The following is a 284,603-nucleotide window of genomic DNA, read 5'->3' on the forward strand; positions in this document are numbered from 1 at the left end:
GGTATGGCGTCATTGCTGCAGTGAGCATGTGATTATGCATTTTTATATGTTTTTATTTATTTATTAGGTATTTGTTTGTTTATTCCAAAACACGCAATATAATTACTTTTTCTAGTATGATTTGTGTAGCTATTACATAGAAATAAATTTTATTCGGTGCATATTTTTGAATAGTAATTAAAATTTTCTCATCATTTCAAAAAAAAAAAAATACAAAATTATTGGTACTACGTAACTTTAATTTAAACTTTGGCCCTTTTAGTAAAATAGTTAGTCTATTAGTCAATTTTGACTTATTTAACCACTATTAACTGTTTGACTTGGTTAAATAATCAATATGAGTGTTTGATTAATTAGTTTTTTGTAACAAATTATTACTCCAAAATGTTAAAATTCAAAAATCTACTCAAAGTAGTTTTTTCGATCAGCTTTTTGAAAAAATCATTTTGTATGTAATCAGCTAACAACTAACAACTAATTTACCAAACATTTTTCTGCAATCAGCTAATGTTATCAACTAGTCAAATCCATTAACCCAATCATCTAACAGCTATTAGTTAACAGTCATTTATTACCAAACACTCTCATTGTCCAATTGTGCAAATTTATGTCAATACTGTTTTTTTTTAAACACCCAAATAGGGAGAAAAAAAAAAACGAACAAAACTATTAACTTTTGTTATTTTCTTAGTCCATTCAAAATTCATATTTTAATAGAATACTTATAATTTTATTGACATAAGGCATTTTTTGTCACACACGGTTGGAACTTGGAAGGAAGGTCAAGTCCATCATTGTTAGGAGTTATCTGTATACAAATTTTGTTGATGTTATTTTTTGCAAGTTAAAGATTTAGACTCCAAAATTTGCTAAATCTTTAATTTGTTGAGATAGGTATTTTGTATAGACCAAAAAAAAAAAAAAAAAAAAAAAAAAAAAAAAAAAAAAAAAAACACTCTAGCATGAGTTTTGTACACTAGTACAAAAATGGTCATAAAAAGCTAACAATTTGCGTATGAAGTTTAAATATCGGATGAGTAAGCACGATGACATTTTTATAATTAAAATGACACAATTTAATTATTTTTTAAAATAAAGATAATTTGCGTCCGAAGTTCTAGAACTTCAAATGCAAATTATCACGCATCTTTTTTAAAAGGATTATCTGCGTCCGAAGTTCTCGCACTTCGGAGGCAGATAATCAGCGTGGGTTTTTTCTTTAAAAAAAATATAACTCAAATAAATAACTCATTTCTCATATCCTAAATTCTGTGCGACAATAAGACTTTATAAAAATTGCCGAGGAATATGCAAGTAAATTAAAATTTGTGAAAATTATATAGTATGCCTGCATTCAAAAAAAAATATAGTATGCCGTTGTTGTGATTGTAGAAATCTAAAAAAATTTCCGTAGTTCTGAACAAATTAAGAGTCATTTGATACGTCGTAGTTTTAAGGAAGGATATGGTGAATATGGCATATATGTTGAAATTGTACCTCCTAGTGTGAGTACAGATGATATTGGATTAAATATAGAAAAAGATCAAAGTAATGAAGATAATGTTAGAAATGATGGAGACAAATGACTGGCTAGATGAATTGATTTGCTAAGGCTTTCAAGTTGATGTGTTATCATCTAACTAAGGATGTAATCAACAAATTAAAATAGTTAAGTCAGGATTGGTATGATAGATCCAAGTTTTACCGCTTGATAATGTTATTACTAAAAAAAAAAAATGAATAATAAAAACTTAAAGTCAAATCTTATTCATCTAAGTAAACACACGAAATAAGACAAAGAGTCTAATAGAAATTTAAAATGTTTTTTTTTATTAATGGGAAAATGACACTTTTCCCCTTGAATTAAATGTTTATAGAATATTTTTTCTTTTGAATTATTCATGTAAGTATATTAGCTCCCTCAATTATTTTATAAGTGGCGGTTTTTCTCCCTGATATATTAAATTGACATTTCTGCCCTTAAAGTAAACATTTTATTTATTTTTTTTCTCCAACAAATTATTCTTCCAAAAGGCTGAACCCCAACCCTAAGGGCCAGTCTCCAACAAATTATTGTTTATACGTAAAGATGACCATGGTTCGGTTCGAACTAAACCGGACACTATAGCAATCGTATTGAAAATTTCCGATTATGATTCAGATCCAGAACCCAATATTTGGATTTCAGTTTATTAAAATTATGAATCGAAAAAAATGGATCCTGAACCGTGAACCGGCGATTCCGGATCTAGTTCGCGATTTGAACTGTCTTTATTTTAAAATTTTATTTTGATTTTTAAAATAGTCTAAATTCAACAATAAATATATTTTATTTTTTTCAGTTTGGAACATGAACTGGCCGTTCCGATTCGCAATTTTAATAAACTCTAAATATCAAGTTTCGATTCTAAATTGTAATTGGAATATTTCGGTTTGGTTGCTATTGTGTCTGTTCGATTTGAACCAAATCGTGGTCATAATTTGTTGGAGAAGAAAAATAAATGAAATATTTATATTTATTTTAAGGGTAAATATGTCCATTTAACATTTCAGAGAAAAAAAAAATTAGGAGGAAAATGTGTTATAAGTATATAACTCAGCGGAAAAGGTGCTATTTTCTCAAAAAATTATGACTCACTTTTCTTAAGCAATAAGAGCATGTTATATATATATATATATATATATATATATATATATATATATATATATATAGAAGAGCGCTCATATGCGGCGGGGTCTTACGGTGCGGCGGTGCGGTCAAATTTCAGAGTACCCCAACAGTGTTAACAATATGCACCAACAGTGTGAAATGTAATAAAACATCACAAAATACACCACAGACTCAAAAAACACACCATATAACTCACCACCCCCAATGGTGTATTTTCGAACAGTGTATGGTGTTTTTACTCACACCTAATGGTGTGTGTTTGGTGATGCAGGGCTCTGTTTACTCTGTTTTGTGTGGTGTATTTCCTAACGTTGATGGTGCATATTTGGTGAACTATTGGTGTTGCCGCACCGTAAGAAATAACCGCACCGTAAGACACTGCCGCACCTGAACCCGCCTATATATATATATATATATATATATATATATATATATATATAAAAGTAGAAATTTAACAATTGGAAGTAATTGATAAGTGACAGATAATTTATGTAAAAGATAGGTGATATAATGATAAAAGTTTGAAGTTTGATTTTTGTAAATAGTTGTGGGGGGGAGAATAACTAAATCACGTCTTTTGCTATTTTTGCCGTATAGGGAACGTACAAGGAAACATCTTTGCCTACTCAAAAGAGGTAATTGAGTGATTGTGACCCAAATATAGTATGCCTACTTGCCTTTTTTTTTTTTTGGAATAAATTTTTCCTAGTTGCCCCTTTAAAGCACGAGTTTCACCTTTTGTTATTTTCTTCGTCCATTCAAAATTCAAGTCTTAATATAATACTTTTAAATTAGGTTTTTTTTTTTTTTTTTTTTTTTTTTTTTTTTTTTTTTTCCACACACTAACACCATATTTTGTATTATCATCACATCATCGTACATACTGTCTGGTACTATGTTAAATATTACAAACTAAAAATACAAACTTGAGATCTATTAAAAAAAAAAAGGCTCACATCTTATTCATACTTAATTAGCTTCATAAGTCAAATTTTCATATCTATGTCACTTTAAGATTTCAAATTCGACCCTCACGTACAAGAGTTATGTATTGACCTTCTTGATTTGAAGTGGTTAGCTATGATCAAATTAAACTGATTTATCCATATAGTCTTTTGTCGGTTAGAGTCACAAGATGAGTTTTATTCAAAATGCACTTTTATATAGTAACTGTGAATTTAATTTTCTGTAAATCAAATAAGTTATAATTACTCTACCAATATTTTTCTTTTTGGAACTAAAGCAGTCTTTTGATATTTTGGCCTATAAGGAACATACAAAGAAACATCTCTTTCTATTCAAAAAAACATAAAGGTAATTGAGTTAGTGATAGTACACATATAGTGTACGTGAGTCAATTGCATGCCTTGTTCCTTTTTATAAGCACGTGTCTCACATTTTTTGTGACAGTCAAATATTTTCTGCCCCCCACGTGTAGTTTCAATTTGACGAGAACTACTTTCAATTCACGTTTAGATTTAACGGAAGCACCCATGTGAGTTTCGTCCGATTGGATTTTTTTTTTTTTTTTTTTTTTGAATATTCAACTTTATTTTAATTGGAGAAAAATTTGCTTTTAGAGTGGAATTGTTACAAATAGTCTTACTCTATAATTTTTTTTCATATTATATTATTTACTTTTATTTATTTGTCACAATTAATCATCACTTTAAAATTGTGTTATTCCGATCCACAATTTAATAAATATAGATAACATGTCAATGACCTTGTGGTTTAGTGGCACGGAGTGACTTTCTCAAATGAGAGGTCATAGATTTGAGCATCAATGGGGGCAATATTTACTCTTTGTGCTTGAGCAGGTAACATAGTCAGTAGTACTCAAAATAATAAAATTACATATTAGACAAAAATTTAAACAGATGGCTGATTATGGTGAACAAATAAAAGTCAAAATTAAATGTAATGTGATAATATTTAAAGAAAAAAAAATTAAATGTAACAATATCACAATACATTAATACCTCATGACTAAAAGTGAAATTTGCTCTTTTAATTTCATGAAAGTTCAAATACACACATAAAAAAAGAAAAAAAAATTAGTATGAAATTATTGTACAAATTAGAGTTTATTTATTTATTTATTTTTTATTAATGATAGACATAATTTTATTTCATTTTATTTACATAGTATAGTCTCAATTGCGCATAATGTTTAATGCGATTCAAACTCCTTATTATTACTACTTTAAAAATTATAATTAATAATGAATATGTAACTTTATTCATTATACTTGCATAACAATCAACATGCCTCAATGAAAGATATTAATAAGGCATGAGATATTCTTCTAGATGAGATAGATCATTCGTTCCCTATGATCTAAGTCTATCTAATAAATTAAATTATTTAGCGTTTCAATATTACGCATTTTTGGTATTCTTTGGTAACATAGTTAGCTTATTAATTAATTTTGACTTATTTGACCACTATTAGCTGTTTGACTTGACTTGACTTGAACAGATACTATAATGTAGAGTCAGTAGCATTCAAAAAAAAAAAAAAATAGATGTTTGACTTGGTTAAATAATTAATATAAGTGTTTGATTAATTCGTTTTTTTAATAGCTTATTGTTCCAAAAAGTTAAAATTCAAAAAGTTACTCAAAGCCGTTTTTTCAATTAATTTTTTTTTGAGAAAGTCATTATACATGTAATCAGCTATCAATTATCAACTAACACTAATTACAAAACATATTTTTACAATAGGGTAAAACTCACTGACCCAGCAGTTAACAACTATTTATCCTCTCTGGTCTCATTTTCTCCGTCTTCAACGGCAAGCTTTTGGATCAATTAAGTTGCCTTTATATATATATATAGACCCACACGTATGGACTGATGACAAACAAACCGTGTTAGCTTTCAACTAACAAACGCCAGGCTGCTAATTTCTACTCGGTTGGTTATATATATATATATATATATATATATATATATATATATATATATATATATATATATAGAAAGGTTCAAGTGCGGCGGTGTCTTACGGTACAGCGGTGCAGCGTCGCCAATAGTTCAACAAATATACACCATCAACGTTACGAAAATACACCACAAAAACACACACAAATTAAGTACGCATCACCAAAAACACACCATTAGGTGTGATTAAAAACACTATACAGTGTTCGGAAATACACCATTGGGGTGGTGAATTATATGGTGTATTTTTTTTTTTTTTTGAGTTTGTTGTATATTTTTTGATTTTTTTTGCATTTCATTGTGGTGTGTTTTCCTTACACTGTTGGTGTATTATGAAATTCCGCCGCACTACTGCACGAGAAGACCCCGCCGCATTTGAACTTTCTTTTATATATATATATATATCTTTTATATATATATATATATATATATATATATATATATATATATATATATATGTAACACTGGATTGGAGTAAAATAACATCAGTCTTTGCATAGTTACCAAATATTCTGAAGATATAGGGTCAAAGATAGGAGTTTGAAATTCAATAAGAAATTTAAATGGTACTATAAAAATTCTATTAAAAAAAATGCTTATTCAATATGAAAATGGTAACCATGATATAGGCATATGGTTGGATATATATGAGCGTGGAGTATTAAGTAAGATTTGATATATTGTAGTAGGATTAAACGCTTAGCATTAAGTTAAAAGTTATAGTTAGTAGCAAATGTACAATTTTATTTTTTTATGTAGTAGTTAGAATCATTTTACAGTGACAGGATGCTGAACTTGCCCTCCAAGCCCTACGTTCAGTAAATTATTCTCGGTGTCTATTCATAACTAAGTGTCAAGTGTCAAGTCCCCCTCGATCACCTTATTAGTATGTAGAAGAGGTGAAAGAAAAAGGAAAATATAGCAAAACCATTTTGTTAGTGTAAATATAAACGCTATGATACTAACATGAAATTATAGGTTAAAAGCTTACATGATGGAATGAAAGGCAATGTAACAATAATATTGAAGAAGGAAAGGCTTTGGGTAGTTTGGATTTTTCAAAACTAAAAATGTAAATATATTCAATTCATTTTGTTCTTCCCTTGGCAGTTACAAAAATAATATTTTTAATAGTTATTTTAGGATTACAATATTCAAATGGTTACAAATGAACTAATTACACGTACTTTCCTCCAAAGAGTGTTAATGTCAGTTAAACAAGTTAAAATTGACTGATAAACTAATTATGTTACTAAACGTGACTAACAAGAAAAAAAAAATGGCAATGCAACTTTGGATCCGGTAGTTGAAAATTAAGGAATCATGCTTGAGGTGTCCTTAGGAGGGGTCATTGAATCTGTAGCACAAATTACCCATATCATTATTTGGCCATTAGAAATTGGTAGTTAACAACAAGACAATAAGTTGTATTAAATGGACCATGTTGTATAAAAAAAAAAAAAAAATTGAATGGGAAGAAAAATGCATGTTTTTCATATATAGAAGTGTTTATATTTATCAGGTTAAGATCAAGCGTTTATGAATATCCAAAAAAATATTATTAGTAGTGAAAATATAACTTTATTTCTTCATAACTTAGTTCTTGCCTCTATCCAACAATTTCTCCCACCTAGCATCTATTAGGCATGCATTAATTGCATAACAAACATGTAACACACTATAATACCAATTACTCCGTATTATATATCAAATACTTACCAATATACTATAAAGCTATAATTAATAGCAAAAGTGCAACTTTATTTCTTTATAATTGCTTATATAACAACTAGATAGCACCACATTTCATATACACTTGAAATATCATAACGTTTGACTTGACCATTTATGGCTATATTTAATAAACCATAAAAATGGTTGTATTATTGAGTGAATATATACGTTGGCATATGGCACATAGCTAGATACATACACCGTAATAATGTATCAATATAATCACTATCGGCTACGTAATGCACGCAACTTTAGAATTGTATAATATATAAAATAAAATTTTATGTTTCTTGAAATGTAAAGAAATTATAGAGAGAGATGGAAAGGGAAATGATTGGACTACTATCATCAATTTTTTGTTTTCATTTGACTAATTTAATACTAAAAATAATAGAGTACCATGGAATAATTCCCTTTGAGGATATGAATTAAGATGGTTTGTTTTATTAGTTCATCAATTAAGTGTCATCTGCCAGCTAGAGCCTTAGAATTGAAGAGATTAGATATTGAGAGATGAAAAGTAAATGTTGTTGGTCCCGATAGAATGAGATGAGAGTCTAGAGGGGGAGGGGGAGGGGGAGGGGGAGGGGGAGGGGGGGGGTGAATAAACTCTTTTCGTTAGAAGCCCTAAACGTCACCTTTCGGTGTCTTGGCACAGCGGATAAAATAGATTCGTTTTAGATACTTTGCACGAGTTTGCGTAATTAGACAAACTTTCGGTAAAGATGATAAAGAAATGATATGAATGCAAAAAGAAAAGCGTAAGTAAAGAGATAGAGGGGACACGAGATTTTATAGTGGTTCGGCCAATGTTGCCTACTCCACTCTTCTTCCACAACTGTTGGAAGGATTGTATTATCACTCTTAGTACAAATACACAAAGACTTCCTTGATCACTAAGCCGGACAACCTTCGTAGGTTTTTCAACTCCTCGAGTTTACTCCGCCTCTATCAACTTCTTCTCCTGAGTTGAGGTTGGTAGAAAATGATTTCTTGAATTCTCCAACGATGAGGTCTTGACTCTGAGATATGATTGCTTTAAACAGATGTCAAGATTTCCTTGAGGTGTAAGACAAACGATCAATAGTTTTCTTCAAGTAACTTAGCACCTCAAAACTGGTTCACAAAAGCTTTTAGTAAATTGTAGGCTTTTCAAGAGCTTTTGTAAGAGAGTAAGTCGAGTGAGAGTGAACCAGCACCTTCTTAGTTGATGAAGGTGGGTTTATATAGGTGATGAAAATTCATCCGTTGGAGGGAGATGAAATTTTCGAACCTTTTAACCGTTGGACAAGGACCGGGGAGCTTCATGCATTAAATGCTCCATTAATGAGGTTGTACCATGTAGCCGTTGAAGGTATGGAAAGCATTAGGGTTTTGTCCTTTAGCTCCAGGAGATGGTACATCTTCATTTAATGCTCCTTGAGAAGTGTGTCCCATAAGATGAAGTCCTTATAGTCCTAGGATGTTGTCAAGTCAGACAGGTAGAACATTCTTCTCGTTGTTGAAGAGAAGTAATGTTTGATAAAGATCGTCTTTTCACAAAACTGTCCTTTCGTGCTTGTTGACAACTCCTGCTTGACTCTCGTTGTTGTTCTTCATGTCTCGTGTCTTCTTTCGCCTTGGAGACCCTAACATCTAATCATAACTCATTTTCGTGTGTTTGTCTAGCTTAACACGAATTACAGAGGAGTTGTGGCAACTCTCGTCTAGGACGAAAGCAGCGATTGAAAAAGCTAATAGTTAGGGGTTTACTTTTCTACATTACATTGGTATCATCAAAATCCTAATGCAATGTTCAAATGTTTTGGTAATATAGTTAGTTTATTAGAGCATTTATAATAGAGGAGATATTTTGTGATTTTTGAGGAATTTTTGTAAATGTGATTAGGAAAGAAAATATAGAAAGGGGAGAAAAAATAAAACTGATTTAAAAAAAAAAAAAAAGAGTAGGTTTGCAGGCTTTATCAGCGCCTGTAACACGCCCAGCGAGTGCACGCGTCCGCTGGGCGCAAGTGTGACAGCCACGCGTGGCTGTCACAATTGAAGTAATTTTGTTATGGGTCCCACATATCTGAAATAACTCCACACCTTGCAGATGAACTCCAACCTTCTCTCTCTCTCTTGCACCTCTATCCTCCATGTTTGCACTCACATTCTTAAAATCCGTGAATAATCCACATATGTGGGTGCTCTTAGTCAATTTTGATTTATTTGATCATTATTAGCTGTTTGATTTGGTTAAACATCAATATAAGGAGGTTTTTGGTTGGATGGAAAATATTTTTCAAGAAAAATGTTTTCCTAAAAGTTAAGGAAAATATAGTTTTTTGTTGTTTGGTTCATGGAATTCATTTTCCATTGGAAAATGAATTACTTAAAGTTGAGGAAAATGAATTCTTTGCAAAGGGGTGAGATTTTGTTTTTCGCAAGGTTTGGGAAAAAAATAACATGACTGGACCATTTTACCTATTTATTCATTCATCTTTTTAGTGGCATTTTGGTCTTTATATTCATTATTCCTTACCTTTCTAAATCCAACCAAACAATGGAATTCATATTCTCAGTAATTTCTTTTCCACCAACCAAACAATGAAATCCATTTTCTTGGAATTTATTTTCCATGGAATTTCAATTCAATTTATCACTTTATTACTCCAAAATGCTAAAATTCAAAAAGCTATTTTGGATAAGCTTTTTTAGAAAGTCATTTTGCATGTAATCAGCGATCAGCTAACAGCTAATTTACCAAACATCTTTCTACAATTAGTTAATTTTATCAACTACTCAAACTCACTAACCCAATTAGGTAATAATTAACATCTATTTACCAAACACCCTCAAAGGATGAGAAATTCTCTTATGTTTATTCAAAAATTAAAATAAAAATAGTTTTTTTTTTTTTGGAGAATAAAGTAAAAATAGTTTTTATTCACTCCCTGCAATTACTACTTTGTATATTCGAAATTTACACTGCGGTGAATGTATAGTATTCGATCTATTACATAAAATTGTTCAAGAAATTAACGTCATCCTCGCCGAATAAGCTGTACGGGAGTGTAAACTCTTCCTCAACCTGGGAAGTGGGAGACATGAATCCTCCTTCGGATTCCGATGGCGAAAAACTCGCGTCAGCAAAGAGGAGATCATCCCAGAAACAGTCGAAGGTTTCTCCAAACGACTGAGATGAAGTCATCATCACGCCCTCTTCTGGGACAGTCCACCCAGTAGTGTTGCAACTTAGGTCTAGAGATTTCGAGATCGAGATCGAGCTCAAGCAGGACGATTCTTCACTTGAAGATGTTCCCTGTGAATAACGAGAGATCGCATCGTAAAATGAACTTTCATCTTCTCCGATCTTGACTTTCTGGGTAGTTTCAGATGATCCATATTCAGCAGTAGTTTCATTAATCTTCAGTTCTGATCGGATTATTTTAGGATCTTGTTTGGTCTGGAGATGTTTCTTGAGGTGAGCGTGCCAGTGGTTTTTTATTTCGTTGTCTGATCTTCCGGGCAGTTTTCCAGCAATGGCCGACCATCTGCCATGGAAACAACAATTGTTAATTGTTAATTTCAATAATTTATCAATCTTTTTTTTTTTTTTTTTTTTCTTTTGCCCCTCCCTAGAAATTTAAATTTGTTCTTACTTGTTTCCCAATTCTTTGTGCAATTTAATAATCATCTCATCTTCATCGTTGCTGAAGCTTCCTCTTTTTATTCCAGGTTTGAGGTAATTCATCCATCTCAATCTGCAACTTTTACCGCATCTCGACAAGCCTGAAAATTGCCAAAAACCCTTCATCATCAGCACTAATCACTACATAAACTCAACAAATTAAACCTTAAAACTAAACATTGTTTTTAATAATTAAGATAGCAGAGATTAAATTAAAGTACCTGCAAATTTAGGGAGTTGGCGCCAGTTCCAGTGCCCATATCTGAGAACATAAGCTCTCAGTTTATCGTCTTCTTCCTCACTCCATGCGCCTTTCTTCAATCCATTTTTGTCAACAGATGGACCTCTCACCATTTTAATTTCCCCCCTTTTTTTCTTTGGTATAATCTTATGTATGTATATCAGATCACACTTCACTTGTTTCTGAGTCTGATGTGTTTAATTAGCTTCATACTATGTTTCCCAAATCTAGGAAAGCTCAGTTATATATTTAGTCCCACCACACAAGCCGACAAAGCAACCGTACTTTAGGATAATATTTAATGATGATTAACGTTTTAATGCATGTGGTTTAAAGAGGGTCAAATGTTTGAGTTAGAAGGAGCTTCGATAGACCTTCCCTTCAAGTATCACTTCCGCGTTACTTCGATAATTCTCTAAACTCAATTAAAATTTTTTAATTATATTCTTTCATCTTATTAATATTTTGTTGCCATTCGCATTTACCCACACGTTTCTAGCTGTTCATATATATAATATATTATTATGCCATATCCAAAACGAGTGGGGAAAGTGAAAGAAATTAATAAAGAAAAAAATAGACATTTTAATAAAAAGTATTTGAAGAAAGTCTCAAAATTTTCATATTTATTTATTTATTGATTATTCATTAATTATGTAGAAAAAATTATACAATTTAATTTTTATAACATTTGATTTTGTATAATTGTATTAGTACATAACATTTATGGAAATAATGTGTGCAAGGAATATCGATATCGATCACTACCTTATGATTTTTTAAACATTTGTGTATGTAGAAATTAATTTAAAATTTAAATTGCTTTCAAAAAAAATTAATTTAAAAGTTGTATTGAATATTTAGAAAGTAGTTTAAGACAATTAAATGGGTGTGGGACTACAAAATTTTGGGACCAAAAGTTTTGTGTATATAAAATTCTCTATTAATTAAGAAACAAATAGACCGTGTCAAAAGGACAGCTGGATTATTATTATTTCGTTTTATAAGATATGAATTATTCAAATTAGCATGGTTACGTCAGCACTGTGACGTCATTTTGAGTTTGCATGTGCTACCTTACCATGATTAAGCCAAATTTCATTTGTTTTTAGCGCAATCACGCTATTAATTAAGACTGTATTAAAAAAAATATTCGTGCAAGTTGCATGCTTAGCACCTTTTAGAGTTTTAGGTCAGTATTTGATGTTTTTTTTTTTTTTTTTAATTATTTAAAACCCAACTAGCTTTAGTATATATATATTGTGTCATATATACAACTCTTAATCAAGGCTTTCAAGGAGCGGCTATTGAAATGTGCATTTTACATAAAGTGCGCTTTGTGATTCTAATTGATAAAGGATTATGTGGATGTAAATTAGTTTAGGTTGTCCATAGCTGATCGGATCGAACCAAGAAAGTCAATAAACAGCTTCAGGGAGTCGAACTATGGTTATGTCACCCTTAACGTTCTACCCAACATGAATAAGATTAGTCTTGGTGTATGATTTTAATTAATTGATCCCAAAAAAAAAAATCTTAAAAAATCAATTATAATATAATTCTCCATAATTAATTGTAAATTTTATTTAGAAATACTTCTTTTGTTTCATTTTACTCATCATGATTACTATTTATCAATTAAGTCAATTTTTGTTTTCTTTTTGTCTTTTTGTCCTAATTTTTCTTTAACATTTTTAAGCACGAGTTACACATTTTTGGTGAAGTCAAATTTCTTCAACTCTGATTTCCATCTTTTTCCATTTGAGTGGATAGATGATAAATTTAATTGGAAAAGGAAAGAGTTTGGACTATTTGGGATTTCTCTATCAGTTATGTCTATATTCATTTATATTATTTTTCTTACCAATTCAAGCTTTCTTTAGTTGAATTATCAGAATGGTCTTGACAAAAATTGAGATGACCCATATCTTTTTCAGTTCAAAGAGATCAACACAAACAAGCTTAATTTAATATTTTATATTTAATTTGTGCTTTTATGTTTTGAATAATAATTCAAAAAATTTGATATTTTTTTTTGAAAACCCGAAAATTTTGATATAACTACACTACAAATCACTTTTACTGTTAGACTGGAGTGGTTTCAAATTTGCTAAATTTTGTTATTCCAAAATCAAATATATGATATTCGTTCTAACATAAAGTTATAAACTGATACCACTTGATTGGAATACTTGACAAATATGTTATATGTTACAACACTCTTATTTAATGAATAACAAGAAATTAAATCACCTGGTTATTACACACTATATATGTTGCTTATTATTTGTGATCGTCTCGACACAACAATACTCACTAATAATTAATATATAAATTTAAATTAACTTCATAAACTCGATTGAAAAAGTTGAATTACATGCCATCCACATGGTGTCACAAAATCAATACCATGTGGCATCTTCAAAGTAAGTTGGCACAATATCGCCTCCCAGTAGTGATGTCTGTACTGGAAAGTTTTCGCCTTCAAAAAGTGTGACAGGATAACCCACATTTTTGGGGTATAATAAAGTATCTGCAACAAAGGGTTCAGTCCAGAAGCTTTCGAGAGGGTCCATAAATGATTCTAAGGAAATCGTGCTGATGTCGTCTATTATCCAGTCGGAGATTGAGCTTGAAGACGACGATGACGATATGCCGCCACCGGAAGCCGCAGATACTTCCTGGGACAGTGGAATATTATCGACAGTTTGTGAGTTTTGAGGTAATGAAACCTCGTCAGGATTAAGAATGTTAAAAATGTCTTCCTGCGGGTTGAACTCGAAATCTGAAATTTCTGAGGTTTCCGCAGTTGGCGGCAATAACTCCATTGATTCTTCTGGTTTCTGGGTTTCTTTCGCTCTCTTCTTGAGATGAGTGTGCCAGTGGTTTTTTATCTCGTTGTCACTTCTTCCAGGCAGGAGTTCAGCAATGGCAGACCACCTAAAAAAACACATTTGAGAAGTTTAAGATTACTTCAACTTTTCAAAGCATCCTTAATTTTCCCAAATTAAATAGGGGAAAGGGACGAACTTGTTTCCAAGCTTGTTGTGTAGTCCAATAATAATCTCATCTTCTTGGACGCTAAAGCCCCCCTTCTTCAACCCGGGCCTCAGGTAATTCATCCATCGCAGCCTGCAACTCTTTCCGCAGCGTGACAAACCTGAAAAAAACACAAATGATGGAATTCGAGATTACTAGGAGAGTTTCGTGTAATTTAATGAAATGAAACGAAACACAAAAGGAGGATTGTCCATTCAATCTCACCGGCAATTTTAGGCAATTGTCGCCAGTTCTTATGCCCATGGCTTTCAATGAAGGTTTTTAGTTTATTGTCTTCTTCTTTACTCCACAACCCTTTCTTGATTCCATTTTTGTCAACCGAAGGAGTCTTCACCATTTTTTCCCTCTTTTTCTTTTTCTGGGTTCGTACTTCTCTCTCTCTCTGATCCCTTTTACTTTTTTTTTTTTTTTTTTTTTCTTGAATATGTTTCATATAACTACATAGTAGATACTGTGAGTCTGGGATGGGTTTAAAGTGAACTCTTATATACCTGTAGAAACGGCGTTAACGGACTAATTAATCAAACAAACCGCGTTCCTGACAAACGATACCATCGTCTGTCAACCAAAACACAGGAGCTTATTAATTTGTACTCGGTTGTCTTTTTTCGAATATATTAAGATTCGTCGCTATCTTTTTGCGGGTACGGTCACATGGCTTTCAAAAGGTCAAGGAGAAATTCAGTTATTACCAAATATTTTGATTTTTTTGTTACAACTTTAGTTACACCTTTAACTTCTAGAGTTTGAGTCTTGTTAGAAACATTATAATTTGAATTTGAATTGAGTCTATTGTACACAAAAGCGTACAACATAGTGTACGTCGAAAATTCGGGGTGATACCTCAAGTGACAAATGAGCTTTTCTTTGTAAGGGTAGAATTTTGAAATAACCCGGATTAGATTTTCACAAATGGAATTAGTCGAGTGGACTTGGACCAACCTAACTTGATTGTGAGGATTAGATAGCACAATAAATTCTCACTTTTGGTTCTCACTTTTCATTTATTAGGACTCCATCTTCTACCCACACTAGAATTCTTCTCTTTGTATATTCTTCCTAAATTCATATTCCTAGTCTGATTAGGACTCTTTATATCTCTATAAACAGTACATTCATGTATATTGTATTATTCAAGTATTCAATAATAATTCATTCATGTAGAATTATATATTATTCTTTTAGATTTATTGTTATCAGACCTAAAAGATCCATCAATGCCAATCCAATCGTCACCGCCATCGGTGACTCACACTGCTGGAAATTATGAAATTTTCGACCACCTGAAAGTGATCTTAAATCAAGTTGAAAGCAAAAAGTGATCGGAAATAGCAACAAAGGTTTTACCGGATATCAAAAGTGGTCGGAACAAGACTTTTGACTTGATTTAAGATCACTTTCAGGTGGTCGAAAATTCTATAATTTTCAGCAGTGTCAGCGTCTCTTATACCTACCTAGCTTATATATCCTCCACTCCTACACCATCCATAAATACCCAACAGACAACCCATCACTTTGTATCCATCAAACTTATATCATCTAATTATTTATTCTAGAAGACCCAACTCATTCTGTTTCTTCGCGTGCAAGATCTCAGTTGTTACGGAAATGACATGCGCATTCTTGTGTCAAGCTTCTTTTATTAAGGCTCCGGATGGATCTTCCATGTAGTAGTGGCCAATCCTGCGATTCAAAAGTGGGTACGTCAGGATGCATCTATTTTGTCCATGTTCATCTCGTCTTATCGGATTAGGTTATGTACGTTATTGTGGGTCATACAACGTCCCAGCCCTGTGTGGTTAGCTGCCTTTGGGTCCTCTTCTTGGACACGTTCTTTGAGTCTCCTTAGTCAACTGCAGTCTTTGCGCCAGGGAGACTCCACAACGAGTGAGTATCTTGGCAAAACTAATTAAGGTTTTAATTAGATTACTTGCCGAAGCTGGCCGACCAAGGGCCTCTGACCTGAGTATCGCGCGATAGTTTCATCCTTGACTATCAAGGAACCTGTTACCATTGATCAACTCAATGATTGCCTCACTCCACATCAGTTAATCTATGCTGATGATGTCTCTTTAGCTGCTCCTCAAGTCCAGTCGTCAGTATTTGTTGCACATCAGTTATTTTCCTTCTTGAATTTTCTCTCCACACTTTCCCCTCATGATGTGACTTTCATTCATTATGTGTGTGCCACTGTATTGACTACCTCACCATTATTAATTAAAAAATAAATTTAGTTATTAACCAGATAATGTCACATCAAGGAAGGAAAGTGTGTTAGAAAAATATGTATATGAGGAGTATATAGCATTGCTCAATTCAATTTACTAATACGAGGGACATATAAGATGAGAACATACATGTGCTCAGATGCGAACATGTAGATATACACCCTATAATATGTAAAAGTACACTAAAAATATTACACTCTTTTTCCAAATATTGCATTCTATGATTGGTAAAAATAAAACTTAAGAATTAATGCACTTTATAATTTTACGTGATACATTTTTTTTTTTTTCAGATTTACATATCATATGATGCACTTTTGCATTCGTACTTGAGTGTGCATCTCACGGCCTACCTTATGCAGACTACTAATAATAATGGAAATAAAATAGGATTAAGGGGGTATAACAATTTTATTAAAACATAAGAGAACAAAGTTTTAAAAAGTATTATTGAAGCGAAGATGCAAATTGTGCTTTTCTAATGAGATAAATAGTGTTATGTAGGATTGTTAATCCAGCCAACCAAGTATGTTGCTTGTCCTGAATTACATGCAACTTGCTACTAATCCATAGGATAAAGGTATAATTAAGCAGACAATATCTGAGGAGAGTTCGTTAAATAATGCCATTACAAGTCCAATGACGTTCTTAATCAGCAGGCCGCTTTAAATCTGAATTATTTATCCATCAATTATATGAATAATCGAATAAGTAAAAATTAAAACAAGTGCCAATTTTAATATTAAGGGTCTCTAAGGATTTTTTTTTTTTTTTTTTAAACATGACTTATCTATTGAAATAGAAGTGAAATCCTTGTCAAGCACCTTGTGCTCAAATGACATGTACGGACACCTCCCATGTAAGAGGTTATGAGATCAAGTCTCAGTAGAGGCGTTGTTGACTCTGTGCGCTTTGAATTTAACTGTCTAAAACATAAAGGCAATTTATATCCTACACCACGGCGCGCGTTGCAATATGCGTCCAGATGCAAAATGACGTCGTTTTATTATTTTTTTTTTTTTTGAAATTTCCCGCCCCAATGAATGACAGTAGTTTTTTCTTAAAAAAAAAAAAAAATCCGCTGTTCAAGAATGTACATAATGTTATACTAGAATACACATAATTGTATACATTAATGTACATAATTATATAACAAAATATACATACTCTTTTTAAAAGATAATACACATAATCTAACATAATACATAATAAACATAAACTTTTAACATAATACACATCAACTATTAACATAATACACACAAATTTTCTGATTCGAATGTATATATTTGTATAAAAAGAATGTACATAATTGTATAAAAAATGTATATAACTGTATGAACCAATACACATAACAGTATGAACAAATACACATAACTGTGTGAACAAATACACATAATCCCAGCAACTTCCTACCGGGCCTCTCAAAACGACATCGTTTTGGGAGGCGCGCGGCACACAGTGCTATATGCGCCGTGGTGTAGGGTATAACGATTGAAACATAAAGGGATATGAAAGAAAACAATTAAAATTCAATCATGATTGTAATTTTATCAAAAATAGCAATCATAATTCATAAAACATTATACCCCACTATAAACTTTTATTGCCAGTTTTAACTTTATTATTAGCCTGCCTAAAAAAGTTACTATAAGCAAATATTGAATATAACTACTGTTCATTAAACGCAACTGTTTCGAACACGCTTCCCCTACTTAACACCTAATACTATATATACATTCTGAAATTTTCTACAGGGATCTGTGCAGAAATCCGGTCCCATATATATCTTCTGGGCTTAATCTTTTAGAATGGAAATTGAAAGATCAGAAAAACCATTCAACCTCTCTAGATCTCCTTCATCGTTCACACTTGCTACTTCTGTTCTTGTCTCCTGTTCACATTAAGGTCAACTATACCTGCCCACACCCCAAAAACCAGAATCATAAAGAAGAGGTCAAACGAAGGATACAATCTTGGAATCTTCATATTAAATACTGCTAAACTTTAGGTTACCTGAATATAGCCCGTTCTCTGTGTACGATAACTGAATTAACTATTTGGTTAATAATACAATTGGGACTTTAAATAATCTTGATTCCCACATATCCACACAATTATGTTCATCATCATATATGCACGGTTATGAGTATGACGCTGGAGCTAACGTAAGACACACAGTCTCACGTCACTGTCGGCCTTCTGGGCATGTGACTATAATGCTAATTAGAGGATAATTAATGTGTAATTTTTATATTACAACCTAATTAAACGCGGTATGATGAAGTTCAATTCAAGACCAAGACTGGTACTTTCAACACGTGGGAGACAGTTTAGTATATGTTTAGCAAATTAAAGGGAACATTAATAATTTTAGGATTTTAGGTTTAATTAATGAATGTGAACACAGAATTTAAGTGACAGAGAGGTGTGGTCAAGAGCACGAGGAGTTGGTCTTCACTGTGTATTATATTTGCTGAATTTATTCTCGTTAATTACCAGAAAACGCGAAACTCCCAGTTAACAATTAACATATGAATCTAAACGCGGTCTAGGTAGGCCTGAAACTTGAATAACTAATCCTATATATACTGTCCTTCAAACCACGTGTGGGTGATCAACGTTCAATGAGCGAGTGAAGTGACAGCTAAACAGTCATCTTGACCAGGTTTAGGAATCTTGACTGCTGAATAGTCAATTGGGTCACAGAGATGAAATTTGTCACAAAAGATCAAAGATCGAATCTCATCAGCGACGGTGTAAGAGGTCAAAAGGAATATAGAATGGATTATTATTTTATAACTTAGGTTAGAATGGATTATTATTTTATAACTTAGGTTTCTCAATTTTACTGACTCTATTACAATGTAGTATCTGTTCATAGCTACTTTCTTAATCTACTGAAGCACAAAGAGAGCCAATAACGTCTCCAATGAGGCTCAAACTCACAACCTTCCATATGAGAGTCTAAACCGAGTATCATCTGAGCACAAGATGCTTGGCAGTTTGACCCAAACTTAAATTCTCAATATTTCATGACAGGAAATCTGAAATCAGACCCTTTCTTTGTCGTTAGATGCTTTAATTATTTGAGATGTGTGGTAGGTTTAATTGGTTCCTATATATTGGCACGAGAGTATTTAGAGTGTTTGGTCCCTCAAGAGTCAAAAACGTAGGGCTACATGAATAGGATGTTTGACGTACGTCGTACCACGGATTGGCTAAGCGAGTCTACATGCAGTTGTAAACAAATTGTCAACATACACGGCCTTTTTGGAAATATATGAGTACCTCTAACGCCTTAATATTGACTTCCTTGTGTGGCATAAACTATTTGATTGGTTGATTTATATATTTGATTACTTATTAATAGAAGTCAACTAATTTATGGATAACATAACTAATAAATATAAAAAAAATTTTAAATGTTATTATTGAAATTGATTCTCATTTCTTTTAAAAGGTTGAATCCACAACTCCAATGATCCCTACACTCCGACCCGACAGAGTATTTGGAAGGATGTAAATTACGGTGACTCAATAGCTCATCAGACCGGGCCAATGCCGGTGCGCACAAGGAATCTGTCCACTTTGGACATAACCCTCACATTGCTTCTGTTGAAGTTCAAACATGATTTCTTATTCTAAATATTGCCTACTAAACCCGTGAAACCCCTTGCATAAACTCGATTTGTTCCTATGAAGATAAGGAAAATTGAGGGCATTAGATGCTTTGTGTGCTTGATGGACTTGGAATTGATACATCATGTAATTAGTGGACCAATTCCTTGTTCTAATCTATCCTTGTTTATTTGCTAATGGAAATAGCTTTAGACAAGGATACGTAAGTGCATTCCCGCTTGATTCCTTGGCTATTTGTTCTCCCTAATCCCATATGTTGTTAGAGTATCTAGAAGATAATTCTCTCTAGCTTGAGTCGTATTTCTTTAGTTCGTATTTATATCTTGTTAATATGTGTTTGTGCATGTTATTTTGTTTAGTTATCGTAGCCTTAACCTTGTTGTGGATTATTTAGCTTCTTGTTGATTTCCAAGTGCTAGTGCCCAATTTCTTGTTGTTGCGTATTAGGTGCCATAACCCCCAATCCCCTGAGAACAATTAATATCGTACACTCACCATCACTATTTTGCTACATCTATATATATATATATATATATATATATATATATATATATATATATATTATGGAGAATTTTATTATTGCATTAAAATGCAAATTTATCAAGTAAATTCAAAAGGAGGAAATGCCATAATCAAGCGTTTATCTCTATTTCAAAATTATAACTAGTAACAAATGTGATTTTTTTTTTTTTTTTTTGGTACTTATGTAGTAGTTAACGTTATATTTCAATGATAGAATGTTGAATTCACCCAAATTGATACCTGACAGAAAATAGAACTATTCATATACGAATGTCAACACGGTTTTACTTTGGGTTTTCATAGATTGTGGGCTTGGAGTTCAATTTTTCAAGTTGGCATATTTATAATGTATCCAAAAGCTAGCTTTGGATTTACTACATTACTATAATGCAAGTGTAATTATATATGCCAAAAACACTTTATTAATTAATAATGATATATTACATGTGGCAATTTTGATTATGTATGTGCTATAACCGTCACAAACTGTTTATCAGTCAATGGCTTACTTGATATAGACCAATTTAGCTTAGTTGGATCTAAAACAACTTATTAACAACGGACAAACAATAAGTTATATGACACTTAACACATTCAACCAACTCTAATTTTTAAATTTATAATACAATATACACTATATTATTTATTTTATGATATTCGATTCATAACTTTTTAAAATAAATTAATAATCAATTTTTATATATATTCTTAAATTTGTATATATAATAATAGACCTATTAGATTTTGAACCTGGGTTACCAAAGGTTTGAGAGTCCAATTAATTCAATAAGTAATAAAATTGCGATATAATGGCACTAAAGCTCTTAAAATATTCATATAAGTATTGTGAATAGAGAAATCGACAATTTCACAATTACTGGAAAAAAAAATTACTTGCCTAATGAATGTAAAATCTCACTATATATACATATTACATAATTTGTATTCTAATCCTAGCCAATTTGTATTTGGGAGAAGAAGACTATACAAGAAAGCCCATTTTTAGTCTTTACTCCAAGAACACAAATTATGTTGTGCAACCGTGTGCACCAAGTATGGTGTACACGGTTGCAAAAATGACATTGTTTTGACTAAAAACGCGCGTCCCTCTTAAAAAAAAAAAAATTCAGGTTCGATTTTCGGCAATAACATTTTTTTGTGCATAATTTGAATTATATATCCACAAATTCATAACTATATATCCACAAATTCATAACTATATATTCACAAATTCATAACTATATATCCACAATGAATGAATAACACAAAACCCAAAATGAATGAACTAAATATTCACAATGAATAAACTAAATATCCACAATGAATGAACTAAATATCCATAAATTCATAACTATATATCCAAAAATTTATAACTATATATCCACAATAATTCATAACTATATATCCACAATAAGCTGTTGAGGAGAATCGAAACTGAATTTTTTTTTTTAAATGAGACACGCATTTTTAGTCAAACGACGTCGTTTTGCAACCGTGTGCACGCACAACATAACTATTGCTCCAAGAAAGAAAAATGCCTATGTTTGATTAGTGGACATGGGCCCATAGAATTGATATTATTTCTGTCAAAACCCATTGATTAAGAGTAAGCCCATTATACTCGATCGGGGCTGACCGCAATTTGGGCCACAACATCGATCGGGGCCGACCGCAATTTGGGCCGACAGCAATAATGTTTTATGCGCACGGTTTCCGGTGGATGAGTCAAACCCGGAGGAAAAGTTTACAGATGACGTCGCAATTGCTGACGTAAATCTGCACCCATTAAAAAAAGTTAAAAACATCACACCCTGACATAACTTTACCAGTGAAATTATGTGGTAATCAGTGTGGTTTGACTTTGAACTGCAAGTTTGAACGGCGTGAAGGAGGGGGCCAACCATTTTTTTTCCTTAATATTTATCCAGGAATAAATTACTAAAATAATGGAGAGTGGAAGTGCTTTTGACGACAGATTTTATGTTAAGGCCACCTTCATGGAAGATCAGTAAAAGGCAACACAAAAAAGAAAAAACATAGAAATGATTTTCTTCATACCATCTTTTGACCAATGCCGGCTTGCAGGTATCAACTTATCACACAATATAAGAAAATCTCCATTAGTTATTTTTGGGATGTTTTTGCAGGTGAAAAATTCAAGTTCGGTAGATTTCACTCGGGCAAGTAATGGTTCTTAGTGGGACCTGTCAAGAGAGAGAAAAGGAACAAAAACAGCAATTATTTGGGCGTTGAGCACAACAATTGCGTCCAGGCGTGTAATAGTAATATGTGATCCTACATTTCTTTCATCTTTTGAATATTGAAAAATAAATTAAAATCATATATCACACGAGACAAGATAATAATCGTGCAGATTGAATGACCTTTTATTTGACGTGATTTTTTCATTTAATCATTTCCGTGCTGAAAGGATTCAGTCATTACTGTTCATAGACATGGTTGAAATGATTGACCATACTTAATGCAATCAGATCTTTTTATATCTTCCGTGGTACTGAAAAATAAATTAAAATTATAAATATTTCTACAGTAAACTGTTGGGTACTTTGAACGTGTTCATCAAACTTTTTCTTGCATGGCAGGATTATCTGAATGGATGGTGGATGGCATATAGTTATACAGTGAAATAGTACTGCGGGCACATACGGATAGTTTCTCCTATGCATGAAAAGTTTGACATTAATTATCTATTCTAGAAAGTGGGTGGCTGGGAGCTAGCAGCCATGTCCAATATCTCTAGAACTAAAAAGATACTCCGTAATATTTTCTCAAATAATCTATATTACAACATATATATTATATCTATTTTGAAATTGCCAACACATAAGACGAGGGAACAGTATAATCTGTGATTTATAGATGACACAAGAAACGGAGTTAAGTTGCTCTTAGCAACTGATAGTGTAAAGCATAGCTAGACAATGTCTTGTTGAATTTTAGTCTGTTTTTGCTCTTTTCTCTTATTTATCCCATTGTATTGAAAACTAAATTATTTTCTAAATTAAAATGTTAATTTCTGGTATTCTTGTTTGTTTTTACTTTAATGTAAAATGTATACGTATTCTTTCTCTTAGTTAGTAGACAAGTATTTTTAATGAAAATTAACAATCACCCTAGCTACTTGGTGTCGGACTTGGCCTTTAGGCCTCCACTTGATCAATAATTTTTTCTGGACGCCTTAACTGCACAGTTTTTGCTCTTGATTTAGCTCAGGTACCACTTGTTTGAATCAAGCACACACCACTATGCCAAAAGATATATATATATATATATATATATATATATATATATATATATATATATATATAGGTTTAAGTTCCAGTACGGGTGAATGCTTTCCTTGTGGTTGTGTGGGTGATTAATGTGCGTGAGTCTTGTGCTAGCTTAAGGTGCGTGAGGTTTGTGCTTAATGTGCGTGAGGGTGTAGTGCTTAATGTGCGTGCGTTTTGTACTTAAGGTTCGTGAGTCTTGTGTCTAAGGTGCGTGAGTTGTGTGCTTAATGTGTACTTAATGTGAGTTGTTGTTGAAATTTTAAAGTGCATAGTTTTGTGCTTAATGTGCGTGAATTTTGTGCTTAAGGTGCATAAGTTTGTGTTCTGAATGTATTTTGTTTGTGTGTTTATTTTGCTTCTGTTGTGTACTTAAAGTGCACTAGTATAATGCTTAATGTGAGTCCACCCGCACAATCGCACAGGAAGCACCACCCGCACCTGATTCCTTCCATATATATATATATATATATATATATATATATATATATATATATATATATATATTATGTCCATTAGAGTTCTAGACAAAGTTTATAGTATTTCATATCTTTAGGCAAAAACAATAATAGAGAAGAAGGAAAAATGCAAGAACTCGTCTGTACCGACATTTCTAAAAGTTTATCGGTACCATGTACTCCTTTTGATTGTAAACCACAAACCACACATGAATGTATATATCTGAAAATATCCAACAAAGACTAATTGCACGTAGTTAAGATGTTGTATTCATTTCCAAAAAGGTGTTGAGATAAGATAAACTGTATGAGGCTACCCTAGGCTTTAGCCGGTTATCTATTTTTGTCAATAATAAACGGGAGGGAGAAATCCAAAACTCAATGTTATATTAGGTCTCACTCTTTTTGTCCTCGAAATCTCAAGATAATTGTCTGAGCACACCTTAAATAGATATTTAAAATTGAATGAGACAACGACTAACCATCAAATTTACAACCTCAATTGATTCAGGGAGGAAATTAAACAATACATATTTCAATCCCTTAAACCCTAATTAATTTAAAATATGAATTAACTTTACTTACTCTTGTATGACATTTTGAACATAATAAATGATCTTGAAACAACATTATTTAGTCTCAATATATATATATATATATATATATATATATATATATATATATATATATATATATATATTGAGACTATTTACATAGCACGACAAGCTAATCAGCCATTGTGTTGATGATGAAAAACAACAAACATTATCAATTGAAAGATGTAAAACCAGGGAATTAAAGACGGGTGAAAGACAAACACGTAAGTATCAGAAGATATGAGAAGTGTTTGGTAAATAGCTGTTGGCGGATAGTTGTTAGCTGATTGAGTTAGTGAGTTTAATTAGTTGATAGTATTAGCTGATTGTAGAAAGACGTTTGGTAAATTAGCGGTAAGCTAATAATAGTTGAGTATATGTAAAATGACTTCCTCAAAAGCTAATCAAGTTTGAATTTTAGCCTTTATCAATAAGTTGTTACAAAAAGTTAATTAACCAAACACTTGTTGTTTAATCAAGTAAAACAATTAATAGTGGTTAAATAAGCCAAAATTGACTGATAAGCTAACTATTTTACCAAACAGGGTCATAATAATTAAAGCTAAAATGTAACACAATATTAAGTAGAAAACTCATCAAGTCCAGCTTCATGTTGGATAATATTATACAGAAGTGATGGGAATTAAACCCTATAATATAATCATGCACACAAGTTCATATTCATATACATACACGTACACATGTATACATACATACATGCGTATATGCATATATGATATATATACACACATACATGTACGTGTGTCTGTGTGTATTTCATCTGATTTGCAAAGCATATATTACTTGCTTGCTAGGCTTAGTAATAACATTTCACAAATAATCCATCAACTCATTGACAAGTTCATCAACTAAGTTGCAGGAGCTGGAAAACTCGCCGTACTGAGAAAAGGGAGAAGCCGGCCGGTAGTCGAGGAAATCATCGGAGGCGAAAGCGTTGTCCAGCAAGAACGGTTCATTCCAAAAGCTCTCATCCTCCGACGACCCAAGAATTTGCGGCGTTTGAATCTGATCTGGAGAAGGCTCAGGAGTGTTTTCGCCGTTTGGCGATGAAGTTCCTATGCTCGGGGAAGAAGAAGAAGAAGGAGAAGAAGAAGAAGAAGAAGACCACTGGGAACTCTCCAAGATTTCATGTGCGGACACAGAAGAAGGAATCTCTTGCTGTTTGCGTGACCTTTTGGTTCGACCGGCGGAGGGTTTCTTCCTAGGTTGTTGAGTTGGGGAAGACGATGATGCATATCCTTGTTCTGTGAGTTTCTTGAGAGAAGTATGCCAGTGGTTTTTAATCTCGTTATCTGTTCTTCCTGGTAAGTGTGTTGCAATGGCAGACCATCTGCAATCAATCAGGAATATATATGAGTTAGCATATTATTTAAGCTTTCATGGTAGTTTATCTGAACCATCATCTCCATTACTATATAAATTTCCAACAAAAAACGTACTTGTTGCCCAGTTGACGGTGCAACTTCAAGATGAGTTGATCTTCTTCTTGGCTGTAGTTTCCTCTTTTGATGTTGGGCCTCAGATAGTTCATCCATCTCAATCTGCAGCTTTTTCCACACCGCGACAATCCTTCAATTCATCAAACCCAAACAACAAAAACCATCAGTCATCAATACTAAACCAATCAAATCAAAATTCTCTTATAATCACTAAGAAATAATATATGAAACCTGCATATTTGGGAAGCTGGCGCCAGTTCCAGCAGCCATATTTAGTAATATAAGCAGCTAGCTTCTTATCTTCTTCCACCGTCCATGTTCCCTTCTTCATCCCACTCACATCACAGCAAGGTGTTCGCACCATCTCTCTCTCTGGGGATCTGGAATTGAATATGATCGATCAGGCTTAGTTAGTTGATGACAGAAAATTTCAAAGAAGGGGCAATTTATAGGAATTTGGAGGAGTGGAAACGTGCAACACGCGCTGGGGAACAGTGAAATGAAGTATGAAACGAAAAGCAGGCCGGGGTGGGGAGTGGGAGAGAATTGAAGGGGTCCCTCCATGAAGATTCTGAAATCATATTCATTCGTAGAATGAAAATGGCTTTTTGAACTCGCACAACTTAACAACACCGGGGTTGACTCAGTAACTTCATGGAAATTTAATTGGGTCCGTCTTTAAAAGTCTAAGTCCCGATATGATATGATATGATCGTCCGCCATGAGTAACACACTGGCTACGCCCTACGGAACGTCTTATAACGGTTCAAACATTTGAACGGAATTTTACACTAAGGTTTAGCACTTTAGCTAGCTAGCTTGATAACGTTGAATTTCAAGTTACTGCTGGCCTTTCATTTGTCTACACTTCACTACTAATTCTTGGATTGAAGATAATTTTAATTTATATAATTGTGGTTTAAAATCATTCCTTAGGATGTAAGTTGGAACATCGAGCCTAGTTACTAAGTGTCTAAGTCAACTGTTCAATCAATTTAGTTCTATATGCACTGAGTGCGTTAGGCTCATGAAAGCTGTCTATTAATTCTATTAGTTTGAACGGAACAATTACGGACAACCTAACCGATGAAGTGGTTTGTTGATCCTTTACCTGGTCGATCATAAAACGCGATTCACCTAAAATACAATTTATTTTAAATAGTACTTGCGAATTTTCCCTAAATCAAAGGTTAGGCTCATGATTAAAAAAAATTAAAAAAAAATGCTCCGTGCCAAAATCCAATTAAATAGCTCAGCCACCTGACGGCATGTGTGTTGATATCGACTTCTCTTAGTGCTATAATATCTCGGCTCAATTTAATCATTCAAATAAAATCAGGTTTAACAGATAATCTGGACCACTTTTTTTTTTTTTTTTTTTTTGGTGAAATAGACCACTTTTATTATCTAATTCGTGAAATTTCATATTTCAATTCAATAATAATAATAATAATAATAATAATAATAATAATAATAATAATAATAATAATAATAATAATAATCATATATTCATATGTGATATGTCACTATCATTAATTGCAATATTTAATTAAAAAAATAATATAAATAGCATTTCCGAAATTTGATATCCCACCCCTATGCCTTACAAACCTTATCTAATATGTGTTTGCACGGTTTTAGCTCACAAGTTTAATATGCAGTATTTGAGAGAAGAGACTAAGGTTCGAACTTTTTCAATAATAGTGTAGGGATTATGTACAATACAAATTAAAGCGGGCAAATTCCTTGTGCGCACCGACATTTGACTCTGTTTACTGAGTCATTGAGTAATCTTGATTTATCATCCTCCCAAATACTATGTCAGGTCAAAGTATGGAAGGCCCTTAGGCGGTTGGGGATTCAACCTTGGGGGATCGGAGAAGAACCTTATCTAATACGGAGTATGTGGTATTCTTACTATCATTAATTGATATATTTAATAAAAATAAACATAAATAACATTTTTCAAAAGAAAATAAATATGAACTCTTAATAAATAAGACACATGTTATGTATTATTTAAAAATAATATAAAGCACTTTTTTCCCTAAATGAATCAAAATACATTATATAAATAAAAAATAAAAATGAGATAAAAATTAAAAGTATATAATATTACTCTAGTCTTTACAACATTTTTTATCACTCTATAAAAGTCTCTTACCCCCTAGGCGCTAACAAACCTTATCCGGTCCAATAATGAAACTACCCGGAAATTTTTTACTTTGGAAGTTTGATAGACGGATTTTGCACTTTCGACAGAGTTTTCACTGCAGAAAAACAGTAAGTTAAATAAATCAAAGCCGTAGACAAACAGTGAGTCAAATAAAATCAATGATCATTAATGTTGAGCTGTATGTGTATTACAATTAAAGTTTTTTGAAAACGAAGTTATATATATACAAGAAAATCAAATATAACAAATAACAATATAATAATAATAATAATAATAATAATAATAATAATAATAATAATAATAATAATAATAATAATAATTTTTTTAAAATTTTTGCAAAGTGCGTTTGATACATCCACCATTGTAAGATTAAACTGGGTTTAGCCCAAGTCATGCTTCCCAAGCTAATGGGTAGTCTTTATTTTTATTTGTAAAATCAAGATCTCCTATATCCAATAATTACATAAATGGTCCATTTGTAAACTCGAAAAATGATTTCATTAAGTCATTTTATAAATCTTCATGTATTTGTCTATCAACGAAAAACAAAGCTAATGAAAAATATTCGTTTTGATCAATAAAAAAAAATGATTCGTTGTGACATAAAATGTCTATTTCAGAAAATATTTTTCATATTTTTCAAAAAATATACTTAGTGATTGAAAAAAATTCTATATATCTCAGAAAATATTTTTCATATTTTTAAAATGATCTTAAATTTCTGATTAATTTAAAATTGAATTACTTATAACAGTTAGAAGTTCTATTCGAGGAACTCTCTAATTACCTATCCAATAAAGTTGCACAGATAATGCGTATAGTACAGTTTAAAAAGTTGAAGATAATGCCAAATCTTTATTGGATTTTTCAAAAAAGAAAAAAAGTTTTTCCTTAAACTTTCCTAATGTTTCAAGAATGTTTTGTTTAGGAATTCCTCCCCCCGTTAACCTTTCCAGTTACTTCCATGTATCACACAACTACCACGGTAGTTATATCATGATTCATGTATCACACAGCTATTGTTTGGATCATGGAATTTTTAACTCCTTACCTTTTTTTTTTTCTTTTTTTTTTAATAAATAAAATTAATGTATAATATTATTGAAAAACTCTATTTAATACTCATATTGATTTTTAAAAAAAATTGTGAAAATAAATCTATAAATACATGACGTAAGACTTTGACAGGCAGAACAAGGATAGCATGTTTTTCACCACCGCCCATGCCAGTACCAATAGGGAGTCATATTTACAAGGTCGATGCTAATTAGTTTGGAGATAGTGGAAGGTATGTTTGGTTTTTGTGTACTCGATGGTGTGAGGGCCTTTGTAATAGTATCTAATGGACCTCTAAACTATGATGATGAATCGACGTTGACAGAAGCATTGGTCTGTAAAGAAGTGCTATCTTAAATAAAGCGCAAAAAACTTAGTAACGTACGGATGGAAACAGATTGTCAGAACGTTGCATGTACCCACACAAGGAATATAATACTACGACCCTTTCGCATGTGGGCATTGCCCTTAATGAATGTGCTAAGCTCATTAGGACCATTAACTCATGTTCAATTAGCTTCATTCGCATATTAGCAAACTAACTCGCACATGTCCGACAAAGGCAGTTGGCTCTAAGTCTGGTATTTTAATTTGAAGTATTATTTAAATATACCTTCAATATTATTTTTATGTACTTAGATCCACTTTACAAGTTCTATCCTAATTCATGATATGATTTTCTCAATTACTCGACTTTCTATGACATGACATAATAATATTTGAAAATATCTTGTATTAAACCGAAAAAAGGAAAAAAAAAAAAAAAAAAAAAAAAAAACTAAAGCCTGATATCTTCATGTTTCGCGCTTGTACGCCATTTTTTTCTTCGAAAATTTTCAGCCATTTGATCAAACTAATTTAATAGTTTTATTAATTAATCGTCAGACAGGGCAATCAGGTCATTTTAAATTGGACAAATATTTTCTTCAGTCTTTAGTCTTAAGTCCTCTATTTGTGGTCCTCATTACTTTGACCGCTGACCTGTAGAAAGCTAAGGGGACTTTCTAATGCAAAAGGAGTATGTTTTTGCGTTAATGGAGTTCCCCTTCACATAACTTACCCTAAATCAACAAAATTGAATTCTTAAAATAAATAAATAAATAACCTCTTAACATCAACTTCGCCGATAAAGAAACGGTCGGAGATCTCTCTACTCTCTCCATAAAGAGATCCTTCCAACCACTACTGGAAATTATAGAATTTCCGACCACCTGATCTTAAATCAAGTCAAAAGCAAAAGGTGGTCGAAAATAGCAACAAAGATTTTTCCAGATACCAAAAGTGGTCGGAACAAGGCTTTTAACTTGAATTAAAATTACTTTCAGGTGGTCGGAAATTTCATAATTTTCAGCAGTGAACATACTTCAGGACGATAGACTGGGCATCTCCAATCCAAGAGACACACAGCTAGATCAATATTGGTAGATGTGTTTCAAAGTGTTAATATATTGATATTAAACGGTTTAAATCGGCAACTGAGAACTAGTCAATTTTATTTTTAAAAAGAGATAAAATTATTTTAAAATATCATAAAGATTTCTTGAATTTTAAGAATTTTTGACAAGACTGACACGGATGGCAGCTTTAATAGACTTAAAAACCTTCCAGGTGATTTCTCCGGCCTGTGGTGCCACTGTCTTTCATTCTTTCTTTGCATGCATCACGTTTGGTCGAAGGTAAGCTATGTGTGTTGTGTAAAGCCAGGACATCATGTGAATGGTCAATGTAAATTCAATATTATGTCTAATCATGTAGTTCTACTCTTATATATATATATATATATATATATATATATATATATATATATATATATATGAGAGAGGTGTGTGCTTGGTTCAAACATTAGGATTAGAATCAAAATAATAATGAGAATCAAATACTTAGTAAGGATAACGAGTCACTTTGTTTGGTAGTAACGTAAATATGAATTGGAATCAAAATTAATAATTAATTAATTAATTAAAATTAGAATTAATAAAAATATAAAAATATATAACACGCGCGGCGCACAGATACACATTAAAATTTAATATTTATTGTCAGCCCGCAGACACACATATAAAATTTAATATTTAATGCATTGACAATGACCTTTAATTTTTATTTTTATTTTTCATTTTTTTCTATTACTCTTCTCTTAATCTCTTCTCCCTTTAACAAAAGGTTGAATCCCCAACCCAACAGATCAAAAATAAACCATTGAGCTAAGCCCGTGCGGGTTTTTTCAATTATTCTTAATTTCATTGTTCAGAAGTAAAAGAGCAAAAATGATAATGACCCTGTTTGGTAAATGATTATTAGTTGATTGGGTTAGAGGGTATAGCTAGTTGATAACATTAGTTGATTGTAGAAAGGTGTTTGGTAAATTAGCATAGCTGTTTGGTATAATTTATTTTATAAAAAAGCTAATTGAAAAAGTTGCTTTGAACAGCTTTTTGCATTTTAGCATTTTGGATGTACAAAAAGCTGATTTACCAAACACTTATATTGATTTTTTTAACCAAATTAAACAATTAATAGTGATCAAATAAGCCAAAATTAGTCGATAGACTAACTATTTCACCAAACAGGGCCAATGTGTTTTGTTATTACTAAAGAATTTGAATCCAATAATAATAGGATAACAAAAATAGACAAACAAATATGGTAATAGATATCAAACTCATAGTTTGGTACAAAAGTCACCCTAACATACACCTGACTCCCTTCGTTTCTGTTACGATCGTATAAAAAAGGACGACTCTGTTTTTGGTCTCTGTTATCTGAAGGACCATGAAATGTTACATTACCTTAGAGAATGTTAGATTCCGTGTTTGGTGTAAGACTAAGGTATGTAAATAAGACAACGGTAATAAGATACATTGATTAAAATATCAAAAGCCCAAAATTAATAATAAGATGAGGGGATGTGAGATTACCTAAAAAATTGGAGGGTATTTCATATTCCCTTACAATAGCTAAAAACTATATCTGGAGATTATTTGACATTTCCTGAGAAAATTACATAACCTAATCAAACATGAAAATCTTATATTCCCAAACAAATATAACCTTAGTTAACTTATATAACTTGAACCAAACACCCCTAAAATTTTTTGTTATTTTCCGTTATATATATACCCCTTTGATGTAGGGGCAATAGACGGTTAACGGTTTTCTTTAAGATTACATTAAATAAGATAAGACCAAAGCTTCATCCAAGAAGCATTTTTCATGGTTAGCCAAAATTGTGAAATTTGGAATGTGTGAGACATCTTCCACCTGTGTAGGGAATTGTCTGAATATCTTAAAACACGTTTCAGATTTTTTCTCTTGCTCTATTGACTGTTAGTCTCTTGATATTATCTCATAATAACCTGATTGATTGTGTTTTCAATTCATTAAATAGGTTGAAAACTATACTTCACGGAAATTTCAGGAGTAGCATTTATTATTATTTCCTTTTTTTTTTTTCTTTTATCAGAGACATTTGTTTTTTTTTTAGCTACAGTTATGTCGTTTGACCATAAAGTCTTTAACAAAGACATTTGTTTAATTTATGAGAAAGTCGATCCACAACTACTATTCAAAAGTAGTAAAGTTTAACTTGTAATCCACTAGTAAATAATTACAAGGAGGTAAACCAAGAAGACCAATATACAACTCTCATACAGAGTCAAGCTTAGAATCTTGTGGTTGTCAACAAACTAACGGTGACTAACTCAAATGGGGTTGTCTTTGTTCAAAAATATTTCTGTACCGTTTTCTAAAAAATTGAAAATGGCTAGAAAAATTTAGACTATTTTCAGATTACCAAAAAAAAATAGAATGTTTTTTCCAATATCATAAACAAGTTTCCTTATCCTTATCTATAATCTACTACACAAGAAACAACTAGAAACAAATTTTACTATGGACCATGCACGGAAACATATTATCAGAAATAGTATACTTTAATTTATGATACAAATAATGAACATTAATTTACTAAATATTAGATTTCTATGTAAAGGGAGTGGTGGGGCATGCTGAATAGTTTTATATATGTTCTACACATAATAAATCTTGTGTACGACAAAAATAACCTAAAATATACACACCTAAATAATTACGTATAAAAATAATGTATTATATGTATGAAAATAATGTGTTTTATACATTACATAAAATAATTTATTCTATGCATGATAAGTTGTGGACCATAATCCACCTAATAAGCATTGATAACTGAGCTGTCCATCAGTTCCAGAGTTTCTTATTCATACGATTAAAGTGTTGCAAAGGTCCACTGGCCCAGCCCATCAAAATTGGGCCAAGTGAATTGTTGGATAGGATGTGTATTGTTCAAGTCCAGCCCAAATTTAATTCATGCAATCGTTATGCGTTGGACCCGTGTCCAGCATGTTTGCTGGACACGGGTAACAGTGCCGTTAGGCACTGTTATCTCTTTTTTTTTTTTTTTTTTTTTTTTTTTTTTTTTTTTTAAATTTCAGACCGCTTCATTGTAAGAGTATATGTTCATAATTTTATTACTATATGTTAATAACTATACATTCATAACTCCATAACTGTACGTTCATAACTCTATAACTGTACATTCATAACTCCATAACTATACATTCATAACTCCATAACTGTACATTTCATAACTCCATAATTGTACATTCATAATTTTCGAAGCTCTATGTTTACAATTTTAGAGCTCTATGTTCATAATTTTATCTCTATATGTTCATAATTGTAAGTTCATAATGTTAGAGCTCTTTGTTTATAATTTGATCAATAACTGTACATTCATAATTCCATACTGTAGATTCATAATCTCATAACTGTAGATTCATAACTCCATAACTGTAGATTCATAACTCTATAACTGTACATTCATAACTCCATAACTGTACATTCATAATCTTCGAAGCTCTATATTCACAATTTTAAAGCTCCATGGTCATAATTTTATCACTATATATGTTCATAATTGTAAGTTCATAATGTTAGAGCTCTGTGTTCATAATTTCATAATTGCATAAGTGTATATTCATAACGGCATAACTGTACATTCATAATCCAAAAAAAAAAAATAATAACGCCGTTAACTGCAAAACGCGCGCGATTTTTTTTTTTTTTTAACTAAATGACGCATTTTTTAAAAAAACGACGTCGTTTTGGGCCCGTGTTCACAATTCAATGTGGACACGGGTCCAGGGCATAATTTGCCTAATTCATGCATGAGCATTTTAGCAGTCAATCTTTTTCATTTTTTGAATTTCTTTCGACAGCCGTCTTTTATTTTTATTTTATTTTATTTTATTTAATTTTTAAACCCAAACAAAAAACATCATTCAATCATAAACACCCTTACATCCAGCTCAAGAACAGAGTTTTATAAAGCAGGAGAGGCAACATGTCATTCCATAAAATCTGGCATAGAACATGTTTCTTTAACCGATGTATGAGCAACCAAATTCGTAGATCTAGGAACAAAAGAGAAAGACATGCTATCAAACATAGACACTATCTCTTTAATATCGTCAATAATAATCCCAAAAGCACCACTTCGAGATCCCCTTAAAGAGCAAAAAAGGACTTGATGCGCATCCATTTCCACCTCAACCATATTCAAACTCTGAGCCTTCAACCAACTAAGAACTTTCCTCACCCCAGCCATAACCTCCGCATTCTCTTACCATAAAAACTCCTTCCCACCGTTGACATTTTGCCGCTATAAAATTACCATATATAAAAGTTCCGACTAACCCAACCAAAACCCATATCATTACTAGTCCATGACAAGATTGACAAGTCCTATTAGGGGAGCTTTGTAGTTTTAAAAAGCTCCATTATTATTATTATTATTATTATTTTTAATTTTTTGACAATTTATTTAGCGTTTCACATCAATCAAGTCAGTTAACAAATTTTATAAGAATTACATAATGCATGTGTTTTTGGTGGAGGTTTTAGAGTGCATGCGAATTCAGTGCACATGTGTTTTTTGGTAGGGACCAAGAGAGATGTGGGAATATCAAAAATGGAACAAAGGGATATAGGCATCAGAATATAAGATACACTTCGGTCATACTTGACTTTCTCCCCCCAACCCTAATCTCAACATCTCAATTCCCGCCTAATCACAATTATTTTTTTAACTAAATAATTAATTAATCTTTAGTACACTTTCAAAAAATAATATTCAATGTATTATTAAAAAAAGTTTCAGTATATTGAAAATGAACTCTATGTCAAGTTCACACTTTGTAAGATGTAACATGGTCCATGGTATATGATTGGTTACTTATAGCCCACTTGTGTCTTTTTACACTATATATATATATATATATATAATTAAAAATACTATGTCTATTGACACTTGTGTCTTTTTACACTATATATAGATAATTAAAAATGTTATTTAGATTGTACTGAATATTGTCTTAAATGCAATGAGATTGTACTTGGTAGGGGTGTAAATTAGTCAAACTACTCGTGAGCTACTAAGTTTAATTCAATAAATATTTGAATTTGATTTGGTTATTGACTTACTGCATGTCAAGACAAATTCAAATAGTTCAAATTATAAATTCAAGCTATATATATACATTTATTTATTTATTTATTATATATTATAAAATGCAATAATCAAGATGTAACATTGAGTTCTCAATGATATTTGGTTGTAAAACACTAATATCATTTTTTGTGTTCATCAAACTTGTGTCAAGCTCTAAAGAATTTATCCACTTTGGCCCCCACATTACCGCTGACGTGGTTCAAACTTTGATCTGTTGTGATAAATACTGTCTATTAAACCAGTGAATTAATTAACCTCCTGCCAGCATCACTTCTACCTCACCTAATTTTATGGAGTAGCTATCAGCCTATCAGGACAGCATTAAATTATGTATATTTCAAAAACTGGTTTATATAAATATAGTACCATAGCACTTGTACACTCTTGCGTCCGTTAGCTACCAAGAAACTAAAAGTAGAAACGCAGTCCTAAATAGTCACAACGCTCCCCATTCCCCAATCCAACAAAACACGCCATTCATTTCTTTAGTCTTTCCTCCTCTCATCTTTCTCGCACTCGTCTTTTTTGTCCGCTCTAAATCCTATCCAATATACCTCTTCTCAATCTCTTCTTATTCTTCTTCTTCTTCTTCTTCTTCTCTCTCTCTCTCTCTCTCTCTCTCTCATATATTTTTGTCTCAAAGAATCCTCTTGGAGCCACCCAGAAAGGGGTGACAGAAACGATGAAACACAAATTCTCCCTGTGTTTCCGGCCGGTCGCCGTGGAAGCAGAGGACGTTGTTGTCAGCCATGATCATGAGGTGTCTTATGATTCTGTTTCTACAAAAATTGTCCCAGGTGGAAATACTGGGATGGTTTCATCATCGAGCAGCGAATCATCGTCCTCGGTGTCGGGCCGTAAAAACCGAAAATTGATCCGACGAAAACGTGTCGCATTCAAGCACTTTCCTAGCCTCTTCAAAGCCATTGTTTTTCCAGATCCCATGGTCAGTTTTTTCCAGATCCTATGGTCCATTCCTCTAACCCTTTCTTTTTCTTGTAAAGTTAACAGTCTCCTCCATCCCATTTCTGCAGAAAAATATTCATCAACTTGAGCTTCCAATTCAGCTGAAAAGCAAGGGTCCAGTGAAAAACAGAAAGCCTTTCCACGTACTGGACAGTGAACCAGGGAAACCAGAAGCTGAGAATCAGGCAGAAGAAAAGTCCGCCGCCATTGATCTTCTGACGTGGAGCTCAAGTTCTTCAACCTCTTCATCGACATCTGAATCAAAAACGCAGCGATCAAGCCATGAAAAACCAATTACTTCTTGTTCGAGTTGGATGTCATCATGTTTCTGCACGATTGTTTTGGCCCTACTTGCAACCATTTTTCTGGGTAAGATCGGAGCCATAGTCTCAATATCGCTGGGGCTGAGCGCTTTCCATTGGTTGATTGGATACTTCCGGCCACCGTTAGATCTGATGAAGTCAGAAACGGCGGCTCCGAGGGAAAATCTTAAAATATGACAAAGATATTGACGGCGACTACTATGTTGCGCCTCAGTGTCGTATTCTTTAAATTAATATTAAAAAAGAATAAACAACTGTCTTATATTACCTCTGGTTATATCTGAACATTTGGTAACTAACTGTAAGTAGGAAGTTTGCTTTTTTTTTTTTTTTGGGAGGTTTGTTTTTTAAAGTATGAATTTTATGACACTAGGGCACATTCTAAGTCTTATTCACTGTATATTATTATTTACCATGAAAGATATTTTTCATGTGTTTAGTGTATATCCGAATTTAAATGAGTGCACTAATTAATTACACTTCTCTGTTTGTCTCGAGTTATTTACAATTTAATTTTTTTATATATTATTTAGTTTAATATTAATGTATAAAAAATTATACATTTGAATATTACATTAAACTTACTATATTCAATGAAAAAAAATAAAATTCTGAAATTACATGCATAACAAAGTTAAAAAAAAAAAAAAAAAAAGATGTAGTCTTTTTTAGGATAAGAGAGAAATTAAACATGTCGTTACTATCTAAGGATGTGATGTGTACTGAGTAAACCTTATTCTCGTATGAAAGTCCACAAATCACACATAAGAGATAAATTGTACTAAGAAGATCATGTGTGTCGGCTTGATTGAGAAGGTATTGAAAAGTATCATATTCATGACATTCAAGAATCCGCCACCCCTTTCAAGGTAAGCCACTTATATTTACAATTTTTTTATATAATATTTAGTTTCATATTAACATGTAAAACTTTTACATTTAAATATTACATTAAACGTACTATTCAATAATTTTTTTTAATTATATAAAAAGCAAAAAGAAAAAAAATGATTTAATTAGATCGAAGAATAAGTTTGAGTGTGATAAAGCCTCTTTTTTATGTGGGGTTCAATTAGCTTTTTTAAGGATGTTTTATTGAACATGTTGTATTTGTAATATTTTTATATTGTTAATATTAAATGATGTAGTTAAGGGAAGCACGGGTGTTTTGTTGTTCTCTCTAGGGAAACTACTGCGTGGTGAGAGGAATGTCACTTGGGGAACTACTACGTGGTGAGGCTCGTGGCTGGTAGAAGTTGGCTACTGGAATTGGTTATATCACGAAAGGATTTCCTACGTGGTGGATGACGAGAGTAGCAGATATGATCTCAGAAGTTTCTTTTTGCTCCAAACCTCCCTTAATTCACTCACCTTTGCTTCCAAAGCTTTTCGACCAACCCATACTCCTTACAAAATAACACAATTAAGACTAATCCTCATGAAATTTAGAATAATCTATGAACAAAATGGACTAAAGATAGGGAGAAAAATATGAATAAATAAGCACTTTATCACTAAATTAAAGCAAGTTGGAACATTTTCACAAAAGCAATACAATTCAATAATATTCGATCTCTAAATTAAAGTGATGGCCTAGTGAGATACACCCTCAATTTTATTATGTTTTATTTAATTATATACGGCATATGTTATTAACTGTATATTTCGACAAAACATTATAAAATTCAGCGTATAGTAAAAGGCTCAATTCTATAATTATAATGATTTTTTTTTTTACTAATAAGAGAAATTTATAATCACTATACAAGATCTTAAGGGTGTGTATAGATTAAATCTCGCCTTATAATCTTAATCCGTAAAGGATCACAAAGAAGGTAATTAAACAACTTAGGTTGTTAATAACTTATCGACTCAAATTAAAAAGACTAATAAGTCACTCCATCTAAGAGTCAAACTATTGTAACATTATAATTACCGTCAACCACCTGACCAACTCGGTCGTCGTGGTTAATATTTTTGTTAAATAAAGTAGCATAACATTAAAAAAAAAATGTTAGGCAAGTAGCATATTTCCACTTGTATAGGCAGTACGTACTGAGCAAGTGAGCATATACACTGAATCGATTATTCTTAAGCATGAAGTAATTTAACCATGTACGTGTAGGTCTCAAGAAGCCTAACTTTTTGTGGTGCCTTTTATGGTTTAGTGTATTTCATGTAAAGTTGTCTAACTTTGATAATGATTTGATCCACGGATAGTACTGAATGGATTATTGTTCAAACCAAGACAGATTTGTACACATGAAGATCTCTCATCATATTCATATATCTTCTTTATATTTATATATAGGAATAAGGTTCAAATTGGCCACTGAACGTAACCTGAAAATGTAATTAGGCTACTGAACGAAAAAAAAAGTGCAATTGGGCCACTGAACACTCCAAAAATGTGCAATTTCACCTGATAGCAGGTTACCCTCAATTTTAGCAGGTTATCTGCTTACGTGGCAGCTGAGTTGGCATTTTTAATAAATTTTAATTAATTTTTAATAAATTTAAATAATAACTTTTTATTAAAAAAAATTTTAAAAAATAAAAACGACTTTATTTTATTTTTTATTTAATTTTTTCCAATTTTTTATAAAATTTATTATTAAAATTAATTATTAAAAATTATTTAAAAATTATTAAAAATGCCAACTAAGCTGCCACGTAAGCAGGTAACCTGCTAAAATTGATGGTAACCTGCTATCCGGTAAAATTGCATACGTTTGGAGAGTTCAGTGGCCTAATTGCACATTTTTTGAGTGTTCAATGGCCTAATTGCACTTTTTTTTTCGTTCAGTGGCCTAATTGCATTTTCAGGTTACGTTCAGTGGCCAATTTGAACCTTATTCCTTATCTACAAATTTAATAAGAGCGAATAATGTTAGGCCCTTAACTGGAACAAAAAAAATGTCGGTACTAATTGTTTCTTAAAATGAATGGTTCATATTATTTTGATTTTAGTATCTTTTAATGATTTTCCTTATTTACCCTCTATTATATTATTTTCCTTCCTTAAATAACCCTAAATTCCGTTAGTTTAAACTTTAGTAAGGAATATTCCGTTAACTATTTATTATTCTTAACATACTCTTAATTTATATAAGGTCTTAGGTTCGAACCCCATCCCAAGTATAGTTGGCATAATTGTTAAACATATATTATGAATTATGAATATTATATTTGTATAAAATACTTGATAAATAAATAAATAAATAAATATGTTATTTATTTATTTATTTATTTATTTATTTATCAAGTATTTTATACAAATATAATAAATATTAATATTTTGTTCAATACTTTCACATGATTATCTACGACACACATCTCACAACACATGAAACATGTAGGGAAAAAACTACTACTAAATATCAATAGGTGTTTGTACGTTAAAGAGTTCATATTACAACTAAAATCCCAGTCATATACAGCAAATCTAAAACTTCCTACACCCTAATCTCATTGCATGATGAATCCCTCTATGCTTCTACCAGTAACCTAATTGCACATGACACACTACCAATAAAAAAAAATAAAATAAAAAAAGGACATGTACTGAACTCTATGTTCATAATTACTGAACTTCATATTCATAATTATTGAACTCTATATTCACAATTACAGAACTCTATGTTCATAATTACTGAACTATATGTTCATAATTATAAAGGTATATATTCATAATTTTTTAACTTCATATTCACCATTATTGAATCTCTATATTCATAATTACAGAACTATATGTTCATAATTATGTTCACAACTCTATGTTCATAATTATAGAACTATATGTTTATAATTTTTGAACTATATATTCATAATTATAGACAATTTTAGAACCGTGTCCACCTTGCAAGGTGGACATGGTTCCACAACATAATTTGCCCACTTTATTGCTCTTATTACTTAAATTAAAAAATAAATTAGTAACTACAACAAAAAAAAAATACATACGCATTTAATTAATTTAGAATTAGATGTCTCACAACACATGAAACATGTAGGGGAAAACTACTACTACCAAATATCAACATGTGTTTGTAAGATAAATAGTTCATAGCACAACTAAGATCTAAATCATATACACAACAAAACAAATCTAAAACTTCATACTCCATAATCTCATTGCATGATGAATCGTTCTATGATACCACCAATAACCCAATTGCACATGACACACTACCAATAACAAAAAAAAATAATAATAATAAAGACATGTACTGAAGATGAAAACAATAACAATGCTACCCAAAAGAGAATTAGAAAAATTTAAACCAAAAAGAGTATTTATTTAGACTATCGCTTTTAGACTTAGTACTTAGATTAGTGTTATTACAAAGTTGCAAACATTTATTTTTGTGACAGTTATATATAACCAACCTCTCATATTTTTTCAAAAAAAAAAAAAAAAAACCTGTCATATATTATCTTGCATTTATATACTTTAAATTACCAATTTAAATAAACAAATTCAACATTTATTTACTTATGCATGAACATCTTCTATATAATATTTCATTAATATACTTCGAAATACTTATTTAAAAATAAGTATTGGGCATTATCCTATTCGCGCAAAGCGCGTAGAAAAACTAGTATATAATAAAACAGAATCTAGCCACAAAATTTTTCCTCCAAAGTGTGAATGCATTTTGATAGAAACAAAATTAGCAAGTATGAATGCATTAATTGTGTGGGTAGATGTATTTATATATATATATTTTTTGAAGTTATTATGTGTATTTATATTTTATAAATTATATTTTATTATTATAGCTCTATCTCTATCTCTATATATATATTAAAGCATCATGAAATATGGAAAAAGGTTTATTGTGTTCAAATTTATTGGTAAAGTTTTATATTTAATATAATTTGTGTATATATTCATTTAAATCTCAATTATAATTAATTTGACTCCACATATATAAAGAGGAGAAATTAGATATAAAATAAATATAGTTCTTACATAAATAATCTTTTTCAAATGAATAAGTTTTTTGTGGAGATTTTCGACAAATATTGTATGTTATTTTATTTACAAGGTTTATTTAAATACGTTAGTTATATAATTAAAGTAGTTATTTCAATTTCAAATTCCTTTCAAACAAAAAAATTCAAATTCAAATAACAATACAAGTAACAATAAAGTTTAAAATCAACATAATAATAACATAATTAAACTGTTAAAAATAATAAATATTACATTGTATAGTTATACTTACATTTTTAATCAAACTAATTCTGAACTCAAGAACTCAAGTACGTTTTTCTGTTTCCACAACCATTACTTTCTTTGCTAATTAAGAGGGTGTCAAAATTTTAATTGCTAAATTTGTTAAATTAATAATAATTTGTGCATCGCACGAGACAATTACTAGTTTGATATATGTTTGATCTTAATTATTTTAAAATCTGAGTTGTTATTTAAAAAAAAAATTAAATATTATCCGTTACATGCTAGATGTATGAAGCTTGAATTCAAGGTTATTTAAGATAAACCAAATTATCCCTAATTGTTTGACTTCAAGGTAGGTAGGATTTGATAATATAGTTTAGAGGCAATAATAGTTGTAGAGTTTGGCAAGTTTGAGACCCTATCTTGTTATTAGATTGTAGTTTTTTTTTTTTTTTTTTAATTTAAAAAAATATATTTTTAGTTCTTATTTATTTAGATTTAGAAGTGTTGTACATTATTGAAATTTTAAATATATTTTATTGATAAGTTATTTATCGTTTGTTAGTAGGTATGAATGAAAAGGTAATTACATCTTCTGTACGTCTACCATTAAATGTACTAAAAATTAAAGGAGTGTTATTATCATTTAAAATATAATTAATGTCTCTTTCGGTATATAAAATACGAGATGTGAGCGATTATACAAATATAAATTAACTATTGGTTGAAACTATTTGAGATATATATAAAAAAAAAAAAAAGAAGGTTTTATTTGATTAATCATATTCACAAGAAAATTAATAAATATGCAAATTAGATTACGAGTAACCATTCTTCTCTATCTTTCTCCTAGTCTTGGCATATATGTGTGTGTGTGTCATTCTCGGGAATGATTTGGAGTTTTTGTTTTTGTTTTTTTTTTTTTTTAATATCTCTGACTCGTTGATTTACAGTAGTGACTTGTATATTTATTATAAGTGTACTTGTGTTTTCTTCCATTGTACAAAAATAATTATAATTACACTTTTTATTCATAAAAAATGGGGATCACACGAATCAACCACATAGGAGAGGTAACCATGCTCATAATTGCTACTAGTACCCAAGGGAGAAGGTAAACCATGTTCATAATTGCCAATGTTTGAGAGCGTGAACTTGGTAATAGCCTATAAATCATAAAAAAGAAGTAAATCATCATCATACTAGATCATTACGTACAAAAAGCATATTTCACTAACTCAATCACCTTTTTTAAGGCATAATCTTTTTTGGGTGACGAGAGAAATCTGTAGTCACTACTCGAGGGTACAAATTTCCACTTTGTGGTTCTAGTCGGCAAAGAATTAGAAGGAGGTACAAGGCGGAGATATTCAACCTTGTGATCCTAATCAAGCATCCTAGCTGGTAAACTAGCCTAACTAGATTGTTCATAGTTGATCGCTTCAAACTAAAAAGATTAATAAACCACTCAGACTAGGAGTCAAACTTGAAAATTACTTATAAAGAGTTAATTCTAGCGAAGTCCCTTATCTTTAGTGGTAATTTCAAATTTAGTTCCAAACTATCATTTTTATCATTTAACACCCCAGAACATCATATTTTGAACATTATTGGTCCTTTTGATGAAACCCTATTTTAGACAAGAGTATTTTCGTCTCATCAAATTTTTTAAAATTATTTTCCCAATGAGTTAATTCCAGCGAAGGTCACTTTTTCTTTGATGGCAATTCTAAATTTAGTCCTAGACAATCGTTTTTGTCATTTAACACCCTAGACTATCATATTTTAGAAACTTTTGATCTTTCTGATGACTTTTTTTTGGGTGAAACCCTATTTATGGAAATGGTATTTTCCGATGACAAAGAAGAAACTTTTTTTTTTTTTTTTTTGCTCTACAACTATAGTATATGGTTCACATAATCATGGACTAAAGCAATAGCAATCAGACTAAAGTCAACTGGGTGGCGACACCCTCAGCTTCCCAACTACATTGCAAAATGATTCCCTCGCACTCGAAGGTCCTCATGTACTCGGTATAACCATTGGAGAAAGACGATTTGGGGCCTAGTTGAAGGAGATGAAGACGAGCTGGGTGCAATCCACGACTGAAAAAACGAAAATTGAAAAAAAAAATGGCTCAGAAAACTGAATTATTATTTTTTAAATGAAGATATGAAAATGTGTTGCCTAAAATAGGGTTTCACCATAAAAAGTCATCGGAAGAACCAAAAGTGTCTGAAGTATGATAGTATGGATTGTTAAATAGCAAAAACGATTGTCTAGGACTAAATTTAATTGGCATTGTCACCAAAAACAATGGACTTTTGCTGAATTAAGTCATTGGAAAAATAATTTTTTAAAAAAATTAAGAGACGAATTTACGCTGACCTAAAATAAAGTTTCACTGAAAAAGTTATCAAAATAATTAAAAGTGTTTAAAATATGATAATATAAAATATTAAATGACAAAAAAATAATTTAAGATTAAATTTAAAATTACCAAAAAAAAAAAAGTTACCTTCGTGGGAATTAATTTACTTATAAACTTATCAACTAAAATCTGGTGTTTTTATTTAATCAAGCAACCAATTATTAAATATGGATTGACATGCATTTGGATTAATAATGTGTTCCAACCTCCACGCGTGCGGATACCCAATCATCACTTCATTAGTATGTGGGGTCATGGATTATCCATTATCTGACCCTTCTCAAAGATTTCAATTTTATTTGGTTATACCGCGCAAAGACACCACACAATTATCTTAACAGTTAACACCAAACATGCAACTTCGGTACAAGGTAGGATTTTGTGTGCATTATGATAGCTTTGAAACCCCCTTTTACAGGACGCATATATAATGTCCAATGGACCATGGTAACGTAACCCACTAACAAGAAGCTGCTCAATTATTGAAGCAACAAAAGGGAAAGAAAGAAAGAAAAAGATTTTATTATAAAATAAATGCAATCAGTATATATTGAATTACGTATTCAATTACTTAGTGGATGAGAAGTCTAGCTTAAAACTCGTTCTCAATTGCAGAGCAAGTTCATGGAATCTATTATATATGTATTGATTGAATTTATTTTATGATAAACTCTCTTTTCTCTTTCTCTTTCGTTTTTGTTGCTTCAATAATTGAGCAACTTCTTGTTTATAGTTTATATGCAATATTAGTTCGGGTTCCTACAAACATTTGAAAAGGAAAACCAAAGTATTAAGAAAGAATAGAATGGCTGCTTTTAATGATTAATGCCGTAAAAAAACATGGTGGGCTATTTTTATTTTTTTAAAAAAAAATTAATTTTTGGGTGATGATAAAAACTTATCGTCATTATATGAGAATGAACACCAAGTAAATTCTACACTTATGCAATAGTTCACAAACCACATGTGATAAGTAAATTGTATTAGAAAAACCTTTTATGATGGACCTACAAATCAAACTCATGATTTTCAGGTACAAAAATTATACTCGACCTAGCTGAACATGTTGGATTATTGAAGTTCGAACGAAGAATTCTATATCGTTACACACATATATAATATATATTTATTGAGATCTATCATATTATACAAAACACAATAACATGTGTAATATTAAAATAATTTTCAATACTATGTACATATATATTACCTTTTAAAATCATCTCAATATATAATACATATTACAATCATGATTGTACTTTGTATTATTAAAAACAATTTCAATAATATCATGTAGAATACATGATTAGAGTGGATTTAATAAGACCAAGTACAATCACGATTGTAATTGATATTATTGAAATGATCAATTTTCAATGACACCATGTATTTTAGTATTAGCTAGAAATCATTTCAATATTACACAAAATGAAGATTAAAATTTAATCACTAAGTTATAAGGTAGTGTAATTTCATCCATAATTAATATGACGTTACAATTATATCTTCTAATTATTCACCAAAGTAGATAAGCTCAAACTGGCATGTATATTGAATTTTTTTTTCTTCTATATTTTCTGGCTTCTTGAAGCAATTTGGTCGGAACTCAAACCCAGTTAAGGTACATATCTCTCTCTTCTACCTACGCTCTCTCTAACAATAAACTAACATACAAAATGTACATCGAATCATAAATCTATACAACGTTACACATATCCCCTCCCTCCTGTCTTCACTTTCAAAGGCTTCTCAAAAGTAATGGCCATTTCTTGAATGTCTGTCAGGCCCAGATTAAGAAAGGAGAGATGATGCATCAGCAGCATTTTCAGTAGATTCGGCAATCCTCGCTGCCTCGGCTATTCTTAGCGCCATCATAGCTTTGTACGTTGCTAGATCGGCATTTTCCATGAGCTGCTGCGCTTTCTGACGCTTGATAACGGCTAAACCCTCTTGTCTATTCGCAGCAGCTTTCGCTTCTTTCACCTTCAGAATGGCGCTCTGCTGCTGCTGCTGCTGAGCATCTTGTTCGGCCAACGCTGTAAAAGGAATTTTATTTGAGATTACAAACATCGGTATGCAACATATTAAAACAAAATAGCAAAACCCGAGGTTATTCTGCTTTCACTAAGAAGCTAATGAGACCAATACCTAGTCCAATCATTTACCAAGAAACGAAAAACATGGATGTGGTCTTTTTGTTTTTAAGTAGTTCGTTATTAGCAAACAATAAGCATGGATATGACATCTACCATTGATAGTTTCAGAAGGTCAAGAAATTGTAACATAATCACACAAAACAATGACAGGAAATACGGTACAAAGGACACACACACCTTGTAAGAAAGTCCGTTGCTTGCCTCTTCCAGCTTGGCTTCCTTGTCGTTTGAATGACCTTTTCTTCCGCAGAACACATTTTGCGGTCATTAGAGTTCTCCTCGGTTGGTACAACTGTCCAGTTAATATTAAAATAATTTTAGACGATGTTGAAAACACCAACTATATTAGTATTATGTTCAAATCTTTGGTAAACCAAACATTTCTGCAAAAGAATGAAATATTTACCTGGAATACCCTAATTAGTGCAGATCGTTTCTGTTTTCGCTTTTTACACCAGTAACCATAAACAGCCTCAGCAGTTTCTTTTCTTTCGGAACTCAGGCAAGTATTAAGAGCAGCTTTATCATCAGAAGAACCATCCGGATTACAGAAAACCCATTTTTCGAGAGAATCAATCATTAACTCAAATCGTTCAACTGTGATACACTGATGAAGACTGTTTTCTATGCAGCATTGACTATTGAATTCATTCAGCCACTCCTCATCGTCAGTATCCAAGTCATAGTTTGCTGTCCTCTTATCCAACGCTCGAGCTAGTTCATCAGTTTTTACAGTAATGTAAGAATCGGGTCGAATAAATGGGAAGGTGGCATCTGCATATCCCGACACTTGACATATTCCAGGAACGGGAATGGTGCTCACTGATGAAGGCTGTACATTGCGATCAACACATTCCTTATAAAGTTCCTTGAAAATCAACCAGTCTCGTCTATTAGGAAACTCCAGCTTCCAACTATTATTACAAGTCCATATTATGTCATGAGTAACACGGTTTGAACTACATGGCCTCATAACTTTTTCGGCAGTAAGGTTGTATCGTCTCATCCCTCCTTTCTTAACAGCAAGAGTCCACTGTTTCGAAACAGATTGTTCCAACGCAATAACTGCTCCCTCCTCCCTGTAACACTTATCCGACTCTATGACCAACAGATTTGCTGAACAGCTTGTAGCATCTAGGTCCCGTGTTGAATCCAACAAGGCAGATTTTAGCTCTTTGATGTTCCGGGCAGTTGTTTTATTCAAACTCCTAAGCCCAGAATGGGATGATATGGAGGACAACTGGATGCCACTGTGTCTGAACCTCAAACTATCAGAAACCATAGCTCCATTTGCTTTCTGTAATCCAATAACGGAAGAACGCTTACCTCTCCTTGGCCTCATCCCTCTCCTTCTCTTCTGGATACGACCACTCTTTAACTGTGAATTGCGTGCAGCTAATTTTGGAACCCTAACTGTTGGTTGCGAAAGAACCCACTTCCTAGAGTTATCTTTATCAGATGCTATACCTGAATGCCCCGATTTATCACTTTCAGAACGATCACACAATCCATAATCAGTGTAATCAGTCATTTCGTCCGACACATCAATACCCATCGAGGGCATCCAGAGAACATAGGAGGGTGGTACTGATCTTAGAGATAAACTTGAATGGAGATACATAAAGCAACATGGAATTGCAGAGAAGTTAACAGTGAACAGTGGTACAGAATACCTGACACCAGAAATTATACAAACTCCAGCTCTCATTTCAGGAGTACATTCCTACAAGAGAACCAAAACAGGGCAAAATATTATAAAACTTGCTGGACAAGAACATAGAGACGGAACTAAGACAGAAACAACAGAAACAATTTACCTTCAGAAAATGGATTCCATGCAAAGAGAATACATCACGAATTGGTTTTGAGCATATGAATGCAATAAATTGTTCCAAATTGACCATAGACCTCCGCAGACAACCCAAAAGTGAATTCAACAAGCAGTAAATCGAACGACCAGATGAACAAGAAGAATTAATGACAACAGACAGTGCAACGGATCCAGGTAGATCAGGGGAATCCTTGGGAGAATATCTAGCTTTTTTCTTCCACTGCTTTCTAACAAAATGCTTTCCAAACCTCCTGTCTTCCAAAAAAGCCTTGTCCTCACTATCATAACCTTCAGCCCTATACTTCCGTTTCCGTCTATAAACAGCTCCCCACCTCCTACCTACATTTGCATTCTCATTCACAGCCTCCCCTGCATGCCTCTCCAACTCAAGTTCTACTGCGCTACTCTCTAAATTTGAATCTACTTCCATTTTGGTAACTTGCTGCTTTGAGAAAGCATCATTTTCATGCCACCCATTTTCCTTGCACTGGGGAACTTCAGCACCACCTCTAACACCACCATTCTCAAGAAGTCCAATCAACTTTTCCCCATTACCAGCTCTCAAATGCTTTCCCTCTACTTGGGTCCACAACCTTCTACCTGATCTTAACACCCTTGCCCCGAACACCCTGGTTGTCCTTCTCATCCCAACAGAAGGCATCGGTGGCCCGTGTTCTAAAGGCAGAACCCCTGCCCCTGAACCAATCTTTTTTTCCTTTTTGCAGCGTACACTGGTATGAAAATCCTCTCCTATTTGTATACTGCACAAGTCAACGTCTCCTTCAAGATCAAATTTTTACTCATAATTCACATCTTGAACAAACACACTCATCCAGTGAGTGAAACTGTTCCCAACAACCATGCATGCTAAAGGCTATTGATGAGATATAAAAATCCAAGATTGAAAGCCTTCTGAGTCAAGGCAATTCACATCTCACTAGGCAAAAATCCCAGTAAGGGGAAAAACAAGAAAAAAGAGAGAAAGAACCGCCAAGCGTGATACGTTGAGAACCCACTTCAGTAATATTTTTATCTGATCAGATTGTTAGTCTCCCATTAGAGGACGTGAATGCCCTGCACATGGAAGTGAAATAAATTAGTGACAGACAAAAAAAAAAATCAATTTTTTTTCGGGAAAAATAAAATAGCGAGACAATCACGGTTAAAACACCCACCCACACACACGCACATATGAATACATATAGATTAAACGAAAAATCCCACATCTTAATTCTCAGAAAAGCTAATAAAAAAAATTTACAGAAAGATGGGGTTCGCCGTTACCTGCGATGACAGATCGTTCGAAACAAAGGACATAAGAGAAAGAGATGACAGAAAGGGCGGAGTGAGTGGAGGGAAATGGTCGGGACGGCGGCCGGTGGAGAACAGAAGGGGCGTGTTCAGACAGAGACTTCAGAGTCGGCGCATGAAAGAGTTGGCAGGCGGTTGAGATAGATTAGGGTTCTTGAACAATTCAGAGGCTCTTTCTTTTTTAGCCTCTTTTTCGTTTATTTATCAACTTTTGACCCCTTACTTCTCTCATCGATCAGTTTCCACCGCATACATTAAGTTTCTAAAATTACAAATTTGGCTCGAATCTTTGCGTATATTGTGATATTAGCTGCATAGATATTTTCAGTTTATAGCCTTGGACCACACAAAGTTTGTCACTGCCTTTTGATCTTCGATTCCCTTTGTTTTTTACAAATGATATCTTTTTCATTGGGCCCTATGTTGCCCAAATATGTGGGCCAGTGAATTTTATTTGGGCCCAACTGATAAGCCCATCTCCTGAAGCAATTAACCTTCAATAGCTTTGGATTAACATTAACCTTAATTAAAACAAACTGGCAAAAGAATATTTGATGTGGCCTATGTTGGGGAGAGTAAGGGTAAAAGAACAGCTTAATAATATGTAAATGCTAGTTGAAAATATAAAAACTGCCCTTTATTGACATTGGAATTCCAGAAAGGAACATGAAAGCTTAAATAAAACCAAAGAAAAACAAATGGTTCACACATGACAAACCAGCTGCAATCACATAACAAGAAAGTAAATTCCAAGCAGGGGCATAAATGTATCAACATCCCAGACTAGAAGTCACTGGTATTTTGATCACAAATCAGAAATAATCATATTTCAGAAAATGCCAAGAGTGCCCTCACTGCGGCTCCTGCGCATAGAGGGTTCGGGTCTGAAATTTGCGAGCTTGTTGTTGGATTCACTAGGATGAAGGTGATGATTGCTTCTTCGAGATGCACTTGGAGGCAAGTGACCATGTCTGCTTTTGGATCGCTTCGGTGAGGAATTTGATTGACCTTTACGACCATGAATGGACGAGGATGATGCTTTGTGTGAAGAAACACTTGTGGTTCCCTTCCGCACAACCTTGAGTTCTGCTTTAACGCCACGGTCAGCCTGGTGGGAACCAATGCCTAGTCGAGAAGACCGGTCTGATGAATCCTTCAATGTGCCAATTTTGATGGATTGTCTATTATAGTATGCGAGCTGTGGAAGAAGACTCTGCACGTACTTCCTTAGCTGTTCATGACCGACATTCTTCTGGGCAGGGTTTCCTTCCAGGTTGATTGCTTGCAGAGAATTGTAATTAGCTGCAAGTTGGCCCAGAGATTTGGCTGTAGATATTTTATTAAACCTCAGATCCAAAATATTCAATTTTAGGAGGCGGTGAAGACCCTCGACCTCACTAATTTTGTTGCCTGCTAGGTACAACTCTTTCAGGGAGGAACAGTAAGCAAGACCTGCAAGTTAAGAATCATTACATTATGCAAATTATTATTATGCTGTAATACATGCTAAGATGCCATTCAAAACTACATGTCACTGTTGCTCAGCAATAAGCCATTTATTTCCACTATATATTACTTTTCCAGATCTACTTGCCATTGATATATTAGTTGTCTATTTATTCATTATCTGCAGATTAAAAGAAGCACATGAATTGAAGAACGAGCATAATGATCACTTAAGTTTCCCTACCAACCCAGTTGTAATATTATAGAAATTTTTTGTTGATAAAAGCCTCTCGTTGTTCTGGAAAACTGTTTCCAACTGCATAATGAATGGATAAAACAAGCTTTTATTCTTTTCATGACCATTGGATATTATATACATGACAGGTCTATTTATTATTGTACTGACCAATATCAGAATATAAATGTTGTTCACACTGCATTTACTTGGTTTTATCAAGACTTCATAATACATTTTAATACAACCATACCGTGTCCAATTCTCAGTATTCGATTGTAGCTCAGGTCAAGTACACGAAGTCGAGTAAGCTCTCGTAATCCTTCAATAGTTGAGATATTATTTCTGGAAAGATTCAAAATATGAAGCCCTCGAGGCAAAGCACCCGCAGTAATCTTTGCTGCAGAAGTTAAGAGAGAAGACAAATAAACATGAGTTTGATATACTAAGCCAGAAAAAAAAAAAAAAAAAAAAAACTTTCAGAAAAAGGTTGGGTGGAAAGCAAACCTATGGAGTTTCCAGATAAATTAAGTGCTTTGAGGCTCAGAAAGGTACTGAGAAATGGAATAACAACCAATCCGTGATTTACAAGTTGAACAGACGTGGCTAAAGCACTCAAAGAAGAGATATATTTCTTAACTGCTTCCATACCAGGATTCACCTTCTCGTCCAACTTTCCCAGGGGTGACCCATCCAAGACTTTATCATTATGTATCTTCTCATGATCACTACTATCAGGGATAGCTAATTCATTTGTTTCTTCAAGAGGGTCACAATCCTGGAGATTTGTAACCCACTCCTCAATTCGTTTTTGCCTAAAATCCTTGTTTGGTAACTCATTCAACTGGCAAACCAAGGATTCTCCATTAATGTTCTTCTGCATACTCACCTCATCTAACACAGGCACAATCCATTCTTTTGCTGAGCCCACATAGTTATAGGTTCCATAATTGTCATCAACTGGATTTTCACCAGTAATTTTCTCATCATTTTGAACATAGCCCTCTCTTTCCCCATGCTGCATAACTTGTTTCGCTAATCCATCCATTATAATTTCCTTTCTTCTTGTCTCTAGAACAATCAAATCCTCAGCAGATCTGGGATAAGGCATACTGGATGTAAAATGTTGACCAGTGGAGTGCATGTTAGGCAAAGAACATGATTTTGCAAAGGTAAATGAAGTGCGAGGTGGATGCACAACAGGCTCATCAGCTCCAGATTGGTGAAAGCCATAGTTTTCACATTCTTCTTCTCTCTCTGACTCTTTCTGGTATTCAATCACAGATATAGATTCAGAGTTTGCCAAATCAGAATTTACTTGAACAGATGTAGAGGGCTGCACCTCTTGACTGTTATTGAGCAAGTTAGTTACGAAATCCTTGGCACCATCTTGGGTATCTGATCCATCAAATGAAAATCTTTCACGACTTTCATCCTCTGAGTTATAGTCATCATACAGCCTTCCTTCCTCCCAGCCCAATCCAAAGCCTAAAGACTTACTCTTTTTAATATTTGCACTATTATGATCAACACTTGCAGTGCATTCACTTTTGTATTCATCCCCGTTCTCTTCAGATTTACTGCCATGATCATTAGAAGAGGAATCTATAACATGGCCAGCATCACACTCCTCATTCAAGTGCGGAGGACTGGTAGCTTGACAATAACTAAAATCCTTCATGGAATGATTCTGAGAATGATCCTCCAGGCTCTTTTGCATTACTTCAGCAGACATTTGGACTGGCTTCTGATTGAGAGATATTGAATTAGAATAGAAATATGCATTAGCAAAACCTCAAACTGTTATTGGTGAAGGCCGAATAAAAAGATTTATCTGCTAACCTTTTGTTTATGCGAGTGGATTTGAGCATGGAAGCAGGAAAATCTAACCATTCTGATAGGAATAACTAAATCTAATTCACACGAGATCTGCTTGCCTTCTAGTATTAAGGATCCCTACCATCTAACGTATTACTAACCAACTGATTCAACAACTACAGTTTCAGTGAACTTAAATAGCATGCTACCACAATCTTTCCCAAAGCTTAGCTCAGGTTGACCTTAGCCATAATCAAGTGATAATCCCTCAGAGACACGGCGCAATCTCCAAATATGTGATGATTTTGATCTCCTGAGAACACATAACAGTATCACCCCCTCGTTTTCACCCCACACCTGCTTTGAGGTGGGAGAAAAGTTGGAAGTTTTTATAGTGGCCAGACTGGAAGAAGATTTTTGTTAGCTCTATCGATCCAATCCTTACTAAGCATTAGAAACTCCCACCTGACAAAACATGGAAAGGAGATGAACCAACCAGATATAGGAAGGAAAGCAAATGAACACTTCCATGTACTCAGTAGCTGAACCATAGAAACAAACAAGAAGACTAAAAATTATGGAAGTTGGAAGAAGCAAACAAGTTGGAAGGTCATCCGTAGAAACAAACAAGACCTTCGTTACACTGTAATAAATTTATAAATTAACTTTAGTTGGAAAAGAGATAACTCATCTTCAATAAATCCAAACCATAATCTCTCAGTTCAAATCCAAACTTCCATGTACTCAGAAACAGGAACAGGATTTACAGAGCAGATCCTATCCTATGGATCATACCCAATATACATAGATTCTTCAATGATATGGATTCAATACGTCACACCAGAAAATCAAATTCTAATGATAAAAAAACAGATCAAAATCCATTCAGTTGTCCATTAATGTGCCATATGTGCATGTGAGTATTCATATAATCATATCTAACAAACATAAACACACAAAAATACAGATTCGTATACAGACATAAACACAAACATAGATCAATATTAGAATATTTCTTTTAATGATTCATATATATACTATAAATCCGTGGGAAAAAAAAACAAAACAAAACAAAATTCCATGAAAAAATAAAATAAAATAAGAAACAGAAGATTTCATTTCATACCTCGTCTTAGCCAGATTTACGTTCTCTTCAAATCCTCAATGACGCAAAGTAACTAACTAACATGAAAGCGGCAAAAGAAAAGCTTTTTTATGGGTTTTTAATTTATGTGTTCAAAAAAAATGACGAAAAGAGAAAAAGAAGAACTTGTGTAGAATATGAAGCCCTAGGAAACGGCTGGACCGCTGGAGATGGTTGGTGGTGATATATAGGAGATTGTTCCAATTTCCAAATGAGCGGCGCCGGTTTATTCTAATTATTATTTTGATTTTTGTTTTCTGAGAACCTGAAATTCTGTCGACAGGATTCTATCAGTACAATAACAAATAATTAGCAATAATGACACCATAATCATTACGAAATGGATTATACGTACTTGTATTTAAAGCGTCGCTTTGCATTTAATTATGAATTGGGATTAGCTCATTAGCATAAAGCCCACTCAATTTGGGCCTGGTATGGGCTTTCAAGCAGTTATTCAATGGTGAGAAGTTAGGTAAAACTGTAAAACAGTGAAGCTGCGGAAATGGCTTCTCTTCATTCCAGGACGAAGCTTCTCCTGCCGTGGAGAGCTTTCATAGCTCCGCTTTCATGGTATCCGTTCCTCCCGTTGTCTTCTTCTCCGGTACATGATTCTCTTCCCGAATATTCGGATCGCGGCGCTAAATCGTTTCTGCTAATCACTTGTAAAAGCTTCTCCTCCAACACTTCTCTCGATGAAGGCTATCAAGGCCCTGCACTTATCGATTATCGGTGAGTGTTCTTCTGAGATGATTCTGTTTTCAGTTCTGTGTATTTGCTTTGAACTTGGAGTGTTTATTTTTATGTTTGGTTGATTTTCACCACCGAGAAATGATAACAGAATTTAAAATTTGAATATGTGAAAATGGAAAGAAACACTAATCCGTTGCCAATAACAGCGGCCATTTCAGATGCTTAAGGAAATTTAGTTGTGATCTCTTGTGAGACATGTTTGGTAGAGTTTATTCTAGAACTTATAATTTCTTTTAAGTTCTAAATAAATACGGAATAAGTAACTGTAAAATATAAAAAATCTAAAATAATAATTTATTTTGAAATATTACTTAAATAATTTCTATGTCGGTGCACATAAATGATCTGTTCACTTTACTGTCGTTATCAAAGTTTGAACCTTAATCTTTTCTCTCAAATGCTGTTTACTGAACCAGTGAACTAAGTCCATACCGCCATGCGAGCTGAACATCTTGAGTCAGTAAACTTTGTCAGATGACTCTTATGGCCAATTTGCAAAATTTTGTTGTTTGCCTTTGTCTACACTTGGTTGTTCCATTTTCATATTACTTGACAAAGTAAACTTTATCTGCAGTGGTCCATCAAGGTTCGATTGGGATCAGAATTTGAAGGCTTGGGTTTATAGACGAACCAAAGAAAACTTGCTCCAAGTCTTAGAGAGTGAGTTTGGAAAACTCTGTGCTACACGCATCACTTTGTCTTAAGTCACTGACAAGTTTTGATTTCTTGCAATTTGCAAACGCATTTGTTCATCCGGTATTTCTATTAAGTTATTCGGAATTGATAGTTTGATTCTTACTTGAAAAAGTCTAACTCAACCACATGTAAATGTTATTGGTATTTGGGACAACTCTAATCAAATTGATCATACTAATTGACTTAGTAATCATAAAGTTACAAGTCTAACTCTTAATGGGAGAAGTTTATTTATTGGTCTTATTAGTTTAATCAGGTCAACTATAAATAATCTAAGTTAATTTACTTTTGTGTGGTTCTTTACTGACTAGTATCACTAGATAGAATTTATTTCTGAGTAGTGATTGTGAATTTTCTCGTAACTCAAAAAATATTATTGATATTTTCCTAAGAGTATCCAACAATTGGTCATTGATTACCCTCGAAACATTTTCAAGCTGAAAAGATGTTTGTGTTATAATAATGTTAATTTGGTTGATGAAATGACAAACATGTGGAATGCAGGATCTCTTGCCCCAGCCTCCTAGACGATCTACCACATGATTTTAAATATTAATGAATAAAAAATAATACTTATTATTTGTGTCTTAATGTATATTTAATTTCTTAATTATTTATTATGTACTTGTTTAGATCCAATCCTTATGCCATGGGTCAAGGTTCACAATGCATTGTAGATTCTGGTGTATGTATATGTATTTTATGTTGTGAGTTTGTGTCTTGTGTTATGAAATTTTGTATCTTAATAGTATTAATTTTGTACCTAAAAATAAATTAATAATTGTGTCTTATTTTATGAATTTTTGTATCTTCTGTTATGAAATTTTGTATATATGAACACAAATTATGTACTTAAATCATATTTGAAAAATAAGTAAATATATAACAGGTGTATGTGTCATATGTTTGTTATTTTTTGTCTGAAATTATGTACCTTACAAGTATGAATTTTGTACTTCGTCCTTTCAATTTAGAATCCATAATGATATCCAATCATTATACCGTGCACCAGGGCGCCTTCCAAAGCGACGTCGTTTTGTTAATTTCAGGTATAAAATTCTGTGCATTCTATTATATAATTTTGTACATTCCAAAGTGATGTCGTTTTGTTAATTTCAAGTATAAAATTTTGTGCATTCTATTATATAATTTTGTACATTTGAAACTGATAGTGCTAATTGCCACGTAAGCAGTAATCAACACAGATACGATCAAGTAAAGCGGTAAACTTTTATAGATCGGGTGAAAAGGTTCTAAGTACAATCTAGATAGCTGCTCGGGTGCCGACTGAATACGGTCGGGATTCTCTGATAACAGCTTATCGATCGTCCAAAAGATCCTCTCACTGTCGCAATGGCGGGTATTTATAGACGCGAGGCAGGGGACACGATCCGGGCTTTCCGGCCAGCCCGACGCGTGGCTTGGACACGTGTCGTCCCCTCGGGCGTCCTGATGTCCCCGCCAAGTGCTGACGCGTGTCTCTCCTCAACTTCTGTTCAAGGGTGGCCAGTCGGGAACGTAACACTCCGATCGGGTAACACCCGGTCGGGAACCGATCGGGTTCTTCCTGAGATTCCCGCCCTGTGACCTGCAAAAAGAGGAGGAAAGAGACAAGATGGGTCGGTCGGGTAGGGCCCAGGCGGTCGGGTAGGGCACAGTATGGTCGGAATATACCCTATCAGAAACATTTAAGAATTTTCAGTTATAAAATTATGTGTTTTCAGGATTTTTTTTTTTTAAAGAGTTAACAGCACAGACACGCGAAAAGATAAAAAATGAATGACCCGGGTTTATCCCTCCTTTTGTTACAAAAAAAAAAATGAATGACGTCGTTTTAGACTAGGGTGCACAATGTCCTGGTGCACGGTATAATTTGCCAATGATATCTGTATCTTGATCCATGATATAAATTGTCTTTTATATCATTCATTACTTGGCTATAAATATCTGGTCTAAATTTTTTTTAATTAAAAAAACATGAATTGTAAAAAGTATGATGGGAAGCTGTTGTAATTCTTTGTCGGGCCACGCGATGTGATTGTATAAACAATAAATAGCATGATGGGAAATTACAACCACAAATTATATAACCACATCATAGCCATGAGTGAACGCCGCAGAGTATGGAATAAAAAACTAGAAATATCTGCTGCAAATGGATTCCTCCGACAGTCAAATATAAAGTATTGATTTTAAGGAGGGACAGATTATTATAAATATGCGTGGGGTTGTGGATTATAATTAAAGAAGACGATGAATGGGTGGTGATGCTGCATGGGGCTAACGCCGCAACCCAATATGGTTGATTAAACTTCAGCCTTTCACCTGCGTTCAATTTGAACCACTCGTTGCAAATTTCTTATTGCACAAAATGTTCTGATTCCTCTCTAATGCGTGCTCAAGGACTTTGATAGCCATTTAAAATAAAAATAAAAATTATAAGCATGGTTTCTTTGTACCAAAGAAATAAATAACAATACCAAAAAATATATAGTCGAATAAGTAGAGAATGATTTTCCACACATAATTTTCTTAGTACGATTTACATCTCTGGTGTGGTTCACATACTAACAAACTAAGACAATCACCGATCACTCAGACGTTTTAGCTCCAAGCATGTCTTCTTCTTGGGATGACCTGGTCTAAGGCACTAATTCCATAATGATGATGACTAGTTCAATATGAGTATAAATTGATAGAATGACTATCCCTCTTTACAAAATATGCATGCATTTGATTTATCTCTATTAAAAAAGTATCCATGAATTTAATTATTTTTTATAGATATGATCGTCTTAGCTTCTTGCATTGTTGCCAAGTTTAATTTGAAGATGGCTACCCTCAACATTATCCTAAATTCTACCTTATTATAAAATAATCTTATTCAAAGTTATCTCAAGTTTATTTTAATTACTATACTAGCTAGGAGTCTAGACTATAACCAACCATAGAAAATAAAAAGTCCAAATCCTATAAAATTCTTTGCCGAATAACGAAACCTATTAAATTATTTACTCTATTAAGTATGTAATAGTGGGAAAATATTATATGAATTAATTTATTATATAATATAATTTTACATAACTAAATAAACTAATTCGTGAAAAGATTAAACAAATTAATTTGCAATTGTTCAACGTGTTATAGAATATAAGACAATTAATTCTTCGTAATTATTTATATGGTAATAAAATATTGTATTTTTATATTTGTTAATTGTTAACTATTTTTCATAGATAAACTTAATTGCAAATAAAAAATACATTACAACTGAGTAACTAAAATTTATCTACTCTTAAGTTTTAACCGATGCCCATATACACGCGGCAAAAAAAAATGAAAATAAATTATAAAAAAAATAATAATTAAATCAAAATCCAAACTGATCATCCTATCTTTCCGGCGGTGAATCTATACAAACCGACCCATTTGGCTATCTTCCCGTTTCCGGATCTTCATGGGTCTTGTCATACCGTTTGACAATGAACCAGCAAAAGCCGGCGGCGGCAATTTACAGGAGTTTTCCCCTAATAATGAACTTCCACGATCATCCTATTTCGGCCAAACCAAAAATGAAATCAGATAATTTGAAGTGTAGAGAAATCATTTTAAGTAATTCTATTCAATGCGTGGCTATTTTTGATCTTTAGTGCAGAGAATGAGAAAGCAAATAAGGAAGATTTCGTACATCATCAGAGAAAGGATCTGGATTGGTTTCACGCAATCGTTTCAGGAAAACTTCTCCCTCCTCGCCGCCGTGGGATGAATCTTCGCTGCTGCTTGATGAAATCGACGGTGGCGGCGTTGATGACCACGGAACCACCTGAATATCCTCCGAATCACTGATCTCATCCTCCTCTTCATCGTCCTCGTCGTCATCATCATCATTATCATCTTCGTACCCTGGTTCATCGACGCGGCTCTCTCCCTGGCTCTCCTCCGCCTCCTGCCTCCGTCGTCTTCCAGTATCTGCAACGCAGCTTCCGCACAAGGACACCGCGAATCCGAGTTTGGCGCCGGAAGCCGACCACGACGTCGGCGAGTGGCAAACGTTGCAGAGCAGTAAGCGCGAGTGACGCTCCACGAGAAAGTTGGCCGAGTGCACCTTAGCGTCGCAGTTCCAACACAGATGGGCTTGATCAGACTCGCAAAAAGTCTTAGCTATACCTTGACAGAGCTCGCAACTCTTCTTCATCTTCTCCAACTCGAAGAAACCTCTCGAAGAAAGATCGAAAAGAAAATGAACAGAAAAGACTTCGTCAATGGTTGGGGGAAGAAAAGAAGGAGAAAAAAGAGTAAACAAGTTGCAGCAAACTACCGAAACCGCCCTTGATTACCGCAAAATAACCAAAGTGCCACTGCCAACTTGATTTTTAAATTACAAGTGGCATTATATGATCGCGCAGCGAATTTGAAATTCAATGCTGAAATTTCGCAGGCACAAGGAAAATGTGAGTGACTGGCACAGGCGGCGCGCGTGGGGTGAATGGTAAGAGGGACTGCCACGTGTCAGAAACTTATGATGCTTCCTTGCAGTTGGTAACTGGATATTTTGTTTCATTGATGCCGTGTCTACGTGGCAGATTTGGTTGTGTGGAGGCGGAGATTCTGATCCGCCAACGTGGCTATCTGCGTGGGACCCAGCGCTGAGTACGTCGTCGCCTTGAGACGCACCTTGCCGACTTGTGACTAATATAGGTTTTGCTCCCAAGTCCCAATCGAAGTGTAAATAGGGCTACGCGTAGTTCCTAATTTTCCGAGTCAACAAAACGCCCAAAACATTTCTTCAACCGTGTGTTACGCACTAACACAATTGACCCAGCTTCACAAAGATGAAAGCTGTGTGTTCACACACACGATTCGTTTCCTTTGATGCAAAATGCAAATGAAATATGATGGGGAATATACATTGGGTTCAAGCTTCCCGTACACTCCGTATTTCTGTTTGTGTTGGGGTCAAACATTTCGAGTCCAAGTCAAGGTCAAGGTCAAACCCACCCACGCTTGAGCCTATATAAGGGGCCTTGGCCCTCCATTTTAGGGGCTCTTCCTCTCTCCTCCCTACACTCCCTCCCTCTCAATGAGAGCTCTCTCCCTTCTCTCTAGAATATGTACTAGACAACATACAAGAACACCCATGAATAAAAGATCCATTTGAGCTACTTCTTGACTACTCTATATTGTTCATACACACAATATACATTCAAGATACCCCGGATCAATTATCCAGATCAACATGTTTACTAACCGGAAAACTTGTCAAGCACCTTGTGTTGAGATGACATGTAGTGACATTTCTCATATGGGAGGTCATGAGATTGAACCTCAGTAGAGGCATTGTTAACTCTTTGTGTTTCAATAGATTGAGAAAATATGTTTGAACAGATACGCATAAAAAAATAAAAATAAAAAATAAAAAAAAAAACCCCGAAAAACATAACTTGTTTAGTTACACTTAAAGTTATATATTATTCACATTATCAAAATTAAACTCTATATTAAGTTTTAGATTTTGATTAAATTCAATAGATTATTGATTCAGGTTTTAGATTTTGATTAAATTCAATAGATTATTGATTCAGATTTTTTAGTTATGTTATATCGTAATATAAGTTTGGTTCAGATATCGGATATTGAAATTTCACATATATTATAATCAAAGTAAAAAATATATATTTATATACATTTCATTCAAATGAATATATTCAAAAATATTTTAAATATTAGCTCAAAAAATATTAATATTATCTAAACTTAATTCGAGAGGATGAACTTAATAGGTTATTAGGATATATTTTTAGTTATGTTATATACATATATAAATTTAGTTCGGATATCAAATGTAAAAATCCTACATATATTAGACTTAAAGTTAAAATTATATTTATTCCATTTAAACTAAATATATCTAAAGATATTTTAAATATAAGATCTAAAAACCAATCAAAATTAAACTTTTGTTCATTTTATAATGTTAATCTAAAAATTAAAAAAAAAAACGAGTGTTAGTAAACAAGTTTTATAAACATGAAACAGATAATGAAAATTGTATTGAAAAATTAAAAAACAGAAAAAACAGTTTCCGTTAGTAAACCGATCCAAAATCCCTAATTTTGAAGGTCACACATCAATCCTACAAAAAATATAAAGAAGTTAAATCATGATAACTTAGCGGCTCTTCTGATAAGAGGACTAATATGTGATGTTCACAAGAAAGTGAAACTCTCACACTATAACAGTACGTTTGGTTCACGGAATGAATTTTGAGGTAATAGGAATGTTATTCCATAAGGAATGGAATAGGCAAGGAATAGAATAGGAATTGTATTCTATTGTTTGGTTCGCGGAAGGAATATACTTTAGGAATTATATTACAGTGTTTGGTTGATTTAAGGAATAGAAATGAAATATGTTTTAAAAGACATAAATACCCTTATAAAAATATGTGATGGTGGCGGTGGTAGTGGTGGTGGTGGTGGTGGTGGCGATGGTAGTGATGGTGGTGGTGGCGGTGGCGGTGGTGGTGGTGGTGCTGAGGTGGTAATGGTGGTGGTGGCGGTGGCAGTGGTGGGGGCGACGGTGGTGGTGGTGACGGTGACAGTTGTGGCAGTGGTGGTGGGGGCGGCGACGGTTGTGGTGGCGATGGTGCTGCTTGGTGGTGGTTCTGGTGGCGGTGGTGGTGGTGGCGGCGGTGGCGGCGATGGTGATGGCGGTGGTGGTGGTGGCGGTGGTGGTGCTGGGGTGGTAGTGGTGGTGGTGGTGGGGGCGACGACGGTTGTGGCGATTGTGGTGGCGGCGGCGGCAGTGGTGGTGGTGGTGGCGACGACGGTGGTGAAATATGATAAATTTATATATAGGATAAAAAAAAATATTAGGTTAAAAAAAGGGGTAAAAAAGAAAATAGATTCTAAAATCTATTCCTGAGCGTTCAGTAATAGGCTAATACCAGGGGGGCCCTAGTAATAGCTATTACCTTATTTGAGGTAATAGCCTATTACTAGGAATATTATTCCTGGTAATAGAAGTAGTTACCAAACAAATGAATATGCCTATTACTGGGAATGCTATGTCATTCTCGACCTATTCCGTGAACCAAACGGACCATAAGTATTAAAACTTAATCTTATATTATTGGTATAATTTGTCACTTGATAACTAACCAAACTACCTGTAAAACCACGCACATGACTCATTTCCTGTACGTATGTGATGCAGACACATTAATTTCGCTCACAATTAACTCCATAGGGGACCTTATATTATATTGCCTTGTGTTGTACCGGTAAGGCGATAATTATATTCATTCCAATATATTCGTCGCTTTTTTCATGTCTGGCTATACTTGGACATCATATATGTATTGCCCAAGTTAGAATAATAAAAATGAATGACCACGATTTTTGTTTATCTATTTCTCTTCATCTAATAAAAGATAAACATTTACTGCGTGTAAAAATTTGAAGTATAATTTGAAAGTAGATGTAGCATTTTTCATTGCACAAACACCAAAATGATTGTAGACTTTGATGGTCAACGAGCAGATTTATTGAGTTAAAAATCTGTGTACTTATCATTGTCGCATATTATATTCTTTGAACACACTAGAAAACGTTGAATCTTCGTTGCTTTGATTCAAACCATAATATTATATTTATGGCAATTACACACCAGACAAGCATCCATCCACTTTAATTTGGATTATGAAAGGAAATATACCATATGGCAAGCCAAAGATTGTAAGTGTGGAAATATTGCAAAGAGGGTGTGTATAATAATAATAATAATAATAATAATAATAACAACAACAACAACAATAATAAGTATATTTATATAAATTAGACAATAATTCTATACCATTATAAGTCATTTTACATGAAATTAACTAACTGTCAAATTTTACTTTACGTTTTAAAACTTTCTTATATTTAAATTTTCCCTATAATATGAGCTATTATATTATGCAACCCCCGTGGGCTGCCATGCATGCAGCATGCCCATGGAGAAGAGACAAATTCATCGGAATAGTCGCACCGCCAAGATTAATCGAAAATTTTCTGGTCAAATTAAAACAATATTAACTGAAAAATTCAAATTCCTAATGTTTTTCCATTATTTTAGAGAGAAGTAAAAAGAAATTATAGGTCTAAAGAGAGAAAGAAGGGAAAATTAGGGTTTTGGACGCTATTGGTTATATATATGTTGTATCATTTACTCTATTTAGTGAAATTTGATTGATATCATATGTATGTATAATACACTCTACTTTTGTGACAATTAATTTTTATTTATTTATTTATTTTTGCAATGCATTAATTTATTTATGATTTATAAAAATATATTATATATTATAAAAGTTTTTTGGAAGAAAATTATAAATCATGTATTAATAGAATTTATGAAATATTTATAAGGATGTATTTAATTTAGACTTTTAATGACTTGCGTAGACTTTTAATATGAAAAAGTTTATAAATGTTTGTCCTACAAACTTTTATGGATTCATATAAAGTTAATAAAAGTCTAAAAAGATTTTTAAAAAATCTATGGAAGTTATTTGAAATTCATTACTTTAACTCTTTGGAAGTTTATACAAATCTTGATTGAATACGGGGACGGACCTAGAAAATTTTGTGAGCGGGACGAAGTTAAAATAATGTTAGAAAGGTCAATTACAAAATATCAAACAGTCATAATAATGTTAAAATACAAAATATATTATAAATTACAATATAATGTTTTTTGATATATTACATGATAGTTAGAGTCGGAGCAAAAAATATACTTGAGTGGGGATACAATGTGAAAATATTTATGACAACATATGAAACATAATCAATTAGATAAAATAAACATAATCAATTAGATAAAATAATTTGAATAATACTAAAAGCTTGAGAATGAATGAAAGAGATGAAATAAACAAGTGAAGATAAGAAAAATGTTATTAATGAGATTTGAACCTATAACCACACACTTTTTTAAAGTAAACAAATAAAGTTCAACCAACTAAACCATTCAAACTACAAAAAATTTAAACATAAATATTTATTTTATATAACATCTAATGCTATATATGTACTGTTCTCGCTGCCCCACACTAGCTCCGTTTCTGATTGGATACACCCTTACAGGGCGTTTGGTTGAAGGGAATTTAAATTCACTTTCCACTTAATTCCCACCTAATTCCAAAGGCCACAATTCCCTTGTTTGGTTGAAAAGGAATTGCAATTCCCTTATTTTCATGAAATTAAAATCCCATGTTCCCCTGGGATTTTAGGAAGAAAAAAAGATAGTGATGAGTCAAAATTACCCCTTCCTTTTTTAAACCTAAAATTAATGTCTGACAATAACAATGGACATTTTAGACTTTATACCATTTATTTCCTTTCAATTTCCATGTATACCAAACATTGGAATTGAAATTCCCAGTAATTCTATTCCTGTAAACCAAACAATGGAATTTAAATTCCCACTTTATTCCCAATAATTCATCTCCCATAGAATTGCAATTTTTTTCCTATGTAATTCCTCCTCTCTAACCAAACGCCTTGTTAGTGATAGAGTGAATGTTCTATTTGACTAATCCGGCACTTTCATTCTTTAATTTCAACAAAGAAAAACGCGTCTAATCCGGCACTTCCATTCTTTCAACAAAGAAAAACGCAAACGACATTAAAGTTTAATGATTTTCATGAGTATTTGATAAGTGTCACTTTATCGTATGAGAAGCCAAAGATTGGAAGTGTGGAAATATTGCAAAAATCACAAGGAAACATTGTTATCATGGCTCCACCAACTTTGGAAGTTGGAATTTACTAGCATTACTTTTACTAGTCTACTGTCAACATTACTAGCATTACTTCAGCATTGACTTCATAGGAGATGAAGACTTTATCATCATCATCATCATTCTACTGTCTAAGCAACGCATGCAATTGATCTGCAACTATGAACCACCGGCGCCTTTTCCTGTGTTCATTTTTGGTGTGCTTTGTGCTTCCATGTCACCCTACTACTACTACTACTACTAGAGACATCATCACCAGTGGAAACAGTTTACTCAAAGATGGAGAAACTATTGTTTCAGCTGGGAAGAGTTTTGAGCTAGGGTTCTTTCCTCCTCAGGGTGCAAACAGATATGTGGGGATATGGTATCATGGACGTGATCCTCAAACAATCGTCTGGGTTGCCAACAGGGATAACCCGTGTTCAGATTCTCCAGGAGCCATTATTGCCATTCAAGAAGGTAACCTTACTGTATCAAACGGAAATGGAGATTCTTGTTTCTACTTGCCCTTGGGACATCCCTCCATCCCCAGGTCTTACAACTGGACAGCACAGCTTTTGGATTCAGGGAATTTGGTTTCCAGGGACGAATCAGGGAAAATTCTGTGGCAGAGTTTCGATTACCCAACCGATACTTTCCTCCCCGGGATGAAGATGACACCGGGCGGCTTAAAATTGGTTTCCTGGACTGGAAATTACACATTCCAGCTTGATAAAGGCACGTCCCAGTACATCATTTCCCGAGAACAATCAGAAGAACCCTTCTGGAAAAGTGGAGATCCCCTGGCCAGTTCAGTTGTGGATGAGGTAACTTTCTTGCTGTCAAATTTCAGTACAACTGTTCTGAGTAATAAAAAGTCCAGGTCCAACCGCAAGTCCCTCAACTTCTCGTCTCTGTCATTCAATGACACAACAAAGTACAAGGATACAAGGCTGTTGATGAATTCCTCCGGGGAGATACAGTTTTATATCTGGGATAATAATGAGAAAACATGGAATTTGGGGTGGCAAATGCCACAAGACAAGTGCAGTTATTATAATTTCTGCGGGAGCTTTGGTATCTGTAGCAGGAATAACACTGATGACTCGACCTGCAAGTGCTTGGACGGGTATGATCCTACCTATCCTAACGACTGGAAAGCCCGGGATTACTCCGGTGGTTGTTCTAAGAAGTCTGGGACTAGCTGCAACCAGAATATTACATTTCTTAATCTCACATCAATGAAAGTTGATTACCCATACCCTTCTCCTAACAATAAGAATAAAGAGCAGTGCAGAATGGAGTGCTTGGGTGACTGCGAATGCAAGGCATATTCGTTTGGAGGTGAACAACGCGGTGAATACGGTTGCAGGATTTGGACTCAAGCTCTCAATGATCTCCAGGACGATTATGACCATGGCCTTGAGCTTTCTGTCCGTGTTGCTGATATAGGTACGAATCTTTAACCACAAAACAATGTCTTCCGGTGTTAGGCAGAGGCCAGTGAAGGGCTAAGTCCAAGTAAATACTAACAAGTGGTATCAGAGCAATTTTGAAATTACTGTATTATTGTCTTGTTGTTTCAGAACGACAAGCGCAAGGGTCATCAAGCGAGAGGAAAGAGGCAACTGCAGTGTTGAAAACACTGGCTATTTATATCTTAGCAGTTGTAGCATTTGTACTGTTATGCAGCTTAGGTTGCATAGTTTATAAAAGAAAATTGGCTGGGAATAGAAGAGGTAATAAGACTGTACCACTCTCCTGCACTTTATAGTTTCTGTTTCTATTCTTCTAATCTGTGATGTTTTTTTGAGAAGAAATTATCTTGGGGATGCCAAACATTGGAATGCAAGAACAAGACTTGATAACCGAGTATGACAAGAGAAAAATTGAAGTTCCATTTTTTAGCTTGGGAGCCATATTAGCAGCCACAGACAACTTCTCCAATGCAAATAAGCTTGGACAAGGCGGATTTGGTCCTGTCTATAAGGTAAATAATGCGGTTACCATATACTTCTTGACTCAACTGTTCTATATATAATGTAATAGACTCCCTGCAAACTCCGACAGGGTAATTTTCCAGGAGGGCAAGCGATTGCAGTGAAAAGGTTGTTAAGCAACGGTGGACAAGGAGTGGAGGAGTTCAAGAACGAGGTCATGTTAATTGCCAAGCTTCAACACCGCAATCTAGTGAAGCTTCTGGGCTATTGCATAACCACAAATGAAAAGATTTTGTTATACGAATATATGCCAAATAAAAGCTTAGACTTCATCATATTTGGTTAGTGATCTTTCATATGGCAGTACTTAACAGCTACCTGGTTTTGCTTGCTAAAAAGCCTTTAATTTGTTGTTTTGCAAGACCGCCAACTCAGCGTGACATTGAATTGGACTAGGCGATTTGATATCATCTTGGGTATTGCTCGGGGTCTTCTTTATCTCCATCAAGATTCAAGGCTGAGGATTATTCATAGAGATCTAAAAGTAAGCAACATTCTACTGGACGAGGAAATGAACCCTAAAATTTCAGATTTTGGCTTGGCAAGAATCGTTGAAGGCAAAAGAAATGAAGCTAACACAAACAAAGTTGTTGGAACATTGTAAGCATTGCATACATACATTAGCATATGTTACAGTATGGTAGGCCACTGAATCACCGTGATTTATCTCGTGTTTTTTTATTGACAAGTGGGTATATGTCTCCGGAATATGCATTGGAAGGGCTGTTCTCAATCAAATCAGACGTATATAGCTTCGGAGTTGTCCTCCTTGAAATCATTAGTGGAAGGAGGAACATGTCGCTTTACCAATCTCAAGAAGCCTTGAACCTCTTGCGCCATGTGAGTACCTACCTTCAAAAGCTTATTATTATGAATACTAAAGCTTAATTGGTCTGTGATAATTTCTGGGATTGTGTATGATTCTGTAATTTGTTAGACATGGAAGCTGTGGATGGAAGAGATGGCGGTTGAAATAGTAGACCCAGCAGTGCTAAATTCATTGAGCAGAAGCGAAATCTTGAAATGCATACATATAGGGCTGCTATGCGTGCAAGAAGATCCCAGTGATCGGCCAACCATGACGGACGTTGTTATAATGCTGGTGACTGAAAGCATGGCTCTTCCCACACCTAATCAACCAGCTTTTGTAGCGAGAAAGCGCCTTTCCGGCATATCATCTTCATCTTCCTCATCCAAGCCTAATGAATTAACAGTCACAATGCTAGAAGGCAGATAGTGGCCTGGGTTTATCTCTCATATGTAAGGGAAGATGAGAAGAATGACAAGTTTTGGATAGAATGGAGAATGGAGCGAAGTTTCCATTATTGCCGATCTTTGTTCTCCTTAATTATCTCAACACATGTTTTGCAATTTTTGTTATCACTATACTATATATTTGCCATGGATCTGATCTGGTCCTTTAGAGGAAGATATCTTCAAGATTGAAACAGTACAGAATTGTGTGAACAACCAAAGAGAGTATGCAATAAAAAAAAAAACAGAAGTCAACAACTACTCTGATCTGTACATTTCAAATAAAAATGTTGGCAACTGTCTCCGAAAGAATATAATAAATGTTACCTGCCATTAATTACAAACGAAATAGATATTAAGGATGTCTAAAACTTTGAAACACGGTTTATGTTAATAGACTTTTCAATGACGAGAATATTTAATAGACATTTGACATTGTTGTATCAAAGAAAACACCAAATCAAGAATCGGTGCTAAAAGACTTCTCTAGTATGACAAAAATTTCTGTGAAAATACTAATAAGTAATAAAATATTTATTACTTTTATGAAAAATTATAATACTTTTATATTTTGATTTAAAAGTATTACAAAAAAAAATAGGCCGGTGTTAGATTTTTTTTTTAATTTTTTTTCTAAAATCTTCTTAACAAACTTTATAAATCAAGAAAATTCTTTGATTTTAAAGAAACTTTCAATCCTATTCGAAGATGTGCACTTTAAATCGAAAGTAAAACATGGAACCTTGTATAATATATATAAGATATATATTAAATTAAAACAAAAGAAAAAAAAGTTTATAATTGAGTTGGGTATCATTTATTTATGAATGAACAATTATAGTTAGAACTTTAAGGAGTTTATGGAGGATAAAGAGTTGTGGAAAATGATAAATAAATAAACATATGGGAGAAAAGAAAAGGTAAAAAAGTTTTTATTGGGAATGGTAAAATATGTTATTTATTTAAAATAATAAGGATAAAGATGAAAAGAAGTTAAGAAGCTACTAACTTATTTTTGAAATGCTACCTCAGGTAACTTTTCAAAATAAACTCTTATTTTAAGTTACTAGCTTATTTTTGAAACAATACCAAACAGAGCTTATAACTTATTAGTAGCTTAAAATAAGCTATAAGCTATAAACTCAGCCAAGCAGAGCGGGCCTGGGTTGAAAATTTGAGTGGATTAAATGTGGAACAAGCTCCCCTAATTTTGAATTGGTGTGAAATCACACAAATAATAACAGGAAACGTTGTAATCATGCATGGCCCGGTCAGCTTCACTTTTGTTAATCTACTCTGTATAATATTACTGGCTCTCTAGTGTTGGCTTCATTTTCATTCGGTATTGATTATCACAACGATTACAGTACATGGAATTCATCTGTACTGTACCCAAAGCCTCAAGTTCTTGAAGTCATGGGGAAACCCACCATTATTGCGCGGTTTCAAAGCCACTCATCGGCATCGCAATCTGCAGCTATGCAGTACACCTGCCAGCTCTTCTGTGTAGTATTGATGTCATGCTTTATGCTTCCATGTCATGGTAGAGACGCCATCACCTCCGGAAGCAGTTTATTAGCTCAGGGTGAAACACTTGTTTCAGCTGGGAAAACATTTGAGCTGGGTTTCTTTCAAGATGAAGAAAATTCAAACTGGTATGTAGGCATTTGGTATTACAGTTTGAACCCCCGAACAATTGTCTGGGTTGCCAACAGGGATTCTCCAATTTCGGATTCTTCTGGAGTTGTCGTCGTTAAAGAAGATGGAAATCTTTATGTTCTGAATGGTACTGGCGCCACATGTTTCTCCACACAACTTCATACTACGCCCTCTTCTAAGTCTTACGTTAGGACAGCAAGGCTTTTGGATTCAGGGAACTTAGTTCTGATTGATAATGTTTCAAGAAACACTACTTTATGGCAAAGTTTCGACTATCCTGCCGATACTTTTCTTCCTGGCATGAAAATGGATGATAGTTTAACACTGACTTCCTGGGCAAGTTCTGGCTACAACCCCGCGCCTGGAAATTACACCTTCCGCCAAGATCCAGTAGACATGGAACAGTACATCATCTATCACAGATCTGTAACATACTGGAAAAGTGGAGTAGGAGACCAATTAACCAGTTTAAATACTTTGCCCCCTGCTGTATCCTCCTTGCTATCCAATTTTAATCCAAGTCAGCCTCCATACCAAAATCCAAGGCTATTGATGAATTCCTCTGGGGAAATACAATTCTATATCTGGGACAGCAATAAAACCAGTTGGTCTTTGCAATGGTCAGAGCCACACGATAATTGCAGTTCGTATAACATATGTGGGAAGTTTGGTAGCTGTAACAACAACAACAACGGTTTACTCTGCAAGTGTTTGCCGGGGTTTGAACCTACTAATCCCGACGATTGGGGAGCTAATGTATTTTCCGGTGGCTGTTCTAGGAAGTCAGCTATTAGCTGCAACCAGAATGGCAAGAGAGACACGTTCTTGAATCTGACTTCAGTGGTATTTGGGAATCCAGACTCAGCTTTTTCAACTGTTGAGACTGAAGAAGACTGCAAACAGGAGTGCCTTAGCAATTGCCAGTGCGAGGCTTATTCCTATAGTGCATTGGATCCTACTCGAAGACAAAGAGGGACTGGTGACCTTAGACAAGAATGCAGAATTTGGACATCTGATGTTCTTGCTCTCCAACAGGACATCACAAATGGTCTTAACATTTCCATCCGCATTGCAATTTCAGACATGGGTAAGAATGATAAACCTCAAGCAGAGCCAACTTGTAGTTCTTCTATTGACTGTGAAGATTTGCCCAACTCAATTTGTAATGCTACAAAACAAGGGCTGGGAAGGTGCCTATGCAAATCGGGTTTCAAATGGGATGCCTTAAGCTTAAATTGTACCTCAGGTATCCTTAAACTTTACTTTTCTTGATTATTTAACATTAGCTCTTTTGACTTTATCAAGGGTGTTTGGCAAATGACTGATAGTTGATTGAGTTAGTTAGTTTGATCAGCTGATAGTATTAGCTAGTTGTAAAAAAAGTGTTTCAAGGTCGAACCAACCCTGAATCGGCCTAAAAAAAGCAGGCCTGGATTGGGCTTAGCCCAAACCTGAACCAGCTTATAGAGGGCCGGTTCAGACCTCTTGACAACAATATTTTGGTCATCTGATCTCCACATTTAGAACTGGATACAATGAAAATCTTCTTGCATGTGTCTCAATATCAATAATGACAGAAGCAGGGTCATCAAGCAAAAAGTCAAAATCTTCTGTGAAGTTCAGATCACTGATTATATCTATCTCAGTGATTCTAGCGGTTGTAATCTTGAGCAGCATTGGCTACATAATTTATAGAAGAAATTTGGTTAAGGGTATGACTGGATCAATCTTCAACTCTTGTGTTTATGGAAGAATATAATGTTTTTTCTAACTTGTGCTGTTTTTCTTAAACAAACTAATCTTAAGGAAATCAAGTGAATAAGGTCGCAAACATTGAAGACCAGGAGAATGACTTGTTAACTGAGGATGATAAGAAGGCTATTGACATTCCATTTTTTAGCCTGGAAACCATATTGGCAGCAACAGATAATTTCTCAGATTCAAACAAGCTCGGACAAGGGGGATTTGGCCCGGTTCATAAGGTTGTTTAGAGCCTACTTTCAACTATCTTATTTCAAGGATTACGTGCCTTGTAATGTAACAGTTGTAGACTTGCACAGGGTATTTTTCCTGGAGGGCAAGAAATCGCTGTGAAAAGGTTGTCAAGCCAGAGTGGACAAGGTGTGAATGAATTCAAGAATGAGATTGTGTTGATTGCCAAGCTTCAACACCGCAACCTAGTGAAACTTGTAGGCTATTGCATCACAACAAATGAAAAGATTTTGTTGTATGAATACATGCCAAACAGAAGCTTAGATGCCATCATATTTGGTTAGTCTATGAACGTAACTGATCATCATCTTCTTTCTGCAAACCTGTGGTTAAAACCTTAACATTCTTAAGTCTTTTTTGTTTGCAAGATTCCACACTCGCTGATATACTGGATTGGAAAATGAGGTTCGACATCATATTGGGCATTGCTAGAGGTCTCCTTTATCTACACCAAGATTCAAGGTTGAGGGTTATTCATAGGGATCTTAAAGCTAGCAACATTTTATTAGATCAAGAGATGAACCCTAAGATCTCAGATTTTGGGCTGGCAAGAATTGTGGAAGGCAAAAGTATAGAAGCCAATACAAAGAAGGTTGTTGGAACCCTGTAAGTATACAACATAATCCTTACTACTGTTGAGAAAGATTTTCTGGACTATTCAAAGTTTACATAATGTTTGGTTACATAAACTAGATACTTAGACTATGCACTAATTTCGATACTTTTGATCATCGTTTTTGTTTTGCAAGTGGGTACATGCCACCGGAATATGCATTGGAAGGGCTCTTCTCAATCAAATCAGACGTATTTAGTTTTGGTGTTGTAGTACTGGAGATCATCAGCGGGAGGATAAACACATCGTTTTTCCAATCTCAAGAATCCTTGAACCTCTTAGGCCATGTGAGCATTAAAAGCTTATTACACTACATTCTGCAAATTAAATAGACCCATCATATCATTATATATATGTTCACGGGTGAAAATTGTGTAACTGTACGTGTCTGCAGGCATGGAAGTTTTGGATGGAAGAGAAGGCACTGGATATGATGGATCCGATTCTAGTCTCGTCTTGCAATGAAAGTGAAGTGATGAAGTGCATAAACATGGGGTTGTTATGCGTGCAAGAAGATCCAAACGACCGGCCAACAATGTCGAATGTTGTTATAATGTTAGTGACGGAAAACATGAGTCTTCCACGGCCGAAGCAGCCGGCGTTTGTAGCAAGGAGGCGCGTCTCTGAAAGGGTGTCTTCTTCTTTGTCCAATATATGCGCCTATTCCAACAACGAATTGACTGTTTCAGTGGTGGAAGGCCGATAATTAAATGAGATCCATCCGGGCATAAGTTTGACTGCTCAAAGATTACGAATTTCTTTTCGCACTAATAAAAATTTAAAAATTACCTTATTATTTTTGCACTTTATTTTAATGTATTTGAAAAAAACTTGCAATCAGTACTTAACTCATGTTGATAACTTCATTTAACCGATCACTCGTTTTGGAACATTTTTGCACTTTCATTGGCAATATTAATAAACGACTTAATGTATGTGATAATTTCTTTAAGAAAAAATACACTTTTTTAATCCTAAACTACTTTTTTTTTCTTTTTTCTTTTCTCTTTCTATTCCATTAATGGCAAATTATATTGTGCACCGCAGTGCATAATCGATTATGTACCGCGCATCAAAACGACGTCGATTTATTTAATGAAAAGAAACAGAATTTTCGCAAAAAATAACTCTGTTCTTCAATTTCATTTTGTATGCACTGCAGTTTCAGTTCAACACAACTACAGTTTCATTTCGATATAACTCCAGTTTCATTCAATATTTATACACTCAAATATGTGAAAATGTTATTTAATTTTATTTTATATACACTATAGTTTCATTAAAACACAACTACATGATCATTTCAATATAATTACAGCTTCATTGTACAATATACACTCAAATATGTGAAATGTTATTTAATTTCATTTTATACATACTATAGTTTCATTTCACCACAACTACAATATCATTTTGATATAACTGCAGTTTTATTTGAAAATATAAAAATAATACGTGAGACAGTGTCGATTTAGATGCAGTGTAGTATCACTCTGTTATAATTGTAGAAAAAGGCACCGTTTTAACGCGCGGTGCATAATCGATTATGCACCACGGTGCACGGTATAACGACTGTCCATTAATGTAGGTCAATTGATGGGCCGACAATATTTTTTTGAGAATATACTGTTGAGAAAGAATTACTATCAATTATGGTATATGAAGATGTGGATAGTTATTAGCATCTTGCAACTTGGACTTTCTCTTGTTCATGCTCGTATATACTTTCGCAATTTATATTATGGATCATGGTCTACGTAGCATTATAAATTATAGATCAAATGACGATGTATAATATTATATTTATACTCGTAAAGTACATAATTTCATAATTCAGACACAAAAATCACAACACAAGACACGTACATATGTTATATATTTATTTATTTTTCAAATTTAATTTAGGTACATAATTTGTGTTCATAGGCACAAGATTTCATAACACAAGACATAACAATTCATAACATAAGACATGATGGGGATATTACCTTCGTGTACGGGTTGTTCTACGGTCGGTACCAGGGCCCCGTGTTGTTCCAGGGACAACCCGACTGTCCCCATCAAAAACTCTTGATACCGACCGTCTTTCCCGATCTGGTCAAACCGAGCCCCAAACCTTGAATCGCCCAGCCTCTACCTCGAGACCGACCTCCAGGGCACAGTCCCGGTTTATGCCTCGCAGAGCGGTCATCCGACATATATCACCACGTGTTGCAAGCTCTCTCGACCCCAATTTCGCCAGGTGCATGAGGGCCATGTGCCCTCCATGCCGGTGGCCCAGACCGTGTCTCCTTATCTCTCCTATAAATACTTCATTTATTGTTGTGGAGGGGGACTTTTGAACTACTTCACACAGAAGCTACTTGATCAGAAGCTCCCAACCTATTGTCAAAGGATCTCAATCCCAAGTGCCCTATTCGATACTCTACATGTACGCCCGTATTTATAGTATCAAGACACATTTACTAATTTATTTTAACTTTTAAGGTATAGAATTTTATAACACAAAAGATAAAAACCTCACAATATAAGACACATAACACCAGATCCATAATACACTATGAACTAGTCCATGGTATAAGGATGGACTAGAATTGGTATACCCCACCTACCATTAAGGGAATTGCTACTAATTTAAGGATGGACTAGAATTGGTATACCCCACCTAATTATAAAGAGAATTGCTACTAATTTTTTCAAGAGCGGTTCAAATTAATGCAGTATTTCTAGTGAAGTACAAAAAGTCAATAAAGTCTATACTGCATTCAGATTGATGGGAGAGCAACTTGGTGACGATTATTGACAAAGTCAATAAAGACTTGTTATCATCAAATCCCATGGTCTTAACAAACATTCAATAATTAATCTGCAACTATGCAGTACATCTGCAAGCTCTTGTGTGCTTTCTTAATGTGGTTTATGCTTCCATCATGTCATGGTAGAGACGCAATCACCACCGGAAGCAGTTTATTAACTGAGGATGACACACTTGTTTCAGCTGGGAAAAGATTTGAGCTTGGTTTCTTTCCAGATGAAGAACATTTAAACTGGTATGTAGGCATTTGGTATTACAATGTGAACACCCTAACAATTGTCTGGGTTGCCAACAGGGATTCTCCAATTTCGGATTCTTCTGGAGTTGTCGTCGTTAAAGAAGATGGAAATCTTTATGTTCTGAATGGTACTGGCGCTACATGTTTCCAAACATTGAAAGGATCCTATCCTGTCACTGATTTCAGTTTGGAGAACCGAAGTTTTATGATTGAAGTCCCTGTAGAATATTATGATAGTTGTAATACCAGAAATCCGGCTTATGGAGTCAAACTCCTTAACAGTTCACTACCATTCAATGTGAAAAACTGGTGTTATAATGATACTGGTCATTTACTGAGTCAAGGCAAAAATAGTATAGAGATCAGTTGGAATCCTCCATTGGAGCCAACATGTAATGCTTCTACTGACTGTGAGGATTGGCCAAACTCAACTTGCAATGCTACAAAGCGAGGGCAGGGAAGGTGCCAATGCAAATCGGGTTTCAAATGGAACGCCTTAGGCATAAATTGTTCCTCAGGTATGCTTAAACTTTACTTTACCTGTTTGATTATTTACATAGCTCTTTTGATTCTATCATATGCTCTTTGTTAGCCTGCATGCAATGCCATTTTATCTCAGAGCAAAATTTTGGTGGCTTAAAGATTCTGTGTCATCTCCACATTTAGAACTCAATAAAATGAAAATCTTGTTGCCTGTGTCTCCAGAACCGGGGTCATTAAACGAAAGGACAAAATCTTCTGTGAAGTTCAGATCAGTGATTATTTCTATCTCAGTGATTCTAGCGGTTGTAATCTTGTGCAGCATTGGCTACATAGTTTATAGAAGAAATTTGGTTAAGGGTATGACTGGATCAATCTTCAACTCTTGTGTTTATGGAAGAATGTTTTTGCTAACTTTTGCTGTTTTTCTTAAACAAACTAACCTTAAGGAAATCAAGTGAATAACTTGGCAAACATTGGAGACCATGAGGATGAATTGTTAACTGAGGATGATAAGAAAGCCATTGACATTCCATTTTTTAGCCTGGAAACCATATTGGCAGCAACAGATAATTTCTCAGATGCAAACAAGCTCGGACAAGGGGGATTTGGCCCGGTTCATAAGGTTGTTTAGAGCCTACTTTCGACTATCTTATTTCAAGGATTAGGTGCCTTGTAATGTAACAGTTGTAGACTTGCACAGGGTATTTTTCCTGGAGGGCAAGAAATCGCTGTGAAAAGGTTGTTAAGCCAGGGAGGGCAAGGTGTGAATGAATTCAAGAACGAGATTGTGTTGATTGCCAAGCTTCAACACCGCAATCTAGTGAAACTTGTAGGCTATTGCATCACAACAAATGAAAAGATTTTGTTGTATGAATACATGCCAAACAGAAGCTTAGATGCCATCATATTTGGTTAGTCGTCTATGAACGTAACTGATCATCATCTTCTTTCTGCAAACCTGTGGTTAAAACCTTCTTAAGTCTTTTTTGTTTGCAAGATTCCAAACTCGCTGATATACTGGATTGGAAAATGAGGTTCAACATCATATTGGGCATTGCTAGAGGTCTTCTTTATCTCCACCAAGATTCAAGGTTGAGGGTCATTCATAGAGATCTTAAAGCTAGCAATATTTTATTAGATCAAGAGATGAACCCAAAGATTTCAGATTTTGGACTGGCAAGAATTGTTGAAGGCAAAAGCATAGAAGCCAATACAAACAAAGTTGTTGGAACCTTGTAAGTTTATATATGATAATCCTTACTACATTTCCATACATAAGCATCATTAATGTGTGGTACGGTGAATTCAAGGAATCTATTATCTTAATTATGCAGGCACTAATTTCATACTTTCTTTTGTTTTGCGCAAGTGGATATATGCCTCCGGAATATGCACTGGAGGGGCTCTTCTCAATCAAATCTGATGTTTTTAGTTTTGGTGTGGTTGTACTTGAGATCATTAGTGGAAGAAAAAACACATCATTTTTCCAGTCTCAAGAATCCTTGAACCTCTTAGGCCATGTGAGCATACACATTCTGCTGCAAACAAATCTTCACTAGCTAGTGCTGATTCTTTATTGTCGTCTCAGGCATGGAAGTTTTGGATGGAAGAGAAGTACTCTCATCTTGCAACCAAAGTGAAGTGTTGAAATGCATAAATATGGGGCTGCTGTGCGTGCAAGAAGATCCAAACGATCGACCAACAATGTCCAATGTTGTTATAATGCTTGTGACTGAAAGCATGAGTCTTCCTCGGCCCAAGCAGCCAGCTTTTGTAGCAAGGAGGCGTGTCTCCGACTCGCAGTATTCTTCTTCGTCCAACAATGAATTCACTGCTTCAGTGGTGGAAGGTCGATAGTGATATGAGACTCGATCCCGAGTCACGGGTGGAATTCCATAATTTTGATGTTTAAGGGTTCTAGGTTAATACGGATCGGAATAGCCTACTATACTACCAACTTAAGACACAATTATTAATTCATTTCAGGTACACAATTCATAGTTTTAAGTTATAGAATTTCATAACACAAGGCATAAAAACTCATAATATTAGACCGTATACATGCATCAGGATCCACAGTGCATTGTGAACTAATTCATGATATAAGAATTGATATATCCCACCTGCCATTAATTTTATGGACTCATGCATGGGGAAGTTGGTCCTCATAGGAACCTCACCCTATATGTGTGTACCCAAGTTGGTTACCGGAACCTTAATAATCACAAATTTTTAGAGCTATTTATTTATTTCTTGATTTATGTTGGTTAAATATGGTCCACTCATGATCTCCCGCGCTTTGCTCTGAATCCAAGATTAGAACTTGACAGGAAATATCCAAAGAATAGAGACAAAAAAGAAAAGTACAAGTCGGATAATTCCAACACTAACTTACAGACTAGACAACACTAGTCTGTAAGTTAGTGTTGACTTCATTCGGGATCAAAGACTTATTATCATCATATATTCATATCCCATGCTCTCAACAAACATTCAATCATTAATCTGCAACTATGCAGTACATCTGCAAAGTTTCGGCCATCCAGTTTCTGCACTTTCATTGGCAATATTAATAGACGACTTAATGTGATAATTTGTTTTTAAAAAATACACTTTTTTAATCCTAAACTACTTTTTTCTTTTTTTTTTCTATTTTCTTTCTATTCCATTACTGTAGGTCAATTGATGGGCCGACAATATTTTATTGAGAGTATACGTACTGTTGAGAAAGAATTACTATCAATTATGGTAGATGTGGACAGTTATCGGCATCTTGCAACTTGGACATTTATTATGGAACGAAGTTTACGGACACATACACATGTTATATAGACACAGAAATTCATAATATAAACACAGTTACTAATTTATTTTAAGTATAAAATTTGAATTTTATAACACAAGACATAAAAACCTTGATACATATATAAGAGTCACCTCTACTAAGGCTCGAACATACAACATCCTATAACAACATGGTGCCACCAGACCACAAGGTTCTTGACAGAATCAATAAAAATGAGTTTATTACCGAAATAGTCCCTCGACTATTGCGAAATTACCAATTTAGTCCTCGACAATTTTTCTTACCTAATTAAGTCCTCCAACTTTGAAAATGTTAACCATTTTGGTCCTCTGTTAGATTAGGTGTTAGAAGTCCGTTAAATTGGAGGGTATTGACGGTATTTCACATGAGAAGATTCATTTTCAATTAATTAACTTAAATGATTAATGAACGGAAAATATTACCCAAAATCAAGCAAAAAGAAAAAGAGATCGGGCAGTCTCAACTCAGACGCGTCGCCGCCGACGACACACGGAGGAGGCCGGAAGGAGAAGGTGCATGAGTAAAGAGGGATGAACGGAGCCTCGGACGGGGTGACACTGGAAGATCGTGAGTTGTAGAAGAAAAATGGTGGATTTCACAGGGAAAGAAACTGGGACCAGTTCCATAGCCCAAGAAATTCCCAGCAGTAAGTTTCTGAAAAAAAGTCGCCAAAGTCTGCAAGGATTTTGTCCAAGTCCGAGGTGATACTCATTAGAGTCTGAATCTATCACCTGTAACACATTCCTTCTTGGACTTTTCTCCCCATGCAACATCACCCACCATCCATTGAAACTAAAACTCATTATAAGAGCCATGCATAAAGTCCCAAATGATTGATCCTAAAGTTTGCAACCATTTAACCCCAATAACCATCCCATACCCATCTAGGGGAATTACGCGAAAACTAACTCAAAAACTGAGAGACCCTTTGTGTAGTTATACACCTTCATAGACACCCAGGCCATTCCTAGAATAATTTCTCTGTTGGCAACTGTAACTCGCATCCTAGAACATTTTCGAATAGGCATATTTAGGAGTTGGGGGGTTTTTTTATCAATGAAATTATGGGTTACGTTCTTCCTGAATCAACAAGTATTAATAGTGGGGGCGCGCTGAGCAATCTCCATGTGCATCTGCATGGTCTTCTTGCCTGGTAGGGGAAGTGGGAGAGCTGTCTGAGATATTTCAGTGGAAAGGTGAGGTACCAAGAGGCCTTCCTGGATGGGAAGAGGAAGAGAAGCAGCACTTGGGTGAAGAGCTCAAGCCAAGTCCGCCTCCGGCCACCACCATCTGTTGCCCCACCGCCACGACTGCAGCTCCGGCAAGGTCTACGTCTATGAGACTCCGCGGATGTTCAACTACGAGCTCGTAGAGAATTGCAACGAGCTGGAACCTTGGAAGGCAACCAGATGCAAGGTGGTCGCTAATGGCGAATTTGGGCTACCGGCGAAAGGGTTGGAGAGCGTGATTCCCGAGAATCTCCTCCTGGTTTGGTACTGGACGGATATGTACTACGCGGAGCTGATTTACCACGAGCGAATGTTGAATCACCAGTGTAGAACCATTGATCCGGAGGAGGCCGCCGGATTCTTCATCCCCTTTTACGCCGGAGTTCAACAGAGTTCACCGAATTCTTCATCCCCTTTTCTTCATCACCAGTGTTGGCAAGCTTTTGTTCACGGAGTTCAAATATACTTAATTACCAAGATCGAGGCCTTTACTGCAATATGTTCCCGTTCGATGACCATTCGAAGGATTCTCCGGAGGGAGGATTCTCAGGAGGTTTACGGTGAAGAAGTGGAAAGACGAAGAAGAAAGGCTTTAAGAAATAAAATGTGTGAAATTACTTTTTTGTCCTTAAATTTAACAGCTTATGGATGAAAGTTTAACGGAGGACCAAAATGGTTAACATTTTAAAAGTCAGAGGACTTAATTGGGTAAGAAAAATTTTCAATGACCAAACTGGTAATTTTACAATAGTCGAGTGACCATTTTGATAATAAACTCAATAAAAATTATATTTTCACTTAAAAGTGTTATTTGTTTTAAAAAATAAAAAGTATTAGTAAAAATATATTTTTAATGTAATTTTTAAATATATAAATTTATACATTAATATTAGGAGTTTAATGAATGAGATTGATTTTCATGGACTTAATTGGAACCTCATAAGTTTAACCGGTTAAAAAATAATTAATCGGAATTCTTTAGTTCGGTTGATTGACCGAAGTTTGCACATCCTTAGTTGTACGATGAGATTCCTACATCTTAACAGAAGTAGAAAGTAGGAAGTAGGGAGTAGGGAAAATTGCAAACCACACAACCATCCACCTTGCGGTAAATTAGATTAGAACTTGATGGTGGCAACCCAATCGATTTCATTGAACAATTGACTTGATAATCACAAATTTTATGTTTGACTCTTTTCAAGAGTTATTTATTGACTTTCTTGATTTATTTTGGTCAAATATGGGAACTCATGATCTCCCGAGCTTTCTTATGAATCCAAGATTAGAACTTGACAAGAAATATCTAAAGAATTGAGACAAAAAAAAAAAAAAGACAAGTCGGATAATTGGACAGCAAGATTGCGCTTGGATAATTGGAAAAGTATGTTGTCATGATGGGCGCGTCAGCTGCACCTTACTTTGGTACTAGTTGTCTAGTCTGTAAGTTAGTGTTGACTTCATTCGGGATCGAAGACTTGTTATCATCAAATCCCATGGTCTCAACAAACATTCAATCATTAATCTGCAACTATGCAGTACATATGCAAGCTCTTGTGTGCTTTCTTAATGTTTATGCTTCCATCATGTCATGGTAGAGACGCAATCACCACCGGAAGCAGTTTATTAACTGAGGGTGACGCACTTGTTTCGGCTGGGAAAAGATTTGAGCTTGGTTTCTTTCTAGATGAAGAACATTCAAACTGCTATGTAGGCATTTGGTATTACAAGTTGAACCCCCAAACAATTGTCTGGGTTGCCAACAGGGAGTCTCCAATTCAGGACCCAGAAGGGGCTGTCGTCGCCATTAAAGAAGATGGAAATCTTTATGTTCTGAATGCTACTGGCGCTACATGTTTCTCCACACAACTTGATCCTACGCCCTCTAAGTCACACAGGACTGCAAGGACAGCAAGGCTTTTGGATTCTGGGAATTTAGTTCTGATTGATAATCTTTCGGGAAAGACTTTATGGCAAAGTTTCGGCCATCCAGCCGATACTTTTCTTCCTGGGATGAAAATGGATGAGAGTTTAACACTGACTTCCTGGGCAAGTTCTGGCTACAACCCCACGCCTGGAAATTACACCTTCATCCAAGATCCAGGAGACAAGGAACAGTACATCATCTATCACAGATCTGTAACATACTGGAAAAGTGGAGTAGGAGACCAATTAACCAGTTTAAATACTTTGCCCCCTGCTGTATCCTCCTTGCTATCCAATTTTAAAACAAATGACTCAAGTCAGCCTCCATACCCAAATCCAAGGCTATTGATGAATTCCAATGGGAAAATACAATTCTATATCTGGGATAGCAATAAAACCAGTTGGTCTTTGCAATGGTCAGAGCCACGCAATAATTGCAGTTCGTATAACAGATGTGGGAAGTTTGGTAGCTGTAACAACAACAATGATGTACCCTGCAAGTGTTTGCCGGGGTTTGAACCTACTAATCCCGATGATTGGGGAGCTAACGTATTTTCCGGTGGCTGTTCTAGGAAGTCAGCTATTAGCTGCAACCAGAATGGCAAGAGAGACACATTCTTGAACCTCACTTCAGTGGTAATCGGGAATCCAGACTTGGCTTTTTCAAATGCTGAGACTGAAGAAGACTGCAAACAGGAGTGCCTTAACAATTGCCAGTGCCAGGCTTATTCCTATAGTGCATTGGATCCTACTCGAAGACAAAGAGGGACTGGTGACCTTAGACAAGAATGCAGAATTTGGACATCTGATGTCATTGCTCTCCAACAGGATATCACAAATGATCTTAACATTTCCATCCGCATTGCAATCTCAGACATGGGTAACAATGATAAACCTCCAGCAGAGCCAACTTGTAGCACTTCTATTGACTGTGAGGATTTGCCCAACTCAATTTGTAATGCTACAAAACAAGGGCTGGGAAGGTGCCTATGCAAATCCGGTTTCAAATGGGATGCCTTAAGCTTAAATTGTACCTCAGGTATACTTAAACTTTACTTTTCTTGATTATTTAACATTAGCTCTTTTGATTCTATCAATTGACTTAGGGTGTTTGGCAAATGTAGCTGATTAAGTTAGCTGATAGCTGATTGATTTAGTTGGTTTGACCAGCTGATAGTATTAGCTAGTTATAAAAAAGTGTTTGGTAAATTAGTTGTTTGCTTTTAGCTGATTGTATGTAAAATAGAGGTGGGCACACACTGATTCAAGGTCGAACCAATCCTGAGCCGGCCTGGGTTGGGCTTAGCTCAAACCTGAACCAGCTTATAGAGGGCCGGTTCAGACCTCTTGACAATAATATTTTGGTCATCTCCACATTTAGAACTCAATAAAATGAAAATCTTCTTGCCTGTGTCTCAATAATGACAGAACTGGGGTCATCAAACAAAAGGACAAAATCTTCTGTGAAGTTCAGATCAGTGATTATTTCTATCTCAGTGTTTCTAGCGGTTGTAATGTTGTGCAGCATTGGCTACATAATTTATAGAAGAAATTTGGTTCGTAAAAGAAAGGGTAAGACTGCATCAATCTTCAACTCTTATGTTTATGGAAAGAACTGTGTTTCTAACTTGTGCTGTTTTACCTTAGACAAAAGAATTGTAGGAAACCAACTTAATAACTTGGCAAACATTGGAGACCAAGAGGATGAGTTAACTGAGGATGATAAGAAAGCCATTGACATTCCATTTTTTAGCCTGGAAATCATATTGGCAGCAACAGATAATTTCTCAGATGCAAACAAGCTTGGACAAGGGGGATTTGGCCCGGTTTATAAGGTTGTTTAGAGCCTACTTTCAACTATCTTATTTCAAGGATTAGGTGCCTTGTAATGTAACAGTTGTAGACTTGCACAGGGTATTTTTCCTGGAGGGCAAGAAATTGCAGTGAAAAGGTTATTAAGCCAGGGAGGGCAAGGTGTGAATGAATTCAAGAACGAGATTGTGTTGATTGCCAAGCTTCAACATCGCAATCTAGTGAAACTTGTAGGCTATTGTGTCACAACAAATGAAAAGATTTTGTTGTATGAATACATGCCAAACAGAAGCTTAGATGCCATCATATTTGGTTAGTCTATGAACTCATCATCATCACTTTCTTTCTGCAAACCTGTGGTTAAAACCTTAACATTCTTGAGTCTTATTTTGTTTGCAAGATTCCACACTGGCTGATATGCTGGATTGGAAAATGAGGTTCGACATCATATTGGGCATTGCTAGAGGTCTTCTTTATCTCCACCAGGACTCGAGGTTGAGGATCATTCATAGGGATCTTAAAGCTAGCAACATTTTATTAGATCAAGAGATGAACCCTAAGATTTCAGATTTCGGGCTGGCAAGAATCGTTGAAGGAAAAAGTATAGAAGCCAATACAAACAAAGTTGTTGGAACTCTGTAAGTTTATATATATGATAATCCTTACTACATTTCCATACATAAGCATCATTAATGTAGTGTGGTGAATTCAAGGAATCTATTATCTTAATTATGCAGATCAGACACTAATTTCATACTTTCTTTTGTTTTGCCAAGGGGATATATGCCTCCGGAATATGCACTGGAGGGGCTCTTCTCAATCAAATCTGATGTTTTTAGTTTCGGTGTGGTTGTACTTGAGATCATTAGTGGAAGGAAAAACACATCATTTTTCCAATCTCAAGAATCCTTGAACCTCTTAGGCCATGTGAGCATCATATCAAAAGCCTATTCTTTCTACAAATTTTTCTGTGATTGTTTGTTTAGCGGTGACAATATAATTCTGTAACTGTGTCTGCAGGCATGGAAGTTTTGGATGGAAGAGAAAGCAGTGGATATGATGGATCCGGTTCTGGTCTCTTCTTGCAACCAAAGTGAAGTGTTGAGGTGCATAAATGTGGGGCTATTATGCGTGCAAGAAGATCCAAACGACCGGCCAACAATGTCGAATGTTGTTATAATGCTAGCGACTGAAAACATGAGTGTTCCACCGCCGAAGCAGCCAGCTTTTGTAGCAAGGCGGCGTATTTCTGAAACGCCATCTTCTTCTTCGTCCAAGATCACCGCCGAATCCCACAATGAGTTGACTATTTCAATGGTGGGTCGATAGTTAACCAATCAATACTCTTTTGATATGATTATCTCAAACCAACCAATTTAAAATCAGTAAAGATGTATGAGATTTTAATGTTGGTTGAAAGAGCATTATTTAACCGAGTGACAACAATAAAATGGCAATTTATTACATGTTGACATCGGAAATATTAGTGTCTAGTGTAGTGTAATAAATTGAGCAAATACCAATCTTAGTTCCATGAGTATTAGTAAAATAACAGGTTTGATTCACATATTTAATTCTTACTAATTTTCATCCATGACTATTATTTATTTATTTTAGTACCAATTTTCATTTACGAGTATTGTTTTAATGTCAAAATTTATCACGTCGGTCACCCCTTCGTTTAAGACATGTCGAAATATGAAATTATTAAAGGGTATTTTTGTTATTTTCAAATTAAGATCCCAATTTGAGCATGAGTAAAGTGTTGTTTTAATGTCAAAATTTATTACGTCGGTCACACATTCGTTTAAGACATGCCGAAATATGAAACTATTAAGGGTGTTTTTGTTATTTTCAAATTAAGATCCCAATTTGAGCATGAATAAAATGATTTAAGACCTAAGGTTGATCCAAATTTGCAGTTTTCCACTATTTCTCCTCCTCAAATTAAGGTAGGATGAGGAAAAAAATTACGAATTGAGATTAGTCTTGTGGCTTAAATCCCTTTATTCATGCTCAAATTGGGATCTTAAGTTGAAAAATTATATTAAAAAAAATACACTTAGAAATTTTATGTTTAGAATGTCTTACCGGTGTGATGAATCTTAACACTAAAACAATAATCGTGGATAAAAATTGGTACTAAAATAATAATCTTGGATGAAAATTAGTAAGAATTAAACATGTGGACAAAAATTGTCATTTTACTAATACTCGTGGGACCAAAATTGATATTTATTCATAATAAATTTGTTGATCAAAATCATTAATATAATATTCTAATTGTCACTGGTTGCTCCGTGCCAAACAATGTCACAATTTGCATTTGGTTTCGCCTCAATTGCACCGACCAATTAACTTTAATTTTAGTGTGGGTGTTGGTTTAATGTAACAGTTGTAGACTTAAGGGGTGTATTCAATCATGACTTTTGTAGAGTTTTAAAGACTTTTAAAATGATAGATTTTAATAAACTTTGATTGACTTTCATAGAGTCGTTCAAAACTTTATAATACTCTATAAAAGTCTATATAAAAAACATTCATAGACTTTTATCAACTTTTTATTTTAAAAAGTCTACAAAAGTCATTGAAATTCTAAATTGAATACATCCTTACAAACTTTCAATGATTTTGATTCTTATCATTTATATAATTTTCTTACAAAACATTTATAATATATCATAAAATTTTCTTATTATATAGTTCTTCACACACATCAACATTCTCAACATTATTATTTATCTCCATAGTATGTAGGTTGAGACTTATATGCTAATTACTTATATATATTATTAATAAACATAAAAAAAATTATTTCTTTAGATAATCATAACAATATTGAATAATAAAATTTATAATAAAAGAATTGATCAAATAAAATATTTAAAAATATAATTACAAGTGTTAGCAAGACTATTATTTCATATTTATTATTTGTATAATATATAGTCTTAGACTAGTGGTGGTACTTAGACTTTGACTTAGCTCTTTATTAGTTAGATTAGTTAGAGATTATTTCTAAGATATACTCTGTAACTTATCTTCAGTCTAATCCATCTGAGGTGAATTTGTTAATCACAAGTTGCATAAAATAAAAAAAAAATTAATATATATATATATATATATATATATATATATATATATATATATATATATATATATATATATATATATATATAAAATTATACTTGATATATTGTTAGGCATCACGCAAAGAACAATTATTTGCAATAAGAGACTCCGAACAACAAGACGGTGCTTTTGTTTGCAACCCCGAATTGTTGTTGCGAACAGTAGTTCGCTATTCGTAGTAACTTGTTAAAAATAGGAAAAATATATATTACGAATATAAACATAAAAAGAATAAAAATAAAAATGTATAAGTATTTATAGGAATATTATGAAACATATAGTAAAATTTGATGATGAAAAATTTGCTTTGTTCATGTATTTAGGGAGAATTAGAGAAAGTTAGGGATAAAAATTTATTAAAAAAGTAAAAATCAATATAAACAAGCAATAATGAAGTAAAAATAATATTATTTCAAATTTTTAGAGGAAGATTGTAAAGTTTAGGAGAGAGAAAAAAAATTGGTAGAGTTTTAGGTATGAGGAAAATATGGGATAACGAAGAAAAAATTAATTTTATTAAATTTAGATAGGTTTATAAAGTTTAAATAGGGAGAAAAATAGAGTTTAAATAGAGAGAAAACATTCAAAGTTGTTAGAAATAAAATTTTAAAATCTTGGGGTTGATGGTTGGATTTCAACTATTTATATTTGAGAAGGAAAAGTCTACAAAAGTCTTAAAATTAAAAAGTCTACAAAAGTTCATAACTTTTTGAATACCACGTGACTTTTAAAGACTCTCTAAAAGTCTTAATCGAATACCACACGACTTTTAAAGACTCTTTAAAAATCTTGATTGAATACCGCATGACTTTTAAAGACTCTCTAAAAGTTTGAATTGAATACCCCCAAACTTTTAAAGTTCATAAAAGTCTTTAAAACTCTATGAAAGTCATGATTGAATACACCCCCCTTAGCTTGCACAGGGTATTTCTCCAATCTCAAACTTTTAATTTTCTTTACAAACTTTTTTTTCTCTGTCCGAACCACACGAACTTTTTATTTCTTTCTGTCAAATTTCACATTACGTTTCAAAAATTTCTTTTATCTTTTAATTTTCTCTATAATCTGAGCTATTATATTAGGCAACTCCCGTGGGCTGCCATGCATGAACATGGAGAAGAGACAAATTCATCGGAATAGTCGCACCGCCGAGATTAATCGAAAATTTTCTGGTCAAATTAAAACAATATTAACTATAAAATTCAAATTTCTAATGTTTTTCCATTATTTTTAGGGAGAAAAAGAATTTTAGGTCTAAAGAGAGAAAGAAGGGAAAATTAGGCTTTAGACGCTATTGGTTATATTGGCAAGGCTTATAGCTTAATTTAACTTACTAATAAATTATAAATTCTCTGTTTAATTTGGTAATGTTTTCAATAACTTCGTAGCTTAAAATAAGAGTTTATTTTCGAACGTTTCAAAATAAACTAGTAACTTCCTAACCTTTTTTTTTTGCCCATTTTATCTTTATTATTTTAAAGAAATAACACCATTTACCCTTCTCAATTTAAAAACCTTTTACTTCTCTTTATCTGCAACTTTCACGACAAATCCTTTATTATTATTATTAAACATTTTTAAAGAAATGACAAATCCTTTATCCGCACTTTTTTATTATTATTATTATTATTATTATTATTATTATTATTATTATTATTATTATTAGAAATGACAAATCCTTTATCCGCACCTTTATTAGATTCATAAAAAGTTAATAAAAGTCCAAAAAAAATTCTATGAGAGTTATTTAAAATCCATCACTTTACAACTCTTTGAAAGTCTATAAAAATCTTGATTGGATACACTCTTACAACACGTTTGGTTCACGGAATGAATTTTGGGGTAATAGAAATGTTATTCCATAAGAAATGGAATACGCAAGGAATAGAATAGGAATTGTATTCTATTGTTTGGTTCGCGGAAGGAATATATACTTTAGGAATTATATTACAGTGTTTGGTTGGTTTAAGGAATAGAAATGAAATATTTTTTAAAAGACATAAATACCCTTATAAAAAATATGGTGGTGGTGGTGGTGGCGGCAGTGGCGGTGGCTGTGGTGGTGAAATAGGAAATAAATTTAATTAGGGATAAAATAAGAAATATATAATGTTGGAAAAAATAGCTTGAAATGGCATAAAATGGCATATTAAGTGGGTATTTTGTGGTACAATTATCAGTGGGGTCCACTTCCGATTTGGGTCGGGTCAAAGTGGATTCGGGTTCTTCGTAGTGAGACGAAGAGATTGATATATTGTACGCTCAAAACGGATAATGGGTGAATGAGATATTGATTCTCAAAGTAGACCCATTTGAGTTGGAAAATGAAGGGAAAAAGTGAACTTTTGTCCCACATTGGTTTGGGAAGAGGATTTGCCCCACTATTTATACATGAGCTCTTGTTAAGCTTATTGAATTGTATAGCATAGAGGCTCTCTCTTGTGCGCAAGGGGAGTGCAAATCAAATCCCAAAACTTCGATATTCATTTTCCAACAAAGCCACGAAATTTCGTGTTGATTATTGTGTTAGTTTCGGCCAAGTGGCCGAAACTATTGAAACTGTAAGTTTCAAAGTCTCGGCCACGTTAGGCCGAATTTGCAAGTGAATTGCAAATGGCCACGTTAGGCCAAATTTGCATGGGAATTGCAAATTGCAATTTGCAATTGCAATTGCTAATTTCGGCCAGCTTGGCCGAAACTTTGCAAAAGCAGTGGCCGAGATATGCACAGTATACACGAACCAGAAAGCTTCTATTTGTGACTGTTGGGATTTAATTCAGCTGTTATGGGATTAATTCTTTGAATTAAATCCAATTTTAATTTTTGAATTAACACCCATGTTTATGGTGGATGTTACAAGAAGTTGTAGGGATGCCCCTAAATGCCATAATAAAGGCTATTCACTCCTCAATCCCTATATAAGGAGGGGGTAGAGTGCAGCAGATTTAACAAGCACATTGTGACAAGAACACACAACACAAGAAGTGTTTTCTCTCCTCAAAAACTCTGTTTCTACTCCTTTCTTAAGCCGAACTGTGTTCAAGGCTTTGCTCTAGTTCGCCGAGTTCGTTCGTTTGGGTGCTCAAACGTCGAACCGTAGCGCGTTTTATCCTGGGAAACCTAGGCCACGGCGCTCCTAGCACTTTTGGGAGGTGGCAAATAAGGTTTTAAGGAAAGAGTGGTCTCTTGACTCACGCTAAAAACCCTTATCCAAACACGAGCCAATCTTTCCTTCTTTCGTTTTTGGATTATGCTTCTAAGCAAAAATCCTCCTATAATGTTATAGTTTGGTTGGAATTATAATCTGTGTATTATAAATTCCATTTGGTTGATATGTATATATCTTTTCCGTAGATATTCATGCATATAACCATGGCGGTCTGATTTATATATATATTTGTGTATATATATATATATATATATATATATATATATATATATATATATATATATATTTCGGATATAATATATCGAATAATATTTTATATACTTCGTGTGTGTATATATAAATATTATTTTACGATATTAAATCGATTTTTGGTTCATTATCACCAACATATAAATGTCTGTGTGATATATATATATATATATATATATATATACACACACACACACATACATACACACACACACACACACTAGTATCTCTTATGCGTGATGCCAAAAAATAAGTGCCCAATATTAATATTTTATATTAAAATTTTAAATTTATTTATATTTTAGATATTTAAATTATTGTAAATAATAATAATAATAATGTAAAATATTTCTATAAATTTAATATTTATATTTTAAGAAATAACTAACATATAACTCCAATATATAATGTGTATATTATTATTATTATTATTGAAAATAAGAAAATATATGGTGAATGCATGTACATGGAAGCAATAGTGGAAAAGATAACGAAAGTTATAATGGTAGGAATATATTTGTCCAATTGTCCCAAATATTGTATAGTACAACATTTATAGCATAATGTATCATAAAACTTAACGAAAAAAACAGACATAAATGAATGATATAACACTATAACCTTCCTTCACACTTATTATGTTTTAATATATATATATATATATATATATATATATATATACACCCCATGTAGGTAAAGATATTTTTGTTATTTGTAATATAAAAGCTATTCCTCAGGTAATAAGTCATTCTTAGAAATAGTATTCACATAACAAAGTGACGAACCAAACAATGGAATAGGTTTATTTCAAAGAATGTCATTTTATTCTTGATCTATTCTATGAACCAAACATGCCATTAGTTATAGAGCGAGTGTTCAAATGAAAATGATTTGACTAATCTGGCACTTTCACCAAAGAAAAACGCAAACAACATTGACGTTTAAAGATTTGCATGCGTATTTGATAAGTGTTATTTTATCATACGAGAAGCCAAAGATTGGAAGTGTGGAAATATTGCAAAAATCACAAGGAAACATTGTTATCATGGCTCCACCAACTTTGGAAGTTGGAATTTACTAGCATTACTTTTACTAGTCTACTGTCAACATTACTAGCATTACTTCAGCATTGACTTCATAGGAGATGAAGACTTTATCATCATCATCATCATTCTACTGTCTAAGCAACGCATGCAATTGATCTGCAACTATGAACCACCGGCGCCTTTTCCTGTGTTCATTTTTGGTGTGCTTTGTGCTTCCATGTCACCCTACTACTACTACTACTACTAGAGACATCATCACCAGTGGAAACAGTTTACTCAAAGATGGAGAAACTATTGTTTCAGCTGGGAAGAGTTTTGAGCTAGGGTTCTTTCCTCCTCAGGGTGCAAACAGATATGTGGGGATATGGTATTATGGACACAATCCTCGAACAATCGTCTGGGTTGCCAACAGGGATAACCCGTGTTCAGATTCTCCAGGAGCCATTATTGCCATTCAAGAAGGTAACCTTACTATATCAAGCGGAAATGGAGATTCTTGTTTCTCCGTGGGACATCGATATCCCTCCACCCCCAGGTCTTACAACCGGACAGCACAGCTTTTGGATTCAGGGAATTTGGTTTTCAGGGACGAATCAGGGGAAATACTGTGGCAGAGTTTCGATTACCCAACCGATACTTTCCTCCCCGGGATGAAGATGACACCGGGGGGCTTAAAATTGGTTTCCTGGAAAACCTCTCAGGACCAGCCTGCAACTGGGAATTACACATTCCAGCTTGATAAAGGCACGGCCCAGTACATCATTCTGAAGAGAACAGTAACGTACTGGAAAGGTGGCGTTGGAGACGGATTAACCAGTTTAAGTGGTATACCCACTGCTGTATACTTCTTGCTATTGAATTTTAGTGCGGCAAACTTCCCAAACCTGCCTTTATACCATAATCCAAGACTATTGATGAATTCCTCTGGGCAAATACAGTTCTATATCTGGGATAATAGCGAGGCTAGCTGGTCTTTGCAATGGGCACAGCCAAGGGATAATTGCAGCGTGTATAACTTCTGTGGGACGTTTGCTAGCTGTAGCATCAACTATGGTTCAATCTGCAAGTGTTTGCCGGGGTTTAAACCTACTAATCCAGATGATTGGGGAGCTGAAGAATTTTCAGGTGGTTGTTCTAGAAAGTCAGATATTAGCTGCAACCAGAATGCCACGAGAGACACATTCTTTAATCTCACTTCAATGATTCTTGGGAAACCAGACCCGCGTATTACAAATGCTAAGAGTGAAGAAGAATGCAAACAGGATTGCCTTCGTGATTGCCAGTGCCAGGCTTATTCGTATAGTGCAGTGGATCGAAGACAAAGAGGGACTAGTGACGTTAGACTCGAATGCAGAATTTGGACATCTAATTTAGCTGGTCTCCAAAAGGATGACACCATTGGTCTTAGCCTTTCCGTCCGTGTTGCAATTTCTGACTTAGGTAAGAACAATATATTCCTTTCCCAGCTTAGACTTTACTTTTAGTTGAGATGGAGCACATTCTTCAACCAACCTTCATGTCACTTCCATAAAAAGAGACCATGGTTCTGGTTCAAGTGTGTTAGTTGCTTGGAGTCCGTCAAAAGTAACCTGACTCTGAGGAGGCCAACATATAATATATGAATAGCAATCCAACTATCAACTTAGACTTTTAGTTGAGATAGAATACATTCTTCAATTCCCCTCATTAAACATCATTGCTTTTGTGAAATGTTTCATGCTCTGATCTTTTGCAGAACGAACAAGGAGGGACTGTCTCCCTTGTGGTTTAAAGTCGATACCATATCCTTTAAGCACTCAACCAGACTGTGGAGATCCTCTGTACAGTAGTTTCTCCTGTAAAGAGTCCACAGGCGATTTAAGTTTCCAAACAGTGAATAATTCCTATCTTGTCACTGGTATCGACTTCAACACCCAAAGATTTTTTATTGAAGTCGATATGGAAAATTCTCATACATGTAATTCCAGAAACCCAACTGATGGAGTCGCACTCAACGATTCATTGCCATTCAATGTGACCAACTGGTGTTATATTGACGACATTGATCAATTACTGAATCAACGCAAAGATAGTATAGAGATTGGTTGGAACCCTCCACCGGAGCCAACTTGTAGTGCTCGTATTCACTGTGAGGATTGGCCCAACTCAATTTGCAATGCTACAAATCAAGGGCAGGGGAGGTGCCAATGCAAATCAGGTTTCAAATGGGATGCCTCAAGCTTAAATTGTACCTCAGGTATGCTTAAACTTTACTATTCCTGTTTGATTATATGCTCTTTGTTAGCCTCCATGCAATGTCATTGTCTTTGATCTGAGAGCAATGTTTTGGTGCAGTAGTGGCATAAGGCTTAAAGATTTTATGCCATCTCCACATTTAGAACTCAATGAACTGAAATTCTTCTTGCCTATGTCTCAGTAATGACAGAAGCAGGGTCATCAACCGAAAGGACAAAATCTTCTGTGAAGTTCAGATCAGTGATTATTTTTATCTCAGTGGTTCTAGTGCTTGTAATTTTGTGCAGCATTGGCTACATAATTTATAGAAGAAATTTGGTTCATGAAAGAAAGGGTAAGGCTGGATTGGAAGAATTCTGTTTCTAACTAGTGGGTGCTGTTTTTCTTTGACAACAATCTGAGGAAATCAACTGAGAATAACTGTACTTAACAAACATTGCAGACCAAGAGGATGACTTGTTCACTGAGGATGATAAGAAAGCTATTGACATTCCATTTTTTAGCCTGGAAATCATATTGGCAGCAACAGAGAGTTTCTCTGATGCAAACAAGCTTGGACAAGGGGGTTTTGGCCCGGTTTATAAGGTTATTTCGAGACTAAACGACTATCTTATTTCGAGCATTAGGCCCCAGGCCAGCTTGTGAATGTAACAGTTGTAGACTTGCACAGGGTATTTTTCCAGGAGGGCAAGAAATTGCTGTGAAAAGGTTGTTGAGCCACAGTGGACAAGGCGTGAATGAATTCAAGAACGAGATTGTGTTGATTGCCAAGCTTCAACACCGCAATCTAGTGAAACTTGTAGGCTACTGCATCACAACAAATGAAAAGATTTTGTTGTATGAATACATGCCGAACAAAAGCTTAGATGCCATCATATTTGGTTAGTCCATGATCGCTGCTGATCTTCTTTCTGCAACTTATTTATCAGCTTCAATTCAATTCTTTGCATTCTAAAATGTCTTCTCATTTTGCAAGATTGCACACTCTCTGCGACACTGGATTGGAAAATGAGGTTCGACATCATATTGGGCATTGCTAGAGGTCTTCTTTATCTTCACCAAGATTCAAGGTTGAGGGTCATTCATAGGGATCTTAAAGCTAGCAACATTTTATTAGATCGAGAGATGAACCCCAAGATTTCAGATTTTGGGCTGGCAAGAATCGTTGAAGGAAAAAGCATAGAAGCCAATACAAAGAAAGTTGTTGGCACCCTGTAAGTTTATATAATAATCCTTGCTACATTTCCATACATAAGCATCATTATTGTTTGGTGAATTCAAGGAATTTAATTTGATTATGCAGACACTAATTTTGATACTTTTGATCACCTTTATTTTGTTTTACCAAGTGGGTATATGCCTCCAGAATACGCAATGGAGGGGCTCTTCTCAATCAAATCGGATGTTTTTAGTTTTGGTGTTGTTGTACTTGAGATCATCAGCGGAAGGAAAAACACATCATTTTTCCAGTCTCAAGAATCCTTGAACCTCTTAGGCCATGTGAGCATACACATTCTGCTGCAAACAAATCTGTCATTATTTGTTCACTAGCTAGTGCTGATTCTTTATTGTCGTCTCAGGCATGGAAGTTTTGGATGGAAGAGAAGGCACTGGATATGATGGATCCGACTCTACTCTCATCTTGCAACCAAAGTGAAGTGTTGAAATGCATAAATATGGGGCTGCTGTGCGTGCAAGAAGATCCAAACGATCGACCAACAATGTCCAATGTTGTTATAATGCTTGTGACTGAAAGCATGAGTCTTCCACAGCCGAAGCAGCCAGCTTTTGTAGCAAGGAGGCGTGTCTCCGACACGCCGTCTTCTTCTTCGTCCAAGAAAAGTACCTACTCCAACAATGAAGTCACTGCTTCAGTGCTGGTAGAAGGTCGATAGTGAAGCGAGACTTAATCTCGGATCATTGTTTTTAAACTTCATCTCAATAACTAACTGAGCTGTCTTGAAGTTATATAATGTTGTTATGGTAATGTGAGTATGATTATTTATTGTCACATAAGAAAATGGATAAAGTACGTGAAGATAATGTGAATACTTATTTTTCTTAGGTATTGTATTATGTTTTGATATTTTAATTTAGCTGTTTGCACACTATATATTATTTTGGTAATGAAATTCCAAACCTTTAAAACGTTAAAGATAATATTACATTCGTGAATTTTGATTAGTTTGTAAACTTTGTGATACAAAAATTTAAGTTTGATTTTCAAATAAAACTAACCTTTAAGATAATTTTGATGTTTAAGGGTTCTAGGTTAATACGGAATAATATCCCAAAAAAAAAAAGGTTAATACGGAATAACCTACTAAGCTACCATCTTTGGTTTTCTTATGTTTAAAATATATCAATGTAATCAAGTGGCTTGTGGTCCATTAGTACTTGGTTGCTCTTTAAGTAGGAGAAAGGTTCAAACCTCATTTGAGGCATTGATGTATTGATGTGACATAAACATTATTATTTGTCTTTAACAAAATTTTTTACAAATTTTATAAAATGTTTAAAGCTATTTTTTAAATTTAAAAATATATTTCTTAAAGAGGTACTATCATTTTATTTATTTACTTATTTTTATATTTGCATATTTTTCTTACCTCTAGTATCATGTATTTTCCTATGTTTTTTTCCGTCATTTTGTTATGACTATAGATAGAACCATAACAATTAAGAAATTATATTAACTATACAAGATGAACACATACTACCTTATAATAGAGTCAATAGTATTAAAAAAATAATTATACAAAATAATGATTTATTTTGTACATAATTTTTTCTTACTAATATGTAATCAATTATGGAATGTATATTTGATTACAAAGGAGGAGGGATCCCAAGTCTGACAAACGACCTACAAATCGAGTGCCATATGACACTGACCAGGAACACTTAACACATCATCTTCAATAACATCCATCAACCCCCAAGGGGGGAAGTTGTGTTCTTTCCAGGCTCTAAATTGACGGGCACCAACACTGGTGAACCAATTTGCTGCATAATTTTGTTCGCGCCAAATGCTCAACTCTCGAGAACTTGCCTCGCCAAACTCTATGTCCTTAATAATTTTATGCATTGGACCTTTGGCCTCGATTGGTCTCTCAATCCATTGGAGAACCTCCCGAGCATCACACTACACCACAACATCTCGGATGACAAATTATGTTGTGCAACCGTGTGCACCATGCATGGTGCACATGAAATTGGATTCATAATTTCTATACTATAGATTCATAATTTCTATATTATAGATTCATAATTATTGAACTATGTATTCACAATTACAAAATTTTATATTCATAATTTTCAATGTTCATAATTTAATAACTATGCAGTTTAGAAATTATGAATCTACAATATAAAAATTATGAATCTATAGTATAAGAATTATGGATCTATATATAATATAAAATTATGTATCCATAATTTCTATAATTTCTATACGATTCCAACATAATGCTCCATCTTGGATACCTCTACACCAAGCCCACCGAAGAACTTTTTTACGGAGTATATTTTAATTATTATACATATAATGGGATTGATAACTATTGAGAAATGTCGCTTTCGTAGAAGTTGACAAGTCGAATACCACAAGCCTATTAAATTAGCCTCACTTTCCAAAAAAAAAAAATAAATAAATAAATAAAAATAGCCTCAAGTGAATGAGTGATCATTGATGATTCCCACAAGACTATTAAGGATGTGTTTGGTTCACACATAGGAATTAGAATCGGAATCATAATGAGTATCAAATACTTAGTAATAGTAATAAATTTTGGTGAAAGTATTTAACATGTTTGGTAATAAGGTGTAATGACTAATGAGAATGATTACTAATAGTAGTGCTTAAGAATGAATAAGGGAATAAAATCCTTATTTTATTTGAATATGAGTTTTTCAATTGATGAGGTATTCGAAACCCATAATAGTGTTCTAAAACCTATCAACCAAACAACAACAATCACTTTCATACTAATTTCTATGGGTAAAACCTACCAACCAAACACATCCTAAATTGTCGATTCACTCTATCTAATACAAATTTATTTTTTATATATCATTAATTTATTTTAATGTACTCGTATTATACATATATATTTTTAATAAATTTATTATATTTTGACACATATTTATTCTTAATATAATGTAAGTTAAAAATTTAAAATAAACCCGTAATATATTAAAAATAAATATATATTACATAAAAAATAATTTATATTAAGAATATATCTTGTAAAATGAACTGTGCTTCACGGTATACAACTGCTTAATCGAGTGAACTAACCAGACATTTCTGGACTTCCTTATTCCAACAGTCAATTTAAGACATTTCAAATTTATGAAAATTTCAACAATGATGACCCAGAAAACCTTTGGATTATGGTTCAGATTTTTACCATTAACCAAGTACCTAATTAATTAATTCATTGATTAAAGAATGTAAGCTCCACTTTCAGCAGACTAATGCTCCGTGCACTCCTATGCAGCCATGGAGCTGAGACTGAATAGTTGTTCTCTCTGGCATTCTCTGTTCTTCTTCTTCTTCTTCTTCTTCTTCATCAATTCTCCAGAAATCTCTCTGGGATCAAACATCCTCACCACAGCAGACAAACCGCTAACTCTTGGAGTAAATCTTGTCTCTGAAAATAGAAGATTTGAGATGGGTTTCTTCACTCCGGGTAAGTCATCTAATTACTACGCAGGCATTTGGTACAACCTGATATCGCCTCAAACAGTGATTTGGGTTGCCAATAGGATAGCTCCGATTTACCCTGCCGACATGGATTCAGCTCAGCTTAACATCCAAGACGGGAACTTGGTGCTGATAACTGGAAGCAGAAAGTCGCTTTGGTCAACCAATCTCAACTACTCTGAGTCGCCCAAGAATCCCGTTCAAGCAACGCTTCTCAATACCGGAAACTTGGTTCTTTCCGACGGCCCGTATTCTAACACCACTCCGCCGCTCTGGCAGAGCTTCGATCATCCGGCGGACACGCTCATGCCCCACGCGCGACTCGGGTACAATAAGCGCACGAACGAGAAACAGTCGCTCACTTCATGGCGGAACTCGGAGGATCCGGCGCCGGGACCGTACAGTCTCGAGATGGACCCCACGATTGCGCAGTATGTTGTGAAGTGGAACGGAATAGAGCAATACTGGAGCAGTGGACCCTGGGATGGCCGTGCATTTAAGGATCTTCCCAATTCTTTGTACGATTTCAGCTATGTCAACAATGTGAACGAGAGCTATTCGACGTATTTCCCCAACGACCCTTCCGTGATCTCAAGACTCTCAATCACTGTGACGGGCCAAATCCAGCAGTTTACATATAGCGGTCAGTGGCAAAGCGTCTTTAATCGGCCGGAAAAACAATGCGACGTTTATGCTTCTTGCGGCCCGTTTGGCGTGTGTAACGAGAATTCGTCTTCTGTTTGTGAATGCTTGCCCGGTTTCAGCGTCAAGTCGGATAAAGATTGGAGATTGAAGGATTTTTCCGGCGGCTGTGCCAGGAATGTGAAGTTGCAATGTGCGAATGCAAGTGCCCCAAAGGACAACTTTGATCCGACCACGAATATGAAATTGCCCAGACAGCCTCAAAATGTGACAGTTCGGAGCTCTCAACAATGCGAATCAGTTTGTCTGCGGAATTGTTCCTGCACTGCTTATGCTTATGATACTAACAATGGTTGCTTAATATGGAATGATGAATTCTTGAATCTCTCAAAAGATGATAGAAATGGAAGCACAATTCGGATTAGACTCGCTGAATCTGAACATGGAGCTGTCCAAGGTAACAACAGCTCTCAACTCATATGGATTGCTATATTTGTGTTTTGAGTTGCGAAAACACATTAATCTTGTTTTGTTTCTACTGAGAAATATGTTGGCTGTCTGAATTTCGTAATTTATTGCCTCAGCTATGAATTGGGAACTGTAAATGTTTCTGAAGAACTTTGGAATCAGAAGAATTTTTCATACCAAATTGCCAGTTTTATTTCATGTTTCCTCATTTTCATTTTCATTTCAACAGTTGGAAATCACAAGTCATCAGGGAAACTCAAAGCAATCATACCTGCAACTATAGCCGTTGCCATTCTAGTTGTTTGTGTCTTTTTCTACATTTACTACAGACATAGGAGAAACGCGAAACATAGAGGTAACCTTAAAAGAAGTAATTGCTTGAGTTATTGGTTGGAGAAGAGAAGGTTTCCTCAACTAATAGTTTTGAATCTTTGGTTTTGGACTTCAGAAAATGAAAGTAACAATCAAGAGATTCAATTGCACGAAGTGTATGACAGTGACAGAGAAGGCATGATAGAAGAACATGATGAGAAAGGGATCGACGTTCCATTCTTCAGTTTCGAAAGTATATTAGTTGCTACAGACAACTTTTCTGATGCGAATAAGCTTGGACGTGGAGGTTTTGGTCCCGTTTACAAGGTAATGATCAACATATATACCTCTCTGTTTAGGTAAGTATTATTCCAACTCCACTCAATATTTTGTACCCATCATACAATTCAACCGTGCAAATACTTGTGCAGGGTGTATTCGAAGGAGGTCGAGAAATAGCAGTAAAAAGGTTATCAAAAGAATCCGGACAAGGCAGCAATGAATTTAAGAATGAAGTTATACTAATTGCAAAGCTTCAACATCGGAATCTAGTTCGCCTTTTGGGCTACTGCATTAAAGGAAAAGAAAAGATTCTGCTCTACGAATATATGCCAAACAAAAGTTTAGACACCTGGATATTTGGTTAGTCCATCACATGTTGTTTTCTGTTCTTTTTCTTTTCTGCCCGTTAAACAATCTGGTAATGTTTGGTTTCTACTAATCTTCTTTTTTCACCATAATCTCTCAAGATCGAAACTTAAGTGCACAACTGGATTGGGAGAAGCGATTTGACATTATATTGGGGATTGCTCGAGGGCTATTGTATCTCCATCATGATTCAAGATTGAGGGTCATTCATAGAGATTTAAAAACGAGTAACATTTTGTTAGATGAAGAAATGAATCCCAAAATTTCAGATTTTGGATTGGCAAGGATTGTTGAAGGCAAAAGAACTGAAGCAAACACCACCAAGGTTGTTGGGACATAGTAAGTACACTAACTACTAAGCATATCTCATTTTTATCTCAAAGATTCCAGCATTCTTATGTATGTGATTAGTCTCCTAATATGCATCAATTGTTCTGTAATACACAGTGGTTATATGTCACCAGAATACGCATTAGATGGACTATTCTCAACAAAATCAGACGTATTTAGTTTTGGAGTAGTTGTCCTGGAGATCATCAGTGGCAAGAAAAATAGCGGGTTTTATCATCTTGATGAATCTTCAAACCTATTAGGCTATGTGAGTGACATAACTTTGCTATGCTATAATTGTCATTCCAACCTTAACAATATGACTATATGCTATAAATTTCAGGCATGGAGATTGTGGAGCGAAGAAAGAACGAAGGATTTAGTAGACCAGCCACTCCTTCCACTTGAACCAAACCATGAAACCGAAGTCTTCAAGTGTATAAATGTCGGGTTGTTGTGTGTACAAGAAGATCCAGGCGTTCGCCCTAGCATGTCTAACGTACTCATTATGCTCGGGAGCGATAGTATGAGTATCCCGAGAGCCAATCAACCAGCTTTCGTCGCAAGGGCGCGCATGACATCTGGCACTTCGTCATCTGCTTCCTCTAGTAAGCCATACTCCAACAACCAAATGACAATTACAGCTCAAGAAGGTAGATAAGGGAAGATTTTGTACAATGCTAGTTTAGTAGTTTTTCAGTCTACTGAGAAACACAGAGGAGTCACTGTTTTATTCATTTAATTCTTTATATGACTTCTTCCTCGTACATAATCCATGTAGAATGTTAAATTTTTTGTATAGCCGCAAGTGGTCAATGTTCAATACTGAACGCCCACAAGATTTAAGATTTATAAGAATGTGAACACATTAAAGTTTTGGTTCTGACCTCTTTTTATAACTAAACCAAGAAATTCATAATTCCTCTGTTCATATTCACAATGTCAAACACATTTTTGGACAGAAATCCTGATAGGTGGCGGTGTGGAAGATGAATTATTGGAGGCTGCTGTTGTCCATCTGTCCATCCAATTGTCAAAGACATGCTCACATCCACTGGGAAATTGTACATACCATCGAATAGTGATTATGTGTTTTCCTTCACTATTAACATAACCGATGGGGCGGCAAATGTGGATATATGAATAACTCAAGGAAAAAAAGTACTATAAACATATAACTCAGGAAGAAAAAGTGCTATTTTTCCTTCTCATTATGTACAAACCTGATAAAACCCATAAAATAAACAAGTTACTAAGTCGAGTATCAAGTATATTCTGTATGTCTCATATGTTACTAGAAGATGACAAGTGCTAACGCATAGTAAAGTATAGCAGAATGACAATATATATTTGTCTCCATTGTTTGAACTCAAATTGAGTTCGTTGAGTGTGTTGGGAGTTACAATGATAATTTTGTAAATTGTTAGAGTTATAAATACATATATGATATTTATAGTCCTAAATATATAATTATCACAATTAATAAAAGACTTAATAAAAGACTTCATTTGCTGCTGTAGGCATAAGTAACAGTCGAACCACATATTACCACATACTTATTAGTCTAATTATGATGATAAAATGTATGCATGACAAAAATGAATTGGTCGGGAAAAGTGATTCAAGAAACTTGTGATGAGTGCGAAAAAGAAAATTCCAAGTGGGTGGAAAAGATCAGAGATGAGAAAAAGACTCTCAGAATCTTCTATGAAGTTTCATTTCTTCTCAATATGCTTATCTTTCTTATGCCGGTGGTGCCCAACCTTTGGAAAGTTGGCCTATCTTCATCACTGATCATGTAGGGACTTGAGACCCAATCTTTATCATCACCAATCAAATTAAATTGCCTTTTTTTTTGCTTTGAGTTTATCTTGTATGTAACTAAAATGTAATTATTTTTATGAATTTATGTTTTTATGGTTTGGGCTGTCATTTGTATGTATGATGTAGTTAGGAGAAGTAATAAGTATCTTGTGTTGTTAGTTTTCATGTATTGTGTTGTGAGTTTTTGTGTCTTGTGTTACAAAATTATGTACTTTAAGTATTATTCTATACCTAAAACAAATTAGTACTCGTGTAACACACAACATATTGTGTTTTTTTTAATGTTATGAATTTATGTATTGTATTGTAAAATTTTGTGCCTATAGAACATAAATTATCTACATAAATCATATTTGAAAATAAGTAAATATATAACATGTGTATGTGTATGTGCCTTGTGTTGTGAATTTTTATATCTTGTTTTATGAAATTCTGTACCTGGAATATATTAATAGATGTGTAGAAACATGAGAAACGAAAGAACTACCGAATCCATTAAAATTTAAAAATCAAAATGACATCGTTTTAATCCAGGGTCCATAATACTATGTGGACCATAGTCCCCGATATAAATTACAATGTGCATGAGACATTTATACAACAATGTTATTCCCATTATTATACTTTCTTTTCTTATAATTCAAAATTATTTTTAAATATACTTTTAGGAATGTACCTTGAAGCAGTAAATTAACCATTATTGTTTCTTTTAGGAATGTAAATAAGCCAAATAAGATAAACAATATAATGTATTTTAATTTCCTGATTTATTTTTTCTAGTGGGGTTAATTTCTATTAACAATTGTCCCAGCACGCCAGTGATAGAATAGTACTGTGCATGTGTTTGACATTATTATCCTCAGATCACTTTCTTTGAAAGAGTCAAAAGCTTTGATACAGTCATATACAGACCACCTTCTCATATATTACATTATCAACGTTTAGCTCAGCAATGGCATCATTAATATCCTCTCATATATTCTCACGTACCTTCCTCTCTTGTACTTTTGCTTTTGTTCTTTTCAGACAATTTTTCTTAAGCCCTACATCAATCCTAGCTTCACTCAAATTCCAACAACACTCATCTTCATGAAATCAAATTACCCAAATCCTAAAATCTATTGATTAATTACAAATTGGTTGGACTTCCCGATACAAATATGGTAAACATTTACCTAAAATATGACATCAAATTACCCATATTGTTATTCTCTTGGAACTCATCTCACAGCCTGCATGACAACTCGATCAACTGGTTGCAGGGTGAAATTTATCCTAAAGGCAGAATCTTTTTGTCACAAGAAAACTTGTGATTTATTTTAGAATATCTTATCAACTACAAATTGCGATTTATTTAAACCACAAGTGTGGATGCCAAAGTATGGCAGAATCTCCCATAGGGCTTCCTAGTTCCCACCTCAAGTCCCCTTAGAAGACAACAATAGTCAATCCCATCATGTGAATGGATCCTAATATCTAATCCTTGCCTACCTCTACCCATGCAACCATTGAACCCAAACCTGCACTGTTCTTTAACAAAACAACAATAAATTTTTAATACCGAGTATATTATTATTATATTCATACTAGCATAACGTAGAACCAATCTCAGAGACATAGAATAATAGAAAAATGGATATACATAATACATTATACATCACACACAAAAAATGACCAAAATATACCCACCAAACTGACAGCCTGCCACTGCATCTTCTTAGAAAACGATTGGCAATTGCATTGTGGTTTGTACCAAAGCCGACCACCTCTTTACTCCCCTGTTTAACCTTTGTTGTCATCCACTCATGCAGGGCAATCTCCACCGTTGATTTAAAAGAGGATATATAATCAACGGTTCAGATCGATACCAATTTGTCTTCCCTCCTTCCGGGAACACTCCCCTATCTCCCTCCTATTAATAATGCATCTTTCTGCCAGCAATTCAACCCAAGATTGTCCTTTGAGAGAAACCCATTGCTAAAAACCCAATCCACAACCCAACCATTCAAGAAAATGGCGGATACGAGAAGAAATGAGTTCCAAGATATGCTGCCGGTGATGGCTGATAAACTGGGCGGCGAAGGGCTGATCAGAGAGCTGTGTAATGGGTTCCGGCTGCTGATGGACAGGGAGAAAGAGGTGATAACGTTTGAGAGCTTGAAGAAGAACTCTGCGCTTTTAGGGCTGCAAGATTTGAGAGATGATGAGCTTCGGAGCATGGTGAGAGAAGGGGACATGGACGGCGATGGAGCTCTGGATCAGATGGAGTTCTGTGTGCTCATGTTCAGATTGAGCCCTGAGTTGATGCACGAGTCTGAAGCCTTGCTTGAAAGACTTCTGCAACAAGATCTCAACACTGCTGATTCTTGGTTTCGTAGCAATTAAGGAACTTTAATTTGCTTCTTTCTGTCATCAAAACATGTTTTTTCCTTCTTCTTCTTCTTTTATCCATTCAATTCTCCACTGGGTTTTGCAATTCCGAAGGAATGAATGAATTACTGTACTATAAGAATTGGGTATTTGAATTTCTTGCCCGAATACTGACATCGTTAATCAACCCATCATTTATGTACAATTTTTAATTTCCATTTTTTTTAAAAATTTTGTTGGGATTATGAATTTATGATTCATGAACCTTAATATTTTGTCTTGTGAATATGGTTCGGAGGTTTCCTAATAAAATATGACGGCTGATCTCAGTCTTGTGTTGATGCCCCTGCTTCTCGGCTATCTAGTTGGCGAATGGCGAGCACAGAAAAATATATTAAAAGAATGAAACATAAAAAAAATATGTCGGCAAATACAACTATAGAAATTGGAAATTAATCTGGATACAACCAAATAAAATAATAAAAAAATGGAAAACAGTACTTTCAGTCTTTTACCTTATCTTCTACGATTCTTTCAAACAATAGAAACACGTTTGACATTAAAAAATATTTATAAATTAAAAAGTATTAAATGTGTTAAAATGTATTATTATTAATAACTTTTTCCATCATAAAAATTTTATATTTGTAGAGAAAAAAGAAATTCATTTTTTTTAAACGATAAAGTTATTACAATTATGATGATAGTCAGTCTTATTTTATTTTTATAATCATATTTTTATGAGACTATAGCACTGGCCCAATATCTATAAATTTAAAGTACTGAAAGGCAGATTGAAAGTTGTGGGCCCAAAAGGAACATGGATACAGAGCCCATTCTAACAGGCCGTGAAATGGGAATATATAGATTGGGCACTAAGAGAGTAAGAAGAGTTGGAGAAGACTATAACTTGTCCGATTGACAATTGTTATGCCATGTACCCGGGTTCATCTTACAATTCAGGTCCAAAACGACACAATTTTGTGTGTTTGGAATAACGGTGTCGTTAGTGATATCGTTTTTTTAGCAAATTATATATTTTTTTGTGAATATAGAGTTCAAAAATTATGAATATAGATTCAAAAATTGTGTCATACTGTTGAATATAGAGTTCTGTTACTGTGAATATAGAATTATGAAATCATGAATATAGAGTTATGTAATTGTGAATATAGAATTATGAAATTATGAATATAGAGTTACGAAATTGTGAATATAGAGTCCAAAAATTGTGAATATAGAGTTCTGCAATTATTAATATTGAGTTCTGTAATTTTGTATATTGAGATCTAAAATTGTGAATATAGAAGAACGAATTCTGAAAACAAATGGCAAGTTAATGGCAAGGAAGGAAATAATTTTTTTCTTTTCTAAATTCAAACGGCGTTTTAAAGTAAAACGACGTTGTTCTAGACCCGGGTCACAGCATAATTTGCATCCGATTGATGGCAAATCTTAATATTTAGAGTACAAATAATATTTGTATGAGCATGTATCAAATTCTTTCATAACAGTGATTTTCTCAAAAAAAAAAATATCAAATAACCCATTAAACTACTTGCTTTTGTTTAATTGGGTCACTAAATTTAAAAAATATTAATTGAATCATCAAAAAGCAAAATACATACAATTGAGACATTTTTTTGTTAAAAGAAATCGATAAACTCCAATCATATTATGGTATATACTAAGAGTTTCATTTTCCTCTGCCATATACTGGTTATTGGGAGTAAAGATTGAAATGTTTTTAAGAGATATAAATATCCGGTGAATAATATATGGAAGGGAGTGTAAAATATTGATTGGTGAATGGAGGATATCAAGCTAACAGCGTAATTATTGATATAGCACGTCTTTAAAAAAAAAAAAAAAAAAAAAAAAAAAAAAAAAAAAAAAAAAAGCTACCTTATTGGCAATTTATTGATTAAATAATTATTCCCACACAAAACTGGGTCAGACAACAAAACACAGATATATATATTGCCCATGCAGACTACGTGTCACAAAGGTAAAAGGTGAATACAGAAAAGTTCATTGACGTAGATGTTAAAGTTCATTGTTTGGCAGAGGAGGTGCAAGAAATGATGGGCAAAAAGTTTCCACTGTACACCTACACCCATATATATTAAGTCAAGTTACTTTTGATTTTTTTTTTTTTTTTTTTTTGTTTTAAATCTTTATATTTATTACTCCGTACTTAACATAAACTTTTATTTTTTAATATAAGAGAAAGAAAAATAAATACATAATTTCACAAATTTAAGTATAATAATACTCATAATGTTAACAAATAAAAACAAACTCAAATTTATTCTTCCCCTGCCCTTGTTAGTAGACTCTGAAGATTTAGCTTGTAAGTCAGAAATAAAATAATGATTGATTATAGTGCGCCACTATCTTATCTATGCAAACCTGATTCGTATGTAACCATAAGTAACGATTCATATCTTTTATTTAAATTGATGTTAAATAAAAGACAAGTGAAAAAGAGAACACCTGAATAATAATAATAATAATAATGATAATGGTGTTAGGCATACTGCATGATGATTTTGTAATGAACACATGACATGATATACGAGTAGTCTATTTCTTTGGTTACTTTAGTGATGGATGGATCATAAGTTCAGATCAGACATTTGATATTCATGAACTTGAAATAATAAGCAATTTCAGAACAGGCCCACACTACACTACACTACACGTACTACTACACTTTGGCCTTATGTTGTGTTTCTTTTAGTAATTTATACTTATTAGTTACTATTTATATTGTTAGTCATATGGATCCATCATTAGCTTTAATAGCTAATGGCTTCACTAATGCAAACTCTTAGCTTTATGTAACTTAATTAATTACGATGGACAGAGGATAAGGTGATGATCAAACATATTAAAACGGTTTGTAACAATTAGTGAGTAATTTTTTATTATACTATTCTAGTTTGACTGAACTAATCTTAAGTCTATAGGACCACGCCCTAGAATCACTATAAAAATAAATCACGGGTCCCGCATCAGTCCACCGGTTAGACCCGATCGAGTCTTTATGCATGCATAAGAGATCCAATAGTCCACAGTACACCTTTCATTATTTTGAACCTTTTTCCCATTCATGTTTTCAGTGGGATTCAAAGTCCTACACAGTCGCCTTCCGTTGTGACATCAAGTCAGGCGATGAATCATTACGCTAAGTCCCGAGGGATCCCAATCAAGTTAGTCCATCTATTGACTTGGTAGTTACAAGAGTACAAGTTCGTCTCTTAGTAGAAGTAATCTATTAATTTTCTTAATTTGAGTTTATCAGCTATGAACAACCTAAATGGATTTAATTTATTATAATCCTTTGCCGACTATAGTCATAAAACGAAATTTATACAATACACATCTTCATTTCACTAATTACTCAAAAAAAAATAAAATTTATATGGGTTGACCAGACGTCATGGATTGAAGTGTATTGGAGCGAGTTTCTAGGCTGAGCTTAGGTTGCTTTTTGCATGATGTACTTCACATTCTCACCAAGCACAAAGAACCCATTCGTCCTCACTTTAGCACATCTGAAAATTAAACATCCAAACCATATAATATAATATATCAATTTACACTAACAACAAAGCAAAATGGTCAACTGACATCCAATTCATAGACAACCAGCAAGAATGAAGTAATGTTCCCAGTTCTAGGGATAATTTTGTTTAGTACTTGGGATTCGCGCATCCCCCCTTTCTCTCCTCCCACTGCAGTTTTTGTTTTTGTTTTTTGTTTTTTGTTTTTTTTTTGTTTTTTGTTTTTTTTTTCCCTAAGCTGTATGGTTGTCAGTCTGCTGAGAGTGGGAATGCTTCTTATAATTTTGCAGATAAACTTCATGGTGGGCTGTATTACTTTAATTTTAGTTTGCATAAGATCACAATAAAGTATTTATATAAAAATTATTTTGTAAAATATTTTAGATTATACATAACTGATGACTGGCTCAGATTTATCTATAACTAGCGCACCCCACTACAAATTTAGTTGATTTTAATTGGTGAGCATTAAAATATCAATATTTTGTGATAAGAAGAAAGAAAGAAAGAAACTACGATCAATTACTGTGTGCTGGAAAGGTTGCCCTACCATTCATTATGTCTTGTGGTCCTGGATCTGAGGTGCATTTAAGTTTTGATTCTTGAAGTTTCAACAATAAAACTCAAGATTTCATGTTTTGGAGACTGTTGACGAGGTTTAATTTTTAAAGAAAATAATATTAATACGAGGAATACATACATATATATAACATAGATTATTGTTTTTGAAGGGGATGGATGGGGTCTAGTGCGTATTTAATTTGTATTGATGAGTTTATAGAATGAAGAAGTAGGAAAAGGATGTAGTAGTGGAGCAGTGACGAGGTTTAGTGGGCAAACAAAAAGCAACAACGTCGACATCGGAGGAGACAACCGCCGGAGAAGTTGGAAGTGGACCCTCAGCTCTGTTATGTGGACTGCCCTCTTCGATCACTGCATATTCACATTCAAATATATTCAAAAAATTGTTCAAAACAACTTTTTAATTAGGTTTTTGAAAATAAAAATTATACCAAACAGCTATCAGCTAATTTATAAAACACTTTTCTACAATCAACTAATGTTATCAATTGGTCATACCCTTTAACTCAAGTAGCTAACAGCCATTTACCAAACATGGCCTAAATGAAAAAGAGATATTCAGTCATTACAATTATTGATACTGATACATTTCTTGCCAAGGGCTAACCCCAGCTTCGCACGTACGTGTGATGGCTTCATTCTTTAAGATCGATGATGTTGTCATTGTCTAATAAGGTTATAGTGCGTGCTCATGTTGGGTGATAATGGAAATGTTATTTGAGTATATGTAGCTATCTATCATCCAACATTAGAGATTACTTTCATCAACGTGTGTGATAGGGTATACATACATAATGTTGATATGATGCTGATAGTAATCCGGGTGGCCGGGAGGCCAAGTTGCATGGCAGGTCACTTAAATAGAGATAGTGCATCAAGTGGCGGGATAGACAGCTCTCATGGGGAGGTAAACTTCATGATTATCAAGTCAACTGTCTGACCATCTTAGCCAACTTGGTGACGATTGTTCCCAACATCTTGGTCCCACAAGATAGTAACCAATTGTCCGACCAACTTGGTTAGATCAGAGTTGCCCTGGCCTTGTCGCAATGGAACTCGACACATTGCTACTGTCAGAGCTTAATCTTGTGCCATTATCTACAATTTGCCACCATAAAACAACTAATAAGCTATCTGTATAGGTAGTGAGTGACTCATGATTCATGTTACCCCCCACAACCCTCTATCCGGTTGGAGTTGCCCCTATTGCGGTGAAACTGTCACGTTACTACTGCCAGTGTCATTGTCCATATATAATTGACCACCATGAACTAACTAAGCTATCTGTGTGGGTATTGGCCCATGATTCACGTTACCGTACCCACACTCCCGTGTTGCGTATATCCTTTTTTTTTTCCTTTTTTTTTTTTTTTTTTTTTTTTTTTTGCGCGTATATACATGATACCTCTTTTAGGGGTTCTCTCTTTTGACTAGAAAAAATAAAAAGAAAATTCACCATCTTTTCATAATCCTTCCCACTTGAATTAATATCTTTTCGTAATATAATATATAAGTCACATTCAACTTTTTTCAATAAAATTTATCACCCAAACACTAGCTTTGGAATTTATATTATAATTCTTATTTCATAAACAGATTAAAAGAAAAAGCTTATTATGCAAACATGACTTCTATGATCACTTTATTATTTAATCATTAAATTATTAGTCATCCAAAAAGTCGTTAACGAAATGGTCTAATTCTATGCACAAGACATAGTGGGTTGCCACCTACTTTTGCCGCCATATTGACTTGCCCCAATAATGTTTCCCCTAATCCCCTCTATGTTTTGACAACTCTAGGAAGCAACATATACATACATACATATAACTCTCCTAATATAATACAAAAGATATTTTAGATTAAATAAAAAACCAATTAACTATTTAATTTTCCTTAACTTTTACTTTTTTAGTAAGAGTGATAACGGTCTACACTGAATCAACTAGCCAACTTGTTCCTATGAATCCTATACTGGAAGCCTGCCAAATTTTACAGCTTAGAATGGAGTCAGCTTGCCCAAATTACAACATATAATCAAAAGCTTATAAACTTATAACATTTGTTTAAACATTCAAAAAAAGAAACGCATCATAACTTGAACCTTTTATAAAACTAGTAATTCACCCGCGCGATGCACGGGAAAACATTATGTTATTATAAATATAAATAAAAAATAAAAAAAACTAAAATATTTTAAATTATTTAATATAATAATATTTTTGAGCTTCCATTGGTCAAGTATTTATTATTTTTATAGAATACAAAATTACAATTAAAATTAAAATGAAAATTAAAATTAAAATTAAAATTTTGTATGATTAACATAATCTCTAATTATGTGCATATTCAAATAAACTTATAATAGAGAGAATTTACATAATTACATTGATTTATTCTTAATTGTATTTCATTTATATTATAATTTTCACAATACAAATAATAACTAAGATAATTACATTTGGAAAGCAAATTTCAAATTTTGTATGAGTAAATTTAAACACTAATTGAACACATTTTTTATATGATTATATAATATATAGTTATTTTATTTTTCAAAAGTACATTTTTTATATGATTATATAATATATAGCTATTTTATTTTTCAAATGTTGTGCTTTTTTAAAAAAAAAAATAATAAAGGATGTTGTGACATTAATTGTAACATTAATTACTTCCCAAATCATATAGCTTTATTATAGTTAAGATTTAATTGCAGGTCTTTTAGACTACTCTTGAACTATCGATTCAATTTTGAAATTGAATCATGATCGCAACTATTGATTCGATGCATTCTTAAAAGAAAAAAAATTGCCAATCCGCCATGAATACAATTCACCGTTCTTTCTTAGCTGTGGAGGTGTAATTAGCAATTAGGCAGCACACTAATGATTTACAATCAACATATAATCTCTGATCTTTCCCATAAATGTGTAATACCTCAAGCGTGGGTACGAGGACAAAATACAGAAAAGGAAAGTGCACTAAACAATAATAATTCCCGACATCTTCTTTCGTTGATTACGATATATTTACTCTCAAATTAAATGAATCTCGAAAAAGTATTTCCACAACGTAACGATCGCATATATATATTTCGTTTTCGACATAAAATTTTCTAAGAATCATTCGTTTACTCACCTACGCAAATGGCCTCCATAAAAAGGTATTGAGATAACAGCGCAATATTTAGAATTAAACAACTTCTGGTGGCGTAAAGGACACATTACTTCTTATCTTACGTGGGTAGATGGTAATACCATTAATTAATAATTTATTCTAAATCTGAAAAACAAATGTGGTATCATATATATTTTTTTCTTTTTAATGATTTTCCTGTAAGACGGTCTCACATATCCTTATTTATGAGATTGTTTCACGAATCTTTATATAACACATAAAAAAATTAATTTTATTTTCAGTATGTATTTTATAAACGAAAACTGTAAATTTTGCAAATACATCTGTTTGTCACATTTATGGTGTGAAGATCATGGAAGATTTGCTACATGGGTGTCGGTCGAGAGAAGATTTTACCCTTGAAATAAAAGCAAAAATTCCAACTTTTTGCCTAATTTTTTTTTCCCATAAAAATAATAATAATGAGTAATAAATTGGAATTGCTTGAAGGATAAGCAGCAGTGCATGGGCTTGCCGGTAATTCACGCTGCATCCGCACTACATGCAGCCATGTACCCAGTGTACTTTACCGCGAGTTTACCGCAAGCTGTCCGTCCAATCACGTTTCCTCCCTGTCTCCTTCCTCCACAATTTGTCTTCATGCGGTTAAGACCCAGCCAGTTTCCCGGTTTTAAGAACATCTCTGTGATGACGTGGCTGTCAAGTAGAAAAGTCAAATGTTCTATACAGTTTGCCGAGACTTGAAGTGACACATTTGCCCTCCCAATTCTCCACTGTTTGATTGCAATCCCTCTATATATATACCTTTCTTGGTCTCCCTTTTCACCATGCATGACAGTTTTTGCCATCTACTATTCATCTTCTTCTTCTCCAATTCTGTATTGACGCCATGCCTGAGGCTTTAGAAAGCTCGTCGGATGAAAGAAATCTGGAGGAAAGCAACAACAGGATTCTCCAGTTCATAGAAGACGTTACTACTAACGCTGGCCAAGTTCAAGAAAGGGTTCTCGACGCCATACTTTCTCGGAATGCCGGCGTTGAATACTTGCTCCGGCATGGCCTTAACGGACGCACTGACGGAGAAACGTTCAAGAAGCTCATCCCCGTCGTGACGTACGAGGATGTCAAGCCTGATATTGATCGTGTTGCTAATGGTGAACCTTCCTCCATCATTTGTTCCCAACCCATTTCTGAGTTCTTGACAAGGTAATAATTAACTTGGTATCTTTTACATTTAATTTCGACTTTTTTTTTTTATTTGAGCCAGTTAACTACGGATAGTTTAGGCTGTCGGAATTAGGGTTTACCCAGCACACCGTTGAGTAGTGACTGCATGTTTTCTTTGTCAGATCAGGCGGTGATGAAACTTAGCAAGAAATTAACTTTTGTTTTTTTCTTTTTTTGTTAAATGATTTAAATATTACTAAAGCTCTGGAACTTCGCGGGGAGAGAGGAAGCTGATGCCGACGATAGAAGAAGAACTAGAAAGAAAGACGCTACTTTACAGCCTGTTAATGCCGGTGATGAACCAATTTGTGCCGGATTTGCACAAGGGGAAAGCCATGTATTTCCTGTTTGTAAAAGAAGAAGCCAGAACTCCAGGCGGTCTTCTGGCACGCCCAGTTCTAACCAGCTATCACAAAAGCTCCTATTTCAAAGAAAGGCCATATGATCCCTACACGGATTACACCAGCCCCAACGAAACCATTCTCTGCACCGATTCATTCCAAAGCATGTACTCACAGATGCTCTGCGGCCTCTGGTATGGCGACCAAGTTCTTTGCGTCGGCGCCATCTTCGCCTCCGCCTTCATCCGCGCCATTCATTTCCTGGAAAAGCACTGGCGTCTTCTCTGCCATGATATCCGGACCGGAACGTTGAATCCCAGAATTACAGACCCTTCTGTCAGGGAAGCCGTGGCGAGAATCGTGAAACCTAACCCGGAGCTCGCTGAGTTCATTGAAAAAGAATGCGGCAAAAAGTCGTGGAAAGGTATTATTCCGAGGATATGGCGTAATACCAAGTACATTGAAGTTATAGTGACAGGTGCCATGTCTCAGTACATTCCTACTCTCAATTATTTTGGCAATGATCTTCCCCTCGTCTGTACCATGTATGCTTCTTCCGAGTGTTATTTCGCTGTAAACCTTAACCCTCTTTCCAAGCCCAGCGAGGTTGCTTATACCATCATCCCTACCATGGCGTATTTCGAGTTCTTGCCCGTTTCTCGCGAACTCGGAGTGCCCGAATCCAACCCGGTTGAACTTGTGGATCTTGTAGATGTTAAACTCGGGCAAGAATATGAGCTCGTCGTCACCACTTACGCTGGTAAATCCTATGGTTTTTTTTTTTTCTGATTTATGTGAAGATTGAATTGAAGTAGTATTAACGTTGTTGGGTTTAATTTCCAGGGTTGTATCGTTATCGTGTTGGTGACATTCTCCGGGTTGCCGGATTCAAGAACAACGCGCCGCAATTTAACTTCGTGTGTCGGAAGAACGTGGCGCTCAGCATAGATTCCGACAAAACGGACGAGGTAGAGCTACATAACGCTGTCAAGAATGCGTCGAACATTCTTCTGCCGTTTGATGCGTCCTTAATAGAGTACACCAGCCATGCAAACACGTCCACCATCCCCGGAAACTACGTCCTCTACTGGGAAATCACCCAGTCGTCGGAAAACCCAATTCCTCCCTACATTTTCGAGGACTGCTGCCTCGCCGTCGAAGAATCACTAAACAGCGTTTACCGCCAGTGCCGCGTCTCCGACAAGTCCATCGGGCCGCTGGAAATCAGGATAGTGGAGAGCGGCACGTTCGATAAGATGATGGACTACGCCATCGCCAACGGCGGGTCGTCGATTAATCAGTACAAAGCGCCGCGCTGTGTGACGCACGCTCCGATCGTGGAGCTTCTTGACTCGCGAGTTATGTCAAATTATTTCAGTCCTAAACCTCCCAAATGGGCTCCCGGTCATAAGCATTGGAACACCAAATAAAATGGCCTGGAGACTTTACGGACCATTAATGTTGTCACTTATCATGGATGTTAAATCCTAATGTTTTGTCTTCTACAATTTGTCTTTCTGCATCCTATTATTCTAGCTCTTGTAGCCTTGTATGTCCTTATCCAATAAACATATTCATCATAAAAGTAATTAATGGTTCCACGATCATATTTAGATTTACCTCTAAATTCTTAAGATTTCTTCCGAAGGAACCAAACATTACAATGTGGTATCTGTTCATAATTACTTTTTTAACTTACTGAACTACCGCCTGGGGCTCTACAGAGATGGTCATTGGCATGGTATGTGTTATCTATTCTGGTCTTTTTAATTTTTTGTTCTTCTTCTTAATTCCCTAATGTTTCCTTGAATGACAAATGTCAACATTAATAACTTGTTATTTTAAAAAAAAGGTGGACTATTTCCATCTTTATAATTGTAGCTGTGATTTGAAGGTTATCACACTAATTTTCTGTGTGCAAGAAAATGATAGATTGAAGTCATCCATTTCGTGTGCGTACAAACCATGATATCTTTGATACTAAGATAATATTTGAGTCATATTACTTGGTACAACTAACCACCTTTGAGAGTACTTTTATAGTTGACTTGCAATTATTCAACACAATTATACAAACATATAAGGAAAAACAATTGAATTCTATTATCAATAATTGAGTAATATAATGTTATGTCTATAATATAATTCTCACTTGACACTATACAAGTTTATTTACACTTATTTTAGACTTAACATAATATATGTTATACTCTATATCCTAGCAGGATAAGATAAAAATAAGCCTTATGCCGTAACCAAATCTTACAATATTTAAACAGATAAAGTCTTAATTAATTTCCTAATTCTTGGGATTATTCTTTTTATTGAAAAAAAAAAAAGGAAATGTTAGGTGAGGCATTATATTATTGCAGGAAGACTTAGGTAGCGTTTGAGTGCACTCTTTCTCCGATCCTTTTAAGTTCAATAGTCATATCATCAGATCAGTGTGACAAATGCATATATATTTTATTGATCTGATATGATATGATTTTCAAGATTCATCCACCTACGTCATTCCATTTGATGAGTCGCAATTATAGATCGAGACGAACTTGGTCTCCCATACACCCACAATCTATACTCTCTTGCTCTCTGATCTTCTTCAAGTACAATAATTTGATCCATTTTTCTTCATTATATTATTCAACACCAAATTTAGACTAATGGGTAGTGAAATGACATCCCCAGAACGATTTAGGTGAAGCAGCTCACTCTAACATGATTTGCAGCCATAGATCAGACTGGCAAGAAACTTATAGATGTTTAATTTCCATGGCCATCATATCAGCTCCAATAACAGGCTTCAATAACCTAATAAAGTCGTAAAGAATTATTGGGAAGTAGTTGAGAATGGTATAACATATATAATTTAATTTGCAGGCAATCAGTGATAATGTATGGGAAAGAGGAATTGGAGCAAGTTGCAAATATAATCAGAATTGGAACATCTTTATGAAAAGGCTTGGTGTGAATGTGGAAAAGAGAAGTCAAATGCAATAAAATGCAACTACTTACAAGATTTTCACTCCGAACAAATAAGGAGTACATTCCACATAAACATGGAGTAAAAATCATCTCGAAACAAATTAGGGAATTCAAGAAAACATGAAAAATGAGTGTGAAAATGAAATGTTATGTGAGATGAATGCATAATCCAAGTAGGGAAACATCATGCGCTTGTTCGGCTTTATATACTTCCTATGTCCTAAATATGCACGGTGTCCCTGCCAAAAGAGGGCAAAAGTTGAAAGAACCTAAATGGTACGGTTAAACTGTACGCTTGTTATTGTGTATTCTTTTTAGTTCGCATTCCTGCTATGTTAGCTAAATAAATCTTGTTTAACCATTTTAGTCATGCATTATTGCTGATTCAGGGCCTTGAAGACCAAAGGAAACACACCCAAGTATATATGGTCTTATTTTTCATTCTTCTTTCATTGGTCGTGCTTCTGCCAAAAACAAAGGGCGAATGGCTCGTTATCTTGCAAACAAGTGCTCTATTGCTTCACGCCTAGACTGTTTCTTAGGTTAGTCATGGTTCCTTAGCATTTATATTGTAAACAACTATTAAATATTTAAACCAGATCGAACTTAATCCTTCTGCTCCAACTTATTTATTGGATCTAACTTATTTAGTTATTTGTTTTTGCACAGATAACAATACTACATCCTTTGGAGAGATCGAAACTCCGTGAACAAGTTGAGGAGCGACTTGACTTTTATGATAAGGGTGTTGCACCGCGTAAAAACATAGATGTGATGAAAGCTGCTATAGAAAATTTCCAAAGTAAAGGTATGTCATGCAAATTTTACACCCTCAATATGCTGAGTATTGTGAATATAGAGAAGAAAGACTGAACTGGTAACAACAAAAACGTTACTTCCTCATTTCTATTTTTGCTGAATTTCAAGAAAATACACAACCTAGGTGGTAGTTGTCTATTAGAGAAGGCAATAGAAAGTCTCTCTTATACTGGTGTCAATCAATCTATTAATATATGTATCACTGTTCTTACTGCTACTGGACATGCAGATGAGTCTATGGATTTGGATACAGCACCCAGCCAAGCTTCCACAAAGAAGAGCAAGAAAAAGAAATCCAAAGCTGTGGAGGATGGTGAACCCATGGAAGAAGATAAACTTGCTCATACAAATGGTGATGCATCTGAAGAACCAAAAAAGAAGAAACGGAAGGAGCGAAAAGCAGAAGAGGAGCAGAAAATGCACATGTTCTGAATGGAACTGACGCTGAGGATGGAAAGATAAAAAAGAAGAAAAAGAAGAGTAAGGATGAGGGAGAGGAAGTTCAACCAGCTACCGAAGGTAAAAAGAAAAAGAAGAAGTCCAAGGCTGAAAATGAAGAAGTCCAGTTGTCTCTTCAGATTTGCTTGCTAGCTTTCTCACATCTTTGAATGACTCAAATCTGAAAGGCCATGCCTGTATGTTGTAGGGAATTTTTGTCATTGTTAGAGACCCCTACTCGAATGCGTTTTCATCAGTAACTGTGCTATGTTGCACTGTATTCCAAATACTCTTTTTAAAAATGCAACAACTCTATTTCATTTGCTTTACAAAAATCACAGACTCAACAAGCTGATGAGTTGATAGATTTACATCTTTTATGCTATTTACACATGCACTCAGGCACAGGATATGCCAATACATCTCTATCCCTCTTATTAGTCCTGGGCTGAGGTTGCCCCTGACATTTCTTATGAAGTTTCCTCATCATGCTACTGAATTCTGTGTCTGAGAGGAATGCATAATCCAAGTATGGAAACATCATGCGCTTGTTCGGCTTTATATACTTCCTATGTCCTAAATATGCTCGGTGTCCCTGCCAAAAGAGGGCAAAAGCGGTAAGAACCTAAACGGTTAAACTGATAGTGAGATTCTTCAACATACCTCCAGGGCTCGGGCCATGTTCCCTCCATGGGAGGTAACAAACACGTCGCTGTTCAGGGACACAATGTAGTCGATTGCTGCCAACACAGAAGCTTTGGTCAAGTAGGGTGTGAGCTCATCCTCTCGCGCCAATGTGTGTTTACTCATCAGGTTCGGGAACTCTTCCTGCAGAGCCTGCAGCGCCAGTTTCCCACCGAATGGCTCTCCTCCCGCGACATAGACTCGTGCATTGTGTGGTTTAAACTTTAAGCATTTCAAGAAACCAAATGGCAGGCCACTAGGCCAGCAGGTTTTTACCTTGCCATTTCTGAGGCATTTAGAGGGCACAACCCTGCAAGTCTTCTCTGAGCATTTGTAATGTTCAACTTGCCAGTTAGGAACTCGGGGTGAGACTCCCTTTCCTTGCTGATGATCCTGTCATACCCCGTGACTAAACCAGCCGGAGATGGATGGCAATATATGGCCCTTCAACCCACATTCTTCTAGCAATCCTATTGCTAAGATCCTGAATTGGACCTGCAAATCTCAGCGCATCGTGAAAGGCTACCTTACACCGAAGCTTCTGCAGATGAGGTGGAAGATTCTTGGAGAGTTTAGACTCCAACCCTTTCACAAACCACACAGTACACTACAGATTAGTCGTCCATGTTCAGAAAGAAGCTAAGAACAAGAAAAGCAGTTACGTTTCTCCTCTTACTTGTCTGAAGAACCTGGCTCGAATCCAAATAGGCGAAACATGAAATGGAATCTGATTCTCAATTGTCTGCTTGGACACTAAATGTGAGGATGGTAAGGATGACACAATCCTAACATCAGCTTTCAAGATCTTCTTGAAATTTTGGACATCGAAAATCTCTGAGAATTCACTGCCATTTCAATTTCAGTATTCTTTAGTCAGAAAACATCTAAAATGTTTGTTATTTCAACTAACTGGATTGATATGATTTTACCTTTCATCTCTCCATATGCGGTTGACTTGAAGAACAGGAACCACAAGCGCAGCTTCGAGAATTCTGGCAATGACAACCGCATCCACGATCTGATTCAGGCCGCCGGAAACCACCACGACCTTCGACCAAGAACCGCCGCTTCTCTTTGGCAATCGCCGCCGACGCTTTCCTGTACTAGTAGCTGAAATGCAGGCAGGGGGTCTCTGAGGCGGGAGCGGCACCATGGCGGCGGCGCTGGTGGAAATGGCGAAGAAAGGGTCGTGTACTCTGGCGGGAGGGATTCAATGCAGGCTAAAAGTACTTTTAAATTAAATAAATACTCATTTACCCCATCATGATAATTAAATTAAATACTAAAAATGAGAATATTAAAAAAAAAAAAAAAACTAAAAATGAGAATATTAAAAAAAAAAAAAAAACTAAAATGTTTTCAATATTACATTAATATGATATGATTCTCAAACAATGAATGTCTGTCATTATCAAAAAAATAAAAAATATTACTATTACCAATATTACTATTACTCTAAACCCCGATCCTGGTTATGAAACGGTGACACAACAACCTCGTCACCGAACTTCTTTGATCGGGGTTTCTCTGGAGACAGCAATTGACGAAATGATTAATGTGCTGTGAGTCATGTGGAATGACAGGTACAAAATCATCTACGGTTCTCAGCGTCCCTTCCAAATCCCGACCATCACATTGAAGGGGATATGTGCCCACGAATAGCTCCCACACGGTTAGTCCAAGACCCCACACATCCGACGCGAATGAATAGTTTTGATCCAACCCACACTTGCGAGTTGCGGCCCGGAGATATTCGGGGCTCCAGTATTTGAGCCCCCCTTCAGACTTGTTTGCTCGGATAACAGAGGGATGGATGGGCCGCATACATGGCTCTAAAATCCTGGCATTACCGAACCCGCATATATGTTTAATACTCTGTAAGATCTCCAATTCAATATTATCTTCAAAAATATTCTCTTGGCCCCTTATCCTAATCTTTTTAATAATATAGTATGTATCTTTAGCCCTATTTTGATACAGCTTTACGCTACCAATTTCCACTCCTGTATAAAATAGGCTGTTAATGGGAGTAGTGTGGAGAGGGTCGTCAATTAAATCCATGCCTGCATGTATTAAAAAAAAGAAAAAAAAATTAGTTTAATATATAAAATGTACAGAAAAAAAAAAAAAGAAAAAGAAACCCTTATCGGAGACATTGTCGGAGAGATATAAAGTTCTGGTTCTTGAAAGAGGCGGCGTTCCATTTGGGGATCCCAAGAGGGGTTTCTCGCCACCTTTGATTCCCCTGCTCAGCCTTTAATCTCCGAGGATGGAGTCCCTAACGCACGCGGCCGTGTTCTCGGCGGAAGCAGCGCCATAAACGCCGGTACGGTTTCTACAGCAGTGCAGACCAGGAATTCTATGTATGAAACTCCGGGATTAACTGGGAACTTAGTCTGGTGAACCAGTCATACGAGTGGGTGGGGAGGGCCATCGTGTTTCGGCCGGAGCTCAAGAGCTGGCAATCGGCGGTAAGAGATGGGTTGCTGGAAGCCCGAGTGAACCCAAGGCCTCATCGCATTTCGATCCCCAAACGGAACGCCGCCTCTTTCAAGAACCAGAACTTTATATCTCTCCGACAATGTAGCCGCCAGTGGACAACCGGCGGTGCCTCCGAGTCTCCGACTATGAAAACTACCCACATCACTAATAAATACTATCTTAATATTGTAATAAGTATAACCTGCAGAAAGATCCTTTAGGACTTGGGAGCCAAAGAAATTTATCAGTAGATGAAATTCTGGGAGTTCAGATAGCGTCGTGTGGATGAAATTCTTCTTTATATATATAGCAATTGTTGTCCGTAACAGTTCGTTATAACTTATTTTACCCGAAAACTAACAGATATGAGATAACTGATTCTGCATGCTCCCCAAAAGATTAGCTGGGTTCATTCAGTTTCTTGATAACTGTAACTCTCTCTCTCTCTCTCTCTCTCTCTCTCTCTCTATATATATATATATATATATATATATATATATATATATATATATATATATATATATATATATTTATATTTACTTTTATCTGTGACCATTGGGACTGTTCCACCACGCTATGGTGAGGGAAAGCGGCGATGGTCCTGCTCTCTGCCGGCGCTCTCGGCAGCCCGCAGCTGCGGCATCGGCCCACGCCTTTATCTCTCTTCTCTCGGCATTCCTGTGGCCTCACACCCAACGTCGGCCAGTTCCTTTACGACAACCCAAGCTAAGGAACGGAATTTCCATCGTCCCTCCAATCCTTCTGGATCGGAGCTCATACAGTTCCTTTAAATATTAATGTATGTTGTCTTATCGTTTTTTCAAATGTGTAGATATTTATTGAATGTGTGCAGGTATGCTGGTTTGAGGATTCTGGCGGAAAGACGGAGAATGGAGATAGGCATGCAGGAAAGTGTTTTGGTGTTGTATGTATAAATGATTGAATGGAAAATTTTCAAAAGTGGTTGCTTAAATGGATTTCTATGTTTATATCTCTCTATTTTTATATTAGTATGGATATATTGTTATTTATTTATTGTAAAAGTCGTTTGCATACAGAAATCATGTAGTAGAGATTTAATTTTCTTCAAATAAAATTTTGATTAAAATGTGAATAAGAGCGTTACACAATTTTTTTTTCATTCGCGCAATCTCTCTAGGGTTTTCTTCGGGTCGTCTAGCGCCATTATTGCCGTGTACTGTAAGCGGATCGATCGGTTGATTTCCGATAGATGGCCGGCACCGGAATGCAGCGCCACCTCCTCCGCCGCCGCACGCTCCTCCAATACCTCTTAATGACCCTAATCGTCCCCCCACCGACGAGGTAACAGCGAAAAACTTGATGCTTTTATGCTTGCTCGAAAGATAGGCGCGATATTTGCAGGTTTTTGACTCTTTGGATTTTAGGTGCGTACGATTTTCATCTCTGGGCTGCCGGAGGACGTGAAGGAGAGAGAACTCCAGAACCTTCTTAGGTGGCTACCGGGTTACGAAGTATCTCAAGTCAACTTCAAAGGCGAACACCCCATGGGGTTTGCTCTTTTTTCCACTCCTCAGTTCGCCATTGCTGCCAAGGATGCCCTTCAGGCAATTACTGGTTTTTCTTTTGCAATATATATATATATATATATATATATATATATATATATATATATATATATATATATATATATAGGCTGCGGTTCCCATGAGGTCCCTATTAAAAATGAAATTATGAGATCTCATCACATCCATTAACACATTCCTAATGGATGGTTGAGATTGAAAGATTCTTTTAAACTAATTAAGGACATTATTGAAATATAAGGATTAAAAAGTAATTCTAGTATTGAGTATATTTTTGGTTAGTATTAAATTGTAATCTTGAGCATAATATTAGGTAGAATATTAAAGATAACAATTAGTAATAATTTGTATTGAGAGCTGGTATTTTTAGTTGATTATGTACGACGGTGTGTGTGTGTATGTAGTATGGTGTGTGCAAATTGTATAGATGAGTTTTGTTTTTTTTTTTGTTTTGTTTTTTTTTTTTTTTGTAATTTTATGAAAATAGTTTATATGTGTGTGCGTGAATTCATGTATATGGGTGGGTTTTAAAGAAGAAGATTGTAAGAGTAGTACGTGTATTTTTTTTTTTGGGACACTGGAGATGAACTTACGGTGGTTGTGCAAATATGTACTTCGGCGTGTGCAAAGCTTAGGGATGGGAGCATTGTTTCTTTAAAAAAAGAAAACAACAAAAATTAATAATAAGCATGTGCGTGAATGATCTACGTTTTTTTATTATGCTAAAACTTAATTTATGAATGCAGAAGCAATGTAAAATTTATTTGGAATAAGGGTCAAATAGGCCATCGTACTGCACACAATAATACAATTAGGCCACTGAACTAAAAAAAACAACAATTAGGCCACTAAACTAAGCAATTTCATTCAATTATTCTAATTTACAGGTTTTGTAGGTTACTAACAGGTCACCCAAATAATTTAAAATATTTTTAAAAAAATTATTATTTAAAAATAATAAATTAAAATTAAAATTAAAAAAAAAAAAAAAAAAAAACATTAACCGTCTCCGCCGGAGACGAGTTTCTTGTCTCCGGCCATGGACGAAGAAACTCTTCGTCTCCGGCAGAGACGAGTTTTTTTTTTTTTTAATTTATTATTTTTAAATAATAATTTTTTAAAAAATATTTTAAATTGTTTGGGTGACCTGTTAGTAACCTACAAAACCTGTAAATTAGAATAATTGAATAAAATTGCTTAGTTTAGTGGCCTAATTGTTGTTTTTTTTGGTTCAGTGGCCTAATTGCATTATTGTGTGCAGTTCAATGGCCTATTTGACCCTTATTCCAATTTATTTTAAGATGGTGTGTGCGTGCATGTGATCTAGCGTGTGCAAATTTCTGGGATGGGAGATTTGAAAATTTTTTATTTTTGATATTTCTACCAAAATTGATATTATGGGTGTCCGTGAAGTCCTGATTTGTTTTTAAAGAAGAAATAATTTGTAAGTGCACTATTCGTTGGTTCTTTTATGCGCATGAGTGGTAATGTACGGTGGTTTGAGCATATATGTGCAACAGTGTATGCGAGTTATTATAATGCGGTCTTGGCGTGAAACTGTTATACGGTGTGGTCGTGTATTTGTGTTTGTTTTGTGATTGTTTTTTTTTTAATACTGACTAAAGGCTAGTATAGGTGTGTGCATTGGGGTGTTACAGCGTGTGCGAACAAATCGGCGTGTGTGCGTTCATGTGATATGACGTGTGCAAAAATCACACAATCCATAGTACAACAGTGGGAGTGAATCACATATATGGGGTGTGTGCATGCTTAAATTCTAGAGTGTGCATTTCACTGAGCAAGACTAAAATGTTTTGAGAGCGCGATCCGAAATTGTGTGCTGAATACTGAACACATATCCACATTACAAACTAAAGTGAAGAGCCACCTTGGTGCATCAACTCCCAATTGAGTGTGAAACCCTAATTATATACATTTGGTAGCATGTCTATAACGTATACAGCGTGTGCAGATTTGGTTATATGTGTGCATTGTGGTGTGTGTTACAATAATATAGAGGCGGGTAGCCATTTCAGGTGCATGTATACCTAAATGTCTGTGGCTCTGTGCATAAGACGTATACATGTTTAGTAGTTAGTATGAATAGGATCTATACCAAGGACCTTGTGGTCCACTAGTATTCGATTGGTTTCTTTTGTGGGAGGTCTAAAGTTCGAGCCTCAATGTAGGCGTAGATTCTATATGTGGACATCCCCTTACTTTGTAACAAAAATAAAAAATAAAAAAAAATGAATAGAACCTATTCAACACAAGTAAAAATGAAAAAGTAAGTGCGTAAACGATATTCCCACCAAATTTATTATTTCTAAATAAATAAAATCCGCATTGAAATTAATAGACGAATATAATATGTCCGTAGTCTAATATGAAAAGTATAGGCACTAAAAAGCAATTTAGCTGTACTACTTTTGATTTTCACCTAACATTAGACAAACTATCTTGAACCATCTGCACAGACTATCTTGAACCATGTCTGGACTCTCACCATCTGCATTTCCTGCAAATACATACGCATCAAAGCTAAATGCACATACAATCCCGAGATTAAAACCCAAAAAAAAAAAATGTCAATACATAAACTATCTTACACCCGGCAATATTTAGAGTTGAATTACGTAAACGCATACACTCCATTCATTTCACGCTCACATCTAACACAACCAAAGTACCCAAATAACTATACGGAGTGCGCAAATACATGTTTGATCATATAGAACAGTGGCACTAAGTTTTTTGAAAACCATAGAGGATAAAAAATCTTGCATTAACACAATAACCAGCAAATATGAATAATCAGCATTAAATACAGATAAATTTGAATTCCTGTCCCCTACTTTATACCCCAGTTTTGAGCCAATTCATGTTGCATTGCCATCGTCACACACAAGGACCCATGTGCCATCCTCCCATAATGCTTTTCAATCCTAGGCACAAATTAAAGATTTAAATAACTTTGATACATAAAAATACAGGGAAGATTATATATGAAAGAAGACTTAGCTACCAATGATAAAATGTGACAAATCGGCTATTCCTGCCAAGAGACAGTGCAAGGAGTGTGTATCCAAAATTATGCCAATCTATAATGAATGCAGAACGTCTAATCCAGCTTACCCATTTTACAGCAACCAATGTAGGAACAGATGGTGAGTTCTGTAGAAGTTGAAACAGTGAGATTAAACTAATGATTATATATCAAAGTATTAAAGAGATATGTGATATTATTATTAAATAATTGAAAATAAAAAACAACAGAGCTCTCACTGAAATAATGTTCGATAGAATATAAAGGATTCCATATCTTTTAGGAATTAAATTGTTTGAATGGATGGTAGAAAATCTACAGAATTGAACAATTGGAATAGATTTGGCTGCTGTAAAGTACATTCTCATAACTCACCTGCACTACGAATACATCATGAGCAGGAATTTTGACACAGAGATACCCGAAAAGCATCAGAAACTGAACCAATGGCTTAATAATGCAAAAACCAAATAACAAATGCAATCACCCATAGCAGTCCAGAAGCGTATGCGCATATACTTCAACCCCATAGCACATAACAACTAACTAAATTATGAGACTGTTTTCAACCCCATAGCACAAATAAAGTACTCACACAAGCCAAAACCTAAACATGCAAACACCATTCAACCCACTCGCACAGACGGCCAAAACCCATAACATCCTACAGGAACGAACCCACCCCCGTTTAACAAACCCGAAAGAAAACCCTCAAATACCAAAAAAAAAAAAAAAAAAAAAAAAACCTCGTCCAGAATTCTCCAAAAAAAAAAGAAGAAGAAGAAGACAAAACCCTAATCGGAATCTGACCCCATGAACACCCCCCATCTCGCCGGCACCCACGCCATCTACACCGCCAACTCACCACCACCTTCTTCCCAAACCACCAGCCCCAACAAACCCAATAAAAAAAGGGGACATGCAGGAGATTTGAAGCCCTCAAAACGCACCATAGAACCACCCAATCAACCCCAAAATACACACCTCCCCCCACGCCCCCGTACCCCAATCGAACACACACACCTTTGCATCACCTACCCACATTCAGAAACACCCTTCAACCCAGAATCATGTAACAATGGAGAAGGAGTCCAATCAGTAAAACGTACCTTGAACAACAACGGAGGACGATCCACGCCGCTGCAATGAACGCCTAGATGATTCACCGTCCATGGGTTAGTTGTAGAGAGCCGACGGACGAGCAAGAGTTATACAGATGCGGCCTGATGATTATCGCCGATGCTCGAGAGACAAGAAGATGGAACGCCTGCGGAAGTCTTGAATGTCGACGAACACGAGGAAACCGGAGAGACAGAAAATAATACAAAGTCTATTAAGGAAAGGAATCAACGCATCAATATAAAAACGGTAACACAAATAATGACTCATTGCTAATTACATTAATACCCCCTTAATAAACGAATCATCCAATTATAAGCTTGAACCTGCCTTCTAATCACATCCGCACAATCTCAAAAACCAACGCCTAGGATCGACCCTCACCGTACCTCATTTTAATTAGGTACCTCACCTGATCCAAAATCTATATATATATATATATATATATATATATATATATATATATGAAACTGTTCAGATGTGTATTTTCATTATCATGTGCATTTGTGCACTACCTCTGTTCAAATGTGTATTTTCATTATCATGTGCATTTGTGCACTATCTCCAGTCGTGCACTTTGTTTGATCAGTGGTCAAAGATGCACGTGCACGCTAGTCCGGTGCACTGCAATTACCCAATCACCTACACTATAGCGCACTGATGTGGTAGATAGGGGCGAGTGGGTAATTTCGTTAGGTACGCGTTTAGGGGGTTTAGGTTTGCGTTTTACTTTCATTGTGTTAGCCGGCTTCCCAGCTCGACGAGTCAATTTTCGTGTTGCCGTGCACTCTCCGGTGAAGCCTGCGTTATCCAGTGGCGTGATGACTCGATCAAGTAGCGGCCGCCGGGAGGGGAGGGGTAGGTCGACGCAGCCGTTGTTGCCTGCGACTCCGCCGTCGTATGGGCTGCACAGGGTGACTGCGGGGTCCCAGGCACACAGGCGTCGTCTCGGCAAGGCTACTTCCGGGATAGCGGCTAGGGTTGCTGCAAGGCATCAGGCGACGCACCGGTCGGATGTGGCAGGTTAGTTCTTGTTTTGTTTACTCTGTTGGTTTTTAGTTGAAGTCGGAAACGCCGGTGCGGTTGGGTCCGTCCGGGCTGAAATCAGGGGGTGTAGGGGGCACTCAACATTAGGTTAAGTCAATAGATGCAGACAAGCTCACTAATTTGTGCAATTGGGAGTTTTTTTTTTTTTTTTTCCTTTGTTGGGGGGTGTTGGAAGTGATTCTAGGGTTGTAATTTTGGAATCACCTGGTTGCAGTTACGGAATTAGTGAATTTGGTGCATTGCAATTACCGAATTAGGTGCGTCGTGACCGAAGACCATTAGGATCAAGGAAGATGCGGAGAACTTGTGTAGAGTAACAGTGCTGCCTGCATTACATGCTGCTACTGGTATGAGACCTTTTCTAAGATGAAAAAACTTATCGTTGGAAGATTTTGGTGTTTAGTTTAATTGGGTATGCAATTTAATCATGCTCACATTCTGTTAGTGGAATTGGGTGTGCAATTTAATCATGCTTTTAGCGGATTTATATTAGCATATAACAGTTAATAATGATACTATGTTTACTGATTTAGGTGTTAACTTTCTGGCCTAATGCTAATGTAATTCACTATTATCTAAGCTTAGTATCTAACAAAAAATTTCAAAAATGTCTGTGCCGCATCAACTCTCCTGTTTACATTAATACTGAACTTCCAGTAGGACTAATTTTGCTTGATACATGTGTATAATATCTGTTTAAGGTTTGTTGTCAGTATTTCTAGATACATTACCAACTCTGACATTTTGTATGAATGGCGTAACAAGTGTTATTCAAAGAATGCCTTCCAGATTAGTGTTATATTGGATTAGATTATATTTATTTTGCTTATTCCAAAAAACAAAATTAGGTCTTGTCTTGTATCTTCATTGCATGTGGTCATATGAAAGCACAGTGAAAACGAACAAATACCATAGGTGCAGGCTGGGGATGCACTTAATGGGTGCATTTTGTATAAGGAAACTAACAGTAGATTATATTTATTTTGAATGAGGAATTCTTGATTATATTGGATTAGGTTATATTTATTTTGCTTGTTCGGGTTCGAATGCTACTGGTTGATAGGGGAAAAAACAAAATTAGGTCTTGACTTGTATCTTCAGTGCACATGTTCAAACTAACACTACACAAGAACTAAGCTTAGGCCGCTTTGTTAACAACACAAAACCAGGAATTAGGCCGCAGTGTTAACGGCAGAAAATTGGATTAATAATGCTGTTTTTTTTTTTTTTTTTTTTGCTTGAGGAAATTGTATTAATTAAACCAATCTAAAAGCTTAGATCTTTTCAAATGCACAAATTACAGACGGCGGCTTACCAAAAAAAAAAAATAAAAGTAAAATGATTATATATTCAAAAACATGTGAAAGATGGGTGAAAAGGATGGAGTGCCCTAAATTAGTGGCATTCACCTGTCTTTATATTTGGGCACACCAGGAATGCACAGTAGGAGTTTTAAGGTGCGTCGTTGGTAATTGAACAGACTCCACTAGCTAGCTAGATTGTTGTGTGTTTTCCTTTTTATAGTTAAAATTTTAGATTCATTAAAATTTTAGGATCAGTAGGGGGTATGCTTCCTACTGCGGCATATTATATTTGGCTTTTTCTATATATCTTGAATGATTGCTCGCTTATTATTAATATAAGGATCCTTATGGATTTGAATGCGGGCTGGAAAATTAAAAAGTAGCTAAAAGTTTTGGTATATTGTCCATTTATTATGGGTTGCTAAACCAGTGCAGTTCATTTTAGTTCAACGCTTGAGAATCTCTTTCGCCGGTAGAGTCATACATGTTTTACTGTTGCTTTATCCTCTGTTTTCACTCATTGCACTTTGACCATCTCCCCCGGGGTGAACACTGCACATATATGCTTGTATTTTCATTTCCTTTCCCTGTATACTCTTTGCACTGCTGGTTTTTTGTTGCACTGCCAGTGGTCTGGGGTGAGGGTAATGAGCTTAAGATTCATGGTAAGTAGATGAATGCCTGGATAGTTGCAAGCTGAGTTTGCAGCTTTATGTTTCTTGCACTCCAACTAATATAGCAGTAGGACAATGCCTGGATAGTTGCATTGCTACCTCCCTGTTTCAAACCACTCTTTATTGCGTCACTTCAGGGGGTATAATTAATGGGGTAGGATCAGTAGGTTTATGGAGTTTACAAAGACTATAAAACAAATTGTACCCCGACTATGTTTTTTACTTTTATCTGTAGAGAGGTTTGTTCATGGGCCATCTGGCATGTGAGAAACAAATATGTGTGTGGGTGTTTGGTGCTGCCAATATCAGAATTTTTCCTCATGCACAACTCCAGAATTGGAAGCATTTCTTTTATACTATAGTGCATTAATGAGTTATGTGACAGAATACTAGTGAACGTGACTGTTTGGGTTATTGAGGAGTGCACTAGAATACCCATTTTTATATAATAGTGGTTAGCTAAGCACTCTATTGGTGCACTCAACATGGCTAATGGTGCACTTAAGTAGTCTGGGGTGCACTAGAATTTGTTTTATCTTTGAATGTGTTGTGGTCTATACACATATATGTATTCTTTTCTACACACGAATTGGTAAATCTAATATTCTTTTCTTTACGCTTAGTTTTCTCCATATAGATAGAAAGATAGTTGGTATGTAGTAATTTTTGTGTGGAAAATTGTGATGTCTATATTGTAACGTGGTGTGGTGCTCACTTGTATCTTCAGTGCACATGTTCAAACTAACACTACACAAGAACTAAGCTTAGGCCGCTTTGTTAACAACACAAAACCAGGTGCATTGCAATTAAGGGATTAGGTCGCAGTGTTAACGGCAGAAAATTGGATTAATAATGCTGTTTTTTTTGTTTTTTGTTTTTTTTTTTTTTTTTTTTTTTTACTGCAATAGAGCTAATGTTGTAATGATAGCAAGCCACATAACTTCCTGTGCAATTAAATCCATTCCATCTGCATTTAATGGGTGCATTTTGCAGGAGGAAATTGTATTAATTAAACCAATCTGAAAGCTTAGATCTTTTCTTCACGGTAGCACAGTAGAAGTTTTATGAGAATTCACAAGTTTTATGAGAATTCACAAGTTTTTGAATATATAATCATTTTGATTTTAATTCCAACTACCATTTCTCTTTGTGAATAGCATGAGCAGTTCTCCTGTATTCTAAAAATTTGTAGCATGCCTTGGGCGGTGCAGTGCAAATTAATCTTAGTTTTTGAGGGTGGTAAAGCATTCAAATTATTGTGCTTACATTCTTCTGACTCCATGCTTTGTTGCAACTCTCATTTTCCATAACCTTTTTTATTTATAGTGTAGGTGGAATTGTGATAAATTTAATATGAGCATACTAGGGGTTCTAGATTGTACTAACATTCCTAGAACCTAAATCTTACACCTTGCTTGGCTGCGACTCTCATTTTGATTACGTTTTGTATGTATAGTTTAGATGAAATTATAATTTTATTACGCACAACACATTATGTGAGTTCAAATGATAGGAAATAGGCCTAAATGCTTAATGAAAATGGATTAAATTTTATCTGGATGCATCGCCCCGTGCATCAGCCACGCGGGCGGATGCGTGCAAATTAATTCGAGTTTATGTATTCTGAATTTTTCGAACATTCCTGGAACCTAAATCTTACACCTTGTGTCTGGGGATTATAATGGTGTGTGCGTGCAGATTGGGGCGGTGGTGAATGTTACTGCCAGCAGGAATGAAAGGCTTTCGTGGTTCTCACGTCGACTTGATACGGAGGTCCACGCTGCATGCCGCGTGGGATTAGCCACGGTGGACATGGTAAGTTTTCGGTGCATTTCTGCCTTGTTGCACAACCTCCATACCAAATCATGGTGCTAGGACTGCTATCATATAGGCGTAATGATCCTTTCATAAAATGTTTCTGTAATACACACAATTTCGCTGACGTAATTGTGCGTCGTGGCAGTATATTTTCGCAATAATGCACAAGGTCTGTGGATTACAGACAAGGAACGCTGCATTGTTTCTGAACCTGCGCAAGCGTTACTTGCACAACATCCTGCTCAGTGAAATAAACATCCATATGCGTAGTATTGTCACACGCGTGGGGGAGTATGACTATCAGGTCTGCACGATTGCTTCATGGATAGGGACGTCCATGTCGGTAGCACGCTAGGAAATGCAGAACGGGACTGTTTAAAACTTGTTAATGTTATTTTTTTTGTGTGTGTATATAAAGCCTCTAGCATGAGCACAACAGTGGTGCAACACATTCTATTTTGTGGAGGGTCGTTCAGTAACTTCTTTTACCATCGTATTCCGGTGGGAAATTTCAATATGTAATTGATGGAATAATTGTTTTTAAATACTCTAGCAGGAGTTAAAAACCTAGTACACGGTTGGTTAGACCAGCGTAGCCGTACAGTTAACCCCACCAAAAAAATAGCCACAAATGTTGGGAAAATACAGGTTTAAAATCTGAAAAAATAGCCACAATGCTTTTTCCCAACAGTAACCCACGGGGTCACTACCCATGCTGGGGAATTAAAAAAGCACTGCGTTGATGATGCCCATGGGGGAGGGGAGAAGTGGAAAAAAATTACAAAAAAGATACTAAACAAAACGATATGTATGTGTCACCACAAACGGTGTGAAATGTGGATCCATTCAGGAATTACAAACGTCATGCGTTTCAAATTCGAAAAAAAAAACATTGGTGATGGCCAAGGAGTTCAGGGAGAAAGTGTTCAAAAATTATAATAAACATAATAAATAAAACGGTACTCAGGTGTCAATGTCCAGTAAGAAAAGATAAGGGGAGAGGGGTATTATTGCGACAATACCACCACACCACTCACTTATACGGGCAACTACGAGCGTTATGGTGGACAAAATCGGCAATTTGCAAAATCAGCACGTCTGTACAATCCACAAGAAAAAAAAACGATGGTTATATATGAAACCACAAGTTGTATTGATGTAATTAAGTAAAAATTGGTGTGCAACTATTCAGCTATGCCAATGAGTCACACTCATTATCAGAATTCAAAAACTATCATTTTAATTACCACACAAACATAAAGCCCGACACAAATAAGCTGTCGACATGCACCGCAGTGTTCTAAGCATGCACTGGTAAGTAGCGCTCATACTTGTTTGTACCGTAAGTAGCATCGAATGAGACCATGTCGCCAAATAACGAAAAATTGCGACGACCAATGGGATCAGCCCAGAAAAGTCATGCAACTCGGTTTTCTTCATCCAGGTAGTAATCGAAAAAAAAGTTCTCGCAAACAGCACCCTTCGTTTTAAACTTCTCTATAATCATTTCACCATCTTTGCCATCAACATATACCTGGAGGTCCCGTTTGAAAACTCGGTATCTGTTGCGCCAACATTTGCGTATGACCCGGTGACCTCCCTGTATAGCTTGAAACCTTTGGAGGAACCAACATTCGCTCTAACACAGTTTGCTGCAAACGCCTGTTGTGCCACATCCAACTTCCGGTTAACTCTCATGAATAACTTCGATGCGTCGGAACACATACTATGATTGTGTCCCTCAACAAACACAGTTATCTCAAACTCCTCACTGCTCACCCGATGACTGTGTCCCTCAACAAACACAGTTATCTCAAACTCCTCACTGCTCACCTTCCTAAAACATATTCGCGCTCTGCACATAACCCTATTAGATATCCGTCTTCTTCGTTGCTTCCTCTTACCACCACACCGTGTGCACAAATGTGCTTGCTAATATAACGCATCACGGTCTCCCCGTCATGGTCCCGTTTCATGGTGTAGAGTCGCACATCAAACCCGCAGACCTGTGCACAGTTTGTGTAAAAGTCGATGCCTCCGTCCAATGTGCTAAAACGATGATTTCACTGCCCACATCCGGACACCAATATGTGGTTTGCTCTGCTAGTAATTCACATACACCATGTGACACGTATTCACTACCCACCTCGCTCGCATGGGCACCTGTGGACGAAAACATAAACATATTACGAATCAGGTGAAAAAAACAGTAAAGAAAACCTACCAGGGTCTATCACCAACAACCAACTTATAATAATATCAGTGCAAAGTTAATATGTCATTCAAGATGGTGGTGGGACTATAATCTAATCCAATATAATCAAGAACTGACATGCATGGTGAGTATCCAAACTAAAAACACTACAACTTGAAGCAAAATAAATATAATCTAATCCAATTTAAAGCCTGCTTCACAGATTCGACCAAATCGTTGACCATCTCCCTTTAATGAATTTAAAATTTTAACTATAACAAGGAAAACACACAACAATCTAGCTAGCTAGTGGAGTCTGTTCAATTACCAACGACGCACCTTAACACTCCTACTGTGCATTCCTAGTGCACCCCAAACTACTTAAGTGCACCACTAGCTAGATCCAAGCTTTTAGGGCACTCCATCCTTTTCTCTCATCTTTCACAAGTTTTTGAATATATATAATCATTTGAATTTTAATTTTTTTTTTTGGTAAGCCGCCGTCTGTAATTTGTGCATTTGAACAAAGTAAAGCTTTAAGATTGGTTTAATTAATACAATTTCTATAATGCAAAATGCACTCATTAAATGCAAATGGAATGGATTTAAAGAAGTTTGGTGGCACCTAATTTTTTTTTCCTATCAACCAGTAGCATTCAAGACGGAATAAGCAAAATAAATATATTCTAATCCAATATAACACTCTGGTAGGCATTCTTTGAATAACACTAGTTAATCCTGCACCACCTGTAGCTTGGTTAGGATCCTACAATACTAGTTCTGCTAACATGTGTATATTCCACACATCAACATCAACAGTCCATCTATTATAATGAACACCCATGGATATATTATCTAGTAATCAATTCCTAAATTGCACTAGTAACCAAAACATATATACGAATCTGTGGATGGTACAGATTTCAGCTCACTGCCAACAACTACAGAGGATCCAAAGTTGCTGCAGATAACATGTACTACAAGCGTAGGCTAAACTGATTAAATTTCAAAGCCAACGGAGCACGAATTGGGGGTGGTGGCAGTCGCGTATGCAGTAAATTATGTACTGCAAAATCCAGTACCATCCAAAAGTGCAGGGGATATCTTGTCAGGAAAAAAAACCAGGGGAAATTAGCGGAATATAGTACGCATTAAACACCCTTAAGCTATGTGTTTGTCTACAAGGCGAACCTAGCAATGCAACCACCTCTTCGCTAATAGTGCATTGTCTTCTAACTAGCTAACGGGGAGCCCATGGTGGATGCGTGTATTGCTGCGTAAAAGACTAAAAACATGGTACATAAACCGACCGGAAAGGAAGATGCGGACACAGAAATGCTAACCTGACATTGCCGGAGTCACCGTGTCGCTCATCGCAAATATGCCTACTGATACGGCCGGTCGCTGCAAAACACATGGAGGCGGAACGTGCACTGAGATGGGGTCTGAACAATGGAGGTGTAACCACCGGACTTACGAACACCACTCCTGTCGCCGATTCGCTAGTCGGAACTCCTCGCCTGTGTTTCCGTCACCTTCCGCCAATCTCAAACTTCCTCCGAGAAACATGCACGTGAAGGTGTAGGGAGTCGTTAATTCAAAATTAGAAAATATGAATTTACGCAATTGCACTACGCCACTGACACTTGAAAAGGGGAATGGATACATTATAGGTATGCATCTCAAAATGCATGCTGTAGAATGTAGATAAGGCTTGTCACCAGTGGTTGAAGATGTAGCTTTATGTCAATTATACATGTCCTTTATGCAGATGTTTTTACATGGACGTCCATGGTTTTCCTTAACATAAGTTACACATTCAAAGAATCCACTTGGAAAAAGGAAGGATTTCAATCACATTTCCCCTGCTGCAAATGGAGCTCCACCACCTATGACCTGCCAGTAGCTGGATGGGGATGCATCCATGTAAATCATCAAGTCATCAGCATTAGGATCTCTTCTCATGTGAATGAATGCAAACTGTTGCATCATGAATATATTCTTGGACCATCTTACAGTTTACCCAGGGCATGCATTTGAAGCAGTGGCATGGCAAAAAAAGCTAACTTCATTGGGTTCATGTTTTTGCCACATTATATTAAGGGTGCATGTAAAGTTTTAGTGTAAAAATTATGCGATTTGACTTTGCACTATGCCATATTTACCTAAGATGTCATGAATGCTTCCTTTGTTAGATGTATTGATATCTTTCATACCATTTCTTATTGTCCATTTTTAGTTTAGTTAGGCAACTAGCAAACATGCCATTCCACAGAGCTTGACCCTACAGCAATATCATTAACATATCTTGGTACTAATTGACTAGAAACCTATATCATGATCTTGTTTACCAATAGGGAGATTGGTACTTTCCAGTACTCGGACAAGAAGGGCCCGGTACCGAAAAGTGAAGGACTAGTTGATGGGGTACGGACTCAATGGGTCTAGGGTCCGAAGAAGAAAGAAGATAGGAAGGGATGAAGATTGGACCCATAAAAGATTGGCCCCAATGAGGCAATGAAGGGAAAAGAAAGTCCAGAGGTAGCTATAAACGAGTCCAGGAGGCCGGCGCGAGCAGACGGTCGGCACGAGCAAGAGGTTGGCTCAGCAAGATAGCTAGTTTTCCTTGCAAGTCCCATAGTTTGTTTGAAAGTTGAATCCACCAACCACGGTTGTGTTGGACCTCCCTGGGTCTAAAAACCCTAAAACCAACACTATATACATTTGGAATATGATGTCTTTGTGTTTGGCAGCATATTTTTATAAATCAATTGCAAAACTTTCCATTAATAATCCAGTTAATTTTTTTTATTTATTTTTCTTTTGGTCAATAAGCATATATTGGTTTTATAGTAAATACCAGCCAAGGTCCATCGAGTTTGGTGGTTTCACCACCTATAGTCCCTAACTTTCGTAATTATCATTCGTGATCTTCCGAGTTACGAAAATTGATCGGCTGACACCTCCCGTTAGTTTCTGCCGTCTAAACCGTCAAAAGCAGGGATAAAAATGTCATTTGATATATATAATTCTTTTTTCCTTATTTTATTGTCATCCTCGGCACTCTGAGTCTCTAATCATCTAAGCTGGCGAGCTAAGCAGCCGATCTAGCGACGGGAAGCTAATGAGCTAGGCAGCATTCTTGCCGTCTAAGCCGGCGAGCAGAAGGCCGGAGCACAAAACCCACGTCTCTCTCTCGAAAACCGCCCTCCAGCCAGCACAAAATCCAAAGACACCGCACGCAGCAGATTAGATTGGTTGTCTTAAGTGCAGGTTCATGGATATTGTCTTCCTTTGTGTTTTTGTGGGGCTGGTTTTATTCTTGTCATTCTTCTTCCTTTATTTATTTATTATTTTTATCATAATTGTTTAAAATCCATTGAAGCAGAAGATTTGTCATAGTTGTTTGAAAATAACCCCAAAAATGCAAGCAAAATGAAAAAATGACTACATAAGTGATTAGTCTAATCTCAAAATCCAGACAGAAACTTGTGATGGCTTAACTCTCAGTTTGCTTTCTGATTATGCTTCTCACTGTCACGGCACTAGCAGTGTTCAAGGTATATGCCCCGCCCGCTTTGACCTTGCCACAATCCTTGCAGCCCCATATTCCTACGACATTTCTCTTCACTGCATACTTCCCACAAAACTTGCAGAAGTACTTGCTATGTTGGCTGACCTCCATCTTTTTAATCTATTTATGGAGACTAGCACCATAGCGAGTACCATATTTTCCAACAATACCGGCCTTCTTCGTCCTCTTAGTCTTTTTCGCTGATCGGTGATGGAGGCTCTGTCGCGAAAAGAGGGGGAGTCTCATTCTTCTTCCTTATTTGCATAATTGCATGGAAACATTGAATCCTCGTCGTTCTGTCTTCTTCTTCCTCGCCCTCTTCTTCATCTCCATAATCCTCCTTCTCTCTTCTTCTTCTTCTTACATGAAAGCCTCACTGTCACCGTCGTCGTCGTCGTCATCCTCGTCTGCTACAATGAAATTGCACCCTAACCCTCGCCGGAGTTCGAAGCCAGTGACCATGCAGTTCCGTCCGTCCCCAACCCCATATCCAACCGGTAAGTCGTTGCTCGGTCTCTTTTTCAGCTGCTTTGCTTGAATTGGTAAGGTAAAGAGATTAGGGGATTGATGATGAAGAGATCATGGGAACACCCAATTTGGGGGTTCTAAAACCTGGATTCCATGTTGTTTCTGATTTGGATAAGCTTTCCTACTTCTAATAGAATTATCAATATGAGCGGGAGAAGAATTCTATATATATATATGGCCCCTCTCTCTTCCGATCCTCTCTCTAATTCTTATCTTTTTTCAACAACACAAACACAAACAAACACGAACACCGAACACGTACTTATCTTTTTTCAAAGACACAAACACGAACACGTACTCTCTCACAGGTAAATAGGTAATTGGTTCAGACAGGAATTTCTATGGATTCTTCATTAATCCCAACAGCGGTAACCTCAGACGAGGAATCTGTGGCGGCGGCGGCGACTCTTCCTCCTCCTAATCATCCTATCAACATCTCGGAAGTGGAGTGGGCCTACCACGACTTCATTGGCACTGGGGGCATTTGCGAAGTGTACAAGGCCTTCCACCCGCCGAGTGGCAACAACTATGCTTTGAAGTTGCAGTCCACTGACATGATAGGAGATGACGTGGTCTGCCAACATTTCAGCCGCGAGATCCACCTACTCTCAAACCTTGACCACCCCAACATCATCAAATTCTTTGGCTACAACAGGATAGATGATGATGACGAGGAGGAGGTTGATAATGGAGGTACCCATACCCGTACCCAACTGCTCCTCGAGTATATGGACCTCGGCTCTCTTGAACTAAAACACTTCTCAAACGAACCCTATCTCTCTGCCGTGGCCAAACAGATTCTTTCAGCTCTTAACTACGGCTCTGTTTGGCAAACCTAGCTGAAAAGCTATAAGCTAGGAGCTGATAGCTGAAAATGAGCTTAAAGCTGAAAAGCTATAAGCTCGGAGCTGAAAATTGAAGAGCTGTTAAGCTAGCTGTTATGATTGAAAATGTTTGGTAAATTTAGCTTTTTGATAAGCTGATAAATGTAAAAAGACTAAAAAGGACATCTTCATAAAATTTAAATTAGTTTGTTTACATATTAAAATTAACATTTCGTCTTCCAAAAAAAGTAAACACTTTTTAAAATAAAACTATTAGCATGATCATGATCTAGCATCGCATAATGAAGTAGCAATATTGTTGCGAATCTCCTTCATCTCCATAGAGGTGTGACTTAAATTTTCGTTGATGGAGATATTACTACTTGAATCTTGAAGTTCATCGGACGGTATGTAATCTGGATGCTGCTCAAGCACATTAAACATCATGTCATCTTGTGAATTCTTCTGAATATAATTATGTAGTGCAAATGTGGTCATAATAACATCAATTTGGGCTCCTCATTAAACTGCGGCATTTTAGCAAGTATCTTCCATCTCTTATTCAATACTTCAAACGATCTCTCAATAATAATAATAATAATAATAATAATAATAATAACAACAACAACAATAATAACAATAAGAAGAATAAGAATAAGAATAAGAATAAGAATAATAATAATAATAATAATAATGATGAGGAATAATAATAATAACAACAACAGCAATAATAACAATAAGAAGAATAAGAATAAGAATAATAATAATAATGATGATGATGATGAGGAGGAGGAGGAGAAGAAGAATAAGAAGGAGGAGGGGGAGGGGGAGGAGGAGGAGGGGTTTTAATTCAACATAATTGTTTAGCAAGAAACAAGACTAAGGAAGGGATTGACGTGAAAGTTGGGATAGGGGAAGAGAAAGGGTTTTAATTCATAAGGTTAAAATATGTCATTACTTTAAAATAATAAGGGTAAAGATGGAAAAAAAGTTAGGAAGCTAGTAGCTTATTTTGAAAAGCTACCTAAAGTAGCGTTTCAAAATAAGCTCTTATTTTAAGCTAGGAGCTTATTTTGGAAACATTACCAAACAGAGCTTATAGCTTGTTAGTAGCTTAAAATAAGCTATAAGCTCCTAGCTTAGCGTTGCCAAACAGAGCCTACCTCCACACTCGCGGAATTGTTCATCTTGATATCAAGCCTGCCAATCTCCTCCTCAACTCTCAAGGCCGGGTAAAGATAGCTGATTTCGGAACTTCCCAAATCCTCCTCAACATGGAAACATGCTGCCAACTCTCCCCCGGAACGCCGGAATACATGAGCCCTGAGAGGATCCAGGGCCTCTTCTTGAAACAGGGACTGCCCAAAGTGCATGCATATGCAGGGGATATATGGAGCCTTGGGTTGAGCATCTGGGAGTTATACGTGGGGAAGTATCCATTAGGTGATTGCTTAAAATTTAAAGCAAATTTGGCAGCTGTCAAGACCGCCATTTCCGGGTGGGAGTCCATGCCACCAGTGATGTTGATGCCCGACACGACTTCACCAGAGTTGAGAGATTTCATTGCTTGTTGCTTGGAGATACATCCTCAGAATAGGTTCACCGCGGGGAATCTGTTGGGCCACCCCTTCATTTTGCAGTACCAAACCAACCCAACCACCCTCTCATCTCAAATATAATCATGTATTTATCTTATCTAGCTTAATTAGTTGCTACCTTCACTTGTACTTTCTTCATACTTCAAATACACGTACTACTTATAAACTACTTATAAGAATGGTAGAATCTGATATCACAAATAACGGTACAAGAAAACAGTTAAACAAGAGACGATTTGAAGGTAATTTTGTAAGTAAATTAGAGCTCAAGCCAAAATCTACCTGAACAGTAGCTTGAATGTCTACTGTTCGAAGCTTAGCATCACAAATAGCAGTCACTGCTTCACTGACAAATTTACTTAAAGTTTTTTAATGACTGCAGTGTTACACTTAATGCTGGAATCCAGTGTCCTGAGGAACCCTGAGTCTGAAATGAAGAATCACTAGATTAGAAGTCATGCAAAAAACACACTATGTTATAAAATAATCACCTATTTCTCAATTAGCTAAGATACATTTCTGCCTAACTTCCATTTGTTATTATTGGAACCAGTGAATCAACATATGGAGATTCCTAATTGGTTTAACAACAAAAATAAAGTCAGAAAATGATGAACAACATCAACATGAGAATTTAACTGTTTTTCTTATTCAACTGTTAAAAGAAACCAACAAATTGTCCAGCAGATTAAAATATTACAAAAGATTATAATTTGGAGTTCATCAAATTCCCTGTTAGTTTTGACCTCAAGCCAAAATCTACCTGAACAGTAGCTTGAATGTCTACTGTTCAAAGCTTAGCATCACAAATAGCAATCACTGCTTCACTGACAAATTTACTTAAGTTGACACTTCGCAGCTCATCCATCAACCCTTCTCGCTGCTCTTCATTAATTTGCTCAAGTTTTTAATGGCTGCAGTGTTACGCTTAATGCTGGAATCCACTGTCCTGAGGAATCCTGATTCTGAAATGAAGAATCACTAGATTAAAAGTCATGCAAAAAACACAACCATGTTATAAAATAATCACCTACTTCTCAATTAGCTAAGATACATTTCTCCCTAAGCAGGAATGGGATCACTTCCTTTTGTTATTATTGGAACCAGTGACTCAACATATGGAGATTCCTACTTTTGGTTTAACAATAAAAATAAAGTCAGAAAATGATGAACAACATCAACATGAAAATTTAAGTATTTTTCTTATTCAACTGCTAAAAGAAAACAACAAATTGTCCAGCAGATTACAATATTTCAAAAGATGGTAATTTGGAGTTCATCAAATCCCCTGTTAGTTTTGACCTATGTCCATATTGGCATATATTACACGATTTGGCAAAGAAAAGAAAGCCAGTGCCTAAACGATGAGCAAGAAATACTTCTTGGCAGCGCCTATATTGTTAATCTTAAATTATGAAGTCATATTTAAACTAGCATTTATAAATGATGTATTCAATAACGTTTTACAGCAAGACGAGCAAGGAATAAATATTATGTGCTTTTACGTAAGATCTCAAATTGCAATAGAGTCACTTATTGTGTGCTTTTACTGTTTTACATAAGTGCTCAATTTGAATCCAGTTACTTTAGTATGTTCCGATTTCTTAAAATGAAGAGTGAGAGAATAACTGCATGCAACAGTATGCAATACTTAAAGCAACCTGGCCTTTATGGGTTAAAATTGCTCTGACGGAGAGTCATTTTTGCCTCAATAGATTTCTTGAATTCCTCAACGCGGGCAACAGTTTCCTGAATCATCACAAATTCGCAAACAGTCTTTATAACTTAATATTATCATTAAACAGTTGGTAGAACAACTAAATGAAAAAGTGGCATGGCATTATACCTCATCTTCATGTTTCTCTTGGTTTCCACCTCCAACATGGCCTTCGTCCTCTGCATTTTCCATCTTTCCTTATACTAGCAGCAATTGTCTATCAAAGAAACAAGTCAAACCTAAATATTAGAATGCATCTCTTTACACAGCTTGCTTAGTACCTCATAACAACAACAACAACAACACAAAAAATTCGCAGACACTAACTTCAGCATACACACAAACACTTGTTGCAGATCAAGTGTGTAGTACTGTTCCCATGCATGCCATGTCCCCGGAGCAGAACACAGGTTCCATGGTTTCTCCCGTTTTGTCGTGGGCAGAACAGCAAAACATCTCACACGTGAACTTCATTTCTATGCTGTCTTTCTCAGTAGTCAGTACTTAATTAATATATTTTATTTTGTAGTACGTATAGGTACTCGTCCAGTGTACGTGTTGTTTACTTTTCACTTTCCTGCAATTCATTCATTTTGTTTTGTCCATCTGAACGCACTGGATTGGACTCATCTCCCTCATTATCATGAATGCTTAGCTTTGTCATAATCTTACTTAATTTCGCTATTACTGTCACTCTCAAATGGTATCAAAACGTGAATTGAAGATCGGAGCTTTGCAGCTGTCATCTCGGCAGTCGGCGGTAGTCCACCGGAACAAGAACACACTCCAGCTCCTTTGAGCTCTTTTCCACAATATACATATATATATATATATATATATATATATATATATATATATATATATATATATATATATATATATGATCAGTGAGATCAGAGTGGGACAATTTATATTCCTAATTCTTGTTTAGGTGATCATGGAAGTGATTTTTAGATTATAATTCTGACGTACTTCACCTCAATTCTTTGGTTATGAGTTTTCGTCTAATTCTATAAGTTTGCTTGCATCTAGTAGATTTTGCTTATTAACTTGAGTAATATTTCTTTTATTTCGTAATTATCTCTTGTTTATTATATGTGTGTGTCCTATTTAATTTATGATTGCTAAGGTTCTTGTTAATTTTTCAAGGCAAATGACTAGTTACTTGTTATTACATATTACATGTCATAACCCAATTCATTGAGGACAACATTTACACTTGTACACTCATTATCATATCTTTGTTACACTACCCTCAATTCTTTAGTTGTGTGATTTTTCCTCAATCTTTAAGTTGTGTGAGTCTTAATAAATTAATGCAGTGTTGAACCAGAGTCATGTATTTGAGCTTGGGCCAACCTAACCCAGTCTCCTTTGTTAGAGCCGTCAAAACAGGGTTGACCCGCCCAACACCCTATATAGGTAGGGGGTTTGAATTTTTGAGGCCAACCTATATGGTAAATAGTTTAATAAAAATATATTATTATGCATAATGGTTATTGAATGTTAGGATAGATTAGGAGTGTAAACGAGCCGAGTTGAGCTCGAGCATGGGTTCGCTCGAGCCCGAGCTCGATAAGCATAGTTCGATTCGAGCTCAAAATATGATGTTCGAGCTCGGCTCGACAATTTTTTGAGCCGCTCGAACTCGGGCTTGATTTGAGCTCGAGTTCAAGCTCGATTTTAATCTCGAGTTTGACTTATTTGAATTCATATTTTAATTAATAATAAATATTATTTTGTTTATACATAAATAATAAAAACTTTTAAAAATTCAAAAGTCCAAACTTCGACATGGCATCTGATCTGATGCTCCACATCACCGGCGACAGTGGTGTCTCTAGGGAGGCACTGAGAGATTTAGGCAATGGGTATGCAGTTGCAATAGATTTAGAATTTTTCTAGTTTGCGAGTTTCAAGTATTATAAGTACTTGTATAATACTTTTTTAAGAGACTATGAGATCGAAACTTACCATACACATTTAAAAAGAAAAAAAAAAAAGAGTTGGCACAATAGGCTCGGAAATTATGCTGTGGACTCGTGTCCATAATGCCAAAACGACGTCGTTTTTAGGGAAAACGCGGCATTTCAGTTTATTTTTTTAAAATAATTTTGTCTTAACGTTAACGGCGTTATTCGTTTGTGGCATTATGAATGTACAGTTATGAAATTATTAACACAGAGTTCTGACATTATGAACTTACAATTATGAACATATAGTAATGAAATTATAAACATATGCTCCTATAACAAAGCGATCTGAAATTAAAAAAAATAATAATAATAATAAAAGATAACGGTACTACTAATAACACCGTTATTGTGTCCACAATACATGCAGAACACGAGTCCATAGCATAACGATTGCAATAGGCCAGGCCGGGCCAGCTAATCCCAAGCCCAATAGTTATGCTGTGCAACCGAATGTACCATGCGCATGGTGCATACGGTTCAAAACGACGTCGTTTTGACAAAAACGCGCGTCCCACTTTAAAAAAAAAAAAAAATTCAGGTTCGATTCTCAGCAATAACATTATTGTGGATATATAGTTATGAAATTGTGGATATATAGTTATAAATTTGTGGATATATAGTTATGAAATTGTGGTTATATAGTTCATTCATTGTGGATATTTAGTTCATTCATTGTGGATTTTTACTTCATTCATTCATTCATTGTATTCATTGTGGATTTTTACTTCATTCATTCATTCATTGTGGATTTTTACTTCATTCATTCACTGTGGATATATAGTTATGAAATTGTGGATATATAGTTATGAAATTGTGGTTATATAGTTATGAAATTGTGGTTATATAGTTCATTCATTGTGGATATTTAGTTCAATCATATATTGTGGATATTTAGTTCATTCATTGTGGATTTTTACTTCATTCATTCATTCATTGTGGATTTTTACTTCATTCATTCACTGTGGATATATAGTTATGAAATTGTGGATATATAGTTATGAAATTGTGGTTATATAGTTATGAATTTCTGGATATATAAAAATGTTATTGTCGAGAATCGAACCTGATTTCTTCTTTAAGTGAGACGCGCGTTTTTTTTAACCAAAACAGCGCCGTTTTGCAATCGTATGCACCTTGCAAGGTGCATTCGGTTGCACCTTGCAAGGTGCATTCGGTTGCACAGCATAATTTGCGTCCCAAGCCTGCCAAGGAATGGGCTATAGCAGCCAAACCTCGTTGGCCCATTTTGACAATTCTAGGTCAGCTGACTTATTCTTTTTTTTTTTTTTTTGAAGCAGGTCAGCTGACTTCATCATTAGAGTTGATTTGAAATGAAACAGGAAAGAAAGCAACAGTGAAATGTTGCTATGTTGTAACGTATAGACATGAAGGGCTATTGGGTCGTGTTTGGTGACATTAGCCGGTATTGGGTTAGGTTGGGTTTGATTAATCGGCTCTATTTTGGTGTTTGAGTTGGGTATTTCATCTTCTGCAAACTGAAACAAAGACCCATCCACCAGGTTTGATTAATCGGCTCTATTTTGGTGTTTGAGTTGGGTATTTCATCTTCTGCAAACTGAAACAAAGACCCATCCACCAAAACCTGTCGCAATAGTTATGTTGTGCAACCGAATGTATCATGTATGGTGCATACGATGCAAAACGATATCGTTTTGACTAAAAACGTGCGTTCCACTTAAAAAATTAAATTCAGGTTTGATTCTCGGCAATAGCATTATAGTTATGAATTTATGGATATTTAGTTCATTCATTGTGGATATTTAGTTTATTCATTGTGGATATTTTGTTCATTCATTGTGGATATTTTGTTCATTCATTCATTGTGGATATATAGTTATAAATTTATGTATATATAGTTATGAATTTCTGGATATATAGTTATGAATTTATGGATATTTAGTTCAATCATTGTGGATATTTAGCTCAATCATTGTGGATATTTACTTCATTTATTCACTGTGGATATATAGTTATGAATTTATAGATATATAATTATGAATTTTTGGATATATAAAAATACTATTGCCGGGAATCGACCAGGATTGTACGTGCATGCCGTGACGATCTTCAAGCGAAGCTTCACCTGTACCAGGTACTCACTATGCAGCTCAGACGGAAATCCTCAAGAAATAATATAATAATAATGGAGATTAATACAGTAGCTTTCTAGAGTGTCTTTCACTCAAAATATTAATACTCAATTCGGCAATCTTCAATGAGTGAAAGACTCATCCTTTTATAAAGTTTCTTCTTCAACTAATAACCCCTTAATAAATGCTAACCACTCACCTTTAATAATATAACATAACCACAATTAATAATAATCCCTTAACAATATAATAGATCCAACTTCTCAAATATATAGCTATTCTTGTGCCTTTAACCATTCACTGCCATCCATTTATTTTTTCATGAAAACATCAATTCCATAATCACTGAATAACTATAGCCAAACTTTAATTACTCATACTTAATTAACCATCACATCCGTAATTAGAATTTTCTTCGCAATTTCGCAAGCCTCCAAATGAACTCATGCTGTAGAAATATAAATTCATACCTTGTTGATAGGAGACGGTCCATGGTCCATATGTTAATTTCAAATAAATGCTCTAATTATTTTGTCAATTAAATTAACAAATATAAACGGGTTTAATGTGTATCATTTGTACACTTACAATCTCTCCATTTGGCAATTTAATTGGCAAAATCTAAGACATCTATACTTTGGACAAATAGACTGTTTGAAGTTTGATGAACCTGTCCTGGGACCAGCTTTGGACAATGTTGCTCCTCTTTGTGGATTTCTGTTGCGTGAATTTTTGGATACCTGTTTCAGAATTTTAGAAAACTGTTTAGTAAAAAAGACAACTGTATCATCACCTGTTTCGTCTGAATCAGATACAACATTATTTCCTTCAACGGCAAAAGCTATAAAAAAAATTCGTTTTCGTGTGATCAGTTAAAATTTCTATTTCATAGGTTCTAAGATTTCTCATTAATTGAGTAACAGTTTTGTTCTCCCAGCCATCATGTTCTTGGATAGCCGTGACTTTCATTCTGAACCTGGGGGGTAAAAATCTCAGTATTTTCTTAACAAGCTTCGCTTGCGAGAATGGTTCACCAAGGACCATTGCACGATTCGCCAGTTCTTGTACGCGTGTGTGAAAGTTGATGATAGTCTCATCCTCATTCATCCGAAGCTCTTCGAAGTCGGACTGGACTAGCTGCAGCTTTGATTGTTTCACCGACGTAGTTCCTTCGTAGGTCGACTCAAGAGCTTCCCAAGCACCTTTAGCTGAAGCAATACCTGCAACTATTGAAAACTGACTTTCATGCATAAGAGAGTAAATCGTATCTAAGGCCATATCGTTATATCCAGCATTAGTTATTTCAGTTTGGGACCATTCGGTTTCAGGTTTTGTTACTCGCGTTCCATCATCACTGGTACTGGCTTTAGTCGGATGAGTCCAACCTGTCACCACGGACCGCCAAACAGCGTCTCCTTGGGCCTTAAGATGTGTACGTGTGCGAGCTTTCCAATAGGCATAGTTGTCGCCTGTCAACTGTGGAAGAATCTTCATACGGTCCATTCTGAAACACTCAATAAACAATGAGATTGAACAAAATAGTATAACACATAATAATAATAAAATCCGCTGAAAGCTTGAGTTCAACAAGCACGGAATAGCCAGATCGATAGATTAAAAAATTAAGTCTACAGGCTCTGATACCAATTGAAAATGTGCCGTGAATCTTGAATTCAATTACACCTTTAATGTTCTACTTGTTTTTAGAAGAGATATTACATTATCAATTAATTAAGTTATTTAATGAGCATAAATAATGAAATATAAATGCATAAAAATAAAATAAGTACTCAGAGATTGATCACGCAGTTCGGAGCGCTTCTCCTACGTCTGCGGGGCAAACCACGTCTGCCAAATCCACTATAGATATTCACCAAGGAATATTACAAGAGGTAAATACAAATGGCCCTCAGCCTTTACCACTACAACACCTTCCTAACATCTACTCAGGATTGTACGTGCATGCCGTGACGATCTTCAAGCGAAGCTTCAGCTGTACCGGGTACTGACTATGCAGCTCAGACGGAAATCCTCAAGAAACAATATAATAATAATGGAAATTAATACAATAGCTTATCTTTCACTCAAAATATCAATACTCAATTCGGCAATCTTCAATGAGTGAAAGACTCATCCTTTTATAAAGTTTCTTCTTCCACTAATAACCCCTTAATAAATGCTAACCACTCACCTTTAATATAACATAACCACAATTAATAATAATCCCTTAACAATATAATAGATCCAACTTCTCAAATATATATCTATTCTTGTGCCTTTAACCATTCACTGCCATATATTTATTTTTCTATGAAAACATCAATTCCATAATCACTGAATAACCATAGCCACACTTTAATTACTCATACTTAATTAACCATCACATCCATAATTAGAATTTCCTTCGCAATTTCGAAAGCCTCCAAATGAACTCATGCTGTAGAAATATAAATTCATACCTTGTTGATAGGAGACGGTCCATGGTCCATATGTTAATTTCAAATAAATGCTCTAATCATTTTGTCAATTAAATTAGCCAATATAAATGGGTTTAATGTGTATCATTTGTACACTTACAATATACCTTGAGTTGGTATGTAGATTGATATCATACATTCTAATGTCGTGATCAAACACTATTGTTTGAACTCGAGTTCCCTACATTTGAATATACAATTTATATATGCCTTGTTGTCTTAAATATCCCCTCACCCCCAAACAACAATTTTGTCCGATAAAAAATAATATAGAAATACAGACAAAAGTTATTAATACATAGTGACCTAAATCACTCCCAATAATACAAAAACATAATTAAAATATTGAGTCTTACTCTAAATTACCAAAAGAATGTTAATTAAATGTAAAAAAAAAAAAAAATACTTAACATAGATTTGTTTTTTTTTTTTAAATGGAAGAAAATTATTTTAAAAATTTATTGTTTGTAACATATTTATAGTATATGTTCAACAATTATGTCAATTTTGTTTGGGATTGAGTCTGAAACTAAGACTTTTTTTATGAAAATTAGTGAGTAAATTAAGAATTTATAATAAATAGTTAACAAAAAATTTTGTTACTAAAATTTACACCGTGTATATGTATTTAGAAAAAGTATATTATATTACATAATAAAGAATAAAGTAAAACAAGAAAAACTAAAATCAAAATAATTACATATGTAAAGTTCTTATTACAAAATCATATCATTGTCAATCAAAGACATATAAGTATATCACATGCCTATCATAATACTCCCACTTTAAACAGAAAAGTTACATCTCATCTTCTGACAACGCCCTCTTAATAATAAGAAGAATCTCCATCTGTTATTCATCTTCTTCTCCATATTTCCGAGTTTATAGCTCTATCTTCAATTCTGATAATCTTCCATTTTGACGCCATGACTGACGCTTTAGAAAGTTCGTCAGATGAAAGAAATCTGGAGGAAAGCAACAACAGGATTCTCCAGTTCATAGAAGACGTTACTACTAACGCTGGGCAAGTTCAAGAAAGGGTTCTCAAAGCTATACTTTCTGGTAATGCCGGCGTCGAATACTTGCTCCGGCACGGCCTTAACGGAAGCACTGACAGAGAAACCTTCAAGAAGCTCATCCCCGTCGTGACATACGAGGATGTCAAGCCTGATATTAATCGTGTCGCTAATGGTGAACCTTCATCCATCATTTGTTCTACACCAATTTCCGAGTTCTTCACAAGGTAATAATTTATAATTTGCTATTTAACTTTCTGACAAATTTAAGTAACAGGCCGGTGATGCAACTCAGGCAAGAATTTAACTTTACTTTTTTGTTTTTTTCGTTAAACGATTTATATATTTCTAACGCAGCTCTGGAACATCAAAGGGAGAGAACAAGCTGATACCTACGACCGAAGAAGAACTAGAAAGAAAGTCACTGTATTCCAGCCTGTTAATGCCGGTGATAAACCAATTTGTGCCGGATTTGCACAAGGGGAAAACAATGTATTTCCTGTTTGTAAGAGAAGAAGCCAAAACTCCAGGCGGTCTTCTGGCACGCCCAGTTCTAACAAGCCTACAAAAAAGGTCATATTTCAAGAAAAGGACATATACTAATCCCTACACAGATTGCACTAGCCCACGCGAAACCATTCTTTGCACGGATTCATTCCAAAGCATGTACTCTCAAATGCTCTGCGGCCTCTGGTATGGCGACCAAGTTCTTCGCGTCGGCACCATGTTCGCCTCTGCCTTCATCCGCGCCATTCATTTCCTGGAAAAGCACTGGCGTCTTCTCTGTCATGATATCCGGACCGGAACGTTGAATCCCAGAATTACAGACCCTTCTGTCAGGGAAGCCGTGGCGAGAATCGTGAAACCTAACCCGGACCTCGCTGAGTTCATTGAAAAAGAATGCAACAAAGAGTCGTGGAAAGGTATTATTCCGAGGATATGGCGTAATACCAAGTACATTGATGTTGTTGTGACAGGTGCCATGTCTCAGTACATTCCTACTCTCAACTATTTTGGCAATGATCTTCCCCTCGTCAGTACCTCGTATGTATCTTCCGAGTGTTGTTTCGCCATAAACCTTAATCCTCTTTCCAAGCCAACCGAGGTTGCTTATACCATCATTCCTACCATGGCGTATTTCGAGTTCTTGCCCGTTTCTAGAGAAATCGGTGTTCCCGAACCCAACCCGGTTGAAGTTTTGGATCTTGTAGATGTTAAACTCGGGCAAGAATATGAGGTCGTCGTCACCACTTACGCAGGTAAATCTACTGTCCTATACAGTACACTTTCCAGCATATTATTAACGTTGTTTAATTTCCAGGATTGTATCGTTATCGTGTTGGTGACATTCTTCGGGTTGCGGGATTCAAGAACAACACGCCGCAATTTAACTTCGTATGTCGGAAGAACGTGGCACTCAGCATAGATGCCGATAAAACGGACGAGGTAGAGCTGCATAACGCTGTCAAGAATGCGTCAAACATTCTTCTGCCGTTTGATGCGTCCTTAATAGAGTACACCAGCCATGCAAACACTTCCACCATCCCCGGACACTACGTCCTCTACTGGGAAATCACCCAGTCGTCGGAAAACCCAATTCCACGCTACATTTTCGAGGACTGCTGCTTCGCCGTGGAAGAATCACTCAACAGCGTTTACCGGGAGTGCCGCGTCTCCGACAAGTCCATCGGGCCGCTGGAAATCAGGATAGTGGAGAACGGCACGTTCGATAAGATGATGGACTACGCCATCGCCAGCGGCTCGTCGATTAGTCAGTACAAACCACCGCGCTGCGTGACGCGCGCCCCGATCGTGGAGCTTCTCGACTCGCGAGTTATGTCAAATTATTTCAGTCCTAAACCTCCCGAATGGGCTCCTGGTCACAAGCATTGGAACACCAACTAAAATCAAAATGGCCTGGAGACTTTACGGACCATATATTAATGTTGGGACTTAGCATGGATAATGTTTTGTCTTCTACAGTTTGTCTTTCTATCTGCATCCGCATTTCCTTATCCAAGAATAACCAATAAGAAAATATTTTTTTTTTTAAAGGCAAAAACAATATATAATGTTAGGTGAGCTATTATTTGCACGAATAATAAGAGTTAGCTAGTTAGCAGCTAGCTTTTGAGTGCACACTCTTTCCCCTTTATAATTTCAATAATAGTCATTGATGGTTTCTGGGTTTTCGGGCCCAAGGAGGTCCAACACAACCTTAAGCTGGAGGATACACCTTTCACAAAAGTCTAGATTTTTAGTGAAGTATGATGCTCAATAGTGCTTTCTATTTCCCTCTCCGGGTTCTCCCCTCTGCCCCTTACAAGGGTGGAGGAGCCCTTTTTATAGTGGTTCCTCCTCTACTGACTTAAAGGCTCATGATGGCCGACTTAAAGATTACATTCAATGTGCCGAGCCGTTGGGCGACGTTACGGACTCTGCCAACGGCTCTCTCTGGCCAGTAACTGGCGGACCGAGTCCGACCTTTAATGCCTCAACGGCTCCTTGCCTTAACTGCTCTGAAGGCTCCCTCAACGGCTCTCTGGACCGAGTCCTCTCCTGGGCCGGGCCTGGGCCGACTCCTCGTCCCCGTTTGGCATTGGGCCGTCCTTCCGGGCTCTGAACTGGGCCTCCTTCTTCGGACCTGGGCCGAGTGCTGGACTCGGCCCATGCATTCTTTCTGGGCCTCTTTTCTTGGGCCGGGGTTCTCACCCCATCAACTAGTCCCTCACTTTTCCATACCCGGTCCGCCAACCTGGGTTTGGAAAAGTAGTAACCGCCTCCTGCTCACCGAATCCGTGCCTTGAATGACTCAGGATTGGCCCAGATTATTCGCTGTCTCCCGGATCTCGCGGGACCGTTTTGATCTCCTCGGCCTGGCCTGGTACCTATAAATGACCTTGGCCGTTCTTCTCTTAACTTACTAATTCCTCATGGGACGCTCACCACTGAAAGGGAAGCGGATTGACTTTGGGTCGCCCCGGCGCCCCTTGCCTTCGAAACGGACTCGGCCTGAAAGGGAGCCTAAAAGGAAGGCTTCCCGTCCGACTCCACAGAGATCTCCTGTTGGCGCTGCCTCCATGGCTCTTCATCCGCCGACTCCTGCTCGTCGTGAAGTCGTTCCGACTTCTCGCCCTTCTCCTCCTCCGGGGACTGCTCGAGTAACTTCCCCAGGCGGGACCGTTGTTGACGTGCCTGTCCCAGAGCAGCTAACCTTCCGTATGACCTTTTCTATTCCTCTGGATGACTTGGACGGTCCGGTTACGGGGCTAATGAACGAGGAAGACTTTGCTCGTTATCAGGAAATGTACTCGGACGACGAAGAGCTGGTTATGCCACCACTCATGCCGGCGTTCTGGGACTCGCTTTGCCCCTCCCCTCCTGGACCATCGGGAGGGTTCTTTGGAAGCGACTCCTCTTCGCCGAGTGAGTGATCTTTGTGGGCTGGGGTCGGCTGGATACTCTAGAGGGGTAGTTCTTTTAGGAGCACTTGCTTACTCTGTAATAAGTTCCTTGTAACCTGCACCTTCTTCATTTTATAATAAAATATTTTCAGCCTTCAGTTTTCATCTTTGTAATAAAACATGCGCTATGCTCGAGTAGGGAGATTACCGGCGAGTGGCAGGAAGTTGGCAGGCAGTCAGCAAGTATCTTTTGCTAACAACATCCTCAGGCATATGTTTCTCTTCCCAAAATCCTAAAAAGTATGTACGAGGCCATTGATTGGAAGGTGCTTGCGTCTCGTAAGCGGTTAAGGCGAGAAGGCCTCATAAGAAAAGTATATAAAAGCAAAATCCTTGGATTATGGAAATTATCTATGTACCTACGTGTAGAATTGGAGAACCAAATTATGAAGATTGGAGTGGCACGCATAACAAGAGGCAGCATGAATGATGGTAAGCCAAATCAAGAAAAGTCAAGAGAAATGCATGACAATCTGTGGGGCAAGCAGAAAGTAAAAGTAAAATGGTGGAAACAAGCTACTGGCAGTTTTGCATGAGGCATAAAGGTTTTGAATCTTACAGGAAGAGGAAAATAGTATTGCATGTGGCTAACACCCGTCAGAGCTATTGCGCAAGACAAAAACCATCTTGAGTGCGTTTTCCCAAAAACCAAGTAGGCCGAGTACAAGGTGAAGAATGAAACATCTCCCCGAGGCCGGTACGGTGGCTAATCCCGTGGTCGAGTCTTGCTCCCACGGTCGAAGGCAACGCGTGGCAAAGGATGGAGATGCTGGACACGTGGTTCTGGGTGGCTTCTAAACATTCTTACAGAAGGTTATCTTTATAAGGATATTTGAATCTGGAAAATATGGCAATTTGCACTTGCCATTCCAGAGCATATTTTCAGAACGGGCGTGCATGACATTGATGGTGACGACCTCAAAGCCGGAATTGTTTGATGAACAAGTTGACACATCTCGTAACTTGCTCATGGCTGTCTTAACGCGCAATCTTGACATACGTTAAATTCAATGCTGTGGAGATTCAAAAACTCAATTGCATAGGATTGGTAAAAGCCATGGAAGAAAATAAGGAGGCCAGGGCTCGATTCCTCTCGCCCCAGCGTTAATATTTTTTCAGCTCGGTGGGAAATACTAAGGTGCTTCAAAACCGACTGCATGAGTATTATCATTTACGCGAGCCTGAAGGATGGAAATTTCCAGTCACATGTGCCGACTGCATGAGTATTATCATTTACGCGAGTCTGAAGGATGGAAATTTCCAGTCACATGTGCCGCATAATAGACTTGGATATATTCTGGGCATGGCAAGAAAATATATTCCAAGATATTGCTCAAGAAAATATATTCCAAGATATTGCTCATGGTATTTCTCATCTACAAGGGGTTACATAAAGGAAGGAAAAGTAAAGCTACAACCGAGAATCACCCCGACTAAAAGACGCGAGTCAGTAAAGAAAGAACCAAGAGTCCAAGCTCTCAGAAGTTTGTTAGAAAAGAATAATCATAGCCAGGACTCGCCTCGAGCAGGGACTCGGCGAGAGAAAATGAAAAGAAACAAGGGCTAGGACCCTTAGAAAAAGCCTAATGGGTCGCCTCGACCGAGGGACTCGGCAAGAAAAGATAGGAAACAAGGGCCCAGACCCTTAGACGTTTCCGAGAAAAAGCCTACAGGGGTCGCCTCGACTGAGGGACTCGGCGAGTATTGAGAGAAACGACGGGGCACTGACCCTAAACTGTTTCTGAGATAGAAAAAGCCTAATGGGTCACCTCGACTGAGGGACTCGGCAAGAAAAGATAGGAAACAAGGGCCCAGACCCTTAGACGTTTCCGAGAAAAAGCCTATAGGAGTCGCATCGACTGAGGGACTCGGCGAGTATTGAGAGAAACGACGGGGCACTGACCCTAAACTGTTTCTGAGATAGAAAAAGCCTAATGGGTCACCTCGACCGAGGGACTCGGCAAGAAAAGATAGGAAACAAGGGCCCAGACCCTTAGACGTTTCCGAGAAAAAACCTATAGGAGTCGCCTCGACTGAGGGACTCGGCGAGTATTGAGAGAAACGACGAGGCACTGACCCTAAACTGTTTCTGAGATAGAAAAAGCCTAATGGGTCGCCTCGACCGAGGGACTCGGCAAGAAGAGTTAGGAAACAAGGGCCCAGACCCTTAGTCGTTTCCGTGAAAAAGCCAAAGAGGAGTCGCCTCGACTGAGGGACTCGGCTAGTATATAAAGAAACAATGGGGCACTGACCCTAAACTGTTTCTGAGATAGAAAAAGCTTAATAGGTCGCCTCGACCTAGGAACTCGGCGAGAAAAGATAGGAAACAAGGGCCCAGACCCTTAGTCGTTTCCGAGGAAAAACCAAAAGGAGTCGCCTCGACTGAGGGACTCAGCGAGAAATTAAAGAAACAACAGGGCACTGACCCTAAATCGTTTCTAAGTAAAGAAAAAGCCTACAGGGGTCGCCTCGACTGAGGGACTCGACGAGAAAAGAGAAAAGAAACAAGGGTTCCGACCCTTAAACGTTTCTAGAGGAAAAGAGAAAAGAAACAAGGGTTCCGACCCTTAGACATTTCTAGAGAGAAAAGGAGCTACCACTGAAGCAGTCGGTCGTACGGCAAACAAAGAGAGGTCATGAGGATGGAGTCGTGTAGAATGTTGAATAAAGAGTCAGCAAAAATCGAGGGGGCTAATAAAGGAAATTTTGAGGCAAGACAATATACTTTTCCATGCCCTGCTAAGCACGAGACATAGAAAAGTGAGGGACTAGTTGATGGGGTGTGAACCCCGTGGGCTCGGGGCCCAAGAAGAAAAGAGATAAAGCCCAGACAAAGAAGGGAAGCCCAAGAAGAAAATGGAGCAAGCCCAAAAGAGATACGAGCCAAACCGAGGAGTCGGCTCGTCCAGGAGTCGGCGGCGAGTGTGGAATCGGCACGGGTGTAGGGTCGGCCTAAAACTAGCCGTTAGCCCATTTACTACCCTATTATTACCCCACTCATTACCACTAGTCAAATATCTAATTATTATTATTATTATCCATAACCCCCCCACTTAAACCCTTACTTACTACCCTAATTATCACCCATCACTACCCTACTAAATGTCCAACGGACGCTTTTGGGGATGGGCTAGCTATAAAAGGAGGAGAAGACAAGAAGAAAGGGGATCCATCCACTCATCCACACACATGGGGGCACTCTCCCACAAGCACTCTCCATTCATTCAAGCAAGAAGACCACATGAAGAAGATTCCATTCTAGAGCACAATGGAAGACCCCATCACTCTTCCTACGCCCCTCTTCCACTCTCACTCAAGAAGACTTCATTTTTACTAGAAGAGAAGTTCCAATACATGAAAGAAAGAGAGGCAACCACATTCTTACATCATACACTCTATACAAATACATGTACAAATACCTACAAAAATAGTGAAAGTCTTTAGGCTTGGCACCGCCCAAAAAGGCCCGTGGTTTTCCTTTCGGTTTCCACGTACAAAAGCATCGAGTTATATTTTCTACTTATTTTCCTATAAGCCGCATGTGAAAGGTGAATCCACCGACCTAGGTTGTGTTGGACCTCCCTGGGCCCGAAAACCCAAAAACCAACAGTCATATCAGTGCACACGACGTGTGGGCGCACTTAACAGTGTATTTTTTAAAAAAAATTTTGTTTTTAAATTCAGTTTTGGTTTGTTTTGTTTTGTTTTTTTTTTTCTTTTTTTCTCTTCCCTCCCACGTTCTCTTTCTTAATCATTTTTTAAATTTTAGCCTTTTTGGAGTTGCAAAAAGCTAATTAATCACATCTATATTGATATTTTAACTAAATTAAACAATAATAATGATCAAATAAGCCAAAATTGACCAAGACTATGTGGTCTAATGGTATCCGGGTTGGACTTCCATTTGGAAGGTTACAAGTTTGAGCCTCAGTGGAGGCGTTATTGGTTCTTTGAGTTTCAATAGGTTGAGAAAGTATATGAACAGATACTACAATGTAATAGGACCAGTAACACTCAAAAAAAAAAAAAAAAAAAAAAGCCAAAATTGGTTTATAGGCCAATTTTTTACCAAAGAGGGCCTAAAAATATCAATTGTGGTCTTGAGTATAATGATTTAAAAAGGAGTTAATATCAATTGTGGTCTTGAGTAAAATGATTTTGTCACGCTTACTTCTAAACATTTAAATTAATTTCCCGTGGTCTTTTGACTTTTAAATTGTTATCATTCGTGGACGACCATGGTCCTTTCGTTACTTTGAGCAGTTTAGGCTGTGTAAATGAAGGCAAGATCATTCTTTAAACTTAATTAAGAATAAACGTGGCAGTGTCACTGTACTCGAAAGATCGCATCTGACATTGACTCTATTTTCTTTTTATAAAGTAATTTATAATCATACCATTATAGAAATACAAACATAAATTATTAATACATAGTGAACTAAATCATTCCCAATAATATAAAAGTATAATTACAATATTGAATCTTAGTTTAAATAATCAAAAGAATGTTAATTAAACGTAAAAAAGAAAAAAAAAATGAAAAATACTCAACATAGATTTCTTTTTTTAAAAAAATGCAAGAAAATCATTTTAAAAATTTATTATTTGTAATATTTGATGCACAACTTTGAATGTTATGTGTATAGTCTGACTAATTAATTGACCAAAGTTAAATGTTAAATTTTATATTGTATGTTTTAATACAATGTAACATATTTATTATATATGTTCAACAATTATGCCAATTTTGTTTGGGATGGAGTCTGAACCTAAGACTTTTCTTACAAAAATTAGTGAGGAAATTAAAAATAATAAATAGTTAAAAGAATATTTCGTTACTAAAATTTACACTAATCAAGTGTATGTGTATTTAGAAAAAGGGAAAAACTAAAATCAAAATAATTACATATGTAAAGTAAAAGACATTATTCTTATTACAAAAATGAACCAACATATGATACTGCACACATTCCTAACCTATGTGCTGTCACTACCAAAGGTCCTACGTACTAGTACTACTGCAGGCCACACAGTTCTCACCAATTATTATTCATCTTCTTCTCCATATTTCCGAGTGTATAGCTCTATCTTCAATTCTGATAATCTTCCATTTTGATGCCATGACTGACGCTTTAGAAAGTTCGTCAGATGAAAGAAATCTGGAGGAAAGCAACAACAGGATTCTCCAGTTCATAGAAGACGTTACTACTAACGCTGGGCAAGTTCAAGAAAGGGTTCTCAAAGCCATACTTTCTGGTAATGCCGGCGTCGAATACTTGCTCCGACACGGACTTAACGGAAGCACTGACAGAGAAACCTTCAAGAAGCTCATCCCCGTCGTGACATACGAGGATGTCAAGCCTGATATTGATCGTGTCGTTAATGGTGAACCTTCATCTATCGTTTGTTCTCAACCAATTTCCGAGTTCTTGACAAGGTAATAATTTATAATTTGCAACTCAGGCAAGAATTTAACTTTACTTTTTTGTTTTTTTTTTCGTTAAACGATTTATATATTTCTAACGCAGCTCTGGAACATCAAAGGGAGAGAACAAGCTGATACCTACGACCGAAGAAGAACTAGAAAGAAAGTCACTGTTTTTCAGCCTGTTAATGCCGGTGATAAACCAATTTGTGCCGGATTTGCACAAGGGGAAAACAATGTATTTCCTGTTTGTAAGAGAAGAAGCCAAAACTCCAGGTGGTCTTCTGGCACGTCCAATTCTAACAAGCCTACAAAAAAGGTCATATTTCAAGAAAAGGACATATAATAATCCCTACACAGATTACACTAGCCCATACGAAACCATGCTATGCAAGGATTCATTCCAAAGCATGTACTCTCAAATGCTCTGCGGCCTCTGGTATGGCGACCAAGTTCTTCGCGTCGGCACCATCTTCGCCTCTGCCTTCATCCGCGCCATTCATTTCTTGGAAAAGCACTGGCGCCTTCTCTGTCATGATATCCGGACCGGAACGTTGAATCCCAGAATTACAGACCCTTCTGTCCGGGAAGCCGTGGAAAAAATTGTGAAACCTAACCCGGAACTCGCGGAGTTCATTGAAAAAGAGTGCAGCAAAGAGTTGTGGAAAGGTATTATACCGAGGATATGGCGTAATACCAAGTACATTGATGTTGTTGTGACAGGTGCCATGTATCAGTATATCCCTACTCTCAATTATTTTGGCAATGATTTTCCCCTCGTCAGTACCTCGTATGCATCTTCCGAGTGTTGTTTCGCTGTAAACCTTAATCCTCTTTGCAAGCCAAGCGAGGTTGCTTATACCATCATTCCTACCATGGCGTATTTCGAGTTCTTGCCCGTTTCTCGAGAAATCGGAGTACCCGAATCCTTCCCGGTTGAAGTTGTGGATCTTGTAGATGTTAAACTCGGGCAAGAATATGAGGTCGTCGTCACCACTTACGCAGGTATATCTACTGTCCTACACGTACAGTACACTTTAATTTTTTCTGATTTATGAGAAGAAATGATATTATATATTAACGTTGTTTAATTTCTAGGGTTGTATCGTTATCGTGTTGGTGACATTCTTCGGGTTGCGGGATTCAAGAACAACACGCCGCAATTTAACTTCGTATGTCGGAAGAACGTGGCGCTCAGCATAGATGCCGACAAAACGGACGAGGTAGAGCTGCATAACGCCGTCAAGAATGCGTCCAACATTCTTCTGCCGTTTGATGCGTCCTTAATAGAGTACACCAGCCATGCAAACACGTCCACCATCCCCGGACACTACGTCCTCTACTGGGAAATCACCCAGTCGTCGGAAAACCCAATTCCTCCCTCCATTTTCGAGGACTGCTGCCTCGCCGTCGAAGAATCACTCAACAGCGTTTACCGGGAGTGCCGCGTCTCCGACAAGTCCATCGGGCCGCTGGAAATCAGGATAGTGGAGAACGGCACGTTCGATAAGATGATGGACTACGCCATCGCTAACGGTGGCTCGTCAATTAATCAGTACAAAGCGCCGCGCTGTGTGACGCACGCTCCGATCGTGGAGCTTCTCGACTCGCGAGTTATGTCAAATTATTTCAGTCCTAAACCTCCCGAATGGGCTCCGGGTCACAAGCATTGGAACACCAACTAAAATCAAAATGGCCTGGAGACTTTACGGACCATATATTAATGTTGTGACTTAGCATGGATAATGTTTTGTCTTCTACAATTTGTGTTTCTGCATCCTAGCTATTATTCTAGCTCTTGTATCATTGCATGTCCTTATCCAAGAATAATTAACCAATAATAATGGAAAATTTTATATACTTTCATTTTTTACTCTCAATCTATACTCTTTCTCTCTAATGCTTGATGTAGATATTTTTTTTTTTGAGATCCACATGATAAAAATATTTTATCTTTATTTGTCATATCAGAAAATAAAAATTAAGAATACATAAAATAAAATTCAATAAGAAAATAAAATCATCATTATTTCTTAATTCTTGGAATTCTTTTTTAATTGAAAAATAAGGAGAAAAAGAAATAACAATGTTAGGTGAGCCATTATGCAGGAAGAGTTAGCTAGCTAGCTTTTGAGTGCGCACTCTTTCCCATTTAAGTTAAATAGTCATATCAGATGGGGCCAGCTGATTGGCCATTATTAAGACAGATTAAATCTTGAGATGATTTGTAGTCAGATATCGGCAAATTATTGTGAGGACCATGATGTTATGTGTACCATAATAAATAGTACATTTTTAATATATTAAATATATATTATTTTTATACTGAATGTATATTATACTGTATAATGTATAATTAAAACAAAAATAATATAAATTTTCTGAATACAATGTACATTATTTTTATATTGAATGTACATTATTTTACAATAGAAAAAATATGGTCCACACAATTTGTGTGGACCATGTTCCACACAATAATGATTGCCATATATCTTTACCAACAACACAAGCAAGCAGCCCAAGTTTATAAAGGCATCTGGGCAGGTATCTCCAATAGTTTTAATTTTACATAAGATTTTAGGAGCTATATAAAAAATTGGCAAGAACAAAAAAAATATTCTTCCAAAAGACTGAACCTCAATTCTAAGGGTCCTACACTTCGACCGACAGAATATTTAGGAGGATGTAAATTATGGTAACTCAATTGAACATGAACCACAGAGGCTAGACTTTTGCTTACTGCGCACAAGGAACCCCTCACTTTGAGAGGTAGCTCCCACACTATCGCTAGTGAGACTCGATCCCGTGTCATTCTTCCAACTTTTCACTTTGTGTTGATCTAACTTTTTGCAAATCATAAGAAAAGGTTGTATATCCGTAAAGTCATTTATTCGGAAGAAGATTGAAAAAATGAAACTCGCTAAAATTTATAAAAGTAAGGATATTTCGAAAGAAAGCTGGTAGGAAGAAGTACTCGAAAGGAGTTTATCATAACATACTCAAAGATTTTGAAAGAAAAAGGTTTCTATATCATTTGTTCACAGTATCTCTTCTTAGCATAAATATGTCAAGACTCAAACACATATAACTTAAAAGACACAAAGGCAATAATCTAACTCTAAAGAAGTTTGGTACGAGGAAGGTGTTTGATGATCCTAAGAAATAAAAAGACCTTTAGAGACATTTTCTATTATCTCGCACTTAGGCCCTAACTTGGAGGCAAATGAGTAATAAGTGTAATTGTGTAAAAGACTTTTTGGCTTTTAAGTATTCTTTACATAGATAGGGAAACGATCTTTACCCAATGATCTATAGCTACTACTTGTATAAGTGACAACGGGCATATTTGAAATTCAAATTGACGCTCAACCACTTCCGTCTTGATAAGTTCATGTTTGATCATGTATTACCTTATGTTTAATCTTTATTTTATACTTTAAACGTAGATATAGGCCATGTTTGGTAAAAAATTGACCTTTAGGTCAATTTTGGCTTATTTGACCACTATTAATTGTTTGATTTAGTTAAAATATCAATATAAATGTTTGGTTAATTAGTTTTTTGCAATTCCAAATGACTAAAATTCAAAAAGCTACTCCAAGCAACTTTTTCAATTAGCTTTTTGAGAAAAGAAATTATACCAAACAGCTATTAGCTAACAGCTAATTTACCAAACACTTTTCTACAATCAGCTAATATTATCAACTATTTATACCTTCTAATTAACACAATCAACAAACGGCTAACAGCCTTTTACCAAACATGCCATAATGTTTCAAAGGATCCACATTTTGGACATGGATGGCTATTGGGTTGGTTAATGGGCTCAATTTTGGTATTGACTTGGCTGTTTCCATCTTCGACAAACTCAAACAGAGACCCACTCACCCACCCACCAAAATTTGTAGGGATTCTTGAATGCAGATATCAATCAATCATAATGGTATTCAAAAACAGTACAAGGATTTGAATAATTGCAGTAAAAATGTGTAAATTCACACTTAAAAAGAACAAGATTGATGCAAAACGAAATGCTCAAATTCAATGGAACCTGTTCATAATATTTATTAATTACAAATAACCATATACAACCCCCCAAAAATTTATCAATTTCTAACTCTCAGCACTATCCTGGTCTTCCTTTCCTCAACGAAGCTCACATTCATGGCGCCCAAGAACTTCGATTTCCAGAACAACTTCACCATCGCTTCCATTTCCGCATGCCCGCACTCCTCCACGGCCACCACACACGCACCCCCACCTCGGACTACCCTCTCCATCTCCTTCACGTATCGGGCCGGGAACAGGACCCGGTCCAAATACGGGCTGAACCCGAAATCAAACGCATTGTCGAAAAAGGGCAGATTGTGAGGATCCGCCTTGCTCACCAGGGGCGGCGAGTCAACAAGCTCGATTCCGGTAACATCGCTCAACCCGAGATCCTTCAACGCCATGAAGCAAATTTACATGAAAACAGCAAATTTACATGAAGCAACCTGAAGGACTTGTTAAACCCGGAGGTGAGAATCTGGTTTGTCAACTCGAGAGGTCATTGTATGGGCTGAAACAGGCTCCACGACAGTGGTACAAGAGATTCGATGCTTACATGATTCAAATTGACTATATACGTTGTGAGTATGATTGTTGTGTCTACGTTAAAAGCCTTGGTGATGCTTCTTTTATTTTTCTATTACTGTATGTGGGTGATATGTTGATTGCTGCTAATAGTATGAATGATATTACTGCATTGAAAGCTTTGTTGGGTCAGGAATTTGATATGAAAGACTTAGGAGTTGCACAGAAAATTCTTGGCATGGAAATTCACAGGAATAGAGGTGCAAGAAAGTTGTAGTTAACTCAACAGAATTACATAGAGAACTTATGCTAGTGCAGTTGGCTGTTTAATGTATGCAATGGTTTGTACTCGACCTGATTTGGCTCATGCTGTTAGCCAAGTTAGTAAGTACATATCTAAACCTGGGAAGCAACATTGGGAGGCAGTTAAATGGATTTTCCGGTACTTAATTAAGGGCCACTATGGGGCATGGTATTGTATTTGGGAGTCAACAGAGTGAGCTTGTGTTCATGGGATATGTGGATTTTGATTATGCTGGTGACATGGATAACAGACGTTCTACAACAGGGTATGTTTTTACTCTTCGGGGTGGTTCTGTTTGCTGGAGATCATCAGTTCAGTTTATTGTAGTCTACAACTGAAGCAGAATACATTGCTGTGACTGAGGCAGCTAAAGAAGCTTTGTGGCTTTCAGGTTTGATTAGGAATATGAGTTTGTCTCGTACTAGGAGTAGGAGTGAAAAGGTAGACCCATTGTACAAGAATTAGATGCCTATAAATATATTGGTTGTATCTCTAAAGGGTCGTGTCACCACTATCACCATCACTATGATTTACATCCTTCCAAATGCTCTGTCGAGTCGGGGTGTGGGGGGCCTTTAGGGTTGGAGTTCAATCTTTGGAAGAATGAATAAAAAAAAAAAAAAGAAATAGTTTTCACTCCCGTAGACGTAGGCACATTATCAAACCACGTAAATCTTGCCTTATTTACCCTCTCTGCCATCGTTATTGTTTCTTGTTTCTTTTTAATCTCAACAATGAGTTAGGTAGCTAGCAGGTAGCTTTTGAGTGCGCACTCTTTCCCCTTTATAATTTCAATAATAGTCATATCAGATGGGCTATTATTAAGACAGATTTATAAACCTTGAGATGGTTTGCAGCCATATATCTTTACCAACAACAGGAGTTCGTTTATTGTTGGATGCAGCAGATGTTGACATCAGTAACATCTATCAGAGTTTGTAAACAACACAAGTATGCAGCCCAAGTTTATAATAATGCATGTACGCCACAAAAATGCTTATTTCAGTGCAACAAATTGACAACTTTTTGCAACAACAATAATGTTCTCAATTAACAACAGGAGTTTTATTTTTAAATAACAAATGATTGAGAGTAAGAGTAAATTGTTTAAGTGAGGACGGGTTTTGCATGTGTTTTGAAATTCAATTGGATGTGTTAAAGTCAAATGATCCCAAGCCTGCCAAGGAATGCGCTATAGCCTATAGCAGCCGGACCTCGTTGGTCCATTTTGACAATTCTAGGTCAGCTGACTTTTTTTTTTTTTTTTTTTTTTTTGAAGCAGGGCAGCTGACTTCATAATTAGAGTTGATTTCAAATGAAACAGGAAAGATCCAAAGCAACAGTGAAATGTTGCTATGTTATAATGCATAGACATGAAGGGCTATTGGGTCGGATTTGGTGACACTAGCCGGTATTGGGTTTGATTAATGGGCTCTATTTTGGTGTTTGAGTTGGGTATTTCATCTTCTGCGAACTGAAACAAAGACCCACCCACCAAAACCTCAATAGTTATGCCATGGAACCGTGTTCACCATTCCGTTCCAACGGTGTTAGTACACTGTTATTATTATTATTTTTTTTTTTTGTCTTTTTCTTAATTAATTGCGTGACTTTTTTTCTTCATTTTCACATTTCGCGGTTTCACTTTAATTTGAGGTGAACAATGATTTCGGACATTCATAAATTATGAATTCATGCCTGCACATTCACTTTGGAACCCTGCCTACACATTCCCGTCCGAAATCACGGACATTCATAAATTATGAATCCAAGCCTGCACATTCACTTTGGAACCATGCCTACACATTCACTTTGGAACCATGAGATTATGAATTTTCTGTTATAAGATTATGAATTTTCAGTTATGAGATTATGAATTTTCGTTTGTGAGATTATGAATTTTCTGTTATGAGATTATGAATTTTCTGTTATGAAATTATGAATTTTCTGTTATGAGATTATGAATCTACATTACATTCATAATCTCATTCTCATAACAGAAAATTCATAATTTAATAAATATTTTACTTTTATGCGATTATGAATTTTCTGTTATGAGATTATGAATTTTCATTACATTCATAATCTCATAACAGAAAATTCATAATTTGATCAAACGGCGCCGTTAACTCCATATCCGCGATTTTTTTATTTTTTTATTTTGCGTAAAAACGACGTCGTTTGGATTTGTGTTCACCATTCATGATGAACACGTTTCCCGGGCATAATTTGCGCCAAAACCTGTAGGGTTCTTGAATGCAGATATCAATCAATCATAATGACATTCAGAATCAGTATAAGGATTTGAAGAATTACAGTAAAATTGTGCAAATCTAAGCTTATAGAACAAGATTGATTCAAAACTAATTGCTCAAATGCAATTTTGATTTGCAGCCATAGACTGAAAACACTGGCAACAAACTGATAGATGTTTAATTTCCATGGCTATTAGATTGGCTGGCCATCAGCTCCAAATATATGTTATTGGAAACCTAGCCATAATTGTGTAGATTTGACATGATTTAGACAAAAATATGTAGATTCAAAATTCAAGACACAAATATGAAAAGTAGTAATGTCATTACCTTCTTTATTTTTCACACACTTGTTTTATTATACCAACATTAAAGTATCATTTTAATTATAGAGTAACAATTGTGTGAGATCGTCTAACGGGTCTCAATCCGTGAGACAGGTAGAATATTTAATTAATGAGTCAAATCTTTAATTAATGGGTCGAATTTATGATCTCATTATGCATCCGACCCGTTTCACAAATTGAGACCCGTAAGACGGTCTCACACAAATTTTTATCTTAATTTTAATACAGTTTAATTTGACATTATACATTATACATTATTGCATGAGCTAAAACTTGTGTGAGACCGTCTCACGGGACTCCATTCGTGAGACGGGTCGGATTTTTGATGAATGATGTCAAAGATCCGACCCATCAATCAAATATTAGACCCATTAATCAAATATCTGATCCGCCTCACGAATTGAGACTCGTGAGACGGACTCACACAAGTGTTACCTTATTTTTTAATTTAATTTTTCACACACACTAGTCTCATTTTAGCAACATTAAAATATCATTTTAATTCTACTATATTTTTATTTGACAATTATATTGGATCATGGTCCACATAACAGTGTATCAATAATTATGCCATGGACCCAGGTCAAAATACACAATTTATATACTCAATGTTCACAATTCAAATTGTGAATATTTAGTATGTAAATTGTAAAATTTAATATATAAAATTGTGAACATTCAATATGCAAATTGTAAGTATTCTGTATATAAATTGTGAATATTAAGTATGTAAATTCTGAACATTTAGTATATAGTTATAAATATTCAATATATAAACTGTGAATTTTAAATTCGGATCCACCTTACAAAATAGAGTCAGTGCACATTGTAAAACAACTGCCATTACTGAAATGACATGCTCATAACAATTCATGTGAAGCATTATTTGCAGCCATAGACTGAAACGTCTGGGAAGAAACTCGTGCTTAATTTACATGGCTGGTGGCCCATTCTCAACCACTAATGTAATTAGGTGATTACAAAAAAAAAAAAATAAATAAATAAAAATAAAAAAATAAATGAGAGTTCTTAAAAAAAAAAAAAAAGAATTAATATCAATTGTGGTTTTGAATATAATGATTTTGTCACGGTTAATTCTAAACATTTAAATTAATTTCTCGTGGTCTTTTGACTTTTAAATTGTTATCATTGTTGGATTGAGGTCCTTTCGTTACTTTGAGCAGTTTAGGCCGTGCAAATGAAGGCAAAATCGTTCTCTCAACTCAATTAAGTCTAAACGTGGCAGTTTTATTATACTCGAAAGATCGCATCTGATATTGACTCTTTTTTCTTTTTGTTTTAAATAAAATGATATATAGTTAAATTACATGCATATTAAAACTATAGCAATTGACCAAGAAAAAGTTTTATAATAATAATAATAAAATTATTATTATTATTATTATTATTATTATTATATTATGAATTTTCTGTAGTATCAATTAACTATGACAATATCAAGTACTACTATGTTTTTTTTTTGGTGAAATATCAAGTACTACTATAAAAATGTAATACTACATCACTTAATATACATTGATTTTTAATTTACTGCCCTATAAAGTATTATAATCACACATATATATATATATATATATATATATATATATATATATATGTGTGTGTGTGTGTGTGTGTGTGTGTGTGTGTGTGTGTGTGTGTTTAAAAATATTTTTCATGTTCATTGATACATGTAATTAAAATAATTAATTCTACTATGCAATAATTAATTAGATAAGATCACGTTATGTAATATATAGTAGGGGAAATCAATATTTTGATCCCTTAATTGTTTTCTAATTGTCAATATAGTCCATAGTTTTTAATTTCAATCAATATGATCATCGAATTGTTTAAAATTTCGTCAATTAAACTCTCTCTAAGAATGATGTGTAAATTTGTTCAAATGGAGCTAGTGGGACGCTATCATTATCAATTGTTTGGACAATGGTTCTACCGTTTAAAGTCAAGGTGTAGTATTTATTGTCAACAACTTTGTAGTTAGGTCGCGCAACTTTGACAAAGGAATTTGAATAATATACCTTGAATTGGTATGTAGATTGATATCATACATTCCAATGTCCTGATCAAACACTATTGTTTGAACTCGAGTTCCCTACATTTGAATATACCATTTATATATGCCTGGTTGATGCCTTAAATACCCTTCACCCCCAAACAACAATTTTGTCCGATAAAAAATAATACGGAGTAGTACACTATTTGTAAATAATTTATAATCATACCATTATAGAAATACAGACAAAAGTTATTAATATATAGTGACCTAAATCTTTCCCATTAATACAAAAACATAATTAAAATATTGAATCTTACTCTAAATAACCAAAAGAATGTTAATTGAACGTAAAAAAAAAAAAAAAAAAAAAAAAATACTTAACATAGATTTTTTTTTTTTTTTAAAAGGCAAGAAAATCATTTTAAAAATTTATTATTTGTAATATTTGATACTCAACTTTGAATGTTATGTGTATAGCCTGACTAATTAATTGACCAAAGTAAAATGTTAAATTTTATATTGTATGTTTTAATACACTGTAACATATTTATAGTATATGTTCAACAATTATGTCAATTTTATTTGGGATGGAGTCAAAACCTAAGACTTTTCTTATGAAAATTAGTGAGTAAATTAAAAATAATAAATAGTTAACAGAATATTTGGTTACTAAAATTTACACTAACGAAATATATGTGTATTTAAAAAAAAAGTATATTATATAATAAAGAATAAAGTAAAACAAGAAAAACTAAAATCAAAATAATTACATATATAAAGTAATATACATTATTCTTATTACAAAACCATTGTCAATCAAAGACATATAAGTATATCACATGCCTATAATAATACTCCCACTTTAAACAGAAAAGTTACATCTCATCTTCTAACAACGCCTTCTATAATGATGCAATTTTTCAACCGTTGTTACAAAATGAACCAACATATGCTACTGCTCTCATTCCTAACCTATGTGTTGTCACTACCAAAGGTCCCACGTACTACTACTGCCACAGTCCTCACCAAAGCTTTATTGATGACTTGGTTTAATAATAATATCAAGAATCTCCATCTCATATTCATCTTCTTCTCCATATTTCCGAGTTTATAATAGCTCTATTTTCAATTCTGATAATCTTCCATTTTGACGCCATGACTGACGCTTTTGAAAGCTCGTCAGATGAAAGAAAACTCGAGGAAAGTAACAACAGGACTCTCCAGTTCATCGAAGACGTTACTATTAACGCTGCGCAAGTTCAAGAAAGGGTTCTGAAAGCCATACTTTCTGGTAATGCCGGCGTCGAATACTTGCTCCGGCACGGCCTTAACGGAAGCACTGACAGAGAAACCTTCAAGAAGCTCATCCCCGTCGTGACGTACGAGGATGTCAAGCCTGATATTGATCGTGTCGCTAATGGTGAACCTTCATCCATCATTTGTTCTACACCAATTTCCGAGTTCTTCACAAGGTAATAATTTATAATTTGCCAAATTTAACTAACTTTACTTTTTTGTACGTTAAACTAACGATTTATATATTTGTAACGTAACGCAGCTCTGGAACATCACGGGGAGAGAGCAAGCTGATACCGACGACCGAAAAAGAAATAATAGAAAGAAAGTCGATGATTTCCAGGCTGTTAATGCCGGTGATGAACCAATTTGTGCCGGATTTGCACAAGGGGAGAACCATGTATTTCCAGTTTGTAAGAGAAGAAGCCAAAACTCCAGGCGGTCTTCTGGCAAGTCCAATTCTAACAAGCCTTCTAAAAAGGTCATATAATCCCTACAAAGATCACACTAGCCCCAAGGAAACCATTCTCTGCAAGGATTCACTCCAAAGCATGTACTCTCAGATGCTCTGCAGCCTCTGGTATAGCGACCAAGTTAATTGGGTGGGTGCCTTCTTCGCCTCCACCTTCCTCCGCGCCATTCATTTCCTGGAAAACCACTGGCGCCTTCTCTGTCAGGATATCCGGACCGGAACGTTGAATCCCATAATTACAGACCCTTCTGTCAGGGAAGCGGTGGCGAGAATTATAGTAAATCCCAACCCGGAACTCGCTGAGTTCATTGAAAAAGAATGCAGTAAAGAGTCGTGGAAAGGTATTATTCCCAGGATATGGCCTAATACCAAGTATATTAATGCTGTTGTGACAGGTGCCATGTCTCAGTATATCCCTACTCTCAATTATTTTGGCAATGATCTTCCCCTCGTCAGTACCTCGTATGCATCTTCCGAGGGTTATTTCGGTGTAAACCTTAATCCTCTTTGCAAGCCCACCGAGATTGCTTATACCATCATTCCTACCATGGCGTATTTCGAGTTCTTGCCTGTTTCTCGAGAAATCGGAGTGCCCGAACCCAGACCGGTTGAAGTTGTGGATCTTGTAGATGTTAAACTCGGGCAAGAATATGAGATGGTCGTCACCACTTACGCAGGTAAATCTACACTTCACTATTTTGTATATTTTGAGATTAGAAGAAATATTATTAACTTAATTTAATTTCCTGCAGGGTTGTATCGTTATCGTGTTGGCGACATTCTTCGGGTTGCCGGATTCAAGAACAACACGCCGCAATTTAACTTCGTATGTCGGAAGAACGTGGCGCTGAGCATAGATTTCGACAAAACGGACGAGGTAGAGCTGCATAACGCCGTCAAGAATGCGTCCAACATTCTTCTGCCGTTTGATGCGTCCTTAATGGAGTACACCAGCCATGCAAACACGTCAACCATCCCCGGACACTACGTCCTCTACTGGGAAATCACCCAGTCGTCGGAAAACCCAATTCCTCCCTACATTTTCGAGCGCTGCTGCATCGCCGTCGAAGAATCACTCAACACCGTTTACCGCTACTGCCGCGTCTCTGACAAGTCCATCGGGCCGCTGGAAATCAGGATAGTGGAGGGCGGCACGTTCCAGAAGTTGATGGACTACGCCATCGCCAGCGGCTCGTCGATTAGTCAGTACAAACCGCCGCGCTGCGTGACGTACGCTCCCATCGTGGAGCTTCTCGACTCGCGAGTGATGTCAAATTATTTCAGTCCCTCCTAAACCTCCCGAATGGGCTCCTGGTCACAACCATTGGAACACCAACTAAAATCAAAATAAAATGGTCTGGAGACTTTACGGACCATTGATGTTGTCACTTTGCATGGATTTTAAATTCTAATGTTTTTGTCTTCTACAATTTGCCTCTCGCTCTGTTAGTTCAGGGTGAATTCAGGATTCAACCTTTTAGAAGAATATAATGCATCTTTTTATTCTTACTTTGTATCATTACATGTCCTTATCCAAGAATAACCAATAAGAAAAATTTCTTAATTCTTGGGATTCTTTTTTAATTGATAAAAACAATGTTAGGTGAGCCATTATTCCAGGACTAGCTAGCTTTAGAGTGCCCACTCTTTCCCCTTTAATTTCAATAGTCATCTCAGATGGGGCCAGCTGATTGGCAATTATTAAGACAGATTAAAATCTTGAGATGATTTGCAGCCATATATCTTTTACCAACAACAGGAGTTGTAAGCAACAAAGGATTGAGAGCAACAAGCTAGACCTTATAACAACAAGAGTTTGCAAGTAGCACTAGTTTAGAGAGTGATGTATTACTTACAGTCATACCAGCAAGTATTAAGAATAATTGTTTATAGATTTCGATGATGCTAATCAAGTGTATTAAGGAGTTAGGGATGCCCAAAATTTAGTGTATTGTAAGCCAATTAAATTTCACTTTGCGTTGATCCGATTTATTGCAAAAACAGTACAAGGATTTGAAGAATTACAGAACAATTAAGATTGATTCAAAACAAAATGCTCAAATTCAATGGAACCTGTTCATAAATTACTAATTACAGCTTAAATTTCAACAACCATATACAAAATCCAAAATTTATCCATTTTTAACTCTCACCACTATCCTGGTCTTCCTTTCCTCACCCAAGCTCACATTCATGGCGCCCAAGAACTTCGATTTGCGGAACAACTTCACCACCGCTTCCATTTCCGCAAGCCCGCACTCCTCCACGGCCACCACACACGCACCCCCACCCCGGACTACCCTCTCCATCTCCTTCACGTATCGGGCCGGGAACAGGGCCCGGTCCAAATACGGGCTGAACCCGAAATCAAACGCATTGTCGAAAAAGGGCAGATTGTGAGGATCCGCCTTGCTCACCAGGGGCGGCGAGTCAACAAGCTCGATTCCGGTGACATCGCTCAACCCGAGATCCTTCAACGCCATGACGGCGTGGCCCCCGCCGGCGGAAACGACCAGGGCACGGGAATGGACGGAGAACAGATGCTTGTCCCGGAGGAGCTGGAAGAGATCTGTGTAGGAGCGCACGGTTTGGATCCAGGCCTTGGTGGACCATATGCGTCGGTTGCGTTTATCGACGGAGGTGTATGCCCGCGGCTGGAAGTCGCAGGTGGATCTGGGGAAGCGTTGGTCGGCCTTGAGGTCGCCGCCGGTGATGTATACGCAGGTGTCGGGGACACGGAGGTAGAGGAAGAGGAGGATCAGCGTAGCAATGGTGGCGCAAACGAAAGAGATCTTGTTCAGGAAGATCTGGATATGCCTATCCATTTTACTGTTCTTCTCATCTCCCAGATCGAAGAAAGATCTGTCATTCTATATGTAAAGGAACGACGCCGTTTCTATGCGGAAATCTTAGGGAAAGCCAACGATGTCGTTTGGATTATTGTTCTAGTGGACAAAACATTATTAAAATATTTTGGGATAAATATAAATATTACTCCTTTTCATGTATATTTTGAATGTCAAAATTTATATATTTTATAAAAATTTAAATTTCAATTTTGGTCCTACCGTGGTCTTATTAATTTTAGTTCTTGACTTTTAAAAGTGTCGATTTTGTACATTGACTATAATTTTTGTCAATTTTGGTTATTCCGATAAAATTGTCGGTCAAATTTTACCGAAAAATTTTAATTGATCAAATAATGAGGGTATTTTAATTATTTTACTTCCTTTTTTTTTCTTCTTCGACGAGTCTTTTCCTTTTATTCATTTTCGGCGATCGCCTTTTCTCCGGATGTTGCCAAAAATGGAGAAAATGTAAGGACTCGTCGGAAACGAAAGAAGGGGAGTAAATTGACTAAAATACTCTCATTATTTGATCAATTAATATTTTTCAGTGAAATTTGACCTACAATTTATCCGGAATGATTAAAATTGATAAAAATTGCATAGTAAAAATACTAAATTAACACTTTTAAAAGACAGAGACTGAAATTAACAAGACCCATGTAGTTATACTCTTTATGAAAAAAAAATATACTCAAACCCATAACGCCTCCACTGAGGCTCGAACTCATAACCTTCCAAATGAAAGTCCAACCTAAATATCATTAGACCACATAATCTTGGTAAAGAGTATTTGAACAGAAGTCACCATGCGCATGGTGCATACGATGCAAAACGACGTCTTTTTGCCTAAAAATGCGCGTCCCACTTAAAAAAAAAAACCAGGTTCGATTCTCGGCAATAGCATTATTATGAATATATAGTTATGAATTTCTGGATATATAGTTATGAATTTGTGGATATATAGTTATAAATTTATAGATATTTAGTTCATTCATTGTGGATATTTAGTTCATTCATTGTAGATATTTACTTCATTCATTCACTATGGATATATAGTTATGAATTTCTGGATATATAGTTATGAATTTGTGGATATATAGTTATGAATTTATGGATATTTAGTTCATTCATTGTAGATATTTACTTCATTCATTCACTGTGGATTTAGTTCATTCATTGTGGATTTTTACTTCATTCATTCACTGTGGATATATAGTTATGAATTTGTGAATATATAGTTATGAATTTATGGATATATAAAAATGCTATTGCCGGTTATCGAACCTGATTTCTCCTTTAAGTGGGACGCGCGTTTTTTTAACCAAAATATCGTCGTTTTGCATCGAATGCACCATGCGCATGGTGCATTCGATTGCACAGCATAATTTGCTTACTACAATGTAATAGGGCCAGTAACATTCAACAAAAAAAAAAAAAAAAATACTCTTTACGAAAATTTTAAATAATGATCCACTTTATTCTTTCCTTTATTGCACAAAACAACTTTGATCATGGAATAATTTTTTGTCTGGGATTATCGCCGCTGCCTATTAATTAAGGAATCCCTAAAAGCCAAAAGTAATCTTCCTTCCTAAGTTTGCTCCTATTAACTCAAGCTAATTAAGGTAATTAACTCATGATTCATGAATCTATCTGACATTGCTGTTAGATCCTAGACTCTGAGCTGGAGACTGGAGAGCAAAGATGCAACAAATGTTGTTGATATTTGGTGATATCGATCATATCATATCATCCACATACCTTTTCTCTGCAACAATATAATTAAAGCAATAATTAGGTTGTGGAATAAGATATATGGAAACTGTAGACAGTGTATATATATATGGCTGGTATTTTATAATTTAGATATTCTAATCACAGCTACTGTAATATGATATTGTGGTACTGGTTGTTTGGTTCAAATGGAGTTATACAATGTCTGGGCCATGATAACTTAATGCAGATTTTTGTCTGCTTGTATTTGAGTACAGGGTGGTTTTCCTTATCCATTAACTGTTAAGTATTGGGATCGTTTTGTGACTCTAGTTAATAAAGAAAATCAATTTAGATTATTTAAAATAATGGCTCAAACCAATGAGGCCAATAGACATCTTTCACAAAAAATTTGATCAATTTGACTCATGTTGCCTCCAACTAATTTAGCTTCCATGCTCTACAAACAAAGTTCACACCTACACTATTCATGTAAAATTATTACTTACATTTATTTATATAACATAGGTTAGATATAACCGTGGAAGACTAGACCATTTCAGCATAACGTCTGGATGTCAAGTCCTTGTTGTACCAGTTCTTGATCTAATGTTAATTTAAGGTGTCAAATCCTCGCCAAGCACCTTATGCTTAGATGACATTTAGTGACTCTCCCGTATGGGAGGTCATGAGATCGATCGAACCTCAATCAAGGTGATGTTGACTCTTTGTGCTCTTTCCGCTTCAACAGATTAATAATACTACAATGTAATAGAGTATCGACCAAGGTTCGGTGTCTTAACCCGCCTATTAGAAAGTGCATATGTTTAAGTTTTGAACTCAACCAAGATTAGATTGGTGTTTTAGCTTTCCTACCTCAAGCTTAAGAGCACTCACTACTCTTGACATAGAAACGGATAAAAGAAGTAAATCGTTCTTCCAAAAGGGTAAACCCCAACCCTAAGGCCGGGCTCCCCACACCCCGACCCGACAGAGCATTTGGGAGGATGTAAATTATGGTAACTCAACTAAACATGAACCACAGATGGTGAGTTTTGTCTCAAGTCATCTACAAACCCTCAAATGATTTGACATTAACACCTACAACAAAACCAAATTCATATATCTCTTTGTTGTCCTGGGCAGAATTCGAATATAAGTACTTATAATGCACTTAAATCTCACTAAAAATCATTTCATAAGATTTGAGAGTTTAATTAATTGAGTCAATCCAATAAATCGAATAACATATATTATTCACATACATTATTGACGTTATTATTAATAACATGTTAAAGCTTCAATCAACTATTAACAATGAATAAAATCAACCGCATAAATTATTTATGTTATTATGTACATTATTAACGTCAATTATTTCACCATTTTTTAAAGCTTCAATCAACTAGCAACAAGCTACCACTTATTGTTCAACACTTCCAAATATGATTCGATTCCAAACTCGAAAGAAATTATATATTTTTAACATGGTTGCAATAGGCGCTAGGCGCTAGTCGGGCGGTAGAGTAGCGCCTAGCGCCTAGACGGTTTAGGCGGGGCCTAAGCGGTCGTCTAGGCGGCTAACTGAAAAAATGAAAAACAGTGAACGTGTGTAGGTACATATATGTCATATTATACATACATACATAAATACATACATATATATATATATATATATATATATATATATATATATATATGTGTGTGTGTGTATGTGTGTGTGTGTGTGTGTGTGTGTGTGTTAGCAAGGTCGAGTCGGCCGGGTTAACTCGGCTAACTCGACAGAAATTGACGAGTTAACTCAGCATAATCGGCCGAGTTAGGCACTAGGCGGCCGAATTAGGCGCTAGGCGGCCAATCTCCTAGGCAGGAGCCTAGGGGGGGAATCGCCACGGCCTAAGGGCGCCTAGCGCCTAGGCGCCAATTACTCGGTGCCTAGGCGGGATTTTTGCAACCCTGATTTTTAATAATAAAAAAAATGATTAATGTCTAAACATTGCTCTAAGGAAATTAGACACTGTCCACACATTAGGGCGAATTATGCGGAATTTAATTTAAAAAATCACATAAAATGTTGAAGCCCAATTAAAAAGAATTATATATAAAAAAAAATTCAATCAATTAAATTCTAGTGCGATTTACCTAAGAACAGAATATATCTATGACTGTTACACAAAAACAATATTTACATAGTACACTATTGAATAGTGATTATGAGTTTACTTTGTCAAAAAAAAAAATGAAAAAGAAAACTTTGACTCACAAGTTACAGCAAGCAATAATAAATATCCTTATTTTCAAATAAACATTCAAGGCGAACCATAAATAATTTTCTTATGCTGCATTAATTTTCCATCTACTACTTACACCATAGGCCAATAATTCTAACCTAATCTAACTATTCTATTCACGTACTCTTTTTTTGTTTTTAATATAACTTTTTACCTCTCCAAAAAATAAAGAAAAATCAATACACGCTTCTTTGATCACCATCTACTCTTTTACGTGTGACGCGAATGTAGCAATAGACAGCGGCGATAATGGCGGTGGCAAGCCCGCCGATGATGACTCCTCCACCAGCAACCGACTTATCAGAGTGGTGGTGCTCCGCCGTTTCCAGACTCTCCGGAGCTCCGGCCTCTCCTTTTCCTTCGGAAGGCGACTCCTGGGCGGCGCCGGGAAGCGGCGGATCTGCCGCGCTTCTCTCTGTTCTACTCTGCTGTAGTGTTGACAACAATGATCTGTTGGCCATAAGCTTCCTTGGGTACGCCTCCGAATCTGCAGATCCGGCCGCCATGGCTTCCACCACCAGCACTCCAAGAATCACTGCGTAACAGAATGCAAACCTCGCCATTTCAGAAACCTTAATTTGTCTGAAAGTAGGAGAATATTTTCGTTTGGAAGATATGTCTAGGATTTGAGAGCCTGTGTGTTTGGTTCTGAAGTGGCGATGGGGGGTATAAATATAGGGTGGGAGAAGATTCGATCTTATTGGTTTGACGTTTATTTATTAAAGAACTGGAATACAAAAGTTATTCGAGTCGGAGGGGAAAAAGTGTGTTTTTTTATTTATTATTACACGTAAAACTCCAGCTAGGTCGGCATTACTATGTGAGAGCGACACAAAGATTTGGTTTAATTCCCCCAAACCGGAGACCCATTGTCGTAAAGGAACTAAATAAAGACAGCTGGAAATTTTTGCTTTCGCTCTCCTACCAAATCTTCAATATTCATCTTTTTATATCAAACAAATATAATATAATTTAATAAATAGTTATTAGCTGATTGAGTTAGTGGATTTAATTTATAAGTTTTTTTTTTACTATTAAGTACGAGAAAGGTATAAAGATGAATACAAATGACGGGTTGTATGTGAGGTATAACTGTAATACATTGACACAATGACACTTTATAAATAGGTTGATATGATACCTTCTGGCACATAGGTTTGTCAAGTGAACATCAAGTTAAGTTGATCAGTCTTCATAATACTATTATTGTGTTTGAGAGATTAGACCTGTCGTTCAATTATTGAGTCAAGCAATTGAGATGTGTTATAAATCACTACATTTAAATTCAAGTTGTACTAAAAAAATTATGAGTCTAATAATAATATGGAAAATCTGCCACCAAAGAATAAGTTATATGTCTGGTGAAGAGAGTCATGTCAAAATAATAGTGGTAGTAACAGGAAGGCTGGCTGGTTAGGGACGGACCATGTTCCGTGTTAAATTTCACGATTGGCATATACTACCAAGTACCAACTACTATTAGGTGGAAATTTTATACCCAATAAAAAAAAAATGTAGGGCCTTTCATATCCTCAAACCTAACTCGATCTGTGATGCATGCATGGTTCTAACTCTGATTTTTTCGTTATTCTCCGTCAAAAACTTAATAGCCAAATAAGACATATTACATGTGACTGTACCAATATAAAAAGTTCTATGCCGATTAACATTTTAAAAATTTCTATATAGTTTAAAGAAAACTTATGGGATAGATGAGGTAGATCAGCTGCGTGCACGTACAAGTGTCTATTACACTAGATATATTTTTAGAAAATTTAACAAAAACTTTAGATTTGTAATGCCCTGCAGTAACACATACATATAAACTCAAAACATTTTATATTTATTTTTAATTTATTTATTGTAAGAAATATTGTTCATAGGCTTGTCCGATAATCTTTTCTATGACTGACCGTTTGGAATTGTTTGGCAACCCTCATTTCTTCCTTTCTAATGATCTTTTAATGAATATAATTTTACTTAATGTTGAGAAAAATAACATTAAAATGGAATTTTAAGTAGCTATTTTATGGTATAATTATTAGTGAGGTTCACTTTCAATTTGGGTTGGGTCAAAGTGAATTCGGGTTCTTCGTATTGAGACGAAGAGATTGATATATTGTACGTTCAAAACGGGTAATGGGTAAATGAGATATTGATTTTCAAAGTAGACCCATTGAGTTGAAAAAATGAAGGGAAAAAAGAATGAACTTTTGTCCCACATTGGTTTGGAAGATGAATTTGCACACTATTTATACAAGAATCTTTTTAAAGTTTATTAAATTGTATAACATAGAGGCTCTCTCTTGTGCAATGAGCCTTTGTGCATGATATGGTTGCATGTACTGTTTGGAGGAGGATTAGATTTAATGTCAAAGTTAGTTTTTCTTCTCTTCAAATCTGCTCCTACTCCTTTCTTACGTTTTATCCTGAAAAACCTAGGTCACAACGCTCCTAACATTTTTGGGAGACAGCAAATAAGGTTTGGTTTTAAGGAAAGAGTGGTCGCTCGGCTCGTGCTAAAAACCCTACACCAAACACGAGCCGTATCAACTAAGCACTATTCTTCATCTTCTTTCTTCTGGTTTTTGAGATTATGCTCTAAGCAAAAATCCTTGTATTACATTTCATTTAGTTGTTGATTGAAATTATAATATGAGGATTATAAGTTTCAATTTTAGTTGATATATATTTTTCATAGATATATATATAACCTTTGGTATCCGTTATATATATATATATATATATATATATATATATATATATCAAATAATATTTTATATAATTTTGTGTATACATATAAATATTATTTTGCAATATTAAATGAACTTTAGTTCATTATTTCTCATATTTAATACCTAAAATTTGTTAATAATTTAATGTATTTCTAGAAAATAGTGTTCCTCGTATGGTTAAACAGGAGAGGGTCGGTTAAGGAGTGGTTGTGGAAACCGAGGATTCGGATGGGTGGCAGCTAGCATAGCAACACAGCTGGGTAACAATAAGGTCCATAGAGTGAATAATAATTCATTCATTCATTATTCATGCATATACCTATGGAGTTGACAGTGATGGGGAGATTTCGTTTTAGGGTACAGTTCACACGCTGGGTTAGTAAGGGTCTGATTATGATATTATACTATATAAGTGGGGTCCACAACATACAAGTGGTCCCACACTATTCCTGGTCTAAAATTGCTGGACCATACATCATCACACACTTCAATTTTCTATGTGAATGTAAGTATCACTATTTTTATTTTATTTTTCCAAATTATAAAATTCTATACAAATTGTTTAGAGGATATATGTGATACGTGGCGAGGTTATTGCCGGCTCCGCTTTGAGTGGAAGAAAGGTTGAAGCTAAGGGCATCCGTAATAATGAAATTTTTTTTTTTTTTATGGGCCCTAACATTTACCTCATCATTAAAAATGTAAAGTCGGTTACAAAAATCTAAAATTATTCAAGGTTAAAATTTTATTAGTAAATTTTCGGTATAACTTCATCGGTATCAAGAAAAGAACTCTTTTAGACATATCAATACTTAGCATTGTTTATGCAAAACTTACCTACTAAGGTAATGGATTTTATGCGTCCAATGCTGTGCATGTGAAAACATTTATTAAAAGCAAAACAAGTAAAGTAGTTCACAATCCTATATATACTAAGAGAAAAAAAAAAAATCATTGAAAGTGCTTCTATATATATGCATATATTTCTAAGCTGCAAAACGTAGTATATATATACGTTATTCTCGATGCAAATCTAGGACTGCTAATTTTCTTCATTTTTTTCAGAGATCTTTGATACTTGTCTCAACGAGGATCTTTTATCCCTACCCTAACGGGGTTGGAAATGGAGAAAAAAATTAGGGGTATGGAGAATGGAACGAGAATAGGGATATTCTTTAATATCTCATCCCACTTCATTACAAATTTGTTAAATTTAATAATAGTAATTATTATATATTATTATTATTAAGGTTTTTTTATTTTGAAAGAAGGGTAGTGTATTTGAATATTGGGCGTGTTATATTTTGTACTTGTGTATTTACGTTCTTATTTGCATGAAAATTATTTAAATAATATATTTGATATTTTGATTGTTATTGAGAATTGATAAAGATTTAATTATTCTAAGATTAACATTTTTTAAACTTAAATATAGTAAATTATATTAGTTTGCCTATTATTTTTTTTTAAAAAAATCTAATTTAATTAAAAGTTGGCCGAGAACCGGGATTAAAAAAATTTTCTCATCTCCGGATGAGGTGAGGACGGGGACAGAGTCAGGGGTAGGGATTGGGATACTCCCCGACCGGCATCCATGGATGCAACTAACCTATTAAGGTAATCCATTTATATATGTGTCCAAATGTTTAGATTAAATGACAAATGGCACCCGGGTTGGACTCTCATATGGGAAGTTGTGAGTTTGAGTTTCAGTAGAGTTGTTATTGGCTCTTTGTGCTTCATAGCTTGAGAAAGTAGTTATGAACAGATACTACATTGTAATAGAGTCAGTAACATTCAAAAAAAAAAAAGATTAAATGACAAATGTGTTGACTATTTAAATAAATAATAAGTAAGTTTATATTTATTAATGTAAAATGTGTTATTTTGTTAAAATTAAAAGTTTGGAATTTTAATATTAAAATATCAAAAAATTTAATTAAATTTGTTTAATAGTCCAAAATTTTAGAATTAGAACAAAAAGAATTTTAAACTCGACCAAAAAAAAAATCGAAACTAATATACTCGATCGACAGTTTAACAAAATTAGACCAAAATCAAAATGGTTGGCTTCCTATGTACAAATATAAATTCAATTTTTGGGGTGGTGCCAAATGTGACGGTAGATTGTTAGCTGGCAAGAGTGAGTAGACAGTAGACATAACTCTCTTTAACTGTGGCATTTATTTTATGCTTTATGATCTGACTTTTTTGAATTATTATACAGACACAAAAAAGAGTATTTGAAAGTTGTTCAAAAGTAGGAAATATTGTTCCATATATGCTTTCAATCCATTTGAAACATTAAAATCTGTTTCTCAGGTGGCCCAATTTCAATATGCTTTGAAAAACATGAATTGAAGTTGCTCCAATTCCTCCACACTCCACAGCCCAATACACTTCTACTCTTTGTCACTTTTATTACTATTTTTTTTTTAAAATACATTTAAGCATCCCAATTTAAGCCAAAGTAATCCTAAACTCGATCTTGTCCAATAGTTAAGTAAACCTAGCTCTTTTTGTACACTTTGCACACAAAAGACTTTCATCTCATCTGATCGGTTAAGATTTCAAGTTCCTAGTTATATTCATACTACACACAGAAATTGAAGCAAGACTTTAAATGATTGATTGAACCAACTGAGTTTTGTCTCTTTATTTGTATGTTTATGTCTAATGTCCATAGTCTAACATAATCTTGTCCTAAATACTGCTCACTAAATCATTGAGTTAGCAGAATCTGTATAGTAGAAGATCAATCTAAAAGAATGGATTGAATAAGTGACTGGCACCACCCACTCGATCACCCTATCCAGGACCAGTTACATACTGATGCAAATTGTTATCTTGATAAGTTAAATATTGCATTCAACAAAATATTATTATTATTATATCAAAATCTAATATTTTCGAATCATATTTTACATGGCTTCCACGTTGCACCTACCCATACCCTGTCCATTCACCGCCCAATAAATCCGAAGTTCTCCCCACAGATACCCACTTTTTCAGAGAAGCCCATCAACATATAGAAACAAAGCATTTTCAGCCATGGCAACTCATTTGTCAATGTTTGGTAGTGGAGTGTCGGCAACTTGTGATCTTGTTTTGTTTTTACCACGTTGTTGTTTGGAGTTCTCTTTATTTTATTGGGTCAAAACACAAATTTCACAGTTGATGTAATAAACAACTAAACAAGGATAAAGAGCATGTATGCAAGTTGGATGGGAAAACAAAAGATGGCTTTGTTAGAAGGTGAGATGTCAGCTTTCTGGTTACAGTGATGAGTTGTATTATTATAGGCAACGTAATAATGTTAGAGCAGACATTGACATGCATTGTGCAGAACTATTAGGGTAGTTAGTTTTGTCTGTGATGAACTTAAACACATAAGCCACTGAATCTGCAGGGTCCACTGTGATGAATTTATCCACCAAACCTTCTTAATCATGCTGCTTGGGTTAGGTGACGATGAGTACTTCACCACCAGCACTTCATTAATTAGTAAGCGAACTGCTAATACAATTATAAACTTCGAGTGTAAATCTTTATACGTAGAACTCTACCTAATAATACAAGGGTCATTGTTGGAAATTATGAAATTTCCGACCACCTGAAAGTGATCTTAAATCAAGTCGAAAGCTTTGTTCCGACCACATATTTTTGGTATCCGGAAAAACCTTTGTTGCTATTTCCGACCATTTTTTTCTTTCGACTTGATTCAAGATCACTTTCAGGTGGTCGAAAATTCCTCATAATTTCCAGTAGTGGGTGGATCATGATTTTCGCGCCTAAAGATCGAAGGTTTGCCAACATATTGGGTGCAAATTAAACCCTAAGCAATTCTTTCAGCTAGCTAGCTCACTTTTCCTTAAAGATGGTAACTGAGTTTAAGGCTTTTGGATTTGGGATCGCATCTTTATACAATCATACCCAGACACCACTTCAATATTCTTTCACTCTGAGGAAATGGTAATAGGAATAATGTGGTTAACCAGGTCGGGGTGGTCCAGATTATTGAAGCCCCACAGCACAACTGTATTCGAAGATGTCCTCTTCCTAGTACCATAGCTTTGTCCTGTTGCCTGTTTGTTTCTTGGTAGATGTTTGGGATGATAGACGTCCGCCACCAACGGCGGAGGGGCAGCTGGTTGCGGTGGTTAAGTTAAGACGTCCCCATGCAGAGTTATTCGTGCTACCCCTTTCAATTATTTGGTTTTTTATTTTACCTAATGACGTACATTATTGGTTGAGCATGGGCAAGATACTGACCTAAAAGTGTAAAAGTATGGCCCAAGGTTGGGACAATGAGGTCATGCAAAGAAAGGTAGATATCCAACATATAGGCCTGTTTGGTAAAAAAAATTAGCTTATAGGCTAATTTTGATTTATTTAACCACTATTAATTATTTAGTTTAGTTAAAATATCAATATAAATGTTTGGTTAATTAGCTTTTTGCAACTCCAAAAGGTTAAAATTAAAAAAGCTACCCCTAGCAACTTTTTGAATTAGCTTTTTGAAAAAAGAAATTATACCAAACAGCTATCAGCTAATTTACCAAACACTTTTCTACAATCAGCTAATGTTATCAACTATTTATACCCTCTAATTAACACAATCAGCTAACAGCAAACAGCTATCAGCTAACAGCCATTTTACTAAACAGGGCCATAAGGTGATATGCAAACTATTATAAAGTATGATATTATTTTAGTTACTTTTTTTTTTTAAACATTTTTGTTACTATTTAAATATATAGTCACGGAATAATCACTCAGGCTCAAACTCATAAGCTTCCAAATGGAAGTCCAACCCGGGTACCATTAGACCGCATAGTCTTGGTCCCATAGTGAGGACTTAATAATTATTTGACCTGAAAATGATTAAGAAAACATAAAACAAACACTACTTTTTTTATTATAAAGAATAGGGGATACCCACATATAAAATCTATTATAGATTTCATTGAGACTCAAACACATCACCTCCCACATAGGGAAGCAAATTGGTACCATTTCACCACAAGATCCTTGGTATAAACACTACATTTTGATAACGAAAAGGAAAAATTGTAAAAAAGTCCCTCGATAATATGTCAATTATCAATGTCACCCCTGAATTATGAGTGATGTAAATGTTGCCCCTCAATTATCAAAACGATGCACATATAGCCCTCTCGTAACAGACATGTGGTTCTCCATTAGTGTACGGCACCGTTAAGTCGGAGTAAATATGTAATTTAGTTGTTTTTTCCCTCCCTCGATTCAAAGTACCAGTGATGGACGGGGAATCACATGTCCGTTACGGGAGGAGCTATATGTGCACCATTTTGATAATTGAGGGGCAACATTTACACCACTCATAATTCAGGGCTGACATTGATAATTGGCATATTATAGATGAACATCTTTTACAATTTTTCCTAAGGAAAATATTACATGTATTCCCATTTCTTACTCCCAATTTGTACTCCATCTCACAAATTTTTGATGTTGACACATTTCTTGGGACCCACATGATGAAAATATCTAATCTTTGTTTGTCATGTCATGAAATAAAAGTGATGGAGTAGAATTTGAGAGTTCATATAATAGAACTCTTTTTTTGGGGGGATGGGGGTGGGGGGTGGGGTAACCCAACTAGCTAGTGCCTGCAACATAATAGAACTCTTTTGATAATATAAAAGTATGACTCACTAAGTATCAGTCGTAATAATTTTTCACCTCTCCGGTATTTGACTCGAACTATTTTTTTTTTTTTTTGTTTTATAATTACTACGAATTTTTAATTTTATAATATTTATAAAATTAACATTACCCGTATCTAAATTAATAGATCAGAACAATCTCCATTTTTTACCTAAAATTTATTCTTACATGAACCCATATATACAAATCAGATATTTATTAATTTCGAAGACATATAGTTGCGTGAAGCCGCTTCCCACAAGTCACGAGGTGATTTCAATAGTAGAGAGCCTAGGCTAGGCTTTGAAAAAAGCAATTGTCATTGTCGCAATAATTGTGTTTCTTGTCTGGGGTATGTGACAATCATCACATTTACAATTAACTATTGATAACCCCATAAATCCTTAATCTATTTACGTAACATAATAGCACCGTCGCACTTTACACAAAATTGACTAATGTGAGTTCGTTGTACCAATATTCTCAAGTCTTATCACCTTCTTGAAGAGTTGAAGTTGAGTGTGGACGTAGTCAGCATATGATCCGTAGCTTCATCCCTTCACGATACCTTACTTTTTTCACTATTTTAATTTCGCGGTGATTTCACTCTTAAAATGATTGTAAAAGTAAATTAAGGTTGTGCAATCAACATACTAATCAGGTTCTAGTCTTTATGTGTGTATAAGATCTATTTCAGACATTCTATCATCCTTTTAAACCTTTTTCTCATACATATTTTCAGTGAAATTCAAACTCCTTACACTGTTGCATCCTGTGATAACCTTTAAATTAGACGACAAACAAATTACGCTAACTACTTTTTCATTAATTTTAGCATATAGATGACGGTCCCAACAATTAGTAATTGTTTCTTTTTCGTAATTGTATCGTAATAATTAACAAATACGTCGTTCTCCAAAATATAACAAAATTTACGAAATTATTGAAATATATTTAAGAACAGCAAATAATAGTGTTGTACTTATACGGACCCACTAAACATGGATAAATTGTGCTTTAATTGGTCCCACGGACGGCCCGTGACCATTGCCCTGGGGGCCAGTTTTAATATAGTGTTGTGCACAAATTAAATATGACACGATATTTTGGCAAAAAAGATAACACATTTGATAAAGAGAAATCAAAATGCATTGAAAATGATATGATAAGTTTACAAACTACGAGGTGGAACAAAAATATGTAACATGGAGAACATGTCTAAATCCTTATGGTTGTTTTTACAACGGTTGCAGATTGCGCCGCCGTACGCCTAGGGGCGGCGGCGGTGCTGGCACTCCACCGGAGCAACCGGGAATCTAGCGGTGTCCACGCAATAATTGTACACCATATGGTTAGCCCGAACCCATATGAGCTGGTGGGCCTGATGCACGCTCAACTCCGACACCGTCGGCTCGTCCCACCAGAACCGCTTCTCGCTGCTACTGCTACACTGGCTGGTATAATTCGCGGCGGCGGCGTTGGCGGCGGGGCATTCACACGCGTCAATCTCGAAGCCGGTGTAGGAGGCAATGAACGGCGCGTGACTCCAGTCGGTCTTAACCCGCCCTCCTTGCGTGGCCCAATCGTCGGCGTTCCATATCGAACTGTAAACCCCCATGGCTTGGTCGCGGGGGAACGGAATCCCCTTCGCCTCCAGATTTGAGTGTACTCTGATCGGCGTCTCATCCACCACGAACCTGGAAATAATAAAACCGTCATTAAATTCATTAAAAATAAAAAATAAAAGCTTGACTTCACTAATCACAATAATAATTAATTAGTTGAATCAAGAAAAGACATTTTTGGTAAATGCATGGGGACCCCAGTTTTTAGCATGTCAAGGAAAGAATCTGCTCTGCTCTTCTTTGAGGGAGCTTTGGACTTTAGCTCTTCAAGTCTCAATCCATTCAACTGCCCCCTCCCCTCACCAATAATTATTGGGAGAAGATTTAAACAATTAATCAAATAAGATATATTTTAATAGGAATACTCACAGAACTTGGCTACGGGTCCAGACAATGGAGTAGCGATGGAAGTCCTTAGTTGGGTCAAACCAAAGATTCACTCTTTCTTCCCTGTTTCCGACGCCATTGACGTACACATTTGTTTGAACCAGATAGGGTTCACCGGAAGTGTTGCCCAGAAACTCAAAATCAAATTCATGGTGCTTTGGCCCATCCGATGACATCTGCAATTCAAAACCAAACAAAAAATATTTAAAAAAAAATGTCAGACTAAGTTATTGCAGAGATTAATCAAGCTAACGTGTCTGAAAACCACACCCATCTGGGGAAACCACCATTTGCATGCATAAAAATTATGGCAGAGTTTAAATACTCTGCTCTGGGAAATTTATCATATATGCAATGAATGAATTTGACATTAATGGGCGTCCATAGAGTTTGAAGATAAGAAGCTTACATAGAAGGCGGTAACAGTTCCGGCGGAATCACCCTCAACAAGCTTGATTTGAGCAGTGACTTTTCCGAACATATATTTACTCTTAGATTGAAACCCAGCGCCTGAAATTCCAAATAATAACATCTAGTTAGATTAATGGTCAAACATCGAACGCAATTTTGAATCTCCCAGTACTGATTAAAACTCCGGGTAACACAAAACTGGTATTTCACCGGAACTTAATCATAACACTGGAAGAGTGGAAGATCATCAAAACTTAAAGAAACGTCAAGATCGCTACCGGAATAGCTATCGAGCTTCATGTGGAGAACATCTCCGTCAACGAGTAAATGATCAGTCGCCGAGGTCGGCTCAAAAAGCTCGTCAAATCTCGCCGTGGCGGCGCTGGAAAGACCCACCATTAAAACCCCAACACAGAACAACCCAAAGATTACAACACGCGAAAACGCCATTATAGAGAGAGAGGGGGAAGATGGAACCAAGTGAAGCTTCTTCTCTGCAAAATGCTCTGCGGTAGTGAGTGGGATTTTATAGCCAGTGGAGGCGATTGGCTTCAGTGGGAAGCCACAGTGCCACGTCAGCCCGCAAAGTGCCACGAGGGACTGAGAAAATCGAATATTATAGCCGTTGAAAAAAACGGGTTGGGTGGATTGAAAAGCGGGTCCTCTGGTGGAGGTACACACAGTGGGTATAGTCACTGTTGGATAAGGCTGAGCCTACGTCGGAGCCAATTATAAAGGAACACGTGGTGCGCTACAGCTGGTCACTGTACCTTCCAGCTGTCACTGGCATTTGCTGTTTAAAGAAAATAAAGAAGAGTCCTCTTTTGCCCTTCGCTCGCTTTTGCTTGCTAGCTTGCATGATTCCTTCTCATCTCTCTGTGTTTTGGCGTGTACAGAAACAAACCTACTCGCCCTGTTCAATTTCATTAATTTTTGCCCTCAAATAAATTAAATATAATTCTTATACTTAAAGTAAATTTAAATTTTGTTAAATAGAAATTTTTTGATTAAATATTAATTTAATGGATGAGAAGTCACTTAATTATTTTTCGGAGTAGAAGTGTGATTCAACCTGTCTCAAACATTAAAATTTTAAATTTAAAATAGTTTCTTATAAGTAAAAGTGTACAATTTGATTCGATGAATATCAAAACTAGATTAATTCAATTTATCTTTTAATAAATTTTGAAAACGAGTTTATAAAATTTATGATATAATCTAATGAAATTTTTTTAAAAAAATGTGCAGTTGAAAGAATTGTAAGGAAAATGCGAGTTGGAAAGGGGGGATATGGTGGCCTTGGGAATGATGGGGTGGGACCATTTGTCCGGCTCAATGAATTTGGATTTACTTTGGTGACGGTAGTGCCAGCTGGGATATGTCAGCCATACTCGATGCCTTTCCCATATTTAAATTTAAATATTTGGACTGAATTTTTATCTAAAATTCATCCCCATTTTTACGGATTTTTATTTCATTTTTTTAATATTCAGTTCCTTTATTTATGAATGATGGATCAAGGAATTTTGCTTTATTTGGTTTAGATTAGATGGAGCTGTCTCCCACTTAGCCTTAAAAAAGTTGTCTTATTATCAGCATGCTTCGTTAACAAATATATATGATATAATAAATAAGTGTGTTTTGTCACAATAGCTATATGTAATATAGATCTATTGAGAAACTATGAAGGAAAGTGAATTGTAATGGTTTACTTATAACCTGGAGCTGAGCATTCTATCGAAGGTTGAAAGCTAGGAATTCTTGGAAGAGATTACTAGGGATTCTTTTCGCTAATAAGTACTAAGGATATATTTTCATTCTGAATCCCTTTATTTAGATATATTTTCATTTGGAATCTCAGTCAGGTTGGTCATACCACGTGTTGGTGTTAGTGAAATTCGGATGAGTATAATAACTGGGAGGACGCATAATGTGCTACTTAGTTTGTTCATCCTTATAAGGTCTACTTATTCGAGGATGTGCACTATAAAGGTCATAAGTTATTGGTAAAAAGTGGGAGACAACTCCATCTAATCTAAACCAAATGAAGCAAATGTTGGGTAATAAGGTGGAAAATCTCAAAATAATAATAATCCTACGGAAAGATTAATATTATATGGGAAAAACAAAAAAAAAAAACTGGGAAGGAAAAGGTTGAGTGTTTGGGTATAGGTTTAGCACGAGTTCGAATACAAAGTTCTTTTCCTTAAAACCTTATTTGCTACTTCCCACAAGTGCTAGGAGCGTTGTAGCCTAGGTTTCTCAGGATAAAACGTGCTTCGATTCTTTGTTTAAGCACCTAAACAAAGAACCCAGCAAACAAAGCACAGTATGAACACTGTTTGATTAAAGAAGAGAGTAGAAGCAGAAGTTTTGAAGCTGAAAACTGTACTGGAATTCCTTCGTTTTTGTACTGTGTAAAAAGCTGCCCTACCTCTCTTTATATAGGGATGTTGGAAGTGATAGCATTCAACATGGCCAATAATTGGTATAAAACCAATTGTATAACACCTGTAACAACCACCCACTAAGTAGGATTAAACTCAGAATTTAAATAGTATTAATTCCGTAACAGATGAGTTTAATCTGACCAGTCTCTCGTGGATTCTTTGTTTAAGCACCTAAACAAAGAACCCAGCAAACAAAGCACAGTATGAACACTGTTTGGCTAAAGAAGAGAGTAGAAGCAGAAGTTTTGAAGCTGAAAACTGTACTGGAATTCCTTCGTTTTTGTACTGTGCAAAAAGCTTCGTTTTTGTACTGTGCAAAAAGCTGCCCTAACACCCACTAAGTAGGATTAAACAACTGTGTGTAACACCTGTAACAGATGAGTTTAATCTGTGACCAATGCACGCGAGTAGGTCCTCTCGGTTCGGCCCAGTCTCTCGTGGTCACAGATGCATGAGAGTTGTGCTCTCGGTGCTGCACCACAACCTCTCCTCTCGGTTTGGTTTCGGCCGAACCAAGTGATATGGTCACAAATGCACGGGAGTAGGTCCTCTCAGTTCGGCCCAGTCTCTCGTGGTCACAGATGCACGAGAGTTGTGCTCCCTCTCCTCTCGGTTCGGTTTCGGCCGAACCAAGTGATATGGTCACAAATGCACAGGAGTAGGTCCTCTCGGTTCGGCCCAGTCTCTCGTGGTCACAGATGCACGAGAGTTGTGCTCTCAGTGCTGCACCACAACCTCTCCTCTCGGTTCGATTTCAGCCGAACCAAGTGATATGGTCACAAATGCACGAGAGTAGGTCCTCTCGGTTCGATTTCGGCCGAACCAAGTGGCTATATCAGATGGATTTTGATTTGCACACCCCCCCGCAAGAGAGCCTCTATGCTATACAATTCTACAAGGTTCAAAAGAGCTCATGTATATAAGGGGGGCAAATCTTGTTTCCAAACCAATGTGGGACAAAGTCCACTATTTTCCCTTCATTTCCCAACTCAAATGGGTCTACTTTGAGAATCAATATCTCATTCACCCATTATCCGTTTTGAGCGTACAATATATCAATCTTTTCGTCTCACTACGAAGAACCCGAATCCACTTTGACCCGATCCAAATCAGAAGTGGACCCCACTGATAATTGTACCACAAAATAGTCACTTAATATGTCATTTTATGTCATTTTAAGCTAATTTTTCCAACAGCAAAATTCTACTAGATGTACTCTTAAATTCTACTTCCTCACTTTTACTAACTGACATGACAAATAATGATATAATATTTTCATTATGTGAGTCACATAAAAAGTGTTTACATCAAGAATTTATGAAAGGGAGTATACGTTAAGGGTAAAAAGTAGGAGTGTGTATATGATTTTCCTTATAATATATGCCTCATGTATCCCATCAAGTCCCTCCAAATGAGCTGGCACATATTGAACATGAAGATTGCATGGGTTAACACATTGTATATTAAATTTATATTATTGTTATGATAATTACTAAATAAATAACATTATGCTAAACGATTATTAGATGATCATCGTTATTAGTGATTTTTTTAATGTGGTTTTTGGTGTGATTTTTGAGAAAGCAGGTTTATGTGGAGGAGCGAGGAAAAAAAATTTCACTGCAAGATATCGGTTTTTATCAGATTTGTGGGATCCATCAAAATCTCTGATTTTGACACCTTAGTCGTGTGAAGCGCAACCAAGCATCTAGTCACGGCGAGTTAATGATGCTTTCAGTTTTTTTTTTTTTTTCAGCTCTATTTTTTTTTCTCTTCCCTCCCATCTTCTCTTTAATTACACCGGTGAATTCCTCAAAAAAAACTACAACTATTGAGGATGCTTTTAGCAACATCAATCGCGAGCGCTACTATTAAGATTTTTTAATTTTATTTGTACACGAGTAGGTGATTATATATAAGATTTAAAAAATCAAATATTAGTACTGTACCTCATACATGACACGATAAAATATCTATAATGGGCAGTGAGAAGTGAGAAGAAACATTGAAACATCAAACTCACTATCACTGTTAAATGCTTTGCTTGGGGAGATCAACTTTAGCTTTATGGCATGGGGATGTACTGAACAAGTGACCATACCTCTATTTAAAAACCCCACTGCCCTGCCCCTACTAATCAATTGTATTGTGTACTGTGTTGTCGTTGCCCAATTTCATTGCAGGCACCTTGTACCACCAAGCCGTGCCATTTCTTTCCCCCATTCAAAACAATGTGTTTCATAATTTCAAAAATATTACTCCGTATTACAATAATAAGACAGTTCTTTCAAAAATATTGTTACAATAATTGATGAAATTAATCCAATCAAGTCTGGTTTGGACTTGTTGGTGTTGGTTTCACGACCTGCGATGTGACCAACCCCTAAAAAATGAGTAAACATGTCTTTGTACTCCCACACACAAAACTTTAATGTAGTCATTCGTATTGAGACCCACATGACAAAAAATAATTTATTAAAATTCACCACATTAGAGAGTACATGTAGTAGAATTCATTTTTCAACCAAACACCGGTTAAGCTAGTAGCATAGTACGTACGGCAATGGTGGCAGAGAGTAGAGGGGATTGGTTGATCGTTGACATTATTTACTAAAGCCACTGTATTAGTGCACCGTGCCCTACATGACATGTCAGGTGACAATATATACTATTTGTGAGTGAAAGAAAGCATTTCCTACAATCCAACCTTCCATTCTTATATTAGAGATTTTGTGACGAGTAACATCAAGTTATTTGTTTAAATAAAGTTATAAAAGATCACTGATCAATTTGATTTTTCACTCTTTTTATATATATAAGTAAACAAATCCGTGCTAGCTACCAACTACACGTACTACTCATGCACTGCAATCTCTTCATCACCACAAGCCTGTAAAAATGCATTCACTTTTACCAGCTTCACCACCCACGCCCTGCAATTTCTTCATCACCCCAAGCCTGTAAAAATGCATTCATGAATCATGATTCACCGTTTCCACAAGGGGGAGTAAAATTTAATTCAAATCTTATTCCAGTGCATTACAAAATTTCAGTGAATTTTTTTTTCTCTGTCCGTTTAACGGTCCAAGTCCACCCAATTCGCTCGGAAATCGTCACTTGTGGGAATTGAATCAGGGTTATCTCAGAATTCTCTCCCACAAAGAAAGCTCCTTTGCCACTTGAGCTACCTTGTTGGGTTTTATTTCAGTGACTATACACTAGTATTTAAGAAACTCGAGTTTTGATTGGATCTATTATAAAGGTTCATTTCCGTTGCATGGAAGGTTAAATCTGACATTAAGTGACTACAATAATTGTTGGGCAGAGGCCTAAAATATCAAATTTAACATTGTACCTCTAGAAAAAATAAGAAATAAAATTAGGCATTTGTCACGAGTTATTGTTTAGTTTAATATATTTCATATGTTTGTTTAGGGTTGAAGATGAGAAAACAGAAAACAATGCCTCGTTTGGTTCAAAGTTCTCGAGTATAATGAAATTAACTTTCGTTGGTATGGAAACGAGGAATAGTTTAATTTGGTGGAAAACAGTACGAGTCCGAGAATGGGCACGTGAGGCGGTGTTGGTGGATGAGGTGTGGTGACGGCTCTCGGATAGGGAGGGATACCGGAAAATCAAGAAACATTATTGAAGACAAGATTACAAGAAGAAAAGAAAAGAAAATTAATGGTTGGTCGTCACAGCGCACGTGATATGATGTTTAATATATTCATTTCTCCCTTCATTCCCTAGAAGATGCAGTGAAGTTTTGAGTCCTGGAGAAATGGGTGGCATGTTCTTCTTTGAGATTGATGAATCTTTTCAGGGCCATCAATGCCACTCTAGCCCAGTTTTTTTAAATCTTATTGAATAAAATAATGCAGCTGAACATTTAGTCTTGGGTTTGGTCATTGGTGTGGATGTGAATTGAATATGACTCATATGAGATGAACACACATTTAGAAAAATTGTAAATTTTGATTATTGAAAAGTGGTAAGAATATACTTGTCTAAATTTTAAGTTGTGATTTATAATAAAGATTTATCTATAAAAAAAAATGCATATAAATGTTTCTGGCTGCTAAGTGAAAGTGATCGATAATATTGACCATTAACAAAATTTATTCAAAATTTTAGATAACTATACTGACAACAATTGTTCGTGATTGTCTAAATTTATAAAATTTTCTCATCATTAATAAGTACGCTGGAAAAAAGTTAAAATTTTGAAAAAAAATTGTCTTTTTTAAGTGAATAAAAAAGATATTTGGAATTTTAAAGTGTCTTACAAATTTTGAAACTTAAAAATCTCTCTCTAAAAGTTTCTTCTCTTCTTCTCCAATCTTCCCTTACTTGGTGATCTTTCTGTGGTTTGCAGTGGGCCTCTGGCCAAAGCTTCGATGGAGCTTTGAGCCGGCAGTGCCTTTTACACCAGATCCGGCGGTGCAGATCGTTGTCCTTTCCACTGGTTTACTCTGGTTTCACACTTTCATGTCATCAAAGATCCAGATCTAATGGTAAAGAAGTGACTTGGTTTTGTGGATCCATAAAATAAAGATCTAGAGATCCAAAAGTGGTGCAGTGATGTTTCTCTTTAATTTTCCTTTGAGTTTCGTTATAATTTTGTGTGTTGCTGTGCTTTTTCTCTCGTTCGTGTGACAAGTTTGTTTTCCTCTTGTTCCTTTTGGCGAGTTCTTTTTCTCATAAGTGTGAAGCATTTAAATGGTCACAGCGTATGTGAACTTTATCATGGTGACAAAGACGGCAATGAAAAATAGTATTTGCAGTCCAATTTGATGGACATATTGTCAATGGACGTAAGAATGAATATAGATACTCAGGTGGTGTGCAAGGCTTTTCACCCAAAGTTAGTCTTGACTGCGTTTGATCAGTTCATCAATGATGTTAAAGAAGCGTTAAATTCTTCAAACGAATTCAGCTTTAAATTTGTAAAACGGTATGTGATTCAAGTTTTCTGTAGCATTGCTAGGGAGGTTGTTTCTACGTTTGACTGTAAGGAATGTTGTATCATTCCATCGATCATGTAAAAAAAAGGTAATTGGAAATAGGCGATATTCCAATTGGGTTGGTTGCACAATTCGCTTAGTAACTACAAAATTCCACGTCAACTCTCCATAAAAGCTAGATATTGACTTTCTTCTTCCAAAAGGCTGAACCCCAACCCCTAAGGGTCCCCCACACCCCGGCCCACAACTCAACTGAACATTAATCACAAAGGCTAGAGCGGTGCTCACTGCACACAAGGAGCCCCCCTCACTTTGAGAGGTTACTGGTGAGACTTGTTCCCTGGCCATTCTTCCAAAGTTTCATCTCTATGACCAGTTGAGCTACCCATGCGGGCAAAAGCAAAATTAGCTAAAATTATTGTGTCGACCATAGTACACACATTTTATATATTACATATTCACAATTTACATACTAAATGTTCACAATTTAAACTGTGAACATTCAGTATGTAAATTATGAATATTCAGTATATAAAATGTGTATTTTGATCCGGGTCCACCTTGCAAGGTGGACCGGGTCCATGGCATAACTATTGTATGATTTCTCACCTTTGAAGTCTTCCTTTAAAGATCATGCCTTTCCGGGCTTTTGAAAGAAAACCCAAAAGTGGAGAACTGCGTTGGGCCTGCTATGAACTTCATAAGCAAGATTCCAAGCCCAAATTTGCAACATCATGTCATTTATTCATTTCTTTCTACGTCATAATTACAATCAGAAGAACAAAAAGAATATCATCTTGGAAAAATAATAATTGATCGCTAGAAAAGGCAGAACATACATACATACAAAAGTATGGGAATATAAAGGAGCAAAAATAAGGACATTATTTACATTTCTTTCCTTGCCTTACAGCTATAACCAAATCCAAAAAGTGAAACCAACCCATTCTCCAACTACAGTCATATGTTCTTCTTGTCTCCTTTGAAAAGCAGAATTTTGATTAAGAAAACACATCCCATATCTGTTATTGTCCTCTTCTTCTCTTCTCAATGGACCACATACATACATACAGTGACACCCTAACTAATTACCCACGTTGTCCAGTTTAACGTAATTCAAGATCGCACTTTATTACATTAATCCTGCAATTACTACATCTAATCTTTGATTTCAATGTCGGCTTGAGTTTGAGGTGAGACGACCCAAGTCGTTGCATAAACTGCACTGTGCCCTTTCCATGTCAAAACCAACATGTCGTCCTCTACCTTCATTCCCCAACCGCTCGCATGTTCATCTAACAAACACTTAACTTCTCCAATGGTGTCCTCGCAAAACGGCGCGCTGAGAAACCCGTTGTTCTTCATCCTCTGCGAGAGTTTCATCCCAGATTCTAACCGTTCTATCCTCTGGTCCCCTTCGAATCCGATGATGTTCTCGATCTTGTGTCCGATGTCAGCCTCGTATTCGATCCTCTGGGGGCTGTCTTTCGGCAGGAATGTTTCCAGGGCGTCAAAGGGTATCCATAGGTAGTTGAAACATGCCGTGATTCTCGAGACTAAACTGGGAGCGCCCAGATCGCAATCCTCGTCGACTATGGTGACGATGCTGGGGTTTAAACCTTTGATTGCGTCGATGAAAGTGTCGCGACAAGGAAGATAGCGCAGCCAGTTCTGGCAGTTCACTGCTAAAGCCTCGTCGTCCCTGAGATTCAGACAGGGAGGGGTGAGAGAATTTAGGATGAAATTGTGGTGAAAATCTGGGAATTCTTGGGGGATATAGTCTGATCCGATCACGTTGAACTCAAAAGGGACGTCTCTGAACTTCGCGAACTTGGCGAGACGAAGGCCGAGTTGTTCACACGACGCGTTAAGTAAGGGAGGGACGGAGGGCCGCCATGAAAGGACTGATATTCGGAGGAACGGAGGGCCTTCCGGCCGCTTAGCTAAGGCGTCAATGAGAGTCGGCCATTGCATACAATGAGTAATGCTGAAATCCAAAATATGAACTTTATTTTCCCCTTGGACCGCCCTTAAAATGGCACTATTCGCCGCACAAAACCCAAACCTATGCCAGGGAATAACATCCACATACCCTGCAAGCTCAGTCACAGTCATCAACCTAGTGTGAACGCCATTGCCGCCGCCGAAAGTGGAAGGGCAAACCCTAGACGCCCTGGAAACGAGGGCCCTCAAGAACCAAGAAGTGAGCCTTTGGTTAGGGTCACCCATGGGAGAAGCGACGTTATTGAGCACCCACATCACCTGCTGAGCCAGGGTGACGTCATTGGTCTCCAGCGCACTTGCGCAGTGAAGTAAGAGCTTCTCTGTGCATGCTCCGTCAAGGCTGCCAAGACTGCTACTACTGCATCCTCTGAGTGCGCCTGTGAGATCAGAGGAGGGTTGAGGAGAGTTGCCGAAAAGGTTAGGGTTTTGGAAAAGAAAGGATGTTGGGTTCCCTCTTAGGTCTGCTTTCATAGTACTTTGATGTCTCTTTGTTTCTTTAACTAGAGGAGGATGCTTGATGAGCCACAGATGCTTATTATCATATGCCTTGTGTGTCCCTTTTCTTAGTATATATATACACAAATCAATATTTCTTATATACACACACACACACATTTATATAGCTAGGCTAGGATGGGTGGGGGGTGGGGGTAGGGGATGCATAATGCATTATATTGTTAAAGACTATATGTTAATTAACTACATATATATAGTATTATTTTGATTTACAGTTAGTCTATCGTGTAACTCAAACAGGTAAAAAAATCACAAGAAGGTAAACCAGTTTGAGTACAGTTATCCATAATTGACCGTTTCAAATTAAGAATGTTAATAGACAGCTCTAATATGAAGTCCAATTTGGAACTTTGTGGGTACGGAATGAATTGAAACTGTCTCACTAACTTGGCTGGGTGTTGTTGAATATTATAGTGTTATTTAGGGTTAAAGAAAGTAAGAAGTTCCCTATATTCATCTACTTGTGTTGCTATTGGTTAGCGTACAAATGGAATTTGACGTTTTTGTTTGTATAATTCTGGTGGCCTCGTGGGATAATTATTTAGTTAACCAGGCCAATAGTATCTGGTGGAACATTATCATACATCCTTGCTGGCTGCTGCACGTAGTTACAAGCTTCAAGGACCACACGACCAATAAATTACATTAAAATATTCTGCTGCTGGATTTTTCCATTACTATAATATATATTTATGGCTGTATAGTTAGCTTACATTCTTTGACCAATCATATGACAATACCCGTTTATTATCCTCCCCAAGTTTCATATTCCACATGTCATTCTTCAAACCCTAATAGCTTCCTAAAACCTATTTATAATTGAATCCCTGATCAGCTCAATAAGAAATTGTAAAGTGATATTGATTATCTCGATTATTGAAATTAGTCTCTTAAATTTGACGTTTTTATTTTTAATTATTTAAGTACATATTGATAATAATCTTGTTGACCATCAAAGTCTAGTAAACAAGAACTACCCAGAAGAAGATTATATGACGTCAAGAAATAAGGATGAGTGAAAGCTATCCAGAGAGCTGTTAGTTCGTTTGATGCCGGCGGTTGTTATAACGAAGAGCTACCTATGTCACTTGTTACTGTAGTGAAGTGTATGGTGCGAAGCTCCATAATGTATCTTCCTCTAATTATATGTATGAGTGTTAATAAACTATGATTTTTGGCTGAACTTTACGTACTCAACTAGACATCCAAGGAAAGAGACGATTTCGGTGCATGACGGGGAAGAAAAGGTTAGAGAATCCGTTCGAGCCGGCCAAATATTTTGTCCAATTAAGGTCACGATAGGAATGATTACCTAAGACTTAAGGACAAGATTTTGATGATTACTTGGATTAGTTAATTCAGTTTTTCTGTTTGCTTTTAGTGATTGATTGTAACCTTTCATTCCCGCCCCTCCACAGGAATTGGTTTTTAGCTTCACATAGAGCCACAGCAAAAGACAAAATCATCAGCCTATAGCCTCACTACGATACCTTTTGATGATAAAAACGTTTGTATTTGATCAGTTGAAATGTCACTCCATTTACTAGGTTATGTGTTACATTGTATTGATTGATGTTTATATTATTGTGAAAGGTAATAATAGGGAAATGTGCTGTTTTGTGAGCAGAATTGAATGCAAATAAACACAGTAAAACTTAGGGAGTTTTCATGCATATATATATATATTTATGTTTAGTTTAATTATATATGTTGTTCATGTGCAGGAAGGAGACAGGAGCATATGCATATATGTTGATAGTGTCTAGTCAAGTTCACACTTTGGTGTTTGTCAGGTTACTAAATCTTACTATCTGCTGGAAATTGAAGGAATCCAATGCCTCTCATCTGTACTTTTATTCCTTCTGAATTCTGTCCCTTCTCATCTTTACTCCCTACTATTTGCTCCAATTATTACTTCACCCATCCATTATATTCCGCTTTGTTTCATTTTCTTTTGTACTGTACATCTGATTTTCTTAAAGATATAAAATGCGTCCAAGTTACGAACACTTCTGATACCAATTGTCAAGATGAGTATTTACACTATGCCAAAAGTACTTATTACAATATTACATAGACCATTGCTAGGGCTCGGCTCCAAGCAGAAAGGAAGCATGCAAAAAACAAGATGAGATGAGCATTAGGTTATGAGAAGTGCTTCGTTTTGTTTGTAGTGTTACTGGAATCAACTGCATGCGCCTACGTTTTGATTCGCACAGGACGGACGTGCATATATGCCTAGCTACCTAGCTAGCTCCATCACATGATAATTGAAAGATGTAGGATTAGCCGTTACCACTATGTCAAAAGTTATAGCCGTCAAAAGCGCATTTCTTTATATTTGCGTAATAGAGTCTGATGGCAGGAAGCTGAGTGCTGAACTTGACTTTTTGAACTGTAATCCAATAAAAGATGATATTCACACACACACACACACACACACACACACATATATATATATATATATCGTTGCCATCTATTAAATAAAAAATATATTTTTTTTTTGTCTGCAATTACTATCCAAGAATAATGTTGTGACATTAGCCGATAGAGGATCAATGAAAAAAAAATATATAGGTTGTCCATAATTGATCTGGACATCCCCACGGATTCGAACTTGGAGTATAGTTACAAAATCGACAACTCGATCGGTTAGCGTTGGAGCTCGATACGTAAGTGCAAGGATAAGAGCTAAAATGGAATTTCAGTCACTTCAATTATAGTCCTTCTACCCTTTTAATTAAATAATAATAATTTGTGTAAGACAAGAATGGCATTGTAGTTTTCACCATTCATCAGATCTCTCAACCCCCAAATCAAATCTTGATGTTTTGTCCTTAATAGTACGTGAATCCAAGCTAGGACAGGCTACCGAAATGGTACTTCATCAGTGTTCAAATAAATTCAAACATTAAAAAGAAATGATTAGTATTTGTCAGACTGATGAAGCTGGTATGCCGCTGGCATGTATGTGCGAAAATTCTTCGCTACGTTCTGCATATTTTAGACGCAAGAGCTGGGCTAAAGATAAAAGACATGTATATGGGCACCTTAGATTTCAGATCTTGTAACAAAAACAAGAAAACAAAGCCCAATTACACAAAAATCAATCGTTATGCTATGGACCCGCAATGCTGGACACCGGTAACAGTATCTTTAGGCACTGTTTTTTTTTTTTTTTTTTTTTTTTTTTTTTTTTTCCAGATTCGTTATAAGAGTATATGTTCATAATTTTATTACTATATGTTCATAATTGTAAGTTCATAATGTCAGAGCTCTATGTTCATAATTCAATAACTGTACATTCATATTTCCATAACTGTACATTCATAATTCCGTAACTGTACATTCATAATTCAATAACTGTAACTTCATAATTTTTGAAGCTCTATGTTCACAATTTTAGAGCTCTATGTTCATAATTTTATCATTATATGTTCATATTGTAAGTTCATAATGTCAGAGCTCTGTGTTCATAATTTCATAACTGTATTCATAATTGCATAACTGTACATTCATAATTGCATAACTGTACATTCATAATTCCGTAACTGTACATTCATAATTCAATAACTGTAAAATCATAATTTTAGAAGCTCCATGTTCACAATTTTAGAGCTCTATGTTCATAATTTTATCACTATATGTTCATAATTGTAAGTTAATAATGTCAGAATTCTGTATTTATAATTTTATAACTTACATTAATAATGTCATAACTGTACATTCATAATGTCATAACTGTACATTCATAATCTCATAACTGTACATTCATAATGGCACAAATGAATAACGTCGTTAACGGCGAGACAAAATCAATTTTTTTTTAACTGGAATGACGCATTTTTCTTAAAAACGACGTCGTTTTGGACTCGTGTCCACAATGCATTGTGGACACGGGTCCGGGGCATAATTTGCCCACAAAAATCATCTCAACAATTTTATGATCCATTCCACAACACCTATATTATGATTTATGATCAATAATTATTATTTGGAACGTGGTCACACAACATACTATTAAATAATGTACATCCAATACACAAATAATATATTTTTAGTATATTAAAATGCACATTATATTCAGGGAAAATACATTATTTTGTATAATGTATATTCAGTACACAAATAATGTACTTTTAACATATTAAAAATATATTTTTTGTTATGATGCACAAAATAATTTGCCCCATACTAGATAGGAGATACTTATCTGATGGTGATGTTTTGTTTATCCCTGCAATGCTCTTGCTTTTAAAAATGAAAAATATTAACACATCATCATATTTACAATTTACAATATTTTCTTTGTATCCTTACAATTTTAACTTACTCTTAAAATTTAATTTCTTTTTTTTCAAAAAATATCAAATTGACCCCATTTTGTCACATCTGGCAAAATGATGGAACAACTTGCAGGCTTACAAGGCAGCTTTAATTTATATTTAAAAAAAAAAAAAAAAAAAAAACAAACAAACAAAGAAAAAGAGTACCATGTAGGATTGAAATTAAACACTAAGAAAAATTAAATTTATCAACAAAAAAACTTGTTAGTAAATTATTAAAATTTATTGGTATTTAATTAATTAACATATTTTAATTGGTAAAATATTAAAATCCGAAAAAATATTGTTGTAACTATTTAATTTTTTACTAAATTTGTTGCTATTTTGTTGTGTTTTATAGTGAAAGTAGCCTTCTTTCAGAGATGTTTTTAGTCTTAGGACCAAAGACTTTGCATCTCCTTGGTTAAGTGACAGACATTAAGTCCTCGACCCTTGACCCTGACCTTGATGATCAAGTGCGAGAAGCCATTTATCACAAGACCCATGTCCTCACCTAGGCAATTGGCCGGCCTGGTGTCAAAACCATTTGAGATACAACCTGAGGTGAGTTTATTAAATACCAATGGATTTAATAATTTATTGATAAATTTTTTCTAGTTTTTTAAAGTACTATTGATTTTATTATAAGGTAATTAATATCGATTTTATATTTTTTATATATGTTACAGCTCAAAGAGTCAATACCCATAGTTAAATATGGTTTTTGCTTATCATGATTATCCTTGAGGTTGTCCTTAGCTAATGAACTTGAACCTTGGCATTATTTTAATATATAATGATTGTAACTATATGGTTTATCATTACTTTAGCGGTTAATAACGGATGATTAACAAGATTTTGTACTAAATGCTTTGAATTGTATAAAATCCTCAAAAAAAAAAGGAAAATGGCACTTTTTACCCCTGAGTTATATACTTATAGCACTTTTTCCCCTCAATTATTTAGGTAAGCACATTAGCCCCCTCAATTATTCTAAAGGTGGTGCTTTTTCCCCCCTGATATATTAAATTGACATTTATACCCTTAAAGTAAACATTTTATTTATTTTACTACTCCAACAAATTATTGCGTATACGTAGGGATGACCACGGTTCGATTTGAATTGAACCGGATACTAAAGCAATCGAATTAATAGTTTACGGTTATAATTCAGATCTAGAACCCAATATTTAAATGTCAATTTATTAAAATTATGTATCAAAAAATTGAATCTTGAACCGTGAACCGGCGGTTCCGGATCTGATTCGCGGTTTTGAACCGTCTTTATTTAAATAGTCTAAATTCAACAATAAATGTATTTTATTTTTTTTTTCGGAACATGAACCGTCCTTTCCGGTTCACGATTTTAATAAACTCTAAATATCGAATTTCGATTCTAAATTGTAATTGGAATATTTCGGTTTGGTTGCTATAGTGTTTGTTTAGTTTGAACCAAATTATGGTCATAATTTGTTGGAGAAAAAAATAAATTAAATATTTAGTTTAAGGGTAAATATGTCCATTTAATATTTCAGGGGGAAAAACAGCCACTTCAATAACTTATGGGGGAAAAATGCTATAGGTATATAACTCAGGGGGAAAAAGTGCCATTTTCCCAAAAAAAAATGAAAAATTAATGACTCATTTATCATCTTTTTTTACAGCTCTAGACTCTAGTTCTCTCAAATCAAGCACACATGTAACACTTGTTGCATCAGTTTTTCTTACACATATTTTTACAAAGAAAAATATTAGTGTACCTTCGTTGAGTTTATGTTGGGTCACACTAATATATAAAACCAACAATATAAACAATAAAATGTTTGATTTCTTTTGATGTAAACTACGAGGTGGGGACATGGGAGTTGACCCAAGAAGAATTAAGGAATTGTCACTTGTTGGAATTGAATTTAGGTTATCCCAAAGATCATCCGATCCCCACAAAAAAAAATTTCTTTGCCACTTGAACTACCACTTTGAGTTTTTTTTAAAAAAAATCTTGATGTTAAGTAATTATATCCATCACATTTTGACTAGCTCTTAATTTTACGGGAAAAAAAAAAAAAAAAAGAGTAGCTATATTTATTTTGTGAGCTCCCGTGTTTAGTACTCGTATTTGATCACAAATTCATCTCGATCTAATCTCAAACTTCATCATGAAACATGGTTAATCCAGGCTGATCTGATTGAGGTAATAACAAGCGAAGAACAAGTGGAATTGAGTGAGATGATGATGAGGATAATTCATATAATGGACATGAAAAATGAATATAATTAGAAACCTGAGTTTATAGTTTTGGGCCTACCTGCCTTGATATTTAGTAGGAGTTGATCCTCTGTCGTCCTCATTTTTATTTTTTGTCTTTCTACAAATGAATTTGTCATTAAAATTTGAATCAACCATCACTCATCTTTGAATAAAACACATCCTTAAATGTCACATCTTTGCAAGTTAACCCAAATTCCCGGCATGTAGGACTTATGTTGTTTGATTGATAATTTAGATACTTTTTTTTTTAAATAATAAAAAATATCACTATCAAATCTCATTTCATCATATATTATAAGGGACCGATTTACATGGTATTCTAACTAATTCAATAATTCAAAATGTTTGCTCAAATGTATTGGACCAAAGAACTAACATTTCGGAAGGCTAGACCAATTGGATTTTGTCGAATTGATAGATTGCTTGTTGCTCAAACTTGCTTTAATTTACAAGAGACATATTAAACTAGGTGACCAACAACCTTAACCATTGCAGGACATTGATGCACTACCCACTTGCGCCCATGTCCACCAATTAAAAGGTGCCTTAGTTCACTTGCAAATTGTTATCATGACTTAGATTGCTGAAATTTATAATAAAAAGCTCCTTGATTATTGTACTATCTACACATATTCATGTTTTTTTTTTTTTTTTTACATACATCTCATTTTCATTACTTATATTAGCTTATTATGATATCTAATTAGTCATCCTTCTACTTGACTTTATAGCGTCCTAGTATACTTGAACAATAATAATAACACTTTTACTCTTTCTAGGTACTATACGTACTAGTAGTTATATCATAGACTCTGATCCAAAAATATACTTTCTTAACTTTTTTTCTTTTTCTTTTTATACATATAAAATTAATATACAAAAATATATATCATTAAAAAGCTCTAAGGTTATTTGCATCCAAGCACTATCCTCTCATTTTCAAAAGTAGATTAAACTATCCCATATCATCATATTTACAATTCACTATTATTCATTCTCAATCCATACAATTTCGACTCACTTTCAAATTTCACATCACACAATAAAATAATAATAATAATAATAATAATAATAATAATAATAATAATAAAGCACCTGCATGGGCAGCTCAACTGGTCATAGAGGTAAAAGTTTGAAAAAATGACTAGGGATCGAGTTTCACCAGTGGCAGTGTGGGAGCTACTTGGTGCCAAAACAAAAACTCGCAACTGGTCATAGTGAAGTGAAAAGTTGGAGACCAGCGGCAGTGTGGGAACTAACTACCTTTCGCCTAGCTAAATGCTCTGTCGGGTTGAGGTTCAACCTTTTGGAATAATAATAAAACAAAAGATTTTTTTTTTTTTAAATGTGGCCCACAAATACATTTGTGCATGGGCTTGCAAAAAAATAATAATAATAATAATAATAATAATAATAATAATAAAATAAACATTTGTGTCCCTATGTGGCAATTGCCACCTATAGATTTGCAATTCCCACCTAGATGAATTATCAAATTTATATTGATATCTTTTGAAATAAACTACAAGTCATTACTTTAGACATATAAATTTAATTCATAAAAATTTACTATTGTAGCACATAAATTTACTATTTATGTACATAAATTAATTAGCAACTGTAAATATATAAATTTACTACTTTTTTATCAGCTAAATAGCCTAAATTCACTATTGTAGGTGTATAAATTCAATAGTGTAAGTATATAGCTTCACTATTTTCTCATCGGTGTCTTTTTTATGTATCTACAATAATATTTATATATACCTAAAATATTATTTTTATGTACCTAAATTTGTCTTACAAGGTGAACCCTACTCCACAATATAATTTGTCTTTATCTTACCTGTGTTTATACCCAAGTTTAGGATCGGAGATTATTTTTCTACTTTTGCAAGCAATGAATTTATAATTAAAAAATAACTTGTAAAGGGTTGAAAATTTATTTTACTCAAAAGTAATAAACACTTTCTTGTTTCTCAATAGGTTGTATTGGCCAACTGTAAACTGTCCAATTCTTAAAATCAACAGTACTATTATATTGTTAGTATTAGAGCATATTATTAAGTTCAAACCGGCCAATGACTATCAATCACTCTCAAAATTTAACAACATATAACAGAAAACCGTGATGGGAGGCACGCCCTATTCTTATCACGTATACACTGCCATAAATGAAATTTCCTATTCCGAAAGGAACCAAACACTGGATATTTCCACACACTGCAACCTTAGCTTCCACAATCCTAAACACCCCATTGGTTAATCCTGTTGGCATAGGACAAGATATCGTGCAAGTTGTGTTCGGTTAGATACTATACCATTCACATCTTGCAAAAGAATTTAAAGTGCGAGTTACTGTCTACTTCGAATCACCGCAAACATCGATTTCACATGGACTAATATTTAAATTTGAACAATTCTCTAATTCTCTATTGGATTTGAGTATTTATTGGAATTTTGATATTATTTTATAATGAGAAATATCATGCACATGCACATGCACTATAAACCATATTTGGTACATAGATGAGCTAGCTAGGCTGGCAAGAAATGGACAATAGGTGGTTTTGGTCGGGGCAAGAAGAGGACAGCGACCACCGTCACGGCCGTCACTCGTACTCTCGTCGGTATAAGTTATCCCAGATTTAATTTAATTGTATTCCTTCTGGGCATGGCTATCCAAGTGAGAAGAATTTTCTGGACACAAAAACAAACCACAAAAAAAAAAAAAAAAAAAATGGGATTATTATTAATTAATATATATGATGCAACAAGACCGTATAGTACATAGTGCAAGAAATATGCAGAGATGATCTGAGTATGATCTGTGGTGGAGATTGAATGGAGATGGCACCAGAATTCCCTGGAGATCATGGCATCCACTTAACCAGCCAATTAATTCTTTGTTTTTAATTTCCTCTCAATTCTGTAGTTCTTTTCTTTCGTATTCAGACTTGAATACTATCTTGGCCCAGCCATTGATGGCATCCAACTGCTTTCTATATTCTCACAACCACCACCATTTTTTTTTAATTTCCTGTTGATTTATTGACCATAATATTCAAATATTATTAATTAATTAGATATGTTTTGTAATTTGTAGTGGTGTCATGTTACCAAATCTGTTCTCCCTCATACCAAGCCCACAATTGGTCGAGTGGTGTGATTATTAGATATGTCTACTCATTGGTTAGGTGTAGTGTTCTTGGCCTTATCCAAAACGATTAAGCCAAACTTATAATATAATCCTTTTAGATTTTAGATTTGCTAAAAAACATCAAGTAGTGAATCTTATAGTAATCTAAAGATGGTGGCAAATAATAGTGCTACTAACTACTTTTGATATCTGACTATTAGTAAAAGTGGTCAGTAACACTGACTATCATCACATTAGTAAAAGTGGTCAGTAGCTAGCTTACATTAGTCCACTATATATATAGTATGCAAAGGGTGACAACTAGCATCCAATTCAATGCATATCATGCATTAATCTACTGCACCATACACGTCCAAAAGAATCACAAGAGATGGAATTTAAAGAAGTGAACAAAAAAAAAAAAAACAAACAAGATTCAAAATATAGTATCAAATCAAATCATTTAAAAATAATGTTCGGTGCAATAAACATGCCATATATAACCAATTACTAGAAGTTTATAAAATAATTGTTGTATTTTGTGATAATTTCGTGACAATGCATTATCTATATTAAACGTTGAAGTGCTCAAACATAATTGCTAGTGGAAACTCCACAAGCTCCACTTAGGTCAATTGAACATAAATTTAACCACTAATTGCCAATAATATAATGTTATCAAATTAAATAAACTTTATCATTGGGGGATCATGCTATTAAACAACATTAATCAACCCCACATTCTAGCTAATTTCAAGATTTTTATTCAAATCCAACTGTATTAAAGATGGCTGAACTGCAAACTTCTCAGTTGTTATACCACGGAACGGGGTCCACCAGACCTTGCTGGTTCCAAATTGTGTACTTTTAGTATTGTTATTGTGAATTTATAGTATATAAATTGTGTTTCTAAATTTTAAAAACTTGTAAATACAATAAAGGTCATCACAAATTGTAAATTTTTAAAAGGTAAATGGTGTATCTTTAAACCCGGGTCCACAGAATAATTTGCCCAGACCTCTTCATCGAATCAAAAATAGATTCTTCTACCTTAGATGGATATATATAATTACGTCCACTAAATCATTGTATTTGTGGACCACAGGAAATTTAATTTAAAAAAAAAAAAAAAAAAAAAAAAAAAAAAAAAACTGTATCTGTATTCTGTAGGCTCAAACGGCGGCTCAGCAAAACCGCGGTGGGGTAAATAGGCTGGCTCCTAAATGACGAATAAACGACAACCTTAGCGCAAAGCAAGGCGAGAATGCCACGTTGGCAACCCCGCCCCCTCGCGGTTTTCGCGCTTGCCACCTGCGCGGGCTCCACCTCCTCCTATATATACGGATCCCCTGGGAATCGAAGGATTCAATTCAAACGGTTTTGCGATTAGTATTTAGTACAGACTGCTTCAGTGAATCTGGTGCGATGTTCTTCCCCAAACTGAGGGCGTGTTGGGGCGGCGCAACCATTGCTCCGACGGCCGAGACGTCGAGGAAGCAACCGGACGAGGCCGATAGCATCCCGCCGAGGAGAAGTACGAGGAGTACTGTCAATAATGCTAAGAGAGCAGCGAATTGGAAACCGAAGCTACGGGTGATCGCCGAAGACGGGGTGGTGGGGGGTTATATAGATAGAACTTCTGGCGGCGGCGCCGGTGTACGGACGGCTCCGTCTTCAGAAAAAAAATCGCCGGTGAAAGCCAAACCGAAATCTACGGGGACAGTTTCAGGAGCATCCAAACAAACCGACTATTACCGGTATTCCCTTATCTTTCATTCCGATTATAGTTTTCCAATCCCTCGTATGATTAGATTCCTAAATTTCTTCATAATTTTCAGGAAATGTTCCCGTCCAATCCCAATTCCGGCATTCTCTCCGGCGCCGTTCTTAATTTAAGTTCTGATGGAGCCTTTTTCTGCTCTTAGTTATCCACTATTTTTGTACGTAAAACCGAATATTATTCTGTAACTATTTGTCTTGCTAATTACATGTCTACCGTTTTTGAACAAAATTTTTAATGTCTATAGTATAATAATGTATTTATAGTCCAAAATTATTTCTTGCTTTTGGTTTTCCAGTTTTTTGTTCTTCCATTTATTCGAAGTCCAGAATTCATTGTTCACCGTACAACTTTCACAAAAAACAAGAAACACAGGCCACCCTGGAATGGTGGCAAGAAATATCAAAAGCAGCAACAGAAATCAAGAATCAATAGTGCAATTGACAAACAAAATTGAAGAATTGAAATAAACTCAACCCAAATCTATCTAGTATAAACGCAACCCGAATCTATCTTGTATGAACGCAACCCGAATCTATCTTTGTATAAACGCAACCCGAATTGTGTATCCACTATTAATATGTGATGCAAAGTGCTAACAATAATGAAGCTGCATATATATCCACAATGAATATCCAAGATTCAAATGAGATAACTATCACTAAGAATAGGCCTTTTATAACATAATAACAATAAAGTTTTCAAGAATATAATTAGCATATGAATATGGAAATAGAAAGGAAAATGTAAAAGTGGACTTCTAAAGCAAAAAGCTTACAACAAAACACAATCCGCCCTATGACACTAATCATCATCAACAAAACAGGTTTGTGTTTCTAGAGCAGAGAACTAAATCAAAATATCTAAAGCTCAAAATTCACCCTGCAGAAACATCTATATAGCTAGCCATAATACATAAAGCTTCAGCTTCAGCATTTACCTCTTTATAGTCTCGACGATCAATTTGATCTGTTCCCCCATCAAATCTGTCATCTTCAAGAATAGTTCAGCCTCTTCCTTCAGTATTTTGGTCCACTGCTCCTCAAACTCTTCTGCTTTGGAACTCCCTATCAAACTCAAATTTTCCTGAATAATTGCAAGTGCCTCTTCTGATAACTTAGGCATATTTGCTTTATTGAAGGATTGAACTAGGCGTGGATACTTAGATTTGAAATCCCCTTCATCTTTCAAAGAAATCCCAGTATCCTTGTCTTTGGTAACATTCGGTTTCTCCTTTTCTTCTTCCTTGGTTACATCAAAGTCACTAACTTTAGCAACCTTCTTTGGCTCTTCCTTGGTTACACCAACTTTAGCACCCTTCTTTGGCTCACTAATCTTCTTAATTTCAGCAGCCCTCTTCGCTTTCACATTAGAGCTTTTCGTGTTCTCATTTACACCATTGCTAACTCCACTACTGCCCCAAACCTTTTTTGAGACCTCAAAAGTCTTGTAATCATGAGGCTTATTGAAATCTGGGGTATCCCCTCTTTCTATATTGGTAAAGAACTTCTTTCTAAATCTCCTAATTTTCTCATACATCTGAGTTCTGGAAATATCAGCCTGTAATTTCCCCTTAATAAATTCATGGAAAGCAGACAAATCAGCAGAAGGGTCAGCCCCTTTTTGGTTCTTGTAATCAATCATACCTTCTAGAACAGCAATTTCATCGTCCTCGTTCCACACCCTGTTAAACCCGGCAGAAGCCGAACCTGGAACCTTCTTCTCCTCCGCATTCCCATCTTCTTCCCCGGACTTGAGTTTCTTCTTCGCCGACTCTCTTACAGGGGTCTCCATCGGCCGCTTTGCCGGGGGCTTTGAGGCCGGAGGGGCATTAGAAGGGAGGTTAGTTTTGATTGTGAAGTCCGAAACGGAATGCGAGGGTTCGGTGTGTTGAGAAGAATCCGAGCCCTCTTCGTCGGATTCAGATTCGGATCCGGAGGAAGATTGTGGCTTTTGAACGGTGGGCTTCTTCGACAATAGCGGCGGCGAAGGGGCCCTTTTGGGTGGTTGCTCCGGTGCCTTTTTGGGTGCTTGTTCAGGGGCTTCTTCATCTTCTTCCTCGGATTCTTCTTCAGAGTTTTGGGTTTCTTCTTCCGGGTCGGATTCTTCCTCGTCTTCAGATGAAGATGCAGATGGTGGCTGGTCTACTAGACGCGTCTGGGATTTGGGAGCCATTATTGTTTCTGAGAACGCTCAAGACGAAGAAAGAGGCAACAGAAGCCTTGGAGAATTGGAGAGCAACTAGTACGAGCGGCTTGTTTAGGGTTTTGCATTATATATACTCCTCAAACATCGTACCTGTAAAGTTTGAGCCCATTTATGTCCGGCTTTTTAAATTGTTCTGCTTCGTTGAGTTGTATATTGTGCAATTGTTGTTACACTTGTTTCAATTTTTTCCTTCTACATCTGATTTTGATTAAATTTTAATTTTGGTCCACTAAATATTCAAGTCTGATTAATTGCAATCTATGACTTTCAAAAATATTAATTTAGTATTTTAAGTATGTAATTTTTATTAATTTTAGTCATGTCGACTAAATTATCAACCAAATATGACCGAAAAAATATTAATAGGTAAAATAATGAATGTGTTTTAATTAATTTACTCTTTTTTTTCTTCTAAGACGGATACATCTCTTCTCTCCAATTTCCGACGATCGTTTCTTCCTTCGTTCATGAATCTGTCATGTCATTCTTCAATTAAAGGGTCCATAATATAAATAAAAGAATGTTGAATAATCAAATCATTTTTGTGAGTGAAGACAATGATTTAACTTTTTTCAAATCATGTGGTAAAAATGTGATGAAAAGTGAAGGGGTGCCTAACATTTGTTTTTTACTATAACCCTCAACTATTGATAAATATTAATGAGCGATAGAGGGTAATTCTTATTTTTTTCAGGAGAGCCATGTTCTTATTTGATCACACACATACTATCGGATCTCGTGAGAACAATCACACAAGTAGAAATTACAAAATGATTTTAGCTGTTGATTTGAAAAAAGATCAACAGCTAATGAACAGTAAAGTATGAAGTAAAAAAAATATTATGATATTTGGATATATATTTAAATTTTGAAGTGCATTGTACACAATACAAAGTACATTCGATGATATATAAAAATGCACCTAAGAGGATGCACTTTGTTTATTGTTCAATGTATCTTGTACTACTGATCAGTGCACATTGTAGTATATGCACTTTAAATTTTTTGTGCCATTATGCACTTTAAATTTAAAATACTTATCGAAATAGCAGCATATTTCTTTTTAGTTTATAATAAACCGCCTTTAATTTCCTTCCTCGATCGAGTTAATATGGAATTTTGGTAACTGACTAACTGTATTATAAGGGGCAAATTATGTTGTGCATCTGTATGCACCATGCATGGTGCATACGGATGCAAAAACGACGTCGTTTTATTAAAAACGCGCGTCTCCCCTTAAAAAATAAAATTTCATGTTCGATTCCCAGCAATAACTAAAATTTCAGAATCGATGAACTACAATTCCAGAATCGATGAACTATAATTCCAGAATCAATGAACTAAAATTCCATAATCTATAAACTAAAATTCCAGAATGAATGAACAACATAATGCTGTTGCTGGGAATCGAACCTGAATTTTTTTTTTAATGGGAGACGCGCGTTTTTTATAAAACGATGTCGTTTTTGCATCCGTATGCACCATGCATGGTGCCTACGGATGCACAGCATAACTACTCATTATAAGGTATTAATAGAGAAATAATAATTTAAAAACTAAAAATAATTATGTTTATAATTAGAGTTGTCAATACGGGCTAGCCCATCACAGGTTGGAATAATCTCAATCTAGCCCGTTGGTCATGGGCTGATGGGCCAAACAGGCCAGCCCGCACTACTTAAAAAATATATATTTTATTTTGTTTTAAGGAATTTATTTAATTGTTATAACACTTATAACTTATAATAAATAAATTCACAATGACAATTTAATTATAGAATGGTAGATCGACTTCCTAATTCCAACACAACATTCAAATCTTATAAGTTTTCAACACAATGTTAATAAAACATTCAAAGTGTTAAAGTCTCGCAAAACTCACATAATCAAAAGTTCAAAACATTCAAAGTGTTCAAGTTCCGCAATACTCACATAACCAAAAGTTCAAGAGTAGTTAAAGTGCCAAACATTCAAACATAATTTAAATCCAGAAGTCCATAAATGATAAACTCATTAGTGAGTAGTGACTACAATACAACAAAGATATTAGAAACATTCCCAATAGCATAATTGTAACTATAAAAAAAATAAAAAAATAAATTAGTAAAACAATAAATCAATAAATAAATATACAAATCTTAAAAAAGTAATCTATAAAGACTAAAGTACCTTCATCCACCAAGAACATTAGAAGCCTTCTCAAGCAACAATTCGTTCACCAATACTATATCTTAATCATCTACCTAAATTTATAAAATAAATCATTAGTAATTTATAAGTATTCATATATTAAGTAGTAACTATTAAATAACGATTAAAGAATAATAATAATGCATTAATACCTTTATAATTAAATCCTAACACCCAATTACGAGTACAAATGAGTGCTTGAACATTTATATATATACTAGTTTTTTTTACGCGCATTGCGCGTTTGAGATAATGCCAAATGTTTTTTTTAAATAAGTACTATAAAATATATCAATGCAAGATTATATTGGAATTGTTAATGCATAGATAATTGAATGTTGAATATGCATATTTAAATAGATAATTCTAAGTTTACAAATGTAAGATAATATAGTCAAGATTGATTATAATTGTCAATAAAATAATTATATGGCTATGGTTGAAACCAAATACGGGAAATAAGGGAGAACAAATAAAAATTAGGACATAAAATATTAAATATACACTAATATTGATGAGCTAACTACGGGTTGCCAAACAAGGACATTGCCAGATAGTTTCCCACTTCAATTTGTTGTGTGATTTGTATACTCTTTTTTGACAATAAATCTCTCAATTAAATGGCTAATTTTTTTAAATATATTTTTTCCAATCGTTGATATAATTCGCTGGTCAAATCCGCTAACACTAACTGCTGATTATTAAACAAGGACATTGCTATGTAGTTCTCACTTCAATTTGTTGTGTGATTTGAATATTCTCTTTGTTAACAAATCCCTCAAGTAGTTAATATGACTGACTTTATTAATATGTTTTTTTTTTTAATTTTTAATTTTTTCATGCTATTAATAAAATAATTGATAAATAAATATATAGCATTATTTTGTATTATAACTTTGATATTTAATTAAAAAATAGTGAATATAATTAATTGATTAATTTGAATGTAAAGAATTTTTACATTTGAGAAAAATAAAGACAATATAACTAAAGAAATTATTTCTCTTATTTAATTTATTGATAGTGAATATATATATATTTTTTTTGAATAAAGACATTGTACACACATAATTCTAAATTAAAGAAATGCATATGTATTTTTTTTTTGTAGCTACTAAATTATTAATTAATTAATTTAATAAAAGTAAAATAGAGTACTAATTATGCCAACTTTAATTTGATTGGGATGGGGTTCGAACCTGAGACCTTTCTTATTAAAATCAATGAGTAAGTTAACGGTGAACTAACAGAAACTAACGAAAAAGATAATATTTAACGGAAAAGTTAACGAATAATCATATTCATTAAGGATAAATTAGAAAATCTTAAGGAAAAATTAAAATCTGATCAATCTGAGTCATTCATTTGATTAAAAAAATTAACCGTCATTTTTTCTACCAATTATTATAGCCCTAAATCTCTTGGGCTCTTATTAGTATAATAATATATATATATATATATATAGTAGATTTTTTAATTTTGATTTTGTATTTTATCTTTTCTTTTTTTCTTCCCTCTCATTTTATCTTTCTTAACAAAAATTCTTCAAAAATGTTTTGGAGCTCGAAAACCTCACACTACTGAGGATGTTCTAAGACGGAGCTCGGAGCCGTTCAATAGCTCAAGTTTCCAGATTTCCACTCTTCTTCTTTTCTACTGTCTTTAATATTTTACAGAAAATTCTAATTGAAAATTATTATTTGTAAAAATCAAATATTAAACCTGTCAGGTCTGTATATCTTACTCTGCAATAGATCGCCGCCGCATCAGAAAGTTATTTTTGGCGGGGGTTCGGGGCGAGGGATAGAGAAAAAGCGGCGGCGCTTTTGTGCGGGGAAATGTCGCAATGTTCGTCGTTTGGCAGAGAGCAGCGGCTTTGTCCTTGTTGCTGGCTCCAAATTCATATTTGGTTTACTAGGGAATTAGAAATCCAGAGAACATTTCTGGCATTGCTTGCTTGGTTGACTATCTGTTCCCATGTATGAGGTACGAGGGTCATGTCTCCATCACTATTTATTTGAAATTGCATTTGTTTGTGGATCATGGTGAGGCTTGGAGAATTCGAGCTCCTAATTGGTAGCGTAAAGGAAGTAAACTAAAGCGTATATTCTTTGCTTGCAGTTTCCAGTAAAGTAAATGTAAGATGAGAGCAGTGATCATCCGTAGCTCAAAAGCGGAGCGAATGTATGGATTTGGTAAAGCAATATTATGCCCTTTTGATCCTTAGCTCTCTTTCTTTTTCCCTTGCTGGCTAAGCAAATTATATATCCTTCTGAATCTTACTTTTGGACGTTTCAAGTTTACTGAAACTGTTGATTGATTATTTCTTGTTACAATCACGCCTTTTTTCGTTATGTGGAAGAGTATTGGTCATAGGAATTTGAGATGGACCTTAGATGAAGCATGGTATTTGGTTCCATTGCCTTTATTCTGCTTCACTCTAACCAGGCCTTGGCCCTCCGTTTATAAGAACCAGAACGCATTTTGCAACTGAAGAAGCCATAGAAATCATAGTTAAGCTCTCTTAAGAATTGCCACCATGGGGAATGTCAAGGAGCAAGTTACAAATAGTAGCGAAATCTTTACCATGGAGGAGACTGCAGTGCTTAAGAAAATTAAGGCTACTTATGATCTAGACAACATCGAATTCAATATGCTTCCTATCCTAGAACTCATTGAGGATATTATATACACTCCCAACATGTCCTCTGATTCTGCGGTTAGTATTATTTACGCTAATTATATCTTTAATATGATATTTTTGCACAATTGTTCAGGCATCACTCTCCAATGCTTTGATTTATTGACTCACAGATTTGTCTCAAAAAAGCTATACATTTTCCAGTGCTTTGTATAGTCATTGTCTGACATTTATTTTATTTGTTAGGAGGAAAGGCCAAAGTTCCAATATGAAGCCATTGGGAAGATGCACCAAAATTTGGCATCGAAAATAAATGTCATTTCATGTGAGGTAAAAAGGGCGAGTAATACTTTTTAATTGATAATGTAGGATGAAATGTATACATTAAAATTTTAAATAATGTCTTGCATGAGAATGTAATGGATAACATGTGTCCCAGATATTGGGAAGCTGTAACAGGAATCAAGACACAAACGAAATAGTGCTCTCCATGTTTGGTGCTCTTTCAACTTTGAATTGGATTGCAAAGGGAGTAGTTGCCTTAGCAGCTTTTGCCATCAATTATGGAGAATTTCGGCTTCTTGTCGAGCAACACTCCACAGATTCTACAGCCAAACTGCTATCATTACTTGAGAATGTGCCGGCAGACTTTTTTAAAGAGGAGCTCTATATCAAAATTGCCAACTTAGCCAAGGCTGCAATGGATCTGATTAAGTACATTTGGAGGGTGAAGTACTTATATGTTAATCACATTAGTTCTAAAACACCAATAGAAGATCTGAACGCGAAACTTCATATTGCTATCTATTGGATAATTCAGAGTATTGTGATTTGCCAATCCATTATCACAAACCTTACCAGCACGGGATACGAGTACGCTTTGAATTCTTGACTGTTGACATTTGATGTTTTATATTTATCTCTTGACATTTTCTTCTCCATACCTTTCGAACTGTTCTATACTGAGGTTAGCTTCACCATAAAATGTGTGACTAGGAGCATATCTTCTACCGCAGAGCAGTGGGAGCTATATTATCTAGGGGAGAAAGTGACTGAGTTTCACCAACAAATTGGTATGTCCTCACATTTTCAGTTTATTAATCATATTTTCTTTTTCTTGACCTGTAGAATGTAAATGTTTTAGTATTGTTTTTGCTAACCATTATGTGGAATGGGTTCTGGAAAATCCAATCATTTTGTCTTGAATCACATGATGAATCTATAGAAAGAGAAACATCTGAAAAGCTATGGAGCCTTTTCCCCCAGAAGAATATCACCATTCTAACAAATGTGATCTGCTGTGAAGACCATATGCCCGTGCCACTTATTGATGGTGACACAAAAATTCCAGTAAGTTTTAGAAAATTCTAGAAATTAAACTCTAAATATGATGAATATTAGACTTAATGAATTTGAATTCGTGCTAATTTATCATAATGAAGACCCCAAACTGAAACATTTATGCTACAATGACAGCAAAAGGTTGACATGTTGAAGAATAAACCAGTGCTGCTATACATTTCAAACCTTGATCCACCTAAAGATGAAATTGAAACTGTGAAACGGGTACATGCTGCACATAAAGATAAGGTCCAATTTGTCTGGTTGCCACTCTTGGATAAATCCAAATATTGGAATGAGGAAACATATGAAAAGAAACGAAAATTAATGCCATGGCTTGTTGTACGGAAGCCTCAATTGCTAGATGGGACCATTGTTAAATTCATCGAGAATGGTTGGGAGTTCAAGAAGAGATCAATAATTGTTGCATTTGATAGATATGGCAATGTTGAGAACAAAAATGCATTACCTATGATTCTCATTTGGGGAAGCATGAAGGCTTATCCTTTCACTGATGGCAAGGAGACAGAGCTCTGGAAATCTCAGACATGGAGATTAGAGTTACTGCTCCCCCTCCCTGAATTTACATCAGAACCTAATGGTCGTGAAAAGATCACTCAGTTGGATCAATGGGTAAGAACTCAGCTATTGATCATTTCTTTCTTTCGTCTTCTTCCTTTTCGGATACCTAGCTAGTACTTGAGTTGCATATTTTCAGTCCATTTAAGAGCATAAACCATTGTGGAAATTTTCATATATTTATTAATGTTTTCTATCATTGCTCCAACAATTTGTTTCTAAACCACAACTGGTCATAATTATTTCAAATTGTATCAAAGTATGAAATGTAGTAATTGGAAATCAATAGGACCTTTTTTGTCATGATTTCATACCCAACTTCCTTTAATATGCCTAGTCTCTAGTAGCAGAATTATTTGTTTTTTCTAAATTCCAGATTAAAGATGAGAAGAATTACATATGCATGTATGGCGGAGAAGACATAGAATGGATCAAGAGATTCGAGGCCAGAGTGGGAGATATTGCAAATGATTTGAGTATTCCCTCTGATAATATGAAGATGCTTAACCTAGACAGCTTGAGTGTGGCTTGGATAACATGGGCAAGGATTGAGGCAATATTTGTTTCTCGTTCCAAACAAGCAAATGAACAAAGTCATGATCCAATCAAAGAGGGAGCCCTGACAATGTGTAGCTTCCACTGGAGTCGTCGTGGCTGGGCAATCATCAGCAAATGCTCCAGTAATTTAATGGCCAAAGCGTTGGGCAACGTTATGCTCAACTGCTTGAATAAGTGCAAACCTGAAGAGTGGAAAAAGAATGGCCTTGTGGAGTCTTTGAATGCTTGTATATCAAAGAGTTGTGAGACCTTACATTTCCTGCCAACATTTCCAGAGATACCCAAAATGAGAGTTTGCTCCCAAAGTTCCTGTGGTCGTCCAATGAGGAAATCCGTCACCTTCCATTGCTTGGGTTATAACAAAACACAGAGTACTAATCCAACGGCAGAGAGCTGAGGTGGTCCACTGATCCATAAAAGGGGAGGGGTGATTCTTCAGGTACCATTAACCCCAAATTTCCACCCTTCAATTCTCTTGTAGAATCTCAATCTTGAATGCCCCTGTTTGTAATCTGAGACTCCCAAATCTTCAACACTATTTCTTCATTTGTTTTATAATTAGTGTGTGAATTTCCTCCAGTGGTGTTTTGTTTTGGATGCCACATGATTATCATAACTTATGTGTATTTATTTCTCAATTTCATATGATGATATTCCTCATCATAAACACCATATGTATAAATAGTGTTTTGGTGATGGAGCATGCCATCTGTTACTATAAGTTGTGGTTTTTGAACTTGCTGGGATTCAATAATATGCATGTTTTAAGTATAAAGATTTGCACATTATGCTATGAATGCAATAATTGCTTGCAGGCCAAAGGCCATCTACTCTTATCTGATTGACTGAGGCAATAACTCCAACACTTTTCAGTATATAAACACGCTACAATTTTATTTGTTTGAATTTTTTTTTTTTTTTTTCTGATGCTAATTACAAAGCTTCCTTTAACTAGAAAAAATGTATCCATAGCAAGTAAGGTAGTTTGGCTAATACATTGTTTTTACCTGGCATTGTTGCCGCAGTCAATCAGATAGAGCAATCGTTGATCGTCTTTAGTTATGGTGATTGATAGGGGTGAGTATAGGATTAATGCATGTAAACTAGTTCTTCTTCTTTGCACTCTCTAATTCCGATTTCCAGAGCTTTATCTGCTGAAGAAGACAGCACATCGCAACAATGCCTCCGCGGTGCTAGTAACTGCAAGCATTGTGAAAGGGCTCAGAAATAAGAACAAAATGCTATGAATTTAAGGAGGCTCTAAAAGTGTCAGTCAGCTATGTGCAACTTAGACTGGTTTATCTTATTGGAATCCTTTGTTGGTTAGGGTTAGGCAGGATTTACCCAGTGTATACTCTTGGGTAGTGACTATTGGTTTTTCTCGGTCATCCAAAAAGAAAAGGACGAAGTTCTGAAAGTGTGTACCTCTTTACTGTCGAGGTCTAACTTCTGGGTAGAAACTCTGATTTCATCAAGGTTTCTGGGAGAAGCCTTGTCAAAGGTGCAATTTTCTGTTGTCATTTTCCTGTAAACGCTGGTGATTCCATCTCTGTGGGAAGAAGACACTCTATCCATGTAGAAAACCGTCTGCCGGCGGCAAGGATCAGGGTGATAACCCCGGGAATCGAAGCCATAAGGTACGTCCTTCTTGTTCTTTCTCCATGGCGAGTAACTCTCCTGCGCTCGCAGTGCATCTGGCAAAAGCAGATGGCTTCCATGTATTTGCACTGCATAGCCCCAAGAAACCGAAATGGTCCAGGAAAACCACCGATCATAACACACCGTTTGCTGCAAAATCCGGTGGGGATCAATGCTGGCGGCTTTGTACAAATGCTCCAGAGCCTTGGTCGTCGTCATGTTGGGGAAGATCGGATCGTAAACCTCCATGTGATGCAGAGAAACCAGAGGTCTGAGCGGATGTGCCGCCAACAATCCAAACACATCCCCTCGAATATCCATCTGTTCTCCAAAAAACACCATTAAAGTGCCAGTTTCCCTCGTCACCCAAAAAAGAAAGAAGTTCTAAACAGTACCTGGTGAAAACCGGGCTCGTGTGTTAATGAAACGCCGAGCTCCGATAAACAGGCATGAACTCTGGCGTCGCTTCCATACAGATGAGGGTAGCGGTGAAGACAAGAATCAAAGACTTTGGCCAGAGCTTTTGCCAGAGGATAGCTGATGGCGAAACCAGCTCCACCAAAGGCCATTTCAAAGGAAAAGAAACTGTTCTGCACCACGTCCTCAGAGCTGGTGCCGATATAGTACCAGAGCCCGTGATCATACTTGGACAGCGTCTTCACCAGATTATCCGGGAAGAAGACGGTGTCGTCGTCCCCGAACACGAACCACCGGACGTCGGAATGGTTGAGGGAGACCGCTTCCGATACCGCTCGAGCAAGGCGGATGGCAGATGGGTTGCCACCCCGGCAAGTGTACCGGAAACTGGATGTGTCCCCGGAAATGCAAACCGGAGGAAGAGAATCAGTGCCGTTATCCTCATGCTTTACCTCATCACGATCAAGAAACACGCATCCCCTCATTCCACTAGGCCTCCACCATAGCTTCACAAACTCCTTCCTCTTCCGCCACGATTCCTCGCTGGACGCAATGCCGAAAACAATGTGTTCCAGAGAAGTAGGGGACGACACATCCTGCAAAGAAACCGACACGTGGAGAAGATTGGTGCTGGGGACAAGAACAAACGTACAAACCAGGTACACTACGCAGAGAGAAGAGCAGATTAGAACGATATTCTTGAAGTTTTGCGACGGTTTAACTTTCACCGGAGCCTGAGAAAACACCATTTTCCCTCTGGTAATCTCAGTAGAAATGAAGAGTTTAGAGTCGGCAATTAAGGCGTTGTATAGGCGTACAGTACCGACCTGCCCGCAATCGTCGCAAAAAAGCAAGATGAATTTGACAACCTTTTACGTCTCCACATAGAACTAACGAAGTGCGTACGAGGACTACACGTTTCTGGTTGACCAAATTGATGAAGAACCCATTCTCGTCGAAGAATCTAAAGTCAAATCATGTGATTGGAAACTTCAATGCTAAATATGGGGGGTTTGTTCATCCCCAGAAAGGGGATTCAAATCATGGTTTCAAGATCACGAAAGCCACCATGCTTAACGCCGGCATGGCCTGTAATTCACGTAAAGGTGGCCACGTGCTCCATCCCTAACTATGGTAAAAATCTACGTCCGCGAAGACTGCAACTCAGCATGACAATTCAAAACTTGCGTCCCAACCGAAGTTGGTTGTTAGGTAAGAGTCCAATATTAGTCCACGCATCACAAAAGTGTTGTGTTGGATGAAGATGGAAACTCGCCACCGCTACTCGAGAGTGGGCACGAGGTAAACTCTACCTTATAAACTTAGTCAGCAAAGGACCACAAGAAGGTAAACCAACTCAAACTAAGAAGGCCAATAGACCAATACCACTGGGAGTTGAACTCGAATCTTGTGTGTTACCAAATCAATGGTCTGACTAACTTAGTTAGAGTTGCCCTCTCAAGTGATTTTATATACATACACATATGCATCAAACACATTGCAGACTGAGTATCACACGATGGCGTAATCATTAGAGTACACAAATTGAAATTTCTTCATATATAAAGTATACAAGTTACAAATACCAGCTGGTGGTAAAGGCCTTGGTTGTGGATCAAATGTCTTCACTATCCTTGAAAATAGCAGAGGCCGAGCAAAGAAACTTAAGAGGTAATCTGAACAAAGCTTCCAAGGTTTACTAGGGAAGTGAAGCTCAGTCTTGCTTTTGAGAGAAATAGCACTTATCCACCAAACTATGGAATCATGGTGCATGACCAAAGATGTGAAAACCCAGCATCCCTTATACAACATAAATTTGGGCACAGAGATCTCATGGTGCTGTGTCCTTTAGAGACTGTGGAAGCTTTCGGTTAGGTGGATGATGGTGTTGAAGTGAAATCTATGTCTGCATTCTGATAAGTTCATCTTCCCCGCATTCTCTAATGCCAATAACCAGTGTTTCATTAACTCGTGAAGAAATGTCACAGCAGTGGCGACGAGGAGCCTTCAGCTGAGTTAGGGGAAACAAATTAGTTTAGTAAATCAATTAAACACAGACCAATAGTTAAATAAAGATTCTTAGGGAGCCACATTAAGACCTGTCCAACATCAAAATCCAGCCTCCCCGAGAAGACTTTGACATTAACCAATTCCTTCATTGCAGTGTTTCTTTCACAGTTCCAAGCACCGTGCCTTGTGTACGTGGTCCAGGATCCATTTGTATGAGAAAGAACGCTATTCAAGTAGAAGATAACCGGCATTTCACATGGATCACTAGGGAAATCTTTAGTATTGAACATATAATGGCTCGAGAACACCTTCCCACCCCTCCTCCAAGGTCTGAATGTTCTCTGCAATTGGAGGAGATCCGGGAGAAGGCGATTCCCTTGGAACACCTGAACAGCATAACCCCAGGCAACTGAAACAGTGAACACGTTGGAATGGTCATAACAAACACTCTGCTGCAGTATCCGAGCCGAATCAGCACGAACAGCCTCGAAAAGATGCTCAACAGCTTGAATTTTAGACATTCCTGGAAAAATCGGGTCCACAGTATCTAAGTGATGAAGGGATGCTGCAGATGCCAATGGATGTGCAGAAAGCATCCCGAAAATATCTCCCCGGACATCAACCTGTGTCAATAACAAAACAACATTTCAATCACAAACAAACAACAAATGTTAGACAGCTTAGTTAACTAATCAATTCACATAATACAATGGCACCCATTTCATAAAGATTATACCTTTACTAAATTGATCAGAGCACTTAAACCAGAGCAAAGAGAAGGCAAGGAGCTTTACCTGATGAAACCCTAGTTCATGAGTCAAACTAACTCCAAGCTCAGCCAAGCAAGCAAAGATCCTGGCATCACTACCATACAAATGGGGATACCTGAACAGACAAGAATCCAAAACCCTAGCTAAAACCCTAGCCAGAGGAGCACTAATGGCGAACCCGCCCCCTCCAAACGCCATATCAAACGAGTGCTTCTCGTTCTGCTCGTAGCTCTCGGAATGGCACCCAATGTAATACCACTTCCGATCATCATACTTGGAGAGAATCCTCGCCACGTTGTCGACGAAGAACACGGTATCGTCGTCCCCAAACACGAACCAACGAATATCAGAGAAATCGAAATTTGACTTCAATTCGAGGTCCAAAGTGTCCTTGACGACGCGAGCAACGCGGATTGCTGATCTTCTGCCGGAGGGAAAGGTGTAAGGGAAACGGGAAGTGTCGGATGAGATGAAAACGGGCGGTCCGGGTAAGGAGCGATTGGGCCTATCGAGGAAAACGACGGCGTTTGTGGAGTTGGGATTGTACCAGAGGTTTAGGTAAGGTGTGCGGCGAGGGAAGGAAGGAGAGGAGCCGGCAACGGAAAAGAGAATTTGGGAGAGGGAGACTGGCGCGGTGGCGGCACAAGGGAATGGGGTGGCGGTGGTGATGGTGGTGACGGCGGTTGTGGCGGTGGGAATGGGGAGGTGGCGGAGGAGGTAAAGAAGGTAAAAAATGAAGATTGTGGAGAGGAAGAGAAGAAGATCTTTGACTCCGGTAAGGTGACAGAGGACTCTGATGGTCGTCATGTGCATGTCTACTCTCTCTCTTACAGAACTCCAAACTGCAATGGAGATTCTTTGAACTTTGAAGATTTCATCCGAACAAAGAATATGAAATTGCCGGCGACCGGCAACTGCTTCGGTGCAGACAGAATCTTTGCTACCTTTTGACTCTTTTATAAATATGTTTTTATTTTCATAATTCACACAATTTTTTAAAATAATTTGTCTTAAAACCTTAATAAAATTTGACCAACTTAACCTTAGGCCATCCACACTTGTGGATATTGTGGGGAGAATTCAGAATTAAATCTTCCCTTCATGAGATAATAGCTAGTGTGGACATGAGATAATTGAAAAATAATCTCCCTGCAAATGTAGGGAGATTGTCAGAAAAAAAAAAAAAAAAAAAAAAAAGAGAAAGAAGAAGAAGCAAGGCTGTGCGCGTTCGCGCACAGCCTTGGGCAAAAGCCGGGCGCGTGCACTGCACGCGCCTGACGCGTCTGACTACTTTCTTTTTTTTTTTTTAATTTTTTTTTGTTTTGTTTTTTTTTTTTTTCTCTCCTCTCCCACACTCTCTTTCCTAATCACTCTTACATTATCTCCCCATTCTTCCCAACCAATGTGGATGCTCTTATAATAATAACTTTTCTTTAAAACGACCAAAAAAAAAAAAAAACTTTTTGTATCTTTTTAAAAAATATTTTCTACACTTGTTAATTTTAGACGAGATAACCTAACTAGAGGCAAGTAAGGATTCACCAAATTTGCTAGATGAAGATGTATCCTCCCATTGCCTTTGATCATGGAGTATTTTTATAGTAGAAGGGTAGTAATTGTTTTTTTTTTTTTTTTTTTTTAGTGTAGTTCAGAGTTTTAATCATCGGACACAGTGATTAATTCGATCCCCTCGTTGAATTGTAAGCATATATATTGGGTGGGACAGCTGACCTAGAAATTTAAAAGTTATTCAATACCCAAAATCAAAGATTGAATCAGTGACCTTTGATTAATGATAGATGAGCTCCTTTCTACTCAATTACACCCTACAAATTGTAGTAATTGTATTTATGATATCCAGGCTTACCATGGTAATTGTGTAATAGTAGTAGGATTAATGGTCATTTTGGTGCAATGGCATGATTGATGGAATCACATTATTCTTAAGATCCAATTATTAAATAAGTATATACCCATTTCTAATTTTGTCGATATTATCCCTAACTTAAACACTTCAAGAAACGTCCCTCGCATACTTTATTTTCACGTCCCATTTAGATGACTAACCAAACGCAACTTCAACTCTATAGACTATAACTATACCTTGCAAAGTTGCAATCGCTTTCTTTTTAATAACCACATATAATAATAAAAATTAAATAATAATAATGTTTTTTTTTTTATATATACATTTTGTAATCCTGTACTCAATAATTGGAGAAATGATTAAGGGAAAAAAGAAGAAAACTGTACGGATTAATGGTAAAGTAATATGTATATGTATAAAGAAAACCCTTCAAGATTTGAAGATTTAATTAATCATATAATATATATAATACACGTGTAATTTAATCAGAGAAACAAGAAGGGCTTCTTGAGCGTTGTGGACAAGGTTTTGTTGCTATTTTCATGGCTACCCTCAACTCTACTATTACAACTACTACTTCTCTCCGGCGAGCTGACGATCGTCGGAAGAACCACCTGGACGGAGGTTCCGATGAGGTACCGCTGCGTGAGGCTCCGACACACGCCGCAAAGGAGGCACCTGATGTGGCGCTGCGCCAAGAAGTTAGCGCCGTGAACCCAGCCGTCGCATTTCCGGCAAAGAAAGGCGTCGTCGGCTTGGCAGTACAATGAAGCCTCCGAGTCGCAGAGCTCGCAGGAGACACGGCCGACGGCGGCCGGAGGGGAAAGCCGCCGGCAGCTTTCTGGGTCTCCTCTCCCCTTACACATAGTTAGTCTAGAGAAAAAAATTGGCGATAAAAATGGAAGGAATATATTGATGGGAAGAGGGGAGGCATTTATAGAGAGATGGACGTGTGGACTACTTCTTTCGGCATGCAATTCATGGCAACAAAGGAATGGTGTCCTTATTATGTGGTTTGGAATGAGTGAATGACAGGATTGCCACTACTACATGACAACAAATGGTCACTCTTTTACTCATTTCTCCATTCAACTTTCTTTGATCTTTGAGTGGTGCCCCCTTCTTGCTTACAATTTCATATAGGGGAATTATTAATGGGACCACACCAGCTCCGAGCAAGAAGTCATTCTCCTCACTTGAAGTTGAATTTAGAATCTTGTGATTGTCAAACTGATCTGACCATCTAACTAACTGACCTTTTACATTGGTATAATATATTCAGCTCAACTAAGAAATTTATAAACTGATAGTTAGTTAAATTACAGATTTATCCGGTCAGTTAATTTTAATATCGCATATGGGGGTTAATTAGTAATTTAGTAGCAAGTAGTGATTGCATTGAAGCAAGGTTGTTGATGAATCATGAATGAGAGGTGAGGATGATGAGATAAGATATTACTTGAATAAGCTATAAGCTTTATGAGATGCTTGGAGGAGTGTTATGAGCCATGATTTATTTTTGTTGGTGAGTGGTTAATAAGTCAATTATTTTAGTTTACTAAAGAAGAAATTTAGGTGTATGGCCAAGAATTAAAGTCGTGTGGGGGCCACATGCATACATTAGAGGTGAGAATGAGAGTCCCATATACATCACAAAAATGATTTGACTCTTCTCCTTCTTCTTCTTCAATTCTATTCAAGGAAGCCAATGGAACTCAACTGCTTTAAAGACTTGGAAATTTCACCAACTCTCTCTCTCTCTGCTGTCCCAATGGGTACGTGCACGCCTGGGAGTGGTGCCAACTGGCATATCTCCCAACTAAAATATCACTTTGGCTTAGCTTGTGAAACAAGTGTATGTATTATATTATATTCCATCTTTTAGAAATTTCTGGGTTGCAACATTACAAATTTACACCATACAAACTATTCTTTAATTTATCATTCGTGCCCTGAAAGAGACGGATAAATACGTGAAGTATGATTTTTGTATATAAAAAAAATCACGAATTTTATTATTCTGAACATATTTTCGATCGAATTTGTCCACACATAATCTTTCTAAATAATAGCGGACATGTTAGTTTTACGACGCCTCGCCAACACAAATAGGGAATACTATTACTATTTTGAGAATATAATGTTAATTTTATGTCATAGGTAATTGTCGACTGACCAATACAATTGATACTATTTTAAGAATGTCGATTTTATCATTAGGTGGTCAACGGCTAGCCAACACAACCATAAAAAGAAATGAATATTGTTAAGAAAAGTAAATATAGAATACTATTACGTACTGCTTTAGGAATAAATTAGAACATAAAATACATGTCTTAAATTTGATGGTAACTATCTATCTTATCCTTTTGTAATCTTCTTGAACAGGATTTGGACCCAATTAGTTAAGTTAGGCCAGTTCTGAAATACTAATTTCAACCCAGTCCTAACTTGTAATCCTTCTTGGTCCGATATACTAATTCATTGAATTCATTCCAATAAGATACAAATAATAACCTAACAACAACAATAATGTAGATTGTACACGTGGAAAAAAATAACTTTTATGGTTCTGTGGCTGTAAGTTGAACCCCTCTCGACTTATACATGCCACTTAATTCTATTTGATCTTTTATGCTTTGTTTCTTTAATTGTTTCTACTTCGTCGTACTGGAAAGCGATTTTTTAGTTGGAGACACTTCAACCTACCAATTTGTTTTTTCATAAGTTTTCTATTTTACCGGGCTATATTATAAGCTCTATAAATTTATTTTCTGGACTCATGATGAAAAGATAAATCAAACTAATATAGTTCCGAAATTCAACACAAAACTGTATACTTCTACCCACACAAAGAGTCAAATCTAAACCAAAACCTCTAATATATAGCGTGACAGAAATTGAACTCCCACCCTACAATTCCTACCAACATTAGTAGCAAACTATCACAAGACAAGCCCAATTGTGTTTTGAAATACATAATATTCAATATTTAATAAAATACCATATTATTATCACTATCAATATATATAGACTCGTATAATTAAGCGAGACAAGCGTACAAGGAACAAAAGAACAGTAATTGAAATTTTTGTCGTAATATCTAGTCATGGAATTTGAGCTCACTAGCTTATTGTCGACGTACTTACCCATGCTGTTAGTAAGTTGTTGCACTGACCGCCAAAATTAAAAGTGTTAGGTGGTTTAAAATGATACTCATGGACATGGACATGCCAGGTGTAGGGTTACATTTGCAACCGTACGTGCAATGGTATGATGTTGTTGTCGTGTGATATATCATGAGTAAAGAGGTAACTAACTTACTATTAGTATAATCATTTTATTAAGTCCGAAAATTATCCTGTCGATACTTTATTAGGCCTGACATACTTTAGTTGGGATGCGATCATACCATTTAAATTTGATCAACTCGTTCAAGTTTGGAAGTCATTTACGGGTAGACGAGTTGTTTAATTGATAATAAGATAAATTGTTTCAAATTTCTTAATGTATTTAGAGTTATTGAATTTGAACTCCTGATCACTAGGCACACTATAAGGTGATTTAAACCGTTGTCGCCACCTTTAGGACATGTATGTTACAACCTCTCTTAGCAAAAACTCTAAGACTACTACTCTCTAATAACTAAAACATTTCACGTTTAAGTTTAGATAATATTATTAGTTCGCTCATAATGGTTAGCCTTTTTTTTTTTAGTACTACTGACTCTGTTACAATGTAGTATCTGTTTATAGCTACTTTCTCAATCTACTAAATCATAAAAAGTCAATACCGCTTCCACTGAGACTCAAACTCACAACCTCCCACATAATTAAATTATTTATTAATCCATGTATAATTACATGTCCTTTTGTACTGAAAAGGGTTCTATATTACAGTAAGGAATAAGGACCCTTACCATCTTCATCATCTATCCCAACTTCATTCTAATCACATTATTTATAAACAAATATAGTTGTTTTTAACCATATAATATAATAATAGGGCTTGGGAAAAGAATACTTTTTTTTTTTGGGTTTGGTCCATTTGGATATTGGGCTTCTTGAATCTCCATAGACATTAACATATTATGCAAAACCTCCTAGAAAAAGAAAAAAAAAATCTTATAAGTTACACCATGAATCAGAGTCCATCTTATATTTCAAATATTTGTTCAAAATAAAATTTAAATTATATACTTTTAGTTAATAAATTAGGTACTCATTACAATTAACTTATATATGTGTGCTATTAATAAATTATGTACTTATTACAATTAACATATTATATATATGTATTTGTAGTTTATAAATTATGCATTTATACTTGACGTTAACATATTATATACATTCAGTTAATAAATTATGTAATTATAATCATTAATATATTATATACAGCGAAAGGAGGCGTCTAGCTGGTTTTAGAATCCTCCTAAGGACATTTCAGATGCTCCTGCGTGAAGATGAGTTAGGCTTCCTTGGCCAGATGAATGTTGTGAGGATCAGTTATTGATCTCGAATGTACTCCTCCATTCTTTTAAAAAAATAAAATATTATATACCTTTAGTTTATTTTAGTACATAATTTGAATTTGGTTTTGGATTAATTTGCCCAAAAAAGTTTATGACGACGACAGTACAAGTTGTATGTATGTAATGTATGGCTTCTCCTGAATTGTCTCCTCTGAAGAGGAATGGTAGCTAAGCCATAAAATTTGGTTTAAAAATGGCATTCTCCATTGATCCACCGGCCGGCCCATCCATCAATCCAATTCTCCCCTTCGTGAACCAAAAAAAAAAAATGGCAGTTAGGAAAGCACAGCTATCTCTCCTCCTCCTCCTCCTCCTCCTCCTTGTGGCCAATCTGGCGTTATCCCTGGTGGCGCAATCCAGCATGAACCTGGATCCCGCCTCCGTGGCGGCAGCTGCAAGCGGCGGCGGCGGCGCAATGGACATCGACGACGGGGAGGAGATGATGATGGACTCCGAATCCTCAAGGCGAGTGCTTTTCCGGACCAGATTCTTGAGCTACTCCGTCTTGCGGAAGGACCAAATTCCGTGCGGCATGAAAGGCCCTTCTTACTATTTTTGCCACTCCCACCACCCCATCCGCCCCTACACCCGCGGCTGCAGCCGCTTCACCAGATGCGGCGGAAGAGGCCGTTAATTTTTATCCCATCTCATCTGCCGTTGCATGCATGCATGGATTATTAATCATCATCATCCGCTCGCCTCCCTCAGCTCGCTGCCATGCAAGAAAAAAAAAAAATTCAAGCTTTATTATTTATATTATTATATATATCCCATCTCTTGAATTATATTCCGATTTCTTCATTGGTATCCTTCATCTTTGGAATGGGAAGGGAAGGATTATATATTATTTTTTATATTATTAAATAAATAAATTAAGATTCCTATCCAATTTCTATAGATAATATTCATGATAATTGATATCTATTTTATCTTCAGTTTTTGCAGGCAAATTGTGCATGTTCGATCCGCCATTTCATGCATGTTTTGTTTGCTTTGAACAACAAGAAATTAAGTGAACTACTCATAATTAAAGCAATCCTAAACCTCATCATTCCTACATGACTTTCCATTTTATATCCTCCGATCCAGATCAGATTTCATTTCATTTTCAATTCACTGCATTAACATATACAACTAACAACATTATATCACAGAATTAAAATGAAAGTCACCATTGTAATGGGCGGGTATGAATTTGGCATGGAAGTAGGGCCTCAAGAACCCATCCTGGAAATGAAACGCAGAATCCAAAACCTTCTTGGAGTGCCAATGGCCTCGCAAAGCCTCTCCGTTTTCGGGTGGGAATTAATCGACGGACTCGACATGGAAGATTATCCCATCATCTCCGACGCCACAAAGATCGATCTTTCCATCCAATCAACCCACCCTTTAGATCATCATCATCATCAACAACAACAACCTAGTAACAGTACTAATAAATTCCACATCACTGTCAAATTCTCAGCAAGAAAAATAAACATGGAAGTGGACGCCACCGACACCGTCCGGAGCCTGAAGGAGAAAATCCACATAATCGACGGCACGCCGATAAAGAGGATGGCGCTGTTCTTCTCCGGCAACGAGCTCGAGGAAGAGCACCAGAGCCTGAGCCAGTGCGGCATCCGCGAATTCTCACAAGTTATCGTGTATTTAAAGACAATGTCCCGCGCCATGGCCGACCCTCCTTCCAGGAAGATAAGCTTCCTCGTACAGACCTCTTCCAGCTTGCTTAATGCCGCCAGCATCCCGGTGGAGATGAGCGATTTAACCACGGTTAACGACTTAATCCAATCCTTAATCACCCGAAAATTACTCCCCCAAGATGATTACATCTTCATTCATAAGCAGAGGATCATGAGAGAAAGCTGCAGCCTTCGTTGGCATGGCGTTGAGAATGGCGAGTGTCTCTATGTTTTCAAAGGAACTGTTAGCAGTGGATGATTTTAATTATTGAGGCTGTCATATGATTAACAAAAAAAACATTAGATTTTAATTAATATTGTTCATTCGGACTAACATAATATATAATTCAGTGTTACATATATATTAGTCTAGCTACTATATATCCAAAGATTATATTAATTGATTGTTGTACCAACTATAACTTACACTGTACTGTATATTAATGTATCACAACTATAATTTGTACTGAAAATTAAATGTGAAATGGATCACTCAACATGCTTTAGACCGGCCGGCCTGTTACTTTGATTTATGGAAAAGCCAACAACCATTAATTTAATGTGTTATTCTATGAATAAAATCTATTTTGTATTTCTAGTTGGCGAAATATCACAATACCTGAATGTAAAATCAGCTTAGGCTGTCTACTTATTTAAGTCAGTCAATAACATTAATAGACACTTATAATGAGTTAAATTTAAAACTTTATAATTACTAAATTAATTATTCAACTAACTTGATTATTGACCAGGAATGGCCTGTTCCAATGCATGCAACTAATAGTCAGTCAATAAATGGTTGCTGTCATGTGGCAACTAAATTCCACCTTACTGATAAGCCGGAAGACTGTTTTGTAATATTTGTATTATATATTGTGAATTTGACAGTGATTTTATCCCCTGGCTGACTAGACTTCACTCAGTTCACTGTATTCCTACCAAGCCTTATCTAGAGTGTGACACAGTGACAACGATGTTTCTTTGTTTTTACACTCTTAATGTTAACAACATAATTATTACGGACTACTTTTTTTTTTTTATTACATTAAATATGCGTAAATAAACATAAACAAATATATGTAATCTAACATCATTAACTAATTACACAACTACAAATTACATAACTTAACAATTAGCATGTTCGTGTCCGGTAGGTGAAAAAACAAAGTAGATGAAAACACACTTTCTAAATCTCCAACTACATTCTTTAAGTTCAAACCCAAAATTTTTATCGAAAATCTGCATTATTTATTTCATTCCCACGGATGCTTTTTATTACTTAATTGGCATCAGGGGTGTAATCCGAGCCAAATTCGAGCTCGACTCGGTTATGAAACGAGTCAGCTCGAATTCAACTCGAGTTTAAAGTTGACCAAGCGACTTGATGAATTACCAGCCTAAAACATTTAAGTTCGAGCCAGCTCCATCCAGCTCAAAATTAACTGAGCTCAAACCGAATTTGACCGAGCAATTTGGGAGATGCTTGGCTCATTTTAACCCCTTAGTTGGCATAGGATGGACACCACCTTATCTTTGATTTAATGCTTTTCGGATATTTTCACAATTGACATATGGTGGGCACCATGCACTCCCCTGTTGTTGCATCAAAATTTATTTGAGAAAAGTACACAACACAACAGTTTTGGTTTACCAGGTCCACGTGTCTAATGTCTAACATTTCCGTCTTATTTTTATTGTTATTTATCAGCTATTCATAAATTAAATAACGTTAATATAACCTATCACATTTAAAAAAAATTATTAAGACGCTAATCTTGTAAAAATGAAAGTGACAACTAGTACTATATACACGCTTGAAAATGACATGAGAAAATAAGGATAGAAAGCAAGTCGTATTCGGATAGAGTAGTACACAATAGGAGGTTCCGTTAACGCAATAGGAGATTCTTTAATGATTTTTGCTTGTTTTAAAGTACATGTAGAGGAGAGAAAATGATTAAGTCTGTCAGGAGAGACTGATTTTTACTCTGATCGGTGGACCAATAAAAAAAACAAATAAATTCTTTAATAGTTTTTGCGTTCGCTGGGCTCGTTAATCGTTCTTTTTTTTTTTTCCTCTCTTTTTTTTCTTAGTTGGCTCTTAAAAACTTATGCAAAAACTTAATTATTGGGGATGCTCTAAAAAATACTGGTAGGATAGGACATGAATATGCAAGTTGTTGAACATCTATGAAGCAACTACATTCTTGGCTCATGAATAGACTAATCATGTTTCTGCAATTTGATCATCCTAAATCCCAATTAAGTAGTGAATATGTTTGCATAATTGCTATACTAATGAATAGAACAAACAATCCCAGTGTGATGAAGGAGACAGATGATTTCATTCTATATATGTTTTCACCTACAGAAATGGTAACAGATCTCAATGATTAATGTGATTGTCTGTATAATATTATGCATTATATTCTTTAAAATTAAAAAAAAAAAAAAAAAAAAAATCCCATGACCAACCACAGAGAGGCATATGCACCCAACTACCAACCTATCAAGAAAGTTGGACCACCACAACTACCATTCATGAGGTTTTGGCCTTTTATCAACTCCCATTCTCCTGCCAATTAAAATTCCCAACTACAAAGCATAAAATTCAAGACTTTTCTTGGGATTGGTTTTTTTTTTTTTTTTTACTCTCTTTAATTTTTTTTTTTAAATTTTAATTTCTCTCTATTTATATTGTACATGTTGTTGGCTTATCCATAGCAGTTGCCTCAATACTTCACCTTTTTGGCTACTATTCTTCTGCTTGTGTTTTTGACAATATTTTCAACTCCCATGGCTGACTTGGATACCAATTCAAGTACTTGTGGTACTGAAGCTCAAGTGGATTCTATAGGTAATTAGTGAATACACTTTTGCTTTTAGTTGCCTGTTTCTTTTCTACAAATTTCTGCATTTTTGTCATGATTATATATATTGTACTGTCAAAACAAAACCAGTTGCCATGCATCTTGATGTTTGTTTTTTGGTGTTGGTTAGCAGTTGAGGTCACAAGTAAGGGTTCAGAAAAGGAGCTTGTGTTCTCAGAGGATGAAGAAATCCTTATTACCAGAATGTTCAACTTGGTTGGAGAAAGGTACATATAACTAACCCTCTAAAACCAATCAAGATTGCTAATTCTCATACCATTTCTTGCCCACAAAAGGCAAAATCCTTCGTCCTGGCCCCCCACACTCTCGATTTGTAGAGGTGGTAAATAACGGTGATTCAGTAGTCCATTAGGTGAGAGGATCATATCTGGTGCTCACCATATTGGGTGTAACTCTCGCACTGTGACTGTTAGGACTCGATCTTGCGTTCTTACTCACAATCTGCCACTCAAAAATCAACTGAATTACCCGTGCTGGCATTCTCATATCATTATTTCTCCTAAGATGTTTGGTTGTGGTGATGATCAAACTAGGTGGTCGCTGATTGCTGGAAGAATCCCAGGAAGAACTGCGGAGGAAATCGAGAAGTACTGGAATTCAAGATACTCCACCAGCCAATGAGATGGAAGAAGAGGGTTGTTCTGATTTCTGAGACCAGTGAAAGAATATTCACCTGTGTACTAGGAATTTAAGAAAATATTTTTGGGGCATAGGTTTAGCAGTTATTGCAGATTTACTAATGGTGACAAGGTTTGTACTATGAACATTATGGTATTTTAATTTAAGGTGCAATGAATTTTCTCTTCGGATTGTGTTTCCTCCTCTTATGACTAACACATGCGAGAAGCGTTTGAGCATAAAATATATAAACCGATGTAATTTTTATGAGAGTTTTCTGGCTGGGCAGACAATTTATTAGTTTTAAAAAGGTACAAAATTTTCAGGGAATTTTTTGGTACCTCAAACAACATGTCTCCAGGCTCCAACATATGACCAAAACCCACCACCTTGTCTGTAGTTAGTCACATGCCATTAGCCACATATTGCCTGAACTAGCTAGGCATTTTCAAGAACTGAAATTTTACAGGAGATCAGAGGTTTCAAGTTCGAATAAAAAAAGGTTGTAACTTTAAACTTTTTACAGGAGAGGTTTGAGAAGCCGATGAATAGATCACAAACATCAAAGAAAGACTACGTGTACAAAAATGCAGACATCAAACACAGCCATTGGAAACACACACACACACACACAAAAAGTGTACAAACGCAACCATTAACATCTGATCAGACACCAATGAATATAAGCTGTACTGATTCCTTTTTCTACTTCCTAACCAATGATCTCTCAAGATTTTGAATAAAAATTTGAAGCTTTTAATTTGTTGCTAAAGCTCCGAATTGTAAGCCTGCCTAATCAAATATCCATGGAAAGTTACTGTTTTTACCCGTGATGTATGGATAAATTTTTTTAATTATATATTTAAATAATAAAATTAATGATGAATGTGATTACATGACCAGTGACGAGAGTTTTGATTCTTTTAGGTATCAGAAAGACTTTTTTCATTCAGCTCAAAAATTTGTAAGGAGAAATTTTGTTGGCCGAAGCTGTTAGTGGGAGATTGGGGTTTCGATAGTTATACTAGTGATTTGGAGGAGATCTCGCAAAAAGTATTTAGCCCATTTTGGAAAACTCTCCATCATCTTTCATTGGTTAAGCGGCATGTATTCCCACCGTGCTAGTTCAATTATGAAGCGTGGCTAAGTGATCAACTCACATTGGGCCTAGTGCCCAGGTGGTTTGGCCGATAGTGGGTCAAAAAATATTGAATATAGATGTGGGTGGGGATTATCGAAGGAATACAAATAACCTTTTTTTTTGTTTTTTTTTTCCTTTCCAGATTTGCTACTATCTTATAAAGAATTATAAGTGTTTTAATATTATCTACTAAAAATAAGAATTAAATGCACAATTTTATGGGGTATGAGATTGAAGGGGCCATGGGTGCGAGAGTCCATTTTATTGAGAAAGACTTAGGCTCAAGGGACTGGTAAACGAAAATGGTGGCCTATGAAGGTGAAGGGGTTTTGATGGGCTATCAAGGAGGAAGTTATGGTGGCCCAAGCGAGGAAAGAGGTTATGTTGGGTTAGAGATAAAGAAGTCATGATGGCCCAATAAGAGAAGGGAAGTCTTAATGGGCTAAAGGTAGAAAAGACATGGTGACCCAAACGGTAGAGGAAGATGGTAAGAGATCTGCAGAGCAAAATGAACCCACTAAGCTATCCATGAACTCACGCAAATTATGACCACACACGGCGCAAATTATGCCATGGAATCGTGTTCACGAGAATGGTGAACACAAGGCAAAACGATGTCATTTTTAGGCAAAAAAAAAAAAATCGCGGATGTGGAGTTAACGGTGCGCGTTTGATCAAATTATGAATTTTCTGTTATGAGATTATGAATTTTATGAAAATTCATAATCTCATAACAGAAAATTCATAATTGCATAACAGAAAATTCATAATCTCACAACTGAAAATTCATAATCTCATAACAGAAAATTCATAATCTTATAACAGAAAATTCATAATCTCATGGTTCCAAAGTGAATGTGTAGGCATGGTTCCAAAGTGAATGTGCAGGCATGGATTCATAATTTATGAATGTCCGTGATTTCGGACGGGAATGTGTAGGCATGGTTCCAAAGTGAATGTGCAGGCATGAATTCATAATTTATGAATGTCCGAAATCATTGTTCACCTCAAATTAAAGTGAAACCGCAAAATAACAGAAAATTCATAATCGCATAACAGAAAATTCATAATCTCATAACTGAAAATTCATAATCTCATAACTGAAAATTCATAATCTTATAATAGAAAATTCATAATCTCATGGTTCCAAAGTGAATGTGTAGGCATGGTACCAAAGTGAATGTGCAGGCATGGATTCATAATTTATGAATGTCCGTGATTTCGGACGGGAATGTGTAGACATGGTTCCAAAGTGAATGTGCAGGCATGAATTCATAATTTATGAATGTCCGAAATCATTGTTCACCTCAAATTAAAGTGAAACCACAAAATGTGAAAATGAAGAAGAAAAGTCACGCAATTAATTAAAAAAAAAAAAAAAAAACGATAACGGTGTACTAACACCGTTGGAACCGTGTTCACCATGAATGGTGAACACGGTTCCATGGCATAACGTCCCCCACACACGGTTGCAAAACGACACTGTTTACGGTGATAGAGTAACGGTGCTATTATTGGCAACGTTTAACTCCACCAATCAAATAATATTTTATTTATTTATTTGTTACAAAAACTCCAATCGACATGTAATTATGAACTTATAGTTATGCAAGTCTGAATATATAGTTATGAAGTTATGGATATATAGTTATGAAATTATGTATATATAGTTTTGAAATTATGGATGTGTAGTTATGCAATTATGGATATAGTTATCTGTGAACAAGCATTTTAAGAATTCTGAATATGGAGTTATATAATTATGAATGTCTAGTTGTGAAATTATGAATATATGGATATGAAATTATGAATGTGTAATTATTATTTCTGAATGTACTGTTGTCAAATTATGAATATATAGTTATGTAATTCTGGATATATAATTATGTAATTGTGGATATATAAATATGAAATTATGGATATATCCTACTGTTTGAATACAAAAGGGAACCTCCTAACACCGATTAACAACAATCCGAACGGGATTTTTTTTTTTTTTTTTTTTTTAATGAAACGGCATCGTTTTGTAATTGCACATCAGTACGATTCATGAACTCAAGTACAACAATACGCTCACCTATCAATTAAGCTATTTACCTCTTGTTTATGAAGACGTGGTAGGACATATATGTTTGCATGAAGGGCATTGGCAGCAAAGTAGTGAAGTGAAAAATGGGACACATAGATGGTGCAGATAAGAGGGAAGACAATATAGTTAGCCTAGTCCACACATTTGTCATCTATGAAGGAGGCTCCTAAAGTACTATAAATACATGCAATGTCTTGCCTCTCACTAAGACATCGTGGTCTCAACATTACAAGCTAAACCCCTCCAATGGTGTTTGGTCTTTATTAGGATTTGATCCCCAATAGCTACAATATTGATTTAATTACCTTCTCTGAATTTACCTCTTCAAAGACTTGTTCATGAGATTCAAGATATAATTGAAAAATAAATTTTAGTCGTTATAATCAACATATTTTGATCAATAAATAAAAAATGATATCTCAAACCACCTTTTAATTTTTACCCACCTTTATATTATTGGTTGGCCCTATTTTGTCAATGTAACGTTGAACAAAAAAAATCATACACACATAACGACGAGATGTTTTTTTTTTTTTTTTTTTTTTTTTTTGGTGCACTATTTAGACTTAGTACGCTTCAACACAAAGTTTCCAAGTGTACCTGAAATTCTTCATAAGTTGCATCACTGAATAGTCTTGGTCCGTGCAGGAACCCACTCAAAATATACAAGTGGATCGTCTTCAAAGAGACACATCAGATCAGATCATATAGCAATGCACTAAGCCTAGCCCCAACCTCTAGTACATCATCAATGGCATTATATTATATATGTTGCCTTGACCACATATCTTATTTCACATTTACTTTGTTGAAGCCTGGCCCAATTTCTAAACATTTCAACAATCTTAGGGAAGATAAGTAGTTACATGATCTATCATTTGAATCGTGAGTGATGAGAATATACATTATGTATATCACATACACTTGTTCATTCGTTTTGACCTCTTTAGGTCACCTCCTTATCTCAATGACCAAGAGGCCAATCGCCCTTGATAAGTTTTTAGCTGTCAGAATGTATCTTTAGTTGATATTTTGCCAGAGGTTACATATGCATCAATGTTAGCATGTGTCACGAGCGACCTGACGAGCTATTGGCTGAGCGCCACTTCAATCTTATCAACGGAACTCCGGCATGTGTTTCTCGCCTCAACGCTAAAAATATTCCATCTTATATATTTATGGGATAAATAGTTACATGCATGACCAATCATTTGAATTGTGAGTTTGAATTTTCTAATCGGACTTGAGTTGTGCTCGCAAAGTTTAACGCATGTGAAAATTAGAAGGGGAGTGCATATATATAGTATATATAGCATTACTCCTTCTAGTCTTAAGGCAATGTAAAACAAATTCTACAAGGTTTTAATTTGTTATACTCTAGATGTTATTTATATAGTTACTTTGGTTGTACCAAGTTAGCTTAGCATAAATTTTGTATCTTAATTACATGTAGTGAATTTAATGCATACTAATATTTTCGAGAGTGTACATTGGGTAAACTCAACTTTTGTATAATAATCTGCAAATCACATATGAGAAGTAAATCGCACCGCACTAGTAATGCATACTAATTAATTCTATAGTTAGGAATGCTTGTTGCCTCACCTGTGCATCATTAATGGGAAACACAGAATGTCAATTAGCAACATCTCCCCACTTATCAAACATAACACATGAGCATAATAATCTCAATAATAGTAAAGAAAATTTAAAAATGTTTTGTCGTTGTATACTCGTGTTGCGTTTGACTAAGTTATGTCAGACAATATATATTATATATTCTACAATTTTATTTTTTAATAATATCAATTATCTGTTGGCTTGATATGGTGTATGTTGTCTTTCCCTGCAAAGAATCCTATGTCGTAGCGAACAAGGTTTAATTAGCTTAGGTAGCTAGCATATTACATTTGTCAAGGATTACAATGACATTTCTTATCAAGATTAGACTAAAGGGAGGGAGTGTTTCTAGTCCTAAATTATTCTTATCAATCAAGAAAAAGATGGGAGAAATTAAAGCATGCAAAGAAGTATGATTAAGAAGGCATCATCAATAGATCGATTGTATTGTATGTATGTGCGTGGAAGCTAAGATGGTGAAACTGTACTAGATAGTGGAAAGCGAAATTAAAAAAAAAAAAAAAAAAAAAAAGGATGGTGAGAATTTTTAATGATATCGTTTTATATAGATTGATCTTACGGTAAAAAGAGCTAATTGGTGTACGAAACTCAAACGGTTGAGTTTGCTCTTACATGTTAATTAATATGGTGAGGTAGCTAGTTAGGATTGGGATGGATGGGATGAGTTGATTGTATGTAAAGCAGCAAAGGTCCACTTGGTTGTAATTAATAAAACACGCCATGTTCCTAATTACATCATTAGCGATTTGCTAATTAATAATGCCATGGACCAACCAATTGTGAGGATGATTATAGAGGCAATTAAGTCTTCTTTTTCTTTTTTTCTTGAATGCTACTAGCTCTATTACATTGTAGTATCTGTTCATATACTTTCTCAACCTACTGAAACACAAAGAGCTAATTACGCCTCCACTGAGGCTCAAACTTACAACCTTCCAAATGGAAGTCCAACCCGGGTACCATTGGACCACATAGTCCTGGTAGAGGCAATTAAGTCTAATTTTCAATTAATTTGTTATTACAATTTTAGGTCCATCTACAGATCTACTCTGAATTTTCATTTGGGTACATTTAAGTTGTGCATAGTATATATACTACGTTAAAATTATAATTTGTTATTACAATTGAATGCCTAGAAACATATATATGATGACATGCTCGGATACTAATGGTTAAAATCAAACATTTATTACTATGTTAAATTTTTTTTTTTTATAACAAATGTGTAATTTTATTTTATTATACTTACATAACAACTATATATGATGAATGTTTAAATTGCATGCTTGTAGAAAGATATATGGGGCCGTTTACTAACTGAAAATTTATGGAAATTTTTAGAAATTAGAAAATAGAAAACAGAAAACATGTTTACTAACACAGTTTTCTATTTTGAAAACTGAAAATAATTTCTGAAAATTTCTGAAAAACTGGAGCACACTTGAAACTGTTTTCGAAATAAAAAACAGAATCATCTATCATCTATTTAGTTATATGTCACTATAACCACATTACTATGATTACATTCATTATCATCTTATTTTACTTATCACTATCTTCTTATCTTTTCTACTTACTTTACTTATTTAAAAATAATTTATTTGCTTACACTTTAAAGTTAGACATTATTTACATTATCAAAATTAAGAATTAAACTCTATATAATGTTTTAGATTTTGATTGAACTCAATAGATTATTAGTTTGAATATTTTTAATTATGTTACATTATAATACAAGTTCGGTCTAGATATCGAATATTGAAATCTCACATATATTATAATTCAAAGTAAAAGTTATATATTCATATTCATGTCATTCAAATGAATATATCCAAAAAAATATTTTAAATATTAGCTCAAAAAATATTAATATTATCTAAACTAAATTTTAGATGAAAACTGAAAAATTAGAAAACAGAAAACAGTTTTCTATTAGTAAACAAGTTTTCTAAACAGAAAACAGAGAATGAAAACTGAAAAAATTAGAAAACAGAAAACTTAGAACAGTTTTCTGTTAGTAAACAGACCCTGAATTCACCTAGCCCACCTAGCTTCACTTAACACCTACAATTTTTCATTTTTGTTTGGTGAAAAGCCTATGACATGAAAGTAATTTAGACACCCGCATGGACAGCTCACTTGGTCACAGCAGTGAAGTTTGAAAAGAATGATCAGAGATCGAGTCGTGAGGGGGCTCCTTGTACACAATACTTCGGCGCACCGTTAGTGTTAACGGAACGCGGGTTTTTTGTATGTTAATTATCAACTGACACTACAGTGTATCTAAACCGACCCTGCCTCACGTATTATTTTTATATTATTATCAAATGAAATTGCAGTTATATCAAAATGATACTGTAGTTGTGGTGAAATGAAAATGCGGTGTATATAAAATGAAACTAAATAACATTTCACATATTTGAGTATATATTGTACAATGAAGCTGTAATTATATCAAAATGATAATGTAGTTGTGTTTTAATAAAACTATAGTGTATATAAAATAAAATTAAATAACATTTTCACATATTTGAGTCGATAAATATCGAATGAAACTATAATTATATTGAAATGAAAATGTAGTTGTGTTGAACTGAAACTGTAGTTGTGTTGAACTGAAACTGCAGTGTATACAAAATGAAACTGAATAACATATCAGAGTTACTTTTTGCAGAACGGCGCGAAACGGATGCCGTTTCTTTTCATTAAATAAAACGACGTCGTTTTGATGAGCGGTGCATAATCGATTATGCACCGCGTGCATGATATAATTTGCCACCTTTTACACCCCCCAACATTCCGACCCGACAAAGCATATGGGAGGATGCATGCTCAACTTCCTTCCTGCTCTTGCAGGAAAGAAACAAGAAACTTAGTTAATATAAATGACCAAACATATAATATAATATATAATAATAATATACATGCTTTGACCAATGTTTTGAAATTCATTTAACTTAACAATTCAATACGTTACTAATTATTTATTTATTTAACAGTTAACACAAACACAAAGGATATTAATTTACCCAAAAACAAATAAGATATTAGGCTAAATAATGGTACCAAATAATTATTAAACCCATCTAAGTAAATAATTAAGATAGTTATACTTATCAATAATTAGTTAACATAGATCAAATGGTAACCCATCAATTGGATGATCCTAATGCAGAGAAAATTACACTTTTGGTCCTATGACTATAGGGGAGGTGATAATTTCAGTTCGTGACTTTTAAAACTAACAGATTTAGTCTTTTTAGTATGCTTTTTTTAGCAGATTTGGTCCTTCCGGCCAAATCACAGGCCAAAAGTCACCGGAAAAATGTAAATCATTTTTTATTATTTAACTATGAGGACAAATTGGTCATTTCCAAGTCATTTCTTCTTCTTTCTCTTCCTCTTCGGCTGGCCTTCGAAAATTCCGGTGTCGTGGGGTATTCGTGAGCTCTGAACGCCATGAACTGCCAACCCAAATTAACAAATCACAGATATGATGATTGGGCCCATTAGATATGCGGGTCTCTTTCGAGAACCTGAAGCAGGCGGAGTCCATGGTGAAGAGCATCCTGGCTGAGTCCTCCGGCAACAAGAACCGATCCGACGCGACGAAGACGTGTCTTGAGCTCTACGGGTACGTGGAGCGTCGTATGGAATCTGTGGGCGGTGCCCTGACGAGCGGCAAGATCAAAGACGTCCGGGTGTGGATGAGCGCCGTCCTCGTGTACCACTACGACTGCTAGTCGGCGCTCAAGTATCGGGAACAGATTACAAATGAACAGATTGGTCAGAATATGTGTCATTTTTCCAGGAAATTATCGGGTATAAATTCTAACCTGCCAACGAAGTTGATGTCCATGGTTTTGAGGAAAGTCTTGGCCATTTCAACAGACGATCCGACGACCACCGGGAAGGATCCAAACTGCAGCTGCATGATGGGGCCGTATTTCTGCGACAAATCATGGATGGAACGGTGAGGGAGGGTGCCGATGAGGTTCAAGTTTCCGATGATGGGCCATGGCTTAGGACCCGGGGGTAGATGAAGCTTTCTCCGGCGGAGATGTTTGGCAAGGAGGATAAGTGCAATGGTGGATAGCCATGCTACTGCATAGGTTGCAGGGCCCTCCATTGAATGAAGCTAAGATACTTTGTTTAGTGGGAGCAGATGAGATGATATGATGGTGAGCTTCTCTTCTTGAGTGAATGTTTAATTAAGGTGGGAAATGGGAAGCCGTTTTTCCCCCTTTTTTCTTAGACTAAATGTGACGCTTTTACACCGGGATTTTCGAAGGCCAGCCGAAGAGGAAGAGAAAGAAGAAGAAATGACTTGGAAATGACCAATTTGTCCTCATAGTTAAATAATAAAAAATGATTTACATTTTTCCGGTGACTTTTGGCCTGTGATTTGGCCGGAAGGACCAAATCTGCTAAAAAAAGCATACTAAAAGGACTAAATCTGTTAGTTTTAAAAGTCACGAACTGAAATTACCACCTCCCCTATAGTCATAGGACCAAAAGTGTAATTTTCTCTCCTAATTAATACTAATCTATGTTAATGAGGTGAACCCTTAACTAGTTTGGTTGGCGTGAGCTGCCGTGCACTCTTATACATTAAGAGAGGTCGGGAGTTCAAACCTCCTCTCATATGAAAAAATCAATCTGACCAGCACTCTACCCCTTAGGGTCTGCTTAGGACACCTCATGATTTAACAAAAAAAATGAGGCGTACCCTTCCCATTCATGTTTAATAAATAAATTAAATTATAAAAATGCTATTTTTAAGCCCCTATTAATAACTTAATTAAGTTCTTGCTAATTGTGACTTGTTAACAAACTTAATTAATCCATTCATTATTATTCCAGCTGAAATGACAATATATGTTGGATGGACCTGTGGAATTGTAGACACTTTCATTTAGGATGACATGGAATTTAATTATTACATTTTCTCAAAAGAAAGAAAAAAACATGAAAATGATTTTGTGGTGGCTTTTTGATATGTCTGTCATGGTCTGGTCACTAAAAATGGTACAGCCTGCAGTCCTCTCTAATTTCATATCAAATAATTCATCAGATCAAACCGATTTCAAGATTTGACATTTACGGAAGCATCCATATGGATAAACTTTTTATGGAAAGCTTACCACACATTGAAATATATAAATTTAAAAATAGATCAGCTCAAATAAAAAACGTCAAAAGATCATTCTTGTGAGAATTAAATTTGAAACATTATAGTTATAAAGTAAACAGTACGACTAACTTGGCTTGGATTTGTCCCTAATTTTTTTAATATTATTTTCTTTTTCTTTTTTGGGAGGTGAGGTGAATGATAAAAACACATAAGATCTTGAGGCCCGAAGCGCAATATAATTATATTATATTGAAAATATTTATTGACCAATTATTGTAATAAGCAATACATGTATAGTATATGCTGAAATTGAATTACATAACGATGAGCATCTAATTAAACAATTACATGTAATTACGGTTTAATTAAAAGTAAATCCTTCACATTCATCCAGTTGCATATGATGAATGCTTCATCATCACTCTGCAAAGTCTTGAAAACATTCAAAACCCAGCATGCACTTTCAATTTACCTACACCATAGAACAACAATGTTAAGAGAAAATACACCTAATAAATAATAATAATAATCTGATCTCTCAACAATGGAAATTAAATAATTAATTACCGGTAATTGCTGTAATTCCCAATATTACTTTCTTTAATTTTCTTCTGGTTGATTTCCGCCGGCTTGAGAACACCAACCTGTCGACGGTTATCAAAGAACATTTTAGTTCCATGTTTTTCTGAAGAATTTAAGATTGTTTGGTACATAGGAACAGAAACACATACATAGGAGGTGTTTGGTAAATGGAGGTTATCTAATTGAGTTAGTGTATTTGACTATTTGATAGCATTAGCTGATTTTAGAAAACTGTTTTGATAAATTAGCTGTTAACTGTTAGCTGATTACATACAAAATGACTTTATCAAAAAGCTGATTGAAAAAACTATTTTGAACAGATTTTTGAATTTTAGTATTTTGAAGCAATAAGTTGTTAAAAATATATAGCTAAGATTGTTTAACCCGGTCAAAACAGTTAATAGTGATCAAATAAGTGAAAATTGACTGATATACTACCTATTTACTAAATAGGGCCCCAGTCTTTTAATCTTTTAGTCGAGACAGATCGAACACGTTATTCAATTATTCTGACCTACCAAGCCTAAGAAGAAAGGATAGGGAAGAAAAGATAAGTGGTGTGACCTTTGGACTATTGAGAGGTGAGCTAGCAGTATCCTCCAAGTCAGGGTCAGACTTCTTCTTTTTTGATTTCTATCTTCAAGTTCTTCAGTCTCTGAAAGCCGCCCATTGAAGAGCATGCAACATTGTTGCCGTCTCCGCCGTCGTGACCATCGGCGCCGCCGCGGCGCTCCTTCCATGCAGCAGGAGAGGCAGCGTCGGAGTGCAAAGAAGGGCCGCCAAAACGGCTGTAATCTCCACGGTAATTAGAATACGCCGAGCCGCCATAGTTATCACTGCTACTATTCAATGAAAAGTCCTGCAGATAAGAAGTCCACCCACTCTCCTCAGCCCTACTAATATCATCTGTTTTTTGTTTATGGCCACCGAAACTTTTCGTGGAAGAATTCATTATCGTATGTAGTGTATGTTCTAGCTAGTGTTGAATTGATCGAGGTTGTTGGTTTGGGGTTTGAGGCAGTGTTTGAGTGTAGGGTATGGTTATATATAATGGAGAAACTTGAAAGGAAGTAGGCAAATCAATGGAAATATGAACAAAGGGAGAGGATGGAATATGTGGTTCCGCCCTGACACAATACAGTTTAATTGATTGATCATACTAAAAAGATAAGAGTTAATAATTTTATTTCGCCGGCTAAAAGGTACATAGTTGAGGAATATGGGGTTCCGGGCATAATTTAATCAAACATATATATACAATTTTACTTTACTAACCGTCAGAAAGTGCATGATTTATTTAATTTCTTACCTTTAGAGACCAAATGTATTAAATTGATATTTTCGTAGGTTCTAATTTACAAGTATCTTGATTTTTATATAAAGATGAGTGAGAGCTCTCGAGATTATGGTGCAATTCTTTGAAAAAGTAACATGTGATGTGAAATCTTAGTTGGCATGCAGGCAGGGCTACGAGGGGGTGGCACACTCTATGGATATGATGTGTCAAAAATGGTCTAACTCAATATCAGTGATGTGATGATATTATTTTGGAACCTATATGTGAGTAATTATTAATTCAAGCAACATTTGAAGATCATATCGAATATGCCCAACATTTGTAATGAACATTACCCGCAACTGTTTTGAATATTTAGATAAGGTGGCTTACACAAATGATAGTTGTGTCAATCCACTAACTAGGCAAGAAAGAAGTCACGTAATTATAATATTAAAAGTTCATATTTTACCCATGAGGTTTAGCATAGTTATTCATCTCTTGGCTTGATGTCACGATTAGATGTGTCAGTTTGGGGGTTCAAAATGATGTAAGTTGTGGGCTGGATTCTTTTTGCACGCATAAAGTCTAGAGTTTAACTGGTGGACGTACTAATTGTGCGACTTGTGATTTACTTTTGCAGTAGCTCTAGCTTCTAGAGGCGAGGCCCTATGAACTTAAGATTAGTCTGAAAAAATTGGGATCACCTAAGTATTAAAAAAAAGTTCAAATTTTACTTAGAAAGACTCAAAGAAGTTGTCGAATGGGTGGAAATGAACATCATATATTTGATTCTTGCCAACATTCTCGCCATATAATCTAGTCTGATCAACATATTTAACCGTTTAACTAATATCCTTAATAAGTCACATGTTGATAAACTGTAAGATATTTAGATAAGATTGAGCAATATTGAAATAAAAATTATTGGTGATTTATGGGGAATAAGATGTAGAAATTAGGTAGACAGTAAGACCGCATGCAAATGTATAAGACGGAAAGAATAAAAATGCCGGAATTGACTGTGCCTCCACGATTATAACAGTGAAATTTTAGAATATTTAGATTTTGGCCGGCAAAGGCTTTGGACTATAAATTGGTTGAATTGAGACAGTGCATGCATGAACTATATATATATATATTCCAATCTCCAAACCCTTCGGCATGCATGCATGCATGTTACACATTCCAATCTTATATTCTTCTTATTCCCCTTCACATGCAATTCTCTCTTGTCCAAACTTGTTATGGTTTTTGAGCGAATTCAATGATCTTCTTCACTTAATAGTAAAGATGCAACGTAGTGTCCAGTCGAGTGGTCAAGTATGCGAAGTATAATTTTTGTACCTAAAGTTTACAAATTTGATTCTTATTAACATCATTTTGGTTCAGCGAGATCTTTAATTTCTAATACAATTTACTTTTCATGTGTGGTTTGAGAGCCATTTTACGGTCAGGTAAATTTTTTTATATATAGGAATGTAGGATACTATAAATATTATAGCATAACTTATCAAACTCTGAGGTCAAATTTAATATTTTATATATCAAATACATAGTGGTTTCTTTAATTTAAGGGCTAATTACCTTCCAATTTGTAATTTGTACATTCAATGGATATGATATTTCAGTTGGCTGCCACTTGGGCATGTGCATTGTGTGGTAAAAGTGAAACAAACAACAAATTAGGAAGTAGTCAGCTAGACTAAAAAAAGCCTTTTAGAATATATGTAATTTATTGATTAGACCAGTTTAGGTGTGCTTCAATGAAGAACAGGTCATTAATTCTAATACAAAGAATTAAGAAATTTATTATATTGATTTGTGAACAATTATACATGAGCGGAGTTTACACAATACACATTCTCAGGATAGTGACTACATGCAAATTTCAATTCCCTCGTCACCGAAAAGAAAAAAAAAAAAAGAATTAAAAAGTTTGAAGGTATATTATTCATCTACATGTACTATATTCCAAATTCTTGGATCATATATAATACAAATTTTAAATTAAGAAACTGATCAAAATAGATTGAGTTATAATAACCAAATTCAATTAACTGATTTTTTTTTGGTCTAACAGTTAAACGGAATTGAAACCTCCTACGAATTAAAGAGTGACTTGAAGGGTGTAAATCCCACTAGCTAGTTGTGGTGCAACAGTTATACCATGGATCCGGGTCTACCTTGTAAGGTGGACCCGGATCCAAAATACACAATTTACATACTGAATGTTCATAATTACATATTGAATGTAAAAATATTCACAATTTAAATACGGCAAATTACGTTGTGCATCCGTATGCACCATGCATACGGATGCAAAAACGACGTCGTTTTATTAAAAACGCGCGTCTCTCCTAAAAAAAAAATCATGTTCGATTCCCAACAACAACATATAAACTATAATTCCAGAATCGATGAACTAAAATTCCAGAATCTAATCTATGAACTAAAAATTTCAGAATGAATGAACTAAAATTCCATATCTATGAACTAAAATTTCAGAATCGATGAACTACAATTCTAGAATCGATGAACTATAATTTCAGAATCAATGAACTAAAATTCCATAATCTATGAACTAAAATTCCAGAATGAATGAACAACATAATGTTGTTGCTGGGAATCGAACCTGAATTTTTTTTTAAAGGGGAGACGCGCGTTTTTAATAAAACGACGTCGTTTTTGCATCCGTATGCACCATGCATGGTGCATACGGATGCACAGCATAACTACTCTTTAGATACTGAATGTAAATTAAAAATATTTAATATGTAAATTGTGAATATTCAGTATATAAATTGTGTATTTTTAGACTTGAGTCCACCTTGCAAGGTAGGCCCAGTCCATAGAATAATTTGCAACGAGCTAGTGGTTGGGGCTCACCACAGCCACCAAGGCGGCAATTTATATCCTACACCACGGCGCGTGTTGCACTGTGCACCCGGATGCAAAACGACGTCGTTTTAATTTATTTTTTTTTTTTGAAATTTCCCGCCCCAGTGAATGGCAGTAAATTTTTTCTTTAAAAAAAACCCATTGTTCAAAAATGTACATAATGTTATACTAGAATACACATAATTGTATACATGAATGTACATAATTATATAACAAAATATGCATATTCTTTTTAAAAGATAATACACATAATCTAACATAATACATAATAAACATAAATTTTTAACATAATATACATCAACTCTTAACATAATACACACAAATTTTCTGATTTGGATGTACATAATTGTATAAAAAGAATGTACATAATTGTATAAAAAATGTACATAACTGTATGAACAAATACACATAATTGTATGAACAAATACACATAATTATGTGAACAAATACACATAATCCCAGCAACTTCCTACCGCGTCTCCCAAAACGACCCCAAAACAACGTCGTTTTGGGAGGTGCGCGGCGCACAGTGCGCCATGGTGTAGGGTATAACGACTGCACCAAGGCATTCAAACCATGACGGGCTGGCTTGTCAAATTCTTTAAAAATTAATTCAAAACGTTAATAATTGTACAAAGTTACAGTCTAAATAGTTTAAATAGATATTAGTAAAAGCTTTAAAGTAAAAAAGTTACAAATTCTTAATACATGCTTCGCCTTCTTCGCTATATATACTTTTGGAAAAGTATGATTGAAGCTTTGATCTTTAAATTTTAATGCATATATTTTAAATTTTGAGCTTTTAGATTAAAGAAATTAAACTAGCTTTCACAATACACATGGTCATCACATACGCACCCACAAACTTACATACTTTCTAATATTGAAATAAATAAAATTAAGACTTTTACTACTCCGTAATATATAAAAATGACATATTCCTAATTTATTTCCTTAATATAAATTAAAACTTATGCCTAAAATATATAAAATAAAATTTGTAATACTATATCATTACTTAATTTTATAAATCTAATACTATGTTATACCTTACTTCTATGAATAGTCTTTGAAACTTTCTATTTAACATACATACAATTTTTCTTGTATGTCATGGTCCGGCCATTACTACCTAGTAACATTTTTTTAATGTAATTATAATGGATCAAATTTTGAACTTTATAACTTTTTCATAATTCAAAAATATGATGACATATATGTAGAGCTGTCAAATCGGGTTGGCGGGACAGAGCTCACCAAAGCCTGCTTTATGGCGAGGTGAGCTAAAAATTAAAGCCCATCAATAATACGAGTCTAAGGGAAGTCAGCAAGCCCCACCACGCCTTAGTTCCGCGAGGGCTCTTCAAAATATTATTTTTGTAATTTTTGTAAATTTATAATTTATATAAAAAAAATGTAAATGCTAAAATCATTGTAGATAGTCTAAACTCTAAAATTTAAACAAGAGTAGTCTAAATGACTAAATATAAGGAAATTGGCGGGTTATCTTAAGATTTTTGTTTTGTAAATTTGTAACATTTATTTTTTTTAATAATTTTTTTAATTAAATACTTTGACTGGCCCCGCTAGTCCGCCAAGCCCATAGGTTAGGTGGGGTGGGCTAAAAAACATGTTAATAAAACGGGCATAAAATCTCAAAGCGCATTTTGTCCTATTGGCAAGGCAAGTTAAGTCCGTTTTGACAGCTCTACATGTATGGCGAAGATCAAATGTCTATCATGGTGTACGAGTTTTTCTTTAAATCTAAAAAAAAGAAATGCTTCATATATGGTGAAGATCAAATGTTTGTCATGGTTACAAGTTTTTCTTTAAATCTAAGGAAAGAAATGCCTCCTCTTCACCAATACCTCTCAAAACCATAGTTTCATGTGAGATTTTGCCTTTCTCACTGTCATAGACCATGTAATCAATCCTCCATTTGTTTCATTCATTAAGGTTTTCTATATGAGCATGCATTGAACATCATCTTTGCCCTTACAGAACATCATGACCAAATCTATCTCTCAGATCAAGTGTTGAATTAATTTCATTTGTGGTTTATCATGCCATGGCAAAACAAAAAAAGACTAAGCTCTGCAATTTCTTTTCAGAGAAGGAAATAAACAAGAAACTTATGGCGATTTACAGACAATTTTAGAGGACCACAAAGCAAAGAGGCCGGCTTTTTTTTTTTGTTTTCCTTACCAAAGAAAGAAGAATGAAAGCATGGAGTTCAAGACTATTGCCCCTAACCTGAAAGAAACTCCATCGTGAAAAAAAACGAAATGAAAACAACCCGAATCGCTGGACATGCTACATTTACTGGTCTCACTGACTAATCTAGCGACTGGTTGACAGTGTAAATTATTCTGCAGGGAAATAAATGGCGTGTTTATCTACAATGACACCAAATGGGATGGTGGAGATGAGGCCTAGTAATCAATCATGGGTTCTCCCACCGTCAGATTCCTCTCCACTTTCCATGGCAAGTTGAAGAGCTTCGCTGTGACAAACTTGAAGATCTTATTCACATTGATGTTGTAGGTTGCACTAGAGAAGAACAAGGTAGCATTCAGTGCCTTTGCATATGCTCTTGCCTGTTTTCCAGTCACAGATACATGTCAATATTACCCCAAATTTCATTCTTTTTACCAGAAATGTAAACAAAATAGAACCAGATCACCACCTCACTAGCAATTGTCCACTGCAAATCTAAAGGCAGTTCGACGAAATCATCAAACTTTGTCCCAATCATCACAGGAATTGCTGCCTGAAATTAACACAAACATTCTGCAGTCAGATGAATGTTGTACCTTCAAGAATCCACCATTCTAACATTTAGGAGCAATACCATACCTGATTCCATCTTCTGGCTTGTTGGAACCACCCTAAAATACTGTATACATGAAGGAACAATTTGCAAATTCATAAGATGATAATCTCAACTAATAGTTGGACTGCATATTTATGTTTATATATTATAAACTCCCTCACAAATATAGGCTCTGATACCAAATAGAAGAACATGTTCTGTCTCAACTAAAATCTTAATTTAATAGTTGGACTGTACATTTGTGTTTATATATATTATATGAAGGATCTGGGTCCATACCTATTGAGGGTGCACCTACTAGTGAGATCAAACATGAACAACATGGCAACAGAGTCTTTACAAGCAGCACGAATATGGTACTGAGATGAAAAATCTGTGCCTGCATTATCATACTTTTTAGTGAAAGATTGAATCATATATTCTCAGAAATGGAAATATGTGGCTCCATTACCATTACCATTACCTTCTACTTCCCAGATGTTGTAAGATATCTGAGCCCCTTTGACATTAATTGTCTTATCCATCTGATTCAATCCATTTCTTGAAATCCCTGCCTTCCCTTTCTCTTTCCCTACGTACTTGGTCTTCCATTCCATTCATAACAGAATCAAATCAAGCATTTATTAAGAAAAAACTGGTAATGATGAAATTGAGAATGGAATAATGCTAACCAGAAAACTGGTCTTGCCAATTTGGTTATCGCCCAAGAGGCTAATCTTCAAGGCGACCAAATCGGAGGCGTCCTTGTCGAGATCGAAGCGGGGCGGGTCGGAGGCGGAGGCGGAGAAGCTGCATTCGACGGCGGCGTCGCGCGGCAGGGAGACCGCAGGGGGTATCACGGCGGAGGCGGCGGATGTGGTGCGGGGCAACTGGCGGTACTTGGCGGACTTGTGAACCCGGCGAGCAAGGATTTGTCGCCAGAGGCGAGTGAGGTATTTCTGCAGAATTGAGGTCCTCAACAGAAGTTTTCTCTTCACGCTGAGATGAGCCATCGTCGTCGGCGGCGGCGGTCGTCTTCTTCAATCAATCTTTTTGTTCTTTATGCCAACAACAACAACAACAACATCAATAACAACACAACAACAAAGTTGGTGGTACCTACTCACACATCTTTATCTTTATGCTATATATACGTGGCTTTACGGATACAGAACAAGAAGAAGAAGAAGAAGAAAAAAAAAGGTAGAAATTAGTTACGGCCTCCTCAACCTCTAGCTTCTTGCCTTCGCCATGAAAGTAGTAATGGTGACAGGATCTCTCTCATCTTTTGTAGAGAATATTTGAATTTATTTTGATCGTCATTTATTGCTTCCCCTTTTTTTTTCCAAAACGGCCATTCCACAAGCTTATAGTGGCCTCGCATTCAACGCGGTTGACCGCTTTTCTCGACCCATGCCAATTTCCAAGTCAACTTTTTTTCTACTCATCCAATTTTAACTTTATTCTTACTCACATCTTTCTTTATTCATTAATAAATGCTATAAATATTCTCCAACCTTAACCGATTATTACCATTTTAAACTATTACACTTTTTGGAAATAAAAATTATATTCATCCGGAATAAAATAAGCAACTAATATAATAGAAATTCAATTTCATTATTTATTACATTTAGAAAATTATTATAGTTTATGCGGGGCCCATTTTACTGGAAAAGTCTTAGTCGGCAAATTATATCGTGGACCCTGGTCCATTGGTCCAATATACGAATTTTGACTTCATAATGCACAAAATTTATATCGATAATGCACATAATTTATGTTCATAATATACACACATAAACACGATATAATGAACATGAATCCTGAGTGTTATGTTAAGTGTTTATGTGTCCTCAGCTATATAATACACATAATTCATTTTCATATGCACAGAATTTATATTCATTATATCGTGTTTATGTGTATATGTATTATGAACATGAATTCTGTACATTATGAATATGAATTCTGTGTATTGAACCAGGATCCACAGTGCACTGTGAGCTCTCATCCACAATATAACAATTGGTCTTAGCCTAATGATGATTCATTTTGATTGCTAAGAAGAAATGGAGCATGGTGGCCCAAAAAAAATGTACAAAATGTTAAGCTAAGAAGGTGCAGCAAGCAAGATTTAAACTTATGACCTATGGGTTAGCATTATGCTTTACTTATTCATGAAAGATTGTTTTTTTTTTTTTTTTCTTTTTAATCAAATGGAAGGGGAACAAAGCCCCGCAGGCTAGAACCTGCTCACAAAATCGACATGCTCCAACGCACCAATCTATTGAAGATTGTTGGTATTTAAGTAGTGGGGAACACATGTGCATGACCAATAAAGGGCTTGATGTCTTCATTTAGACATTACCCTTTGGATCATAACAACACTCTTGGCTTCGTGGCTCGTAAAGTTGTGGTCCTAACCTTCAACTCATACACTAGGGTTTGATTCCCGATTCTTACAATAAGAATGTAATAAAGATTTAAATTTTTTGAAAGCCAAAAGCTAAGCTCAATTAAATTGAAGAAGTAGGGGGTGGGGGGGGGGGGTTAAATAATTGTATTCTTTATTATTATTATTATTATTATTATTATTATTATTATTATTATTATTATAGAAACATATGTATAGTACTAGTATTTCATATGCGCGATGCGCAAAAATATATGTCCAATATTAATATTTAATTTTAAAATCTTAGTTATATAAATGTGTGTGTGTGTGTGTGTATATATATATAATTGTAGAATTCATATTAAAATTAATGAAGTAAGAATTATAGAAATGATATATTACTAAATATAACTATGGTAACATTTAATTAAGATCTAAATAAAATCAAACTTACCAATTGAAGAATGTAAAAAAATATATATATATTGGGTATGCAAGTGTATGATAATAATAATGTGAAAGATAACAGAAGTTATAACGGCAAGGATATTTTTGTCCAAATAATTATGTAGTACAACATTTATAGCATAAGGTACAAAAAAAATTAACAGAAAAAACGGACATAAAACCAGGGACATAACCTGGATTGAAACTTATTATGTTTTTAGATTTAGATAATGAAGTAAGAATTATAGAAATGATATATTACTAAATATAACTATGGTAACATTTAATTAAGATCTAAATAAAATCAAACTTACCAATTGAAGAATGTAAGAAAAAGATATTGTGTATGCAAGTGTATGATAATAATAATGTGAAAGATAACAGAAGTTATAACGGCAAGGATATTTTTGTCCAAATAATTATGTAGTACAACATTTATAGCATAAGGTACAAAAAAAGTTAACAGAAAAAACGGACATAAAACCAGTGACATAATCTGGATTTAAACTTATTATGTTTTTAGAAATAACAAAAATCAATAAAGAAAAATGAGGTATTACCAAATTAAGTTAAGAATTTAAGAATATCCTAATACCATGGTCATTCATGGGAATAGGTCACTTTTGGAAATAGTATTTTCATGAATAAAATGACTTATCAAATAACATAATATGTCCGAGAATGTTATTTTATTCTCAAAGCCAAATATGATAGATCTCTGAATACTTATCTGTAAAAGGCGAAATCTCTCGCCACAAGACCCCAACCCTTTGTGCGGCAAGATTGAGTGGTTGCCAAAGTTCAATTATGTGGGTTCTCTCAAACCCCGATCTGACACGATTGTGTAGCTATCAAAGCTTAATCCAACATTTTTATCTATAATTTGTTCCCGATAAACCAACTAAGCTACCATAGTAGCATAGTTTTTGAATACTACTGATAATTGAAGTTCAGCTCTGGTTTCTCTAATGTTAGTGGTTGTGCTTTTTTATTGTTAAATCCGATCAACTATAATTTTGATAAATCTGTTTAATGAAAAGAACTGAATTTGTTGTTATTTCGGGGGACAAAAAATTTGCAATTTGCCCATACTTTTACAATATATGTGAATGAGCTTTCAGCCAAGGTCGAAGTGTCAAAATCATGGAGACATGATTGGATAAGATTGCAATCGTGGCAAGGTTCAACCTTAGAAGTTGTAAAGGACAATGCGACATTGCGACCTCCTTTTCAATGCAAGGACCCATGGTGAGTTGAAATAATTTGTATCAAGAATTTTAATGATTTTTGTAATATATATATATATATATATATATATATATAACAGATACTACATGTAACAGGGTTGCTTTCTCAACAAAGAAGGCGAGATTTTTTAAAAAAAAAACAATTATTTAATTTAAATTTATTAAATAAATTTTAAAAAAATATTTTAAATTCGGTAACGGCTACGTCAGCATATTACAAGGTCAACATGTTATTTTGGGTTGAATTGCTTATTTTGCCTTGTTCGGTAATTGTAATTTTTTTGAGTTTGATGACCCAATTGCAGTAGGATGGCGTATTTAATTCTTATTCCAATAGTATTTAATATTCAAAAAAAAAAATTGTAGTATTTTATATTCATGGTTTTGACAACAAGAATCTAATTAAAGATTAATAGCGTCCATAACCTCAAAATTTTCTGGACCTCATAGGCCAGGCTTCCCCTCCCCTTCACTTGAACCAAGGTCTTTGGGTACATTAATGCAACCTTTTGATGCAAATATCACTTTATTAAACAAGTAATGTCAAATCTAGAAGTGATATTCCATCCATCTTTGCCTTCTTCAAGACATAATTCTGCTGTTCTGTGCCTAAAATCTCTGGTGTCACAATAAAATGTATGAACGTACCATTTACATAACAAGACCAAAAAGATCAGATGTTGTTTATACCGGCGAACTAGGGTGGCCATCTTCACTTTGATCGAGTTGTCTCTTGTTGCCACTGGTTTTCCTCTTCAGCATTTGCTTGATCTCAGCTTCCTTCTTGTCAACAAAATCTATCAGGTCTTTGAAGCTGGGAGCACGAAGGGTGCCACCGCTACACTGGGTAGTTTCGGGTTCATTGGCGACCTGATCCATCTCTTGCTCAGGGGTGTAACGACGGTACTGCAAGCACACCCTGCAGAAGAACACGAGGAGCGCGAGGAAACAGGCGACCCCACAGATGAGGAACAGCCCCCAGAAGCTCTTCAGGGAAAGCCTGCTATCGTCCACCTCGGTCTCTGGTGAGCAGCCTTCTTTAGACAGCCATTTGTCATGGATTCTTTGGTGGTCGCCGTTTTCTGACAGTTGAAGGATTGCAGTTGACATATCAACCGCCAGCGGGGAGTCCCTTTGAAATGCCTGCCCACCAAAGAGAGGAGTAAGAGTTTATCACCGTTGAGCATATAAGTGCAATCCAACTATCACATGTTTCAATTTGGTATCAGATAGCTTCTGCATATAGCAGGAACTGTCACATTTTTAAAAGGCAGGGTGCTGGACTTGGCAATGTAAGCCAATTATGATGCTAGGTGAAGTTAAAGTACTTACAAACCCCCATCCACTCTTTGTGAACTCCTGGCCAACAATCCTGAAATCGCATTTCGTGTTGGACAGGAAAACCTCGATGTATGGAAGCTCATCGACGATTGCTGCAACTCCACCGCCTTTCGGACCTTTCTTTAGAGCATCGATATAGTCATCTGGCTTTTTCAAGATCCGAAGGCGGGATTCTGCCACATTCATCTCTTCAATGAGATAGTTATACGCAAACGACCCATCTTGGATTCCTATAGGATCAGAGCTCGAGATCAAGCTGTCAATCCCTTGAATGCCTGTGGATAGCTGCTGGACTGTGAGGATTGAAGTCAAGCTAGCTGTGTAACTCGAGTTTATAATCAAAACCACAAAGAGCCACAGAATCAGCACCAATCGTCCTAACGTGCTCACAGTGTTCTCCCCTACCGAATTTAAAAACAGATTAGTATCATAACTGATCATTACAAAACACGCGATAATTTGAATGGAAAGAACTTACTGTGTGCAAAGAACATTGTCGAGAAACTAAACCTGCAAGAATAAACCACCTGAAGTTATGAACACTAAAGGGGATTCAAAACAATCTATGATCGAGATATGTATTATTCATGAATCTAACCAGAAGACAGTGACAAGTTGTTGTCGTGGTGAGCCACGAAACTCCTGATTAAGCCGATGTTCAAGAATCCAAACAACAGTGCCAACAAAGAGAAAGAAAGCCCCAGTGACACACCACATTTGCAGTGAAAATGGTTGGAGAAAAGCCCACGGATTGGATTTACCCTCTTTGACAGGCACAACTACCACTAGTCCCGATTCGATATAAGGCTGAGTAAAGTCCACCATTCTTGTCCGGTTCATGGTAATCGTAACATCCCCAACAGCTGCATCATATTTCTAAGAGTGCCAAAACGAAATGCAATAGAAACAAGAAAATGGTTAACCTCGTTTACTCAGAAGAATACTTAGCAAATCAATTAGTAGTACTTACTTGTTTTGCAACATCTTCGACAATGCTGTTGAACGAGGGGTTTCGTTTGCCATCTCCATACAATTCATAGACGTGAGGAACGGGGTAAGGTAAGAGCTGTACAGCAGCTTCGAATATGTCGATACAGTATCCTCTCACCCCAGAAGGTCCTTTTTCTTTACTAACAAACACAGGATAAGTAACACGGTTGGGGACTGCAATACGCAAAGGCTTTCCATTATTGGGGAATACCCATCCCCGGGGTTGCTGTGTAACTTCACCAGGCCATATAACGCCGTTTAGATGTTGGCTACTGGTTGAAGAGTTTGGAGGCATTGCATACAAAATCTCGGGAGTAACTTGAGATAGCCCAGAGTAATTTGACCAATAACCTAGCAACCGTGATCCAGTTCCAGCAATGTTGAGGATATCAAATGCGGGATGAATCAGATCCCTATCTGCATCGAACTCAACTTGTCCGGTTAAACCAGTGAAGTTAACACTAGTAAGTATCTCGAGTAATTTCTGGCCCTGGTCGAAAATACGGAGAGATGACAAATGCAGGGAACTGCCTTTGGTATCCTGCAACCTCGGGTCATCAGAAAACGTAACATTTCCACCTTCATTGAAAAAACGATCGAGAGCATGTGCAAGTAACCACACCGAATCATAAGCATAGAGTGCATATGAGTTAAAGCTCGAGGTTTCTTTCTCCTTAAGATTTCTCCAGCGAGAAGCAAACTTTTTCTTCTGATCGGTGTCTGGGGTGTGGTGGCGGAGTGCAATAACCCCTTGTAACACATTTATGGTGTCGGGATCAACTGACTCCGAAGAGTCTAGAACAGAAGGAAGCCAATCTGTAGCAATCCAAACATACCCACTCGACATCATACCAAGACTCTTTGCTACTGAAAAAAGCGACAGCCCAGAATCAGGATTTACATGCACTACATACACTCGAGATTCCATCAGATTCACATTCACTAACACGTTATACATCTCATTCCTCGAGGCCACGGGAGAAAAGGCTGCTTTGTAAGATATCTTGGCACGCTTCCTGGAAAGAGCATCGCCCAATGCTGAAATCCCATTTCTACCATTATCGTCATCAACGTAGATAGCAATCACCTCCTTCCATCCAAAATACTCGACAAGATCAGCAACAGCTCGCATCTGGTGGTAATCATCCGTGACTGTTCGAACAAAGTATGGGTACTGCAGAGAAGCAAGAGTCGGGTCTGTTGCCCCAAATGACAAAAGCGGGACATGAAGTTCATTCACAATGTGAGAAATTACGTGTGCTATTCCAGAGGATTGTGGACCAATTGCACCCACTACATCTCTTTCCATCAGCTGCAAAGCTACAAAGTCCATCATGGCATCAAAACGTTTAGACTCGTTATAAGAGGTGAACAACCAGAAAGAAAACAAGATAAAGGTATTAGCTAATTAGCCTATTACCATCAACAGTGCCAATGAATCCGCTGCAATTTGTATCTTGAACTATGAGGTTCAACGTGGTGCCACTAAGAATGCTCGAATCAGAATTCACATCATCCACAGCAGCTTTAATGGCTGGCCTAGCAGACCGTCCAATAACTGAGTTCATCACGAACAAAGCTCCAATATTCACGACCCTCGGTCTGGAAGGAGCAGTTCCATTCTGGCCTCCTAAAACTGCCAAAGGCACCGATAAACAACAAATTACCAATAGAAACCTGCTCTTCAGATGTACATGAGCCTCCATCTCTACTAAAGAGTCAATTCACACCACCATGTCTCAAGAATTAAGCCCCTGCTAACAGATAGACCACAAAACAATGCTTCAAGCTCAGAAAATCAAGTCTAAAAGTAATCTAGAAAACAAAAATCTGGAAAAATTAAAAGCTTCAAACTCAGATAGCAAACCATTCCCAGAAAAGATACTGAGTTACAAGAATTCAAATAGGAGCAGATTCTAGTTAGATAACATAAAAATCAAGCCAAAAGAAACATTGGGACAACCAACAAGTGGGAGTTTCATTCCAAAAAATAATAATATAATAAGAAACACAATCTTAGCAGACATATACTCTAATTGATTCCCACTGAACCCAGTATTTAAACATGTAAATCTATTACCTTCAATTTCACCAAACACAACACATCTGCTAATCTGCACTATCTATTCAGCTACCACAACAATTATATTCCACTCAAAGGACAAAAAGATCTTTAAAAACAATAAAATTAACACAAGTTGAAGAAACCATTCTGTAAATTATTCCAGCATTCATCAAGGTATTACCTTGGTATCCACTCCTGAGCAGTTGAACGCAACCTCTTACTCAGAGGATTCTCCCCAGAATATATACTTGTGTGTGGACAGACAAAGGGCATAATTTTTTTTTTTGTTAATATTTTCCTATTTATAGGTATTTATAGACCAAGAAAGTGGAGAGGGGTTCACCTCCTTTTTTCTCTATAAAAGGCTCAATGAATGGCCATGTTAGGGCAGTCTTGAAAGCTCAGTAAAGAATGATTCTTGTTTACAATTCTACAGCCATGCTCTTTAGCAGTAATTATACGTTTCCGTACTCATGTATTCTCACTTTCTTTTTTTACTGTGATTGATACAAAAATTATAATTTATATTATTTAAATTTTCTTTCTTATTAAAATTTATGGGTTACCCATTTGTTCACCAAAAGTGAGGTGGCATTATTTGATGCACATTTATTCCAACAAGTAATAATAAAGAATGAGTTTAACCTGTCAAGCTGACAATATCAAGGGCTACCATTGTGCCACGTCTTCAACTGGACCAAGGTATCCCTTTCATCAGATGGTGTCAAACTGTCAATGAAGAGGATAAACTTTTCTGACTACGACCACGTGTCTGACATACCGTATTCAATACAATAATGTTGGAACAACCTTAATCAAGTTAGTCGAACACTTTTAAGTTCACTTTTTAATTGGAGTTATTTATTAATTTTCTTAATTTAAAGTCACAAAGCAAGATTCACTTATAAGACACTTTCAACTTGTAATTCAAATGATACAATAATCTTAAATTTGCTTCAAAAGAAAGTCTAGCGAGCGGGGCATAATTCTTATACTTAAATATTATTACAAGTTTAAATTCTTGACAATACTTTTTCAATTAAGTCCGTCATTCAAAATTTTTTTAAGATAGGCTATTATACAGTAACGAGATTGATGCATATTATCGGATAGTAAGAAAAAAGAAATAAGAGAAAGTGTGGGGACTTGAACAGGTAAATAAAGAAATATCTTCAAGAGGCCAATTATGTCATTTTCGAATCAGGAATCGCCATCTTCAAAGTGTCCCCATTGTTCTCAAAGTCTGCATCAACCATACGTACTTAAATAATCAATTAATAGCATTCAAAAAGAATAATCAATTAATTATTTTCCACGTGAATTAATAAAGGAAAATTTAATATAAATACGTAATCATAGAATAATTTATTTTCAAGATAATTTTCAACCTCCACGGCACCATCAATTTATCTTGGACTCGAATATATACCGCTAGCTATTGGGTACTTTGTTTTCTTTTCTTTTTTATTGATTTTTTTTTAGATAAAAAATAATTATTTTTATTAAATTTTTAGAAAAAAACAATTATTTTATGAGATAATAAGTTCTACACTTCTATTCTAGCCAAGTTGATAAGATAATTAGCTTAATAACCACAATATTACAAGTTTGACTCTCTATCACATTTGTTCATTGGTTTTCTTGGGATGATAAGAAAACCCATAATCAGGATAAACTTGCCTTGTGACGGCAGCCAACAAAAAACCTAAGGAGATAAACTAACCAAAGTGTCTAGGTTGTCCATAATTGATCGACTCAAACTAAAAAAATCCAATAGATTGTTCCTACTAAGAGTGGAACTTGAAACCTTGTGCTTAAAACCAATCAACTTAGTTAGACAACTAAATTTAATTTATCTCATTGTAATTCTTTGTGGATTAGGATCATAACATGATGTCCCGTGACATTAGCTATAAATAGAATTTTCAAAAAAAAGAGAGGCTATAAATAGAAGAAAGATGCATATATAGAGAGAGGATGAGAGCATAAATCCAAACTCTCAAAGTCCTCAGTAGGCTCCAGCAGGCAGAAACTGATGCACCCATAGGTCTCATTGCAGATGGCAGATGCAACTGGCCACTAAAAACAGAACCAAATTCACAGCACTATATATGCATATAAAGACAGAATATGATCCCCATTAACGTTATTCTGAACTCATTACCAATAATTCTAAGGCATTTTAGGCCCACTAATCACGCAGTAACTCTTTATTATTTCGACGTACATCAATATTAATTTGTGCAGATAAAATGGCATCTCTTTTTCCTCTTCATCATACATGAATAATAAATCAATTAATAGTTTAATACGGAGTAATAAATTATATTCTTTCAAAAATATCTTGAGTGACGTAAGAATGGCACTATGTCATACAACCACAAATATAATATTTCTGCATTATTATATTGTAATCTTGAGTTTATTTTTAAATAACATAAGAGTCTAAAGTTTACTATATATATAATTTTATATCAATTATGTTGATAAGAAGAATAATATTAATCAAATTAAAGATGAATAAGGGGACAATATTTATGGAATAAAACCTATCTCATTTTAAAGGTAACTCCAATCGAGATAGTTAAACAGTTGACTTGGTAATTACAACATTCCAAGTTTGACTTTTCATGCGAGCCCTTATAGGTTTGAGTCAATCAGCGTAGACAACTTAGGTTGTGAAAAAATCAATACCTCTAAAAGAATGAAAATGTGATGATATTTTAGTAATTATCTCAAACTTTGTGACACATTTCAAAATTAATAATGTCCATTTTTTTTTTTATATTTACAGATGTAATTTATTGAGTGCACTTTACAATTATCGAATACACTTACAGTTTGCTAGCTAAGATGTACTTTTAGAGTCGTAAGTCTTATGTGCACTTATAGATATCAAAAATGTTGCAAAGATAAATATATGTAAATACTCATTAGTTCTCATGTAGGGAGAGGCTGTTAGGATGTCATATGATATAAACACTTTCATGCGCTAAAATATTAGTAGCAAAGTCTTGCAAGCATATATATATACACACATAATATATTCACATTCCTTGGTCAAACAAACCACTTCTCACCATGGCCACAATTCCCACAAACAAACAACAGGCCCGAAATATGAGAAAAAATTTTATTTTACTTTTTGTCGTATTAATTTAATTCTTATAACACGTTTAACAAGTCTTTGGCGTATCATAAATTAACAGTATATGACATCTCAGATTCACAGTCGTCCCTTCATACTATACGACGAAACAAACATTAATATGAAAACGAAAGTAATGTACCTATATATATATGAGACAAGCTAGGTTTGTATTCCATCATACTATATACGACGAAACAAAATTAAAGTTCATGGGCTCATGGCCAACCCATCTTATCGTTAGACCAATGCCCGGGGCTTGAATGGTACGTAGATTTCTTATTGAATGGTAGTTAAATAGTATAAAGAGTTGATGGTCTTGTGTGATAATTAGTTGTTAGACGTGAGCAGTTAGTTATCAACTAATTATGTTAATTGTTCCCAAAAGTTGGATCTCCAACTCCAAGGGCCCCACGCCTCGACTCGACAGAGCTTTGAAAGGATGTAAATCAGTAATTCAGCTAAACATAGAGGCTAAACATTTGCTTACTGGGCACAAAGAGTCTCCCTCACTACCGCTGGTGAGACTAACTTCACCCATGTGACCAACTGAGTTGTCCATACGGATACTAATTATGTTAATTGGTTTGATCGATAGTGTATTAATTATTTGTAGAAAAATATTTTGTCAAATTAATTATTAATTTTAACAGATAACGAGTAAAATAACTTTTGAGAATATGAATATATTTTATAACAATAATTTATTAATTAGATAATAATTACATATAAATAAAAATTTCTTTATAATAATAAGAATAACAATTAATGACTTCGGACTTTCTCATAAATCAAAGAATAACAATTAATGAACATTTAATAAAATTATTTTTTCACTATTTTTCATAAACAAACACATTAAAATTTAAATAAAAAAATATGCAAGTTAAAATAAAAAGTTCAAAAAATGGTAGAAGGGATCCTACAATTTGAGAAGATGAAAGTGAGGGTATTTCAAGAATTTGATAATTTTTTTTTTTCAAAAAAGCAAAGTGAAACGTATATCCATAATATATGACAACTGTAACAAATCAAGTGAAGATGAGTTAGGCACATAGCGACTAACTCTAATACCACTTCTTGTTAGATCACACGTTTACCACTACGTCAAAAGTTATAACTAGTAGTGAAGGTTTAATTTTATTTTATTATAGACTGTCGTCATCACATTTTCGAGAGACCATGTGTTGGACTTGACGACACTTCACCAGCTTTCGTCTAACAATCATTCTAATCACCAATTGATGAATTTGACCCTTTACCAGTCTCTGTTCAACATAATACATGGAGGAAACTTAGATTTATTTTTTGGTTGTCTTCATATTTTTGCAACATTTGAAAGAACATATTGATATTATCCAATAATAAATGCATGATTTCTGCATTTGAAACCTATAATTTTATTTTGCAATTATATTTGTAAATTTGGTGTTTAAAAATTATTGAAATGGTAAATAAAAAATGAAAAAAAAAAAAAAGGAAGTAAATCAACTCAAAAATTCTATATATGGTGAATATTCTGCATTTTAAAAGTTGGAGGCAACCTATATCACTATATGTACATGATACTATATCTGAATTACATGCAGAAAACATATAGCTATTTACCCACAAAATGTGAAATTCCTCAACCCAAAAGCCGGGTAAATCACGGGTACTTAACGGCCGATTTGGTGGGAGAACCGATGAAACTGCTAGGGCTCGATTCCGCTTCATTGCCACAATCTGTCACTAGGAACCAACTGACCTACCCGTGCGGACAACATATAAGTATATAACTACTTGTGTATGTACACACTGAAACTGATAATTCTGATGCAACAACTTCATACTAGCTACATTGTTATCTGCTAATAAGTTGGGACAACTAAGAACTATCTTGCTGGGAAAAGAAGTTTTTGATGGCTTCTTCCTTCTCATCAATGAAGTCAAAGAAATTGTAGACAACCTTAGAGAAGCCAGTGTCTGATGGAGAAGAAGAAGGGTCCCTCTGCTTGCTTTTAAACCGGATGTACTGGCGAACCGTTTTGAGCAAGAAGATCAACAGGGCGATGACAGTAATGGCGCCACATAAAAGATAGAGTCCCCAGAAGCTGCTTAGTTGGAGCTCGTCGGGCTCTGGTGTTCTTGCCCTCTCTGACGGACAGTCTGGCCTGCAGAACCATTTCTTGTAGATCTCGTAGAGCTTCTTGCTCTCGGAGAGTTTAAGGATTGAGGTTGATAAGTCGACTGCTATAGGAGAACCCTTCTGGAAAACCTGCAGTTCAGACAGTGCAATCCAGTTTAGTGTTGTAACAAAGTGGTAAGAGCTAAGGTCACGGGTTGAGCTGACGGGCGTTGAGTTTTGGTATAGTGGTAAAGTTCAGACAGTGCAATCCAGTTTAGTGTTGTAACAAAATGGTATCAGAGCTAAGGTCACGGGTTGAGCTGACAGGTGTTGAGTTTTGACATAGTGGTAAGCGTTTGATTGATGTTATCAACCAATGCAGGTAATATGAATGCATATATATAATCATGACAGATCGAGATGGTTGGAGGACTTACAAACCCCCATCCTTTCTTCGCGAATGGCTGCCCAATGATGCCAAAATCAGTCCGGTTAGCCAGAAACAGCTCGATGTATGGAAGCTCATCTACAATAGCAGCAACCCCTCCTCGTTTCCCTGGCCCTAGCCGAAGAGCAGATTCATACTCTTCTGGAGAGCGCAGTTGCACGAGCCTTGAAGGATGAATGTTGAAATTGTCTCTCAAATACGCATACACAAACGACCCGACCTGATATCCAATAGGCAAATTGTTTGCTATCAAACTGTCCATTCCCGTGATGGATGACGAGAGCTGCTGCACTGTTAAGATCGATGTCAAGCTCGCTGTGTAGCTCGAGGTTAACACCAGTAGTAGAAATAGCCACACCAGCATCACCATCCTCCCGAGGGTGCTTATCGTATTCTCTGCTGAAAATTATACCAAATTTTGGTCACTCAAAATGATGATTCTTTGCATAACATTTCATTACTTATTCTGAAAACACCAAAATATACTTACAATTTGTCTTGAACAGTGTTGAGAAGCTGAACCTGGATAACCAAATTAGTCCAAAAAGTATTACAAATGGTTGGTTAACAGAGAATAGAAATATAAGAGCATATATAATGAAGTTATAGAATGGCTTAGGCTTACAGTAACATCGTTTTTAGCTGTCTCTTGGGTGGACCGCGAAAATCATCATTCACACGATGCTCTAGTATCCAAATAACCACTGCTATAACTAGAAAAGACAATCCCGTGACAATCCACATTTCTGCTGTAAATGGCCTTAGAAATACCCAAGTACTTGATTTCGAGTTATCAACCGGGGCTACAATGACAAGGCCACTATCCACAAAAGGTTGAGTAAAATCCACACTCCTTGTCCGGTTCGTCACAATAGTAATGTCTCCAACCGCTGCATCGTATTTCTGGCAAAATTTTCTAATGAATATAACATCTCAGAAGCTAAGGCTGCTATCCTAAATCAGCTTATATACATATAATCAAGTTTCTCGGGGAATATGGATGCAGTTCTAATGTAGATAATCTATAGAAAGAAAAGAATGACTTACATCGTCCACGACCATTTTAACAAGGTCATCGTAAGTTGGATTGGAAACACCATTTCCATAAGGCTCGAATTTGAAATGGATGTCATAAGGAAGTAGGTTCGTTGCTTCATTAAAAACGTCTACACAATAGCCCTCTATTCCATTGCTGCCATTCACTCTAACGAATTCTGTGAAACCGGTTCTCCTTGGAACGACGATTTTGTATGGTTTTTCTTTATTGGCGAGAAGCCAACCACGCGGTCTTGTGCTCTCCCCACCAGGCCACCGAACATTTCCAAGCTTTTGATCAAACTCAGACTTTGTTGTTTGGTTGTTGATGGGGGGTTTTCGAGGAGGAGGGGAAGTAGAGAGGCGGGAAAATTCTGACCAATAACCAACCGTGCGAATCTGCCCTTCCACAACATTAAAAACTTCAAAACCACTCCCAACAAGATTCTGGGATTCATCAAAATGGACCTGTCCTGTCAAGCCCGGGAAGTTCATTTGTGTTAAGATCTTGAGAAGATGTTCTCCTCCTTCAAACACTTTAAATCTGTCAATCTGTGTATTAGTATTAGTATTAGTCCTTCCCATGTCATTGAAGTTATTGTTGAACGAAAACGTAAGGTTGTTTCCCTCCTCAAGAAGCTTATCGATTGCTCGAGCAACTGCCCAAACAGTATCATAAGCATACAATGCCTGTGTAGTTAACTCAGAAAGCACAAATTTCTTCTGCTGCAAATTTTTCCATCGAGAAATGAAAGCAGTTCTCTGGACCGACATTGGAATATAAGGGCGAAGCCCCACAACTCCTTCAAGAACTCGTAGAGAAGATTGGCTTCGCGGCGATGAGGACTCCAAACTCGAAGAAAGCCAATCTGTCACAAACCACACATAGTTGCTAGTCATCATATTCAGCTCCTGTGCTACCTCAAAGAACCTTAACTTCGCATCGTTATACATGTGCACAACAAAAACCTGAGGGCCTAAGAATTTCGACCTGTTTAGTACCCTCGTTACTTCACCCAAATCAAAGTTCACAGATAACGGGAACTTAAAGTGGATCTTTGACATTCCCTGGGAAAGTTCATCACTTAAAGAAGATATCCCATTTCTCCCATATTCATCATCCACATATATGGCAATCACTTCTTTCCATTCATAGTGGCGAATCAAGTCAGCCAAAGCAGCCATCTGAACAGAATCGCTCTGTGTCATCCGAACAAAAAAGGGGAACTGAGATGCAGACAGGCTCGGATCGCTAGCAGAAAACGAGATAAGAGGCACTTCAAGACCAGTAGCTATGAAAGAAATCATATGAACTATTGATGAGGACTCTGGACCTATAATTGCCACCGCTTTCTTATCGATAACCTGAAACGCTGACAGATTAATTGGAATCAAACTTACTTTCTGTGCCAGAAGCCCAGAAGGTATGTTGAGATTAACAAGAACAAGAAACAATAATAATGGCAAAAAGGTAAACGAAGACAAGATTTACGTGATTCAGCAATATACAATGAGTCTACCGGTTTCACTCCTACTACAAACTCGTATTCCTAATCCATATATGAGACAAACTCAACAAGGTATATACTTCAACATATACAGCTATCACCAGACACTAAATATGGTTCTGAAGTAGAATAGATATAATTAGTGATAAACTAATAGCAGTATTGCATAATCTGGAAACATTACTACATGAATTGGTTTAAAGAACTGAGTCAAAAGATGCAACCATTGTCATAACATAACTCTAAACCAAGAATTAGTGATAAACTAACATAAACACAAAGTTAAAAAAAGAGGTACCTCCAATGGACCCCAAAAAAGCACTGGAATTTGCATCCACCTTGATCAAGTTCAGCTTTGTTCCATTCAGAATAGAAGGATCACCATTGACATCAGAGACTGCAATCTCCATGGCTGTCTTTGCTGCCCTCCCTGAGACTGAATTGAAGGTGAAAACAGCCCCAACATTCACAACAGCAGGCCTCTCACACTTCACAGTCACAGTAAGCAACCCCAGAACCAAAATAGCCATACCCACAGCCAAAAGAAGCTTCATTCTTGATGCTTCAAAGGCCAAAGACAACAGAGCCACAAACCTCTAATCAAGAAACTGTTTCATGTGAAATATTTGGAGAAACTAAGCACAACCCAGAGTTGAAGTGAGCATAATTTTGTGAAAAACATGGTCTTTGAGCAGCCTCTTGAGAATTCAAAAGTGGCAGGTATTGCTGTGTGGTTGGTGTGAAAGGCACCTGGGGGGTGTAGCTTGAGAACTGAGGTTAAAAAAAAAAAAGAAAAAACTAACTAGAGTGGGAATCTGATACTCCAATTTCAAGGAAAGAGCTGAGCAAAAGATGGTGATGATGGAAATTAATGTTGAAGAAAAAGACTTGTTGACCAATTATCAAAGATCACTCAAGTCTAGGTCAACCCATAACTTGCATGATGGTGGAAGATGAATTATTTTCTAAGCTCCTAGATTTTTAATTTGCAAGTTGTGGTACTGTCTGACAAAGAAATTTAACAACGTACTGAATACTTCGTACCAAACAATAAATGGCAGTGTCCTTCCAGTCTAACTAATATTGTCTTTGTACCAGAGAATAGAAACAAAGGATAAGGTAAAACACATTTCCTCCCCGAAATAATCATATTCATCGGGTTATAAGAAAAACGGGTGTTTGGTAAATGATTGTTAGCTGCTGATTGATAGCTGATTGAGTTAATTAAAAATGGGTTATAACTAGTTGATAACATTAACTGATTATGAAAGATGTTTGGTAAATTAGTTGTTGGCTGATAGCTGTTTGATATATCTTTTCTCAAAAAGTTAACTGAAAAAGATTTTTCGAGTTACTTTTTGAATTTTAACATTTTAAAGTTACAAAAAATTAATTAATCGAACACTTATATTGATTTTTTAATCATGTTAACAATTAATAGTGGTCAAATGAACCATTATTTAATTATGTGCATTGAGTAAGTTTCACCTTATGATTTTAATTGATAAGGACCACAATAAATTAAATTACCTTATGTTATTTATAGCTAATCAGTTCAAATCAAGAATAACTCTTAATAAGCCCTTCAACGCAGGGATACACAGATGCAGGAGCTGTTACTTGTAGTGGAGAATGAAAAAGAAGTGACGTTTTCCCAATTTGATTTAGAACTCCTTTATGCTTACTAGTCATGGTTTTAGGATTCTTTTCGGATTTTGGGAGGTCCACCATTGACAGCAACTGCCACCTTTACAACCTCGTAAAAAGGAGATGCCAATTCCTTCCTTGCCCAACTCATCGCCAGGAGAAATTGATTGAAAGTATTTTTAAAATGTTCAATTTAAATGGAAATATACTCTTGCTAATTACTATCAAAAATAAAATGCTTATTTTTTTGGTGCATTTAATAGAAATGAAAGAGAGATTGTACATCATTTGACCTAATAAAATTTAAAATCTCCTACTTGATAATATAATGTTATTTTATTGATGCACTAATGCCATGTGATGTTTTATATGCCTTTTTTTATATATATTAATTTTTTTTAAAGTCATTGCCGTCAATGGTGACAGCATATTTTCCTCCGAATTTAAAATAAACTTCATTATATTTTCTTTTTAAAAAAAAATATTTTTGAAAGAAAATATCAAAAGGAAGAAATATAATTTTTTTAAAAGAAATCTGTCGGGTTACAATTAGTTGACTAAATTTTATATACGAGTAATTTATTCTAACATCCACCTAGTCAACTAAATTTAATATACGAGTAATTTATTGTAACAAGTAACAACCACCAACTAGCAACTGCACCACCCATGAACTTGCATTATTGTCTATTTAATTTTATTAATAGAGCTCTCATGGATACTATACGCATAAATGATTTCACATTTCTAATAAAAATTTAAAAAACATTAAAAGAGGCATTTGTTTCAAGTAATATAGTTAGAAAACTATATGTTGGTTCTTATTTGGTTTTAGAAAATGTGAGATTTCAAATTACAGCTTTAATCATAAAGAAGAAACGCGACTTCATTAATTTGAAAATTTATCCAAATGCCGGTGTACCAACATTGAGAGGTACAGTAACAGATTTAATGTTATTCCGATCCGATCAGATCACTGTATGGAAAGAATACAAGATCAGTACTTTAAAAAAACTGCAACCATCCATCCTGAAGTTTCTTCAGAAATAATCTTTTTTCTGTTCTTTATTCTTCTTTCAAATTTTACAGCACCGAAATCCAAAAGCTTCACCACCACATGACGGCAAAGTTGAGTTGCTCATTGCTTGGACAATTGTCGAATAACATATGGAAGAATGCCTCCATGATTGAAATAAGCCAACTCCACCTGTTCGTTGTTCATACATCAGTTGGGTTGTTTTTACTTTTATAGTGTAAATTTCCATAGATCAAATGGAATAAAGGAGGAAGATGAAAGAAGGAAGTACCTCGGTATCAAAGCGTACAGTGCAAGTGAAAGTTTTTCCATTGTCAGTCTTAACAGTCACATCCTGACCGGGGCGAATTTCATTAATATTGCTGGGAAGATCAATGCTGTAGCGCTCGTGGCCAGTCAATCCAAGTGAGTCTGCATCCTCTCCGGCCTTGAAACACAGAGGAACGATACCCATTCCAACTAAGTTGCTGCGGTGAATCCTCTCAAAGCTTTTAGCTATAACTGCTTTTACTCCCTGTTTAAATCATTCCATCTTCACAGTTGAGACACAAAAGGAATACGAAAGTGATAGAAATCACTCCTCGGGTTGTATGGAAAACTCACCAACAACATTGGGCCCTTGGCAGCCCAATCCCTAGAGCTACCACTTCCATATTCTGCTCCAGCCAAGATTATAGTGTCCTTCCCTTCAGACTTGTATCTCTGAAAGAAACATGTACATTTTTGTTATGTATAGGCCAAAATTTGCTATGTACAACACATGCAAGTAAAAAACAAGCATTTGGCATTACCATTGCAGCATCAAACACATAGAGTTTCTCTCCCGTGGGAATGTGAACTGTCTTTGGACCAACTTCTCCACTTAGCAGCTTGTTTACAAGGCGGATGTTGGCAAATGTACCCCTCGCCATGATTTCATCATTACCACGGCGACTGCCATAAGAGTTGAAGTCCTTGCGGTCAACACCTCGCTCAAGGAGGTATTTAGCAGCTGGACTATCCTTGTGAATGCTTCCAGCAGGAGAGATATGATCTGTCGTGATACTATCACCAAAGTTCAATAAGCAATACGCATCTTTCACTCCACGAGCTCCTGGAGGATCCATAGTCATGCCTTTGAAATATGGTGGCTCATGAATGTATGTGGAATTAGGATCCCACGAGTACAACTTGGCTTCTGGGACAGATAACTGATTCCACATCGGGTTCCCCTTTGTAATGGATTCATATGTACTCTTGAACATGTCAGGTAACACACTGGATTGGACAGCCTACAATAGAAATTGAACACATTACATCTCTATGTCAACTCATACAGAAAGCAAAATGGCATAACAAAAAGCATACCTCAGCAACTTCCTCTGTTGTTGGCCAGATATCCCTGAAATAGACATCCTTACCATCCTTGCCTACCCCAATTGGTTCTTTCTCAAAGTCAATATCAACCTGCATGCAATTGAAAGAGAAACCTCTGACATCAGACCAATTCTGAGAGAAGCTTACTTGATATTGAAAAACGTAAAGTAAAAAGGATACAGATTTATTGGATTACTAAATTTTATCGAATAAAAGGTCTTTAACATCACTGTGCAGTGTGCACAAACATAATGAAAAACAAAGAGGAATTCTTTTACGGATGCATCACAAAGTTGGTGTATAAGGGGTCTTTAATACTCTAAATTTGTGCATCTCCACCCGAGGGCAAAACAGTGTCAGAACATTAGATTTCTTTCATCTTTCTAAATATATGTATCTCCACCTGTATATCACAACCAGTGGCCCTACTTATGCAACGTGCTAATTGTTAAAGCACGGCACATTTGTTGTAATAGACACCGTGGAGCATAACATTACAACAAAGAGAAACACGATAATTCTAAAGAAACAGATAACTATAAACTAACCGTGCCAGCTAGAGCATAGGCGACCACTAAAGGAGGTGAAGCAAGGTAATTGGCCCGTGTCAAAGGATGAACACGGCCCTCAAAATTCCTGTTTCCTGAAAGAACAGCTGCCGCAACAATGTCTGCAGAATTCAAACCAAGGTTTAGTTAGATAATTGGTCCAATGACAATGTTGAAGATACATACACTGTCTCACAACAGCACCTACTTATATGAAATTAACAAATTAACTACATACCATTTTCTGATATTGCAGAAGAAACTGATTCATCCAAATCACCAGAATTGCCAATACATGTTGTGCAGCCATATCCAACAATGTGGAACCCTTGTTCATTCAAATATTTCTGCAGTCCACTGTGTATAACACCACAAGCAGAGAATGGTAAGAAATGGAGGCACAACTGAAATTAATTTCCTTCAGAAAATGCATACAGTACCTTTGATGCAAATATTTTGTTACAACTCCAGATCCTGGAGCAAGGCTAGTCTTAACCCAAGGTTTTACCTGCCAAAGTGAGTAAAAAGAGCATACAGTAAGAAGACAAATTCTCAACTGGCTAAAATCATTTATGTCTGTAAATCAAAACTGACTTGTAGGCCCAGCTCAGCTGCCTTTTTAGCAACAAGCGCAGCTCCCAACATAACACTAGGATTTGATGTATTCGTGCAGCTTGTAATAGCAGCAATCACAACACTTCCGTGCTTGAGCTCTGCAGGCTGTCCATGGAAGGAAAATTTTGCCACCTTTTCTTGTGCTTCCTTTGGCACAGCAAATCCCTGCATTGGGATTAGAATTTCATAATACTGTCAGCTTTCCAAGAACCCCAGTTCTTGTCATTAAATGGAACCAGTTTAACAAATATTCCAATGAACAGCACATGGAGAATAAAAATAGTGGCTGAGGAATAGACGAAGGTTTGAGTGAAAAGGATAGTACTAATGTCAACCAAATTAATGGTTTCAAAAATCTAATGCCCAGGTTTATCAAGTAATGGTGAACTTAAGAAGCTAAACAAGATTGACAATCACCTTAAATCCAACTTTGTTATCAAGGCAAGAATGCCAGTCAGATTTCATTTCTTTTAGTGGTACACGATCGTGTGGTCTGCAACAATGACAACCAGAGTATCAATAATAACCTTAAATATAAATGTACTATTCAATTTCAGTGTTTTCAGATGCCAGAGAGCATACCTCTTCGGCCCTGACAAGCATGGTTCAACACCTGCAAGGTCTAGTTGCAGGGATGATGAGTACACTCTTTCTTGTTGAGGCTGAGATTTGAAAGGAAACACAAATTTTCAGACATTGTATCAAAGAGCATGAAAGATACCAAGAAGCAGTGAAATATTCTCAAAGGTGAGGCTTACCTCATTATAATCAACGAACATTTTATTTGCACGAAGATATGCTTCAATCATTGCGACCTAAATTTCAGAGTTGAACTTAGAAGATATCCAGAAAGAACACATTACAAAGTTATGTAATTCTACATGCATCACCAATCACTGAAAGACTTACTGTTTCATCACTTCTCCCTGTCAATTTGAGGTACTGCAAGGTCACATGATCTACAGGAAAGAATCCCATGGTTGCACCATATTCAGGAGACATGTTAGCAATGGTTGCTCTGTCAGCTAGTGATAATTCAGCCAGACCATCACCTGAAATGGATAAACATCAATAAGTTAGGTTCTATTTTAGAAAAAAACTGCTGAAAAGTGATTGCAATAAGCCCCAGTAAATTCATCAGGGGGGGAATTTACCATGGAATTCAACAAACTTGCCAACAACACCATGTTTCCTCAGCATTTGTGTGACAGTTAAAACCAAGTCTGTGGCTGTTACACCATTCCGTAATTTTCCTGATAACTTGAACCCAACAACTCCAGGCAATACCATACTCATTGGCTGCCAGCGCCCAAATGACAACAATTAAGAGATTTAAGGCAATGTATTCCACATTCTTATAATTTGACTATATACCATGGCATATAGTTTTAGAAAGATAAATGCAAGAGATTCAGAAGTGAGCCCAAGATTCTAAGATTTAGAGCTAAAAGTGGCAATTGCAACAAAAGTGGGAAGAGAATGGGAAACAGTTGACTTGTCATGACAGGTAGTTGAATATCACAAGTCACAAGATCCGAATTCAGCATCAGCAATGAAATACAAACGGTTAGAGGAAAAAAGCATTGAAACTGGTTACTAATATCTTCTCTAGACATTTTAAATATCACTTAAATGAAAAAATAATGCCCCCATGAGGTCACCAATCATGAAACAAACTGTAGGTAGGATATAGTTGTGTAAAAAGCAAAACCAACATTTAAGTATTTTAGAAAACAAGCCCAGGGAGACACTGCACAGAAGGATTCAACAATACACAGAAAAAGTAAATAAATAAAGAAGTTATGCAAAGAATTTATAGTAAAATTACCTGGCCAAGCATGGCTGCTTCAGCTTCGATACCTCCAACACCCCAGCCTGCTACTCCTAGTCCATCAATCATGGTTGTGTGGGAGTCTGTTCCAACCACACTATCGGGATAAAGTACGCCATCAGTGTTAAAGACAACTCGTCCAAGATATTCAAGATTCACCTACCAATATTAAACAGAGTATCAGTATCAGCTCCTAAAATATGATCTGAACAGTTGCTTCAGGGAAAACCAAAAAAGGGACAAGGCACAAGCCTGATGCTTTAGGTGAGCAAAGACTTGGCACTGGTTCAGTTCAAACCAAACCAATTACTATACTCATGAGAACTGAAACAACAGTTCCTGTTCAAGATTTTAGAAAAATTAAAGTAAAAATAATATATAAATAGCATAGGTGATCAAATGTTACTGCAACCTTCCCTCCTAAGGTTCCAGTTCTTCTGTAACCAAGAACCAGAACCACAAGTTCATAACCCAAACCAAACCAGTGACATGACTGGGCAAACATCAACAAGTAGAAAAAAAGTTTATACCTAGACATTTCAAAACTCGAAGAGTGAAAAATATGACATGAGCAGAGTTAAAGCTAAGGCCATTAAGCTTTTAAACTCCAGTACCTGATGGACAATTCCAGAGCCAGGGGGAACAACAAGCATGTTGTGGAAAGCATTAGAACCCCATTTAAGAAAGGCAAATCTCTCCTTGTTCCTCTGGAACTCAAGCTCCATATTTGCCTTAACAGCATTTTCTGACCTTGCAACATCAACTTGAACAGAATGATCAATAACAAGATCCACTGGAACCTGAAATTTGCATCACAGGTAACTAAAACAGATGAGTCAAGGATATGGGGCTGAATCTCATGTTGCATGCAATGTAGTAAGGAAAAGAAAAATCACAACAGTTACTGCATGACACAATTTTAAAATGGTCTGCAACATGGCATGCTGCAGAAATTTATGACGCTGACATTCTTAAACAACACATTTTGAATGATTTCCATCAGGTTTCTCTATAATGCTAATGTCATGAAACTGAAAATATTACCACTCAATTCAAAACTGTGTGTGCAGATACATTGATAAACACACAGTTAAATCATAAAATTCCCTAACTTTTCCAAATGGAAACAAATCCATACTCAATTCGACAAAGTAGAGATGCAACACAGTATAGGGAAGAAAAGGTATGCTTACCAAGGGGTTGATCTTGTTAGAATCACTACCAAGCTTGTTCATGGCATCGCGCATGCAAGCAAGATCTACAACTGCTGGGACACCAGTAAAGTCCTAACAAGAAAAACAAAGTTTTGTGTGAAAACTTTTTTAGCACTGAATTAAAATTTTTAAGGTGGGAGAATGAAGTCAATAATAGTACTTGTAATAAGACACGGGCAGGCTTGAAGGGTATCTCCACTAGCTTAGGAGCAGTGTTTTGCCAGTCAATAATCTTCTCAACATCTTCCTTGGTCACTTGAAAGTTGTCACAGTTGCGAATTGCGGCTTCAAGAAGGATTCTAATAGAGTATGGCAGCTTATCTTCATAACACATTAAAAACCAAAGAAATAGTTAGAAATATAAGTGTACTTACTATTCATAAGTTATTTATGACTAATTACAAGTACAATACAAAATATTGTACAAAAATGTACTTTATCCAGAAAAGGCCCTGCTTTTAGCTTGAAATAGACTGATAAGGAAATTAGGCAGATCCAGATTAACGAGATTTTCGATAATAAGAATCTAATGATTCCAATCTATGTTTTCTCATCATGAGTCACTTTATATACAAGCTGCTATGCGATTTGGCCCATGTCATGTCACACCGAATCCCAGTACACATTTCAGTTATAGATCTTCTAGGCATGTATGGAATTTAACTTATACTTAGCATGCAAGTAAACTAAGACCTAAGCAAAGGCATTAAGCTAAACAATACTTTGTCAAAGCTGTAAGCATAGGGATCATCGAAAATTACCGATCCGGGGATCATTGAGAGCTGGCAGACTGTAGAACTTTCCGAATTCTCCACCTCCTGGCTTGGGGAGACTGGTAAAGATTCCCTTGAAAGGATTCTCGGATGCTGATGCCATTAGCACACACAACGTCAGATTCGTGATTATCCTTTGTCGAGAATCAAAGCTCTAAAAAAGTTTATTCCACCACACCAACTATGCACGGTAGTCGGAAATGGACTTTTTAACAGTTCCGACACAACAAGCAAAAGCAACAATGAAAAGGAAACGGGGAAAGGAGAAAATATCTGCAGTCAAGACTGAAGATATATTTTGTTTTGTTTAATTAAAAAAAAAAAAAAAAACTAATACTGTAATAATTTAAAAAAAAAAAAAAAATCCTATAAATCAGGAGACACAGAGAAATAGTAAAAAGACGAAAGTACCCATGGTCGCGATCTTTCGATGGAAATCGTTGAGAACGGGGGCGGCGCTCCTGATCTGAGCAGTGAGGCTAGCGGGGGATTTCCAATCAACGCCGTGGCTCCACCGCGGCACGGAGCATCTGAGCGACCTAAAAGCGGAGGCGAAAGTCAGCGGCCTAGACTGCTGCTGGTAGAACGAAGAAGCGGAGGGAGAGAACGGAGACGGAGAGAATAAGAAGCGGCGGCGGCACAAGGAGGAGACGGAGGAGGAGGCACGACTCATATACATGACTCAATGCTTGTATAAATACTGGTTCCCCTACGCAATTATCTAAGAATAGAATAGATCATTCAATGAAGATGGCGAGGTGACGAGCAGAAAGTATGGTGGGGAAATTGGCGTCTAGTGTGAAGGATGAAGAAGAAGATGGGTGTGTGGAGAGCATATGAATTATGAAGATGTGGCGGTGTTGGGCTGCGTGCCGAATTTCTAGAAGGGAGAACACAGAAAACGCTGATGAGGGGTTTGAATTTTCCTATTCGATTCAAGCGGAGGAAGCTTAGGGCTCCGATGGGAAGGTTAGCTTTGGCCCGGTCTGATTCGTTCACTTAATTATTTCTCCCCTAATTATTGAGGAATAACCGAATAATGCTCAGATAAATAAATTCTATTAATAACTTAAAATAATTGTTAAGCAAACTATCAATACTATTTAATTCCTAAACATGTGTCATGTTAAAAGATTTTTCTTTTTTAGTGATAAAAAAATCTGTAACCACTATTCAAAGGAGGACTCGATAGTTTGTGCGGCATATTTAATCGAGAAAAATAATCGTAAAAATTAAATTTACTACATTCTTATACAATAATCATGTTTCACTCACTCTACTACATCCTTTCGAGGTATGTCATGTTAAAGTTATATATAAATTTTGAACCAAGTTTTAGTTTTACTGTAGTAGAATACCATATGCTATATGCAAAAATAATAATTGTTGAATGTCTAATAATATACTATGGAATACAAAGTGTATTTGTACTCCGTATCATTTTAAGCAAAATTTTATAAACAAATAATATTGGATTGCCAACTACCATGTAGTGTGATAGCATTTCGGTTATCATTTCAAATGGGTGGTCATAGTGGTGGGTCTTAAATTATTTCGACTGAAAATATTTGAGAAAGTATAAAACAGAAATAATCACAAGTATTTCAAATAAAAAATTGGGTCAAGTTACGTTTCCTTTTTTAAAAAAATTATTACTTTGTATTTGACTTTTTTTTGTTGGTATTTAATTAGTACATAAATTGATTATAAATTTATAACATTGAGTAGTATAGAAAACAGTATTTTTTTTGTCAATAATATTCCTTTTTGGGAAAATGGCACTTTTTCCCCCTATGTTATATACTTATAGCACTTTTTCCCCCTCAATTATTTAAGTGGCTTTTTTTCCCCCTGAAATGTTAAATGGACATATTTACCCTTAAAATAAATATTTCATTTATTTTTATTCTCCAATAAATTATTACTATAATTTGGTTCAAACCAGATACTATAGTAACCAAACCAAAATATTTCAATTACAATTTATAATCAAAACGCGATATTTAGAGTTTATTAAAATCGCGAACTGGAATGGCCGGTTCATGTTCTGAACTGAAAAAATAAAATACATTTATTGTTGAATTTAAACTATTTTAAAATAAAAAATAAAATTTTAAAATAAAGACGGTTCAAAATCGCGAACGGGATCCGGAACCGCCGGTTCATGATCCAGTTTTTTTTTATTCTTAAATTTAATAAATTGAAATCCAAATATTGGGTTCTAGATCTGAATCATAACTGAAAACTTTTAATTCGATTGCTATAGTGTCTGGTTCAGTTCGAACCGAACCGTGGTAATCGCTACATATACGCAATAATTTGTTGGAGAAGTAAAATAAATAAAATGTTTACTTTAAGTGTAGAAATGTCAATTTAATATATTAGGGGGGAAAACCACCACTTTTAAAATAATTGAGGGGGCTAATGTACTTACATAAATAATTGAAGGGGAAAAAGTGCTATAAGTATATAACATAGGGGGAAAAAGTGCCATTTTCCCTTCCTTTTTAATAAGATGGAGAGAGTGGAAGGCATCAAAATTAGGTAACCTTACGTCCTCATCACCTTACCTTCTTTTGTTCATGGAAAATTATGTATGCACGTGAATTTACAATTCAAGTTTTTTTGCTTCACATACCCTATTATGAATTTATGATTAATTGACATTTGAGATGGTAAACTACTCAATTAAGCTAAAATAAAGTTTAAAAGCGTTATTTAGAGGCACATTTCATTATTTATCACGAAAAATGACCTTTAATTTTGAAGTCGTTCAAACTTATAAATTGATATTTGAAAGAAAAAAAAAATATTTAAAACATTGATTAAAGTAAAATAGTAGATGGCATACCATCTTATTTTTATTTTTTGCCAATGTCATGCATGCATAGTGCTACTTTTTGCACACACGCAAATTTTGATATTTTGATATAAGGAAATGAAAAAAAAAAAAATTTAAAAGTCCATTTGATTTCGTCAAAATTAGAATTTAATTGTGTAAAATCTAAAACCCTAGTATGAAATTGAGTTGTAATAACCTTAATTGCAACAAATTAGAAATGCTAAGCCTTAATTACACTTGTTTCAATTGAACTACCTAATTGCATTCTCATTTAAAGTGCTATCAGACCATATATTACACTCAAATTATTAATAAAAATTAAATACTCCTTACTGTCATGTTTCAATTAGCCTAAACTCAAATTCATACTTCCAGGTCATACCTTTTTTTCTTTTTATTATTAGTATGATTCGAATTCTACCTCCTACAACAGCTAATGAAATACAATTTAAAACTTATTTTGAATTAATTGACCAGTTGGATCGTACATATAGCACTCCTTAATATAACTTACATCTTGGTAAGCTATGGTCGTAAAATTATTCAAAATGGACGCTCATTTGAAATTTCGTGGAATTGAATGGAAAGGTCAATAGTAGGAATGAAATTGGCTAAGCTTATTATCATTCCAAGTACTGCCAACTTTTTGGAAGGAAATCTTATGGGAATAAAAGTAGCGTGGGCGTGTCTAGTTATTTGATTTTTCCACAACTGGTCATTAATATCAGATTTTTTTTAATTATTTTATCAATTACTGTAAAATGTATGAATACTTGAAAGAAGGTCATTAACAGACCACCTAAATAAATATCTACCACTTTCTAAATTAAATTTCACTTTCAAACTTCATCATGACAATACAACGAATATACATCTGTCATGCGTGGTTTAACAAGTGTATAATTATTCATATTTGTACCATACATTTAAGCTTATTTTACTTATTACTATTATTATTAATTTTGCCCAAAAATATTCTTTCATTTGCTTAATTCCGCGAAATTCATGATGATTGAGATGAATTGAATATTTTTTTTATTAAAATAGAGTCAATAGGAACTAATTAATAAGAAAGTAAGATGGATGCAATATTCCTTAAATAGTCAAAAAGTGGTGTATTCAATGGTATTGGTCATATGGACAAAACAAGACAAAAGTTGAACAAATGAACATGAAGTTGTAATTCTCGCTCAATATGACCACTGCTCAATATTTTGATCATATCATAACATAGGGATGTTCCATGACTCGAGTCTCATTTCCGTTAGTTTGTGTTTATTGATGTGTAAAATGTCGTCCTCATGGAATTGGATGATATGCCACGCAATCTATGATAACAAAGCACTAGTCACCAAGTTAGGAGTTTGTGTTTATTGATGTGTAAAATGTCGTTCTCATGGAATTGGATGATATGCCACGCAATCTATGATAACAAAGCACTAGTCACCAAGTTAGGAAGTAAGCAAGAAGTTAAGCAAGTCGAGAATGATAGATTCAAGCAATGATCAAAGGTAAGTAAACAAATAGCGAGGTAATGACATAATTAAGATGAAATGCAATCAAGGAAAGCAATGTCTTGGACAAGGGAGCATAAACACCAATCTAGGAAATTAATGGGAATGCACTCAATAATTATAGTCTACAGCCCCTCTCGTGATCAAATAAATAAGGATTAGAGTCTACAGCCCCTCTCGTGATCAAATAAATAAGGATTAGGACTATGAATTGCATACTCACGTGATGCCTCAATTCCAAGTCCTTCAAGAATACAAAGCATTTAAAATCTCCCTATTTCCCCTATTCGCATAGTGGGAAATAGATTGAGTTTGTGCAATGAGTGAATTGGAAATGCAATATAATTCTCATTGTGATTTAAATTTCTTAAGGGGCAAGCTAGTGAGTGTTATGCACCACACATCAATAAGATATAAGTACAATTTATTCATAAACATTAAGGGGGCGTTTGGTTCAGGTTATATAAGA

The 284,603-nt window shown here is 35.5% G+C and overlaps 31 protein-coding genes, 1 long non-coding RNA gene and 3 pseudogenes across 50 annotated transcripts; 15 read left to right on the forward strand and 20 right to left on the reverse strand.

Annotated features, from left to right (window-relative positions):
• Positions 1–10,259: 10,259 nt before the first annotated feature.
• On the reverse strand, positions 10,260–11,459 carry LOC109155620 (myb-related protein 308-like). Its single transcript, XM_019303240.1, has 3 exons — positions 11,246–11,459; positions 10,996–11,125; positions 10,260–10,887 (listed from the first exon to the last, which is right to left on the reverse strand). Exons 1-3 carry the CDS (start codon positions 11,376–11,378, stop codon positions 10,350–10,352), a joined length of 801 nt encoding a protein of 266 aa, XP_019158785.1. The 5' UTR covers positions 11,379–11,459; the 3' UTR covers positions 10,260–10,349.
• A 2,106-nt stretch (positions 11,460–13,565) lies between these two features.
• On the reverse strand, positions 13,566–14,757 carry LOC109155619 (myb-related protein 308-like). Its single transcript, XM_019303239.1, has 3 exons — positions 14,530–14,757; positions 14,296–14,425; positions 13,566–14,205 (listed from the first exon to the last, which is right to left on the reverse strand). The coding sequence occupies exons 1-3, from the start codon at positions 14,660–14,662 to the stop codon at positions 13,668–13,670; spliced, it is 801 nt and encodes a 266-aa protein (XP_019158784.1). The 5' UTR covers positions 14,663–14,757; the 3' UTR covers positions 13,566–13,667.
• Positions 14,758–25,666: 10,909 nt separating this feature from the next.
• LOC109155784 (myb-related protein Myb4-like) lies at positions 25,667–26,949 on the reverse strand. The gene is made up of 3 exons (XM_019303432.1): positions 26,750–26,949; positions 26,519–26,648; positions 25,667–26,409 (listed from the first exon to the last, which is right to left on the reverse strand). Exons 1-3 carry the CDS (start codon positions 26,880–26,882, stop codon positions 25,890–25,892), a joined length of 783 nt encoding a protein of 260 aa, XP_019158977.1. The 5' UTR covers positions 26,883–26,949; the 3' UTR covers positions 25,667–25,889.
• A 9,738-nt stretch (positions 26,950–36,687) lies between these two features.
• On the forward strand, positions 36,688–56,700 carry LOC109155741. Of its 4 annotated transcripts, XM_019303380.1 has the most exons (4): positions 36,900–37,246; positions 37,335–37,590; positions 39,901–39,907; positions 56,477–56,700. In XM_019303380.1, coding segments are annotated over exons 1-3 (522 nt in total). In that variant the 5' UTR covers positions 36,900–36,982; the 3' UTR covers positions 39,903–39,907; positions 56,477–56,700. The 4 variants fall into 4 exon arrangements, with proteins under 4 accessions (XP_019158924.1, XP_019158925.1, XP_019158923.1 ...); XM_019303379.1 differs by lacking the exons at positions 39,901–39,907; positions 56,477–56,700 and adding an exon at positions 36,688–36,884 and having other exon boundaries at positions 36,949–37,246; positions 37,335–37,920; XM_019303378.1 differs by lacking the exons at positions 39,901–39,907; positions 56,477–56,700 and having other exon boundaries at positions 36,903–37,246; positions 37,335–37,920.
• On the reverse strand, positions 46,738–50,687 carry LOC109155733. The gene is made up of 5 exons (XM_019303370.1): positions 50,480–50,687; positions 49,182–50,269; positions 47,771–49,087; positions 47,542–47,656; positions 46,738–47,244 (listed from the first exon to the last, which is right to left on the reverse strand). The coding sequence occupies exons 2-5, from the start codon at positions 49,854–49,856 to the stop codon at positions 47,000–47,002; spliced, it is 2,352 nt and encodes a 783-aa protein (XP_019158915.1). The 5' UTR covers positions 49,857–50,269; positions 50,480–50,687; the 3' UTR covers positions 46,738–46,999.
• On the reverse strand, positions 51,122–55,409 carry LOC109155735. Of its 2 annotated transcripts, none has more exons than XM_019303372.1 (5): positions 55,132–55,409; positions 54,030–54,470; positions 52,695–53,931; positions 52,441–52,587; positions 51,122–51,958 (listed from the first exon to the last, which is right to left on the reverse strand). In XM_019303372.1, the coding sequence occupies exons 2-5, from the start codon at positions 54,078–54,080 to the stop codon at positions 51,336–51,338; spliced, it is 2,058 nt and encodes a 685-aa protein (XP_019158917.1). In that variant the 5' UTR covers positions 54,081–54,470; positions 55,132–55,409; the 3' UTR covers positions 51,122–51,335. The 2 variants fall into 2 exon arrangements, with proteins under 2 accessions (XP_019158917.1, XP_019158916.1); XM_019303371.1 differs by having other exon boundaries at positions 52,695–53,934; positions 55,132–55,408.
• Positions 56,701–59,811: 3,111 nt separating the features above from the next.
• LOC109155743 (zinc finger protein CONSTANS-LIKE 2-like) lies at positions 59,812–60,963 on the reverse strand. Of its 2 annotated transcripts, none has more exons than XM_019303385.1 (2): positions 60,290–60,963; positions 59,812–60,150 (listed from the first exon to the last, which is right to left on the reverse strand). In XM_019303385.1, the coding sequence occupies exons 1-2, from the start codon at positions 60,791–60,793 to the stop codon at positions 60,010–60,012; spliced, it is 645 nt and encodes a 214-aa protein (XP_019158930.1). In that variant the 5' UTR covers positions 60,794–60,963; the 3' UTR covers positions 59,812–60,009. The 2 variants fall into 2 exon arrangements, with proteins under 2 accessions (XP_019158930.1, XP_019158929.1); XM_019303384.1 differs by having other exon boundaries at positions 60,287–60,963.
• Positions 60,964–66,391: 5,428 nt separating this feature from the next.
• LOC109155677 lies at positions 66,392–103,067 on the forward strand. Its single transcript, XM_019303298.1, has 17 exons — positions 66,392–66,738; positions 72,747–72,751; positions 93,155–94,245; positions 94,541–95,041; positions 95,222–95,374; positions 95,483–95,625; positions 95,711–95,921; positions 96,017–96,254; positions 96,390–96,540; positions 96,621–96,934; positions 99,523–100,847; positions 101,088–101,213; positions 101,307–101,497; positions 101,602–101,812; positions 101,920–102,157; positions 102,266–102,416; positions 102,492–103,067. Exons 1-17 carry the CDS (start codon positions 66,547–66,549, stop codon positions 102,807–102,809), a joined length of 5,559 nt encoding a protein of 1,852 aa, XP_019158843.1. The 5' UTR covers positions 66,392–66,546; the 3' UTR covers positions 102,810–103,067.
• On the forward strand, positions 82,890–86,673 carry LOC109155746 (G-type lectin S-receptor-like serine/threonine-protein kinase At4g03230). Its single transcript, XM_019303387.1, has 7 exons — positions 82,890–84,436; positions 84,817–84,969; positions 85,045–85,232; positions 85,311–85,521; positions 85,610–85,847; positions 85,986–86,136; positions 86,230–86,673. The coding sequence occupies exons 1-7, from the start codon at positions 83,005–83,007 to the stop codon at positions 86,536–86,538; spliced, it is 2,682 nt and encodes an 893-aa protein (XP_019158932.1). The 5' UTR covers positions 82,890–83,004; the 3' UTR covers positions 86,539–86,673.
• A 2,824-nt stretch (positions 103,068–105,891) lies between the features above and the next one.
• Positions 105,892–106,567, forward strand: LOC109155744 (calcium-binding protein PBP1-like). Its single transcript, XM_019303386.1, has one exon. The coding sequence runs from the start codon at positions 105,986–105,988 to the stop codon at positions 106,355–106,357; it is 372 nt and encodes a 123-aa protein (XP_019158931.1). The 5' UTR covers positions 105,892–105,985; the 3' UTR covers positions 106,358–106,567.
• A 7,907-nt stretch (positions 106,568–114,474) lies between these two features.
• On the forward strand, positions 114,475–116,792 carry LOC109155738 (indole-3-acetic acid-amido synthetase GH3.6-like). Its single transcript, XM_019303375.1, has 4 exons — positions 114,475–114,840; positions 115,064–115,962; positions 116,046–116,625; positions 116,656–116,792. Exons 1-4 carry the CDS (start codon positions 114,524–114,526, stop codon positions 116,684–116,686), a joined length of 1,827 nt encoding a protein of 608 aa, XP_019158920.1. The 5' UTR covers positions 114,475–114,523; the 3' UTR covers positions 116,687–116,792.
• A 1,621-nt stretch (positions 116,793–118,413) lies between these two features.
• LOC109155678 lies at positions 118,414–119,614 on the forward strand (annotated as a pseudogene).
• Positions 119,615–119,813: 199 nt separating this feature from the next.
• LOC109155679 lies at positions 119,814–122,189 on the reverse strand (annotated as a pseudogene).
• A 4,440-nt stretch (positions 122,190–126,629) lies between these two features.
• On the reverse strand, positions 126,630–128,393 carry LOC109155680 (UDP-glycosyltransferase TURAN-like). Its single transcript, XM_019303299.1, has 7 exons — positions 128,330–128,393; positions 128,244–128,254; positions 127,596–127,670; positions 127,200–127,348; positions 127,030–127,119; positions 126,865–126,919; positions 126,630–126,692 (listed from the first exon to the last, which is right to left on the reverse strand). The coding sequence occupies exons 1-7, from the start codon at positions 128,391–128,393 to the stop codon at positions 126,630–126,632; spliced, it is 507 nt and encodes a 168-aa protein (XP_019158844.1).
• An 11,426-nt stretch (positions 128,394–139,819) lies between these two features.
• Positions 139,820–141,981, forward strand: LOC109155681 (mitogen-activated protein kinase kinase 4-like). Its single transcript, XM_019303301.1, has 2 exons — positions 139,820–140,171; positions 141,446–141,981. The coding sequence occupies exons 1-2, from the start codon at positions 139,820–139,822 to the stop codon at positions 141,979–141,981; spliced, it is 888 nt and encodes a 295-aa protein (XP_019158846.1).
• A 9,003-nt stretch (positions 141,982–150,984) lies between these two features.
• On the forward strand, positions 150,985–153,323 carry LOC109155739 (indole-3-acetic acid-amido synthetase GH3.6-like). The gene is made up of 3 exons (XM_019303376.1): positions 150,985–151,424; positions 151,555–152,456; positions 152,519–153,323. Exons 1-3 carry the CDS (start codon positions 151,108–151,110, stop codon positions 153,100–153,102), a joined length of 1,803 nt encoding a protein of 600 aa, XP_019158921.1. The 5' UTR covers positions 150,985–151,107; the 3' UTR covers positions 153,103–153,323.
• A 6,405-nt stretch (positions 153,324–159,728) lies between these two features.
• Positions 159,729–172,907, forward strand: LOC109155736 (indole-3-acetic acid-amido synthetase GH3.6-like). Of its 2 annotated transcripts, XM_019303373.1 has the most exons (4): positions 159,729–160,098; positions 160,190–161,091; positions 161,185–161,764; positions 172,733–172,907. In XM_019303373.1, the coding sequence occupies exons 1-4, from the start codon at positions 159,782–159,784 to the stop codon at positions 172,761–172,763; spliced, it is 1,830 nt and encodes a 609-aa protein (XP_019158918.1). In that variant the 5' UTR covers positions 159,729–159,781; the 3' UTR covers positions 172,764–172,907. The 2 variants fall into 2 exon arrangements, with proteins under 2 accessions (XP_019158918.1, XP_019158919.1); XM_019303374.1 differs by lacking the exon at positions 172,733–172,907 and having other exon boundaries at positions 161,185–161,944.
• LOC109155742 lies at positions 164,001–174,337 on the reverse strand. 2 transcript variants are annotated; one of them, XM_019303383.1, is made up of 2 exons: positions 173,469–174,337; positions 164,001–164,140 (listed from the first exon to the last, which is right to left on the reverse strand). In XM_019303383.1, the coding sequence occupies exon 1, from the start codon at positions 174,181–174,183 to the stop codon at positions 173,491–173,493; it is 693 nt and encodes a 230-aa protein (XP_019158928.1). In that variant the 5' UTR covers positions 174,184–174,337; the 3' UTR covers positions 164,001–164,140; positions 173,469–173,490. The 2 variants fall into 2 exon arrangements, with proteins under 2 accessions (XP_019158928.1, XP_019158927.1); XM_019303382.1 differs by lacking the exon at positions 164,001–164,140 and adding an exon at positions 173,410–173,431.
• Positions 170,713–172,800, forward strand: LOC109155740 (annotated as a pseudogene).
• A 13,428-nt stretch (positions 174,338–187,765) lies between the features above and the next one.
• LOC109155682 (xyloglucan endotransglucosylase/hydrolase protein 9-like) lies at positions 187,766–189,847 on the reverse strand. The gene is made up of 5 exons (XM_019303302.1): positions 189,828–189,847; positions 189,336–189,721; positions 189,056–189,156; positions 188,629–188,822; positions 187,766–188,331 (listed from the first exon to the last, which is right to left on the reverse strand). Exons 1-5 carry the CDS (start codon positions 189,845–189,847, stop codon positions 187,905–187,907), a joined length of 1,128 nt encoding a protein of 375 aa, XP_019158847.1. The 3' UTR covers positions 187,766–187,904.
• Positions 189,848–197,272: 7,425 nt separating this feature from the next.
• Positions 197,273–199,100, reverse strand: LOC109155614 (scarecrow-like protein 32). The gene has a single exon (XM_019303231.1). It carries the CDS (start codon positions 199,091–199,093, stop codon positions 197,633–197,635), a length of 1,461 nt encoding a protein of 486 aa, XP_019158776.1. The 5' UTR covers positions 199,094–199,100; the 3' UTR covers positions 197,273–197,632.
• A 10,980-nt stretch (positions 199,101–210,080) lies between these two features.
• On the forward strand, positions 210,081–210,788 carry LOC109156105. The gene is made up of 2 exons (XM_019303935.1): positions 210,081–210,484; positions 210,566–210,788. Exons 1-2 carry the CDS (start codon positions 210,153–210,155, stop codon positions 210,621–210,623), a joined length of 390 nt encoding a protein of 129 aa, XP_019159480.1. The 5' UTR covers positions 210,081–210,152; the 3' UTR covers positions 210,624–210,788.
• A 380-nt stretch (positions 210,789–211,168) lies between these two features.
• LOC109156104 (STOREKEEPER protein-like) lies at positions 211,169–212,850 on the reverse strand. The gene is made up of 2 exons (XM_019303934.1): positions 211,815–212,850; positions 211,169–211,775 (listed from the first exon to the last, which is right to left on the reverse strand). The coding sequence occupies exons 1-2, from the start codon at positions 212,680–212,682 to the stop codon at positions 211,444–211,446; spliced, it is 1,200 nt and encodes a 399-aa protein (XP_019159479.1). The 5' UTR covers positions 212,683–212,850; the 3' UTR covers positions 211,169–211,443.
• Positions 212,851–216,514: 3,664 nt separating this feature from the next.
• LOC109156139 (protein SIEVE ELEMENT OCCLUSION B-like) lies at positions 216,515–220,757 on the forward strand. Of its 3 annotated transcripts, XM_019303988.1 has the most exons (9): positions 216,515–216,891; positions 217,027–217,100; positions 217,382–217,624; positions 217,793–217,876; positions 217,986–218,419; positions 218,543–218,619; positions 218,772–218,896; positions 219,023–219,520; positions 219,843–220,757. In XM_019303988.1, the coding sequence occupies exons 3-9, from the start codon at positions 217,445–217,447 to the stop codon at positions 220,419–220,421; spliced, it is 1,977 nt and encodes a 658-aa protein (XP_019159533.1). In that variant the 5' UTR covers positions 216,515–216,891; positions 217,027–217,100; positions 217,382–217,444; the 3' UTR covers positions 220,422–220,757. The 3 variants fall into 3 exon arrangements, with proteins under 3 accessions (XP_019159533.1, XP_019159536.1, XP_019159534.1); XM_019303991.1 differs by lacking the exon at positions 217,382–217,624 and having other exon boundaries at positions 216,516–216,891; XM_019303989.1 differs by lacking the exons at positions 216,515–216,891; positions 217,027–217,100 and having other exon boundaries at positions 217,144–217,624.
• Positions 220,758–220,815: 58 nt separating this feature from the next.
• On the reverse strand, positions 220,816–223,031 carry LOC109156140. Of its 2 annotated transcripts, none has more exons than XM_019303992.1 (3): positions 222,058–223,027; positions 221,450–221,983; positions 220,816–221,224 (listed from the first exon to the last, which is right to left on the reverse strand). In XM_019303992.1, exons 1-3 carry the CDS (start codon positions 222,826–222,828, stop codon positions 221,114–221,116), a joined length of 1,416 nt encoding a protein of 471 aa, XP_019159537.1. In that variant the 5' UTR covers positions 222,829–223,027; the 3' UTR covers positions 220,816–221,113. The 2 variants fall into 2 exon arrangements, with proteins under 2 accessions (XP_019159537.1, XP_019159538.1); XM_019303993.1 differs by having other exon boundaries at positions 221,100–221,383; positions 221,425–221,983; positions 222,058–223,031.
• A 554-nt stretch (positions 223,032–223,585) lies between these two features.
• On the reverse strand, positions 223,586–225,838 carry LOC109155841. The gene is made up of 3 exons (XM_019303508.1): positions 224,884–225,838; positions 224,179–224,712; positions 223,586–224,090 (listed from the first exon to the last, which is right to left on the reverse strand). Exons 1-3 carry the CDS (start codon positions 225,670–225,672, stop codon positions 223,980–223,982), a joined length of 1,434 nt encoding a protein of 477 aa, XP_019159053.1. The 5' UTR covers positions 225,673–225,838; the 3' UTR covers positions 223,586–223,979.
• A 1,373-nt stretch (positions 225,839–227,211) lies between these two features.
• LOC109155683 (B-box domain protein 30-like) lies at positions 227,212–227,592 on the reverse strand. The gene has a single exon (XM_019303303.1). It carries the CDS (start codon positions 227,590–227,592, stop codon positions 227,212–227,214), a length of 381 nt encoding a protein of 126 aa, XP_019158848.1.
• A 3,933-nt stretch (positions 227,593–231,525) lies between these two features.
• On the forward strand, positions 231,526–231,891 carry LOC109155684 (rapid alkalinization factor 23-like). Its single transcript, XM_019303304.1, has one exon. The coding sequence runs from the start codon at positions 231,526–231,528 to the stop codon at positions 231,889–231,891; it is 366 nt and encodes a 121-aa protein (XP_019158849.1).
• A 418-nt stretch (positions 231,892–232,309) lies between these two features.
• On the forward strand, positions 232,310–233,219 carry LOC109155843 (polyubiquitin). The gene has a single exon (XM_019303512.1). It carries the CDS (start codon positions 232,419–232,421, stop codon positions 233,196–233,198), a length of 780 nt encoding a protein of 259 aa, XP_019159057.1. The 5' UTR covers positions 232,310–232,418; the 3' UTR covers positions 233,199–233,219.
• A 2,378-nt stretch (positions 233,220–235,597) lies between these two features.
• LOC109155844 (MYB-like transcription factor ETC1) lies at positions 235,598–236,635 on the forward strand. Of its 2 annotated transcripts, none has more exons than XM_019303513.1 (3): positions 235,598–235,796; positions 235,940–236,036; positions 236,364–236,635. In XM_019303513.1, exons 1-3 carry the CDS (start codon positions 235,736–235,738, stop codon positions 236,449–236,451), a joined length of 246 nt encoding a protein of 81 aa, XP_019159058.1. In that variant the 5' UTR covers positions 235,598–235,735; the 3' UTR covers positions 236,452–236,635. The 2 variants fall into 2 exon arrangements, with proteins under 2 accessions (XP_019159058.1, XP_019159059.1); XM_019303514.1 differs by having other exon boundaries at positions 235,606–235,796; positions 235,943–236,036.
• A 10,099-nt stretch (positions 236,636–246,734) lies between these two features.
• On the reverse strand, positions 246,735–248,181 carry LOC109155845. 2 transcript variants are annotated; one of them, XR_002049940.1, is made up of 4 exons: positions 247,600–248,181; positions 247,471–247,473; positions 247,021–247,097; positions 246,735–246,925 (listed from the first exon to the last, which is right to left on the reverse strand). It is a non-coding gene; the product is annotated as an uncharacterized LOC109155845 (long non-coding RNA). The 2 variants fall into 2 exon arrangements; XR_002049941.1 differs by lacking the exon at positions 247,471–247,473.
• Positions 248,182–253,293: 5,112 nt separating this feature from the next.
• On the reverse strand, positions 253,294–255,373 carry LOC109155842 (septum-promoting GTP-binding protein 1-like). Of its 2 annotated transcripts, none has more exons than XM_019303510.1 (7): positions 255,255–255,373; positions 254,717–255,082; positions 254,509–254,629; positions 254,325–254,424; positions 254,069–254,108; positions 253,899–253,982; positions 253,294–253,809 (listed from the first exon to the last, which is right to left on the reverse strand). In XM_019303510.1, exons 2-7 carry the CDS (start codon positions 255,035–255,037, stop codon positions 253,645–253,647), a joined length of 831 nt encoding a protein of 276 aa, XP_019159055.1. In that variant the 5' UTR covers positions 255,038–255,082; positions 255,255–255,373; the 3' UTR covers positions 253,294–253,644. The 2 variants fall into 2 exon arrangements, with proteins under 2 accessions (XP_019159055.1, XP_019159054.1); XM_019303509.1 differs by having other exon boundaries at positions 255,243–255,373.
• Positions 255,374–258,554: 3,181 nt separating this feature from the next.
• Positions 258,555–262,909, reverse strand: LOC109155838 (glutamate receptor 3.4-like). 3 transcript variants are annotated; one of them, XM_019303501.1, is made up of 7 exons: positions 262,694–262,909; positions 261,868–262,201; positions 260,428–261,767; positions 260,056–260,333; positions 259,936–259,967; positions 259,449–259,858; positions 258,555–259,259 (listed from the first exon to the last, which is right to left on the reverse strand). In XM_019303501.1, the coding sequence occupies exons 2-7, from the start codon at positions 262,151–262,153 to the stop codon at positions 258,801–258,803; spliced, it is 2,805 nt and encodes a 934-aa protein (XP_019159046.1). In that variant the 5' UTR covers positions 262,154–262,201; positions 262,694–262,909; the 3' UTR covers positions 258,555–258,800. The 3 variants fall into 3 exon arrangements, with proteins under 3 accessions (XP_019159046.1, XP_019159047.1, XP_019159048.1); XM_019303502.1 differs by having other exon boundaries at positions 261,868–262,204; positions 262,694–262,906; XM_019303503.1 differs by lacking the exon at positions 262,694–262,909 and adding an exon at positions 262,528–262,678.
• A 4,238-nt stretch (positions 262,910–267,147) lies between these two features.
• On the reverse strand, positions 267,148–271,746 carry LOC109155839 (glutamate receptor 3.7-like). 4 transcript variants are annotated; one of them, XM_019303506.1, is made up of 7 exons: positions 271,057–271,746; positions 269,263–270,623; positions 268,841–269,118; positions 268,706–268,737; positions 268,156–268,614; positions 268,054–268,093; positions 267,904–267,946 (listed from the first exon to the last, which is right to left on the reverse strand). In XM_019303506.1, exons 1-7 carry the CDS (start codon positions 271,310–271,312, stop codon positions 267,925–267,927), a joined length of 2,448 nt encoding a protein of 815 aa, XP_019159051.1. In that variant the 5' UTR covers positions 271,313–271,746; the 3' UTR covers positions 267,904–267,924. The 4 variants fall into 4 exon arrangements, with proteins under 4 accessions (XP_019159050.1, XP_019159049.1, XP_019159051.1 ...); XM_019303505.1 differs by lacking the exon at positions 268,054–268,093 and having other exon boundaries at positions 267,148–267,917; positions 268,205–268,614; positions 269,263–270,615; positions 271,057–271,743; XM_019303504.1 differs by lacking the exon at positions 268,054–268,093 and having other exon boundaries at positions 267,148–267,917; positions 268,205–268,614; positions 271,057–271,743.
• Positions 271,747–273,272: 1,526 nt separating this feature from the next.
• LOC109155837 (aconitate hydratase, cytoplasmic) lies at positions 273,273–280,776 on the reverse strand. The gene is made up of 20 exons (XM_019303500.1): positions 280,190–280,776; positions 279,767–279,871; positions 279,166–279,326; positions 278,985–279,077; positions 278,406–278,591; positions 277,789–277,950; positions 277,115–277,259; positions 276,870–277,012; positions 276,719–276,775; positions 276,543–276,622; positions 276,378–276,453; positions 275,940–276,125; positions 275,786–275,853; positions 275,584–275,702; positions 275,346–275,467; positions 274,789–274,887; positions 274,233–274,712; positions 274,045–274,143; positions 273,713–273,955; positions 273,273–273,612 (listed from the first exon to the last, which is right to left on the reverse strand). Exons 1-20 carry the CDS (start codon positions 280,455–280,457, stop codon positions 273,544–273,546), a joined length of 2,961 nt encoding a protein of 986 aa, XP_019159045.1. The 5' UTR covers positions 280,458–280,776; the 3' UTR covers positions 273,273–273,543.
• Positions 280,777–284,603: the final 3,827 nt, after the last annotated feature.

Source organism: Ipomoea nil, unplaced genomic scaffold (genome assembly GCF_001879475.1).
Source record: "Ipomoea nil cultivar Tokyo-kokei standard unplaced genomic scaffold, Asagao_1.1 scaffold2704, whole genome shotgun sequence".
Taxonomy (NCBI): Eukaryota; Viridiplantae; Streptophyta; class Magnoliopsida; order Solanales; family Convolvulaceae; genus Ipomoea; species Ipomoea nil.

What these genes read in the sequence shown, in the direction of transcription:
- LOC109156105 (XM_019303935.1), top strand. Translation starts at nt 210,153, where the DNA reads ATGTTCTTCCCCAAACTGAGGGCGTGTTGGGGCGGCGCAACCATTGCT. An exon ending in AAACAAACCGACTATTACCG is followed by an intron (nt 210,485 to 210,565) that starts GTATTCCCTTAT and finishes CATAATTTTCAG; the next exon opens with GAAATGTTCCCGTCCAATCC.
- LOC109155677 (XM_019303298.1), top strand. Translation starts at nt 66,547, where the DNA reads ATGAACCACCGGCGCCTTTTCCTGTGTTCATTTTTGGTGTGCTTTGTG. An exon ending in CCTTGAACCTCTTAGGCCAT is followed by an intron (nt 96,541 to 96,620) that starts GTGAGCATACAC and finishes TTGTCGTCTCAG; the next exon opens with GCATGGAAGTTTTGGATGGA. An exon ending in TTTAGACACCTGGATATTTG is followed by an intron (nt 101,813 to 101,919) that starts GTTAGTCCATCA and finishes TAATCTCTCAAG; the next exon opens with ATCGAAACTTAAGTGCACAA.
- LOC109155741 (XM_019303379.1), top strand. Translation starts at nt 36,983, where the DNA reads ATGAAACACAAATTCTCCCTGTGTTTCCGGCCGGTCGCCGTGGAAGCA. An exon ending in TTGTTTTTCCAGATCCCATG is followed by an intron (nt 37,247 to 37,334) that starts GTCAGTTTTTTC and finishes CCATTTCTGCAG; the next exon opens with AAAAATATTCATCAACTTGA.
- LOC109155682 (XM_019303302.1), bottom strand. Translation starts at nt 189,847, where the DNA reads ATGCCAGTGACAGCTGGAAG. An exon ending in GAAGCTCGATAGCTATTCCG is followed by an intron (nt 189,157 to 189,335) that starts GTAGCGATCTTG and finishes TTGGAATTTCAG; the next exon opens with GCGCTGGGTTTCAATCTAAG. An exon ending in GAACTGTTACCGCCTTCTAT is followed by an intron (nt 188,823 to 189,055) that starts GTAAGCTTCTTA and finishes TTTGAATTGCAG; the next exon opens with ATGTCATCGGATGGGCCAAA.
- LOC109155837 (XM_019303500.1), bottom strand. Translation starts at nt 280,457, where the DNA reads ATGTATATGAGTCGTGCCTCCTCCTCCGTCTCCTCCTTGTGCCGCCGC. An exon ending in AAGCAGCCATGCTTGGCCAG is followed by an intron (nt 277,260 to 277,788) that starts GTAATTTTACTA and finishes GGGCGCTGGCAG; the next exon opens with CCAATGAGTATGGTATTGCC. An exon ending in CCAAGGGCCCAATGTTGTTG is followed by an intron (nt 273,956 to 274,044) that starts GTGAGTTTTCCA and finishes TGATTTAAACAG; the next exon opens with GGAGTAAAAGCAGTTATAGC.
- LOC109155684 (XM_019303304.1), top strand. Translation starts at nt 231,526, where the DNA reads ATGGCAGTTAGGAAAGCACAGCTATCTCTCCTCCTCCTCCTCCTCCTC.
- LOC109155838 (XM_019303501.1), bottom strand. Translation starts at nt 262,153, where the DNA reads ATGGAGGCTCATGTACATCTGAAGAGCAGGTTTCTATTGGTAATTTGT. An exon ending in TCGAAGATGTTGCAAAACAA is followed by an intron (nt 260,334 to 260,427) that starts GTAAGTACTACT and finishes TGGCACTCTTAG; the next exon opens with AAATATGATGCAGCTGTTGG. An exon ending in GACAATGTTCTTTGCACACA is followed by an intron (nt 259,859 to 259,935) that starts GTAAGTTCTTTC and finishes TAAATTCGGTAG; the next exon opens with GGGAGAACACTGTGAGCACG.
- LOC109155735 (XM_019303371.1), bottom strand. Translation starts at nt 54,080, where the DNA reads ATGGTTAGATTTTCCTGCTTCCATGCTCAAATCCACTCGCATAAACAA. An exon ending in TCCACTCGCATAAACAAAAG is followed by an intron (nt 53,935 to 54,029) that starts GTTAGCAGATAA and finishes TCTCTCAATCAG; the next exon opens with AAGCCAGTCCAAATGTCTGC. An exon ending in AATACTGAGAATTGGACACG is followed by an intron (nt 51,959 to 52,440) that starts GTATGGTTGTAT and finishes CTTAACTTGCAG; the next exon opens with GTCTTGCTTACTGTTCCTCC.
- LOC109155841 (XM_019303508.1), bottom strand. Translation starts at nt 225,672, where the DNA reads ATGCACATGACGACCATCAGAGTCCTCTGTCACCTTACCGGAGTCAAA. An exon ending in ATGAACTAGGGTTTCATCAG is followed by an intron (nt 224,713 to 224,883) that starts GTAAAGCTCCTT and finishes TTATTGACACAG; the next exon opens with GTTGATGTCCGGGGAGATAT. An exon ending in TGGATTTTGATGTTGGACAG is followed by an intron (nt 224,091 to 224,178) that starts GTCTTAATGTGG and finishes CCCCTAACTCAG; the next exon opens with CTGAAGGCTCCTCGTCGCCA.
- LOC109155620 (XM_019303240.1), bottom strand. Translation starts at nt 11,378, where the DNA reads ATGGTGAGAGGTCCATCTGTTGACAAAAATGGATTGAAGAAAGGCGCA. An exon ending in CCAACTCCCTAAATTTGCAG is followed by an intron (nt 11,126 to 11,245) that starts GTACTTTAATTT and finishes GGCAATTTTCAG; the next exon opens with GCTTGTCGAGATGCGGTAAA. An exon ending in CACAAAGAATTGGGAAACAA is followed by an intron (nt 10,888 to 10,995) that starts GTAAGAACAAAT and finishes TTTCCATGGCAG; the next exon opens with ATGGTCGGCCATTGCTGGAA.
- LOC109155843 (XM_019303512.1), top strand. Translation starts at nt 232,419, where the DNA reads ATGAAAGTCACCATTGTAATGGGCGGGTATGAATTTGGCATGGAAGTA.
- LOC109155733 (XM_019303370.1), bottom strand. Translation starts at nt 49,856, where the DNA reads ATGCCTTCTGTTGGGATGAGAAGGACAACCAGGGTGTTCGGGGCAAGG. An exon ending in CACTAATTAGGGTATTCCAG is followed by an intron (nt 47,657 to 47,770) that starts GTAAATATTTCA and finishes TTAACTGGACAG; the next exon opens with TTGTACCAACCGAGGAGAAC. An exon ending in GCAACGGACTTTCTTACAAG is followed by an intron (nt 47,245 to 47,541) that starts GTGTGTGTGTCC and finishes TTCCTTTTACAG; the next exon opens with CGTTGGCCGAACAAGATGCT.
- LOC109155844 (XM_019303513.1), top strand. Translation starts at nt 235,736, where the DNA reads ATGGCTGACTTGGATACCAATTCAAGTACTTGTGGTACTGAAGCTCAA. An exon ending in AGCTCAAGTGGATTCTATAG is followed by an intron (nt 235,797 to 235,939) that starts GTAATTAGTGAA and finishes GGTGTTGGTTAG; the next exon opens with CAGTTGAGGTCACAAGTAAG. An exon ending in TTCAACTTGGTTGGAGAAAG is followed by an intron (nt 236,037 to 236,363) that starts GTACATATAACT and finishes TGATCAAACTAG; the next exon opens with GTGGTCGCTGATTGCTGGAA.
- LOC109155738 (XM_019303375.1), top strand. Translation starts at nt 114,524, where the DNA reads ATGCCTGAGGCTTTAGAAAGCTCGTCGGATGAAAGAAATCTGGAGGAA. An exon ending in CGTCGTCACCACTTACGCTG is followed by an intron (nt 115,963 to 116,045) that starts GTAAATCCTATG and finishes TTTAATTTCCAG; the next exon opens with GGTTGTATCGTTATCGTGTT. An exon ending in GGTCATAAGCATTGGAACAC is followed by an intron (nt 116,626 to 116,655) that starts CAAATAAAATGG and finishes GACTTTACGGAC; the next exon opens with CATTAATGTTGTCACTTATC.
- LOC109155683 (XM_019303303.1), bottom strand. Translation starts at nt 227,592, where the DNA reads ATGTGTAAGGGGAGAGGAGACCCAGAAAGCTGCCGGCGGCTTTCCCCT.
- LOC109155784 (XM_019303432.1), bottom strand. Translation starts at nt 26,882, where the DNA reads ATGGTGCGAACACCTTGCTGTGATGTGAGTGGGATGAAGAAGGGAACA. An exon ending in CCAGCTTCCCAAATATGCAG is followed by an intron (nt 26,649 to 26,749) that starts GTTTCATATATT and finishes GATGAATTGAAG; the next exon opens with GATTGTCGCGGTGTGGAAAA. An exon ending in CACCGTCAACTGGGCAACAA is followed by an intron (nt 26,410 to 26,518) that starts GTACGTTTTTTG and finishes GATTGATTGCAG; the next exon opens with ATGGTCTGCCATTGCAACAC.
- LOC109155680 (XM_019303299.1), bottom strand. Translation starts at nt 128,393, where the DNA reads ATGGACGGTGAATCATCTAGGCGTTCATTGCAGCGGCGTGGATCGTCC. An exon ending in ATGATGTATTCGTAGTGCAG is followed by an intron (nt 127,349 to 127,595) that starts GTGAGTTATGAG and finishes CAACTTCTACAG; the next exon opens with AACTCACCATCTGTTCCTAC. An exon ending in GCTCAAAACTGGGGTATAAA is followed by an intron (nt 126,920 to 127,029) that starts GTAGGGGACAGG and finishes CAAAAAACTTAG; the next exon opens with TGCCACTGTTCTATATGATC.
- LOC109155736 (XM_019303373.1), top strand. Translation starts at nt 159,782, where the DNA reads ATGACTGACGCTTTAGAAAGTTCGTCAGATGAAAGAAATCTGGAGGAA. An exon ending in ATTTCCGAGTTCTTGACAAG is followed by an intron (nt 160,099 to 160,189) that starts GTAATAATTTAT and finishes TTTCTAACGCAG; the next exon opens with CTCTGGAACATCAAAGGGAG. An exon ending in CGTCGTCACCACTTACGCAG is followed by an intron (nt 161,092 to 161,184) that starts GTATATCTACTG and finishes TTTAATTTCTAG; the next exon opens with GGTTGTATCGTTATCGTGTT.
- LOC109155743 (XM_019303384.1), bottom strand. Translation starts at nt 60,793, where the DNA reads ATGAAGAAGAGTTGCGAGCTCTGTCAAGGTATAGCTAAGACTTTTTGC. An exon ending in CAGATCCTTTCTCTGATGAT is followed by an intron (nt 60,151 to 60,286) that starts GTACGAAATCTT and finishes TGGCCGAAATAG; the next exon opens with GATGATCGTGGAAGTTCATT.
- LOC109155744 (XM_019303386.1), top strand. Translation starts at nt 105,986, where the DNA reads ATGGCGGATACGAGAAGAAATGAGTTCCAAGATATGCTGCCGGTGATG.
- LOC109155842 (XM_019303510.1), bottom strand. Translation starts at nt 255,037, where the DNA reads ATGGCTCATCTCAGCGTGAAGAGAAAACTTCTGTTGAGGACCTCAATT. An exon ending in TTGGCAAGACCAGTTTTCTG is followed by an intron (nt 254,630 to 254,716) that starts GTTAGCATTATT and finishes ATGGAATGGAAG; the next exon opens with ACCAAGTACGTAGGGAAAGA. An exon ending in CAACATCTGGGAAGTAGAAG is followed by an intron (nt 254,425 to 254,508) that starts GTAATGGTAATG and finishes ATGATAATGCAG; the next exon opens with GCACAGATTTTTCATCTCAG.
- LOC109155739 (XM_019303376.1), top strand. Translation starts at nt 151,108, where the DNA reads ATGACTGACGCTTTAGAAAGTTCGTCAGATGAAAGAAATCTGGAGGAA. An exon ending in ATTTCCGAGTTCTTCACAAG is followed by an intron (nt 151,425 to 151,554) that starts GTAATAATTTAT and finishes TTTCTAACGCAG; the next exon opens with CTCTGGAACATCAAAGGGAG. An exon ending in CGTCGTCACCACTTACGCAG is followed by an intron (nt 152,457 to 152,518) that starts GTAAATCTACTG and finishes TTTAATTTCCAG; the next exon opens with GATTGTATCGTTATCGTGTT.
- LOC109156139 (XM_019303988.1), top strand. Translation starts at nt 217,445, where the DNA reads ATGGGGAATGTCAAGGAGCAAGTTACAAATAGTAGCGAAATCTTTACC. An exon ending in TGAGTTTCACCAACAAATTG is followed by an intron (nt 218,620 to 218,771) that starts GTATGTCCTCAC and finishes ATGAATCTATAG; the next exon opens with AAAGAGAAACATCTGAAAAG. An exon ending in TCACTCAGTTGGATCAATGG is followed by an intron (nt 219,521 to 219,842) that starts GTAAGAACTCAG and finishes TCTAAATTCCAG; the next exon opens with ATTAAAGATGAGAAGAATTA.
- LOC109155614 (XM_019303231.1), bottom strand. Translation starts at nt 199,093, where the DNA reads ATGTGTGTGTGTGTGTATATAAGAAATATTGATTTGTGTATATATATA.
- LOC109155742 (XM_019303383.1), bottom strand. Translation starts at nt 174,183, where the DNA reads ATGGATAGGCATATCCAGATCTTCCTGAACAAGATCTCTTTCGTTTGC.
- LOC109155746 (XM_019303387.1), top strand. Translation starts at nt 83,005, where the DNA reads ATGCAGTACATATGCAAGCTCTTGTGTGCTTTCTTAATGTTTATGCTT. An exon ending in TTTGGTTCGTAAAAGAAAGG is followed by an intron (nt 84,970 to 85,044) that starts GTAAGACTGCAT and finishes GTTTTACCTTAG; the next exon opens with ACAAAAGAATTGTAGGAAAC. An exon ending in AACAAAGTTGTTGGAACTCT is followed by an intron (nt 85,848 to 85,985) that starts GTAAGTTTATAT and finishes TGTTTTGCCAAG; the next exon opens with GGGATATATGCCTCCGGAAT.
- LOC109156140 (XM_019303992.1), bottom strand. Translation starts at nt 222,828, where the DNA reads ATGGTGTTTTCTCAGGCTCCGGTGAAAGTTAAACCGTCGCAAAACTTC. An exon ending in ACGAGCCCGGTTTTCACCAG is followed by an intron (nt 221,984 to 222,057) that starts GTACTGTTTAGA and finishes TTTGGAGAACAG; the next exon opens with ATGGATATTCGAGGGGATGT. An exon ending in TAGACCTCGACAGTAAAGAG is followed by an intron (nt 221,225 to 221,449) that starts GTACACACTTTC and finishes CAATGCTTGCAG; the next exon opens with TTACTAGCACCGCGGAGGCA.
- LOC109155681 (XM_019303301.1), top strand. Translation starts at nt 139,820, where the DNA reads ATGGATTCTTCATTAATCCCAACAGCGGTAACCTCAGACGAGGAATCT. An exon ending in GGAGGAGGTTGATAATGGAG is followed by an intron (nt 140,172 to 141,445) that starts GTACCCATACCC and finishes CTCCTAGCTTAG; the next exon opens with CGTTGCCAAACAGAGCCTAC.
- LOC109156104 (XM_019303934.1), bottom strand. Translation starts at nt 212,682, where the DNA reads ATGGCTCCCAAATCCCAGACGCGTCTAGTAGACCAGCCACCATCTGCA. An exon ending in GCCAAAGAAGGGTGCTAAAG is followed by an intron (nt 211,776 to 211,814) that starts TTGGTGTAACCA and finishes AGGTTGCTAAAG; the next exon opens with TTAGTGACTTTGATGTAACC.
- LOC109155839 (XM_019303504.1), bottom strand. Translation starts at nt 271,312, where the DNA reads ATGAAGCTTCTTTTGGCTGTGGGTATGGCTATTTTGGTTCTGGGGTTG. An exon ending in AACACTGTTCAAGACAAATT is followed by an intron (nt 268,615 to 268,705) that starts GTAAGTATATTT and finishes TATAATTTTCAG; the next exon opens with CAGAGAATACGATAAGCACC. An exon ending in CGAAGAAAGGATGGGGGTTT is followed by an intron (nt 267,918 to 268,204) that starts GTAAGTCCTCCA and finishes TCTGAACTGCAG; the next exon opens with GTTTTCCAGAAGGGTTCTCC.
- LOC109155619 (XM_019303239.1), bottom strand. Translation starts at nt 14,662, where the DNA reads ATGGTGAAGACTCCTTCGGTTGACAAAAATGGAATCAAGAAAGGGTTG. An exon ending in ACAATTGCCTAAAATTGCCG is followed by an intron (nt 14,426 to 14,529) that starts GTGAGATTGAAT and finishes TGTTTTTTTCAG; the next exon opens with GTTTGTCACGCTGCGGAAAG. An exon ending in CACAACAAGCTTGGAAACAA is followed by an intron (nt 14,206 to 14,295) that starts GTTCGTCCCTTT and finishes GTGTTTTTTTAG; the next exon opens with GTGGTCTGCCATTGCTGAAC.